The sequence below is a fragment of the Scardinius erythrophthalmus genome (genome assembly GCF_964197995.2).
Source record: "Scardinius erythrophthalmus genome assembly, chromosome: 25".
NCBI classification, from domain to species: Eukaryota; Metazoa; Chordata; class Actinopteri; order Cypriniformes; family Leuciscidae; genus Scardinius; species Scardinius erythrophthalmus.
Window position 1 is genome coordinate 17,559,714 of NC_138245.1, and position 288,358 is coordinate 17,848,071.

General features: G+C 37.3%; 6 protein-coding genes across 34 annotated transcripts in view; 3 read left to right on the forward strand and 3 right to left on the reverse strand.

Moving 5' to 3' along the window:
- Nucleotides 1–8,155: 8,155 nt before the first annotated feature.
- Nucleotides 8,156–22,060, reverse strand: pfkfb2b (6-phosphofructo-2-kinase/fructose-2,6-biphosphatase 2b). 7 transcript variants are annotated; one of them, XM_081358339.1, is made up of 16 exons: nucleotides 21,752–21,966; nucleotides 21,198–21,350; nucleotides 18,745–18,870; nucleotides 17,344–17,440; nucleotides 16,883–16,949; nucleotides 16,657–16,731; nucleotides 16,511–16,567; nucleotides 16,263–16,387; nucleotides 15,457–15,664; nucleotides 15,229–15,378; nucleotides 15,038–15,142; nucleotides 14,797–14,926; nucleotides 14,446–14,508; nucleotides 14,299–14,363; nucleotides 11,458–11,480; nucleotides 8,156–9,726 (listed from the first exon to the last, which is right to left on the reverse strand). In XM_081358339.1, the coding sequence occupies exons 2-16, from the start codon at nucleotides 21,286–21,288 to the stop codon at nucleotides 9,657–9,659; spliced, it is 1,452 nt and encodes a 483-aa protein (XP_081214465.1). In that variant the 5' UTR covers nucleotides 21,289–21,350; nucleotides 21,752–21,966; the 3' UTR covers nucleotides 8,156–9,656. The 7 variants fall into 7 exon arrangements, with proteins under 7 accessions (XP_081214465.1, XP_081214462.1, XP_081214461.1 ...); XM_081358336.1 differs by lacking the exon at nucleotides 11,458–11,480 and adding an exon at nucleotides 12,479–12,673 and having other exon boundaries at nucleotides 8,162–9,726; nucleotides 21,957–22,060; XM_081358335.1 differs by lacking the exon at nucleotides 11,458–11,480 and adding an exon at nucleotides 12,479–12,673 and having other exon boundaries at nucleotides 8,162–9,726; nucleotides 21,752–21,904.
- An 808-nt stretch (nucleotides 22,061–22,868) lies between these two features.
- On the reverse strand, nucleotides 22,869–35,966 carry phtf1 (putative homeodomain transcription factor 1). 5 transcript variants are annotated; one of them, XM_081358330.1, is made up of 18 exons: nucleotides 35,606–35,950; nucleotides 35,365–35,456; nucleotides 35,223–35,279; nucleotides 35,053–35,122; nucleotides 33,848–34,006; nucleotides 33,486–33,666; nucleotides 32,139–32,262; nucleotides 31,874–32,053; nucleotides 31,545–31,793; nucleotides 29,711–29,839; nucleotides 29,202–29,471; nucleotides 27,771–27,902; nucleotides 27,150–27,236; nucleotides 25,848–25,898; nucleotides 24,205–24,360; nucleotides 23,962–24,057; nucleotides 23,754–23,879; nucleotides 22,869–23,467 (listed from the first exon to the last, which is right to left on the reverse strand). In XM_081358330.1, exons 2-18 carry the CDS (start codon nucleotides 35,392–35,394, stop codon nucleotides 23,447–23,449), a joined length of 2,118 nt encoding a protein of 705 aa, XP_081214456.1. In that variant the 5' UTR covers nucleotides 35,395–35,456; nucleotides 35,606–35,950; the 3' UTR covers nucleotides 22,869–23,446. The 5 variants fall into 5 exon arrangements, with proteins under 5 accessions (XP_081214456.1, XP_081214460.1, XP_081214457.1 ...); XM_081358334.1 differs by having other exon boundaries at nucleotides 35,365–35,387; nucleotides 35,606–35,906; XM_081358331.1 differs by lacking the exon at nucleotides 25,848–25,898 and having other exon boundaries at nucleotides 35,606–35,966.
- Nucleotides 35,967–56,770: 20,804 nt separating this feature from the next.
- On the forward strand, nucleotides 56,771–193,809 carry magi1b (membrane associated guanylate kinase, WW and PDZ domain containing 1b). Of its 19 annotated transcripts, none has more exons than XM_081358315.1 (24): nucleotides 56,771–57,619; nucleotides 118,966–119,082; nucleotides 144,415–144,534; nucleotides 148,042–148,248; nucleotides 150,383–150,599; nucleotides 151,553–151,635; nucleotides 152,341–152,376; nucleotides 155,739–155,796; nucleotides 156,723–156,826; nucleotides 158,870–158,986; nucleotides 160,549–160,734; nucleotides 160,806–161,441; nucleotides 161,851–161,883; nucleotides 170,659–170,690; nucleotides 172,505–172,748; nucleotides 175,659–175,750; nucleotides 177,314–177,506; nucleotides 179,145–179,447; nucleotides 182,288–182,455; nucleotides 185,646–185,739; nucleotides 187,145–187,232; nucleotides 187,648–187,791; nucleotides 188,788–188,926; nucleotides 191,969–193,809. In XM_081358315.1, exons 1-24 carry the CDS (start codon nucleotides 57,322–57,324, stop codon nucleotides 193,144–193,146), a joined length of 4,887 nt encoding a protein of 1,628 aa, XP_081214441.1. In that variant the 5' UTR covers nucleotides 56,771–57,321; the 3' UTR covers nucleotides 193,147–193,809. The 19 variants fall into 19 exon arrangements, 16 of the variants coding, with proteins under 16 accessions (XP_081214441.1, XP_081214429.1, XP_081214437.1 ...); XM_081358303.1 differs by having other exon boundaries at nucleotides 182,252–182,455; nucleotides 191,969–193,781; XM_081358311.1 differs by having other exon boundaries at nucleotides 172,505–172,742; nucleotides 182,252–182,455; nucleotides 191,969–193,781.
- Nucleotides 193,810–197,196: 3,387 nt separating this feature from the next.
- Nucleotides 197,197–198,264, reverse strand: rhol (rhodopsin, like; the record flags this gene model as incomplete). Its single annotated transcript, XM_081358342.1, has 1 exon — nucleotides 197,197–198,264. The coding sequence occupies one exon, from the start codon at nucleotides 198,262–198,264 to the stop codon at nucleotides 197,197–197,199; it is 1,068 nt and encodes a 355-aa protein (XP_081214468.1).
- Nucleotides 198,265–230,183: 31,919 nt separating this feature from the next.
- adamts9 (ADAM metallopeptidase with thrombospondin type 1 motif, 9) lies at nucleotides 230,184–261,490 on the forward strand. Its single transcript, XM_081358321.1, has 28 exons — nucleotides 230,184–230,345; nucleotides 231,025–231,404; nucleotides 233,404–233,563; nucleotides 235,920–236,209; nucleotides 238,114–238,197; nucleotides 238,326–238,450; nucleotides 238,648–238,688; nucleotides 238,821–238,926; nucleotides 240,274–240,420; nucleotides 240,711–240,852; nucleotides 241,054–241,158; nucleotides 242,820–242,965; nucleotides 243,243–243,424; nucleotides 244,667–244,803; nucleotides 244,941–245,058; nucleotides 245,241–245,336; nucleotides 247,687–247,853; nucleotides 248,013–248,142; nucleotides 248,337–248,463; nucleotides 249,734–249,944; nucleotides 250,061–250,222; nucleotides 250,337–250,498; nucleotides 252,201–252,320; nucleotides 254,421–254,528; nucleotides 254,625–254,792; nucleotides 256,261–256,536; nucleotides 258,685–258,846; nucleotides 259,570–261,490. The coding sequence occupies exons 1-28, from the start codon at nucleotides 230,249–230,251 to the stop codon at nucleotides 259,756–259,758; spliced, it is 4,338 nt and encodes a 1,445-aa protein (XP_081214447.1). The 5' UTR covers nucleotides 230,184–230,248; the 3' UTR covers nucleotides 259,759–261,490.
- A 21,584-nt stretch (nucleotides 261,491–283,074) lies between these two features.
- prickle2b (prickle homolog 2b) overlaps nucleotides 283,075–288,358 on the forward strand; it is a 126,193-nt gene continuing 120,909 nt past the window's right edge. Inside the window, exons 1-2 of the mRNA XM_081358327.1 lie at nucleotides 283,075–283,270; nucleotides 285,046–285,131. Coding sequence (XP_081214453.1) covers nucleotides 283,217–283,270; nucleotides 285,046–285,131 — 140 coding nt within the window. The 5' untranslated portion in view covers nucleotides 283,075–283,216. The remainder of the gene's footprint in view (nucleotides 283,271–285,045; nucleotides 285,132–288,358) is intronic.

The following is a 288,358-nucleotide window of genomic DNA, read 5'->3' on the forward strand; positions in this document are numbered from 1 at the left end:
TACTTATTCAGTTACTCAATGTGGTGTCAGATGCAGTTGTTCATCCCAAATGTCTAGGCCTCGACAGCGTCCCATGGTGAGCCTGATTTCACCAAGCACAACATGTTCCTGAATCAACATCTTTGTTGGTCCTGAAACAACATCCCAATCAATCAATCAATCAATCAATCAATCAGATTTGAGGGACAAGTTTACAGTTTATGTCAAGTTTAGGCTTACAGCAGAATTAGGTGCTTATCAGTGTTATGCACCTATTATTTCCCTTCTGATTTTAGGGGTAAAGAACATGTCTCACTTGGGAAAATCCCAGTGACCATCCGAGACAACAGGATTCTACAGCAGTTGATAATGTGTTTCACCCGTACCCCGCTTACCACCGGCCCTGCGTTTCCTGATTTCGCAGAGTTAGACGCGTTCCTGGGTCAACATATTTTGTTGATCCTGGAACAAAATTCCTGTCCGAAAATTGAATCCTAAATATATCCAGTAGGGAAATAATAGGTGAAAGACATAAACTGCAAACATGTTCCTCAAATCTGATTGGTTGATTGGAATGTTGTTCCAGGATCAACAAAGATATTGATCCAGGAACATGTTGCACTAGGTGAAATCACCTTCTGTGACCACCCGGCACATTTCTCTAAATTGCACGAAGCCATGTTATGAAATATAGCAATTTTTAGAGGGCAGACTAATGATCACACAGACAAAGTACAATTTTACGGCCATGAAAGGACAATAAGGGGGACGACCCCTTTCCGTGGCTGAAAAACACTGATTGATCGATATTATGTATAAGGCATATATACCTTTCGGTAAGTTGTACTGTATCTTTAAATAAGAGGTAACAGATGATCGGTTTACTTGAACTGAGGCGCTACAGCGATCTGTCACGTCACATTTACAAGCGCCAAAACGGTATTTATTGTCTGAATTTCGTAATAAAATGGACAGAACCTGAGAGGAGAGCTGATAATTTTTTTTGTGAACGAACCTGCTCTGTCTAGTCTGTCCATGTGAGGATTGTTTACATTAGACTAGAGTGCACTGCGCTGCATGCACACAGTGCTAATACATGTGGGGATTGTTTACATCAGAGTGCGCACGTGTTTTGCGCAGCATATACGCAGTGTTTTTTTAAGCGGTTGATGGAAAATAAGCTAATGCGCGTTCTAAAAATCTAAATTCTGATCTATTATTTTTCACGGTATTTTGAAATGTCCGCGATAACAATATCGTGCATATCATTACCGCGATTTATCGCCTTACCGAATACCGGCACATGTCTACTTGCAATCCAAGCGGGAATCTTCCGGTCTCTCTCTTGAATCCAATACGGAATTGACTTGAACTGCAATTCATCGACTGGCCGCTAGAGGCAGGCTCCAAAAGAGAGTCAATCACATAGACCCCCCATGTAAATATGCCCAACTTTACAGCAGAAAAAAAAAAATGTTTACAGCCTGGTACAAAAAGTGGTTTTGGTCTATATAGCAATTTTTTAAACTGTGAGGGGGGTGATTTTTTATATAATTCATCCATTTAAATGATATTAAGCCTTAAAGTTCTGCACAATTACGGGCGTGGCCACTTGAGTGACAGGTGATTTGCCGCTGCTGTCACTACTAGCCGTTTCTCTGCTGTCTGTTAGCGGTCACATCACTTCAGCTAATCCCGCCTCTTTGCCCATTTTCGGTTATCCAGGAGTGACGTGCGGTGACGGGTTACCAAGATGGCGACGTCCGGCTCCGCCCACTTTGGGCTTCAAAAATGCTCTTCAGAAACTTACGGGTGACGTCACGGACACTAGTCCGTATTTTTTTACAGTCTAGGTTGCAATCACATCACTCTCAATAGGGCTCAGCTGACTAGCTTGCATGCTCAAGATAGCATTTGCCTTAGCAGTCTGCAGCGCGCTTTCAGAAACCCTCCACCTTCCCCAGCTTCACCTGTATAGATCTGCTACGGCAGCATGTCTTACAACATTGTCATACCCATTACCATGCCAAACACTCCGAGTTGTCATGACAGAACTGGATGTCCTTTAAATCTTCCCCAGTTGAATTGGACACTACACTGCATGTATGGAGTAAAAATCATAGGTCAGATGTGATGCAACACGTAAGTTATTTAATGTGATTCAACGGCTCCAACTGTACACAGTCTACCCTACTAGTGAACACCACTCACATTATTCAAAATCTAGTTCCAAATCTGTTATTGTTCAGATTTCCACAAGTCATTTAGTTTCTGTTTGAGGAAGACAGCGTGAACTTGTCAAGTTGAAAAATGACTGTCCATATATGCATGCAAATGAACACAGCAAAACTGTAACAGATACTTGAGTCTTTGCAGTACAAAACAAACGAGACACTGGCGTGTGTTCAAGCGCCTATTGCATGTTGTGCGTGTGTGTGTTTGTGCATGCTACCGCGATCTCTAGAAATGATACGCCTGTTGTTCTTTTGCAGTCATGATTGGTAGTGCTGTAACTGTGATGACATGTGCTGCTGATATTTACTGAAGACCTCAGGGGCCGCTGCGCACATCTGGAGTCTAGACTCAGCGGCTCTACAGGCCTGAGACTCCCTCACTCTCTTCCTCTCTCTCACCACTGTCCACTGTTTGCATAGCTGCTTGTGTTTAATTTAAATTAAAGTCGCCCCCCTTCAAGTGGTTAATTGATTCTAGCGATGAGGGACAAAGTAACTGGAGCCGAGTGTCCTCAAAACACACAGAGAGAAATATTATTATGAAGAACAGCCTGTAAGCATCTGTGTTTATGAGAGAGAAACAATATGATTATCGCTGGTATTGTTGGTCTGAGAGGAGCCATATATTTGACTTAATGCATCCCTGTGTTTACACAAACACTCAAAGGCTCTTGTTAGCTGCAAGTGTAATGATAAATGCCATGTCATTGTGGTATGTGCGGTTGAAGAGGTCTGTTTTACCTGTTAATCTCTTTATCCCCTCCCACCCGCTCTATAGCTCATACACAGAGAGCTCGAAAACTTGACAGTAGTTTATTTTACAGACGCTCGCCTCTCAGGCTTCTTCTGTCCTCCTTTTGAATTTGTGTTGAACAGCTGAAATCAACACGCTCATACAGCATCAGTAAGGGATATAATGGAGTGAAACATTTTATCCACCACATATTCAAACTGCAAAAATATGTTTCTTAACTATATGTTTTATCTCGTTTTCCACAAAAAATATCTCTCAACAACACAAAATTGCATATAAATTATGATTTTCTTTTAATTTTATTATTAATTAAAATTATTTGTTTATTTAAACCTCATTACTATTTATGTTGTGAAAAGGCAATATATATATATATATACAGTGCTATGCATAAGTTTAGACACCCATGCTAAAGTTGACTAAAAAGAGGAATAAAAAATCATCTTTTGGAAATTGAACTTAATGCCTTAATTAAAAAAATTAGGAAAAATCCAACCTTTAAGGACACCAATTTTCCTTGTGAATGAATAATGTAATTAAAATAGCCCCACATCATCACATAGCCTTCACCATACCTAGAGATTGGCATGGAGAACTTTCCATAAGATCATCTCTCAATGCAAATCAAACCAGCTATTAGGCTAACTGAAATAAAACCATGCCAATCTCTAGGTATGGTGAAGGCTATGTGATGATGTGCGGCTATTTTAATTCCAAAGGCCAAGGGAACTTTATCAGGATGCATAGTATCCTGGATCCATGAAGTAACTGGCCTTTAAAAATAAAAAACTGCCTGCCTCTATGGGAATTTAACATAGGGGTGTCCAAACTTATGCACCCTGTATTTTAAGGAAGAACATTTATTTATTTACGATACATTATTCATTCACAAAGAAAATTGGTGTCCTTAAAGGTTGGATATTTCCTATTTTTTTTAATTAAGGCATTAAGTTCAATTTCCAAAAGATGATTTTTTATTCCTCTTTTTAGTCAACTTTAGCATGGGTGTCTAAACTTATGCATAGCACTGTATATATATATATACACACACACACACACCCACACACATACACACTATATATATATAGGATATATATATACACGTAAAAAGCTATATATATATATTACTATGTTTGGAGTTGGAAATATTTTTTAAAAGGCGGGGTGAAATGCTGCTTCATGCATACTGAGTTTTTTACACTGTTAAAGAGTGGGATTCCCATACTAAACACTTCAAAAATTAAGTTGTACGTTTGATGGAGTATTTCTGTGCCAAAAATACCCCTTCCAGTTTGTCACAAGTTTCGGAAAGTTTTTTTCGAGTATGGGCCTGTGTGACGTCAGATGGGGCGGAATTTCCTTATACGGGTCCTAAGGGCACTTCTCCCGGAAGGACGCGGGTGCACGCGCACCCATAGACCAGAGCGAGAGAGCGAAAGCAGTACGCCCATCAAAGCGCTGTGCTCGGCTTTAGGGAAGTCATCGGCTGCGCTGCCCAGTTCGACGCCGGATTTGCAGATCGTCTAATGCTTAAGGATGGAGCAGTCCCAACGATAAAGGTTCACGGTCGTGCATTGGAACCGCAGGCGGTGAGTAAAACTGCTTCAAATGTCTGTGTGTTGTTAGCTATCGCATAAGCACAGCAAGTAAACAACAATCTAATTCTTTCGCTCCGCCCACAAGGCACGCCTCCAGCCGCTCGTTTTTTTCCGGAAAGACTCGGTACAGCCTATCTTTCTTTTATAAATATAATAAAACTAAAGACTTTTTGGAGATATGAAGGATGCAATACTACTCTATAGGTACTCAAGATTAACATGAGATTGACTGAAACTGAGTGTTTCACCCCCCCTTTAATGTTCTTGAAGGAAGTCTCTTATGCTCATTTATCTAATCAGAAATCAATAAAAGTCAAATAGATAAAGTTGTGAACTATTATTACAAATTAAAATAGCTATTTTCTATTTTGATATATTTTAAAAGATAATAATATTCCTGTGATGCAAAGCAGAATTTAAAATTTTTAGAACAATGTAAAAGTCTTTACTATGAGCTTTAGTCAATTTAATACATCCTTGCTGAAAAGTATGAATTTCTCTTAAAAAATTTTTTTTTATATATTTTAAAATTAAATTTGGCCAAATAAATAATAAAAACAATAAAACAAACAAACAAACAAATAAATTATGTATATATATATATATATATATATATATATATATAAAATTAAAATAATTTGATAAATAGCATATATAATGAAAGTGCATACCTTTGCAGAAAAACTCTCATACTAGTTTTTACTTTGGTTTATTTTTCCAAAAGTTCCTCACAGAGAGGTAGTTCTGCATTCAACCCCTCAAAGCGATGGAAAATCAGGTTGAAATGCTCTTTGTGTGTTTGTGAGCGAGAGAGTAAGAGTGAGAGAGAAGGTATAAATGAACCCCTGATTTACAGCCGTCTTTAGGTACAGCCCCTCCTTGTTCCATGTTCACCCCTTCTCTCCTTTCTCTGCCCATAATAATGGACACGGTGTTTTTACGAGAGTACCAGACCAAACACTATTCACACTGCAGCACTGAGTCGGCACTAAATGGCTCCGTTCAGCTCTCTGCTATTAAACAGCTCATAAAAACTGGCCACACAACTGCTTGAGTCACACAGATGCAACTACACGGCTCCTGATCCCAGCGTGATGCGGTTTGACACAGCTGGCTTTGCCTATTTGCCATCTAATGCATGATGGTTAGGTATCTAAAATGACCTGAATTAACTATAACCAAGTCATAATTACACTTGGGTATAAGCGTGCCGGACTTCAAAGCTTATTACATGACTAAATAACATGAACACATGAACAAATAAATAAATGCAACACTGATTTTAGTTTCAATTATTTCATTATATAAGAAGAAAGACATACAAGGTCCAGTGTGAGTCAAAGGGTCACGTAAGAAAGTATTTGACCAATCAGAATCAAGTACCCCAGAGAGCTGTGCAATAATAATAATGATTATTAGCACCTTCTCTGAGAGTTGTGGCAATTCAGGTTCTTTCCCACCCTGCTTGCTTTCTCTTTCTTTGCTTTTTCTTTCAGTCTGACACACTGTGAGTGAAGGATATCAAATTCCCCAGAAAGCTCTCGGACAGGTGAGCGCTGCTTTGGGTGACCTCCATCTCTCACATTACGGTGCTAAACTGCAACTCCCTGGTGTTCTCGATTACACGTGCGCACACACACACACACACACACACACGCACAAAGACACGCACACAGGTGTGATCCTTACACATCATTCTGTTTTTGTTGTCAGAGTATCATACATCACTAAGGTCAAGAGTATTAAATTCCAGTGCCTTATCATACAAAAATGTTTATATATATATATATATATATATATATATATATATATATATATATATATATATATATATATATATATATATATATATATATATATATATATATATATCATGCCCACCAAGTTAGCATTTATTTGATAATTAAAATACAGTAAAAACAGTAATATTGTGAAGAATTATTACAATTTAATATTGTTTTCTGTTTTACTAATACTGTTTTCTATTTGAATATATTTTAAAATGTAAAATAGTCAGTGTCACATGATCCTTGAGAAATCACTCTAATATGATGATTTGCTGCTCAAAAACCTTTCTAATTATTAATGTTGTAAACAGTTGTGCTGAATAATGTAGATTTTTTTTTGTGGAAACTTATTTTTTAGGCTTATTTGATGAATAGAAAGTTCGAAAGAACATCACCAACCCATGTAACCAGTTTAATGCATACTTGCTAAACAAAAGTAATTCATTTTAAACAAATCTGTATAATCTAAGCACTTTTGTAATACCTGTCACTTTCTGCGCATTTTATATTATTAACATAAAACTTAAAGACCTCGTGTTGCCAATATTTTGATCAATAATATTAAATATTTTCACTGCTTATGCTTTAGTAGGAATTTGATACTTCATTGTGAGCCAATGTAAAGAGGTATTGGTATAATAATATTATTTTTATATCACATTAATCTAATAGACACATTGAGCAAAACCAGTCCTGTTGGACTCTCGGTGGGTAGTTACTACACACAAAATACCAACAAAAGATTCTAATGTGCACCTCAAGGAGCCAGTATATAATTACCTGTCTGCAACAACCACACGTTTGAAAGACAACAGCAGCTTTACAAAGTGATGGAAAAACAAATCAGAAGGAAAGCAGAGAAAGAGTAAGTGGGGGAAAAGAGAGGAAAAATAAATAACAGAAAGTTGATCTATGTAATCATCCCTAGATAGGACAACCGTGCTATTGTGGTCAGACTGGAACACTAGTGCTGAAGTGAAACCTCAAACAGTTTTCATGGGCTTTTTAACATGCTCTTATGAAGCACCTGCACTTTTCAGCTCTCACTGATGCATGAAATGAAACTGACACATTCATTTTAAAGAGAGACTAAGGATTTTTTTTTGCCCCACATTCAAAAGACAATACGTTTAGCATATAAACAGACAAATAAGAGGAAGAGTGTTGCATTCAGAAATCGTAGCATTGTAATCGTAGCACTTTTAGATATCAGAAATGAGATATTTCTTCCTTTACCTGCAGTGACTCAGAAGTTAATACTTCTGTGGTTCTCCTCTATCTCCATCAGGGTTATGTAACACCAAGAGGTCAGTGTGTGTGTGTGTGTGTTCCAGGTGCAACCATTCATTTCTGTCAGTCACACTATTGTGATATAGGTGCAGTGCAATGGCCAGGCTGGATATCACTGGCAAATGTTATTTAGGACAGATAATTCACGACAAAAAAAAAAAAAAAAAAAAATGAGTATAAAGGAACAACATTGTATTATGAAAAATATTCGTCTATAATACAAAAGTTCCGGTCCTGGCTTCTGATTGGTCGTCACCTGTTTACATACTTAGCAACTTCTTGCATAGATAATTGTGTAGTAGCGCTCTGGACAGGGATTTAACTTGAAGGAGAATTAATTTTCTTCACAATATAGCACAGTTTCTAGTAGCCTAGCCTATCCCATTGCTTAAATATAAAGTAACACATCCTTATCCGTTTTTCATAAAGAGACCTCATGAGTAAAGTGTTTTGGCGCCATCTGGAGGCTATAATGCAACACGCACGCACACAAAATAAGACTAGCACAGAAGTCTGACATAACAGGAGCTGTTTAATTGTGTGTATTTGAGAAAAGCATTGTTACAGGTCTGAATATAATATATTGTTCTGTATATTGTGTGGCAATGCCATTGTAACAGCATATATAATTTATAATAGTTGAGTCACATTGTGTGCAATATGTACCATATGCCATCACAACAGTCATTACGGGTAATGCATGCTTGGATACCTTAACTGCACTTTGATTTTTGCTAGTTTTATGCAGCAGCGTTGAACAAACATAGCGGACATAAACAAGTGCTGATGGTGTAAATCTTCTGGACACTAGTCATGGGTAGTTGACATGAAATTGAAAAGATGACATGAAGTTGTAACATGCTATGCTCCATGCTAACCATTTTGAACACAATTCTGCTGCATTTTGCTAATGTATTTGTAATTATTTTGTATGGATGCAGCATTTATAACCTTATTTCAGACCACATGGGATTTCTTTTGAAAATACATTAGTCACACCTTCATTTCAAATGATGTAGTTAGGCAAAAATGTAATTAAACATGTAAAATAAAAATGGAAAGTAGTAGTGAACAGTACCATGACTTGTCTTGCCTCAACATTAAACCACCAAAAGTTTATAGGGATTTTATGCATCAATCAACTGTTTTATCCAGTGTCATTGGTTGATGACATGCTGTTGAGAATAGTGCAGCTCCTCACACGGAAATATAAAACGACTTGTCAAGCTAGTAATTCCAGTTTTAACAAACGCATAACCAGAACACATCTTAAAGAGCACATATTACATTCAAAACCTTAATAAAAACAACTATATTTGTTAGCATCATCAGCGGTGACCTTACCTATAAAATATACTAATTTTACATACAGAATCCTACAAATCCCTGTCATTTTGACAATGCGCCAAACAAATACATTTCTATAAAAATATCACACAAGTAGCTAACTTTGTACAATATCCCATAAATATCATTCTTATTAAGAAAATGTACAAGACTAAAGAATATTTCATTGTACTCTCAGTTAGTGCATTCCTTGAAGCCACAAAACAAACATTTCCTGTATCTGTCTTCCATTAATTCCCTGAATAAGGCTTGTTTTCTTTCTGATGACTTATATGGTATATATGAAGATGTTGTAATAGTTATGATTGTGAAAATGCTTTATTGCAAACAACATTGTGTTGCAACACAGACTCTGTATGGAGGTCAGCATCAGTTGCACAACCCACGTTGTGTTCAAGTTCTATCAGAGAACATTCAAGAGGATCATAGAGAGGATTCTTCTTTGTTCAATCTTCAATAAGGCATCATCACTTAAAATAAATATTCTTTGTTGGGTCATAAATATATATATATTCATATCATTCATATACATTCCATCATTCAGTGGGGATGTGTCATGCAGGGGGTTGATGGGAAATGTAGTCCTAACATTGATAAAGCAAGCAGGAGGTTGGGAATCTAAAAGCAAAGTTTCAGTGTCATGCAGGATTTTGGAAATTCTCCCGTCTCATTCAGAAGCGGAAACAGTCATTAGCTTCGTCTGGGCAGTCAAAGCTGATTCCTTCACACAAGGAGTCCTCAAAAAAAAAAAAAAAAGTGAGAGAGAGATAGAGATAAAGTTAAACTTAAATATAAGGAGTATCAGTATTGTTAAGTATCAAATTCTATAATATAAATAAAAAATACTGTCACTGTCTTGATAAAATATACAGGCCCCTTTAGATTTCAATTTAAAAGACAATTCAAACTACTTTTTGCATTAAAAAAAAGAAATATGCTTGCATTGTATTACTAGTATTTTACTTGGTGTAATAACTTATTTAAAGCTACACTGTGTAATATTTTAAGTAGATTTTTAGCAAAAAACACTTTGTTCTTTCAAAATTTTACGCTCTCATTAATGTGTAATCACTTCAACCAACTAATTACGTATTCTCGTAAGTGTATAATCAGCCATTTAGAATACATACGAGCGAGTCGCTCGAATGGCGGAAGCCATGTTGCGCATCCATCTTGAAAATACATTAGCCAAAGAGGGACATACCTGGAAATTCAAGCTTCGCCTTTCGCGTTTTTACACTCAGTGGCACCGTGACGACTGCGAGGAGGAGATTACTCGCGACTGCCGGCAGATTTGAAATAATACGGCCACCGTAGGAGTTAAAACGCGCTTGGAATGGGAGGGGCTAGAAAGTAATATCAGAGCCCGTCTACGGCGAGCCTGCTCACTCCCTATTAAGCCCTGTTGTACCGAATTTTAGTTGTAGTACCACCAGAGTTCCACTGGGGGCGATCGCCATGAGTGCAAAATGAATGGGAGTCAATGGGGCTAGACGGCTAAATTTGTCTCTTTCACCCGATTGCCGTTGAGAAATCTCAGATCTGATTGTAGATTTTGCAAGTTCAACATGGGTTATGGGTTGAAAGTTGAATGAACGAGTACTTATGTCCTTTTGAATTCTTACAGGCTGAGTTGTTGTTGTCCATAACACGCTAGCATTCTGCTAATGAACGCTGATTGGTCAGTGAAGGACTGATTACGACCAGAGATACCGCTTGATGGCATCGTGTCATCCGAAGCGGGACCAGAAACAAACCAAACGAAAACTCTTCTAGCACGTGTGTTTACCTGTGTCAGCTGTGTTGTCGATGCCTCGAGTGAAAAGAAAGTGCAGAGCGCGAAAGCACCAAAGTGACTGAAGGATTGCCGTAAAGCCGTATCTCTGGTCGTACATGTGTATGACGTCATTGACACTTTAAAAGACTTTTTAAAGCAAATAAGTGACTCTAAAAAATCTAACACCCAGCAATGTGTAATTTATTTGCATTTCCTTTCGAATACAACATTCAAATTACTAAACAAAAAATTATATCCTGAGAAAAGTGGTTTTTTATTGGTATAGCGCCATAGACCTCCATTCATTCTGCACTCGTCCTGTGAGCGCCCTCATATGGAATCAGAGAGGAACTGCAACCAGTTCAGAAGCTGGAAGTGTACTGAGAGTGAAACTTCTCGCCATATTAGACATTCTCTGGTAATATTCAGTTGGTAGTCATATACAATTTCACCACTAGATGGGAGTAAATCCTACACAGTGTAGCTTTAGGTATTTGAAAAGGTAAACAGAATTCTCTACAAAGACATGTCAATACTGGACAACCTGATATAACAAACACACATATAAAAACATGATTATGATCGAATCTTCCAACATAAATGCAGGTTATAAGAAAGCTGGCAGAAAAGACAACCAAGAATCAACATAAATGTTTGTGACATCACGCATATATTGATTAAATTTACTTACAGATGACTGCCAACCACACGAGACTGTGAGAACAGAGAGAAGGATGAAGGATGAAGGGGGAAGAGGAGAGACAAATATGGAGAAGACAACTGAAGCGCAAGGACAAATTTGCATGTTCAGAGTAAAACATGGACAAGGCATATTGATTCCTGAGGCACAACATCAGTTTGAAGAGACCGTTCACCCAAAAATGAAAATTAGGTCATCATTTACTCACCCTCATGTCATTCCAAACCCATAAGACTTTTGTTTTTTTGCAAGAAATAAAACATGTTGCTCTGCTCGCTTCCATACAATGAAAGCTAATGAGTAAGAATCCTATCTTTTTATTAAGCATGGTAATTTCACACGCAAATAGAACTCGAGAAGTTGAGAATTAAGGAAGTTTCTGTAATACAGCCTCAAATCTTTTTTGCAATTTGAATATGCAGTACTGTATGTTTTAAAAATGACTTTTTACTCAAGACATTTTTGGTCACCATTCACTTTCATTGTGTGGAAAAGAGCAGCTAAAATTCTCATTTTTTATGTTCCACAGAAAAGAAAAATCTTTGATGACAAAGGATGAGTAAATGATGACAATTTTCATTTTTGGAAAAACTATTACTGTAAGCACATTAAATATATTGGCAACAACTGACTGATTTTCTTAGGGAGAAATAATCCAAAAAAAGAAATATATATTTTGTTGTTGCTATAAAGATATGTAGGATAATGCCAATTAGAACTGTTAGCTTGTAAGTTATGGATATTGTATGGCCTGTGGCATTTACCCATACAGCAAAACAAATAAAAGAAGCTCAAGCTGAACAAGGAGTTAAGAACATGCTCTTACATAAAAAACAAGGAACAAAATAGAGGAGACTGCCAAACTGAAATTATTGCATGCATTTAGCACAAGTACTGGGTGTGACATTCACAGGTGATTCAGAACACCAGGGTGAGGGTGGGTTCATGTCAGGACATCACTGGGTCAACCGAGTCCATTTAATATCCCAGGGCTTCAGATTCTGACACTAACTTGGCTTTGCTGAAGCAGCAGCGCCCCGTCTGGTGTGTCAGGGAAGTGCAGGGCGGTGGGGGAGGGGGTGAGGGGCAGCCAGGACCGGTTGCCAGCGCTGTAGAGACGGGGCCGCTTAACCTGGTCATGACTGGAAAGTGGGGTGTAACTATTCCGCCTTAGCAGCAGAGGGGCAGAGTCTCGTCTGACTTTCCCCTGGTTTGAGATGGGAGAGACTGGCTGGGTTAAAAAGAGAGACCGCCTACACCAGGGGTGTCCAATCCTGCTCCTGGAGGGCCACTGTCCTGAAGAGCTCAGCTCCAACCCCAATTAAACACACCAGAGTCTTACTAGGCAGACTAGAAACTTCCAGGCAGGTGTGTTGAGGCAAGTTGGAGCTAAACTCTGCGGGACAGCGCCCCTTCAGGCCCGAGTGTGGACATCGCTGGCCTACACATATAGCTATCTTTAAAGACCTTTAGCACACATCTCAATAGCAAACAAGACACATCAGTCTTCAGTCTCCACAGCTCCAAGTATTCCCAAAGATAATCCACATTAATCAATATACACAGACTAAAAAGTATGATAAATTACTTCAGGTTAATATTCTAAAACATTAAACGTGTCTACAGCGATGAAGAATACACCACTAAAGCACAATGTCGTTCAATGGAGCGTTCGACACATGGATAAGCATTTAACTCACAACACAAACGCAGAGTTACATTACAACCACAGGCTGCTGAGACATCATAACTGTGATGTACACACAAAACTCTAAGCTGTATCATAACTGTACAAATATTCTTGTAAATCAACAACATATACAGGGGAAGGCTGAACCTCACTCTGATGAGGTGAATAAGCACGAGAGGAAGAAGATTTTTAATCAAACCATTTGACTGACAGTTTGATTAAACAACAGAGAACATAGTTTTAAGAGTGTTATGGGTTAACAAGTTACCATAGACAACAATTTTGACCCATCATTCCGTTAGAAATAACAAAAAATACAGTGTTTTTACAGTGACGCACTTAGAATCATTGTCCTTTAAGTATTAATATTTTGAATCAACTTTTTTAATATATATTTTCAGTTTTCAATCTGATTTTAATTTTGCCATGTGCTTTTGTCATTTTAACAGTTTATAGATAATATGTATAATTCAATAATGTTTTAGTTATTTTAGCATCTTATTCAGTTAATTGCAGAGGCAACATTTAAAAATTTCATTCATAATTTAAGTTTAAATATGATATTTAATTTTATTTCAGCTTTTTTATTTTTTTTAAATGAACGAAAACAATTTTTTTAAATTTTACACTGCTTACAGTAGAAGTCTATGAGGCAAGGCATACATGGTTTAAAAACACACGTGTTGTTAAAGAACTTGTAGCAGTTTTTCTGCAAACATATTATTTGAGCTGTAAAGTTGGAGTAGAGGTGGGACTATTGCTCCAGGAGGATGAATTAGTGTTTGAAATGAGTCAAAATTATTTCCTGTGGTAATTGACAGCACATCACAGATGCTGTAGATAGAGATTAAGTTATATTGAACCCAGAAAAATGCTTTAACCAAGGTTCTCCAAGCATCAAAGACAGCAAACATGCAGTGATGAAATTGTAATTCCCAATCAATAGAAAGCCTATAAGATATCAAAAGCTGTACCATAAGAAACATAGCATGTTTGTTTTGAAGTTTCAAAAACATTACTGAAGAAAAATTCTAATCTGAGAGATAAATGTGGCACCAATTATTTTAAAATGAATATTTAATAACCTCCATTAATATTTCATACTGAAAGAGAGAACACCACAGAGACAGATGTGGACTCACCAGTGGTCGGTCCCGGTGTGTATTCACTGCCTCCACATTCAGATAAAACATTTCCACTTTGCAACCTAAAACATCATCCAAATTCGTTTGTGAACAGAATTTCCACGTGCATGTTGGTAAAAGTGAGGAAACAACTGTCCAACCCACCATAGGCAACAGGAGTGAGCTTCATGACAGTGTGAAGGGGACATTTCAAATAGGGGAGATCATCTGAGACAAAATATAAAAATAGGTTTCAGTTGATGTACATTTCTGTTGTTGCATATTATGATATATATGGTCTTGAATAAAGATATATAATGGTCTTATTGAAATGATATGATCTTGTTGTAATTGTGGTTTAAGGTGAGATAAAAATATAACTGTGTGTATATATATCTATATCTATATCTATCTATATATATATATTTATATATATATTAAGCCAGGGACACTTGCAAAGATTAGGCAGTTTTTTGAGTGTTTTAGCATTCTTTTCAAAATGCAAATGCATCTTGCCTGCACTCTTGTCTAAGAAATAAGCTAGTAGGCAGCGCATAACCGCCTGATGGCAGACAACTAGTACATTGCCTTGTCTCTCAAGCTCCATAATCACAGGCTCCAGTCGCTGAACCAGGTCCATATATGACTACAAGAAAAGAAAGCATTTTGATACACTCTGAAATACTTTTGAAATATGTCTCAGAAAGACACACTCTGAAGAACTTTAACAAAGTAAGAAGTTCATGACATGCTGTACCTCTCCTCCTGGATATCTGTAGTGGTACTTGTCCTGATCCCTTAAAGCAAACTCTTCTGGGAATGTGTTCTGGATCATTTCATAGGTCATCTCCTCACATACACCCTGTTTCAGAGCAAAACTTGATAATGAATGAACATACAATACATCTAAACTGCATGTAATCTCCACTGAGACCTGGGCATACTAACAGCATCTATCTCATTGAGGATTTTCCACTGCTCATAGGGAACTCCCAGCTCCTCGGCTGTCTGGATGGTTCTCCTTAACTGGCTGGTCCAAACCTTCAAGTCAGAGAGCTTAATATGCTCCTTAATGAACCCACGCAGGGCACTCGCAAACTACACGCAAAGGAGAGAGAAAGTTAAGCATCTTCTGATGAATAACTACTATAAAGGCAGCAATGAATGAGTTCAGACCTGTCTGCCCCGGGAGGAGAGTTCAGCGTCTCCTCCGATGCGGCCCTGGACGTTGTGCTCGCTTTCTCCGTGCCTGCAGAGGTAGATGGAGTGCGAGTGTACGTGGATGTTCATGAGGTAGTAGACAATCTTGCTCTGGATGTAGTCCTGAACACGGTTTACCAGGAACCGGCGGCCCACGTTCATCACCTTGATGAAGGACAGGTCTCTGGAGAAAAAAAAAGGTAAATTTTAAGATCGTCTTTTCCTGATCATAACGTTCAAAGTGCCCTTGTTATGCTTTTTTGGATATTACCTTCCATTTAGTGTGTAATACAGCTGTTTGTGAATGTAAAAGGTCTGCAAAGTTTCAAAGATCAAAGTGTTATTGTTTCCCAAACGAAAGAACCGACTCTGAACTGCCTGAAATGAGTCGTCACTCGTCAGTAACTCCAGTCTTACTTCCTGCACAAACCTATGTAGGTTTATAACAAATTTGCATACTGCCAGCCTATGGTCTTCATTGGCTGCCCACAAACAACATCTACCTGACCTAGAGGAGACCTGGAAGAGTTTTGTTTGTGTTGTCGACATGTCGAGAAGACGCTGTTTTCTGCTATGCGAAAGCAAATCCACTTTGCATGCACTTCCAAAGGATGAGGACTCGTATTGATACGGTAAAGACCTCCAAAAACAAAATTAGGAACCTTTAAAATAGCGAAATTGTCGCAATTTGAAGGAAAAAATAGATAGAAGATTTATTCCAAAGAAAATGTATGTACATTCAGATATGCCAAAATAATGTTTGATTTTCGAATCATTCTTACTTTTCATATTCATCAGGATCTAGTTGTTGGTAAGTGACTTTATAACATTCGATGCGTTTCAGGAAATCATCCATGACCCTCTCTCTGTGTCTTTCTGGATAATCTGGACTTGAAACCTTGACTTCCTGAAGATACAAAAGGCACATAAGAGACAACTGTTGAGAAAATAATGAACAATAATACTGCTATGTTGCTGTACTTATTATACCATCAGTTTAATGAAATGCAAACCAAACCAAACAACATACCAGGATGTTTGCAGCAATAACCTCTGGATCATCACATACTGACTCCACAAAAAACACCTGCAAACGTAAACACACAGAAATAGGAAAATGATAATCACATATCACAAAGATAACTTATCTTATTTTTAAATTGTGCATATGGCTACCTTGAATGCATTTTCCTGTACAAAATTTAATATAAGATCCCGCCTCTCCCGGGTTGTGTTTGTGGCATCAAATACCTAAAAAAAAAGAAAAAAAGAATGATGACCATGTAACATGATTATCTATGTATATGTAACCCCTTATTAATATTCTTAAAATTAATAACACTCCACACTACATTGTAGTAAATAATTGATGTGAAGAACACAGAAAAAGGTAAAACCTTACAGCTATTTGTCCACCTTCCTCATTAAAGTAGGTCTTGACATCTTGCAGTGCCACCAAGGCACATTGTCTATTTGGGATGCAAATATAGTCATAACATTTTTTTTTTAATTCAACAGTTCTCAGGAAAAACACAAACTGTCCTGTAAATGACAGGATGTTACCTTCAGGAAATGCCTTAATCCTTCTGCCATCATATTAGTCTAACAGGCTTACTTTAGTCACATTAGTTTCTTGGTTATATATATATATTATTATTACATATACACTATTAACACTGTAAAAAATATTGTGAACTTTTCTACACAGGACATTATATGAAAGTAAACTTCTCTTTTCATGTTCCACAGAAGAAAGAAAGTCTAACAGGTTTGGAACAACATGATGGTGAGTAAACAATGACACAACTTTCATTTGTGGGGGGAACTCTTCTATTAAATCACACATAAAAGATATAATCCTACTTCCGTATCTTCATGGCTTCCTCATTGTCATGTCTGAAGAAATCATATGACTTGTATGCTTTAACTGCTTCCCTCCGGTACACACCAAGGTTAAACACTGCACAATAAACCAATAAACAAGGAATGATGGTTAATCTCCACATTGTCACATTCTTGACCAGTTTTTGCACAACTGTAATGCATCATGGTGATATCACTCTGTATGTAAAGATGTAAAGTAAGTTACAGTGACACTTTAAACACTTGTATTGTGAGTCATGATGCACTCGAGAGATTGAGTTGAAAGAAGCCATATTATGCCCTTTTTACCATGTCCTGGTTTTGTTTTTGGGGTCTACTAGAATAGGTCTTCATGACTGAATGTTCAAAAAACACATTGTTATTTATATATATTACATTGTTACAGCACCCCTCTTCCCAGTCTGTCATTAACGCTACTTATTTCCCATCTCTATGAAGCCCTCCTACCAAAAAGCACAATGTGCTCTGATTGGTCGGCTGGACCAGTTTATTGTGATTGGTCAACCGCTTCGAGTGTGTTTCGGAAATGTCACGCCCATTAACATAACCGCAAGTTTCAGCTTCTCGGGTGTAAGCACTAGCACTTGGGCTGAATCCTATATCGCATACTTCCCTACTATGTAGAAGGCGAAAAAACAGTATGTGACAAAAGTAGTATGTTCGAATTCAAAGTACTCATAAAATAGTAGGCAAAAAGTACCTGGATAACCTACTTCTTCAGTGTGCATACAATGGACCCCATGAGGCCACGGGAGAGAATTTGTGAATGGCAATGAAGCGACGTAACTGACGCTGGTAGGTCACATGATAATGACAACATGGCATATTCATATTACACCAGACATACTATATAAAACATACGTTTTAGCGGTCGTGGAGAAATTCAAAATAAGTACCTACTCAAGAGATTATGTGATTTCGGACGCAGCCCTGGACATGGCGAAAACACACTATTAAAGCAACTCAACCAGGCCTTGACCTTTTTTGCGTTTAACTATTTAAACGAGGGATAAATTGTGATGTGTACATTCCCAGAAGGAACCTCAAGACTACAATCGAGGCGTTTCAGGGAGGTCAGAATCACTGCTTACTGATCTGAGAATAACTCCCTTTTCAGTGACTTTGTAACTTTGCAGACCTTATTCATGCTCGAACAGCAACATTACACACTAAAGAAAGTTCAAAATGTAAAAAAAGCATAATAGGTCCTCTTAAAATGTGTTGGTTGCCAATGCAAGTTCAAATTTAACCTCTTAATAGACTATTGATAGAAATGATCAGCTGAGAGCTAAATGGAGCATTTAAAATAGGAGACAGGTGATATTTATAGTGAGCGTCATTTGACATGTTGCAACTGTCTAAATCTAGCTACCCACTCACCCTTTGTGGGAACTCCTATCCAGTTAAGGTAGCGTGTGAGCTTCTTCGACATGTATGTTTTGCCTCTGGCAGGGAGACCGATCATGACAATTAATGTGGGGGAGTTTGTCATGTAAGACGCCCATGCTGTGGTCAGACAAAAAACAGACAGACAGTGTCAACAGCACATCATGGACTGGAGGAAGTTAAGATCTCCAGTACTATCAATTATAATCTGCCAAATATAAAATACTAAAATTTCACATACCAACACCAACTGCATCTGCACCAAAAATTACATAAAATCAAACAACACAATTACTTTATGCCTGATGCATGTCAGAATGTATGAGTTTATGTTTGCACGTTTGTGGTTTATGGTACTTTCCACTACAATAAAAAATGGGACCTGAATCTCTGAGACTTTTGACACCTTGTAAAAAGGTCGTAATTTGTTTCTTATGATCACCAAGGCTGTTTTTTATTATTAAATATACAGTAAAAACAATAATATTGTAAAATAATTTTACAATTTGAAAAATTAATATTTTAATAAGTTATTTAAAATGTAAATTATTCCTGTAATGGCAAAGCTGAATTTTCAGCATCATTACTCCAGTCTTCAGTGTCACATGATCCTTCAGAAATAATTTTAATATGCTAATTTGCTGCTCAAGAAACATTTCTTATTGTTACAAATGTTGAAAACAGTTGTGCTGCTTAATATTTTTGTGGAAACTGTGACAGATTACATTTTTCAGAATTATTTGGTGAACAGAAAGTTCAGTAAAACAGCAATTATTGGAAATAGAAATCTTTGTCTTTACTGTCACATTTGATCAATTTCAATGTGTCATTTTTTTAAGAATATGGAGCATTAAATTTCTTTCTAGACATTTGTTAAACAAACAGACATCTGCCTGGATCTTCTGCCAAGATCTAGGTATGTTTTTTTCTTTCTCAAAGGATAAAAAAAAAATACCACATGCAAATTAAATCCCTGGATTTTTTGTTTAATAATGAACATATTAGGTATGAAGAAAACATTACCAGTGTTGGGTAAAGTTACTTTAAAAAGTATTGCTTTACAATATTGCATTACTCCCAAAATAAGTAACTAATTCCGTTACTTAGTTACTTTTTATGAAAAGTAATGCGTTACATTACTTTTGCGTTACTTTTTCTCACCTGGGCTGGGCTTGCTTGTTTGTTTTTTAATAACAACAAAATAAGTTCTATTTTTGGCAAGATGTTAAAGGTGCATTGTGTAATATTTAGGAGGATCAGTTGACAGAAATGCAATATCATATACATAACTATGTTTTCAGTGGTGTATAAAGACCTTACTTAATGAACCGTTATGTTTTTATTACCTTAGAATGAGCCATTTCTATCTACATACTTACACTGAAATGTGCCGACATGTTTCTAAAGTAACCCAAAACGGACAAACGCGTTTCGTTACTATGTTGTTCTTCATGCAAAGAAGCTTTCTAAAGTCAGCGAATAAAAACACTGACACAATGATGAACAAGTAACAATAATATTCGCAATAACATCGTTTTGCTGAATAATAAAGTAAACAAAATGTCTTAATTTATCTTTGTAGAAAAACCTCATTGCTGAACTGGCTACTCTCTGCTCTCTCAGACGACGACATCTTTTCCTGATGGCCACCGTAACTTTTGTTGGTTAATAAAGTGAGATTAAATACATAAAGAATATTTGTGTCATTTAATTTAGTTACTTGTAAAAGTTTTGCATACAATTCTAAGATTGCATTTTACTGTTTTAATTTGTTTTGAGGAATACTGAATGTTTGTGCAAGTTCTACCAGTATGCATGTTAATTTAGTCTAGAACTAAAATAACCATCATGTTTACACACCTCACTTTATTTCTCTCAACATGGGGACAGTAGAGCTGTCCGTCAATGAATGTGAAAGTAACTAGTGTTACTTATTTGAAAAAGTAACTTAGATATTTTGTTGTAAATTGAAAAAGTAATGAAGTACTTTACTAGTTACATGAAAAAGTAATCTGATTATGTAACTCAAGTTACTTGTAATGAGTTACCCCCAACAATGAGCATTACTAGGCCTACCTCATGTCAGCAATTTGATGACTGGGAAAAAAAACCTAAACAAATGTGCCTCTACCTTGATCTGCAATTTGAAACCAGCATAACAGAGAATGCATATCTAAATAAAGGAAAGCACATAAGGTATATTTCTAATCTAGACCGACAGTGAACTTCTGTTTTGCAGCCTCAATGACAGCTGCCACTATAACAAGGGCAACTGTGATATGATTCATGCTGTCGATTACATTTACTGGGCCAGGGACACAACTGTTATGGGAAACATTCTCATCAGCTGAAAAGTACCTTAAACCCAACTAACCAAACCAGCTGACCACGTTATTCAAAACAACATCTTGTGGAATGTGAAAGCATATTCATGTTGTGTAACTTACAGCATTTCTTCTCTTGGCCTCTGATGGGCTCTGATTTCTTGGCTTCAGCAGAACTGGTTGAACCAGCCTCCTGCTGCAGCCACGCAGACATACTGAATCTGACAGACTTAATCACTCGCTTGCTCTTCTTCCTGCTGTAAAAACACTGAGCACCTGCAGAGAGAAGGGGGAAAAACTGCGAAATAAAGACATTATACGCAACCTACGTTAGTGAAGACGACGTTAAGGGTTTATTAAAATGAAAACTAATGAAAATTGAAAACATTTCCCCTATACAATTATGCTCTACTCGGTGACATGCATTTTTTTACTCTCGCCTCATCGTCATTTTCTCAGTCATCCGCAGCGCAGTAACAACAAATGTCGCGCTACGTCACAACAGAGAAGAGGATGCTGAGGACACATTACGTCATAAACGTAAACAGAGGGTTTGTCAACAATCAGTCACTGATGGTCTAATCCACACGTGTATTACATCGGAGAATCAATATATTAAACAGACACATTTAAAGCACTATGACTATTAACGTGACACGTAAAACGTGTGACCTTACTGCGTCCTAATAAGTTAGTCACCCCTTCAACCTCGGGGGTCCGTATTTTATCCTGTATCCGCCGGTCCGACCGGCAGGTTCAATGTCTTTGCGCGGGCCGCAGGGTGTCTTTGCCTCCCAGCCGGTTTTGCACTTGATAACCTTCCATGGCAACCAGCGCCAAGCGCGTGAGTGAAGGAGTGTCTCTACGTCACCTTTTACTTACCGTAATACCTGCAAAAGAATGACAGCACGTCCGTCTATGTAGACTGAAGCTCAGTTGAGTTTAAAGGGAAAGTTCACCCAAAAATGAAAATTGTCATCATTTCCTCACCCTCATTTTGTTCCAAACCTGTACGAGTTTCTTTCTTCTGTTGAACACAAAAGAAGATATTTTAAAGAACGTTTGTAACCAGACAGTCGACGACACCGTAGTAGGAAAAAAAATAACTATGAATGTCGATCGGTGCCATCAACTGTTTGATTACCAACATTCTTTAAATATCTTCTTTTGTGTTCAACAGAAGAAAGAAACTCATACAGGTTTATAACAAAATGAGGGTGAGGAAATTATGACAACATTTTCATTTTAGGGTGAACTATCCCTTCAACCAAACAGTACCGCGTGCTCGATTCCTCTCAGTGACTCGACTCATTTGAATCACCCATTTGTTCATTGGTGAACTAATTTGTCCAGTCAGTGGTCCCTTTTTCGATACTTTCCTATAACGTTAAAGCCACAAGAGGTTTTTATAATAATATAGAAAAAGACAGCTAAAATAAATATAAGAATTAAAAATGTTTTAATAACGCTGATTCGTAATTTACATATTAATCATCATTAGTAATTGCTTGTATGATTGATTCATTCAAAAGATTCGTTCACAAACGAAATACAGAATATACAACGCTTGCAGTATAAAAAGTACAGCAGTAAAATCACTGAATCCACACTTTTCCATTAATGATAACTCAATGAAAACAATATAAAACATTATTTTTGGGTGGCATATTTATGGCCAGGAATCAAGATTTTCTTTGAGTCGTCAGAAACACATTAGAATTAAATGGTATTGAAGTTTTATGTGCCCCCCCAACCACAAACTCAAATATTTGGTAAAGGATTGATGATTACAGATGACTTTCAGAGAAAGGTTTGTTTATTTTAATACAATGCCAATAAAAAGTGCTTCCTCCAAGAGCTTCAGTGTGCAAGTTTTTCAGTACCCTTTTCTAAAAAGTCTTTCATTTAATTGCCCATTCACAGCAGTTGACAAATCCATGTCTCATAAATAGCTTATCTAAAAGTACTGTTATATGCAACTATCCACAAGGCACATAGTGGTTCTGATTTAAGTGGTTGCTTCCAGACCAGATAATACACTTGCAGAGGATACATTTATGAGAAACAGCGAGCACTGGTTGGAATATAACAGCAAGCTGTTAAGTAGTTACCGTAAGCAAGTGCATCAAGAAAACCCACTGTGCTTAATGATTCTACAATTCAAATGAGGAAAACTCAACAACAAGGTTGAGCTGAACACAGGTTCACTCGGTCTGGCCGAAGGCACATAGTATTGAGGAAATGCATAAGTTTGGTCAGTAGATTTGCACAGTTTTTAATAGATAACTTGGTCATTTAGTAGGTTGTGCACAAGCACACTTAAGAGTCTGTCTGGCCGCAGTGTTAAGACGCTGGCAGTGTAAGGCATCACATCAAGGTTTAATCTTCCAGAGCTGTTAAAAAAAAAAACACATGACAGACACTGTTAAACCTCTTAGTTAAAGATTGCTTGTATATTTTGTACTGCTTATGATAAAAGTCAAACACTATAAAGAGTGAGCAACTATAACTGTCCTGATAACAGGAAGAAGTACAAATGCATTTATGACTTAAGTCATAAAAAAACAGATCATCAAGTTCAATAATTACAGACATCTGCATTTCAGCGGGTCAATAAAACAGAGCCAGGAAAAAGGTGCAGATAACCACTGTACTTAAGAGCGCAAATGTTCCCCTCACCCGGATGTTGAACCCTAGTAAATCGCTGACAGCAGCTGAGATGGCTGACAGGATGACCACTCTTGTGATATTGTAGACGAGCGGATTAACCGTCAGACCCAGCAGGCGAAAAGGAGTGTCCAATTCCTGGAAAGAGCAAATGATGGTCAATGCAAAGCAAAGCATTATTGTTCTCAATGAATGATGCTTTTCTAATGGTTGGTCTCACTTTTAATAATTTCGTGGCCAGCCTCAGTACGTTGTTCACTATGTTCAGCTGGTCCTTTTTGTTTGGTTTCTTCTCCATCTTAAGATACAAGTTTATCTGAAGCAGAAACGCACAGCTCAGCCGTAAGCAGTGTTGACCGTATTTATGTGCGCCTTGTGAATGGCCTCTTGTACGTGTGAATGGTTCACTTGTTTCTGAACAATACTGCCTCTTTGTTCTGTGCAGCTTAGATTTTTATCTCACCTGTTCAGTCAGAAGCACAGAAGCGTTGCTATATTTTCGGTTGGTCTCTGCTCCGAGGGTAGCGAGGCGTAGGAGGAAGACCGTGAGAGCAGCACACCAGACCATCAACTCCCAGTTGGTCTCAGAGTCCAGAAAAGTGTGATGACTGTGCAAAAGCTGAAACACAACAAGCGTTATCTTCCCGTTTCCTTTGCTATATTAGACAGTCAAATCTTCAAACTGTGAAAAGATTTAACAAGCACAGTAATATGATACTTAACCTTTTATAAACACCTGAAATCACTTTTATGTCTATGAAGATGACTTTATGGCACACACAACTAGTATATATATTATATATATTATATATATATATATATATATATATTAAGTTCAAGAACCTGAGTGACAGTGTTATATTATTATTTATATACTATTATAGTATTTATAAATATTTTGAGTTAGCTTTTATTTATATATTTTCATTTAAATATTTTATTTTAAGTTTTAGTCATTTTGTTTTTTATTTTTATTTCAGGTTTTAGTTTTAGTCATTTTAATACTTCAGCTTAAACTTATTTTAATTTTTTTTCCCCATTTAAGTTTTTTTTCTTTACATTTTTATATTTTATTTTAGCTTTAATCCAATGAACAAAATTAAAATGATTTGTAATAGTTTTAGTTAACAGCCTGAAAACTTCTGAATAGGATGAAGATGTCCAAATTTCTTATTTTAAATTTGATTTTAAAAATGATTTTTTTCCCCTCCATTATAACTGCCCTTCAGAAGCAACAGAAGATACTTACACATTTCCCGGAAGACAAATAAAGTACAATTTTTAACCCCGTCTCTTAATTGTGTTTTCCTCTGGAGCATCAGTGGATGTTTGAACCTTTTTTAATAGTTGTGTTTGAGTCTCTCAATTGTCCTCAGTGTGAAAGATGGATCACAAAATCATACAGTCACTGCTGGAAAGGGTTCGAATATGCAAAAGATGCTGGAAAACTGAAAAATTCGCTGGACCTGAAGGATTTTTCAGAAGAACATTGGGCAGTTTAACTGCTCAGGACAAACAAGAGACTCAAGAACAACCATCACCCCCCCAACCCCCCCCCCCCCCCAGCTATATTTTTTTTTTGTCTTGTGGACTATATGTAAACATATTTTATCTAAAATATCTTATTCAGGACAGTACTAAATAAAAATATATAACATGCATTTTGTATGATCCCTTTTATTTTGTTAAAATAACATTAACTTTCTGCAGATTCTGCAAGGTGTATGTAAACTTATGAGCACGATTGTATGTATAAATTTCACATTTGATGTCAAGGAAAACTTAAGCGACATAATCTCTGGGAAAACACAAAGGGTCTGTTTACACCCGGTCACTTCATGCGTTTTCTCTGGATAGCTATCCGATCGTGAATAGACCAGGTGTAAATGCCCCTCGAAACGCTTCCAAGACGGATTTAAATCCGATCACACAAACCACTTCAGGAGGTTGTCCGAGACACATTCCAAACAAAACTTGACAAGAGTAAATCGCCACAAATGAGTAGCCGAGGCAACGGACAAACTGTCGCAAATGAAACTGAAAGCAAGTCGCAGACGGTCAACACACAATCATCTTCATTAAAGTAGTGACACTAAATTATCTTACCAGTGCTGATGGCGCTCTCTCTCCTATTGCTGTCTCTGATCTTGAAATTCGCTGATGATAAATAAAATGCAGCTCATATCTGTTACTTTAGAATTGCATAGCGAGGGAATTGAACATCGGATTTATATTCGTTTTGTGGAGATGCATTTAAATGGCCAAGTGTAAATGGCATTGTTTTAACAAATCAGATCATGCTATCCGATCAGTAAAAACACATGAAGTGACCAGGTGTAAACAGGCCCAAAGAAATGTACAATATAATAGAAGGCTCGACAACAAGGGCCCGGGACAGCTTTATCATGCATTTGCACGCTATTTTAAACTATTTAAACGTAAGACGACGCGAAAGAGAACTCAATTCGGGACGGTTTTCATGAAGCGCGCACACCGAAAGCCACCTCTCACAGCATACCAGTGCTGAATTGAGTTCTCTTTCACATGATAGGATAAATACACACAAAAAATATACCAAACTGCCCGTTTTGGTGAGTATTCATTTAAACAGTCGGTTATTTATTGTACAGTGAAAGTAACTGTAATCGCATTTCGATCCATGCATTAGTTCTTAAAGTGACAGTAGCCTAAACTTGCTGCTGTCTGAGTCCTTATGTTAATTCAAACAACAAAAGATACAGAGAAAATCACTGACTGCTCTTGACTGAGTAACTTCAATAAGGGTTTATAAAAGGAAGACGATGCACTGTTATTTTACATTTGATTACTTTATGCAATTTCTGTAGGTAGTATTTCTTACCCAAATACTACTGTTAGACCTCCCTTAACAACTTAAAGCACTTTTTATCTGTGTTCTGCAGAGCAAATACTGTGTGCAAATATTAGTGTCACTGTCTCTTGATGGTGGATCTGGTGAAGAAGCTGTCAGCGATGAAAATACTGATTTTGAAGATGTTGAAAATGATAGCTTTGAGAATATGTTTGAGAATATGAGCCAGATGCTGAATGTACTGGGAGATGAGCTCTGCTGGTGACAGTGATGGTGGTAAAAATGATCTGCTCAAACTGAACTCTTCTTAAAGCTAACGAAATGTGCTTAATTTATTATTTTTTAATTGTTATTCAAATATCAGGAGTTTTTTTATTGCAGCAGTTAGAGAGCCATCTGCAATAGATATAGATCCGGGTCGGTAAAGACCCGAATATGTAATAATGATTGGCGAAACATTCATGCATTAAGGGTTGAAGGTACAGATGGAACTGGAATAGTATTTTTTTGAAGGCAAAGCTTAAAAAATATGTCTAAAGGGTGTGTCAAAAACATTGTGGAGTAGAACAATAGCTGACCTGGGCACAGATGATAAAGGCAATAGACAAAGCCAGGAGGAAAATCGATGACACAATGACATCAACAGAGCGCTGAGGGCCTCGTCTCTGTTGAATAGAACAAAGAAAAAATTATTAAATTGGTCTTCATATAATGTGAAGTAGGTATCTGTAAACTGCACAACACAAATGTCACAGCCAGCAGAAACACGCATTCACTGTCATTTGCGCTTATATAAACAGACTGGTTAAGCAAGTTGGCTTAACATGTAAAAGCAAACAAAAAGCTTTTACCCCTATGTCTATAAAGGACTAAAATTATTTTCATGTTTTGGCTGAAATTAAAATTGTATACTATTTTGTCTAAATAAATAAAAACTTAAACCACTAAAAACTCAAATAAATCATTTTCAATGCTACAAGTGAATTTAGGCATAACAACATTATACTGTAAACATTATTATTAATATATTAACATTATGTGAGCATTAGATGACAGGAAAGGTAATGTAAATGTAAAAATGTAACCATTTCTTCTTTAATATGTTTGATAAATAAAAGAAATATTGCTAATATCAACACATGATATAGCACTGATATATTGAGCATCCCTACATGTAAACTGTAGTAGGAAGAGGATACCTTCAGGAATGATCGAAGTGAAAGCCACATCTTGATATTTTGTACTTTCTTCAGCCGAAAGTGAGGAATCTCAGATTTTTTGGCTTTGCGTGCAGATGTGAGATGGCTGAAAAGTTTCGCAAATAAAAGGCGCTGTGGATGACATCACATTTGTTGAGAACAAAAATCCTGACTGGTGTTATACAGATTTTGTGGCACTAAGGCGGTGTTTACACGACACCATTTTCAACTAAAAATGGAAAACTTTATGTGATTTGGCCACTCATTTAGGCCACAAAGGTGTTTTTGGGGCCTGAAAATGCAAACTTTGATACCGTAATCGTCTTCGTGCGAACTACAAAAACGCAAATTTGTGAAAGCTGACGCCATGCACAAGCGTGTTACATTTTCAGTCTAAAGGTATGTAGTGTTTATTTACAAAGTGACATCGCCAACTACTGGCCTGTCATGCATATTACAGAATTTTTAGTTGTTTTCACAGATCCGTTCGAAAGGGGAACGTTTTGACAACGTTGTCGCTAAAAAAAACGCAAAGAAAAACTTTTCCTTGTTTAGTACATTGCTGTTGTGTAAACATACTAGAGCTGCACAATTAATTGTTAAAAGATTGCGTTAAAAGAATCTCGATTCAAACACCCACGTGACCTTATTCCTAACTTACAACGATTCTCCAGTGTCTATTAAAGCTTTGACAAAAGCTCACCAGAACATTCAAATCTACACGTGGCGCTGCCACTAATCAGAATACTGGGATAAAAATGTATACTTCGCATATAAACACTGATGCCTACGGTTGAAAATAGAGCAAATCGACTTTTAAAAGTAACTTGTCGCTTCAAATAACGGTTCTATTGATTGCATCGTTACGTGGCGACAAATTATTGAGATTTTTGTTGTTGTCATAAAATCACTCATTCAAGAGATTCGTTCAAAAACGCTGATTCATCCAGTAATGAAACAAGTGAAGTCTTTATGAGCGAGTAATTGAATCATTCTTTCAAACTGATTTTTAAAAAATAAAAAATTATTTAAAAAATTTAAATATTCATTTTTAACATTTTGTCAGAACCTCTAGTAAATTACATGTTAGTTGTCTTTTCAGAATTGTGGGAGAATCATGATCTCTATTTGGAACAAATAAATTGTGATTCTCAATTTATGCAGAATCGTGCAGCTCTAAAACGTACCCTAAGGCTCAGCACACTTTACAATAAAGTTCAATTTGTTATCATTAGTTAATGCATGTTAGCTCAAAATGCATCAGCTAATGCCCATTTATATAACTTGAAATTTATATAACTTGAACTGAATATAATGTAACATTACAGAAATTAGCGTTTTAGTCAAATGGTGGCCTCAAACATAGCATTAATAATGCAAACACTCCAGAGTGCAACATACAAATTGAAGAGTATTCGTTTTCATCTTCACCTGTTTATATGTCCTCTCAGCCACACACATCATGAAGAAGAAAAGTCCAGAGAGGAAAACTCTTTCCATTGTGGTGATGATGAAGAACGCATAAGACAAGGCACAAGGCGGCCCGATGGCCACTGCTGGAAGTTCCTCGAGGGAAACAGAATTGAGATTGGCAACATCCAGTTTCTGTGCCAGTCTGAAGCAGTATGGCAGCAGAGCCAGTGAGGCCGTGACCAAGCTGCCGAAAATAAGATAACCCATCCCTTGCTCAACCACCTTCACCTGGAAACAGAAATCATTCAGCGTAAGTTACAGCAACACTGACCTGTTACTTCTGAAATGCAAATACCAATGCAAATCTCTAAAACAGTCAGTGTTCAAAAGCTTACAAAGAGATGTTTACACTGAATTTGAATAACACGTACTTTAAGAGAGACAGTCAACAGTTCTCTTCCCGTTCCAGGCAATTTAAACTACTTAAGAAGAAATAAACAAGGCAGAGAGTTAAAGAAGGACTTTACCCGTGTGAGAATGATACCACTGATCTCCAGGACGGACATATCAGCTTTTTTACACTCTCCTTGCTCCCAGATTATGGCACTGACGCGGTCTTTGGAGGGGTGACAAGCCTGCAGCCATGAGAACTGGTGCTAAAGGGAGATTCAATTAAGAACAAAATTAATAATGTAGTCAGAGTCCTTTCTATGCCACCTATATGCTGTTCGATGAGGTTAACCCTAGAAAATGAAAGGAATTAAGGCCAGCTATGAATTCCACACTTTAAATGTTTATTCTATGATAAGCATGGTTGTAATTTTTTTTAAATAAAATTCATTTGGACATTTTTTGGGGGACATCAAGTTAAGAATGTCAAGGTGGTGCAATTGTCGTGATATCATAATGAATAAAAAATAATTATTGAGAAACTACAGCAACATAATGTTTTTTTTTACTGTATATTATTTTTTTTTTATTGTCTGGAGAACCAGTAATGTGGCCAAATCAGCATGCAGACGCAAAAAAAAAAAAAAAAAAAAAAAAAAAAAAAGAAATAAACAAAAAGAAAAGGAAATTATATCATGACCTAATGACTGTCAAGATCAATAAATTTCTTGAAATATCAGATTATTTGACCTTTTTGTGACATGGCAAGGCCAATTCAGGTTGTATAATGTCATGTGGCGTGAAAAACCTTTTACCTTGAAAAATATTTATTTTTTGCCCTGGATTAACATTATCCTGGATTAAGCTAATGGGCAGTTAGATTTACAAATTTCACACTCCACATTAATAGTTATGTGGTTAACATTATTATTGGCATATTCATGAGGCTGTGCTCAGAATTGCTGGTCTATCTATGGAAATTAAATGCATTTGCTGTTGTGGTTCGACATTTTAATCGTTGCCTTCAGACAGACACTAAAATTAAAGATGCATGAAAGTATCTTTACAAACTGTACACAGCACATGAATAACAAATTAGTTAATTATTGTTAGTATGTGATTTGTTGCCTGTCTAAACAACTTACTTGTATATTCTAAAGGGGTGGTCACACTACACTTCTAAATCCATTGACTTCCATTCATACTCGTACGAATGCGGGAGACAGGAAACACAAGCTCACGCGAAGAAGTTTCACATTCACTATAATCCATACAACCCCAGTGGATAAATGAATGTCTTCTGAAGTGAAGTGATAGGTGTGTGTAAGAAGTTTTTTTTTAAATAATAAATCATTGTTTGCAATCTGCTGTCATACGAGTGATCACGAGAGGGACGTAACTTGTGACATAAGTGTGTTGTGTAGCTCACACAAGAAGTGGCTGTCCATAAACATCTTCGGCGTTACTTCTAGCGTGAACTTCACAATGTAAAAATGTATTACCGCTAAACAGTTCACAGCATAATCTTAATTTGCGCTGGAGGGGTTAAAAAGATGTTAAACCAGGGTTTAAGGAATAGTTCACCCAAAAATGAAAAATCTGTCATTTACTCACCCTTTTTTCCAAACCCTTAAGATTTTCGTACATCTCCAAAACACAAATTAAGATATTTTTAATAAAATCTGAGCCAATTCTGTACTCTCCATTGACAGCTACGCAACTACAAATTTTCTAAAGGGACACAGTCACTTACATGACGAACAGATTTATAGTTTTATTCACAACATTGATCAGCGAACATACCGAACCTGCTTGACGCGCGGGAACAAACCTCACTGGTTCTTGCGGAAGCTCAAACGCGCTGCGTAACACATGAGAATGAACCTCATTGGATCATTTTTGGGTGAACTGTCCCTTTAAGCAAAGTGTGAAAAGTCACATTACATTTTTTACAGTAAAACAGCAGCCCACCTGCGGTAAGGCCTCATCCTCATCACTAGTCAGAGTGATGCTGGGCAGAGGGAGGGAGTGGCTATGACTGTGATGCTCCTCCTCCCCACTGTCACTGCTTCCAGTGGAGGCGGAGTCAGGATCATGCAGAAGCTCCTCCCATAACATATCATCTGTGTCGGAGGCTGGACGCGAGCCCTGTGAAGGCCGCAGAAGCTCAACTTCAGGTGGCATAGCTGGGGTATCTTTTGGCATCCCATTACTGTCTCCCTGTATGCAATCACACAATGGTAATGAATATTCTGAACTATTTTACAGACTTTTGCTTTTGGTTTTAGTCAGATACTCACCTGAATCTGTGTTGGCGAATTGTTCTTGGGGACTTTGTGAAGTCTATTCCTGAGCGCTCTGGCATATTTTGGAGGTGCTGATGAGAAGAGTCTCTCTCTTTGCAGCTCTGCTTCATCTGCCTCCTCTTCCTCACTGGAGAGGTCTTCAGAAGCCCCATACGGAGGCCTCCTCAGGGAGTTCTGCAAAGCCCACAGGATCTCAATCAACACAAACATGAATGTTCATGACTCTTCAAAAAGTGCAGTTCAAAGGAAAGTGTTTTACCAGTCTCTTCTCTGATCTGTAGAGCTGGTTGTTGTCCTCATGTTGCTGGGGTTTGAGTTCTACTATCCCTCTCTCTCTGCTGCCCTCATCCTCAGACCTCTTTGCTTTTCTACTCTTCCTCTGTCTATGAATAAACAACAACAAAAATTAAAACACGACACAAACTGAATTAGATCAAAAGAATACAGTAATGACCAAACAGAAATCTGTTTTAAATATATAATATTAGTAGTATGATGTATCAAATTTGGTGCCTGTTTTGACACTAGGGTCAATGACATCAGAGCAATTTGTTAGACCAATTAATTCATAAAAAAAAAAAATATATATATATTTTTTAAATGAAAATAATTTTTAGATATTTTTTGTCCTGATATCATTACAAAAAACAAACAGTAGTGTAACCTAATCATTTCACCGTTTATATATAACATTTGTCTGCCAAACTAAAGTCCAACAAACATGCAGAAACAAAGAAAAAACAGGATATGATGTCATAGAGAAGAACCGAGCAGATACTCATGACTGTGTGTCAGGGTCAATGCGTGCTTCTCAATACTCAAATTGACGCTTCCTCGTTTCCTCGCTCCTCCGTCCTCCAGCCCGTGACCCGGAAACAGATCGTACCGAGCCATCTTGAAGGACATCTCAATTCTCTAATTGCATCGTGAGGAATGCGAGGAGCGAGGACGGCACAGGTGTATCCTTCCCTCGCATCATAAGGGGGTGGAGCTAAGACGCAAGGAAGGGAAACGAGGATGCAAAAATTAAAAAATGAGAAGCACCCAATAAGTCTCTTAAAATATATGATAATTTGATGACATGACAGGTTGTAAAATTTAAATTGATGCAACTCTAAAAAAACTACTCATATTTATGAATTAATAATTCTTGACACTTATAAAATAACTTTTTCAAATGTATTATATATTTTAAATAATAAAAAAATAAGATTTTAAGCTGTAAGAAAAACGTGTTGTTACTTTTTACTTGATTACGACTCCACAACATTTTTTAGAGCAGTTAAATGTAAAGTTTTCATGAAAATGGTGAAAGTTTTCCAAAACCACATGACATCAACATGAATACAACGAGTAAATTTCTAAGAACTTGGCACATGTGTTTTAAACTAGATTTTTTTTTCTTTATTGTGGACACTCTTATTTGTCATTGACCCACTACTGTCAGCTGAACACTGGCACTGCTGATTAAACTACCAGCCTTGCAGAAGATTAGATGTATTGGCCATTTGATGAGAAAAAGAAAAAAAAAGAAGAAAAAAAAAACACTTGGTCCTTTATGGCTCAGAGTCAGTCTCTCACAAATCTGACACAGCAGTAGCTTAACCTTTTCCTGCGAACAGGGCTGGCTGTCCGGCTGGGGACAGGGCTGTTGTCCGGGCTTCTGGAGGTTTCTGTGGATACTATTTGGCAGTGTACTGTACCCAACAAGAGCATGAGACACAATGGACCCACAACCTCACTGGCACAGGCGGCTGGTACCTCAAAATACAACACCGCTCCTGCGACTGAAATGCACACAAATCCATCAGATCATGACATAATATTGGGAATTTTAAGTTGAGTTCATTTCCAATTGACTTCAAATGTATAATCTCTCAATGAAATCTGAAATATCCAAAGAATGATTAAGGAAACACAGTTTATGTCCATGTGATTGTTTTGCTGAAAAGAAGAAAAACTGCATACCTTGAAGGAAATACAGAACAAAGATGAGGGTGGAGATGCATTTAGATGTGACTTGGATCCACCACTGAAAGAAGAAAGGAAAGAAGAGGACCCTGACCAAGCCTTTACGAGTCAGAGCGGTCCAAGGGCTCTCCGGTTTGGCCTTGCTAAACGTGGAACCTGCAGTTGTAAAGACGCTAGTTCAAAAACAGCATCATAACGTAAAAACTGTAGTCATTTTTAATTAGGAAAAGAATGCAACAATGTAAAAGTAAAACCCTATTAATTATTTACCCGTTAGTTGCCGTAATCTATACAGTGACATTTTTTAAACATTCAAAAGTTGGTAGGATTTTGTACGTTTTTGAAAGACATCTCTAATGCTTACAAAGACTGTGTATTTGATCAAAAATACAGAAATATTATTACAATTTAAAATAGTAATATTAATACAATTTAAAAAAAAATATTTTTGAATATATTTTTTTAAATGTAGTAATCTATTCCTGTAGTGGCAAAGCTGAATTTTCAGCATCATTACTCCAGTCTTCAGTGTCACATGATCCTTCAGAAAATTATTCTAATATTCTGCTGAAAACAGTTGTGCTGCTTAATATTTTTGTCGAAATCGTGATACTTTTTTAAGGACTGTTTGATGGATAGAATGTTCAAAGGAACAGTATTTATTTGAAAAATTATTATTATGTAACATTATAAATGTATTTTCTGATTAGTTTTAATCAATTTAATGTGTTATTGCTGAATAAAAGTATTAATTTCTTCCAAAAAATTCTTCCTGACCCCAAACTTTTAAACAGTAGTGTAATTTTACAGTAAATTAAAAAAAATATATTACTTTATAATTTATGGACAATTTATACTTGACATTAAAATACTATTAGTTAGTTAAAACTATGTATTTTCAGTGAAAATTGAAACAGGGTGTTCCCAGAAGCCCCTGTATGATACATTACACTTGATTATCTTTAGTTAACTAAGTAGTTGAAATAAGTTGATATATTAATATTGTATATTTTAATTATAATATATGGTTTTAAACTGTAAAACATAGTCATCCTGTGATTCAATGTCACTTTTACAGTGTATTTCTGGCAACCGTTGCTGCCTGTTTTACCGTACATTTTTAAAGTACAGGTATGATCTGACAGCCTACAACAATTATCGATACGTAATAGATTCAGATGCTAAACTTGATAGTAACTCACCTCTCACTAAGTCAACATCAATGAGGTCTGGCTTGATATGGCCAGTCTTCTTAGGTTTGCTTCCAAAGCCCTGCTCAAAAAAGGAACAGAGTTTCACACATCTGATTGCATACATTTTACACAATATTCAAGAACCACATTTATGCTGCAAACACAAACTGCCACATTACCTTGAGCTCATTCTGTTCCAGTGATTTCTCCCAAATCTGCTGATCATATGCTCCAATCTTTGACACAAGATCATTAGAGAACTTTTAACCACTTTCCACTCACAATCTGTATTTACTGTAAGACAGATGTAGAAAGGCTCACCTTTTTCTGATACCATGCTATTCCTGCCATGTTTGAAATACATTAGGTCAGGTCATCTCAGGCAGTAATGTCAATCACAGAATATTTCATTCCTCGAAAGAATCAGATATTCGAATTATGTCATCGCTTACAGTAAAAAAGGAACCCCCTGCTCGCAGTTGAAGGTAACGTTACAACAAACATAGGAAGCGACTCAAGTTGCTGGCTAAGTTCAAGGAAAATTATAGAATATTAAACTTACCTGGAGTCCAACATTCGGTATCTGCCTGCGATTCCTCAGCAGCGCGTGTTGAGTCTTGTCAACATTTTCAGATGTTTATGTTGTAGATGAAACAAACCTCGCCCCCCTACTACAGCAAAACTATCTGACGCTACATCATAAACATCTCATTAAAATGCAAAAACAGCAGTCTAAAGTTGTGAGATAACTTTATTTACTGTTAAACCACCCTGGCATCAATTCGGTTAAATCTGATAGACGATAAAAATATCTTCTTGTAAAAGAGAAGTGATTGTTCAAGTTCCCACTCTCTCATCAGCGCCTGAAAGTTTGTGTGAAGCAAGCGACGACAACCAGCGTCACATCAAATGTGAATGACGGAACTGTATTTTGTACAAAATAAACTTTAGTAATAAAATAAAATAAAATAAAATAAAATAAAATAAAATAAAATAAAATAAAATAAAATAAAATAAAATAAAATAAAATAAAATAAAATAAAATAAAATAAAATAAAATAAAATAAAATAAAATAAAATAATTATCAGTGAAAATGCGTCATTTCTGTTTTAAGGTCCCATGTTTATAGAACTCATACACAATGTGAACGTGTGAGTCGAATCTTTACGATGAATCAGTCTTAATCGGTCCTCGAGTCAACCAATAATAGCCTGCTCCACTTCATTTTTTTCATGTGAGCATACATAATTTTACACTTTTTTTCTTCAAAAAAGTGCTATTGAATTCTTTATGTGTAGTGGGCTACTTGAAAAAATAAAAAATAAAATACGGTTTCATCCTTACAGATTTACGTTATCAGAAAATTACAGATTGTTGGCAACGAGACTACGTGCATTTTCAACAATACAGAGTGTGTTTAACTCTTAACCCTGTGTTATTTTTGGGCCATTTTTAACAGTTTTTAACGTTCATAAAAAATTATATACAAAAATTTAACGACATATAAATGGAAGTTCTCGTTAGATGTCTGTGTAAAATAACTAAATAACATGCCTTGTCAGTAATCACAAATGGCTGTGATTGATCCATTGTGATCCGCGCTGAGAAAAGTAACAGTACCACTGCCACAATAACAAAGTCTCACGAGAATGTACTGCCAGATTTTCACCATTAGATGTCAGCATTTTAATTAAATTAGATTACATCACAACAGATTAATGAGAATATTCATTTGGCTTTGTCTATTTTCATCTGAGATCAAGAAGAGTAGATCACTTTTTAAACTTCAACCTGGCTCTTCATTCCCTTTTTATATAGGCTAATATCTGTTGTCACTTGTCACTATTCAAGCAAAAAACGAACTCCTCATTTCTATAACTGAATCCATATGCTTGCTCCTCTCTGACAAAATAAAATTATCGCAGTAATCAAATGCAATATTTTGACCCTAACTAACAGCATAAATCGTAAGAAATTTGAGTCATATGTCTGTAATCAAGACAATCAGGCTGTTCACAGGCTTTTCCACTCTGATCTTGAACTTATTGGATAAAAAATGACTGCAGCTAACAATAATTTTATGATAATATTGTTAGTTACTACTTGCAGTTCTGCGTTTCTGTGATGACTGTCTACAGAACTGTTGATATAAATATACTCCTACTCCCACACTCTTATGGATGGGTTATGTCACTTTCCTTGAACAATGCTTTGAATAGTTTCACAGCAACTTATGATGAAGGACATGCAGAATAATCACAGTAATCAGCACAATAACTAGTTTGACACCATAATGTCACATGAACAAAAAGAAATTACATGAAGCAGTTATGACAAAGACAAATGCTGACAGTGATTATTATCTGGACCATGCTACAAGTCTGCAGTGCCTAAAAGCTAATGTTTAAGGATTAACCAAACGGACGAAATACATAAACAGAAATGGCTTTCACTTACCAAATCATGGATGTGTTGTTGCATGGAGTCAATATAACAATAAGAATGGATATTAACTATCTATATGTCTATATATAATCATAGACCCATGTCTGTACATTCTTCAGAAAGTACTTTGCACATTACCAATAATGTTAATATATCAGTTTTTAATCCTTAATTGTTCAACATTTGTATGTGGCTTTGATTGATCATTTTGAGACTCTTTTAATCTTTTAAACATAATCATCACACCATCTTTTAACATAATATTATAGAGAATTTACAGTTTTATTAGCCTATATTTTATTGTTTTATTAAAAATTATTATTTATTTATTTATTTTTTGTTATTTTTATTTATTAGAATATTAAAACATGCAGTAATAGTAGTAAATGTATGCCATTTATTGGTATTATTATTATTATAAGAATTTAATTAACAGTAGTATGCCATTTATCAGCAGAACCCTCCCCAATATGAAATACTATGTAATTTGAATCGAGCAATGGAAGTTTTACCATAAAATTACAGTGAAAGTTCTTAGTAGGAAATCTCAGATTGTTTGCATGTGTTTTCTCATTTGAATGCACTAATGGTTTCTTGCCTTCAATATGGCCATAGATCACCTGCTATTTTGTCCAGGAGTAATTACCCAGTGCTCTGTGGGAGCGTACGTGAGCGCAGTGTATACTGCTTATAGATTTCATTTTGTGAGGTTTCTCTCTGATTTCCCTTGCCTCAGTAAGGTTGTTATTGACTGGTATTATATGAAATGTCTCAGTCGATGTTTCAGTCCACTAATACTGGGACCTGGGGAACTTCATATGTCCTGCGAGACCCCTCTTAATGAGACTCATATGCAAGCCAGATCTCACCTCCAGCGGTTGGAGAAGGTTTGATTTCACTGTATTTCCTAGTTGTCATGTATATCTGTCCAGTGCTTTTAGACCTCATCATCAAAAGGTTTTTTTTTATTATTCATGGCACGGTGAAGTTAGAGGTGGGAATAGCAATTTTTAAACTCTGTGTTTTTCTTACATTAATTAAACATGACTGTCAGTTGTGGGTCGACCACAGGTCTGGTCATCTCATCAGTATGTTACATACACACCTAAGCTTTCTTTCATCTCAGGCCAAGCCAAGTAACCGTGTAGCCAAAGATACTGAGGCTGGAGACTGGAGTTTTCATTGAACAGAAATAATGATATGATTTGTTTACATGCTTTTACAAATTTGACAAGCTGGCTATGAGTGTTTATTTAGTGCATTTCACCTCCCTAATCTTAGTAGTTTCTACATCTGCTTCTCAGGCACAGCTTGCCTCAAGCATACACACATACAGACACCTATTCACAGATTATACAGAGGAGATGACAGGAAAACAGAATATTCTGCCATCCTTTGCTCTCTTTCTCTCTTGATCCAACACAGAAGAAGCACAGAGTGTTTTGCCCTCTCAACACCCTGGCCCATAAAGTTATATAACTAGGAGTGTGTGCACATGTGTATTTGCACAAAATAATGAATAATAGAATATAATAAAAAAAAACACAGTTAAGATTGAGATTAAAGTCACAATGAAATCAAAATGGACGATTCTTGTAGCCTAGAAATAGACGCACCCTAGCGGCAGCAAATTTTATTTTGCAGCCAGTGTCGTCTAGCAACTCTCCGTTGACTTGCGAGCTGGAAAAACCAAACTCTAGTCAGGCCAATCACATCGTGTATAGAGTCGGTGGGCGGGCTTAACATAATGACGGCAGAGTTGTGACGGTGAATTCCCTGCTACTTGAAAACAAAGAATATGGCTGCTGCTGCTGCTTGTGAACAGCGATCTTTCGAATCGACTTTGACTGCGACTCTGGAAGACTTGGAGTTAAGCTTTTCTTTGAGAAAAGAACAAAGAACGGATATGGCAAAAGTTTAATCTATCAACAAACGCCCCTCAGATTGAGCCCCCAATGGTGGGCTACAACTCTTGTTTTTTTTAATGGAATATTGCAGTATTTATTACATATGGAAGCTTGTTTCCGCCACTGAATAAAACATTTTAAAAGATAATTGCGACTTTTTATCTCACAATTGCGAGTTTACATCTCGCAATTCTGACTTTATTTCTCAGAATTGCGAGATATAAAGTCAGAATTGCGTGAAATAAAGTCAGAATTCTGAGATATAAAGTCAGAATTGCGAGATATAAAGTCGCAATTGCGTCTTATAAAGTCAGAATTCTGACTTTTTTTCTCGCAATTGCGAATATATATCACGCAATTCTGACTTTATATCACGCAATTGCGACTTTATATCACGCAATTCTGACTTTATATCTCAGAATTCTGACTTTATATCACGCAATTCTGACTTTATAACACATAATTGCGAGTTTATATCTCGCAATTCTGACATCTTTTCTCAGAATTGTGAGATATTAAGTCCAATTCTAAGGGGAAAAAAAAGACGGACTTTTTTTTTTAACCTTAGAATAGTATATATCTCACAATTCTGACTTTATAACACACAATTGCGACTTTATATCATGCAATTCTGACTTTATATCTCCCAATTGCATGATATAAAGTCAGAATTCTGAGATAAAGTCGCAATTGCGAGAAAAAAAGTCAGAATTCTGACTTTATAACACGCAATTGTGACTTTATTTCACGCAATTCTGACTTTATATCTCGAAATTTTGAGAAATAAAGTCAGAATTGCGAGATGTAAACTCGCAATTGTGAGATTAAAAAGTCGCAATTATCTTTTTTTTATTATTATTTTGTGGCGGAAACAAGCTTCCATAATTACAAATAATTTACCCTTGCACATCATTATTTTATTTTTTTTATTCATCCACCATAGTAATCTTTAAAGGCCCAATGAAGTGCCTTGAAACCCGCAGCTTTGATGCGTTGAAGTAATGTCCACTGAAACAGGAAGCTAAGGTGGGACATATTGAATGGCTCCTCCCCCTTTTCAAATAGCCATTAGCGTTTAGTTTACCTCACAGACTGCAAGTCGTACTTGACAGCACCATGGAAGCGAATCCGAGCGCTGATGATACGTTCAATTCAATATAGAGGATTTTTCTCTGCCAGTCTCCTGCAGTAACGGACGTCTACTGATGACGAGGACGAAAATGAACCAACCGTCTTTGGAGTCAGACTGTATCAGTTTGAGCCAAGTAATTTTGTGAAAAACCTCCATTTCATGCCAACTTTAAAGGTGAAGTCTGTGTTTTATCCGCCACTAGTGGCACCAAACGGAATTGTGCTGGAGCGTTGAAATCGAGCGAATTCACAACCACAATTTAATTTCCATAATAATACAGTATTTTTTAAATCCTATTTTTGAGTGAAATAAGATAGTCCAACATAGACCCTTTTACAGTTGGTAAACACGGTGACGTATTTGTGTGGGCGGAGCTTAGCTGGAGGCAGAAAGACCCCTCTGGCCGCTTCACTAACGTTAGTTTGCAAGTTTTGTTAGCTTGTTTTTTAACAATGACTGGAGAAAATCCGATTTTGTCTTAATGTGCAAGGTCACTCACTGTCCAGGATGCCGATTGTTATTTGCAAAAGTTAATTTTAACGGACGGAACCAGATGACCGTACACGCTCAGTCAATGGACGAACTGACAGGATTAATGTTAACGCTACCTCCGGTTGAGTGGCCTGACTTCTACACCTACCCGATAGAGAAACTGAGGGTAAAGAGAAACTGAGGACATATAAATATATTTAGATGCCTATAATAATATAACTATGTGTTGAATGGTCATGTAAAGACTTGTGTGGTTCAATCCGCAGTTCTGCCTAGCCAGCGCCAAGACGACAATGTAAAGAGTGACACTACGGTGCAATTTTAATGATATGAATATTTTCTAGAAATAAAAATTCCAGATACAGCATACTCATTTTTCATTGATTCTTGCACCCAAGAACACAACAAGATGACTTTTAATAATAAAAATAATAATTTAAGCTCCTTATTATGTAGCCGAATCTGTGCTGGTTTGTATTGGCCGCCTCCAGTTTTCCGTTTGTTTTGCCTCCAGCTAGCGCCGTGACGTAGGCGCAAAAGGGGTCTATAGGGTATATGTCGAACGTCGCATGACGAAACCGGAAACCTGGTCTCATCGCATCCGCTTGTCATAGAAAGTGTTAACAGCCGTATGCATAGACATAATATACATAGACGCCCTATTGGCCGCTGGATCGTACGTCAACGGCGCCGCCATACTGCGGAGGGCAACTTTCCCATACCTCTCATAACGAGAATTGAGAAAAATGCCTATTTCTTGTGCTGCTTGGGGCTTTACAAATCGCCACACAATTGAAAACAGGTCTCAGGGAATTACCTTTCTCAAGCAAAACTGAAAATTTGTTTCTGGTTGCATTTCATTTACTATTTTTATTTTCAGAGGAGAAAGGCCACGAAATTTAAAAATACTACTGTTATTGTGTCACGAAATGTAGTTTTAAGAGTTTTTCAGTCGACAATGTAGTTGTTTAAAGCTCAAATTTGTGGTTTATTTATAAAGATAGCGCCTTTTTAAAAATGTTATCTGACGGTTTCGGAGTTGTGAGATCCAGCGATCCCCGCGGGCGCTCAGCGCTCATGTACCCCGCCGAGAACAGCCTTGCCTCGGCTATAGTGCCTGTCGTACACCGCTTCTGAGTTCTGACGTTCGTCGCTGTCAGTCTAGTGAGAATAATTCGTCTTGTGTTTATCTAACGGGCGATCTTTGGTTTCATTAATCTATAATTTGTTCCTTGGCAGATTGTTTTGGCTGAGGGCAAAGTGAAGTTTCATAACTTAATATATTTAGGCTATTATAACAGTGTAGCCTGCTGTATGTTTGACTGGATCGTTTACTTTATTTCTTGATTTGTATAGCTTCTTATACCTTTTAAAAACTGAAATTTAACAAAAAGAGACAGGGTTGCGTCATTTTATTTTATATAGCCTATGTAATAATATTTTAAAATGTATATATTTACATTATTTATTATTGTTATTATAATAATATACCACTTACAATTATCAATCTATTATAGTTATGCTGTCAAATTATTTTACTATTCATAGTAACTATTTAACCTATTATTTTTTATTGTCTATATTCTGTAATTGATATTTCATATTCTACTGCTATTATTATAGTATACATAAACTATATGCTATTATCAATATATTATTATTATTATTATATTAGTACTTATGATATTATATAATTATACTTTTCATTACTATTTTATTTACTGTATACTGTTTGTTTATTTTATTGACTAAACTATTTACTATTAGCCTACCTCTCACTTTATCTTATATTTACTATTTGCATTGCACTGTAGTTGTACCATATCATATTACCATAAATGATCCATCAGTTATCTTTGTTATTGCTAAAATCGGGTCAATGACAGAATATGCTTTTCCCACAATAAGAAACTTTATTTAATTTAATGTGAAAATTAAATTATATCTCAGTATGGGGGTGTTCACCATTCTTATCCAAGAATGAAAAGCTAAATACATGACAAGCCAGAGCTTTGGCCATTCCTTATTAAAAAAAATAAAATAAAATATAAGTCTATCTATCGAGAGTTTAACTAACTACAGATGGAACTTTTTTTGTACACCACATACAAACCACCGAAATCGGTTGATAAATGTAATTTTTTTTGGTTTTTATACAGAAAAACCGCAGCTCAGCAGTTTACTTGCATTTGATTACAGCGCAGTCTTGCCCTCCACAAAATGGCGGACGCGTTGACGTATCGCAGCAACGTTCCAAAGCGGCCAATAGGGCGTCTATGTATATTATGTCTATGGCCGTATGAACTGATGCAGATATCTATGGAATTTTAAGGTAATCAGCTAACCTACCTATCTCTCTTTGTTATTAGCTTTTTATTCTATTTAAATATCTAAACGTTAGTGTGAAGATTTTTTATTTTTTTTACTTTTAAATATCGATCTTCACATGCGAGGGACATTGGTTATGATCATCTTTGCTCGCTCCTTTTAAGTTATCTTGAGTAAAACAGTAAAAAAATGCATGAAGCGCATACAAAAGACCTGAACCGGAAGCGATGCGTTCTGTTTTCCGGTTTCGTAATGCGGCGTTCGACATATACCCTATACAAGAAACAGGATTGCACCAATTAATTGTTAACTATAAAACATCAAATAGGTTTATTTTGTTTTCATGTTGACTTTAACTGTCTTCATAAGTAAAAGAACATGTCCATATGGAAATTTTCCATAAGTAATATAAAAACGAATGGCGTCCATGTACATTTAGTCTGTGTCTATTTACAGCCTACATTTCACCCTGTACTCCTCAAATCATATCACAGTATGAACAGAAACTGACGTATTGTGGACTAAGAGATGTAATTGAATGTGCCATGTTAAGCCTGAGGTAGAGAGTAAATGTAGCAAAGCAGAGCGCGAGAGAGAGAGAGAGAGAGAGAGAGAGAGAGAGAGAGAGAGCAAGGCTCTAAAAAGACTTCAACAATATTTTCCTTGTGAGTAGGCCTATATAGCCAAATTCCAGTAACACATGCATCTTCTGAAAGTTATTTTGGAAAGATGCTGTTTTGAATTATTCTGGTCTTGCACTGACTGATACTTTATACGTTTTTAATTGACCTATATACTCGTAGGCACTGTAACAATTAGCTATATGGCCCCTTTTTCCTGGCATATATGTTTGATACATGCTTACTTTCCTTATTTTCATCTGGATTTCAGCCAGCACTGCATTAAAGCTCACACATAAAGAAACGTAAACACTTTCTGCCACACAGAGCCTCAAAGTGCACTTTAACACATGCAAGAGACATTAGCATAAATTATGTGCTAGCGTTAGCTGGCTAATCCTTTATCCGGAATTAGCGCTTATAATGGCTCTGTCTCTGTTGTAGGAAGACCTAATAAATGTGGGCCAGCAATTAGAGGTTATCTCCAAAAGTTACGTAAAAAGTTTAAAGCTTATTCTCTTGAGGCAATCTGGACCTTTAATGGTTTGTGAACAGAGCACCTAGCTCTTTTCATCTCTATTTTCATGGTATTTGGTAGGCCCTATTCTATTCTATTCTATTCTATTCAAAAGTTTGGTTATTTTTTTAATGTTTTTGACTGTCTTAGCAGTCCCCACTCCGGGGTCAGCCCTATGTTCCCACGGCCCTATGTTCCCACATTTCTAAGAATTTTTTTTTTTTTTTACGATTTGTCTAAACCCCAGTTACAGGTAGGTTTAGGGGTGGGGTCAGGGGTAGGCCATTTGTGGGAACATAGGGCTGTGGGAACATAGACACGCTCCCATTACGCCAGTCTTCTTCAGTGTCACACAATCCGGCAGAAATCATTATGCTTATTTGCTGCTAAAGAAACATTTATTATTATCATGTTGAAAACATTAATTCTGCTTAGTATTTTTGTGGAAACCGTGATGAATATTTTTCAGGATTCTTTGATAAATAGAAAAGTTAACATGAACAGAATTCACTTTTGTAACATTATAAATCTTTTTTTTAATGTCACTTTTGATCAATTTAATGTGTCCTTGCTGAATAAAAATATAAATTTCTTTAAAAAAAATGTATTGACCAAAATTGTTGAACAATATAATATAATATTATATTATATTTAGCGCTGTCAAATCAATTAATCGCGATTAATTGCATCTAACATAAAAGTTTGTATATGTGTTTATATTATACTGTATGTATATGTGTGTGTGCCTGCCAGTGTATATATGCATACATATGTGTACACACATACATAAATGATATATATATATATATATATATATATAATATAAAAACACATATATTATATAAACACAAACTTTTATGTTAGATGCAATTAATCACGATTAATCAATTTGACAGCACTAATTATATTATGTTATATAAATCACTGCTGAAAAAGTACTTTAAACAAACAAACAAATATATAACAACAACAAAAGAATCAGAATTTTGGAAAACAATGACACAGTTTGTAAGTCCGGGGGACTTTGAAAGCCTGGAATACCGCAGATATCTCAGATATTTTTCCTCTTTCCTTTGCTCCACTATTTATAAAAGCTATCAAACATACTGTCCTGTTTTTATTTCACTGAGCCTTAAAGCCTGTTCAAGCCATTTTGACCTTTAGTTGCTATATACAGTGTGTCAGGAACAATATCATAATTTCAAATGATAAAATCCAGATACAGAATCAATGAGCACGAGCGGAAACCGTTGGTGCACAGTGCAGTCTTAAAGGAGGGCTCTGACTTGACAAACTGAACACCAGGGCCACACTTAGAAGATTATTTGTCATCTAATGTTAGTCTACCCTTAACAATTACCTTTTTGTAATTCAAAAAGTGTGTGAAATGTCCCTTTTAAGGTTGCAAAATTCACTTTTAAGGGTACAAAGTCCTCATCTTGCATAATCACATTCAGCATATTATGTCTAACTCATGGGCCAGTCGAGGTTATGTGCTTGCTGTAATTCACTCAGCACTCATGCTCCAAAAAAGGAGGAAAGGATAAAAAATTTAATGTAATTTGTAGGTAACATTATTATTGAAACTGATCACACCAGAATGAATCTCATCCTTCCACATCACTTTCAAAGCATTCCTGCAGTCTCAGAGGAAGCAGAAACTGGGACCATATAAAGAGATACTGGGGCCAAGCAGCATGGTATGTTTTGGAGCTGTTCCAGGGTTCTTCCAAGACACACACAGACATACTACACACATAAGAGAGCAGGAGGTGCTCTTATAAAGCTGCGGTTCACTGAATCTGTCCAAGCCCCACAAAGTGTGTGGTGAGGAGCAAAAGCCAAAGCTGAATTGAAGCATTGATATAAGCAGATATACACTTAAAGGGACAGTTCACCCCAAAATGTAAAGTTTTTTTTGGATATTACCTTTAATGGAGTGTGTTAGAGCTGTTTGAAAATCAAGTTTCAAGTATAAAGTTTCAAAGATCATTGTGCATGATAAATGGAGTTATTGTCTCCCAAATGAAAGAACTGATATACCTGAAACGACTCGTCAGTAATTCCAGCCTTAATTCCTGCATGAACCTACGTTTGTAACAAATTTGCATAATGCCAGTCTGGTCTTCATTTGCTGCCTGCAAACAACACCTACTTTGACTCGCCCTCAAACACTAGTTGTAGCTTGGGCCTGTATGACTTTGGTTCGTGTTGCCGATATTTTTGTGTTTTTGTGCTGCGACAGCAAATCCACTTTGCGTGCACTTCCAATGGATGAGGACTCAGGCTCGAATTGGTATGGTGAAGCTTAAACCTTCGTTACTGTTTGTTTCACTGTGTATTGAGGGCTGAGGAAGCCTCCGGAGCTGAAATTCAGAAATGTTAATCGACTTTTCATTTCCGACACGCACTGTAAGCTGTAGACCAGTCAACAGATTGGACCGTCTGACCAATCAGAGCAGAGTAGTAGACTCTCGGAAAGACGGGGTTTAGAGAGACATTAACCATTATCAAATCATTTTAGACACTGAGGAAAGAAGTGATGCTGCAGTGTATATTATGAGAAAATTAAAGTGTTTTTGACCTTGGATGCATGTTAACCAAGAGACAGAAGAAACAATAGGAACCCTTAAAAAAACAAAACATAAATCCTGTCAACATTTACATGCAAATTTCACCTGTTCATTTAATTTGTCATTGATACTGATGACAAAAAGTACAAAGCATGAATAAATGAATACATGAATGACATAAAAACACCTGAGTTGATTATCAAAGAAATATTGTGAACAGAGAATGTCAAATGATTGAGTTGTACAGACCCACAAAATATTTTCTCATCTGTAGGCTACACATAAACACACTTCCAAGGTCAAAGTCTTAGCAAGGTCACAAAGTTCCCATCCAGGCATTTAACATTCCTCTTCAAACAAGATCAAACATAGACATGTTCACAAGGACAGAGGTTCAGTTAAAGCAGAACAAAAGCCTTTTATTCATCTTGTATGTAAAGCCTATCAAGGCTGATTCCAATGTCCATCCTTGCTTCGAGTGACAGTTTATTATGACCGCCGCTAGCGTAGCTAGCGAAAGCGGTCATATAGGGATTGTCAAAGTTTTTTTTTTTTTTTTTTTCCGTCACCTTACTGAATTTTTCGTCAACGATACCAGGGACACCGAAACACCGGGGAACATGAAATTTGGTGGGCATGTAGCCCCACTAGACTTCTAAGGAAAAATTTCGTTTGGTCCCCGGGGGCCACTCCCCCCCCGCGCTGGGCCCCCCCAAACCCCAAAAAATGCAGTTTTTCCTAAATAACTACCTGAACCGTGGCACCGAGGATGAAGACATTTTTATGGTATGTTGGTCTACTAGACTTTTACGGAAAAATTTCGTTTGGTCCCCGGGGGCCACTCCCCCCCACGCACTGGGGCCCCCGTAAATTTTTCGTCAACGATACCAGGGACACCGAAGCACCGGGGAACATGAAATTTGGTGGGCATGTAGCCCCACTACACTTCTACGGAAAAATTTCGTTTGGTCCCCGGGGGCCACTCCCCCCCCGCGCTGGGCCCCCCCAAACCCCAAAAAATGCAGTTTTTCCTAAATAACTACCTGAACCGTGGCACCGAGGATGAAGAAATTTTTATGGTATGTTGGTCTACTAGACTTTTACGGAAAAATTTCGTTTGGTCCCCGGGGGCCACTTCCCCCCCGCGCTGGGGCCCCCGTAAATTTTTCGTCAACGATACCAGGGACACCGAAGCACCGGGGAACATGAAATTTGGTGGGCATGTAGCCCCACTACACTTCTACGGAAAAATTTCGTTTGGTCCCCGGGGGCCACTCCCCCCCGGCGCTGGGCCCCCCCAAACCCAAAAAAATGCAGTTTTTCCTAAATAACTACCTGAACCGTGGCACCGAGGATGAAGACATTTTTATGGTATGTTGGTCTACTAGTCTTTTACGGAAAAATTTCGTTTGGTCCCCGGGGGCCCCCGTAAATTTTTCGTCAACGATACCAGGGACACCGAAGCACCGGGGAACATGAAATTTGGTGGGCATGTAGCCCCACTACACTTCTACGGAAAAATTTCGTTTGGTCCCCGGGGGCCACTCCCCCCCTGCGCTGGGGCCCCCGTAAATTTTTCGTCAACGATACCAGGGACACCGAAAAACCGGGGAACATGAAATTTGGTGGGCATGTAGCCCCACTAGACTTCTACGGAAAAATTTCGTTTGGTCCCCGGGGGCCACTCCCCCCCCCGCGCTGGGCCCCCCCAAACCCAAAAAAATGCAGTTTTTCCTAAATAACTACCTGAACCGTGGCACCGAGGATGAAGAAATTTTTATGGTATGTTGGTCTTAAGGGCCCACATCAACCTAGCCCATAATCGATTGTCAAAGTTTTTTTTTTTTTTTTTCGTCATCTACTGAATTTTTTCATCAACGATACCAGGGACACCGAAACACCGGGGAACATGAAATTTGGTGGGCATGTAGCCCCACTAGACTTTTACGGAAAAATTTCGTTTGGTCCCCGGGGGCCACTCCCCCCCCGCACTGGGCCCCCCCAAACCCAAAAAATGCAGTTTTTCCTAAATAACTACCTGAACCGTGGCACCGAGGATGAAGAAATTTTTATGGTATGTTGCTCATTTTCCTTTTCTGAAGTTGGCAACCCCAACTGTCACACACACACATGCAGGAATACAAACAAACGCAAGCATGCACACACACTGACATCCACACGCACAGACACACACACATACAAATCCACATGCACAGACACACACACACAAACACACACGCGCACACACATGTACGCACGCATACTTACACACACACACACATACACAGACAGACACACACATAAACAAACACACATACACACACACAGACAGACATGCACATACTACTACTTTTTTTAGGTATATACATAAACACGCAATACAGCCAAATTGCTCCACGTCATTTATTTTTGTGGAAAGCCAGTGCAGGCCTGAGCGGCGGTCATATTTTGTACCGCCATGCGGTACATCTAGTTTAGAATACCTTGGACTGTGAAGAGACCATTTTGGTTTAGAAGTTTTTCACGTGCCTCTTTTCATCTAGTAGCCAATGAATTCCAATAAGTTTTTAGCGCAATTTTCCAACGGACAAAATTGCGATTGTTAACTCATGATTTCTGTTCTGTCTGTGCGCACCAATCTTGCACATCTCCTCCTCAACCAGACCACCTAGAGACTTCGGGTTTTTGGCATTATGTTAAGGAAGGTCTAATCTCGGGAACGCACAAAAAAAAAAAAAAAAAAAAAACATAAAAAGATTTACTATCTCTTAGTGTTGTGATCCCATGACGTCAGAAAATTGCGCTAAAACACTCACTGAGTTTTTATTACTTGTTTTAGGTTTAACTGTGTTTTGAAAATGACTTTCAAAGAAGGATACAGTGAAACATTTCAAGCTAATCCAAAAATCAAACTGGATTTACAAATAAGATTCTTTTAATCCACCCACTGAAGAGTTTTAAGGGATCATATTCTGACCAAAGGATGTTTGAAGTGTTTTATGGTACTTTCCAGCAATTGGATAGCACTCAGAGTGCATTCATATTAAGCTAATGAACAGGATTGCAGCCACAGAGAAAGAAAGACAAAGGATAAGACAGGAGGAAGAGCAAAGAAAGAGAGATTTGAGCATTCGGTCTGCTGGTTTAGTTAATAAAGATTATGCAGCAAGAGTAATGCTGACATCACTGAATAAATGCGACACTGTAAATACATAATATCACATTAATGTTCATTTAGCTAAATTCACTGTATTATATTTCATGTAATATAAACAATTTATTGAATTTTCATAATAGTATATAGACCTTATGTAGCCCCGCCCCTTTTCAGCGCTACGCTCGTTGTCTTTTGACTTCCGGTCTGTATTTTCACAGCGATCTTGCATATTTATGAATGAACGGCTCGTTTTAAAATCTTCCCGGTCTACTGACATTTGTTAAGACATCTGCTTTAAACATTACAATCCTCATGATAACTTCGTTAACTTTACATTAAGTAAATCCACTTCAAAAGCTAATTACTCCAGGACAGCAATGCCATAGAAATATACAGAGCGACTGCAAAAACGGAAGTTCGAAGACAATATTCTAAAGATGGCGACGCCCTCGTTTCTCTGGCGCAGATATAACCACACAAAATAATAACTGACAACAATCATTGTTGCCTGTTTCCGGTAAAAAAGTGATTTTCAAAACCTTTGCATTTTTGTTAAAATATATGTTGTTAAATTATTTTATTTTATTTGTTGTAACATGGCTATGGCACCTAATGGTGTGGATTCTGCCTCATTGAACATGATATCAGTGTCATTGTGTATTAGTCAGCCATTATTAGTTTATTCAGTGGGCAAAAGATACTGAGATAAAACAACTTTTCGTAAGGTCGTGTGATCTCAACATGAGGTGATCCGCTCCATGTAAAATAAAACTTAATTTATAAAGCCAATAATATGACAAGATTTTGTCTTGTGAGTGTGTACACAATTTTATAAATATTTATAAAAAAGTGCAATTCAGCTATTTGGGTTAAAATCCTTCAGTGTGTCTTTAATAGTAGCAAACACGTGAAATCTCTCATACGTAAATTAACAGTCATGATTTCGGCTTTAGCTAAAATCTTGAAACAGGCTAGACGAAACAGCTTGTTCAGCTCTACTTTCGTCAAAAATGTGTACTTATTTATTTCCTTATTATGAGTATGAGAGATTTACTGAGTCAGGGGAAAAGGTGATTACACAGAATCTGGATGTCTTTATGTTTGTTTTCCCTTTTTATCTCTCTCTCTCTCTCTGCAAAAAGAGGTTAATAGGTCATATGGGATTATAGATCAGGACATACTGCTCGCAATGGCAAAAACCTAAGCAATGACTAAACCGTACTGAACTAGTGAACATCATGGCATGCGCTACAAAATCTGTATACGCTATATGCAAGTGTCTTGTCTTGAGATTTGTGAAAAGCTTAAATGGATAGTTCGCCCATAAATGAAAATCACTTGTGAAGCAAACACAGTTGAGCTTCTGTTTACCATATTTAATGTACTTTATGTATGCGTGTTTATATATGAATTAAAGATTGAATTAAATCTGTTCATCATATAAAGTGACTTGAGTCTTTTCAGAAGACTTGGATTAAATTGGATTTAATTATTTTTACAATGTCTTTATGAACTTATTGAAGCCTAAACATTTTGGTAGCGTGGACTTTCAATATGGACAAAAAATTATGAGAGAATATTTAAAATATCTTCATTTGTGTTCCGGAGATGAACAAAAGGATGAACTTTATTCCTTTAAAGAAGCACATGTACAACCTAAAAATAAAATAAAAACTTTACTTGAAGCATGGAGAGTTGTTTTTACACCTGCCTGATGGAGTACCCATGATAAACACCAGCGGGAACTTCATTTCCCATAACCCATTGCCTGGACTGATTACTGCCACCTGTTTTGTCATTATCTCATTTATGTTTGCCTATTTAAACCCTGTGTTTTCATTCACTCATTGCAAAGTGTTTGTGTTATTTATGTTACACTGCATTTTTGGTCTTGGTCTTGGTCTTCTTGGTCTTGGTCGTCTTGGTCTTCTTGGTCTTCTTGGTCTTGGTCTTCTTGGTCTTCTTGGTCTTGGTCTTCTTGGTCTTCTTGGTCTTGGTCTTGGTCTTCTTGGTCTTGGTCTTCTTGGTCTTGGTCTTCTTGGTCTTGGTCTTGGTCTTCTTGGTCTTGGTCTTCTTGGTCTTGGTCTTGGTCTTGGTCTTCTTGGTCTTGGTCGTCTTGGTCTTCTTGGTCTTCTTGGTCTTGGTCTTCTTGGTCTTCTTGGTCTTGGTCTTCTTGGTCTTCTTGGTCTTGGTCTTGGTCTTCTTGGTCTTGGTCTTCTTGGTCTTGGTCTTCTTGGTCTTCTTGGTCTTGGTCTTCTTGGTCTTGGTCTTCTTGGTCTTGGTCTTGGTCTTGGTCTTCTTGGTCTTCTTGGTCTTCTTGGTCGTGGTCTTCTTGGTCTTCTTGGTCTTGGTCTTCTTGGTCTTGGTCTTCTTGGTCTTCTTGGTCTTCTTGGTCTTGGTCTTGGTCTTGGTCTTCCTCCCTGGATTTCACTGCTTGCTTGTGCCTGGGACCTTTGTTATTCTGTGGATAGTTTTATCTGTGGGTTTGACCTTATGCTGTTTTATTACGATTATGGATTCCTCCTAAAGCTGCATTTAGATCTTCCACCCGTGTTTCAGCGCAGTATGTAACAGTTGTCTAATTAGGATGACAAATTCATTAACATGCAGTCTATAATGAATTGATCAGGGAAATAAAGAGAGAAATATTTGACAATGATTTCAATGAACATGAAAGATCATTCCTTGGTTTCAATGAACATGAAAGTAAAAGAGACAAGTTTATTGCAAAGCCATAAAGAGATTTATTGTGTTGCAGAATTAAAACGCTTGTCACTTTCTAAGCTGCATTACACTGAAATGAAGCTGAATAATCTTTTTTTTTCTGAGACAATGATCTTTATCAGTGTCATCTGTTCAGTCAGACAATATATCACATAATATATCCATTAAGTTCAATGTTGACAGCAATGCTTGCCACTAACCAATTGCAAGTAATTACAATTAATAGTCATGTAATGTCATATATATTTGTCAATTAGAGACTAAAAAGAATAAACCAGCAGAAACCAAATTTTAAAGTTTATCAGAGTCTATTAAAATACAATAGTATTTTGTGGAGAAGTAATGCTGCATGTAAATTGTATTGTAGGTCAGTTGATAAACGTATTTCTCATGTGTTTAGTCCAGTCATTTTAAGCCAAAATGGGGGTCAACCTTGAACAAATTGCAACAGAAGCAAACTCAACTGATTTTGTATCCTCAATATGTCCTGAGTAAGGAAAAAAAAAGCCCCGAAGAATCCCTTTAGGGGAAAGTTTCGAAAAAGACCCAAATATAGCCTATTCATTCATTCTTTTTCTCATGTGAATAGGGTAAAAATTTTAACCTTTAGATAACACCATGAAAATTACTGAGTTGATTACTTACATCAAGACAAACAAAAAATGTATTACAAGTTTTTTTTTAATTGTTTGTTAACATGGACAAAGGGTGCATAATCTAATTACATGTGTGCTAATTTGCATTAATACCACAAGAGATCTAAACATTGGGTATAGCCAGGCGAAAATGTCTTGTTGAATCTTGTTGACATATAACAGTAAAATACTTAATGTTAAGGTCTGAATGGAACCCATTTAGGCTACCCATGAGCATTAATAGAGGCAGGAAGAAGTACTTTAGAAAGTAGCCTAGCCTTTATTAATTTTTAAGAGATTGAGTTTGGGGCTGGGTCTGTGGGACTGTTTCTGGGGGACGAGTCTGAGAGAAGAACAGGAGACGTAAGGAGAATGCAGAAGACAAAAGGTAGGTAAAATAAAAAGTGAACAAGACATTTTCACCTGGCTATACCCAATGTTTAGATCTGTTGTGGTATTTATGCAAATTAGCACATATGTAATTAGATTATGCACCATTTGTCCATGTTATCAAATCATTAAAAAAAACTTGTAATACATTTTTTGTTTGTCTTGTTGTAAGTAATCAACTCAGTAATTTTCATGGTGATATCTAAAGGTTTAAATCTTTACCATATTCACATAAGAAAAATAATGAATAGGCGTATAAATAGACTATATTTGGGTCTTTTTCGAAACTTTCCCCTAATGGGATTCTTCAGGGCTTTTTTTCCTTACTCAGGACATATTGAGGATACAAAATCAGTTGAGTTTGCTTCTGTTGCAATTTGTTCAACCTTTTTTTCATAAAATGACTGGACTAGTTCATCGACTGAGAGCAAGGAGGGGGTTGGGAGAAGAAAATACAGATAGTTCACACACTGCAATAGGGGCTGCTTGCTGGAAGAAACGGAAAGACAGATGGAATCAAATGAAAAAGGAGAAACAGGGGTCACAGTCACTGTGCATCAGCCTCTGACTTAAATGACGTGTTCTGTCAGGGAGGTTTGTGGTAGAAGGCCAGCGGTGAGAAAGTCCTCTCTCAGGTCATAGAGGATTTGACTGGCAAAACAAGAGAGATGTTGCTAAGTTGCACTCTCAAATATACAAATCTACTTCCACATCAGGTGAATGCCATGTTCCTCTCTTCCTTTCGGAATCAGGAAGTCTCAATACGGCATTGAAGCGCTTTTAACATGCAAGCGAATTGAGGTTTAAGTCTCAGCTGGCGCAGGCCGGCGACTTCAATGAGAGGGACATCAGGTTTTAGCTGTGCCTTTGGAGCCAAACATCGTTTAGTTACCACTTCAAATTTGCTCATGATTATTTCAGGAGTGAAATCGGGTTAGACGAGTTACATCATCATTCAAAGATCCCAGATGCAGCAGGCATGAACGCAGCGTACGTCTGACAGCTCCGCTGATGATTGGAGGAGAAGTTACACGGTTTAAGCTTAAAAGCACTCTGTTTCCTGTCCCATCCAGGCCAATGGTTGGCGTCTCCAGGGAGAAGGAGTACTTTGAATGTTATTTTTAGGATCAGAGAGCTCATTTGCTTTTCCCAAGGTGAACAGCGAAGCCCATCTGATCCCGACGACGGCCCTTCACGTGTCTGGCTGTGACTTGGTGTCAGACAAACACATGCAGGAAAAATATACTGACTGCTGACATATATGAGAAAGGGACAGAGATGAAGAAAATACAGAGTGTGATTTAAAAGGGACTTTCAATATATGGAAACAAAGCCTACATTTACTGATAAAAAGTTATAGAATGATTCATCAAGGTAATCATTTTGGTACAGGCCAATGATTGGACGGCCACTTTTTCATATCCGATACAAATACCCATATTGCAGCCTTGCAGATAATGATGCCAATCCAATACTGGTATATTGTTTTTCTTTGATCAATTTCGAATATCTATACCTCATTAACTTGCCAGTGCCACCCACTTCTTCGTTATACATAACGAGAACATAAAAACAAAACAAAACAGAAAACACATAGAATACACATAGAATATTATAGTTTATAAAATTCATTCACTTATTATATATATATATTATAAGTGAATGAATTTTATAATCTATATATTAATATTTATCATAAATAATATTGTATTGTAATTATATATTATAAATAATATTGTTAACTACTGGATACAGCAAATTTACAGTAATTCCAGTGAAAATCTTAAATCCAATAATAATTTGGTAAAATTGACGGCTCTTACTGTTACATCTGGTAAAATCAAATTACTATTTGTGTTACAAGAGTGTCAATGTTCTTAAAATCTTATGATTAATTGTGATTGTGATTTATTAATATGTTTGTGAGTTATTATTATACATGATACTATTACGTGTTATTTTTAGTACATAGTAGCCTACAATCAACTTGGTTGTTTAAGTATTTTCAACTTATATTACATAAAACTGACTTAAAAAAATGAGTTGAATGCAAAAAAGTAGAAAACTGCTTAACTCATTTTATTGAATTAAAGAAATGTAAAAACATAGCTTATTAATCATATATATGTATATGTATGTATATATAGATAGATAGATAGATAGATAGATAGATAGATAGATAGATAGATAGATAGATAGATAGATAGATAGATAGATAGATAGATAGATAGATAGATATTACTTCAGACATTATAAACACTATTTTGGGAAATTTGCCACGATTCTTTCAGTACAACAGACATGATAGGCAGGTTGAACCTGATTAAAAGGATTCATGGGATGAACCATTCAATTTCTACACAAACCGACACTTTGGGCAAACGACAAAACTTGTTGTGCAAGAGTGTAGCAATAAGAAAACATTTCCTGTCTTTTTAAACAGCAAGTCTTAAACATAACAAAGACAAAACTACGTTTGAAAATATTTCATGATTTATGGCTAAGGCCCAGTACTTTGATTCTGGAGATGTTATCAATTCATCTCATTAACCAGTTTTATATGCTGCTGATTATAGCCTTGAATACAGTCCAGGTGCGATTATTTATAAATGTTGATGCTTGTATTTATTTATTGCCGGCACTCGTACGATTTATAATGTGAGAGACATTTAATCAAGAGTTTACAGAAATCGGCATAGGTTCGTAAATAGCCTATATATTTTTTTTTCTTAGACGGGCTTTAGGACCTGGTGACGGGCGCAGAGAGGATTCCCTTCAAGAGTACGAAGGGAAATAGTGCGCATGCGCGCACGTTACGCTCGCTCCATCCCTGGTCGCGAGCAGGCAGAACAGGACAGGAGAAATGTATGACAACAGACGTCAACGCTGTACCTGTTTAAAGGAGCCGTGAACTAGGAGGAAACGCTCACCAACACAGTCTGTGTGCCAAGGAAAGCTGCGGGAATTGTACTTACAAGTGTTTTCGAATATATTAAACTAAGCGTAAGACTTAAAGAAGTGTAGTTAAAGAGGTTTATGAAATTAAAACACAAGCAGATGAGCGCAACCAAGAGGATTAAAGGGGGAAGGATGTTAATAAGATGAGGAAAACAATACAGGCTAATTAGGGAAGCGGTCGGACCGGGAATTTCATTTAGTGAACAGCCGGACAATGGCTTGATTTTGTTTTTTCGTTCTTTTCTTTTTTTTGGGCTGCGAGGAAGCTGCATTCATGACCGAGGGGACGGAAAAGAAACTTTACCGCGCGTGCGAGGGATATTTCATTCTATGAAACTATTTCGTTTTCTCGTCTGTCAGCGGAACCACCTGTTTCTGGACGGATTTGATTGATTCATCATGTCCAAAGTGGTACAGAAAAAGAATCACTGGACCACCAAAGTTAACGAGTGCACGGTTTCTAAGGACGCCCGTGGCGAGCTGAACGTGCAGCTGCTCGGCGGTGCGGAGAATGGGGAGTTCGCCTATATCGGACACGTTAACGGGAATGCCGTACAGTACAGAAATGGGAAAGTGTCCGAGGGGGAATTAGTTCTGGAAGTGGAGACGCTCTCTGTCTCTGGATTGCCTCTATATGATGTGCTGACAGTGATCAAGAACTGCAAGGGACCTATTAGGTTGAAAACTGTGAGGCAAGGTAAGAAGAGTGATTTGATCTCACTTTTGTTTTTTCCATGTGATGCATTTCCTGTAAACAAATCATCGAGGAATCAACCAATCAACGAATTGCTTTCCAATAACCAATGGGTTTATTTCTTTTTTGAAGCTATACCAAATAACTACACAATTATAATAACTACATAATATATCTTAATTGTTGCTAAAATTCAATGGCCAAGTCCAATTTTTTACATTCCTCTCTAAGGAAAGCCCTGAGCTACAGCAGCATTAGTAGTAGAAGTGTATTTATTTATTTATTTATGCATTTTGCACATTCATTTTCATCTTTGTTTTCGACTTTATGTAGCCTAATGCATTTCTCACTTCAGAATGAACGAATCTCGATTCTTAAGCGTCGTGAAACTTTTTGCCCCAGTTTAAGTTGAAATAAGTGTAACTTGACAAAATCCATTTCACAGAAGGTCAGATAATGCTGAACACCCTTTGTAGCTTTGATAAGTTTAAAGCACGACTCATTAAATAAAATCACATGTGATGCAGTTCTTCACATTTCTAAGCCAATTCATATTTTTTTCACTTGACTCCTTTATGAGGAGTTGATGAGTGAACCGTGATTCCCAGGTAAAGGCACTACAGACTGTCTATTGTGCTGAAGCGGTGGTGACTCCCCACAGGGCTCTGCCTCATCACATGGTTTGAGTTATGCTTCTGCCTATTTCACCAAATGACTTCAGACAATATCAGGAAACCAGCCAATCAACTCGGACTGCATTCCCAGAGCACCACTGGGCCAGGCTCCAGCTCCCTCTCTCACTCTCTCTCATACACATTCTCCTCATATACATTCTGGTGTTGAGTTTCACTGTTTATAATCTATCATGCTGTCTGGGAATTCTTTGTTGTATCCAGCCTTAATTATGAAAATGTTTTTGGCAACAAATGCCATCTGTGTTTCTGTGAGTTTGTGAGCAAAAAGTCATTTTTTTTTTGTCTCAACAAGCTGATGATCTCAAACTCTCCCATTCTTCAGACTTGTAGGATGAATAATTGATATGAAATGCATTAAGCTGAGCTTGAAGTGCTTTTCTTGTGGACCAAGACTCTTGTTCATGTAAGCACCTGTGGGTCTTCACGTGGCCTTGTTCATTTGTGTGGGACATTATTATATACGGTGTCTAATCATGAGCACACAGCCCATCTATAACCTTCGGCACAGTTAATGCAGCGCTCAACAAATTCACTCATTAATCTTCATTGATTTTTACATTAAGACTCTCGGTCCTGGTGACCTCACTAACGGTCTGTGCCCCGGCAGCTCTCTCTGGAGGTAATATGTAATAGCAATACCTTTCAACGCTGTTGTATTGATTGATGGAACAAGCCTCTTCAGCTGAGAACATGTCAGCGACGAAAGTTACATGGGATGTCTTAAAGTGGGGAAAATGTAAAAAGATTCATGACATGAAATGCAATTTGTATATGCAATGACTTGAATAGATCTCTTCTATGATGGGCGTGTTTTGCTATTCTGAATTAAAATATTTGAAACGGTTTTGTCCGCCAAATTAAAGTTACAAGGCAAGGTTAGTAAAATATCATGTAGTAGTGTGACTTCCCAAATAGATAAATAATGCCATATTTTTCAAATTCTGAAATGTTTCGGAAAATATATTTAGAAAATATTAGGGATGCACCCAAATGAAAACTTTGTCCGATACCAATGACCGGTAATTCTTCATATTTGAAAGCCGATAACCGATATATTGGCAGATAAATTTAAATCCAATTTTTTAAATAACTTTTGAGAGCCTGAATACAAAAACAAAAGTCTCACCATGTCCCAAGCACACAATTATGATGTTCTCATTACAATTTTATGTAGCTTATACGACAGATTTAACGCTGCACATGTTGCGCTTAACTGTATTTTCCTTTTTTTGAAATGGCAAACAGTGCTCATCTGAAGCGTCTCAGCTGAAGGAAGTAATCCATTATTTACCAGCTTTAATATATCGGTATTATCGGCCAAATTTTCTTATCGGACCGATAACGATAACATTAAAAATGAACATATATCGGACGATACAGATATATCGTGCATCCCTAGAATATATTGATTAAGATGTGCACATGTGTTCAAGTTTCAAGGAAAATTATAACTTTTTGATGGTTATACCACATGACATTTTTAGAGTGATTTTTGAAACTGAAAATAGTATTATCATTTTTCAGGCCATATGAAACAAACATGAATACAAATAGTACATTTATAAGAATAGGCTATGTGTTTTAAATGATATTTTCAAATCAAAAGATTTTTCTCTTTCTATTTTTTTGTGAAAACTCTTTAAATGTGCTGTAATTGTGTGCATACAATGTCCGTCCAGACTCCAGATGGACCGTTGACTTGTTATCATGATGCATTTCACAGTAGGACAATTTATCCTGTATCAGATTTCTCCCATGTCTGTGCTCATTGTAAACAAATGCTGATCCTAGATCTGAGCTGCTTTCTGAAAGGAGAATGACACACTGCTCTACATCCCTCTGTCTGGGTGCTTCTGTGTGGGATTTGACATCGAGCTGGATTTAGGCAGTGCCTGGGGAGAAAACGCATGTGCGCGTGTAATGTATTTAGCATGTTCACAGCCTCAGTTTGCACATGGATCATGCTAATCTACCCTGAACCATTAGAAAGGGGACTGTGAAATGCCATTAAGCCAGTGGTCAAGGGGTTACCAGCATGAAGTTATTCAGTATCTGGATCACATCAGGCTGTCGAGGCTGTGCCCTTACGTTCCGCATCCATTTTTATTGTTTACACAGTCAAATATGAATCCTGATGCTTTTCACATATATCAAACACAGTTCCATTTCATATATACATATTGTAGGTTTTTATATGGCCGGCTGATAGATTTACGGCAGTGTAAATTAGCTGAAGGGAGGGGTGGAGGCCTCAGTGGGTAGATTTCATGTGGAAGTGTTTATTTCCTTTTCCTGAGTTCAGTTTAAACATCTGTGTTCTTCAGGAGAAAGAGAGGAACCCACTCTGCTTCCTATCGCAGTCGGTGAGCCGGAACAACTTAAAACAATAAGGAAAGCTAGCCATTCTTTCAGTGCCTCAAAAAGAGGAAGGGACAATAAAGGAGTGAATGAATAACCAAATGATCTCAACCGCATGTTTGTGCATCCACCTATGGTTATGCAACAGCAATTTGTGTACATTACGATTAAGGCAGGGTTGCCTAATCCTGTTCCTGGGGATCTACCTTCCTGGAAACCTGATCAAACACAACTGAAACGGTTCTGATATAGTTCAGATCGTGCCACTATTGAGGAACTGTGAATTTGAACTCAGGAAGGTGTTTTTGTGTTTCTTAAAGAGATACCAAGACCCTGGACAAGGAGTTGTACACCATGCGTGGATAGGAAAGGACTGCTTTTCTTGATGTTGTGGAGCACACATCTTTATGACCGAGTGTCTTTTTTTTTTTTTTTTTTTTTTTGCGATGTGGTCGGTTAAGTTCATTGACCTTGATGCTGATATCATTGATAAGCCTGTTAAAACAAGTCCTTATATAAATCAACAGGGGCTTGGCCTTCTTCCCACTGAATCATTGACATTTTTTATAATATAAGTTAAGTGGAATTGGTTACACTAGTGTTTGTGCAGGAGGACAATTCCAGGGTAAAAGTGCTTTTCCCCCCTCATATGATCCACAGGGAAAACTTCAGTCCAACTGGGCTAATGGGGTCTTGTGACTGACCTGTGGAGGATGCCATAAAGAATTTCTTATTCACAGATCAAATTGGATTTTACTGTATCAGTATCAGAGAGCTATTTTTATTTTTTTACAAGGGGATTCATACTCATGTGAGGTGAGGTGTTTATCTGAGATCTCCCCTATGCTCTCCGACTCACAAAACTGTTGCTTTCTTGCTTGCTGTTTGAAAAGACACTCGTGTGATGCATGACATGAAGCAAGTTGTGTTGTTAATTGTGACTTTCTCAGAATTGTGACTTCATTTCATGCAATTCTAACAGTTTCATTCAATTTTGACTTTATATTGCACATTTGTGACATTATATTGCACAACACCTACTTAATTTTTTTCACATTTTTCATAGTTGCAAATTTTTTTTTTTTGACATGTGACTTTACATTTTACAATATTACAATAATTGTGACTCTTTAATTCTGTAATGCAGTGTAGTTAACTTCTTTCGTAGTTAACTTTATTTCTTTATATCTTGCAACTGACTGTTATCTCACAATTACAGCTGTGTGTCTCACAATTGGGACTTTATATCTCACATTTGTGATTTTTTTTTTCTCCCACATCTGTATCTTTATATCTTTACATTTCACATGTGACAGTGTTTTTCTGTTGTACGTGTGTGTGAGTGTTGGAGGTCATAGTGATTGCTTCCATTCATCTGAAGCCCCGGTTACCAAAGAGATGAGCAAACATTCAGCAGAATGTCAGATACTTGGGGCTGGTGTGTGCTCAGTGATGTGTCAACAGCTTACCTGTCTCAATAGAGGTTTCTGGGGAAAGCTTGGGGTGGTTCTTAGATAAAACTCTTTCGTCTTTGTTTTGCCTGTCACATTTCTCAAGATATCACATTTACATATTCAAACATACTGATTCAAAACAACTTAAAACCTATGAAATCTGATATCTTTTTTCCCTCTCATTCTTATGTTATCTGGTCCCTCTCTCTATGTTAGGATGTTGTTTTTTCTTTCAGTTTAATCTGATCTTAAATAGAACTTTTGTTAACTGTTAAAGGAGAACTCTGGTCAATTTTAACATTGAGCTCATTTTTTTGTAAATTTGGAGTGCTGTCAATACAGAGAACAACGACAAAAATCGGTGTTGCCTACACCGTGTTATACTCTTTTTAAATTTTGCACCCTGTTGACTTCAATGGGGCAAGTTTTAAACCTGCTTTTAGCCTCTTAACATCCTTGATGTGTCATTACAAGTGCACAGCTAATGTGAGTGATTCCTTCAGAGTGATCACGGGTGAATCTGACTGCAGTAGATGTGAAAGATATTAATAAATATGATGTTATTTCAGCCAGCGCACATACCTGTATTTTCTTCCTGTTTTCGGTCGAAGCCCATAGTAATCGATTGTCGAGTTCACACGCATAGGTTTAGTTACCTATGATTGCGCGTGAACTCGACAATTGATTACTATTGACTTCGACCGAAAACAGGAAGAAAATACAGGTATGTGCGCTGGCTGAAATAACATCATATTTATTCATATCTTTCACATCTACTGCAGTCAGATTCACCCGTGATCACTCTGAAGGAATCACTCACATTAGCTGTGCACTTGTAATGACACATCAAGGATGTTAAGAGGCTAAAAGCAGGTTTAAAACTTGCCCCTTTGAAGTCAACAGGGTGCAAATTTTAAAAAGAGGATAACACGGTGTAGGCAACGCCGATTTTTGTTGTTGTTCTCTGTATTGACAGCACTCCAAATTTACAAAAAAATGAGCTCAATGTTAAAATTGACCGGAGTTCTCCTTTAAAGCAATCATTGCAATCCTCTTAAAGCTTTTGTCACCTTTCAGTCAGTGATGCTGCCCCGCATGTTTCACAACGTCACGGTCAAGGCATCCAGCAAGCCATGCAAGTTTGGTTAGTGCTTATGAAAGATTTTTTTTTTTTTGCTCCAATTTTCCATTAGTTAGGCACTTAATTGTCACAGTCGGTCTCTCTTCGGCCAGCGAAGATCTCCTAGTCAGACAAGAACTGAAAGAAAGTGAAAGATGTGATTTCTGAATAAGCAGATAAGCTTGTGGTGAGTGATGGCTGTTAGAACATTACTGGATTACTAACATTGCTGGATGGCTGAATAAATTCTGATCTGTCAGTTGTTAATCTGGGAATCAAAAGTTTTAAAAGTTTAGTTACTGGAGTAGGATTTTTCTCCATATCTGGTCCTGTTTGCTTTGGGCTTGAATGGACACATATACATACATACACACAAAATTAAGTCACTGCAAGTATTCTCCCGGTTATGTCATAAGTGATCAGTTGAGAAAGAAACCGGATGTGTGTCAGTATTCGGTCCGTGCATTCGGTCTTAAAGTGACAGCAGCCTAATATTCCAGCGGTTGTCGGTGTTGTTAATGTAAAAAAAAAAAAAAAATACTTCAACATCATCTACCATGTTCAAGAAAAAAAGATAGTGAGGAGAGCAGAAAGTGATGACTACAGCTTGTAGGATAAGCGTAGAGTGAGAGTAACAAGCAGAATCTCCAAGTGCTCCCTTGAGAACCAGACCAAAAAAGTTATGTGCACCCCTGTTTATAGCTGAAATCTGGCCTATCTTGCAATCATTATGACAAATTACACTCTTGTTTAAGGGTGGGAATTATAAGAAATTAATGATTCTGATTCGATGAATGTTTCTTTTTCTAATTTTGAGGAAGAAAGAATACACAATGTTTGGAAAACATTTGTTATGGCATTGATTCCTAACCCTGCTTTGAAATCACACACTACAGACTTGGACATTGTTGAAAGTTGGAAAAAACCTGGAGAATATATCCTTCAGATAATATTATTTTAAGTGACGTCTGTGAGAGACTATGGTTAGTGCAGGGAAGCACGATTTGATAGTTTCTCCTGCAGGGAGAAACGTTGCAGAAACATACTTGCGCACATCAGATGTTCTGATCAGCCATGCATAGCCACGGCTCTGCTGTCGTTGCCCTCTTTTCTTGTTGATTTTTAGAGCAGTCTCTCACACAGGCACTAAAATGAACTTAACCTCGGGATAGTCCTGACCTGGTGTGAATAGTCAATCATTCCCTATATCCCAGAAGTCACCAATTAGCATTTTGTGGTTCATGAACACTCATCCACTTCATTTTCCTTGTCCGGCTCAAATGTAAAGTTTATTATTTCGTATTAATTCTTTAGAAACTGCCATTGTTTGGAGTATTGGGAGAATGCTATTGCTTTTTACAATAAGTATTCCTGCAGTGCACATTGCTTATAGCATACAAGCCATATGGCTACTGTTAGATTTGATTGTCTGTACTATAAAGAAATGTGTACTGGAACTTTTAAACGAATACCCTGTTATATTCAGTTGGATTATGCTTCATCATCCCAGGGACTCTGGAGAGGTTGCTGTGTGTGTCCAGCACGATGTGTTTTTTCAGCACGGTTCCGTTCAGCCAAAGCCCAGGGGTCTGAATACACAGATCTCATTAAAGAAGAGGCCTTTTCTTTCTCTGCCTCTTCTCGTACGGCCTTATTACTGAAAGAGAGACGGCAAGAAAAAGAGTATGGGGTGTCTCGCAGAGAGTTCGGAGGGGGTCAGACTAGTTCAAGAGGATTTAGACAGGCTTTTGTTGTCAACAATAGCAGACAGAAAACACACTGTGCCACTCCGGTGTCCGATATGGTCGGCGGCTGCCCATGGATCCTTCTTTGGTGCGTTCTTTTATTGTGCTTTTCATGTAAGAGAGCCATGCATGAGCTAATCACTTTGCTCCTGCTCTTTTCAAGTACGTTTTCTTCCAAAATGCTTAATTCCAGAGATTTAAAATGTAAATTAATGCAACCTACATGTATGCATTAAAGGAGAACTCCGGTCAATTTTAACATTGAGCTTTTTTTTTGTAAATTTGGAGTGCTGTCAATACAGAGAACAACGACAAAAATCGGTGTTGCCTACACCGTGTTATCCTCTTTTTAAAATTTGCAGCCTGTTGACTTCAATGGGGCAAGTTTTAAACCTGCTTTTAGCCTCTTAACATCCTTGATGTGTCATTAAAAGTGCACAGCTAATGTGAGTGATTCCTTCAGAGTGAACACGGTGATTCTGACTGCAGTAGATGTGAAAGATATGAATAAAAATGTTTATTCAGCCAGCGCACATACCTGTATTTTCTTCCTGTTTTCGGTTGAAGTCCATAGTAATCGATTGTTGAGTTCACGCGCGTGTGCGTGTGAACTCGACAATCGATTACTATGGACTTCGACTGAAAACAGGATGTAAATACAGGTATGTGCGCTGGCTGAATTAACATCACTTTTATTAATATCTTTCACATCTACTGCAGTCAGATTCACTCGTGTTCACTCTGAAGGAATCACTCACATTAGCTGTGCACTTGTAATGACACATCAAGGATGTCAAGAGGCTAAAAGCAGGTTTAAAACTTGCCCCATTGAAGTCAACAGGGTGCAAATTTTAAAAAGAGCATAACATGGTGTAGGCAACACCGATTTTTGTCGTTGTTCTCTGTATTGACAGCACTCCAAATGTACAAAAAAATGAGCTCAATGTTAAAATTGAGTTTTGTTCTGATTTTCTATAGACATTCCCAAAATATATCAAAATATCTCCTCAGGGTCCATCACAATAGTGTGTCATATAGATTTCAAAAGCTCCCTTAGCTTCGTACAATACTATTCTCAAAATTAGGAACTGCTGTTTCTGGCAGTGTTATTGTTAACTAAAAAATAAATAAAAAAACTTGCTTGAAAAGGAGTTTGGTTCGGAGACAGAGACTGATGTTTCAACAGGAGGCACATAAACGCCAACCCAACCGCACACACACCCACCCGTGGAAGGATGCACCCCACTTTCGGAAGGGAAAACACATCAAGCTATTGAATATAATAACCATGTGTTAGTATTTACAGAAGGAAGTCGGAATCTCTCCCACAACAAACCCTCCCGGAACATTCCGCCTTTTCTGCACATTTCAGTTATCAAATCAAAGAAATTTAGCTGTGATCGCTTCTTGTCAGTAATGTTTTTAATTAATTTCTCACACAGTAACACGCCGTTCTTGATTTCCAAACAAATCAGATCTTCAGTTTGAATTGCGAAAGCCTGCATCTGCTACATTTCCAGCGTGATTCGAAACACTTGTGGTGCCGAATGTAATGACTGGAGCGTGTCGATTGTCTAAACCGTCCTGATGCCTTTTGTTAGCATGTTTATGGTGGGACGGAGGAGGGGTGTGTGTGTGTGTGTGTGTGTGTGTGTGTTTGACAGAACGCAGCTGTGGAGGTGAGGCTGCCATATGTTTACATTAGGATTTTTCCTGACAGCCACTGTACAGGACATCTGTCATTATCCCCATTTTTGTTTCTCAATGAAATTAGGGATGTGTGCAATCTTGTACTTAATATTGGGTTGGATTCTGTGCAGGATTTTCCTTGTTTGTGTCTTTTATTGCTGTGTAAGTGTGAGAAAGAGACATTGTACCTCTTATCAACACCCTTTTAATTGCTTTCTTTCACTGTTCATCTTCATTAATTAGACTTTACATGCTCTTCCGTTGTGTCTCTGGCTGTCTCTCTCGCCATGGTAACTGAAGTCATGGTGTTGTGATTTGAGTGGCGTTTATGTGACCGCGTGAGCACAGCGCCGTCCCAATTGACAGGGTCAGAGGCGCGCGCTCACACGCACACACACATGCACACATTGTCTGTTGAGATCCATCATATTCTGCCTGCAGTAAGTCAGCAGGGTAATTTCTCTCTCTTCTTTGTCATCTACTCATACACTCATTGGTCCGATTTGTCATATCTTATCTGTGTTCATTTAATTTTAATTTAATTTTAAGCCTTGGCGTGAGTAATTTTACACTATGTGACGGGATATATCACAATGCAGTTGTTTATAGTTTAAGTAACCATAACCATTTCGGATATTGTGGCATGTTTGGCAAGGTAACACCATTTTTTTTAAACAAAAAATTTAAATGTTAATACTAATGTAATACAATTGATAATTCTGATGCTAAATTCTGATTAGATACTTTAAAAAATATATATATATTCTTAAAATGTAGGACATAAATATAAACGATAAACAAACAAATAAATAAATATACAGCAAACTGAAACAAATATCAGCGCAAACATAATCAGGCCGACGTACAAGCCTTAATGTCGAACGAAAACTCAAAATTGCTTCAAATATTGTTGTACCACCAGTCCTTCTGCGTTCTCAATTCTACTTTATCCATCTCTCTTCCTCAAACTTCATGGCAGAAAAGCGTGAAGACGAGGGTGGTGCATTTAACGTTTGATGCTATTCTTAACCCTTTAATATAGCAGCGTCAGTTTAAATTAGGCTGTATGGCACTGATTTACTGGCATGCCCTGTAATTGCACCGACAGCTTTAAAGGAGGCCATTCCTGGAGTCTGGTAGCCATTTTTTGAATCTGCACCTCTTTTGCTCTCTGTGGATAGTTGGGCGGGAATCATTTATGCTAAGCTAAAGGGCTAAAGTTGCCTTGCGGTGCAGTTGGTGTTTTTTCTTTTTCTGTCTGTTTTTCATTTAGGAAGGTTTTTTTCCTCTTTAGCGTCATGCTTTAGACCTCTGCTCCTTCATTACAGATGGAAAGAAAACAAAGTTGTCTTCAGCACCTCTGAGAGGAAGGGAGGAAGAGGCATGACGAACCAATTCTCTCCATCTGTCGCTTTTTTGTGGTGGAAAAAATAGTTCAGACTTTGAAGTTTTTTTCTTCTTAGGTCAATTACAAAGACGGAGACAAATTCTGATTCTTAGGAGTCACTCGGATTAGGGAGGAGAATTTGAGTAGTTCTTTCTCACATTTGCACATTTCTCAGATCCTTTAGAGGTCATTCTCAAAATAGGTTTTGAGACATGACTTTCAAAATGTGTAATTTTTTTTTTTTTAACAGCTGACATTTGACCTTTTTACTAATAAACTGGGTAAGTGCTTCTTCCTATGAATTAGTTCACATATCCGATTGATTCAGCCATGCAATTGTGGTCTGTTTCTCATAAGTTATCGTATAATTTCAGAACACTTGACATTTATATTTTTTTTGTCCATTTTGGAGCTTCACAGAGGTGATCGTTATGAACTGTATTGTATGTCATTGTAAGGGAAAAGGTAACTGCATACTGTTTTGGAACGACATGAGCAAGAAATGACAGAATATTCATTTTTGAGTAAACTATATCTTTCATTTTATGAAGGCTTTCTGCTGCTTATATTTTACCCTCTCTCAGCATGTTTTGTTTGGAGAAGTTTACATTGACCTCATCTCATCGGTGGGCTCATATACACACGCAGACTCTTTCCTACATTACCTAATTGAATAAGTCCTGTTGCCAGGTATTGCAATTAGATGTCTCTGTGGAGTGCATTGTCCTCATTTGAAAAGTGCAGACTGCAGCATCCCTCCTTCACTCTTTCTTTTCAGCGCTTCATTTTCTCTGTCCCCATTGCATATCCTCCTTTTTTCCCTTTTTCATTTAACTTTATCTCTCCATCCCCCTCTTGCACACTGGGATCCTATTTTTAGTGTGTCAGTAAACATCCAGTTTCACGCATTACCTCATCTGTTCGTACATTAAGGAAGGCCACTGTTGGAGCCTAGTGGTAAGCCACATGTGCTCCAGTCACGTTAAGCCTTGGTGCGCATATGGGAAATTTAGGTTTGAGTCCTGCCGCATATGTGTAAAAATATAATTCTCTGTTGGAGCTCTGGCCTAGTTGTTTATTACTATAATTAGTATCATTGAGGAGTATCCTTAGTATCATTCTGTGGGGAGTTTGCGTTTGCTTTCCCCACACAGTCCAAAGACATGCAGGCTAGGTGGATTGGATTTAATTTAACTATAAAAATCCTGGTGACGTTGAGCTTTGGTGCTCATATGAGAAATTCTGGTTTGAGTCTGGCCTGCGTTGTGTCCAAATCCCATTCTTGGTCTCCCCTGTAATTTCCTGTCCCTTAAATAGCGCCAATAATCAATAAATGTTAGTGCTGTCAAATCAATTAATCATGAATAATCGCATCTAACATAAAAGTTTGTTCACATAATATATGTGTGTGTATATAATTAAATATATATACTGTATATATATATATATACACACACACACACACACACACACACACACACACACACACACACACACACACACACACACACACACACACACACACACACACACACACACACACACGTATATAGGCCTACTGTGTATATATAATGTGTGTATGTGTACATATACACAGACACGCACAAACACACACACAGACGCATATTTGATATAAATTTTATTCTATATATAGACACACACACACACACACACACACATATATATATATATATATATTATGTAAACACAAACTTTTTTATGATAGATTCAAATAATCACAACGATTAATCGATTTGACAGCACTAAAATAATAGCTTCATTATTGTTTTAAATGTTAGTTATTAATTTATCCACTTATGCTTTTTCAATCAGTTGATTTTTTTTTAATCTGTAATATTGTTCTGCAACTCATAAATAACTGTAGATCAATTTTTGATGTGCATAACTGTAAAAATCCATATATAGAGCATAATGAATAATGTAGAGGCTTTTAGATATTTAAAGGGCTATAACTAAGTCTCTGATGGTATTGTAAGTCAATTTGTTAGTACTTTGCTGAAATATACCCTAAGCAAAGTTCAAGAGCTGAGGTGGGGAAAATGTTTGGCATAAGCTGCGTTCAATTTAATACTGTTTGTTTGCTGACTCAGATACTGCAGTGCTTGTGAAACACAGATGCTGGGAAAGTTTTAAGTCCAGTCAAAGACAACATGATGAGCCCTTTCTGCTGTTTAGCCCTGACCAATGTCACTTCCTCAGTATCATTTCCTGATTCCATTACTTCCTACCTTTTTGTGTTTGTCATATGTTTTCCTCTTCACTTTTTGCTGTTCTTGTCCTAGACTTTGTTTCTGGAAAAATCTAAGTGTGGTTTATTTCTTTGAGTTGACACCTGATTCTGAAGTTTGGCTTTTTAAAGCAAATAAATGAGAAATGGCTGACTAAAATATCCACAGTGCCTGAAACTTCACCTGTTTGTGTAACACAGTAAAAGAGCTCTAGAATGTTCTGTTGGATGTTTATGTGTCTCCATGCCCTCTGTTTGCGCTACGCGCTCTGGAACTTCAGGAATCTCGTCTGACCAGTATCTTCTGATGTTATCTCTTGTTTTCTGTCCTAGCTTTGTCTCTTGTGCTTAATAGTTCACATATATTGTACTGGAAGCTGCACTCTACAAAATGCCTTTGAAGCAGATACACTTTGCTAAGATGTTGTACTTAAACATTTAAATATAAACCACTGAATTCCACTGGCTCATCCTTTAATCTTAAGCCTCAAATGGAGGTAATGGGGAGTAGATTATGACTTTGCACTGGCTCTGACCAGCACTACTGTACATTCAAGCTTGAATACCAGAGATTACAAAACTGCTCCACCAGCAAACTGTGGACTGACTGCGTATGTAACACACCTGCTCTCTGGGCGGGACCTGTCAGACAGGTTGGGGTGAAACCGACACATATCTTCATTCCACCTGTTAACAGGTGCAAGTAGGTTCAGGAAGCGAACCTTTTTTGTGTCATAATGACAGGTTCAATTCAACATATCCGTTGCTGCGCAATCTATTACACCATCTGTAGATCTTTGTTGGTTAGATGACCATGTCAGATTGAATGCGATACACTTTGACCTGAAATTTTATTTTATTTTAATAATTAAATTAAATCTTAATAATATAAATAGTTGATTTATAATAATTTAATCAAGTTTTAATAATTCAATTTTAATAATTTAAATGAATTAATTAATTTTAATAATTTTAATTTAATTTTAATAATTTTAATTTCATATTTAATATTAATAATTATTTAATTTCATATTAATACTTTTATTTAATTGTAATAATTACTTTTAATTTAAATTTTAAGATTAAATTCAAGTTACATTTTTAAGATCATTTGAAGATTTAAAATCAAAAGATAAAATGAAATCTAGATAACACTAAATGTGGCTGATTTTAACTCAACTGAATAAAATCATCTTGATGTTCATTAAAACTACCATCAAACACGAGCATGCGGCCGTAGAAGTAGTTTTGTAAATCTTTACACTAGATTTTTGTAAATTTTGCATTTGAAGATCTTTTTTTATCAAGAAACTTATAGTCCTGCAATTGAATAGCCTAAATGACTATTTCACCCTTTTTAAATCATTAGACTGGAGACTGACATGTACACCAGACGAATGTAGTGACTGTATCACATATGTGTATTTTATAAGTCACTCCAGTCCCCATAGGGTCAAGCGTAATTAAAGGGTTCGTTCACCCAAAAATGAAAATTCTGTCATTAATTGCTCACCCTCGTTCCAAACCCGTAAGACCTTCGTTCATCTTCGGAACACAAATTAAGATATTTTTGATGAAATCCGAGAGGTTTCTGAACTACCCATAGGCAGCAACGTCATTGCAACTTTCAAGGCCCAAAAAGGTAGTAAAGATATTGTTAAAATAGGCCATGTGACTACAGTGGTTCAGCATTTAAAGTTATGAAGCGACGAGAATACTTTTTGTGCGAAAACCCCCCTCAAAATAACGACTTTATTCAACAATCTCTTCTCTTCCACGTCCTTTTCCTACACTGTTGACGTAGTGTAAACAATACAGCACTTCCTGGTTCAATGTCAGAACGTCTGCTGCACAAAAAGGGTTCTCGTCGCTTCATAATATATACACTGTTCAAAAATATCTTAATTTGTGTTCCGAAGATGAACTAAGGTCTTACAGGTTTGGAACTACATGAGGGTAATTAATTAATTAATGACAGAATTTTAATTTTTGGGTGAACTAACCCTTTAAAATCACTGAAATATTAATGAGGGCTTTTGTTAATACTCTAGACGGGGAGAAGCAGGTTCAGGACATTAGCATATTAACACTGCATAATTTCTGATAAAGATATTTTTTGTTCTTAATAATTTCTCCTAAGTGATTATATAACAGAAGAACATCTCTGCTTCTAGAATCCAGAAGGTAAAAGACAACAGCACAACCATTACATCAGCGCACAATTTCTTTGTAAAGCCACCCGAGTGGAGGCTCATATATTGATGTGAGGAGTGGACAGTCATCGGTCACATGATTTGAGGCTTTATGGCCCACCAGAGGGTCTTAATGGACTCATACACTGATTGATGTCAAACAGCCTTTCCTTTAGTAAGCATTGGCCAGCGATTCTCAGTGTGTGATTCATGTATTAATAACACAGAATACATAGAACATTATGAAAAATTATCATTTTTATTTATAATAAAATAAAAAATATATATAAAAGTAAAACAAAATTATATATAAACTGTACACACACACACACACACACACACACACACACACACACACACACACACACACACACACACACATATATATAGATATATATAGATATATATAGATATGCATCTACATAGACTACAGCATGTATTTTAATGTGTGGATAGATCAATTTACTTGTTTTGAAACAAAAAATAATGGGCATGCAGGTTTGGAAAGGACACCGCTGGAGGCGTCCTCCATTTTGTGCAGCAACTGCTGCTGTGGATCCAGTGGTGGACTGTGTGATGTCATGCCTTTCAAACAAACACAGCCCTATTGTAAAGCAGAGCTGAGAAAATTATATTATGTTGAACTTCCTTTCTCATGTCCCAGCCATGAATTTGTGGTGGTTTTAATTGTAAGTTTTGCTTTGTAAGTTCCATGCAAGAACATTTTTAATGAGCGAGAGGGTTTTGCGGACAAGCAGGAACATCTCTGTGGAGGTTTTATTTCATTTTAAATGAAGAGCTAGCATCCAAACACACACAATGATTTTTCTACTATAAGGTATGAGGCCATTGTTTGCAAGACTGTTTTGACCTTTAGATGTTGTTGTAGTATTTACTCAATGCAGATGCCCTCGGTAGGCCAGTGTAACGCAGACAGCTGAACCGGAGGAGGTGTGTGTTTCGTCTCTCTGATACAACAGCAGGATGTGTGCTGTCTTTTCATCCCTTCACTGGACTCGTCTGTCTCCCGCCGCCTGCTCTGTCGGCTCTCTGAAGCATGAATCAAATATGTGCAGTCATCGTGTGTGTTGTGAGCCACGCTGGGCGGCTTTTCCCTGGAATACCAGAGGCAGAAACGTTTAGTTTACCTGTCCCAATGTGGTTTCTTTCCCCAAATGTCTGTGTTTATTGACCTGAGTTCATTTAGATCTGTTCTGTGCTACACTAGAGCTGTGTTTGTTTTCATATGGTGACTTTGTAACAGGAAGACAAGGCTCTTTTCCAGCCTCTGTCTGTAATGAGTCACATGCTGCTGTCTGCCTGGAGATACCCATGTGTCCATCCCCTCATTATACCAGTGTGTGTGTGTGTCTCTCTCTCTCTCTCTCTCTCTCTCTCTCTCTCTCTCTCTCTCTCTCTCTCTCTCTCTCTCTCTCTCTCTCTCTCTCTCTCTCTCTCTCTCTCTCTCGCTTTTGTTTTGCATCCCTCTTTCGCTTGTAAATTTGATATTTCTTTCTTTCTTTTTTCCTTTTCTTTCTTTCACTCTTGTTCTTTCTTTGTTTCGCTCTTTCATTCTTGCACGCCTTTTTCTTTCGCACTCAGTCTTTATTTCTTTTTCTTTCTCTTGGGCCTTCTTTCGTGCTTTCTCTTTGTTCTGTCTTTGCACTTTCTTTCCCTCTTTTTATTTTTTCCCTCTTTTTTTCTGTCACTTTTCTCTTTATTTTTATTTCTTTTGGCCTTCCTTTGCTTTTCTTTTTCCCCCTGTTCTTTAGTTTTCTCTCTTTTCCAGTTTACTTCTCTTTCACTATTTCGTTTCTTGGTTTTGTCTTGCTTATTTGCTTCGTTTTGCTTCTCTTTGTGCCTTTATTTAGGCCTTTTCACATCAAGGACGGAATATTAGCTAGAATATTATTCTAGCTAATATTCAGCTAGAATAGAATATTAATAGAAAATTAAACCGCGTGAAAGGGCTAGTATCCACACAAGCGAACGTGAAAGGCCTAGTATCCACGCAAGCGAACGATATAGTTCTTTTCATTCTTTGTGCACGCTGCCGTTTTATCGTCTTCCACTTTAAATGCTCAAGCTCTGGAAAAAAACTGGAAGTTAGAAACTGGAAAAATCACTCTGAATGTGATTCCAATGATATTGTTTCTCTGTGCTCATTATAGTTGTGGTGTGGACTCTGCTATTCTTTTATATTTAAAACGATATATTTATTGTTATCGTTATATAGTTAATATAATATCTTTATATAGTTTTAGAGTTATTATCCTTGGTGTGAACAGGCCAAGATTTGTTTTCTTGTGCTTTTTCCACTCTTTCTTTGCTCTTGTCACTCATGTATTTTTAAGTGTGTGTGCTGTGGTGTACAGTAACAGTAGAGTGACTCTTTGTTTTTACTATCGGGCATATGTCATAGAGCTTATTGGAAATGGATACTTTATGAGCGAGGAGGGGATGGCATCACGATTGCTCTTTGTGGTGTGTAGTGTAATTGACGTGTGCGCATGAAATGCAGTGTGTGTGTGTGTGTCTGTGTGTGTGTAAAACGTGAGTGGGAGAGATCATTAAGCTGTCAGGCCCTTGAGCAGAAGGCAGTAGATATTGCCGCCATAATTCACTGTGGTTGTGGATTGGTCTACTCTGTAGGTTCCCTGTGGGAATGCCCCTTAAAGCAGCATGCAGGCTCTAGTTTAAGTGTATGTATGGGTGTGTATGGTAAGAGGTTGTGTTCAACAGAAAAGTCATTCATTGCTGTGCTTTGTCTCACTGCTGACATATCAAATGCTGTCCTCTTTCTAGTGTGTTTGGGTGTTTCATCATGGTTTTTGTGTCTGTTAAGTGAGTGTATTCTCTTTCTGGTGTGTTTGGGTGTTTCGTCATGTTGTGCGTGTGTATGAGAGCGTCTGCTGTTGTCGGTGTGCGTGCTGTGTGATTGATGCGCCGCATTCTCAGTAGTGTCTTCTGAAGCTATTTGTCTGTATAATCTTTTCCTCACGCTGCCTCTCCCTCTCTCTCTCTCTGAGACCCAAATAACGCTCAACATTAGCATAAGAGTAGGCCTACATCATGCTTTAAAGACTGGCTTACCACAACAGTACAGCAGAGTTTATTGTATTCTGTATTAATATATGCACAAATGTGTGAAATCTGTGCTTGAAATCCGTTCTGCACAATCCTCTTGTTCGTTAACATTGTCAGGGTCTGAATCGGGCTCGAAGTGGTTTAAAATTGACGGCATTGTTAATATTTACATCTGAGTAGAGCTATAGCGGTTATGAAGGGCCGTGACATTCTCCGAACATGCGGTAACCGCTACCAATTTACACCGAGCCAGCTAACCAATCTCAGCACATTTAGTTTTTCGGAAGGAGGGGCTTCATCGAAAACGACACGTTCAACCAAACTGGGGAGAGAGGAGCTTTAATAATGTAAAATATGGGAAAAATAATGTTTTTATGTCTTAGTCTCTAATGTTATTTTTTTTTTATAATAATCTTATGTGTGGGAGAAAATATTTTTTCTTGTTATTCTTGTTTGTGTGGTTCTTTAACTTTATCTGTTCTTTCTTAAAGTTAAAGTTTCATATTAACTTCATCTTGCACTTTGTCTTAATTTTTTTGTATTTTTATATACTTTTGTTTTCTTGTCTTGTTCTGTTTCTGTTTTTCTGTCTTTCTCTCAACTGGCCAGTCCAAGAACACATGGGGATCTGAAAAACAGGACGAAGTAAATTTTTTTTTTTAAAGGTATAATTTTAGAATGTGGGCTGTAAACAACTAATTAGTGGCCACAAACTGGCATCAGAACCTGCCTGTGCCAGATGGGCACATACACCCCTCCAGTCGGGACGGTGTGTTTGAGACGGTCACCACCCACTGAGGGATTCTTACCCGCACACCTGTGCTTCCAACAGCAGCGTGAGCTTGATACCTGAAATCAGATCATTTCAGGTTTTTTGAACATAGTGAATTAAGCTCCACTTAGTCACAAAATGAAGCCAAATGATATAACATAGTTTCTGAATGGGTAATCTGATCTAAAAAGTATTCAGTATCAAAACATTTTTTTTATCTTTATCAGCTTCACAAACAAAAGAAGAAAAATGACCATATATTGAAAGTAAATGCTACAAAAAGTCTCCTTTTGTTTCAAGTCATACAGGTTTGGAACAACATAAGAGCGAGTAAATGAAAACACAATTTTCTTTTTTGTGTGTGTGAACTAGATGGCGACTAGATTAGACCGGCAAAATATGCATTGCATACTCTAAGTTTTTTTTTTTTAAAGTTATTTATCTTTTTTATTGGAGAAATATATAGAGTACAGATAAACTCAACAGAAATTAAATCTGAAGATCCTCCGTATTTTCATTATGCAAACAAAAAACTAACAAAAGTTATAATTCTGCAATTCTATTTACTAAATATACATATTATACATGTGCATACACAATATACAGATAACTTTACATTCCTATACATGCACATGCCCTAAGTTTGTTTTAATGGATATTTCACTCATCTAATCTGCCATCTTGGATTTTGGTTTCATTGAGCTTGTTGCAGTGCATTCTGGGATAGATGTGGCCACTGGTCATTTTACTTTCTTCTGCCTTTGAAAAAAGGGTGCCATACTACAGATGCTGTAGATCACATACAACCTCCATCATGTGCATCAGCACCTTAAATGACACAAATGTGCACGCCCTGCTTGCTACGGTTAATACCTCTAGATAGAGAAATGTAATTATTTTTCCTTTTTGATCTTCTGTGTATTATTTCTATTATCTTCCTGCCTGATTGAGAAAGAATGAGAAAGTGAACAGAAAAACTATCACTCTGAAGGAATGACAAGTTAGACTAGAGGAATGGAGGAGAGCAGAATACGTTGCTGAAGGAATGTCAGTGTGTTTTCAGAGCTAATGATCTTCTAGCTGATCTCCTATAGACTAAGCAGACATTATTGATATTCTCTTCTGTTCACAAATGTCATGAGGTGGGATTTTCTAAATCATTCCGGCTGTGAGGGAATACCAAGTTGCATGCTAGAATATTAATGGGTTATTTAAGACAAAAATGACTATTCTGTTTTTAATATTAAGTATTTATGTTAATTAACTCGATTGTCTGTAATGTTAAGAGTTTAAAAAAATACTTTCACTCTGTGTCCTAACTATATACACTACCATTTAAAAGTTTGGGGTCTGCAAGATTTTTAAAATAATTCAAGGCTGCATTTATTTGATAAAAAATACAGTAATATTTCAAAGTAATATTTTACATATAAAGTCTTAGTGATCCCAAACTTTTGAACGGTAGTGCATGATTGTTGTAGTTATAAATCATTCTTCTTTGCTCAGCTTACTGTGCTTTCTGATTGGCTGTGATTTTGTTGCTTCCCGCAGTATTTCGCTTTCAATGTGTTGCGTCATGAAAGTTAAGAAAAAGTGTTATACCTATTTAGTGTAATCTTGCTTTTCTCTCAGTCGTTTTCAGTTTTATGCAGATTCAGTCCAGAATCTCCTTCTCAAATTAATAGAAAAATGAGACTGGGAATGAATACAGCTGATAGATTACATGTGACATGCTCTCTTTCTTCACACACTGCACTTCTCTTCAATTCTGCTGACCAGGCGTGGCAGATATTTCCCTTTACGATTTGCAAGATATTTTCCTTTTTTTTGAATTAATTTTTTTTACCGCCATTCCTTGTTATTAAGAGTGTAATGTCTGGCTTTTAGTGGCCTAAAAGCTTTTCCTTTGTCAGGGATTGGGTTTAACTTCCATTTATGGGAAGTTATGGCTTTGTTGGTATTTCAGGTCAGTTGTAATGTATATCCTCCGTTTATCTGGCTTGGAAAGCTCTTAGTAAGAGTTTAGGGGGAAGCCCTTTTCAAACCGTATGCCAAATAAACTAAAAAGAGCTTGATATGAGAAACCTTTTAGTATTAGACTAGTTCAGTGTTATGAAATCCTAACAATATCCATGAGCTGAAAAGACACAAGTCAACATTAAATGGGCTGTGAATGAAATGTATTTCCGTGATCTGATGTATTTCCAATTAAAACGAGTTATTCAATGAGATAAAAGTGAAATTAAAAGGTGACGAGCTGAAAAGGAAAGTTGTTTTAGAGGTAGAGGCTGATAAATAAGGTGCCTTGAGTCATGCACAATGTTGAGTTTAAAATCATAAGCAGGAGTGAATTATGAAGGAGGTGTGATGAAGAATGAGTTGGCAAATCCGGTATGGAGAGGGACTAAACCATAAAGAGTTGTTTGCGAGCTTTGATGTGGTGCTACAGTAAGAGTACGAGAGCTGAAGTGAGTGGAGGGAAAGAGAAAAGTGAAAGAATGCCACACATGTTGATGAACCTGCTGCAGGGGAATGTGTGTGGTCTGATGTCATGATTCACAAATTCAGTCTGTCAGTTTCTGGCTGTCTGACTTCTCTACAGCCGGTTTCTGTCTGCGCTACAGTTACGATACATCAGCCTTCAATTTCATCTGACTCTTATCGTTAAATCACTGCAGTTCTCTTCTAATAATAACTCTGTTTTGCTTTATTTTCATGTTCTTTGAAATATTCCGACGTGGATCGACTTGTTCTTTTGTTCATATTTTCTTTCTGGTTCATGGTCGTGCAGAAACACGTGTTTACTAACAAACCTTATGAAATAAGTAAAACCACTCAGACCGCTGGAGTTTGTTGAACATTTATTGTATTTATATTGCTCTGACATTTTGGAGGGGTGAGGACATAACCCCGGGCTTACTTATTATCTCTGTGTGTATGTGCAGTACAGGAAATGTGAAGTGAGTCAGAGCTTGTGTTTATCACTGGTTTTGTATCTCTTTTTTATAAAAAAGACAACATAAAATAAACATTTAACTCACACAGCTCTTAAGACGCTCAAAAATGTCACCTGTCAAAGCATATGGTGAGCTTACTAGCCTATATCAGAAGAACAGTGTGTAGTGTGAACAGATGTACATAAAGCTTATGCAAAATAGGATTCATAGTTCAAAGTTAGCTTGAGGATAGTGGACGGAGCTGACAAGCTTCATTATTGTGCTTTGCTTTGGCTCTGCTTTGGATTTGAGGGTTTAAGTCAGAATTCACAATCGTGCCGTTGTCCATGTACCGTAGGTGGTGGGAAACAAAACATAGCCTATTTGTAATGGCTTTTGGAGGGTCACATAAAGGGTGTCCTGAAGGCAAGGAACATTTTCTCTCTTTAACTCTAGGGTCTTTACATGATGCATGAATCATTACTGCTGCCATGTTTTATTGTTAGGAGGGTAAACTTTTTTGCTCGTTGTAGATCTTTAGCCTTGTATATGATAAACATTACATTTACATGTGCACCAATAATGTGATTTCCTGTAAGGACTTAATAAATTATCACAGTAAGATGTCTACATTACACGAGCAAACCTCTTCACTCCCATTTACATGCATTATTCTGATTATTCACAAAGAATTAGTTATTTTTATGGATATTATTCACATACCCCAATGCACAGGAGGACAAATGATGAACTCGCTTACATTGTGTTACTGCCCACTGTTTTAATCTACTTACGTCAAATTCAAAACACATTTCTATGGACAATTAGGATTTTTTTCTGTTATGTGCCTAAAAAATTCTTCATTTCAATGTTTTCGATCATCAATGTACTGAAGTATATTCATGTCTCACAATTTTGTCAACATGAACTCAGTTTCTTCATGAACATTTACCATTTACTTCTTCTTTACCTCTATGTTTATGAATCTGTGTATAACAACGTTATCCGTGTATGTCACAAGTATGCACACTTTGGTCGAAGTGAAAGAGATGCTATTATAGATATTCTAGATATTTCAAAGACATGACATTATTGTGACAGACAAGTCAAGCATCGATTAGAAAAATACCTTTATTGTTTATGCCCATATCATTGACAATAAGCATACCACTGGCCTGCACTCCACAGTAGTTCATTTTACAATCAGTTTGTCATTGTCAGTCGTGTTGTCAAAATTTCTCATTAGTGAATTTACATACGGGTTAAGGGGCATGGTTAATTATGTAAATTTTTATTGCATATTTTTATAAAATAATTAATCGCATTAGATTAAAATGTTAAATTGGCATCCCTAATTAAAATAGGTATTAATATTAATGTTGTATTTGCATATTTCAAGGCTTTGACATTTCATGATATTTGCATCAAAATATGCTCCTAATAAAGATGAGCTTTTTATTCTCTCATTTGAGTGAAAATTCTGATGGGAAAAAGTTAGCATGGTATTAAAAGAATTTGGAGTGAGCCAAACAGTTTTTGAAAAGAAAATCATGTTTTAATGTTTTGTCTTCTAATGCTTACCAAGCCTGCTGTTTGTTAAATACAGTAAAAATAGTAATATTGTACAATTATTTTCTATTGTTTACTGTCTTCAGTGTCACATGATCCTTCAGAAATCATTCCGATATGCTGATTTGTAATATAATATAATATAATATAATATAATATAATATAATATAATATAATATAATATAATATAATATAATATAATATAATATAATATAATATAATATAATATAATACTCACATATACGATTTGGTTTGAATAGTTTAACCACAGATTTGCAATATGTATTGTACCCTCTTTTGACCTATTGTGGGATCCTTTTAAATAATTCGGTAGCAATGTAAATTTTGAATTGATGGTAAACTTTAATAGTGAGAGAGTGATTTAAACCAGCTGAATGGCTTACTTGCCCAACAGAGGTGTAGATGGGGCTAAGTGGCCTGCTCCAGATGGGCTTGTGGAGAAAGACTGATGAAGCATCTCCGATTAGTTTATTTGTGGGTTGTAAAAATGATTAACATCCACTTCCTTTAGTGATATAAATGATTGTAGGTGGGGAGGTTTAGGTTGTGCTGTTGTCTGATTGGCTGTTTGTGTGAGTTTGAGAGATGAGGGGGCGGGGCAGTTCGCTCATTTCTCCAAATTCTCCTGGGGGTCTCAGTCAGATCAGCGCCCTGTCCCGTAGCCCCGCCCCCAGAAGTCTGTTGTCGTTATGATACACTTCACTGGGACCGGAATTAATGTTAATGATCTTAAAGGTGTCAAGGCACTTAATTGATCACCATGACAACGTTTGTGTGGCTGGCAGTTCATATCAGCACATGCAAGGTACAGACAAAGGATATCTGTGAATTTTTATGTCACAGCGCATTGTGAGCACAACAAATCAATTTGCACTCAAGACCCCCTCTGTCATCTCTGAGGGACGGAGTCTTGATTTGTGGGCAAAGTTATTTGCATTTAGTAATGGCTCTGAAAACCCCAAAAAGCAATTAGTGATATATTTAGTCCGCAAATGTCAAGCCAACTAATAGTCCAACCCTGAACAAACAGCTTCAGCCATCCTGGATGTTACATTGGCAATTAATGGGACATTTTTAGCATTGGGTGCATGTCTTTAGGGTGGATTGTGGACATCTGTCCAATAGTAAGTCATTATGGTTGAAATCAGTAATGTGCTTGTTATGAGTGCTGTGCACTTAATTGCAGAAGGTTAAATATGCTCATCTATTTTTTTTCTCTGAAGTTAACGGCTTTTCACTGAATATAGTTATGTATCTCACAAAAGTGAATACACCCCTCACATTTCAGCAAATATTTTAGTATATCTTCTCAAGGGACAATACTATAGAAATGAAACTTGGATATATTTTATAGTAGTCAATATGCTGCTTGTATAGCAGTATTTACTGTCCTCTGAAAATAACTCAACATACAGTCAAAATAGCTGGCAACAAAAGTGAGTACACCCTAAGTGATAATAGCAGTATGTCGTTTCATTTGTGCTTTGAGTACAATTCTCTCATACTGACCGCTGGATGTTCAACAAGGCAAAGAACTCTCTAAGGATTTGAGAATTAGAATTGTTGCTCTACACAAAGATGGCCTAGGCTATAAGAAGATTGGTAAACACCCTGAAACTGAGTTACAGTACAGTGGGCAGGGCCATATAGAGGTTTTCCAAGACGGGTTCTACTCGTAACAGGCCTCGCAAGGGTCAATCAAAGAAGTCGAGTCCTCGTGTTGTGCGTCAGGTGCAGAAGCTGGCTTCAAAAAACAGACGCATGACAGCATTGCTTTAGAGGTTGCAGAAGCGGAAGGTCAGCTTGTTAGTGCTCAGACCATACACCGCACGCTGCAACAAGTCGGTTTGCATGGCTGTCGTCCCAGAAGGAAGCCTCTTCTGAAGCTGGCTCACAAGAAAGCCCGCAAACAGTTTGCTGAAGAAAACCTGTCCAAGAGCATGACTTACTGGAATGTCCTGTGGTCTGATGAGACTAAGGTAAACTTGTTTGGCTCAGATGGTGTCCAGAATGTGTGGCGACGCCCTGGTAAGGAGTACCAAGAAAATTGTGTCTTGCCTACAGTCAAGCATGGTGGCGGTAGCATCATGGTCTGGGGCTGCATCAGTGCTGCTGGTTCTGGGGAGTTGAGCTTCATTGAGGGAAACATGGATTCCTACATGTACCGTGACATTCTGAAGCAGAACATGATGCCCTCCCTTCAGAAACTGGGCCGAACGGCATGATAATGACCCCAAACACACCGCCAAGATGACAACTGCCTTGCAGAGGAAGCTGAAGGTAAAAGTGATGGAGTGGCCAAGTATTTCTCCAGACCTGAACCCTATTGAGCACCTGTGGGGCGTCCTCAAGCGGAAGGTGGAGAAGCACCATGTGTCTAACATCCAGCAGCTCCGTGATGTCATTATGGAGGAGTGGAAGAGGATCCCAGCAACAACCTGTGCAGCTCTGGTGAATTGCCATGCCTAGGAGGATTAAGGCAGTGCTAGATAACAATGGTGCTCACACAAAATATTGACACTTTGGACAGTTTTGACATATTCACTTAGGGTGTACTCACTTTTGTTGCCAGCTATTTTGACAATAATGGCTGTATGTTGAGTTATTTTCAGAGGACAGTAAATATATACTGCTATACAAGCAGCACAATGACTACTCTAAAATATATCCAAGTTTAATTTCTATAGTATTGTCCCTTGAGAAGACATTCTATAATGTTTGCTGAAATGTGAGGGGTGTACTCAGTTTTGTGAGATACTGTGTGTATGGGGGTTGAATGGTTGATCTTAAAGAATGCAAATAAAATGAGATAATTTACTTTCTGCCATAAAGGGGTTGAATTATTTTGTTTAAAATGTACACATGCAAAAAAAAAAAAAACAGGTGTTGGCAACTTTAACTTTACTTCAAGCCAGCTTTTTTACTTTAACTTTAAAATCAAGTGTTCAGTTTCCAAAAAAGGGTTTTAATTTTTTTCTCAAAACAGCATTCTCTCGAACTAATTTTAAGCATTTAATACCCCACTTTTTACTCTTGTCCAATGGTGCTCTTTGTTTGTGTCTTGTGGTCTTGTCTTTTTAGATCAGGTTGTTTATCCAGAAGTTTCAGACACTTCCAGGAAATGGCGCTGCAGCTCAGGACAATTTGAAGAGTTACCTTAATGATTTGTTTGCCAAGCTGTTTGAATTTTTCACTTATAGCTGAGAACTTTCCATTTTATTTAAGGCATTAGAGTTTTGTGAAGTTATGGTTAATTAATTGGCAAACATATATAATATAATGCTGTGTTCAACAGGTATTTGTTGAATCTATTTTTTTAAGAAATGGTCCATCTGTAACTGTATTTGTCTGTCGGCTGGTAAACGCATAGCAGATGATTTTGTTGGATATTTGGAATGTGTCCTGCAGCTGAAGTATTCCAAAGAATGTCCATCACGAGGTTGCACACACACAAAGACACACTATCTTTTGTGCCAGGTTTAGGCTTGTAACGGAGAACAGAGTGCTAGCAGGACTCAAATGAACTGAGAGCAGCTGAGATGGAGGAAGATTCATGCTTGACTTCTTTCTCCATTTGTTTGCCTCTTTATTTCATGTCAAGTGACACGAATCTCCACAGTCAGACATGTGATGTGTTCGCTGGAATAGATCAGAACAGAGCAGTGTGGGTTTATGCTGAAGGCAGTGACACACATTAGCACTTTATTTTGCTCATGTAAATGCTTATACAATGTATTTGCACTGAGACTAAAGCATACAATATGTTAAAGGCCCATTCACACCAAGAACGATTACTATTACCGTCCACACCAGCGGAAAATATCATTCTGTTTATTCTAAGTTTTGTTGTCTGTCGCTTTAAATGCTCGAGCTCTTTAAAGCAAGGTGGATAGTGATTAGCTGTAACTTAATTTTTTTTATTTGTATTGCCTATTAGCTGGAAAAAAAAAACAACTATGTTGTTTCTCTGTGCTATTCTTATATATTTAGAACGCTTTTTAGAACTATATCTTTATTGTTATCATTAAAGTTATCGTCCTCGGTGTGAACATGCATTTATGAATGTCTTTCATTCCTTCTATCTGTCAAGTCTTATTAGAAAATATAAAGTAGAACTTTAGATGGCTTAGAAATACTTCACTAATAATTGCATATTTTTCGTGTTTTTCCCGAAAACATTGTGTACTCACTCAGGGCAGACTATAATGTTTGCAGTTCTGTTTGTAAGCTAAAATATTGATCTTTGATTTAAAATGTCTAATTGTGGAGGGCACACAATTAGAAGTTGTCAGTTAAACTGCTTTTCTTCAAGTGGCTCAAGGTGTAGATGTCATGTTGACTTGATTACAGTATTACAGTGTATTGGATAAAAGGCTTTATTGTTTTAATCTTTAATCACAGATTGCATCAAATAGCCTGAGATTCATGTTTAGGGGGAAGATTTGCGATGAACCATCTGTGAGATTAGTTGAATGCACCAGTAATTAACTGAGATCTAATTAAAAATTAAATCCTGAACTCTAGAACTCATTTAGATTGATTTAAGAAAATAAAAGCATCTATGTCTCTGATAGTTGCATTTTGCTTTCCTCTGGATAATGATTCTGAAAGGATTTGTCCCAGTATCTGTGACAGGTGGCACAATTCTCATAGTTTTCTCATAATGAGACTCGCAGTTTAAATAGGCTATCTAAGCACGGAATAACTTTAATTAATGGTTTAATCAATGAAACATATGTCCAAATGGATACCTAAAGCTGAATGTGTAAAAAAAAAAAGTTTTTGTTAAAATACTTTCTCCTTTTCTTGGTTAATATTATATAATTACATATAATATAGAGACAATACTATAATAATAATAAAGAGGCAAGTAATAAACAAGCTATTTGTAGATTTAACCGCCTCAACCCATGGCATGAGTTTGGGGTGAGGCACACTGAGAAACATGTTTGCTAACAGTTACGATTTAACAAGCTCTCTTTAGTGATGCCAGTGGTGCAGAAACAAGATACTTCAATTTAAATCTGTAACTAAACTTAAACTGTACATTCGAACCATCCCTGTTGATTTACTGAATCCATTGCATGTTCAGGATTGCACTGTTTGGTCTTTTGTTTCCCAACACAATTAAAACTCTTTTGTCTTTGTTTAAGACTCAGTCTGTCCACTCCCTGGTTGGCGTTTCCATCCAATATTCACTGTTGAAAGAGTTTACAGCCACACAAGCTTAGTCAGCACCGCTAATGGAGAAAGTACATGGAGGACTGCCCAGCCTTATCAGCTCTTGACCAGCGTCATGGTGTTAAGCTCATGCTGCTCCAGTTGTCCGACCACTGGAACGTCTCTCCATGCATCTATCATTAATAACTCTGACTCAGGAACAAGGAAAGCTCCACATGCCTGCTGCGTGACCAGCAGTTGGCCTTCTGTATCCTGCATGAGCCACACCAGGCACTAATTGTTACTTGTGGGATGCTTTATCTCCAGCACACATGGCTAGGGGTTACTTTGACTATCACAGGTTGAAACAAGATCATTCCACATAGACGGCACAATATCTGTAGTTTTCGTAATTCATACACCCACAAAATCCCTCCTCATGAATTCCCTTGACCTCTTGACATCACAACTTTAAGCTTCACATTTCCAAAACTCAATATCCAATTGTACCACAAAAGTTAAAGCACTAATGATTCCTATACAGCCAACATGCTCTTGATGTAAGCCTCCTTCACAATGTTTGATGGCTGATAGAAAGGGCTTTCTGTTAGAAATCTCTCCAAAGTTCTGGATTATGAATTGAATTATGAGTCGAGTAGGAGGAAGCAGCATTTTTCAATCCATTAATGTTTGGTTTGGATACAGAAGAAGGTCAGACTCTGGGCACTGATGCCAAGACTGGAAATCTTCCCGTTGACTCAAGATAAACAGCTTATCTCAACTGTACTGTTTCTCATTCCACTTGTCAAGGTTAATGATTTGTAAATGTAGAATACACACCAGGGGCCTCGTGTATGAAACTTGATGTGGATTTTATCTGAAATGTTTTCAGGTTTAGAAATCTGTACACATGCCTGAAACTGTGCTGTGTTCCCCTAGATAACATTTTCTGGTAGTAACAACTAGGAAAATAGCAAATTATACCGATTTAAATTGTATTGAAATAAAGAAATATTTAAATGTCTTTGAAATTAAATAAATGTGTTCATGGGAAATTGTTAATCTGGCCCTAGATGTTGGTGGTCAATATATATATATTTTTTACAAAATGTCCAGCGCTTACTATATGGAACATAACAATACAGTATTACTATTGATAATGCAATAGAAGTATGCTGTCTATTTTGAATTTCGAATTAAATTAATCCACTTGTGGGTAGCGCATGGTTTAGTGCTAACAATCTGACACAGGAGGAGAGCTTTAAGCTCTGTTTACTCAACTGGAGCTTTGTCGCTTGCTTCCACAAAAGCTTGAGTGGAAAATTCCTGTTTGAGGATTTTTACACAAAGCTAGAGCCTCTTGGTTCTCTTAAGTCCAGTGTTTGACACTTCATCAAGGAGTTTAATTCTTCAGAATATGGATCTCAAGTGGTGCAGTCCGGAATATGCAGTTCTGGAGCAGAATGTAGATGCACACATGTTAATTCCCACTATGTGTGGTTTAAAAAAAAGTGTTAAAGAGTAGATAAAGACTTTAATATGCTCTTTAATTACATTTTACAAAATATATACACTTCTGTTCAAAAGTTTGGGATTTTTTTTATGTTTTAGAAAGAAGTCTCTTATGCTCACCAAGGTTGCATTTATTTAATGTAAATAAAATGTAATTTATTCTTGTGATCGAAGCTGAATTTACAGCATCATTACTTCAGGCTTAAGTATCACATGATCCTTCAGAAATCATTCTAATATGCTGATTTGCTGCTCAAGAAACATTTCTTATTAATGAGAAAACAGTGCTGCTTAACATTTTTGTGGAAACTTTTTCTTTTATGAATAGAACATTCAAAAGAAATGTTCTTTTGTAACATCAGAAACGTCTTTACTGTCACTTTTGATCATTTTAATGCGTCCTTGTTGAATAAAAGTATTAATTTCTTAAAATAAATCATACTGACTCCCACACCTTTTAATGGTAGGCTAGTGTAGATGTACGTTGTTCATTAAATTAATCCCACAATCTCTAAATGTAGCTTTTAGCATCTGGGCATCTTAAAGGGATTTGGCAGTGGAGCATATTTACAGTGCAGGAAGTGGATTAGTCAGTGTGTTGTAGTACTCGAGTCCATTCCTGAGACATCTGACTCGAGTCCAGCTCCCTGTGGAGTGATCAGTGTTGTTACCTACCTGCTTTAGCACTATCACTGATAATCCGCTCGGTATACAGTCACACACTGAGAAACAGGCTCAGAGCTGTTCTTTAGTATCTACTCAACCATCACGGCTAGAGCCCCGTCTGCTCTCAGTCTCTTGCTGCCTCTCACTCTTTCCTACAGTAACTGTGCCAGCAGACACACAAAGAGCGGTTATTAACGCGAGTGACAACTGCTTTCAGACCAAATCTACTCAGCGATTTCATCAGTATAGTGTACAGACCCAAAGTGAACAACTGTTAATTCAAAAACAATTGCTGTTGGCTGATTCGTTTTGGTCTCTAACCAAAAAGAGACCACCTAGAATGAACACCCATAATAACTGCAAAGCAATATTCGCTAACAACACTTTAGCAATGTTTTTTTAGGCAAACACTACTCAAATTTCTTTTCTAAAATGTAAAAATCTGGGCTTGGATTGGCAGAAGTCTTGACATTCTTAAAGGCACATAATATCCAAAAAACCACTAGAACAGTGTTAAATATGTTTTGTTGACTTTACATTATCCCAAATGTTTCCAACAATGTTTAAATCCAGAGAAAACTGCTATTTTAACCAGTGTAACGACCCGTGTCATTGCGTCGCCTGTCAGTGACGTCACATCTGTGTTACCCTCGATTTCCAGTTTTACTTCCATTGAAACCATGGAACCAAAGACGCTTGGATAAATTGTGTTTTATTAGACAGGCGAGCAACTGTTTAAATACCTTTATCGACAGAAAATTAATCATTGTTATATAGCTCAACGCGGTTAGTCTAATTGTATGAATCTCTTGTTTTCTTGATTTACTGCGAGGAAAGTGTTTGTACCATGTCCCAGAGACAATGGTGATGTCAAATGGCTAACATGGCAAAATCAGAAAGATGGAAAGAAAAGTGAATTACTACAACTACTACTACATAACTTCTTCTAAACTATATATTTTTTTACTGTTGATACATTTTTCAGGATAACATTTTTGCTCTTGTTTTGCTTACTCATATTCTGATAATTCTTGAAATCCCCACAAAATGTCTGTTATGATTTATTGAGTGCGTATGGGTTTGTTAAGGTCTTAATAAAATACACAAATACATTATAACTGTTGTTTTAGTAGGTTTTAATGACTTGATTGCAGCCAGAGAGAGAGTACAGAACACTAGTGATCATGAAATGGTGCATGGGGGACTCCGTCTGGCCCTCAGTATTGTTCATTTCATTTATCAGGATTCCTAAGGTTTGAGATGTTGGACAGAAGACTGTGAAGAGAAAATATTCTCAGGTTTTCCCCTCACGGCACCTCAAGAGACAAATGTACACAACGCTTGCCTCCGCAGTTTATTTTACTGTTCTTCTGAGAGCAGGCCAGACTGGGGCTTTTGTTTCCATTGACACCTTTGCTGTTATGAGTTCAAACAGAGCCAGAGAGACCGGCACACCCTGGCATTCCTCAAGCTGACTGTTCGCAGACATTTCAGTAAAGGACAGCTCATGGAAATATTCTTTTTTTTATGGAGGCAGTGGAACTTTTGGCTGCGTTTTATTAACCGTTTGAACCTTCTCTTGCTCTTTTTTTCTTTTCTTTCTGCTCTTTCTCTCTGGGCCAAGTATATTTAAACACTGCTATCTGTGCCTGAAAATAATTAGCTGAAACGGGTCACAGAAAATAGCCTCTACCGCTTTCAGCAGTTCTGTCACGGTCAAACAAAGGGAATGAATGAACAGATTCTGGGCTGTGCAATGGTTAAAGTGGAGGTTTTGCCTTCTGAGGGGTGTTTTCAGTGGTTTTGTGCTTGGACCACCTTCAGGGAACTAGAAGTTTGGTCTAATTTACTAATTGCTATAATGTGCTGCTTTCGGAATGTATATTCTCTCTTGCTCTCGGCAATATAAGTTCTCATTACATCTTATTAATATCAAACCAATATAATCTCTTCATGACGGTTATACATGATATCACATGTAAACAAAATACGTGCAAGCATACACAAACGTTTAGAAAATTTAGAAACTTTTAGAAATAAGAATCTTTTAATGGCAATGTCACTATGATCACATCAATCAATGTTCTGTAAATAATAATAATCTAACAGTTTACTGAACACTGACAATATTGATGTACAACCATTTGAATATATATATATATATATTTTTCCTGGTTGGAATAATTTATTATCATAATTTAACTATTTAATTATTTACTGATCATTGAAGATAATTTTGGTGTTGCAATTTACATAAAACTATTAATTGGTAGAATTTGAAATCTTTATTGTTGTTGTTATTATTTTTTATTATTATATTATTAATAATAACATTAATAAAATAATAATAATAATAATCAATTGACTATTTCATTATTTACTGATCATTAAAGATCATTTTGGTGTTGCAACCATTTGAATAAAACTAGTAATTGGTAGAATTTGAAATCTATGTTATTATTATTATTATTATTATAATATATTTTTATTATTATTATATTAATAATAATAATAATAATAATTGAACATTTTACTGAACACGGACAATATTGACGTATGACAATTTTACTAAAACCATTACTGTACATTTTTTTATTAATAATAAATATTATACAGTTTATTAGCTAGGCTATTTACGGGTACTATGTAACTTGGTGCATTAAAATAAAGTGTGTAAAGCGGCTAATTTACATTGCCTTTGAACATGGCTAATCCACTCAGAATTGAGTTGTAACCCTGTCATCTATAATGCTACAATTATAAAGTAAAGATTTAGTCTTTTGAAGGCGCTGGATGTTCTCGTGGGATGGGTTAAGGTGGGTCAAGCAGGAGACAATACTAGCACTGAAAGATGTCCCTCAGGCTGTGGCATACTGCCATGTATTGTACCGAAACATCTGCAGTCTCTCTCTCTACCGGATGAGTTGAAGAGTTTCTCAATGGTTAAAAAGAACGGCAGGCCATGCTTGCTTTTACAGAACAGTCTCTGTATTTTTGACCCTGTTCCCTAAACGCTTTTTATCCTGCTGCTCTCCGTATTTATTTGTTTTTCTGTAAGGTTTTAGCTGCAGTCTCTGAGGACGATGTTGGGCATGAACTGGCCCGTCCCTGCAGCTCTCCTCTCCAAAATCTTTTTGTCAGTCAGAGTGGATTCACATCTAATGCTGCCTCCCCTCAAAACCTCCTTTAGTTGTACTTCAAGAGAGCTGAGATTCTGCTATCACTTTTCAGTCAAGATGTTGTCGTTATCCATTTATTTTTATCTGTCAGCTCATGAAGGAAACAGATATATTTATTATATATTTATTTATATATTGATAGTGATTATTATAAAGTATGTGTGTGTATACACTCACCTAAAGGATTATTAGGAACACCATACTAATACTGTGTTTGACCCCCTTTCGCCTTCAGAACTGCCTTAATTCTACGTGGCATTGATTCAACAAGGTGCTGAAAGCATTCTTTAGAAATGTTGGCCCATATTGATAGGATAGCATCTTGCAGTTGATGGAGATTTGTGGGATGCACATCCAGGGCACGAAGCTCCCGTTCCCAAAGATGCTCTATTGGATTGAGATCTGGTGACTGTGGGGGCCATTTTAGTACAGTGAACTCATTGTCATGTTCAAGAAACCAATTTGAAATGATTCGAGCTTTGTGACATGGTGCATTATCCTGCTGGAAGTAGCCATCAGAGGATGGGTACATGGTGGTCATAAAGGGATGGACATGGTCAGAAACAATGCTCAGGTAGGCCGTGGCATTTAAACGATGCCCAATTGGCACTAAGGGGCCTAAAGTGTGCCAAGAAAACATCCCCCACACCATTACACCACCACCACCAGCCTGCACAGTGGTAACAAGGCATGATGGATCCATGTTCTCATTCTGTTTACGCCAAATTCTGACTCTACCATCTGAATGTCTCAACAGAAATCGAGACTCATCAGACCAGGCAACATTTTTCCAGTCTTCAACTGTCCAATTTGGTGAGCTTGTGCAAATTGTAGCCTCTTTTTCCTATTTGTAGTGGAGATGAGTGGTACCCGGTGGGGTCTTCTGCTGTTGTAGCCCATCCGCCTCAGGGTTGTGCGTGTTGTGGCTTCACAAATGCTTTGCTGCATACCTCGGTTGTAACGAGTGGTTATTTCAGTCAAAGTTGCTCTTCTATCAGCTTGAATCAGTCGGCCCATTCTCCTCTGACCTCTAGCATCAACAAGGCATTTTCGCCCACAGGACTGCCGCATACTGGATGTTTTTCCCTTTCCACACCATTCTTTGTAAACCCTAGAAATGGTTGTGCGTGAAAATCCCAGTAACTGAGCAGATTGTGAAATACTCAGACCGGCCCGTCTGGCACCAACAACCATGCCACGCTCAAAATTGCTTAAATCACCTTTCTTTCCCATTCTGACATTCAGTTTGGAGTTCAGGAGATTGTCTTGACCAGGACCACACCCCTAAATGCATTGAAGCAACTGCCATGTGATTGGTTGATTAGATAATTGCATTAATGAGAAATTGAACAGGTGTTCCTAATAATCCTTTAGGTGAGTGTGTGTATACATACATACATACATACATACACACACACATACACACATACATGCATACATACACATATACATACACACATACATACACATATACATACACACATACATACATACATACATGCATACATACATACATACATACATGTACACACACACACACACACACACACACACACACACACACACACACACACACACACATATAGGCCTATATATATATATATGTATATATATATATATATATATATATATATATATGTATATATATATATATATATATATATGTATATATATATATATATATATATATGTATATATATATATATATATATATATATATATATATATATATATATATATATATATATATATATATATAACATCTGCCACCTAAGATTGAAAACTTGTCTCCAGTATGTTGGCAACAATAACCCGTAAAATATAACGGTCAATTTTTCTGCTCCAGTAGCATTTCCAGTTCGAAGAACTTAGTCAGCACTGTGCTAAATTATCTGCTGCCTCTTTAAAAGCCCTCACTGCATATGGTGCTCTAACATAGTTTATGCAAGTCTGATGGGGTAATATTCCCACCCACTACTAATTCATGTGAATTTCAGATACATTGAGTAGTATGTCACTTGTAAGACCATTTTTGCATTCTCAGCACTTCTTAGCGCCTTCATCAAAAAAAAAAAAAAAAAAAAAAAAAAAAAACTCAGTGAAAATGTTGTTGGAAAAGGTCCTTTGATGAATTGCTAATGGCTTCTATTAATGGTGCTCCTGTTCCCTATGTTGATGGTAATTTTAAAGAAAAGCTTTTATATATAATTGTTTTCCTCTCAGCTGTTTAATGTTACTGAAATGAATCAAAAAGTGAAACTAAATTTGCATTTTGAGTGATGACATTTGAAAAAAAGTGAAAGAAAAGAAACAAAACTGCAGAGTCACTGCATTAACTCAAGAAAAGTCTTAATGCTCTGTCACACTATTACACTGTAAAAAAAAAGAAGATATGATCAATAAGTCATGGCAACATATTTTTTTTAACATTACTTTAACTCAACAAAATAATTTAAGCAATTTCAACTTTTTTGAAAAATAAGTTATATGGCATTGAACCTGATTTTTGAAAAGTTGAAATGACTTGGACAGTCACATTGTTCAAGGCAGAAACTGAACTTAAATTTTTAACTTTTTTTTTTTTTTACAGGGGTGTTGTATTTATTAATATTTTGAATTAGCTTTTATTTTTATACTTTAAGTCGTTAAACATAGTCATTTTTTAATGTGTTTTGTCATTTTTATTAGTTTTTGATTTTTAATATTTCTATTCAGATTAGTTTATTTTTATTTCAGTTTTAGTCATTGTATTATTTCAACGTAAACTTGTTTTATTTCAGTTAGTCACCAAGGCAACATTTCTTCAAATGTCTTAAAATGTATATTTTAACAATTTTTTTTTTTTTTTTTACAGTTTTAGTTTTACTTACCCATAGCAACACTGCATGGTCATGCAACATAACACAAACATTGTAATACATATTGAATTTTCTTTTTAACTATTGTAAACGTGCTAATGGACAAACTTATATGAAATTTGCTAGTTTTTCCTAAAGGACTCTGTTTTCCCCTGTGCACATACTCTACTCAGGAGAATTCTTTGAAACTGATAGCTCATAAGAGTAAAAAAATTTTGTAATAACTTTTTTTGACCCATTTAAAGATGTTTCATCTTTATTTTCACAGTACCTGGTTATTTTAACTCTCTGAATTTCTACCTGAGGTGGGCAGTTTCTTTTAAAGTCACCATGAAATGTGCAGAATTTATTATAAATGATTTATCCATTATACACATCATAATCTTTAATCAAAATAACTTCCCCTCCCTCTTGCAGCGACATCTCTTCTCTGAAGCCGTTTCACTCAGATATACGTCACATTAGACCTTATGTAGCCCCGCCCCTTTTCATCGCTGTGCTCTTTGTGTCCCGTCCTCTGGTTTGTATCTCCTCAGTCTTCTGACATTTGTTATGACATCCGCTTCAAACATTACAATACTCATCAATCTACTTCACCAGCTAATTACTCTTCAACAGTGATGCCATAGAAATATACAGAGCGACCGCAGAAATGGAAGTTCAGACTCAAAATTCTAAAGATGGTTATTTCTCTGGTGCATAAGCTCTATGAGACTATTAGAAAAGACTATTGCAACTTCCACTTAATACCGACTTTAAAAGTGTGGAAATTTCAGTCTTAATTTGAGTCGGTGTGTAAATGCTATAACTCTTTGTTCGCTATCTGATCTGATTGGTCCGTTCTTTGGGCTGGACGATCATCCCTGCCGGTCATTACACCCTGCTATCTTCCTAATCAGACCGAAAGGAAAAAGCTCTCATCTGATAGGGAGATAGATGGCCTTCACAATGGCCTTCCCATCAAAACTAAGGGCCATTGTTTTTGTCTCGCTCACTCTCTCTCTTTTAGTCTCTTAGTATAATTAGAAGTGAAGGTTAAGGACATAAGACAGCGCAGGAGATCGGCCCGAGAGATAACCCTCTATTTCCTCCCTCTGCACGTCCGATAGGCGGGGTCGGATCCTGGCATGTGAGGCATGTGTTGTTGGAGAGGGGAGGGCGGTTATATAAACTCAGGATCGCAGCCCTGGGTCTCAGCTGCCCTGCTTGAGCAAATGGGTATGACATTACCACAGCCCCCTTGTCTCTCTGACTTAGAAATGTTTTCATGTGTGTTTGTGTATGTACGGCCCTCCCGTGCCCTCCTAACACGCCATGCGGAACGTCACCCAGTGTAGTCAGATGGTATGCGTGACATCACAGAGCAAAAGCTTTAGCCCAGAAAATACTCCTCAGAGCATGAGACGGTGATTCTTTTTCTTCATTTGAGATTAATCTCGTTGTATTCCTCATTTGTAAGTCGTTTTGGATTGATGCATCTGCTAAATGAATAAATGTAAATGTAAATATGACCGATGTATTGAAAACATCTGTACTGTATCTTCTAGGAAAAAAATAACTTGACAAATACAGTTTTCTTTCCTGTGTTGGCATATTTCCGACGGCACATATCGAAAGATATAGACAATAGACAGTGACGCTATTTGAGTAGTACTATAATTGTGTATATATGTGTGTGTATATATATTTTATAATTATATTATGTTTACAATATTATATATAAATATATATATTTTTCTTTCTTTTTTAATTTTCTTATTGAATTCTCATTCTAAAAATGTACCCGAGATTTAGGGCTTGAGGTTTGAGTGCCAGCTTGCTATTCCTGTATTGCCTGAATTAAAAACCCCAATTAGATTATGAGATTTTCTTGAAATGATTTGGAATGTTGTGACATGTGCAGACAAGCAGTCCATCTATCAGGCCGTTGAATGTTGATTGGTGTGATCCCCCCCCCCCCCCTTCATTCTCATGTTGATGAGGAAATATTAATATTATTGTAATGTTCTGAGTCTGACACATGTCCATTCTTGAATAAAGCTAATAGGCTATCTTTCTTTAGGGTTTTTATTGCATTTTGATGGCAGTCCCCCTCCCGGGGTCCCTTCAGGGTGTTTGTTCGGATCATAGGAACGCTGTCAGGCACTGGGGCTCGTTCGCTGTTTGCATGACAGATTCATTTCCTCAGCCTCCGCTCCGCTGCGCTGTCGCCACAGTGATCTTTCCGTGCTTTTTCACATCGGTGTGATCAACCGCCATGTCCCTCACACTTAACGTATTCAGCATGCTGATTAAAAATGAAAAGAACACCTTTTAATGAAATAATAGTGTAAAAGTTCATGTTAACAGTGTGCATGAAAGCTTTTGTAAGAGAACAGATGGATGCCATTGGAGAGCCTCACACACACACACACACACACACACACACACACACACACACACACACACACACACACACACACACACACACACACACACACACACACACACACACACACACACACACACACACACACACACACACACACACACAGGGTTCACTCAGAGTTCACAGGTACTAGTGTTCAAACGTCACGTCACTTCCCAAACCTGCCAGATTTGATCTGTGAATCTCTTTCAGTGATTTTTCTCCTTATGGGATGTATTACTTTCTTCTTCTAATTTTAAAGGAGGTCATATCTTACTTTTTTCTTCACTAATAATGTTCGCCAAGTATATTTTCACCATAAACTACTTTTTTGTTTTACATGACATGACACACTCTCTCTCTCTCTCTCTCTCTCTCTCTCTCTCTCTCTCTCTCTCTCTCTCTCTCTCTCTCTCTCTCTCTCTCTCTCTGCTGCATGTCCTTTTGGACTTAAGTACAATAAATGCCCTCTTTGACTATGAGGATTCAAATTCTTCAAATTCTTAAAAGTTTTTAGAGTACAGAGAACTCTAACTCAAAAGATCAAGGAAAAGTCCAGTTATTTTGACATGCCCCTTTAAACAACAGAGCATGGGAGTGTTAGAGCACAGCCAGATGTTTCTGCGTGAGCTTGTGTGAACATACACTATTGTTCAAAAGAATTTAATGCTTTTATTCAGCAAGGATTCTGAATGATTCGAAGCGACAGTAAATAATTTGACATTGTTAGAAAAGATTTCTAGTTCAAAAAAATGCTCCTCAAACGTCCTGAAAAAAAGTAGCACAGTTTCCCCAAAAATATAGCCGTATTTCACAGTATTGCAATTTTTTACTGTATTTTTTGTCAAATAAATGCGGCCTTGGTGGGCATAAAAAGCTACTTAAAAAGAAAGAAAGAAATGGTAACACTTTACAATAAGTAAAATTTTTTTTGCATGGAATATCCCTTTTAAACAAAGGTGCAACATAATCCAAATGAAACTCTTCAAATTCAAATATATCTTGCAAATATGTCTTGAAGGGTGTTGGTGGTGAGGAGAGGTTGTGGTTCCCGGAGGCTCAAAAAAAGGTATAGAGATCTCAAGTGTGCCAAAGTGCTGACAGTGTGGAATGAGAGAGACCTGGAAAGTTTGTCTTTCCTTCCCTCAGTCCCAGCCCCATCTCCCTGTAATCTCTCTCACAGCTGTGTCAATGCTGTAAAAAAATCACATTCTTCCCAATTAGATCTTTGTCTGGTTTACCAGCCCATTTCTTCTGTGTTCACCTCAGATGGCTCTCAGTGGAATTACACTTTCTGTAAGTTTGCCACACAACTGGGGAGGTCTAACTCCATTTTTATCCACAAACACACAGAGGGCTGGGGCGCTGGATGAGATGGAGTGCTGAAAAATATATGTTCTGGCAAGAGAGATTTTATTTGAAACGATCTGGATTGAAAACAAGATTAAAGTTGCACCTGCTTGAGGCTACGGCTACATTTATCCGGATACATTTGAAAACAGCGTTTTTTGTATCAAAATGCTCTCTGTCCACATTAGCTTTCAAGTTACTCGTCCATATGGAAATGTCAGAAAACACTAAAATAATCTTACTGTGCATGCATAAAACAAAATAAAAGCTCCCTTAGATGATACAGAGAGATTAGACATAATAAAGTTCTCATGCTGTTCGTCTGGCATGATCTTTTTATTAGCAGAATATCTGTGTCCAATGTGTCCAAGTTGCACTCAATCGCCATTCCATGTCTGGTCTGAAACGCAATTGCCCATGTTTGACACAGGACAGCAAATGTGGGTAATTTTTCTGTCATCTTTGAAGGAATATAATATGAAGATACAAAGTAACAGTTATATTTAGCAACAGTGTGACAGTGAATAGCACATAACAGCCACATAACAGTTTTAACAGAGATATCTATCGGTATCGGTACATTATATTTCATATGACTGAAGCATCAGTTTTCAAATACCTCAATTTTCACAGTCCACACTACAAAAACTGCATTTTAATGTTTATCAACTTGAGAGAGCATCTTCAAAAAGCTATAAACGCCATCACAGGCTACCGCTACTCTAATCCGGATACAATTGCAAACATCTTTTTCTCTACATTGTGGCCTTCCACCCACCGAGACTGCGTTATTGTCCTGTGAAAACTGAGGATGAACTTCAAAATGGCTTTTTTCACGTTGTGGCATTGACTGTGAAAACTGAGGTATTTAACAATGATGCATGTTTAGTCGTGATGCATATTGTACCAATAGATATCTATGTTTATACAATTATGTGCCTGCTAGTGCCTGAGATAGTTAGTATCTCAATGAGCATTTATTACTCTTTTATATCTCTTCCCAAAAATCCCAAAAAAAGTCTGTTGGCGCCTCAGTAACTACTTCGCTCAGAGAAGCTGTGAATCTCAGCTATCAATCATGATGTCACACTCCCGTTTTTATAGCATCAAATAAATGTGACCTATACTGCATCCTGCCACCTTGGGGCGATCAAAACGTTTTGGCTTCACTTTTCCGGACTTGTGCGGCACTTGGTTTATACGAATGCGCAGCATCTTCTGAAGTTTCAGTGTGGATTGTGTAAGGCCCGCTATATTGGTCCAATCTCGGTTCGCCAATACACGGGGAAGGTATCACGTGTTCTGTCTTCACTCATGCAAAGTATTGGTTGGTTAAATTTGTACTACATTGATCATATGTATTTACTCGTTAATTCATTTGACTCCATAAATGAAAGGTTTTAATAACATCTGTGCCTCACTAAAAGTGAGTGAATGTTTGACTATTCCTTTTAACCATTAAATGAACAATGTCAAAATCAGTTAGAATAATCACATGTAACAATTTAATATTTCAGATATCAGAGATCAATTCCACAATCAATTCAAATGTCTAGAACATGGTTATACATTGGTTACACCAAAGAATCTTACCCAGCTTGTACCTGAGATAGAGAGAGAGAAAGGGAAAGAAAGAGAAAGAGAGAGAGAGAGAGAGCCCAGAGAGAGGGAGCACACCTTCCTTTATTCTCTCTTGACCAGGTGACATGGGGGATGGGGGAGACCACCCTCAAATGGCTTCTATTCAACGAAAAGGGGGGGTTGCCTTATCTGGCCTTATCTCTAAACCAGTTTTTTCTAAACTTCTCTAAACTTTCCTTTTATTTGATCTATCTGGATATGAGATATCTGTACCACTCACTTTGAGACATTTCAAATGACACCAAAAACATAACAGTCAATGTTAAATATTCACATTAAACCATGTTCTTGTATGAGTTCCTGGTTGTTTTCCGAGAGGAATGGGGGAGGTCCATAGATCGGGCCTCGACCAGTATTTTCAGTCTTACAATGGTAATCTTTTGGAAAATGCTTTAAATCGCTAGTGTGGATGGAGAGCATTTTAAAACAAAAACGCCGTTTTCAAATGTATGCTAATTAGTATTGACGTAGCCTCAGAGCGGACAGAAGGCGAAAACGTAGAGAGAAAAAAATGTATCTGGATTAGTGTCGATGTTGCCTAAAATGCCTTTTAATCCCAAAACAGCTCCCAAAATTGATTCCTAAGCATGTGTGTTGGAAGCCTTGTATAAAGTTCTGCTATTTGGCACTGGTTGGGCATTGTGTGGTGGTTGTAGGTGGTCCGGGGTGGGGGCGAATTGACAAAATAGTCCTTTTTATTTTACTGATTCAGCACATTGCACGCCTGTGCACATCTGGAGAAAGGGGAGGGGAGGTCTACCTTCTTGTATTCCCTTTTTGGCATCTGGGAAACGCAGTCACTTTGGAAGTACTTGGATGTGTTTAGCGTGTGAGCCTCTGAGAAATGCTGATCTGCTGTGACATGTTAACATAGCATGTGATCACACATGGCGTATGAGCGTACGTGTCAGAGAGTCTGCAGGAGGTAAAGTAGTAAGCGACGGTTTAAGATTCAACGTCTTAATGTGGCGTAAAGCACTTCTGCTAAAGAGCTTACAGCTTAGTTAGGATCTCATCTTTATCTGCAGAGAGAGAGAGAGAAAGAAGAGGCATTAAAGTGAGGGATGGTTGTAGCTCTTCTCCAGAGGAAGGGAGGGATCTGGTGTTCTTATGTTGCCATGATGTTTCCGTGGGACTACAGTCATTTACTGTTATGAAACTCTTTCTCAAGGCCTTATGCACATGTATCTACAGCAATATGTCTGATCACATTTATATAAACTGTACCGTTCAAAAGTTTTTGTTCGGTATGTTTTCTTTTACGTTTTAGTGTCACATGATCCTTCAGAAATCATTAGAAAACATTTCTTCTTATTATCAATGTTGAAAACAGTTGTGCTGCTTAATATTTGATTGGAAACCGTAATGTTCGATTGCTTTAAACATTAATAGCAGACTTTTCTCCTGAGCAAGGATGATTTGAGGCTTCATTTATGCGTATAGAACATACAGGACAATATCTCACATTTAAGGTTATGGGTTTATTCTCTGACCCTAAATAAACAGAAGAAATAGTTCTTGCAAAAATGGTTCATCAAACACATGTGTTTATTAATGTTATTCTGCTCTTTATTGTGACTATCTTTTTCCACTGTTTCCTGTAGAAAGCTGTGTTCATTTGAATGTTTAGTCTTTTTTCCATTATCTAATGTGTGGAGGCTCAGACTGTTTTGTGGCTGCAGGGCTAAAGGCATGGAGGGCAGGATGGAGGAGTAACTGAAAAGGTTTTGTTAGCATGTGGGAGGGACGGTGGAGCGTGGGGTTGAGTCTGGATGTTCTGGAGCGCTGCCAGGTGGAGTTGTTGGATAATTGCATCATTATCTCTGGTTCTCTGTGCATGAGCTCCTTCATCTCATTAGACAGCAGTAAAGTGGCTATACAATGGCCCCACCGCATGCTTCCATGACAAAGCTTGTGCTCTTTAGCACTATTAGCTGTGGTATGAAATTAATCATGGATTTATTTGTGTTCTGTACACGTGTTGCCTTTCAGCTGAAGTGTAATCTAACATCACATCAGTGTTGCAATTAGGTGGGGGAAATTATTACTGTACTGTGTCAATATAAACGGACGCTTTTTTTTTTTTTTTTAAGGTAAAGTTCAGGGTTCACTATACTTGTTAAAATAATGTTTTTGCTTTGCTTTGTTTTTTGTTTTTATTTAGTTTATGTGTTCTGTTTGTTTTATGTTTTTGTGTTTTTTGTTTTGTTTTTGCTCTGTTTTTATTTTACTTTTTGTTTAGTTGTTTTAGTAAATTTAGTTTTTCGTTTAGCTTTTTGTGTTTTTAATTTAAATTCTGTTTTGTTTTTCTTTGTTTTGTTAAATTAAGGTTTTCTGTTGTTGTGTTTTTGGTTTTCTGATTTTTTTAAATTATTTTATTATTTTGTTTTAAAATATTTAGTTTTTCTTTTGTTTTGTTCAGTTTTATTACATTCAATATAATTTAATGTAATTTAAAATTTAATTAAAGGTGCATTGCGCAAGTCTCTGAGTTTTTGCAGAACTATGCCCCCTCTGGCGACAAGCGAAACTGCAACACTGCAACTGAACACGCATGATGTCACGCCCAGTCTCAAATTCCGACCCGAATCCCTCTTATTTATTTTACTGTACAGGATTATAGAGACAATCGCAGTGATCAGAGAAGGGCTCATTCAGCCCATCAGGCAATTGTTTAAGCATGTATGGGTTAGAGAAACGGGTATTTTTAACATGAAATGTTGCGCAATGCACCTTTAAGTCTAGTCCCTAGTGATTACTTGCTACTTGCATTGTGATGTTACAAGAGCCCCTTTCACACAGAGATTCCGGAAAATACACAGATAATGTGTACCGGGATTTGTCCTGAGATCGTTTGATTTTGGTTAATTCACACTGCCAGTGATTTTCCAGAATCTGTGAGTGCGTTCACACACATCTCGTAAAGATCCCGTAAAGACACGTAACGTTGGGTATTTAGTGAGGCAAGAATAATTGCATAGGACTCTGGTGTACTCACAACTACAATACAATTTTGTCCATCATATATGGTATCATGATACAGTGCTTCTGAAATAGCCTACTCTATTCATTACCAATTTGATCTACGATATATCTTGATGTAGATCTATGTGTAACAGAAGAGGCAAAAAAGTGTTTGTTCACAGTATTCGTATTTATTCAAGACATTGTGATGCCTGCTTCAAAAACTGACCACTGAGATGAACCTGTCTTGCAAAGTGCACAGTGTCTGAAAACATAACATTACTGGACTTCTGGAAATAACAGAAATACATAAATGTACAAATAATGAATGCGAAAATTAAATAAATACACATTTCAGTTCTTAACAACGAAGTTCACCCTCTGCAGCAGCTCAGGCGACAACAGCACCTCTAGGGTCATCATGGCCAAATTCGTGCTCTTTTGTCCATTCCGGATTAAATGAGGTCTGACGTTTCGGCATGTTAACGTTATGATATGACGTAGCCATCACGTGGACTCCATGTCGTGGAGGCTTGTTTACGTTTTTAACCAATGATATATCAGATATTTATTTGACACCGCTTTCAGCCAATCATCGAAAGCGTGGCTCGTTCCCCATATGCTGTAGTATCGCTTGTAGAAAGGTCTGTGCGATGGCACATGGATCATCACTACGACACACCCCTTACGGCATTGGTCCTGGCTTTTGTTCACACAGGGCTCGTTCCGGGACTGATCCCGGCAATGTTACTAGGTCTCCATCCCGGCATCGATCCCGGCATCAATCCCGGGACGTGTTTGCGTTCACACAGAAAGCACTCTAGCAATTTTACGGCAATTTCCTGGGATGAAAATTGGGATGAAAATTCACAACGCGCTGTGTGAAAGGACCTTATAGTGTGTGTCGATATCTCATAGTGAGAAGGGCATAATAAACTGCTGAAGATTAACGGGTATCAATGAAGCCTTTAGATTTAAATTCCAATCTCTATTGGTTCATTATGTTCGGGCCCCTCTCTATGCAAACCAGTGCAGAAAGGTCACTGATTGGTTTTGCCTAGTGAAATATGGGCCGCGCTGGCTGGATCACCTCCCACTCAGTGCTTCATTTCCATAGCACTCCCTGAACATGTGCATATTGTTTAGGACAGGTGGGGAAGAGGAAGTGATATTTTCCAGAAAAGAAAAGATAAAACGACGAGGCTCTTGTAATGAGGGGAGATGGGACTGAAATGGAAATGATGTTGTGAGGAACCTATTGTTGCGGGTCCTGCTTTCATAAAGAGGTTGATGACATGTAGCATGAAAGCGTTTAGTCACAGTGCAGTGGAAGGAAGGAATGAAGGAGCCTGCACTGCAGAAAGCTGTCACTATACCAGCTTCATGATTAATTCCCTCACAGTACAAGAGAGTCTGCAGCCACTACAGCATAGATAATCCTGTAAACGTCTGCTTTTACTTGTACTGTTTTAGAGAATTCGTATAAACTTTTTAAAATTTGGCCTGATGTTGGATATGAAAAAGAACTATTAACTCCAAATGCAGTGTCTGATGTGACGCAGGTGATCAGCGCAGCCATGCATCAGGCCTTTGTTTGTATCAGTGCGGGTTGGTCGGCCTGACAGATTGCGAAGCCCCTCGGGGTGTAAATTTACAGACTCTGCACATATGGGCACTTGATATTTTAAGCATGAAAATTTAGGAACAATATAAATCTGGAAGGCTAGGCATTAAAATTGCATGTGCTTCACATTCCCTTGGCTACTCAATGAGTATGGTTTGAATGTTTTTGTATTCTAATCAAATTTTGCTGTTTTTTTTCTAGGGTAACCTTGAATCTGTTTTTATGGAACAATGATGCAATGCTATTTTTTGGTCTGATCTTTTAATTTATTCAAAAATACATTACAAATGCAATACATACTTAGATGAAAACAAATCTTTAGTGATGTGCATGTCTCTTAAAATATCAGATCATTTGACTTTTTATGACAAGGCAAGGTTAGTTCATTTATTAATAATTCATGATGTTTTTTAAAAAATACTTGAGGTCAGTAAGATTTTTATATTGTTTTTGAAAGAGCTCGCTTATGCTCAGCAAGGCTGCATGTATTTCATTAAAAATACAGTCAAATCAATAATGTTGTGAAACATTATTTTAATTTGCAGTAACTTTTTTTGTTTTAATATATTTTCAAATTTATTCGCAATGGCGAAGCTGAATTTTCAGCAGCCATTTTTGATGCATAGAAAGTTCAATAGAACAGCATTTATTTGGAATATAAATATTTTGTTACATTATAAACGTCTTTACTGTCACTTATGATACATTTAATTTATCCTTGCTGAATGAAAGTATTAATTTCTTTCAATAAAAAAAATTTCTTAAAAAAAACTTTGAACAGTAGTGTATTCAAAAATATAACTGATTAAGATGTGTACACTAACATGTATTCAAGGTATAAGGAAAACAATTTTTTTTTATTTGTTTACACACCACACAACATTATTATTATAAAATGTATTCTTTTTCATTATTAATGCAATTAGATTTGAGCTTTTCCTGAAAATAGTATGAATTTTTTTGTGGACGCTCTTGTATTTTTATAATATATTTTTAGACTGTTTACAACTTTTATTCATGTATGATATGTTACAGTATGCATGTAAAAAGCACTTTATAAGAGCTACCATATTCAAACACACATTAATGTGCCACAGTTCAAGAGAGGCTTAAGACTAGATTTTATACTGATCTAGGATTTGAAGCTCTCTTTTATAGCTCATGCGATTTGGGTTAAATTTGCTTTTGGGATAATTTTGTTTGTTTATGGAGTCATTTATTTAATTTAAAATTCATTTTGCAGAACAACAAAACATAAGTGCAGTGGAATGGTATAAAAGTTGTGTATGGTCTAGTTAGTATGCTGTGTAAATCGCCACAGTATGCACTGTTGTAGAGGGTTGGATCAAAGCTGCATTTGGGACACTGTTAGATTAGTGTGCCAAAGACTTGTTTGGGAAGGTGCCTAAGCCTGTGTTTATGATGTACATGTATGTATGCAATCAGTCTCTCTCTCTCTCTCTCTCTCTCTCTCTCTCTCTCTCTCTCTCCCTGAGTGTAGATAAATGTAGTAGACCGGGGCAGTTGAGTGAGTGCGCTTCTGCTGCTAAATATAGATGGAGTCAGTGTGGCGTGTGGAGGGAGGCCCTGATGTGGATAACTTCACCTTGCCTGCTTCTCTGACGTTTGTAACATCCTGCTGGCCTGTGACTCAGCATCACCGCTGCAGAAACTAGGCCATGGCCATCTGCTCAAGGGTCAACGCCAACCCGAGGATGAGAGAATGACAGGAAAAGAGTAGGATGGAGAGAGGAAAAGTCTGGATGTTGAATAAGAGTGATAGTAAAAGGTGGTGGGAGTGAAATCCCAGCATTAAATTGTAGCACGGTTAGGGGGAGCCGTAGGGAATGACAACAGTGAGGGTAAAATAAAGTGTTGGGATGAATTAGCTGGTGTCCAGTGTGTGTGTTTCACTCACAGGTTATGGTTTATTCTCTTTCCACAGTACAAAGCCTGTAAATGACTTTTGTGAACATGCCCATTATGCCCATATTAAAAAGCTTGGTCCCACTTTATATTAAGTAGCTTTAAGTACTATGTACTTACATTGAAATTAATAATTTGATACAATGTACTTATTGTGTAACTACATGTTTTTACATTGTACTTACATTTTAAAAATTCCTGCATGTAATTACAGCTGTAATTAAATTATGTAATTACACAGTTGACCCTTCCCTTACACCTTAACTCACCCTTAAACCTACCCAATCCACCACACCTGTCCCTAACCTTACCCGTATCACACCTCAATAGCAGCAAAAGTGTTTTACAATACAACATGAACACAATAAGTACATTGTACTTATTTTTTGATGTAAGTACATAGTACTTAACGCCACTTAATATAAAGTGGGACCAAAAGATTTGTAATTCTTTTATTTAAAAGAAATGCTAGCTTAGTATATACCTTATGTAAATGTTCAATTATGCATTTTTTTTATACTATATTTATTTTATTGTCTGGCATTTCATACAGCTCCCCCTGGGGTCCTATAGGTGGAATCAACTCGAACAGCTGGACAAAATTGTTCATTGATGATAATTCCATCTAAGTTCCATGCCATTTTAATTTATTTTTCAATTTAGTCTACATTATTCAGCGGGCAAAAGCATCCCTTTTTTATTTTATGTGTTATTTTATACATTTATTTTGATTTTTATTTGGTTTTCAATTTTACTTTATTTGTTTATTTATTTATTTATTTATTTATTCCAGGTGTTGTAGACCTCTTTGTATTGAACACAGATTATTTATATATACTATATAATTATATCAGAATGGAACAAATTTAATTTCGAATTCGGTAAATGCTTTAACCGAATTTAAATCGACCATTGTATGTATATTATTCTCACAAGAGCCCTCTTAATAAATAAATTAGCCATTTCAACTTTGGACCATATTCACACACGCCCCCTAGTGACAATCTTGGAAAGATCTAAGATGGTGTCTGTGGTCTTGGCTCAGCTGGCTGCTGTTTGCTTAGTCACAGAGCTGTTCTCCTTGAGGGCTCCAAAGGAGGACGCCACGTGCGTTTAGTTATTGTTGCATCAGCAAAATGAAAAATCATTGTGGCTGAGTGAGAGCGAGACAGGTTGGTAGTGTTCTTGTTATCATGGCTGGCGTGGTGCCTCACCCCTGAAGTCTGTGTTGGTTGCGTGGAGGGGTGCCATATTGATTTATGAGTGCGCCCTGCTGCTGTTGTCCCGGCGTGGGGTGAGAGTGAGTTATATCACAGAGGCTTTAATCAAACCCAGTCGTGCGGCGACACCCAAACTGATAGACACGGTGTGACGGAGGGTATAAGAAAGTGAGACATGCATCAATATGATTTAAAAAAGGAAGACAAGGACACAAGAATAGATTGAGGGAACAATTAAAAACAGGAGAAAGAAAGATGGCATGGGAGTTCAGAGGAAGGAAGGAGAGTGGCAGGAAGCAGGAGAGTGAGGAATAGGCCCTCAGCAGTGCAAACACAACACAATTTTATCGGAAATGGGGCCTGAAGTTTCTGTAAGCGATATGTTAAAGTCCACTAATTCTTTGTGCCATAGTTTGGTTGAAGCCTTTGGGTAAAAAGTGTAGTTTCTAGTCAGTCGCCTTTAAAATGTGTGACAGGAGCTCATTTAAATGGTAAATATCTATCCATCCATCCATCCTTGTGTTCCATCTACCTACCTGTCTGTCTGTCTGCTTTGATTTTCCTGACATTTGTATCAGAATTTACTGGAAAGAGAATTTGGGTTAAAGAAGTTCTCAGATGGGCACATTTACTGTAAAATACAACCCAGGTCAATCCATTTCCATCTACTTATCCTGCCTCTCTTATAAATCTCCTTTTGTAATGTCCTGAAAGAGCCAGACTCCTGTAGACTTAAAGCACATGTAAGGTTTGCCCTAATGAGGAAATATTTTGTCGGCAGTCAAACAATGATGCTAAGCTGCTTCAACAGCCATTCCCATCAAGCATAGAATGCAAGCTAGCAGTGTTAATAGACTGTGCTAATTAATTGTGTTACTTCGCACCGGGTGTTCAGAGTCTTAATGCTTTTCTCTTAATCCTGTCAGAAGGGTCTGATTTGTTTGGTGGCGTGAAAGTTTAATTTGGTTGTCTGATGCTTGACTGGATTGAATACGAAAAAAAAAAAAAACATATATATATATATGTATATATGTATGTATGTATGTATGTATATATGTATGTATATATGTGTGTGTGTATATACAGTGCTATGCATAAGTTTAGACACCCATGCTAAAGTTGACTAAAAAGAGGAATAAAAAATCATCTTTTGGAAATTGAACTTAATGCCTTAATTTAAAAAATGAGGAAAAATCCAACCTTTAAGGACACCAATTTTCTTTATGAATGAATAATGTATCGTAAATAAATAAATGTTCTTCCTTAAAATACAGGGTGCATAAGTTTGGACACCCCTATGTTAAATTCCCATAGAGGCAGGCAGATTTTTATTTTTAAAGGCCAGTTACTTCACGGATCCAGGATACTAGAGATTGGCATGGTTTTATTTCAGTTAGCCTAATAGCTGGTTTGATTTGCATTGAGAGATGATCTTATGGAAAGTACTCCATGCCAATCTCTAGGTATGGTGAAGGCTATGTGATGATGTGGGGCTATTTTAATTCCAGAGGCCAAGGGAACTTTATCAGGATGCATAGTATCCTGGATCCATGAAGTAACTGGCCTTTAAAAATAAAAATCTGCCTGCCTCTATGGGAATTTAACATAGGGGTGTCCAAACTTATGCACCCTGTATTTTAAGGAAGAACATTTATTTATTTACGATACATTATTCATTCATAAAGAAAATTGGTGTCCTTAAAGGTTGGATTTTTCCTCATTTTTTAAATTAAGGCATTAAGTTCAATTTCCAAAAGATGATTTTTTTATTCCTCTTTTTAGTCAACTTTAGCATGGGTGTCTAAACTTATGCATAGCACTGTATATATAAATTATTGTATAATTTATCCCATTTAAATGTAGATAACTGAGTAATAACTTGAGTTAAACTATGTTATAAAGGGCTGAGGTAATTTATTGCCAAAATACAATTCATTCAATACAAGTAATTTAATTAATATTAAAGTTTAACCAAAGAAATAAAAATCTATAACCTATTTGCCATCATTATTTTAATATTAATTTCAATTTCGGATGATGTTTTTTGCTATTACATTGCAATGTAAAGAAGAGTGACAAAATTATTGAGATTATTTGAGACTGAAAAATGTACAAAAATAGTATGCATACTTGGTATTCTTGTCATTCCATTTACTATAGCACCCTTTTTTATTGCTACTGAAGACTGACCACTTCAAGGGTAAAACATTTATATAAGTGTTATGATCTTTGACTTTCATTTTTTTGGATTTGCGCCATTCAGCACCTGCTGCAGAAACTCACTCTTAGTGCTTTCTGGACAATGAAAGACTCGCATAAAGAAGTATTATCAGCCATATCAAACTTATGTTACGTGAACATCTTGGTGTTTTTTTTCTGTCGTGCATGCTGCGGTAACACACATCGCCTTTCATAAGTTTGGGCATCTTATGCTCACCATGGCTGCATTTGTTAAATCAAAAATGCAAAGACTGTGAAATATTATTTCAATTTAAAACAACTGTTTTCTGTTTTAATATGTATATTTTTATAGGCAAAGCTGAATTTTCAGCATCATTACTCCAGTCTTCAGTGTCACATGATCCTTCAGAAATCATTTTAAAATGATGATTTGGCATAATATTTCTTATTATTATCAATGCTTGTTGTGCTGCTTGGTATTTTTATGGAAACTGTAATACATTATACATATCTTAACTGTCACTTTTGATCAATTGAATGCATCCTTGCTGAATAAAAGTATTAATTTCATTTTTTTCCCCCATCTTAATACTTAAACTTTTGAAATGTAGAGGATATAAACTTGTAATGAGCTGTTGTAATACTTCTGAGTTCAGTGCTTCTGTGTGATGTTAATGCATTTACATTCCCATTCACACTCTCACCCAAACACACTGATAACCCCAACAGTAGTCAGACACATCCATAAAGGCCAGTCAAGTTAAAAAACCTGTCTGATGCAATGCCTGCAGTCAGAGAGGTCTAATATAAATGACAGCTCTATCTGATCAACACTGCATGTCTGAGATGAATCATTGGAGGCATATTTTCTGCCCAGAGTGCTGGGAATCAATAAAAGCAATCTGGAATGTGGTAAACAATTTCACTTGCTACTTGAAAGAGATGCGGCTGTAAAGTGTCCCTGTCTTTTCTTTTCTTTTTTTTTATCTTTTTTTTTTATCTCATGACATATGGTCATTTAAAATCCTCCGGATGAATGGCGATAGGCTGTGATTGTCATAAATTACAGCGCAAAGCAGTGTGTTCCTCCTCATAAATGTGAGGTTAGTGTGACAATGTGACTGCACTTATATTAAATAGTACTGCTACATAAACACATTAAAGGATTCTTATTTAGTTTTTTCAATAATTAACGTTAAAAACAAACTGGCTATTTTCTTCTTCCAAGTTTGGTATGTCTGGACAATAAGTAATTGCAGTAATAGTGATGTTTAACCCAAAAATTCAAATTCTGTACCAAATTTGCCATGTCTTTAATATTAATTGTAATATTGTAATATATTTGTGAAGTATAATTGGGGTTATTTTGCTCTTATATCAAGGGTGTTTTCAGGGTAAAATGTCCAGGAAGAGCATCAGTAAGACCTTTTTTATTTCTTTAACTTTGGAATGAATCACAGAGCTCATAATTTGCTATGTTTATTTTTTGCCTTTTAAGCTGTAAGTGGCACCAAAAAGCTGAATGGTAAACCAAAGTTTACCTGTTATTGTGTGTGCTTGTTACCATTAACCACCAGTAGGGGGCGGCACACTTAAACATCAAGGCTGGATGAGTGCTGCTCTGACCAGGGTTGCCATGGTGACACGGCCCAGTGTGATGCAGGCCAGGCGTGATGGAGGGAAACAGAGAGGGCAGTGTAGAGCTGAGAAAGAAACGAGAGCAGAATACCAAACACACGCCTGTTTACAGACCTCATACCTGTTTTTCCACACAGAATCTTAGAGCAGCAGCACACTCTCTGGTTGTGTTTGTCCCACTGTATTCGTATGTAATCACCACTGGGTTTTTAACCTGTGAGACTGCATATTTTTCTCAATTACTCAGATTTATGCTGAATATAATGCTTATAAACATACTTTTAATAGTTTAGATAGTGTTGAGTGTGAGCGGTGGGCTGAGGGTGTCAGCAGATTGATCTTGTATAGGGGATGGATGTCTAATAAGAGTAGACTCATTAGACGACACTTTCAGGCCTATGGTGTGACCGCAGGGTGCCTTTGAGCATGTTTTTAAATGATGGTTAACTATGATGATCAAGTCTCCTCTACAGTGTGGTTTGAACATATATATGTTTGCATTTATATATATATATGTGTATATGTATGTATGTATGTATGTGTGTGTGTATATATACAGTGCTATGCATAAGTTTAGACACCCATGCTAAAGTTGATTAAAAAGAGGAATAAAAAATCATCTTTTGGAAACTGAACTTAATGCCTTAATTTAAAAAATTAGGAAAAATACAACCTTTAAGGACACCAGTTTTCTTTGTGAATGAATAATGTATCGTAAATAAATAAATGTTCTTCCTTAAAATACAGGGTGCATAAGTTTGGACACCCCTATGTTAAATTCCCATAGAGGCAGGCAGATTTTTTTTTTAAAGGCCAGTTACTTCACGGATCCAGGATACTAGAGATTGGCATGGTTTTATTTCAGTTAGCCTAATAGCTGGTTTGATTTGCATTGAGAGATGATCTTATGGAAAGTTCTCCATGCCAATTTCTAGGTATGGTGAAGGCTATGTGATGATGTGGGGCTATTTTAATTCCAAAGGCCAAGGGAACTTTATCAGGATGCATAGTATCCTAAATTTTTTTTTTTTTTAAAAATACTTAAAAATAAAAATCTGCCTGCCTCTATGGGAATTTAACATAGGGGTGTCCAAACTTATGCACCCTGTATTTTAAGGAAGAACATTTATTTATTTACGATACATTATTCATTCACAAAGAAAATTGGTGTCCTTAAAGGTTGGATTTTTCCTAATTTTTTAAATTAAGGCATTAAGTTCAATTTCCAAAAGATGATTTTTTATTCCTCTTTTTAGTCAACTTTAGCATGGGTGTCTAAACTTATGCATAGCACTGTATATATATATATATTCACACACACACACACACACACACACACACACATATGTGTGTGTGTGTGTGTGTAAATATATATATATATATATATATATATATATATATATTTACACACACACACACACACACACACACACACACACACATATATATATATATATATTTACACACACACACACACACACACACACACACACACACACACACACACACATATATATATATATATTTACACACAAACACACACACACATATATATATATATATATATATATTTACACACACACACACACACACACACACACACACACACACACACACACACACATATATATATATATATATATATTTACACACACACACACACACACACACACACACACACACACACATATATATATATATATATATATATATATATATATATATATATATATATATATATATTTATATATATATATTTTTTTTGTTTGTTGTTGTTTCTCCTGCCCCGCCTCAGACTTGACGGCGCTCACATGGGTTGCCAGTTTGAGCACACGCAACAGGACAATGAAAATTGGCAACGTGCAGTATCACAGGCCAAAACAATAACAAACATTCCAGCCTGGAAACGCACATTTCAAAGTAAAATAACTGGCTGTAGAAGTGTTTTTCAGACAAACGAGTATGTGAACTTAATATGTTTGCATATATTGAGGAAACATGCTATGGTGTTTTTTTTTGCTTTAGTAGAGTTGAAAAAGTTACTTACAGCACCTTTAAGTAATGATCCATGCTCCTTTACCCTGAAAACTGTTCAAAAGGAATTTGATATAAATTATAGATGTTTTATTGTTATTATTATGACAAATTATTAAATATTACACACTGTTATATGTTTTGTTAGTATTTTATTATAATATACATACAAAAATACAACAACACATATTACAAAATGTTAATATAAACATTAAAAAAATAGTTGAGTTCTTGTTTGATTATCTAAGTTAAACAGAACACTGTTCATGTGGAATTGGAAGTTGGAACATGAATTTACACTGGACCAAAAATACTCAAGTGCCTTTAGACTTTGCTGGTTAGTCTGAGTGTGTCAGACACTTTCTTCACTTATCTGTCAGGCAGCCGTTTTTTTTTTTCTTTCCAAGAGCCTTTCTGAACAAAGTTCTATTTCCTGCTTTCATGCACAGGCAGAGGAAAACGTTCAGAAAATAGTTTGACTCCAAAGAAATTTGCAAATCTGACAGTTCTTTCATTTTCCATCTCCACAGCCAAGTGAGTAAAACAAGACTCTGTTCAGTTACTGGATTTCGTTTTTCAGAGAACTTAGGGCTGGCGTCAGCTGGCAGTGATGTTTCTGAGTGGCACCAGGTCCTGTATTCACACGCATGCACACTCGCTCACTCTCTCTCTCTCTCTCATCTCGCCGTTTGTCTGATCCAGTAATCTCTTCTAAACACACCGTGCTTTAGTTTATTCTGATGGGCATTGAGATCCAGCAGGTAGCTGAAGATACACCCTGGCAACTGAGACAGTTGTATTACACACTTTCGTAAATGCAGATACACATAAATTCGATGGAATGAATCCAGCATGCTTTGGCTCTCTGTGTTAAGTGGGTGTTCGCATTGATATCAACACAAGCATTAATATACACAGACTTGTCTTTCCTTCTGAACTGCCTGCCTGTGTTTGGAGAGTGGTTGAGTCAAATACAAACTGTTAAAAAAATAAAAATAAAGACAGTGCTGCTACTTGGTCATCTTCACACAAGGATTATGGACACACTAAGCAAGAAGAAACCAGTCAGCCTTGTAAGATAAGATGTGCACCATTTGGCTGTTGTATTTTCTGTCTAGAGGGCCTGCATAAATCAGCAGAGAGTCAGCGAAATGAAGCAGAACCGCCGGCCGCACAACAGATATCATACAGCAGTTTGAAAGCTGCAAGATGAATTAGGTGCTCCAAAAACTGATTCGCTTAATAAACAATAAATAATCCACTTAGAAAACATCGTTCATTCCTTTATGTTTAGGAGTCATTTTGTTGGGCCTTTTTTTTTTTTTACGTTGATTTTGTGGTTCTCTCTGTGCTTTTTGTGTGTGAGTAATGTGCTTATTATTGGTTTTAAGATATGCTGCACTCCCCGTTTAAAAAATATGCTGTAATCATATTTTCTTCACAAAACACTTGTTTCCTCGAAAAGGTGCTTTTAGACCCATTCTTTGCCCTGCACTAAAGCCTTTTCCATATCACTCACAATTCACATAATAAGATTACGTCTTGTGTAATCTACTCACTGTCTGTAAAAAGTGCATGGGTCTGTGTAAAAACACACCCTAAACATTTCAGTACACTGCATTATTTTATTTTTGCAGTGAACCAGACCAAATAACGGCACAGTAATTAAAGGAGGCGATATTCCAGATATGGGGTCTTTAAAGAGAGAGAGACAGTGGGCCGCCTCCTTACATCATGTTTTTGCTCTTTGGAATAGTTAGCCGATCTCTAACATTCAGATCATACCAAATTGACTTAGTGTTCTTCGAGTAGTGGTCAAAAATAAAAATGATTTCAATGAAATGAATGCACTATGTTTTGCTAATGTTTTTTCTTCAATATTTTGTATTTTTAGCGGATTTTATGGTACTACATTCTATTTATGCAGTAGTTATAATCCGTTTATTCACTTTTTGAGCTGTCATAAATTTTAAGTGTGGTCTCCTTTGAAAGACAACACTTGGCAGATTATTGCTGAAGTGAAAAAAGTTGAAAAAAGTAAACTTAAAATTTATATATTCCAAAACATGTTTTACTCTTAAACTGCGAGAAAATCATAAAGCCATAAGGCATAAAAGTTGTGTTCCAAATTTAAGCTTAATATCTCAAAAAATGAGCTTTTAGTGAGATGCACAGTACAGAAGGTTCCACTAGATGAAATTAGTTTCCCATTAATTTCCAATGCAGTCCTTTTTGACCGTGAGGAGTTAAAGGGTGACTAATTTTTTCAGGACCATTTAAGCTTTTCGAATCATGTCTATGATTTTTTTATTTGTGTGTGTGTGTTCAGATAGCAAGTGTCAAAACCTTTACCAAGTTCCGTACCATTCCGATGAAGTAAAAAAAAAAAAAAAGGTAAAAATTTTCGGTCAAAAATAACAGAGGGTTAAAGTTAACGTTTTTTTCTTTATTTGAAGTTTTGTATATGTAAAAATATATCTTTCATAATACATATTGTCTTTATTATTTAATATATTGAAACATTTATTTTATTCCTTATTTATTTCTCTATTATTTCTCTATAGGAATAAATGCCTGTTTAGCTGAGAAATATGTGCCTATTGTAATTTTTCTGTATGCATTTGTTATTTATCTCATTTTAGTTTGACTAACATATTTATGGCAGCCCCTTTTCAATTGGAAAACCACGGCTGTAGATTATAGACATGGGGATTGCGATAAAACTTTCACATACTAGTACAATATTTTGTACTGATTAGTTGTGAATGTCCACTCAAACCAACAGATTTCACTGTCCGATTTTACAACAAAATTACTGTCTTGTTTAAAAATTCGTAAATTAAGCCAAGCCTTTGTTTTATTATCCTTCACATTTCTCTGTCTTCACATCTCAGTCCGTGTGTCCTGAAGCTCAGATCTCGTCAGGTTTAACGCTGTTTGGCCAGGAGTCCACTGTTGGCGTTGAGTCAGAGTAAGCAGCTAATTGGAATAAAGTGAGTTTGTGATGATGGATGGGGGGTGGGTGTGTAGTCTGGCTGCCGTAGGTTTGAGTAATGACTCACAACCTGTTGCAGGGATTAATTCACAGCGGTATGCCGTGGCGCTAACATCAACGCCAGACTGCACACACCAACTCAACAGGAAATTTCACACTCGCATATAATTCCCGTTTTAGTTCTGAAAAAGCAGTCTAATGGGTTTCGCATCAAAATGTATTTTTAGACTTGGATGTGGCTAGATTAAGAAACGATCCTCCAGAGGTTCAATTAGAAGAGAAGAGCTCTTTTCTGACCTTCTAGTTTGCACATTGCCTGGCAGAGCTGTTTCTACAGATAACTGTACAGCCTGCTCAACACGGCAGCAATAACACGAGCTGTGTGTGCTAAAAGTACATTTTTACCTCACTGTGCATTTCAATTGAGAAACCAGTGAGAAATGTTTGTGCATTTTACTGAACGATTTGTAGGCCACAATATTAAATACACTCACACTTAATTACTGAAAGCATTTCTGTGGCAATTAATTATTAAATATTCAATTATTGTAAAAGAAAACAATGCAGGGCAGGGATTTGGTTTTGTCTGTTGGTTGTTGATTGGATGGAGGCAGATCTAAATGCAAGCTTGCAGTCAATTGTAAGAAAGGGGCGGGGTTTAAATTGATAAAATGATTGGAGAAGTCCAGCACCAGAGAAAAAAATATATTGTTAATTGGAAGATCCAGTTATGACATTTTGAATTAAATATTAGGTCAAAGTTAAAAAACGAAACATATGCATGGTTGAATCACTCACAATAAGATCAATGACATGCATTTAGCAAATTAATAAGGTGAATTTCTAATTCATGCTGACTTTAAAGATCCATAAAGACTCTGGATTTTGTGATTTCATTTTTGCAAAAAAAAAAGTATTATTATTTGTTTGAACACACTGATGAGAGTTAAAATGAAAGAGTATTAAAAAAAAGGACAATGAGTTTCAGTAGACCTAAAACACATCCAATCATAAAATGAGAAAATGGTTTGATGTTTCTGCAAAATTATTAACTGTTTCAGGAAGGTGCCTATTTGTAACATCATGTGTATGTTGATTTAGCTTTGTCCACATCGAACAGGCTGTTTTCATCCTGTGATGTAGACTTTTGAGTTGTTAAACTGTTCTCATAAGTAGTTCATTTGGACTTTTTGTTCCATTTAGTTTTATATTTCTTAGCCAGAATTCAATGCAGAAGTGCTGATGTGGTATCAGACTCCTCCAGTCTACACTTATCTTAGTCAGTGTGTTGTACAAAGGTATTCCCGTATTCCCGAAACACCCCACAGGAAGAACCGCATTGGAAATCAAGCGGTTTAGTGACTAGGCGGTGATTCTGAACATGTGTTTATCTTCACATTTAGAAATTAGTGTGAAAAATCTCCACATCTTGATCATGGCTTGTAGGTTTAACAAAATCGTAGAGTCTCTGTTTGTTCTTTTAGGATGCAAAATGCTGTTCATGAGTATTTGCATCTTCTATGCACCCTCTATGAGCCCGGACTGGTGGAAACTTCACAGTGGATTATTACCAGACAGTTTATGCGTGTTTGTCACATAAGTTTGCATTCGAATTAAAACTACAAGGACAGAGGACGGCATTTAGGACTTGCAGCGCTTAGTATCACCATTGCAATCAATTATGTATGTTCATAAAGTTTAAAAATGCAGTTTCATTTGATCAACGACAGACTACAGAGCTGGCGAGAGAAAACTGAGAAACTGATTACATCATTAGGCTTTAATGAGACTATCCATTCAAAGAAATTCTCCAGAAATGCAATATTCCCATTAATCCGGTAAAGGGAAATCCCTGGAGTCACTTGTACATGTGAGAAATCGAGAGTTTGTCGGAAGGCAATGCCGGCGAGTGATCTGGCATTGGTGCGGGCACCCAGCGGACCCACATTAACACATAAACAGCTTTTGGCTATTGGCATCTCTTTGAAATGGTGCTGGGTAAGCGATCTGTGTCTTCTGAACAGATGGTGGAGCTGAGGGTGGGAAATGTTTCACATGGCCCACTCTATTGCTTGCACTGGGTTGAGGTGGCAGCCAGGTATCCCCATGAGTGTGAATGGAGGTGTGCTACTACGTGTTAATGTCTCACGGATTACAGATTCACACCCATGCTCTTCGATTAAAATGTTTACAAATGTTGGGTTTTTTTGTTACTAATTTATTATATTGAGAAACATAGTTACCAGGCATACTTGATGCAAACATCCAACAACAATTGTAAACCATTATGGTTTATACACTAGAAGTTTCTTATGCTCACCAGGGCAATTAATTGAGCAAAAACAGTAATATCGTGAAATATTATTATCAATTAAAATAACTTTTCAATTATAATCAAAATTTTTAATTTCTTTTTTTAATGTATTTTGTGGAATTTCCCCTAAATACAATACAATAAATACAGGATACAAACCTGTGTTCTGAGTGCTGTTAACGCAATACTATAGGAACGCTGAGGAATCCTGTTTCGACAACAGATATGTACCTGCTACGATTATATTAGACAGTTTAGACACTGTTAGCAGCATTAGCCACTAGCAGGAACTTTTATCCAGTGGTAGTGAAACAATGAGTCAGAAGCAAACTGCACTTCTAAAGTTTTCTTCTGAGTTTGCCTATGATTCAGCATCATTAACGTGTGTTTTCCCCTTTGTTTTCCAGGAAATAAACTCAATAAAGACCTGAAGCACTACCTGAGCCAGAGGTTTCCGAAATCCTCAGCCGACTACGAGCTTCAGCAAACCATACGAGACAACCTCTACCGCCATGCTGTGCCTTGTGAGTATTTTTTAAAAATGTAAAATTTTCCTATCTTTCAAAAAACTCAACTTCAGTGGACAGTCTATTCTCTGTACTGTACCCTTCTATATGTTGCTCTATTTCTCTCTATTATATTATTTTGCTAAACATATGCAGAAGCTGTGCGCACAACAAAGTGATGGCTTGGACTGTTTGTACTGAGGCGGTGGAAATGAGGACGCTATCAATATTCACAGAAATCCTCCTTTCGATCGAGTAGGTGGCAGCCATGTTCTTGGAGAAGTGTGATGAAATAGTGTGTGTTTTTGTATTTGTGTAGAGGAAGAGAGTATTGGATACGTGCAGTCAAGTGGATGTGCTTCAGTTCTATAAAACAGATGTTTCTAGAAGTCCCTTGTGCATGTCTATCTGTTTAAACTGGCAGAGATTTTAATGTATTTTAAACCAGTAAAGGCTGGTTCACACAGAATGCGTTTTGGCTTTGAAAAACCCGAGACGCGGGCAGTGAAAAAAACGCAAGGTCTCGTTAAAGTTGAACTGATTTTAACCTGAGCGCTGCGATTTTAGAATGACGTGAGATGCGCGAGACGCTGCAAAAGATGCAAGACGCGAGCACAACAGTTATACACGTCCGTCTAGCGCGTTCACAAAGAAAAACAATGGAAAAGTAGTGTAATGGAAAAACGCGTTCTATGTGAACGGCCCCTAATACTGTATCTTCGTGCAATTTACACAATGTGATGTACATGTATGTCTATATACACATTGAGTTTTTCATAAATACATGCTATGCTATGCTATCTGTTACATTTAAATGATTAGACACTAAAGCTCTGCTTAAAAACCTAGTGAGTAGCCTACCTAGACTGCATTTTAAGGAATCATAGATGACATTCTCATTAAAAAAAAAACATTAAAGCTGTTCTAAAAAGTAGGCAGCAACATTGTTCTTTTATTATTATCATATGTAAATCCCAGAATGCATTGCAAAGAAATACAATTCCAGAATGAATTGCAAGGAAAAAAATTAACATTTGATGTTACTATAGTACTTTACGTTAACATCAGTTATTGGAACAGCTAACATGAAATAACACCCTATAATAGTTTAACAGCAATTATTATTATGCTTGGTTAATGTTAATATTTGCATAAACTACAGATCTAAGTTTTGGGGTCAGTAAGATTTTTTCTTAAAAAAAGAAGTCAGTACTTTTAGGCTATTCAGCAAGGATGCATTAAACTGATCAAAAGTGAAAGTAAATAAATTTGTAATGCTTTTAACATTCTATTTCAAATAAATGGTGTTCTTTTGAACTTTATATTCATCAAAGAGTCCTGAAAAAAATGTAGGCCTATCAGTTTTCACAAAAATATTAAGCAGAACAACTGTTTTCATCATTGATAATAAGAAGAAATGTTTCAGTGAACGAAAATGTTCTGGAGAGTGATTTTGTGCCTCTCTTGTGATGGTACCATGAGCCGTCGCTCATTTACCGATCATAGGCTTCTGGTAGGGATGTAGACTCATTAGAGTGGGTGGATTTGGATGGAGCTGAGCCTGTGGTAGATCTATAAGCAAGCGTCAATGTCTTGAACTTGATGCGAGCAGCGAGAGGTAGCCAGTGCAGAGAGATGAAGAGAGGAGTGACGTGGGCCCTTTTGGGCTCATTGAAGACAAGACGTGCTGCAGCGATCTGAATCATTTGTAGAGGTTTGATTGCACAAGATAAGTCCAGCTAGAAGAGCATTGCAGTAGTCAAGCCTAGAAATGACCAGGGCTTGGACGAGAAGTTGTGTTGCATGATCAGTTAGGAAAGGCTTGATCTTCCTGATGTTGTGTAGTGCAAACCTGCATGACTGAGCTGTCTTTGCAATTTGGTCTTTGAAGGTCCTCAAAGATTACTCCAATATTTCTAGCTGACTTGATGGGGTTATAGATGATGAACCCAGCTGGATGGTGAAATCGTGCTGTAGAGACGGATTGGCGGGGAAGATGAGAACCTCAGTCTTTGCCAGGTTGAGCTGCGAATAATGTTCTTTCATCCACGCTGATATGTCCGCCAGACAGTTTGAGATTTGTACAGCTACTGTGGGATCATCTGGTTGAAATGAAAGCTGTGTGTCATCAGTAATGGTAAGATAAACCATGTGCCGGTATGATAGGTCCCAGTGATGTAGTGTAATTGGAGAAGAGCAGGAGTCCAAGAACTAAACCCTGAGGAACCCCAGTGATCAGTTTATGTGTACTTTGTGTACCAGTTTACTTGATTTGTACTTTTAATAAGTGCAAACCAAGTAAAATGACTGTTTCAGCTATTATTTGTAAATGCTGTGTATATTTTATGTACAAAGTTGTAGCCTATGAGTTTGCTTGGTTAGCTTAGCAACATGCTAATGCCAGACTCTACTGCGCAGGAGACATGATCATTTATTTCAGTGGAGTTTGATGTTAGCATGTCGCCAAGACAACAAAGCTACAAAGTTGTATGAGTATGCTTGGTTAGCTTAGCAGCAACATGCTAATGCCAAACTTACTCTACTGCGCAGGAGACATGACAATTTATTTCAATGTTTGATGTTAGCATGTCGCTAAGACAACAATGCTAATCTCTAGCATTGAGTAAGGCAAGAGACAGCAAGGCATCTCACTGGATTTTTGCTACAGCTTTGCTGACATACTTCTCTGTGCACTGTGATAAGTCGTAATATTTGTAACTGGATTTCTGCTACAGCTTTGCTGACATACTTCTCTGTGCTCTGTGATAAGTCGTAATATTTGTAGCAACACTCTCAATGTTGTCTAGTTGAAAGGAATCCACCGCTTAGCTTTAAACTGTTTGGATGGTGAATTTTGTGTCTTTCTCCATTTAACAAAGCTGTAGTAGACTGTCTCCGATTAAACACTCTGATCCATTAGCTGATGTGACAGAAATTGAGTGTGTGTTTGAGAGTGATTGATAGACATGAGACAGCTGGAGGGACAGATGGGAGGGAAGTACCGATCAAAGTAGTGGGCTCCATGTCTCTACTCAACTTCATCATTGTTTCATGGATACAAATACACAGACATAGCCTCCCAGAAATCAAAGCCACACATATGTGTGCAACTTGAAAGACAAAAATCATTGGTTTAAATGTAAAATGTGGCACCAAACAGAATTGGTTTGGTCGAACAATGGGAGATGGGGTGAGGGTTGAGTTTTGGATTGTTTTAGAAACCAATTGGTTTAGAAATTGCACGCTTCACCTTTAGGCATGCTATGTAGATGGTTTAGAAATTGCACACTTCACCTTTAGGCATGCTATGTAGATTGTGGACATTGAGAACAGATGAGATGTGCGAAAGAGGCCATCTATGTGAAACTGGAGCGGCCACCTCTGAGTGGGGGGATGTGTCCAGATGCTCCAGAATCAACTTCTAAAGTAGTTTAGCATTTGGGACTATTCATATAATGGCAGCTCATGCTAATTTTGGATCAGTATTTATCTGTCGTAAGTTGATTATAGGAGTGCCTGAAGTTAATTTTACTGTAGGTCACTATACTTTATCTAGATCATGTTTAATGTACAAAATGTGAGCAGGGCTTTTGGTCTTTTTACCTTCATATCAACTACTTCAGTGGGAAAACTCATCATAATCAGCTAGTTGCATACTGTATGATTTTACCACAAATTTTGCCTCTCAAGTACACAACTGTTGAAAAGTTTGGAGTTTGGAGAATTTATTGAAATAGAAATCTTTTGCAAACATTATAAATTTCTTTACTGTCACTTATCAATTAAATACATCCTTTCTGAATAAAATTATTTCTTAAAAAAAAAAAATCTGACGGATCCAAATCTTTTATATATTAAGATCTAAAAGTCTAAAGAGACTAAAAAGATGCAAGTCTCACATGCTTCACGAACCCCAGTTCGGAGCAGTTGGTATCTTGCTGTCAATTACCTGGTAATTTTACATGACGTGGTGCTGGTGAACATGACAGCGAAGAGTCAAGATTGATCAGAGTTTGTGAATGTGAGGGTTGGTGTGTGTGAGGGTCAGTTGGTGCTTATACATGAGGAATGTGGAGGGGTGCAGCTGTCTCTTTTGTGCACTGATGGCCTGAGCAGCGAGTTGCCTCACCAGGTGGCCAGTGACGGGGTGTGTGTATAATGATGTGTGTGTGTGTTGTGTATGTTTGTGTTGGGGGTGTAATGAACGGCTGGATAAGAGTGACAATGAAGGCAAGTGACCGTGAGATAGGACTGTGTGCCACTAATACATTTAAAGATACAGAGGCAGATTCAGCTGTCATTATTGTCACTATTACCTCACAAAGTTTGTCAGTGTTAGATGAACTGAGTTAAAGTGGTGTTACTGGAGCAGATTATTTGATTCTCGAATAATTAATTAATGAAAATATTTTGAATGAACTAATGAAAATATGAAATAATAATATTAATAAAAACAACAACAACAATAATACTAGTATTTTTAAAAAAAATGTTTTTAATGAAATTTCTGTCTAGCCAATTGATGTATACTTTTTTTTTATATGTATACAATAAAAGTTATATGCCAAATTATTTATTAACAATGATAATAATAATGAAAAATATCATAATTGTTATTATTGTTTCTTTCATTATATAGGCTATAATATAACATTTATGTCCAGCAAAATTGCTCCATTCATGTACACAAATGCAGTGTATTTACAAGCCTACAGACATGGCACCTGTGATAAAACATGAACAAATGTATCTTGTAACATTTCTTTATGAGAAAGCAGACAAATATCCATTTCGTTGAGACAGATGGAAGCAAAATGAACTGCTACTGATGTAAAATGTCATTGCACATTTCATTCTGTATCTCGGAGTGTTTGTCTGCAGAAATTGCTGTTTTTTCCCCTTTTGTTTTTCTCATATTTATTCCAAACCTTAACTATACAGCTAGAAACAGGTGCATATGAATTATTTTTTTGTGGCAAATGCGTACATTTTATTTCTCTGATTGTTGTCCTGTGATGTAATAGTGAGGAACAAAAAGCTGTGTCCTTTGTCTTTTCCTCATTTCGCGCTCCAGCTTTTCACATCACCGACACCGTCAACATAACAGATGCCGCTGGAACGGCTCTCCCTCCCTTAGCGTTTTCACATTTCCTTCTCATTCCCTCTGTTCGCGTCTTCATCTATCAGTCTATTTAAGCCTCCCTGTGGTTAGCCAGCCCCTGCTTGCCCTCTCTCGCTCCCCTCCTCTCTCCTGCATCCCCACACTCCCCCCCTCCACACCCCCTCTTTGGCTCTCTCACTCCCTCCATCCCTCCATTTGTTTTTCTGCTCGGTAGCAGACAGCAGGATTGCAGCTGAGGACAGGTTGCTGCTGCGTTTTCTCGCCAGAAAGAAAGAAAGGATTACCGTCTGGAGGCTGCACTGTGGCGAGGCAAGTCCGTCTTATTTTTCTGCATGCTTTCGGTCACGTTTCGCGATATCTCCTGAGATGCGGGCAACGGATTAGAGGGTTTGTGGGTGATGTATGGGGCTTAGTGCGTGCGGTGGATGCCTCATATATAGGCTAAAGGGTTGGATTGGGGGTGGGGTTGTTGTGGGGGTGGGGTCGGGGTTGTAGTGGGGTTGAGTCAGGGGAAAGAATACGAAAAAAGAGCGCAAGATTGAACCCTTCAGTCACATCTCATTCACAGGGACAGATGGCTCCTAGTTGAGGAACTTTCTCATCAATATGATTTATTTGCAAGCCATTGTCTCAAGTCCCTTTGGGGCAAGGAGCAAATTTTTCCTCAGTGAGCGTGTGTACGCGTGTGTACACATGTATGTGTGTGTGTGTGTGTGATGGAATGATGATGTGGCAGAGGGAGTACGGTACACTGAAGGGCCATCACCCTTGATGTAATGAGCAAAGATCAACTCACCACCTGAACAAAAGCGCCCAGTGTTGAAGCGGTGCAGCGAAATTCAATTTGTCACTGCCCTTCGCACCACAGAGCGTGCTGTGGATCCCTCAAATGCTACCTCAGACAGGTTACTGCCCAGTCATATGCTGTCTTCTTATGTTAGGCATCACAAACATTGTTGCTAGGTAGATCTCTGCATCTAAGATAATTGTATTTATTGATTCTGTGGCTTGTTGCTTTCATTATTTCAATAAAAATCTGATGTTTTTCAGCCTAATATGCAAGAAAACAAACGCAGCTCGAAAATTTGCATCATTCAATTGAGCTAATTGTGTTAACATAGCATTCACAGCCACAGATGTCTGTGGGAGCTAGCTAATTAGCATTTAGCATGTGTACCACTCTGTCTGCAGACAAGCAAAGCGCTTCAACCACAGGCTCGGATACAGGGTAGATCTGAAGAGCGCCCCGGTCGCAAGTCAGCTACGATTAGCAGACAGAAGAGAGATAATACCTGCAGGGAGCCGAGGGCTCTCAGTAGGGAGGACCAACATTCGAGTGAGTTTTAGCAGACAGTCTGTGTCTGGATGGTATGATTTTTGCATAATGTCGCTAAGTTTAACACAAAATCCTTTTTAAAATGGGTTATTTGTAGGTCTAGTCCTCTCTGTTTGGGTTCGTCTTGAGTTTCCAGGCTCCATTTTGATATGTCAGCTCAAGCTTGATATCACTGAGCAAGCATATGTGGGCGGCATACTGAGAAATTTGTCAAAATCTGGGCATGTTCAGAATCTAAATCCCGTTCCACGTTTTCTTTGGCTAACACCTTGTTGAGCGTAGACAAGTCTTGTGAATTGGCTGTTCTTGGCCTGAAATGTCCATTTGCTCACAGCACTTGACATTCTGAATTCGAAAGCATTTTGCGAATTCATTTGCAAGTCAAAAGCACCCTCAGAAAGTGTTGATCACCGTGAGAGTGGACAAACTAGAGACCAGCGCTACTTTGGATGGGCGGATTTAAAAAGAGGTTGGAGGCACAAAAGGAGAAGAATGCCTCTTAAAATACCACTCCATTCATGTGCTGCTTCTGAACAAGAAAGACCAGGACAGAGGGATCTGCAGCAAGTTTCCGAGTTTTTTAGATGTCCTTCAGAATCAAAGGTTGGAATTACTCCAGGAATACTAAAGTATCTTCAACCTAGTGCTCAGTTGACCCTCATCCACATGGACTAGCAGCGTCTACACATACTTCCTTCCTAAACACAATCATTAATAACTATTCTTTTCTAAATTAAAGGGATAGTTTATGTAAAAATGAATGTTCTGTCATCATTTACTCACCCTCATGCCATTTCAAACTCTTTTTTTATTATTCGGTGGAACACAAAAGATATTTTGAATAATGTTACTGTCCATACAATGAAAGTTAGTGATGTCCAAAACAACTCTGAATACCACCGACTTTCATTTAAAGATATTTCAAAATATCTTCTATTTTCCAAAGATAAAAAAAAGGGTTTTGAACGACACAAGGGTAAGTAAATGAGGACAGAACATTGTTTTTTAGGTAAACTATTCCTTTAATCCTGTCGTCAATACGTAAAAGCTCTAAAGATGGAAGTCTAGATGCACACTAAGGCCTTCACCTCCAATTTTTTACTCAAGGCAATTCCGCTCTTCTTCAGTGGTTGAAAATTTGATATTATGTAAAAGGTGAGCTTTAAATCCGAATCACTGCTCCACTGAGCTGAGATGATGATTCATGCTGAGCTCCACCCAGAAATAGAAGCTCCCACAGGCTACAAGATACACTATGTTTCTGTCATTACCTCTGGCCTATTTCCTCAGGGTTTTATCTGGAGATGCGTGTTTGTCATTTTGCCACTGTAATCATTCAACTTGAGGGTTAAGAAAGCAAGAGGGGGAGTTTGAGAGACTTGCTTGATTGTATGGGACTTGTTTGATGGATGAGGGAAGTAATTTCATTGAGTGGCTATTAGTGGTCAAAAGGCCATTCAAAACCAGATTCCTTTAATTTAATTGAATTTAATTTCAAATTCACACAAACATTTTCAGTTCAATTGAAAAATGGGGAACAAAATGTGGATTTTAGTCCAAGCTGATGAGATTCCACATGCCTGTAAAAGACACCAAAAATATTTAAAGGGAATATTTCACCCCAAAATGACTTTTTTTGTCATCATTTACTAACCCTCATGTAATTACAAACCTGAATGACTTTATTTCTTCTGTGGGACACAACAGTTCAAGTTTGCATGTAAATTTTAAGCTCAAATGAAAGATGGAGAAATATATGTGTGTTTTAGTCCAAGGAAAGACCGATATAATTTTTAAATTGGCAGTTCACCCAAAAATAAAAATTCTGTCATCAATTAATCAGCCTCATGTTGTTCCAAACCTTTTTGACTTTTTTTCTTCTGTGGAACATAAAGATATTTAGATAAATGTCTCAGGGTTTTTGTCCATACAATAAAAGTCAGTCAGGTTCAGTGTTAGTTTCCTCGCCCACATGGCCATGATTACATCATCAGAAAAGTTGTTTTGGCTGCAAAACATTTTACATTTTGAATGCCCTATGAAAATAGGCCTATGTTTTGTTTTTTAAATGCATCAAACTGGTAAATAGTTCACATTAACACCAGTAACACCAGTGTAAATAATATCATAGATTTAAAATCATTCAACTAGTGCTTTAAGACTAAAGAAAGTCCTCCTGTCATTGATCAATAATTTTGTCTGTTTTTTTCCCTTCCTTTTGTGGAGGCTTATTAAAAGGAGGGAATGACTTTGGCCTAAATGTGGTCACACACAAAAGCCCCTGTGGCCTGCCGGAGTTAAACAATAGTATTGTATGCATACACATGGCTGGCCTGACCAGCCTGATTTTTATCTGCTAAATCTCATTCAGCCTCTAATCCCCATCCTAGCCCACCATTTGATTGCCTTAGTCACGTTGTATTTGTGTATGTACTTGTGTGAGCTAGAGAGAGTGTGTCTTGTATGCAGCGGGTGCCATGTGTGTATCTGTCTGCAAGTGTGTGTTGGAGGAGAAGGAGGAAGAGGAGGGGGGATTTAGAGAGAGAGAGAGAGAGAGAGAGAGGTGGGCGGGCGGAGGTGGATGAGTGTGAGCCTGAAGACGTTTAGCTCAGATGGTGTTTTCTGTGCGAGCCTCTCACATTGGCTGAGCTTCAACGCTGGGCTGGACGACCGCTTTACAGAGAAAGAGATCGCGAGGAAGAGGAGGAGGAGGAGGAACGACAGACTGGGCAGCGCTAGCTGAGATACAAGTACCTGATGTTCACCGGAACAGGATTCTGGGATTTTTCTGCTCTTTTCTATTGGATTTCGTCTGGTTGTGCAAGATCTTGAGTGGATTTCATGCATTGGAAGTAGCGGCAGCAAGGTTCTCCGCTAAGGTAATTTAGCATTTTTTCCCCCCTAAATATCACCTGGACTCTTCAGCTTCCGGGGTTTGGCAATGGGGGCGGTGGGGAATGAGGGATGGGAAAAGAGTGACAGAAAGCTGGGAGCAGCAACGCAGCGAACGCAGCTGAATATGTGACCGTCTTGATGGATGTGAGAGGATGTGATTTGTTGAGGACGGTAAAATGGTGCACCAGAGATGCCGCGGTCCGTCTTAGCTGCTGGAGCGCGCGTGTACGTGCCTGTCTGCTTGAGCGAGTGGAGGTTGAATTAAGCTGTGGTCACTTGACGTGTTGGAGGCCATTATGTTTGGAGTTGAGCAGTGTGGCAGTCGTCTCTCTCCCAGCCCCCCTCCCATCCACACCAGCCCCATGTCTGTCTCTCCGCTGCAGCCGCTGTCTTCAGCCGTATTTGTGTCTGAAAGCCTTTCTCATGCTCTTTTTCTCTTGCCTTTTCATGTAAGCTCAGAAACTATGCCTATTTCGAAGGGTTCTCCGTATCTTAGTGGCGTTCATAGGTTAAATAGCTTAATTCTCTGGCTCACAAATGGCAGGCTGGTGCTTTATCGCTCTTATGTAGCTCTAGAATAGATGATTTGGGGATGAAGATTTGATGAAAACTGAAACCGGGAACAGGCCGTGTGTGGGGTTCCTCTATAAGCTCGGTTTAGTGTGTTTAGATTCCATCAAATCAAATCTGCTCAGCTCAGTAAAGCATTGATCAATATTTTCTGCAAAGCATTATTTGGCATGTCTTGATACATTGATCAGTCGTTTCGGCACTGACATCATCGGACTGAGTAGATTTGATTTGATTTGTGTTTTTGAAGTGGATCTCCAACTGGAGGTCTTTTAGAGGGGATATGCTTTCAGAAAGCAACTCCATTTTGCTAATTGGAATATGTGGGTTGGAAAATGCTAGAATTTGGGATCTGTGTTGTGGATTAACCCTTTGGTGGGACAGATGGTTCTCTCTCCCACTGAGCCGAAAGGGCTGGCTGTCAACATCAACATGGGCGCACATCCCCAAGCCTTTCCCAATCATGAGTCTTCCCTTTCCCAGTGTCTCCCTGTTCCAGATCTCCCAAACACAGGGAACATGATATGTCAAGTTTCTCCCTCTCTCACTCTCTTTCTCTCTCTTTTAAACCCTATTTTTCCTTGTAAAAATCATTCTGGCTAAAAATTGTTTACTGACATACTAACAAGATGTATTTTTCTGTGTTTGTTAAGAGGTTACATGTGTATATATGTTACATAATGCGCCTTGGTCCAAGAAAAAAAAGAAAGAAAACGGGGCAGCTTATTACAAGATGAAGAATTATTGGTTTTGTCCAGTTTTTTGAATTAGAGATGAAACTTTTTCAGTTATTCATGTATTTATTTAAAGGACAAGTTCGGTATTTTACACTTAAAGCCCTGTTTACAGATCGTTTCTGATGAAATAGATCGGTTAAGATAAAATTTTGGACAAATGCTGCTGTCCCGAGAATTTTAGGTTTCTTTCGCTTTCCCCCCCACCAGTAGACTGGGTGTATAGGTGCACTCGAACTCTCCTTCCTAAAACACATTAAACTTTCGTTTACAAAGACGTGAAACTCACCGAGTGGTCAGGGGTGTCCACTGATATGCTCACACAAAAATCGCTGCAAAATATGCTTTCCAACAGGTTTTATCTTAGTTTTTGTCTCCTCCATTGACTTGTATTGGATGTGCTGTGAGGTACGATATTACTCCGCCGCCGGAAACTGAAATGGGGTTCAGGGGTTGTTTTCTTCTTCTTCTTCGTGTTTTTTTTTTTTTTTTTCACGGTGGATCGCAAACAATGAAATGCCAGTGGTTTGCTTGCAAAGGTGCATTATCGCCACCAACTGGGCTGGAGTGTCTATTATTCAAGCTCTCAACGGAAGAATCTACGGGTGTGAGACGTTTGGAAAAATAGGTTCACAGTTTTACAACGAATGGTAAAACACCTGTTGGAAAGCATCTTTTGCAGTGATTTTTGTGTGAGCATATCAGTGGACACCCCTGACCACTCGGTGAGTTTCACGTCTTTGTAAACGAAAATTTAATGTGTTTTAGGAAGGAGTGTTCGAGTGCACCTATACACCCAGTCTACTGGTGGGGGGAAAGCGAAAGAAACCTAAAATTCTCGGGACAGCAGCATATGTCCAAAATTTTATCTTAACCGTTCTATTTCATCAGAAACGATCTGTAAACAGGGCTTTAAGTGTAAAATACCGAACTTGTCCTTTAAGCATTTTGGGTTTCTGTGTTTTATGGGGGCTTTTCATATATAGTTCATATATAGTTCATACAGTATATATATAGTATGGCATTTCATATATAGTTCATTAATATAGTTTATTAGTAGTTGCCATGCTTCTTTTTCAGAACATTTGCCTTGACAAGCTGTTTCGAACTCCCAAAACAAACTCCAAACAGACTGTGTTTTGGCCTGATTTTGTTCGAAATGACATCACAACATTTTGCTTTAAGTATACATGGTTGTTTTTTGCACTCTGGTTTGTGTTGTGTCTAAGAACATCCCTTTGCCATGCAATGTCTCTTATTGCTTTGATATTCCTGATTGCATTGATAGCTTTAATTATGTCTTGGTTGTGCACATATAATTAACCAGTAAATAGTTTGTGTATGAATAATATGAACCGTTATTAACACTATTGTGCCACTCAGTGTGTTTTGATAAATCTGTAGTGATCTGTCAACACTTTGCGGGCATCAGTCACACAGAAGAGAAGGTAGAGGCTCTCAAACGCCTCTGCTGTGACAGGACTGTCAATATCTTATATCCCTTTGAACTCTACTGAGTACTGACGTCGCCTTCGGCCTGTACATGCCATTTATTGGTGCTTTGCCTTTTGATTAATGCCTCTGACAAAGGTTTTTTTTGTTTTGTTTTTTTTGTATTTCAAAAATTCTTTCCTCTTGTCCATGTCAGTCAGGATAGGCCAATGATGGTGAAAAAAACTTTAGGGAGCTTGTCAAAGGTTAAAAATGTATTTTTGCTTGTTTAGTCTAAGAGTTGTTTGTTTTACTATTTTACAGAGAAAATACCACAAGGTATTTGGCGCCCTGCTCGTGGTTTCAGTCTTAGTGGAAACTGTGGCCTTGAAAAAATGCATCATGTAAACATGCTTTCTGCAATGTGAATCCAAAGCCACACTTCATTCTGGTGTGGGGGAAAACTGGTCTAGTCTTTCAGTTTGAACTGAAAGTTAGGTTACAGTGCTAGATGCTATTTATTTATTTTTTAAAATTGGTTACACTTTATATTACAGTTCCCAAGTTACACATATTACATGTAAATATAGTTAACTGCAATAACAATAAGGTATGTTGAATTACAAACAGTGGAACATAATAATTTACACATTAAGTACACATTATTCACAAAGTTTACTTATACTTTATTACTCAGAATTGATTGATTTCCTTTCTGAAAGTGGATACAAGTCTCTCTTTTTTCAGAAAGATAGTACCATGGCTTTTGTGTGTGTGTGTAAAGTGAGTGTACTGTGGTGCAGTGGTTTATGTTGTCCTAAAACAAGAGACCCTTCTTTAGAAAACTGTGACGAAATCACTGGAGATACACCAATGATACATGTTTTACCAGGGGTAAATGACAATTTGTCCCAGCTGACCCCAGTCAGATCAGCTGAGACAGATGTTTATACCAGGTTTGATGTTAATAACATATATTTTACAATAAATAACGTGTGAATAATTTGATATATTGTAAATGTTAATCAGAAGTAAGTGGTGAATGGGGAGGGAAATTCTCATTTTAGAGAGCATTTAATTGGACAAAAATGTTTTATACAGTTGTGAGAGTAGTAAATATTATACAAATATCTGTTTTTCTACAGGAGAAAGAATGTTTTAGATTTTATTGTAATTCTTAAATGTGTATGTCTACTTAAAGACCAACTTTTATCAGTACGCTAGTATATGGTGTACAGTGTTTGATATGGTCTCAAAGCCAACATGCACTGGCAAGTTTGAAGTTTTGCCACTTATTTGATTTGTTTAATCTTTTATTTTCATTCATGTCATTGCCTTTTTCATTCATAGATTATAGAGAGAAGCACATGCAGGAAAAAAAAGAGAGATGACAAGAGTGCAAAAAGAAGGAAGAAGGAGAAGAACGACAGAGAGAGAGAGAGAGAGAGAGCAGCCTGTATTACTCACTGGGTCAGGCTCATGAAAAATTTAATCAAGCCATGCAGATAACAGCTTCAGCTCAGAACAAATACATCCCAGTGTACAAGAGCATTTTTCAATTAGTTTTTATGTATTTAACTGGGAGGGCATCAGAAAAGGCATGAAATTGCTTCTGTGAGAAGAGCGCGAAGATTTAACATCTCTAAAACAAACCCAGTTTTTGTTGTAGAAATATTGTAATCATGCTTTTATTTCAAGCCAAAAACCACAAGGCCCTTTAATAACTTTGGAAATGCGCAAACATCCGAATGCTGGTATAGTGAGAGTCTTGACTATTATTAGAATGATGATAATGAGTCGTTTCCAAATGCTTTAACAACAGCCTACGCTACACCGCTAACTGAATCACGGCGGTGAGGCTCAGAGTCACTTAAAGTGTTGCGTCTGATTGATTGCCTCTCCAGTTACTGCAGTATTGCTCTCCAGGAATGCAATACGTCCACTCGATCCACTTTATAACTGGACTGTATGTTGCTATGTCCGATTTCACAATGCCAGGTAACATTTGTGTTGTTGTGGCTGTGAGAGGTGAAGCTGACCTAGTAAGATAACAAAGAAGCTATGAAACTTCTTTGTGTCTATAAGGGGAAGTAACTTTTGTGGGTAAATAGGGCACCTTGTTATTTAAGAAACAGCATTAACATTTAATCTTTACTGTATATGAATTATTATGTGTTTAGGTTTCTTTTTATTGGTGTGGGATTGGTTTTTGTTGGCCATTTGAACAAATGCAAGATAGTTAAGAAGTATTTAATGCACCAAGGCTTCTGATGTGGTGCTGGTTTTCAATGTGAGGCACACCTTTCCTTGACCTTTAAGGATTTGAATATGGATACATGCTAATTTTATTACTTGTTATGCACAAGAGTCATCAGACACTGCTGAATCATACAGGCTTACTATTTTTGTCCACTTTGTAACTGTGATTTTTCTTCATTGAGAGATTAGTATGCGCATACACACATGCAGAGCATTAAGTTGGCTCAGAGACCAGCATCTTGAAGTCAAAGCCTTGTTACACTTAGGTGAAACTAAAGCCGACATCCGGGTTTAAAGCTGCCTGCTTTTTTTGTGTGTGTGCATTGTGCCATTGTGTCTCTGCCAGTGCTATTTGTGAGTGTTTTACAGTGAAGCGTTACTATTTCTTTGCTCATACTCAGGTTTAGAGTTTTGAACAAACTCCTGACAGGGTTTTTGAAGTTTTAAAACCATGATTAGTGTTTTGTTCAATCTCATCAGAACTCGTTGGTAAATGGGGAGAGATATTCTCATAGTAGAGGACATTTAATTAGACCATTGTTTATACAACTGTGAGAGCAAAATATCCAATATATCCGGCAAAAATTGGATCTGTTTTTCCATGAATCTTGCAGCTTGTTGAAGAGAGCTGTGCTCTTATACTTTTCTAAGCAATTGGATCTCTGCCTGCTGGACAAAAAAACATGCAGGAATTCCATAGACCAGTGGGACAAGATTACTTAAATTAATACTTTTAAATTAATAAATTGTTAGTAATATTATAACTCAAATATAATCTAACTCAAACATAAATTAAAATGTTAAAAACACAAAAAATCAAGATGTAACTGAAATCATATTTCTTTTCCCCCCCTTAATAGTTATTGTTGTTTATATCGAACATTGTTATTGTTATATTGGACATTGTTTTGTTTTTATTGGACAACGTACAGTTCTTGACATTTCTGGAGCCAAAAAATTAATTGGGCTTAATCCAAGATTTAGCTACAAGTAACGGAAATTTCTTAGCTTATATGGAGGGCCTTCGAATATTGTGTTGGACAATTAGGGCCTTCGAGTCGAAAAGGTTGAGAAAATCTGCCATAGACTAACATTATTAAAAATTTGTGTTCTTCTTACTACAGGCCAATAAGAAACCAACTAGAAACCACCGAGAACATCTCATAACAATGTATTAAAAATATTTCAGGACACCTTAGCTATTGCTTGGCAACATTGATGTGGTGACTTTTGCATGGGCAAAAAGTGTTTCCCCCCCAAAAAAATTCTATTTTTTTTTAAAGGGCAACCTGTTTAGCTATTTTTTTTTTTGCGACAAAAAAAATCTGGGAATTTTTACTATTTGGGTCAGTGAAGCTGGATGCTTAAAAGGGTCCTATTATGCCCTTTTACAAAGTCTTGAATTTGTTTTTGGGGTGTACTGTAATATATTTTCATGCAACATGCAAAATGTTGTTCTAAAAACATTTTACATTACCTCCCCAGTCTGGTTCAAACTTGCCGATTTTGATGAAGCCCCTCCTTCCAAATACAAAATGTGCTGTGATTGGTTAGCTGGCCCAGTGTGTTGCGATCAGCAGCGATTAGCGTGCATTCGAGAAATGTCCTGCCCCTCCATAACTGCGATTTCTTCTCTAGTGTAAATATTGAGGTTGGCGTCAATTTCAAACCAATTTGAGCTAGATTCAGACCCTGACAATGTTAACGAACAAGAGGACTGTGCAGAATGAATTTCATGTTCAGACTTTGCAAGCACGGATTTCGCAGGACTGTTCAGAGTGGTATGTTTTTTTTTTTTAATTTTCTTATACATTATAGGTACGTTTTTTTTATCCACCATTTAATCATAATATTTGTCTGAAAACTAAGGTGATACAAACAGTAATCGATCACAAAACCATGGTTAATTTTCCTAAGGAGCGGTGAACCGTCTTACAAAAGCAACAGAAAACAAGCTGTTCTCCATAAACGTTGGGGTTATAATGTTCAGGAACAGTGTTTAGAATAAGTTAATCAGCCTTAGGAAGGTTAAAAAAAATTAGTTTTGGAAATGTTGTGGAAAAACTCTCTTTGACATAGCGGCAACATTCTAATTCAGCTCAACCTGGCCTCGTCCCCTTTTTTGCTATTCCGTGGGCTGGGATTATTTAAATGAGTACCTTTGTGACTTCATAAGATCTGGAAAAATCATGTTGTAGTTCAAACGAGCCATTCGTTGTAGTTCTTGGAAAGTGGATTCTGTTAAATAAAATATCTTTATTTGGACTTTATAGTGGACTTTGAGCTTTGAAACCTTGCAGATCTTTTTTATGCTCAAACAGCAACATTACACAGTAACTAAAGTTGAAAAAGTGGAAAAGCATAATAGGACACCTTTAAGGGCCGTGACACACCAAGCCAACGTTCGGCCATCATGCAACGTCGGGCTTTAGGTGAATGTCTGTTGGTATAGTTTCTGCTTTGTGTTCCCCTGTGTTCCACACCTCGGCTCTAGTCTGGCTTATGTTGGAGGCAGTTTGCCCGATTCAACATGTTGAATCTGCATCGGGGCTGTCGGTGAGACAGATCACTCTGATTGGCTGTTGAGTTTAGCAAAGAAATCAAGACGGCACAGACAGTAATTTTATGTCATTTTACCTGTGCATTCCAATATGTGAATATTTTCACAACATCATGAGCCACCTGGAATGAAGAAATTGATCAGCATGATTGATATTCCAAATGGTAAGCAAGCACTGCTTTGTTTACAGTTTGTATATCTGCAATCCTAGTTTCGGTTTCCCTTTTTGAATGATGAAAATAGACTTTTGATACCTGCTGATATAGATGGATATTTCCTTACACACTGACACAGAACGCACTTGCTAGTTGGCTGTCAGCTGTAGTCTTTGCTGTGTGTTTAAAGCACATCTTTTTGGCTGAGACGCAGCCGAAGCAAGGTGACAACACAATCAGCTTTCGTTGCCATTAGTTATTTGATGTTGACTTGGTGTGTCACGGCCTTAAGAGATGTTAAAATGAAGCTTGGGTGAGCAGAACTCTTAAGGTTCTTTTCTTGTCGCATTGTTTTTAGGTTACCCAAAAATGAAAATTTTGTCATCATTCACTCATCCTCATGTCGTTCCAAACCAGTATGATCGCCTTGCTCTCCAGGCAGTGAAGTTCGAATGTAGGTCATATCAGAAACCTGAACTTCAGGAACACCTCGCTGGGTGCTGCAGTGCTCCTGCAACCTCAGCCGCGAAAATAAACTGATTTATCAGACACAGCTATTTTTAGAGCCTGCTTGTGTGCTGGATGTGCACATGGCATTGCTGTTTTTCTGATGTATTTTAGAATGTGTGATGTTAAATATGTCTGCCTTTGGTGTTTTAAAGTTCCTTGCTGGCTTTGCACTTCACAATGCAGCTATTTTTTACCCACAGAATGTATTTATGTCATATGCAAAGATGTGTAGAGAGATCAGGCTCCATTTTGTGGAAAATAAGACACAGGGCTGGCATGGAAACAACTGAATTGTAATATTACCCTTTTCAGCAATGTAGCACACCATGGAATGAATTATATACTTTTTTTTATTTACTTTTTGGGGCATAGAAATCCTGAAACTTTGTCATTTGAGACACTTGAGGAGAAATGCCTTAAAATAGGGACCGGTCTTTCATTAAGAATGAATGCGCCTCTATTTTTGCTGCCAAATCACTGCACTCATTTCTATTCCGTTCACAGCTCTCAGAATCTGTCCTTGTCCTTAACTACATGCTCACTTAAAGGATTAAATCACCCCCAAAATTAAAATTTTGTTATGATATACTCACCCTCATGTCGTTCCAAATCCGTATGACTTTGGTTCTTCCGTGGAATACATAAGATGTAATTTTAAAGAATGTGCTTGTTCAAAAGCAAAGGCTTTGATGCAGAAGCACCATAAAAGTATTAGAAAATTAGTCTAGAATTATATTCCAAGTCTTCTTAAGTCATTTGACAGACTGAACAAGATTTTCAATTAATAATTTTGGTGCGTTCAATGAATCAAAGGAATGTTGGATCTGGTTCACAAAACTGGTCTGAGTTATTTGTTCATGAATCATATTGAACCTGTTCAACACTTCAGTTCGTCACACAAAACTATGGCTTCAGAACACTTGGAATAAAGTGCATGGGAACCACTTTTATGATACTTTAATTATACCTATGTGTCCTTTTTGAAGCTCGAATGATTCAGTCCCCGTCCATTGTAACTAGGAATGCACAAAGCATTATATTTGTACCTTATGGATTATCTGCCTATTTTAGAGATTATTTTTTTAGTTTATCACTTAATGTAGTAGGTTATATATCAGTCGGTATTGGATAGTTAATTTTCTATGCTTGTTTTCTTTATTTTTGCATTTAAATGACCTTTCTCATCATCTAATGCACTTAAAGTTTAAGACAAAAACACAAATAATTTAACTAAAATGATAAATATAATCTTTAGCAAAAGATATGTACTTTCATAATGTACTTTAGAAAGTTGTAGCATTTAAAACAATTGATTTATTTTATTTAGACAAAATAGTATAGAATTTTCGTAAAAAATATTTCGTAAAAAGTCAATTATTTAGACAAATAATTATAATTTTATCATATCACCCAGAATTTTAATATGGGTATATCCCCAATTGTAATTGCAAAGCAATATTTTTGTGTCTTCCACTAAAGGGGAAAAAAATAGTTGGGGTGAGTAAACAATGAAATTTAAATTTCTACATATTCAAACCGGAGAGAATATTTAATTTAAGATACCTACTGTTTTGAATCCCCATGCAGACAAAAAGGAAGCTGTATATTTACCCAAATGTCCTTCTGTAGAGAGGACAGACTGATGTTAGCTCAAAGTGAGGTAGAAATGCCATTGAGCATGACAGACTGATCCAGAATCAGTCATAAGCAGAGTCAACAGCCCAGCCAGGTTTAAGCTACATGGAGTCTAAAGGGGATTACTGTCTGACAGACTGATCCAAAATCAGACCACATGTCAACATCTCAGCCAGACCTGCCAGACCTTGACTACACCTAAAACAAGAATAGACTGCGTTTCTTTCTCTGAAAACCGCAGAAAAAGAGATGCAGTTCATTTCATCTTTATTGTATATTTTTTGCTCACATCCTCTTATAATGTTAGCAAAGATTTAGCACCAAAACAGTCTGAATTTTAGGTTACCTGCCCATTTTAAACACTCTCTGTGACCTTTAGAATTAAAACAGGCTGTTTTTATATAAGACATTTAAATGTAAATGACCTTTGTTATGATTGGCTAACTTCTTTGCACATGAAAACTACTGGTGTAGTTCACACTGCATTCATCAGGACAGGCCATGTTGTTGAATACTGAATAGCCGTTGATGTATAAATGTGGGCGGTAATATGTTAATGCTCTCATGGTTGTTTAATACTGTGACAGTTACAGAATGACCGGTTTTTGCAACTTAGTTTTTTGGGGTTTTGAATGTTTTAGTCTATCGCTGTCTTTTTTTAATTATTATTAAAAGTGCATGCAGGAAAAATCCTGTTTTCCATGAAATGACCCCTTTGAGGATGCTTTACCATCACCTCTATAAGACAAGAATTTGAAACATGTGAAATCTGAAGGATCGTTAAGATTTCCCTGTTGAAATGTATTCGCAATCTCAAAATGTAAAGTTTCAGTAGAGGTTAGCTTATATGCAAAGTGCAGATTTGTGTTAGGAGTTAGGTGCAGATTTGTTATTTGAGTGTGTGTCTGCATGTATTGCATGTATGCATGTGTTGCATGTTCCCAGGCTGCATTGTGGGAACTCCTGATGCTGATTCATTGTGAGGCACCACTGTTCTTTTCCGGAGAGAGAATGTGTCCAGCCGCACATACACATACACATACTGCTGGGAAATACATTGACCAGCCAATGTAGTAGCAGCTACAGCCTGTGATGCAGCTGTGTGTGTGTGTGTCATTGAGGGGGTTATCATTTAGCTGAGGGTTGTAAACCCCCATTAGGTAATTGTTTCTCTTTTGGGCCCTGGATCATGCAATTTGGCGACAGTAACCCTTTCTGTTCACAGTCACTGACCCACAACTGATGAGTGTGTGTAGGCCGGGATCGAACAGCTGCAGATTGTGATGTTTGTTGTCAGAGCTCCTCACCTTTGGTTAATTTAGCACTTGGGCACCCAGTGAGCTTTTAGTTGTCTAGCATAAGTACATTAACAGCAGCAGCAAGGTGTGCTGTCGTCTTTGTTTAAAAAAAAAAAAAAAAAAAAAAAATAGTCTGTAAAGAGAAGTGTACTGTACTGTAATTTACTCTTGCTAAACACAATGTGCTTATGTCACATGTACACCCAGGGATATTTAAGGCCACTCACAGCTGAAATCAAGGTTTCCACAGTCATGGAAAATCTGGAAAAATCAAGGAATTTACACTGTGTGCAAGTAATGTAGATAAATAAAAAAATAATAACAAGATATAAAATTGTGGAAATGTCTGTAGTAAACAATGCAGAACCATGCTCAAGTTTTGGGGTCAGTAAGATATATTAAAAGAAATGTATACCTTTATTTAGCAGCAATGCATTCAATTGATGAAAAGTGATGAAAATATTTATATTTCCTGAAAAAAATGCACCATGGTTTCCACACACACAAAAAAAGAAAAGTTGAGCAGCACAACTGTTTTAAACATTGATAAGATGTTTCTTGAGCACTAAATCAGCATTTTAGAATGATTTCTGAAGGATCATGTGACACTGAAGACTGGAGTAATGATGCTGAAAATATTTCACAATATTACTGTTTATATTGTAATATTTGATCAAAATTCAGCTTTGGTGAGCATAAGAGACTTTCAAAAACATTTAAAAAAAATCTTACCGGCCCTAAACTTTGAACATTAGTGTACAGTTTTGTTTTCGTAATAATGCATAGTATTTTTTTTTTATTATGTAAGATAGACAACATTGTTTGATTTGTAAGAAAATTGTTTTTTGAGTAGAATTTCTTTTTTTCTTTTTTTTTTTTTTTTTTTATAAATGTGTAAATTTTATTTAAATGATTGAAAAAATTTTTTACTAGAAAAGTCATGGAACTGAGGTACCAGGATGTCGAATTGATGATATTAAAATTCCACAGAAAAAGCCTCATGTGGGGAATTTTCAGTCAATATTAGTAAAGTCAGAGTTTTTATTAATTGGCTGGTGTTATAAATATGGAACTCAGATTTTGCTGAAAATTAAGTGCATGTTGTTTCAATCATTATATGGCATGCAGGAAGATGTACACATTTAAAGGGACAGTTCATCCAAAACATAAAAGATGATACATGTTGCAATGTTCCACTGAAGAGAAAGTCATACATGTTTGGTACGACTTGAGTAAATGATGACAGTTAGGGATGCACCGATCATGATTTTTCATGGCAGATTCCGATCGTAGATTCCAATAGCGGTTGCAGATTTTTGTTTCAAAATGTTTTTGTTGTTTATTTGCACTATCATTTTCAACATCTTCAAAATAAATATTTTGATCGCTGACAGCTTCTTTACCAGATCCACCATCAAGTGACAGTGACACTAATATTTGCGCACACTGAGTAAATCACTGAGGTATTACAAGTTTTGCTGATGATTCTTCCTATTCTTTTGTTTTCTGCCTATTGTAACTATCAGTGAAACATCCCTTCAGGTGAATTGCACTTATTCAGTCATCAAAGATTCAATTATTGTTGTGCAGAAAAAATATACTTCTTTTATAATATTATTAGTTTTTTCTTGTTATATTGTATAATGAATCGATTGAGGAATACTAAGATGGTTGATGTCTAACTATTAAAAAAATTAATGAGGAGGAGGGTAGTGGAAGAGGACCCGTCACTAAAGACCTGAGATATGCGTTTAAGGGTTAAAGCAAGTAGCTTTACAGTATCAAACATGAAAAGTTGTCAGTGTCGCTTTCAATTAGAAGTACAACTTCAATTTCTACAATGAATCAACTCTCCAGTGTGTTCATGTTTTTTCTCACGTCTGACCTCAACGGACTGAACACAAGAAATGAACCGAAGATGATTTCCATAGGAATAGTATGTGATATGAAATTGTTTGATCGCCTCAGAAATCAGAGATGAGGCTCTCAGGGATTGAATCATTCAAGGGTTGTCCCTAGCAACAAGAAAATATATCATCATGTGACAGCATTGCTATTTATATATTTGTGGATATATTTTTTTTCCCTACTTGCAGTGGTGACATTGGTTTATGTTTGTGCATGTTGTGTATATACAGTGCTTTGATTCCTATTTATTGTTCTGAGGAGCAGAGTGTATCATTGCATGCTTCAAATAGTGAAGTGAAGGTTAACATGAATATATATATATATATATATATATATATATCTCATCAATCATCAATACTGTGATTGAGTCATTGCATAAAGGTGATGTGTGATACTCTAAGCATTTAGCTATAAGTAATCCATTGGTTAGTGTATCTGGCTCAGCCAATAGCACGTAGGATTATCTGTTTGTCATACAAGGGACGGAAGGACTATAATGTATTGTTGGTTCCAAGACACACTGAGTCAATTGGCCCAAGATCGTTCAAAATTTTCAATGACTTTTTAGGTCAGTGTTAGCATTAATATAAATACACACTACCATTCAAAAGCTTGGGGTTGGTAAGATTTTGTAATGTTTTTTTTTTTTAAAGTCTCTTATGCTGACCAAGGCTGTATTTATATCTAAAATACAGTAAAACATTAATATTGTGAAATATTATTAAAATTATTTTAATATATTTTGAAATGTAATTTATTCCTGTCATGGCTAAGCTGAATTTTCAGCATCATTATTTCAGTCCTTAGTGTCACATGATCCTTCAGAAATCATTCTAATATTCTGATTTGCTGCACAATAAATATTGTTATCAGTGTTGAAAACAGTTCTGCTGCTTAACATTTTTATAGAAACCGTGATATATTTTTTTTCAGGACTCTTTGATGAATAGGAAGTTCAAAAGAACAGCATTTATGTGAGATGTTTGTATCATTCTAAATGTCTTTACTGTAATTTTTGATAAATTTAATGAATCCTTGCTGAATAAAAGTATTCATTTCTTTAAAAACAAGTAATAAAAACTCGGTGAGTGTTTTAGCGCAATTTTCTCACCTCATGGGATCACAACACTAAGAGATAGTAAATCTTTTCCTGGATTTTTTTTATGCGTTCCCGAGATTAGACCTTCCTTAACATAATGCCGAAAACCCGAAGTCTCTAGGTGGTCTGGTTGAGGAGTAGATAGAAGTGCAAGATTGGTGCGCACAGACGCACAGAAGACATCATGAGTTAACAAGCGCAATTTTGTCCGGTGGAAAATGGTGCTAAAAAGAACTTTTGAATGGTAGTGTATGTAAAGGACATTCTGTGACTGCTGGAGAAATGAAAACGACAAATATACTCAAACATTTATAGGCTGTTTTTGAACTAAGAATCATCTCAGAATTTTTGTGATCCTGTAAACCACAGGAACATACATTTTATTGATGTTTGCATCTAAATGAAATGGCTAAAAAGACCTGTTTCCTTTTTAAAGTGACACACAGGCTTTGAACAGCATCCATTTTCGGGCTTGTGTTTTACTCTATACTCACTGCAGACACAGCCTGGAAACCAAAGAGAATATTACATAGCAAGGTTGTTAAGAAAACTGAGTTATCATCACATCTTTGATTTATCACCAGTGTCACTAAGATGGCTGCCTAAGAACATCTCCCATCGCGGGGTGCTATTTATATCAGCTATTCATCAGCTCCATCAAGTGATGGGGAGATACAGCACACAGCAGGACGAACGTGCGAGACACGCGTTGACTGTCAGGCCACCGTCTTAACCTTCAGCATCACAAATAGCTGCAGAAGACCCCAGTGTCCAAGTGCAAACAAATACAGTTGTGTTGATAAAGAGGTGTTTTATGACAGCAGAGATATTGATTACAGGTTCAATGCAAGGGGCAAATGCACTTCACATCTGTAAAAGCGTTGTGTGTGTGTGTGTGGATGATATTATGATTGATCATGATGTCTAATAAACATGCTCTAGGGTTATCAGAGTCCGTTCAAATAGAATGTGTGGAGAAAAATGAAAAGAAGGAAATACGTCTTGCAAGGCCCCGTGTACACTTAGTATTAGGTTCAGTGGCATGATGCTCTCTTGTTTTGTACTTGAACATACCTCTACTATGATGAGCATGTTTTTAATTTCTGTATTAAAATTCATTTAGATATTTTTGGAATAAATCAGAAATGTTAGGGTGATACAAATGACCTGATATTATGGGGGAAAAAAGCCTCATTAAAAGAAAAACACGGATAAAGCAAGATTACAATTCAGAAGATCTGAATCTTGGCACATGTTTTGAAGTTGTTTTTAATTGATGTTTTTTTTTTATGAACATTTCCATTCATAATTGATCCATTAAAATCTGCCTTACTTAAAACTCTTGATTAAGTGCATGGTTGATTGATAGATCAGTAGCGGGTCGTTTACCATTCTCTGGGATGCATTTGGACCCTATTTACACCTGTATTTATTACTGACCACTTGTGATTGCATTCCCCGTGACGGATTTTAATATGGGGTCTAAGGGAATGTGGTAGAGGAGGCAGAGCAACCGTATGGAATCTTTGATCCCTAAAGCTACTTTAATCTAATATGTAGTTAGAGCAAAACAGTGGGGGTTGGGGGCACACTTTGCTCTCCTACAACCAATCATCATCAAGGTGTTACAACATCTTCACTTTTAGCTTCTCTCTCACGGTTTAATTCACACCCAGCGATTGGCTTCCAGGAGCCTGTAGACTGTAGCATGTGGTTGTTGTTGGCCCTGATGTAGGTGGTAATCATAGACATGGTGGTATATGTGGTTTTGGGCATAAATTAGCAGTTTCATGTTGTCGGTATCTTATGTGTTATCTTTCCTTTTTTGCTTGTCACAGGTACGACCCGCAGTCCTCGTGACGGAGAGGTGCCAGGAGTAGATTATAATTTTTTGTCAGTGGAGGACTTTCTAAAGCTTGAACAGAGTGGGACACTGTTGGAGATTGGATCTTATGAAGGTAAATGGTAATCTATAGAGTTTTAACACATGCTTTTCGCTTGGCCTTTATATACAATGTTCTTTTTCTTTTATTTTATACAAATATCATAATAAAAAATAATGATATAAACTCCTGTGATCATGGGAAATGTGGAATTAACATACAGTGCTATGCATAAGTTTAGACGCCCATGCTAAAGTTGACTAAAAAGAGGAATAAATTGAACTTAATGCCTTATAAAAAAAAATAGGAAAAATCCAACCTTTAAGGACACCAATTTTATTCGTGAATGAATAATGTATCGTAAATAAATAAATGTTCTTCCTTAAAATACAGGGTGCATAAGTTTGGACACCCCTATGTTAAATTCCCATAGAGGCAGGCAGATTTCTATTTTTAAAGGCCAGTTACTTCATGGATCCAGGATACTATGCATCCTGATAAAGTTCCCTTGGCCTTTGGAATTAAAATAGCCCCACATCATCACATAGCCTTCACCATACCTAGAGATTGGCATGGTTTTATTTCAGTTAGCCTAATAGCTGGTTTGATTTGCATTGAGAGATGATCTTATGGAAAGTTCTCCATGCCAATCTCTAGGTATGGTGAAGGCTATGTGATGATGTGGGGCTATTTTAATTCCAAAGGCCAAGGGAACTTTATCAGGATGCATAGTATCCTGGATCCATGAAGTAACTGGCCTTTAAAAATAAAAATCTGCCTGCCTCTATGGGAATTTAACATAGGGGTGTCCAAACTTATGCACCCTGTATTTTAAGGAAGAATATTTATTTATTTACGATACATTATTCATTCACAAAGAAAATTGGCGTCCTTAAAGGGGTCATATAATGCCATTTTTGTACAAGCTAATATGATTCTTTAGGGTCTAAATTAAAAGTTTGTAATATACTTTAATTAAAAATTCTCATTAGTATTGTAAGAAAACACTAATTTTACCTGCTCAAAAACAGCTCTGTTTTCAGCATGCCGTTTCAGTGCATACAGCTTTAAATGATAATGAGCTTTGCTCACCCCGCCCCTCTGTTCTGTGCGTACACCAATTCTAACACAATAACCACGCGTTGTTCATTATAAACGTGGGATTATAAATTATATTGAGAACGTCGTACATAGAAAACATGCCGTAATGTACCCGGAGTGTAAACCTTAGATGCATTCATCATGAAGCGTGCAGCAAGGTTTGCAAATTTGCAAAGATTAATATAAATACTAATATAAAGGTTAATAAAACATTACACTCACATCTTCTGGAGGTTCAGCAGTAACACGTTGGTACCGATCCGTTTTTTCTCGTTTGTAACGCTGTCTGATGTGAAATGATTCACGCAAACAGGAAAGCACAGACGATCGTGGGGAATCCCCGTGAGGGAATCCCCGCGTCAATCCTTTGGGCATATTGCGTCAATCCTTTGGGCATATTGCTTCAAAAAAAAAACTCAGCCACTGCATCTTCAATGGCTCAGATTTAGGAACATTCAAATGACTGCTGTGTTCCTTATTACACCGAAGAACAATCGCAGACGCCATTATGCTCATAGACAGCGCTCCAGTGAGGGTATCAACAATGACGCGCGGACTATGATTGACAGCTCGCTCATGAGCGAGGGCGGGTGTGTGTTGAAACGCTGCAGCTGTCAATCACAATCGTGGGAGGGGCGTCCGACCGTGTGACGTCACACGGTCGAACGGCTTGATTTCAGAGAGGTTCAAACATATAAGGAGATTAAAAAAAAACCACTGGATGGATTTTTATCATTTTATGATGGTTGTGTACAGGCACTTCCAACACACATTTCAGTACAATCAACTTGTAAAAGTGCATGTACCATTATATGACCCCTTTAAAGGTTGGATTTTTCCTATTTTTTTTAATTAAGGCATTAAGTTCAATTTCCAAAAGATTATTTTTTATTCCTCTTTTTAGTCAACTTTAGCATGGGTGTCCAAACTTATGTATAGCACTGTAGAATTTAAAATGTGTGATTTCTGAGCACAGGTCATGGAAATGATATTTAATCTTTTCAAGAAAAGTTTGTTTATTAGAGCACAGAAATGTCATTGACATTTATCTTTAATATCTAATCATAGAATTCATTATATCAAAGAAACATTGTCAATATGAATTGTTCTACTTTTACATTGCACTCAAAAATATAAGTTAGAAATCGCTTTTCATGAGTGGATGTTTTTTTTTTTTTTATCCTTACCCAATAAAAGCAAATTATTGGAAAGATTATGGAATGTCATTGAAGGTGTTGGAAACCTTTTATCAGCAATGCATTATGGGATGCAAATTCTCATTGAGTCCTTCCCATGAAGATAAACACCAAACTGATTTTCTCATATAAAAACAGAGTAGGAAATTGTATTTATTGCATACCTTTTTGGATTTGGTTTTGTAAGTCATACAAATGATATAAAGGTTAAGTTATGTTAAACCAAGGCAGTGCTCATAGATCAAGGTCAGCTCACAATACATGTGGATTGTGGGATGGTAAAAAACTGTCCTTTTTACACAGTCACATGATCAAATTTACTTATTTGATTAGTGACCTGTGAATAGTGCAGAATCTAAATAGTTCTTATTTATTTTACATCATAACATTTGTTTTACATTTTTTTTTATTCTCAAACATTATTTATTAACATGTTTAAGAGACATTCAATCAGAATTTTAAATCCTAGTTTTTTCAGATTAATAATGTCACAAATTTATTTATTTTATTAGTGACTTTGAAATAATTCGTATTTATTTTACACCATAAATGTATATTTTATTTTATTTATTACTAATCAATTTTATACTGTATGTATGTATGCGTGTGTGTGTGTGTGTGTGTATATATATATATATATATATATATATATATATATATATAAATATTTTAAATACATTTATATATACACACACATGCATCACTGTATATATCTTTTTTTTGTTATTAATTTTTAATCCCAGATTTTCAGATATGTAAGAACAAAATACATTCTTGTTAATAGTTAAAAACTTTAACTATTAACTATAATATTTTTAAAATTATGAAATTTTTAATCCCAGATTTTCAGATATCATATATGCTATGTTATGTATGTACGTAACAAAATACATTCTTGTTAATAGTTAACATCTTTCTTTTTTTTCATTCTACTCTTTGCAGCTGTTGTTTTTAATCAAAATTAATCTCTTAATTAATATTAAGGTTGATCACTCGTCCTGACGTGGCTGAATTCTAAATTTATCACTCTCATTTAATGATGTGGAGTGCTTTTGTTCAGACAGACAGCTCTGTCCATTGTGCACGCTCATTACCCTTAAACAATACTGCCTGATTGTCCAGACACACTGATACCATTATCTCCCATTAAAGTTGCATCAACTTCATGAAGACAAGCATTTATTTTCATAATAGAGCATTTGCAAAAAACCCACATCATCATCATGTCTTGCATTTCCTTTAACCCTCCTGTTCTGAATGCTGGTAATATCCTCTTGTTGCCTAGGTAACTATTATGGAACACCCAAGCCGCCCAGCCAGCCCCCTAGTGGGACAGTGATTACTGGCGATGCTCTGCAAGACAGCCTTCCTGGTTCCCAGCAGTCAACCCCACGACGCACCAAGTCTTACAATGAGATGCAAAATGCTGGAATAGTGCCTACAGAGACTGAGGATGATGATGAGGTTCCTGAAATGAACAGTAGCTTCACAGGTCAGCAGTGAGCCGATGTGTTTGCGTTTCCGTCTGGCACATGGGAGAAGGGAAGAGTGATGCCTCTTTGTTGCTTTCCTCTTCCTTCGCCATCACGATTCAGGGAGGAAGGGGGAAAGAGCGCCATCTGGCTGTGGCAGAGGGGTTTTGTTTGTGTTAGAAAGCACCAAGATGGACTCTCCCTGTCTTTATTTATTGATCCTACAGTTATGCGCTGCCAACTTTCACACTCTGTATCAGAGTATTGAATGGGTTGCATTTTGTGTTGTTCTTAGAAGCCATCTGTCTATGAAATGGATTGCTGCACGTGCACGCAATAGCTGCTGCTGGTCGATCAGAGGTATTGACATTATTGTGATCTGATCACAAGTGGGCAGCATTAAGTACAGGTTTCAACGCTTTTGTGTTACGATTCGATTGCTGTAAACATATTTGGTGATAGTCGAAAATGCAAATGTCCACATTGCATTGTATTATAAATGCAGATCTATCCTGTTGTGTACTGGATAACATTGAGCACCGCCTATTGATCTGTCAATCAACAGTTATGCTAAAACAAGGGTTTAAAACTACTTCAAAGACATTTTCCCACCCAAGTTGGAGGCTTACACATATAAAGTTCAGTTAATACAGCTGCACAACTACAGTTATATTGTGAATTCCTTTCTAAATGTCATGTTTGCTGTGAGATTGGGAGTATGTGGAAGCAGCGCTTTTGTGCCAACATTTCTTTTTTTGTGCTTTATTAACATGCAGGAAGATTCAGTTCAAAAGTTTGGGTTCGGTAATGTTTTTTTAAAAGAAGTCTCTCATGCTCACTGCATTTCTTTGATCAAAAATACATTAAAATCAGTAGTAGATCAGATACATTTTATTGCAATTAAATGAACTGTTTTCTATTGTAATATATTTTAAAATGTAATTTATTGCTGAATATTCAGCATGATTACTCCAGTCTTCAGTGTCACATGATCCTTCAGAAATCATTCTAATATGCTGTTAAAAAAAAAAGAAGAAAATAAAAAAAAAGTTGCTGCCTTAAATTCTTTAAGTACAATCAACTTGGACGTTTAAGTCATTTCAACTTAAATTACATTAAACTGACTTATTTTAATGAGTTAAAGCAATGTAAAAATATATGTTGTCATAACTTATTGATCATATACATTTTTACATTGTATGCTTATTTGGTGCTCATGTAACATTTCTGATAACAAATAATATTATGGTGGAATCCATAATCCATTTCTTTCAGGATTCCACAGGATTCTTTTAGGATTAAACACATTTATTTGAATTCAATAAATGTCTTTACTGCCATTAAATTATATAAATACATGTATTAATTTATTAGCAAATAATTAAAAATCTTACTGACCCCAAACTTTTTGAAAGATTGTGTAGTCGCATAATCGCAGCGCAAAGTTGCATTTGAGACGCGTTACAACCAGGTGTAAACGGCAGACGGTCTGGTCTGTGAGCGAATCACCATAGATGAATGTGAAAACCATTCAATTTCTGCTCCTGATCCCACATGCTGGTTTGTGTAAGCATTATGACATTTTTCCAATCCATACTTCAGGCTGTAATCACATATTTTACTTCAAAAGAATTATAATATTTTATATTGCATGTTTTGTTCAATATCCAAGTTAATTCTAGGGCCCTTCATTTAAAATAGGCAATAAGCTGTCCTATTCATACAGGTTCACGCCTTTAAATTTGGAAGAGTGGTTTTATTTAAAGCAGCTATTTCAGTCAGGCGGGCCATGCAATTTAGCTGAGAGTCGTTTTGTTTAGATTCCTCACCTCTCCAAGAAGGTTAAGTGTTTAAATTGTTTACACTCTTACTGATTTGAGGGGATGTTTGTGATTTTCATTTTTTGGTGTGGGTGGGAAAGTGTCAGACAACCATGTGTCGGTATGTGTATTTGTGTATAGTATAGTGTGAAAAGTGTTTGATCACTGCAGAGTTTACAGGAAGTGAGAGGGAGGGGGCCTGGTGCCACTCTCCAAAGCATTAGCATTAGCAAAAGTACATTGCCACATTTATTTGGGATGCATTTCTCATCCAGAGCCTCATGTTGAACTGAGAGGGTCTGTCTTTGTGTACTAATCTTATGTGTGCATGCAGGAGACTCGAGTGAACCGGACGACCACCCCTCCGTGCGGCCCTACGCCCGCGATCACGTTCAACCCTACGGGCTCAACAACACCTCGGCGTCAACCACGGAGAGCTCTCAGAATACACACACACACCCCGGCTATCCCACGGAAGAGGACCCTCTGGGGCCTCTGCCTGGAAACTGGGAGATGGCCTACACTGAGAACGGAGAGGTCTACTTTATAGAGTAAGAACCAACTATTGTCTTCATGACACTTTTATTTTTACATTGGCTTTGAAAAGTTTTTGGACACTGCACACATTATGTTAAATGCACGAATACTTGCTTTATATAACAAAATATCAAGTAGCAATGATATTTTATATGTCCTCCTGAAAGGCAATTATATTGGCATAATATTTATGAATAAATTATTTTTAAAAATAGTAAAATCAATTTTAAAATCAATTAAAAACATACGAATAAAAAAAAATACAAAAATAAATGAGAAAAAAAGATTCTTATCAATAATAGGGAAACCTGAAAAATCAATAGAGAATTCTCATTTCAATAGAGAAATGTATCTTAATTTTCAAAAATTAGAATAACTTTAATTTTTTATCATTATTTCTACATTAATAATTAGTGCACATATTGTTATTATTTTTTAAGCTGTGAATTCTTTCATATATTTATCAGCATTTTTATAATTGATTGCTTGATAGTTTTGTCAGTTGATTTTTTTAACATAGATTTACTGATTTATTAAATGAGTGTCTCATTTTGGCCTCCATACAAAATTGAAATTAGATCTGAGAAAAGTTTGAAGATCAGCTGTTTGCAGATGCCACTTGATTTTGAATCTAATGCAATGAAATGCATACATTTTTAAGTGTAACCCAATTGTCTTTTTTAAATACTTTTTGGTACCACTTTTAGTATATTTAGATAGGTTTATGTATAGACAAAGGTTGCACTATAAATATCGTAGGTTGCAGTGGTTTTATGTTTCTTATTTTAAGTTTAGAAATTGCTTCTGGCGGTTTTTCAGATATCAAGGCAGGAAGTATCAAACATTGTGATATCTTTAGTATATGTTTTCCTGCCTTCTGGGATGCAGAAAAGAGGCCACAGGATGTTGTTCTGAAGGCATCTCTTAGAACAATGCCTCACTGTCTGTGTTCTGCATCTATTCTTAGCCACAACACAAAGACAACATCCTGGATAGACCCCCGATGCCTGGACAAACCTCAAAAGCCCCTGGAGGAATGTGAAGATGATGGTATGGACGTGTGCCTGAGTTTTTGTCTGGTTTGCTTGTGCAAATATCAGTTTTATGGTGTGCTTTTTAGATTATGCACTCATAACGCTTGCTCCTGAGTGTTTTTCTGGTGTTGTTCATATGCTTTTAATGTAGAAAATCTAACATTTTAAATAATATCTGTCACATACAGTTTTAATAATCAGAGCTGCATATAATCAGTGCCTCACATTGTCCATTGTAATCTCGTGATGGCCTGTAGATGGCGTTCTTGAGCTGTCATATGTCTTACAGACACTCTCACCATGTGAAAGGCAGCTGATATAATGCTACAAGGAGTGTCTGGATTGTATTGAATCTCCTCACACAAACAAATAATGAACCTCTAAAGCCAATTTCCCTGTGTGGTGGAATCTGGAATGATTTCCAGAGCGGTTTTATGATTATGCCAAATATGATTTCAGATCTCACACAATAATTCACAATGATTCTCACACAATCCAGATCATTTTGCTATTAATAAATGCCACTAATGAAACATTTCCACTGCTTATGTAATATGGTGGCTTAATTGTAAGCATTTCCACTGCTTATGTTGTATGGTGGCTTTGAGCTGTAATTTTGCTTTGTATTATCAACTAACCCTCTCTGCCTCTCTGACACCCTTCCCCTCTTTCTCTCGCCCCACTTTGCACACCTGCTCCCCTTTTACTCCCTCTCGTGCAGAAGGGGTACATACAGAGGAGCTGGACAATGAGCTAGGTAGGCCACAATTCCATAGGGAAAATTTCTTTTTAAACCTGTAGACATATGCATGTTGCAAGACATATGTAAGCTGCATGTTAGTGGGGTAGATCGATCCTTCTGTGCTGCTTTGGGACGAGGTTTTTTTCCACTCAAATCCTGAAGCTGATTATGAAAACGGACCTCACAGCTGATCAGTGCAAAGGGCAACGTTTACCCACAATGCACCACCATGTTTAAGTACTGCTGTCATCTAGTTCTTCGGTATTCATTTTGGAATGACCGTAAAACGCATTTCATTACTTTTTAAACAAGGTTCATTTGTGTTGTCATTGGCACTGCATGATATGAAATATTCATTGTTACTATTTCTACCGTTGAAGCGTTTGGAGTTTAACTCAGGACTCTCGCAGCTGGGAGTGGTTCCATTTTCATTATGCATGCAAATAGCTCAAGAGATCCGAAACTATTATGTCGAGCTAACAGTGGCAGTCAAATCATTGAATAATTTGTTGCTTTAATCAGTTTTACCATCGCCAGAGCACGCAGCACGCAGAGCTCTCTCTGCTGTTCAGTGTGCCTTTGTAATTGAAGGGCTGATTCATCATTAGTAACGGATTGGGTGATGCAGGCAGTGGCCTTGAGGAGGCCTGTGTTTGTGTCCGGGCTGATTGGAAGAGCACGGTCAATAGCTATTGATTTGAGAAATCGGAGCCATTAAATTGATGCCGTGACTGCGGGATGTGGGCAGTAGGTACGAGAGTATCCAGTCACACAGTAGAGACTTGATCCTGTAGAGAGGGACGATGGGATGCAAACAGATTAATGGCCAATTTGTCAGTAGAGTCGCAGTAATGATGTGGGGGAAGGACAGGACGTACAATTGAGCAGTTGCTATTGGTAGGCGTTTAGGCTTTCTTCTTCACAAAAAATACCAAAAAAAACAAAACAAAAACATATATTATATTATATTATATTATATTATATTATATTATATTATTAATCATTTATAAATTATTGTTGGGTGAAATTAAAATTCCTCATAACAAATTATATAAAAAAGTAACACTTTACAATAAGGTTTCATTTGTTAATATTGGTTAACCACATTAGTTACTTTTTGTATCTGTTAATATTATTTAATGGACCTGAGCTAACATGAATAAACAGTGACCAGTTGTATTTTTATTACATTTAACAAACATGAATAAATACTTTAATAAATGTATTGCTCATTGTCTGTTAATTCATTAACTAACGTTAAGTAACGGGACCTTATTTTAAAGTCTAGTTGCAAAAATAATAATGGTTTCAAACAGGTTTCCTCAAACACACCCCCTTTCTGCTATTGGTCAGACAAACACATAACCACGCCCCCAAATAATGCCATTGGTTGCCTTTGTTGCTATGCTAGTCTGAGTCTGAACCTCCAAATGATCAGATCAATAGGTGTGTCCTAATTTGCATATTTACACACTATTCTATGCTGTTTTGTAGTAAAAATAGTGTGAGTAGTTAGGTAACACTGCGAATTTCGTAAAGAAAGAGTGCACTTCAGATACCCTGATGATTCCGACTCCAGTGCTGGATGACAAATATAAACTTTTAACATTTATACACTTGATAATAGAGTGCATAGTGTGTAGTATGTCATTCGGGACAAAACTAATGTTTTGAAAGCACCAGAGAATCCCAGTGCTTACACTTTTTGGGTAAATCAAGCTACAAAATAGATTAGTTATATTCATTTTCTAAGTCTTTTCACTTATTTTGACAATGGAAAAATTGCACGCTTCACCTTTATCCAGCATACTGTAGCAATGATTTTGTGACAGCTTGTCTATTACACAGCTGCACAAAATGGCGTACATTTCACCCCACACCCAAAAACACTTGTTGATTAATTATGGGAAACTCATGAAAGATCAGGAGGAATGAAGATATATGAGACAGAGGCTGCTGAGAGATCGCTCACCGTTAGATCGTTATTTGTAAGTAATTAGTGTTTGTTGACATTTATAATTTCATTAGGACAGTACAGGAGACTGTCTTATTTGCTGCTGCTGCTTGGGAAAGATAATGAGTTCTTGCTTTGTTGCGCACACACACACACACATGCATAATATAGAACTTTTCTATGGTGGGTGTGATGACGAGTTTCCTGTGTGCTGCAGGCACTATGCTAATACAGCTCTGTGTCCCTGGTACTATGACATTTCTGCCTAAATAGGGGTTGCTATGGTAAAAAAAAGCAATATTTTCAAATGCATGAAAGCACATTTCAATGTCAAATGCAGCAGAGCCTTTTTATGATTATTCCGTTATTCTAGAGAAGACATGGAGTGTGTCTTTTAACAGCGTCACGATCAAATCTCTGAATATCTTCTGTTGTTTTTGTACACTTGTCAACCTTTCCCTGAAATTTTCAGAGCTGTTCGCATTTTTGTTGTTTGCAGGGCAAGAGATTTGGAAATGATGGGGAATGCATTTGCTTTTCATGTAAATATCACAGGGAATATTTTTATCAGGGCCTGTGCCTGAAGACAAATGGCAGACCTGTATACAAACTTCATCCTGTTAACAGCGTATTCTGCGTCTTTAGTCTGATGTTTCAGTTAATACGGATCCTCGGATATGAAGCAATGTTTTTATTACATTGAGATGGGAATCATCCAGTCTGCACAAAAGAATTTATGACTTTTGAATGATTGAAAATGATGGTAGTGCTTCCGCAGCAAGCAGAATGTGCATTACTTTCAAAAAGTATGTGTTCCATTTATCAATTATTCTTCATTTTACCATGGTTTTCCTCATGGACATGTGCTTATCCTAAACATTTTTAATGTTTTAATCCTTTAATGCATTTGAGTGTAGAACACTGATTCAGCATCAAGCCGTTATTGCTAGTTTGAATGAGTCAAAGTCTCTGTTACTGATTCAGAAGCATCACTTTAACAGCGGGGGGTTGTTCTCAAGCCATTATTGGAAAGAGAGACAGAGAAATCGTTTTTTATAGTTCTTTTATATTGTTGTGGTAGACAATACAGCTCTTTGACATCACTGAAATAGTTCAGTGTATGACAGTAACCAATAACTTAGAACATCTGGCAACCAATCAGAATCATACATTTTGTAGTGCAGTTGTGTAAAAGTAAAAAAGCAACAACAGACGAATAATAAGATTCAATTTGCATGCTATAATTATATAATCTGCTCGGCATGGTCATTATAGTTTTAAAATATCCGGCTTGTTAGTTTGAAGCCTCTTGCATTTTAATTGGTTGAAAAATCAAGACATCAAATGACAAAGTATTTGATAAAAGCCTTATTAAATGAGTTATAATGAGCTGAACATTTCTTCTGTTTTGCTCATTTTCCAGAGCTGCCAACAGGCTGGGAGAAGATCGATGATCCAGTGTATGGGGTGTATTATGTTGAGTAAGTGACTCATCGATATTACCTTCAAATCATCTTTAATATATGACATCACCCTGAAGCATAAAGGAGACTGCTGCCATCCCTCCGATTGTGCCTGTTCCATTTCGGCTGTACACACCCTTTGTTACTGTTACCATTCTGAAATCTTGTTCTCTCTCTCTCTCTCTCTCTCTCTCTCTCTCTCTCTCTCTCTCTCTCTCTCTCTCTCCCTCCCCTTCAGGGGGACCCTTGGGTTTGTAGTGCATAAATATGAATGCATTCATATGTTTTGATGTTGTTTCAAAGCAATACCTCCGAGGCAGGAAACCTTTCGGTTTTTGTCTTTGGAGAGGTTTATGTATGTTTTGAGCAGTATTTGCCTAGTAAATTGCACAGGCCTTTTGGAAAGTAGCCTGGATCGCAGCTGGGTGCGATCTGTATTTTTTTGGTAAATGTGGTGATGGGGTTTTATTTTTGGCTTTTGATTCATGTTTGTTGAGCTTGCCTAGTGTAGTAGACAGATTTTGCTCTTAAGCACATAAGATGAGAGAGAATAGCATACTTTTTTGCTCAATTTTAAATGAATGCAGAGGCCTTCAGCCATAGTTTAAGCCATCTTTATTGCCTTTTCTCTGAATTAATTCACTTTATTTCTCGTCCACTTACCTGCTCTCCTTCTGCTCAACCTTTACCTGCCCTCTCATTCTAATTCCTATTTCTCCCTCTGGCTCTGTTATTGACTGTGTCCTCTGCTAACTCATCTACATCATCTCTCTCTCTCTCTCTCTCTCTCTCTCTCTCTCTCTCTCTCTCTCTCTCTCTCTCTCTCTCTCTCTCTCTCTCTCTCTCTCTCTCTCTCTCTCTCTCTCTCTCTCTCTCTCTCTACCTCTCTCTCTCTCTCTCTACCTCTCTCTCTCTCTCTCTACCTCTCTCTCTCTACCTCCCAGCCATATTAACAGGAAGACGCAGTATGAGAACCCAATTCTGGAGGCTAAAAGGAAGAAGCAACTGGAGCAGTCTCAGCCCGCTGAAGGTGAGCGGTATATCCAAGGTTCGTTTAAGGCCCAACATGCCGCCATTTCTTTCTTTTCCTATAAGTTTGTGATTGTCCATGTTTGTTGACGCTTTGGTTTTGGAACTGTTAATCATCACATGGCTTAAGTTAATAATGTATTCAATTATTCAAAAACTGCTTTAGTTTTTTTTGGAAAATGTTATATTTATTTGTAAAAAGATTTTTTTTGAAGAGAAGTCGACACATGACTTCATGCATTTTGAAAATGTATTTGTTGTGGTCCTTTTTATAATATATATATATATATATATATATATATATATATATATATATATATATATATATAGGCCTATTTTTAAATCTTGTTTTGTATTATGTATATAAATCAGGATTTTCCCAGTTAATTACCTGGAGCAAACGGTATTAAAGTCAATATGAAATGCTAATTGCAACCCATTTTACTTCCATAATATGACATTTTTCGATTGAAACTGAATTTTCGAGAAAAAAAAAAAAAGTAGCCTTTAAAGTCAACATGAACTCATAATCAACCCCACACTGTAAAAAATTATAAGATCAGTAAGTTATGACATATGTTTTTACATTGCTTTCACTCATCAAAATAAGTTGAGCAACTTTTTATATATTTTTTACATATCTTTTTACCTTATACAAGATAACGGCTCATTTGTTGTTGAAGTTGAAGTTGATTAAACTTAAAAAAAGTCTTTCTTTCTTTCTTTCTTTCTTTCTTTCTTTCTTTCTTTCTTTCTTTCTTTCTTTCTTTCTTTCTTTCTTTCTTTCTTTCTTTCTTTCTTTCTTTCTTTCTTTCTTTTCTCTTTCTATTTAAAGGGATAGTTCACCCAGATGTTTAATTCTGTGTTCATTTACTTACCCTCATGTCTTTCCAAACAAAAAGAAGATATTTTGAAGAATATTGGTAACCATACAGTTTTGGTGACCATTGAATTCCACAAAAGGAAAATAAATATAAAAAAAATCGGTTACACTTTATTTTAAGGTGTAATTGTTATAGTGTAATTATATATTTAAGTACTGAGTAATATTAAGCAACTACATGTACTTACTATAGGATTAGGGTAGGGTAAATTATGCATAATTTACTGTTATTATTATGGTAAGTACATGTAACATATGTAACAAGGACACTGTAAAATAAAGGGTCCCACTTTATATTAAGTGGCGTTAAGTACTATGTACTTACATCAAAAAATAAGTACAATGTACTTATTGTGTTCATGTTGTATTGTAAAACACTTTTGCTGCTACTGAGGTGTGATACTGGTAAGGTTAGGGAGAGGTGTGGTGGATTGGGTAGGTTTAAGGTGTAAGGGAAGGGTCAACTGTGTAATTACAAATGTAATTACATAAATTAATTACAGCTGTAATTACATGCAGGAATTTTTAATATGTAAGTACAATGTAAAAACATGTAGTTACACAATAAGTACATTGTATCAAATTATTAATTTCAATGTAAGTACATGTAAGTACATAGTACTTAAAGCCACTTAATATAAAGTGGGACCAAATAAAGTGTTACCAAAAAATCTTCTTTAATTTTCCACAGAGGAAAGAAATTTCCACTGCCCCAACAAATTCCTTGTGTGCGTGAGAACACTTGGCCAATAAACTGATTCTGATTCTGAAAATCATACAGGTTTGTTACTTTCTCTTTATGAAAGGGAATAGGGTTGATTATGAGCTCACGTTGACTTTCAAGGCTGCTTGAGTCGCACCTCATTCTATAAACGGTCTAGAAAGTTCTACTGAAATGCAGGTTGCCTTGGTCTTGTTCCCAGCCAACTCAGCTGAAAATTGCTTTCTTGATTACCTAATAACTTCTTCACCCTCAAGTTCAAGTATCTCATTCTGCCACTGATTGTGATACAGTACTGACAATATGCAAGTTTTACACTTAGGAAAGTTAGGACACCGTAGGGGGCTGTAAAGGTCTAAAGCTGGTGGTTGCACAGCCTCAGTATTAGTCTGAGTAGGCAGGAAGTGCGACTGGCTTGAGAAACACACAAAAAGGAAGTGCATCCTTCACTCTTTCAGAATGGATAGAGGAGCATTCTTCAGGACCACCGCTAGCGAGCTATGCTGCTAACCACCAAGAGACTTACAGAGACCCCGGCACCGCCCCTCCACTACCACCCCAACTGGTGGCTAAACGTATGTGTTGCCTCCTTTTTTGTTTGTAACACAAACACATACACACCCGTACGTGGCGTATTCCTCTGTGGACATTCACTATTCACTCACTTTTTCCAAATCTTCCTTCCCTCAGCTCTATGTCTTTTCCGTCCCTGTATTGTTTGAACACCCAATGATAAGCTACTTGTTTAAAGATTAGCAAACACTCTTTTTAAGTGAAGAATTTTGCGTTATCCCTCACACCATTTGCCATGTCTCTGGCGTCTTAATGTGGGCACTCATTCAATTTCTGTGGTGCTTTCTAGGGTTACATACAAAATATGCTTTATGGTCATTTAAGTCAAGGATGTGTTGAATTAACGAAGAGAAATGGTGTCGTTTCAAAATATTCTGAATGATTTGACACATTAAATTCCAACCAAGGCTTATGCACTAAAGAACAAGTATGTTGGGAAAAAACTGATCTTGGATCAAATATGTTTAGGATACATATGGATACTTTCAGGAATTATATACTGTGGGGTTATAAAAGTCCATATTGAAAGTCTGGGATTCAAAATTGAAATCTTTTGCATTATATCTGTTCTAAGACTTTCTGAAATTAGTGTTATTTGTTCTGTTCTTTTCACTCAATATTTATGTTAATATAATTTGTAATGAAAATTTTGTATTAAAACAGAAAATAGAAATATATGCATTTTCACTAGTGGTCTCAGACTTTTGGACCCCATTGCATACTGTATGCAGTTTTGTGTGCTTGTGTGCATTTAGATTTTACTGTTATGGACAGCTCTGTTGCTCTGTCTATCATTTATTATCCCTCTCTCATATATATCTTTATCATGTCCAGCCATTTGCATTCAGTGTGCAGTGTGTCTCTCCTCAGGGTATCTCTGCAGCTTTCTCTGATCCTTCTGACATGACAGACCATCATGAACAGATCACACATCATCTCTCTAGCCGATGACACCATTCTTCTCTGCTCACTCCTCGATTCTCTCTTCTCATTCTCTCTTGTATCTTGTACTAACGTCACTTTTGCTCTGATCTAGGACTGATAACCAGCTGATCCATCTACTAACATTCATTTGACCATTTACCCGAATAACCATAATAATGCACAACATGATTATTTAACAAAAATAGCCTGAGAAGTACACACTGTTAATTTCTTTTCTGACAGAGCAATGCTAAAATGTAAAACAAGGAAGGTTTGTCAACACAAACTTGTTGGCTTGACAGATTAAAATTTTAAAAGGTGGGTTAGACCCTGTGTAGTTAATAAAGCGTTAAGATGGATATACAGTTAGTAAGTTGACTGACACAGATGGATGGATGGATGGATAGATAGACGATCCGAGTTTGTACAACAACAGTATCTTGCTTTTTTTGAGCCTACTTAATTACTCTATGGTTGGTAAGTTAACTTTGTAGTGCAGTTTCTTCTTGAAACTTAAAATGTTCTTGAGATTTGCTGTTTTAATACACAGAGGTATAATCATCTCATGCCGAGGGGCCAACAGATTTACCTTCACCTTTTCCCATAGCTCACGAATTGTGCAATGCTTTTCTTATTGCAGGAGGGAAGCCATTTTTCACAAGGAACCCTGCAGAACTGAAGGGAACATTCATTAACACCAAGCTGAAGAAGAGCAGACGTGGCTTCGGCTTCACCGTAGTAGGAGGAGATGAACCGGATGAGTTTCTGCAGATTAAGAGTCTGGTGCTCGATGGACCAGCTGCCCTGGACGGAAAGATGGAAACAGGTAAATCTGAAACTGTGGTCTTTTGTGCTGTAATCTTTGTTCTTGGGCCAACACGTGTTTTGCTTTTTCAGGTGACGTTATCGTGAGTGTGAACGACACCTGCGTGTTGGGTTACACACACGCCCAGGTTGTGAAGATCTTCCAGTCCATCCCTATCGGCTCTATGGTCGACCTTGAACTCTGCCGTGGCTACCCATTACCCTTTGACCCTGATGACCCCAACACTAGCCTGGTGACTTCTGTGGCCATTCTGGACAAGGAACCCATCATCGTCAATGGAAAAGAAAGCTATGACTCGCCCTCCAGCCACGGGAGCGAAACTACAGGTGGCGGTGGTAGTTTGAATGGCTCCAGCGACCCACCTCGCCCCCACAGCCCTTCAGCGGAGGTGGCTTCCAATGGCTCTCACGGTTATTCTAGTGACGTGGTGACATTGGCGTCTTCGATTGCAACCCAGCCCGAGCTTATTACTGTCCATATGGAGAAGGGCGACAAAGGATTTGGCTTCACAATAGCGGACAGCCCTTCTGGGGGAGGCCAGCGAGTGAAGCAGATAGTGGATTACCCACGATGCAGAGGCCTGAGGGAGGGGGACATCATCATGGAGGTGAACAAGAGGAACGTGCAGAACCTGACTCACAATCAGGTGGTCGATTTGCTCAGCAAGTGCCCCAAAGGCAGTGAAGTGACCATGCTGGTGCAAAGAGGTGAGCTCACAAGAATTTTTTTATTGTTTTAATTTAATTTTAATTTAAAAACTAGCTATTTGTCGAAAAAAAAAAAACTATTTGTCGAAGTCAACAGGGTTTATGGCATCATTAAAGGGTTATCCATCCAAAAAATAATCCATATGACTCCAAGGGATAATAAAAGCCTTCTTAAGTGAAGCGATGCATTTTTGTACAAAAAATATCCATATTTATAAATTTGTACACTATAATCACTTGCTTTCGGGGATCGGCCGTATGCGAGTCAAGTTCGGACCGAAGAGTGAACTCTGACCCGAGCTGTATGGATTGTGATGGATGGATGCGCTTTTTTGGGCTTCAAAATCTCAGTTACTATTCACTCCCAGAATTTTTTTTAAATATATCTCCAATTGTGTTTGGCTGACAGAAGAAAGTCATGTACATCCAGGATGGCTTGAGGGTGAGTAAATTATGGGATAATTTTCTTTTTGGGCAAACTAACCCTTTAAGGTCGCACCGATAATACAATTCTGACCAGTACAATTAAATGATCAAAATGGCTGATAACCCACAAATAGCTGATATTAAAATGTAATGCTATTTCGTTAAATGGATTAAAAATAAAAATGAAAAAATACCCAAAATTACCAAAATCCAGTCTGGTACTGATATACTAGAGTTCAAAAGTTTGGGGTTGAAAAAGGTTTTGTAATGTTTTTGCAAGAAGTCTCTCTCTTATGCTCACCGAGGCTGCATTTATTTGATAAACTAATATTTGATCAATGTAATGTGTCCTTGCTGATTAAAACTATTAGTTTATAAAACAAAAACAAAAAAAACAATAGTACTACTGACCCCAAACCTTTGAACGGTATAGTGTATATTAAGCAGCATCCCTATGAAGCAAACTTTCTATTCCTTGAGTTGTATCCCATTTTAGATTCTCCCACTCCTAAATGTAAAATAATGAACTGTGATTGGTTGGTTTACAAGTCAGCCAGATGGTTGTATCCTGTTTAAGTGGGTGCTTTTTGGCCCTTTTTGATTACATATTTCTGCTTTTATAAATCTAGTACACTTTCTTTCTCACTTTTTCTTACTGTGGTATTGTTTTCTTTTGGTGTTCCAAGCCTGGGAATGTGAAAAGGGTCTTGCAATGTGGACATGACTTTACGGAGATTGTTAAAAATCTTACTACTTAAGTGTAAAGCAAGGGAAGAGTGAGAGAATAGGCTGTTCAGTCAGTGTTCCTGAATGAGAGCTTGTGCACTTGAGATGAAGAGAGAATGACAGGAATGTGTCCAGACAGAGACAGTCTCGGGTGAGAGGTCCGTGTCGATCATGAATATGAAGTCTGTGACATCTGCTTTTCCCTCGAGGGCTACCAAAATCAGCTGTCTGTTAACCCTCATCTGACACTTCCACTCAGCTTTTTTTCTCTATCTTGAATATTAGAAGAGGAAGTTGAGATAGAAATGTCAAGGTTACCTGCTTTTGGTGGAAAACCGCTGTCTCTACAGTCCAGAGACAGCAAAAGTGAATGAAAGAAACAAAGAGAGACAGACTAAGAGGAATAGAGAGACTCGCGTATGTGCATGTGTGAAATGAGAGAAAGCATTGAATACCAGCATCTGACTGTTAAAGAAAGAAGTTCCTCCTTATAGAAAGTTACAGTTTGAGAGAGTTTTGCACACAAATCCCTTTCAGAACCTCAGAGCTTCAAATTCCAATTTTGCCTGTTTACAGGGCATTCAGTCAGTGCCTAGCACTCGGATTATTAATTTGATGAATTGAAAGCGCTTTTATCTGTCTTGTGTAAATGCTTTTAACAGGGCCATGAAATTGCTGCATGCCAATTGCAAGGCCAGAGCCTGCTGTATTAAAAACGTCCCCATTTGTCATTTGGGACAGTTACCAGCAGGTAAACAAAAGAGTATGCACTGCTTATTTTTTTATGACTCATCAATAGAACTGCCGCCTAGCTATTTTCAATAAAGCAAAAAAAGTTGTCCGCTAGGATTTGATGGCCTACTGAACTGACGTCACATAACTTGTAGTGTAATTTATGCGCAAACTGCAGGAAGCAAAATAAGATGGCAGGACAGAAATGGCCTGTTTTATATCTGGCTTATATGTGGCTTAGGCCTACATGCTCTATTGCATGGCATTTTTAAAGCACAACCAGAGATCAGTAGTAAGTATTTTATTCTGCTATAGTTCAGATTTTTAGCCCTGCTAACATTTATATTTACAAAAAAAACTGCATGTTTAATTTTAAGGGTCAAAGAAAGGGCGGGAAATGAACATTTAATGCTAAACTTTGACGTTTTTTTGGTGCAAAATACCTTGACTAACATTGTATGGCGGTAAGGGTAAAAAGATAAAAAACATTTAAAAGCGCTTTAATTATCATTGGAGTAATCCAAGTTCAGTGGTTCATGCTGGTGCACACCAAAGACATTCTCTAATGCCTGTGAAATGTGTCTGGAATGTTTTAAGTATTCTCTGTGCTCACACCTCACCTTTAATTGCTGGCCTTGATGTCAGGCAACAAATCCCACCACACACAAATAAGCACACACACACACACACACACACACACCATTCCTTTTCATCAGCACTCACCCATCACTGGCCTACTAATTAGAGTAGAGTCCGAAGAATGATCTGATGGGTAGAAATAAACATGATGTACGTTTCTTAATTCCTTTAAAACATAGATACGCACATCTTAAAATTGCAGAATGTTTGGCCTATTAAAACATTTCTTATTGCAGGAGATGCACTGCTGGCTCTGCTGGTTTTCTGGAAAATGTATGTGTATGTGTAGATATATATGTGTATATATATCACAACTTGATTTTTTGTGGTAAATTATATTTATTTTTTAAATATATACTGTATATATAATTATATATATATATATAATATACTTTTTTATAATTTACCACAAAAAGTCAAGTTGAGACTCTTACAATGGAAGTGGACAAGGGAATGACGTTAATTTTTTATTTAAAAGGAGAAATAAAACTTGTGTATTTAAGCGGTAAAGCTTTTTAAATTTTCACTATTAATATTGAGTATTGTAACATTTATGGATTGACCCCATTCATTTCCATTGAATGTGCTTCATTGTAACCCAGATTTTTTCTTTTTTGAAGAACTAATGGAAATGTAGTTTTTCTAGTACTCAAAGTGCCATCAATTAAGCTTAACTTGTGCTGAATTCAGAAAGTATTCCTTTAAGAATCAAACGTAATGAAATTTTCTGATGCTCGAGAGAGAATAAAACCTGTGGTTGTCATCGTTGACTTTTTTTTTTTTTTTTTTTCCATGAGGCTTGAACGATATCTGTTTTTTCTTCAGATGCTTCTCAGCTGTTCAGGTCTAAATGATACGTTCGCAAACAATCAGTATAAAGGAGATTCATGCATCTGTAATGCCCGGAGTAATCAATTCAACACAATGTGCATTTGCAAGCTGAATAGATCATGGCTTTGAGTTAGTTGCCCAAAAGTCCATTCTGTCTCCCTGAAGTGTGTGTGTGTTTATGTATTTACGTCAGTGTGGAATTACTAGCGCTGTGACATATAGAAGGCCATTTCTTGCCTCATTGCAATTCTTCCTGATGGTATTTATTAGAATCTGAAGCTTTGAGAAAGAAAGTGAGGGATGCTCCAGCTATGGATTGCGTGATGAAATGAAAAGGTGCGTTCTACTATCTGATCCGCTCCCTTTATGAGACATCAATCATGACAGCACACATCTTGATTTCCCCAGCAGTAATGAAAAACCCACTTCTACACAGGCATCAACTAGTCTGGTCTCATTAGCTGCTATACTCTAAGCATCCAAAAAAGTGTGTTAAGGCTTAATTACACACTAAGATAAGAAAATACCAAAATATGTTGGGTTTTGGATGCTGATTCCCAGCTGTCATCTTAACTAGCTTAACCAGTAGGACATTATATTGGTCAGTTTCTTAAGAAAGATCATGCATGCACCCTAAGATAACTATAACGATAACTTTATTACACTGTAAAAAAAAAAAAAAAAAAAGCATAAAAACAATTTTTACTCAGAAATTGCTAGTACATTTCACAATTACAACGAAACGGCAAGCAACACATTAATTTTGAAGTATAAAGACTGAAATGGTATGTTCTTGTAAAATGTTCTCCAATAATTTTTGTTTTATTTTCAACTTCAAAAAATCATTTATTACAGTGTCCACACCACTGACGATAACGTTCTGTTTAATATATGCGCATGCTGTGTTTATGGTGCATGTCGTTTTAAATTCTTGAGCTCTTTAAAATCAGTGGCTTTCAAAGTGTTTATCGTTCATCATCTGGAAAAGATCATTCTGAAAGTGATTCCAACAATATATTTTCTCTGTCGTTATTGTTATAGTTGTGGTGTGGACTGCCCTATTCTTACAGAATTAGAACAATTATTAAATTTACAGTTATAGTTGGCGTCATATTTATCGTTCTTGATGTGAACGGCCCTTAAATCAGCAGGGAAATGAATCGAAGCTTGTCTTTTCAGCATGGAACAGCATTGCAGTCTCGTTTCTCTTTTCTGGCTGGACAGATACATAGAGAGAAAGATAAACAACTATGATTGGTGGTGTGCACCAAAGTAACTTGATTTAATGTTTTAAAAGGAAGGATTCCAGCAAAGTTTTTGCACTTTTTGCATTCTTTTTTGCTGATTTGTCCAACAGCAAAAATGAATGGTGTTGCAGACAAATACTCATGATAGCAACAGTCCAAAAGAAGTGGTTGTCTGGCTCTAAATCAAACCAAGAGATTTTTTGTGAAAAATATGTTTAGATAATGGTTGTGGGGAGCGTTTTCTCCCTGACTGCTCACCCTTTGGTTTGCTAAAAGTGGGAAGCATAGAACCCACCAATCGCATGATTTCACACCTTGTTTCCATGACGATGCTCTGCTGCACTTTACGGTGGGGTTTCCTGTTAAAATGATGAAGCGGAGGGGTCTGTCTTGCACACAACATGCAGGCGCATCACATTCTGGAACAAATGCCAGTAGGCAGTGAGGACAGACAGACAGACAGGTGTTTTCAAGTCCACTCTGCATCTTATTCTTTCATTATGTGTTACCCTTGAATGATTTTTGATTGACATGTTTGTGTGGACCTGCTGAATCCACACAAGCAATGGAGGGGAAGTTGTACAATAGCCATCAGAGCCGTGTGTGTGTGTGCATCGGTGTATGCACAGGGCTATTTTAACATCACTCCATGGCCTGTCACCTCCAATTGAAGGCCATGTCATGTTAAGACTACACACAACAACCGTACACACATAAGCTGTGTTCTCTAGTGAGCAGCCTACATAGGCAGCTGTAATAGTCCATTTTGTAACTCACAAGGAATGTCATGAGAACATTTTGAAACGCTCTATATTGGCAGCAACTACACACAAATAACGCTTCACATTGGAGGCTGAACTAACAATTGATCATAATTTATTTCTTTTCAGTAACGAGTGCGTTATTGTAAGTTAACCTAAATGTATCTTGGTCCACCATCTTACACTTAATTCATTACTGCTACTTAACAGTATTTTTTAACATCTCTCTCACTTTCTTCCATCTTGGATTTATCTCAAAGCGTGTCAAAATACAATATTGGGTAAAATAATATATTTTAATTATCCTTGAAGGTTTTTTATTGATACTTTTCAGTACTGAATTAAGTTTAAGTGTATTTATAATCAACATCTACATAAATATAAAGTTTTAATAATCACTCTATGTTAGAATAGGAAATGGCACACAAATTATAATGCGGAATGACAATGTCGCTGGAACCACTTTCAGAGTGTTTAAAGCAGAAGACAACATATCGGCGATGCGAGCTTTAAAACAGAACATTATCATCCGGACCGGTGGTGTGGACACTAATATAGTTATCGTTGTTAACTTTATAGTTAACATTCTTGGTGTGAATAGGCCTTTACACTGAACAATTTTTATTGATATTTTTCAGTATTGACGGAAGTGTGTTTATAATCTCTCACACTTTGTCCGCCATCTTGAAATGATCACAGAAATTGTTAAAGGGGTAGTTCACCCAAAAATTTAAATTCTGTCATAATTTACTCACCCTCATGTCGTTACAAACGTAAATTAATTTCTTTCCGCTGTTGACCACAAAATATATTTTGAAGAATGTTGGTAATCAAACAGTTGTGGGACACCATTGACCTCCATAGTATTTTTCTTAATATGGAAGTCAATGGGGACCAGAAACTGTTTAGTTACCCATATTTTTCAAAATATCATCTTTTGTGTTCAACATAGGGAAGAAATTCATACAGGTTTGGAACAACTCTAGGGTGATTAAATTATGACAGAATTTTCATTTCTGGGTGAACTATCCCTTCTCCATAAATGTGATGCTGCAATTTTGCAGCAGGCAGCTTAATTAAATTGCCTACCTTTTTTAACAGACTTCACTGCTTGTGATGCCCTAGAATGCTGCCAAATAGGGATTTGACAAGTTTTGGGAACTGGACAATAGTCTTGTATGAAAATGGTTTTGTGTCACACGCTCCGCACTAGACTCATGCTGCGGCCGCTCCTGGGAGACTGTCTCTCATTCCTCTGTGTGTCAGACTGCATCATTGACAGATGGTCCTGACCGTCAGAATCTGTTCCTATCATCCTGGCAGAGGAAAATGGTTCCAGTACAAACCCTTCGCTCTCTTCATGCCCTTATGCACATGCATGTGCACCATAATCTTCTCCTGCTAAACCTTCTTATTAGTCTCCTCTGTGCCTGACGTGATTCCCGATGACCTGTCACCTATAGTCCTGCTGATTAACTCCTGCATGTTCAACATACAGTAGTTATGGAGGGAGCTCACATGCCACTTGGGTTTGTCTCTCACACCAACAATATTGTTCATTTGAGTTTGATTTTGGACATGAGCTGAATTACTTAACCCAGTTTTCTTGACGACTTTGTGCAGAACTGAAATATAGCTAATCTCAGTCAGTTGTCGTTTCTTTGATGTTCTGCTCATCAAACCTCTAAATAAATGATGAATTGGTGGAGATGTTGAGCTGATATGGTATCAGTTCTGCACAAAGGAAGGAGGAGAGAAATGGCAAGGGTCTTGAAACTACCTCAAAGTGCTTGACTACAGGATTTGAAACAGGTTCAAGAGTTAAGCAGCAATCACAATAAGAGTCATCCACTTTTAATGCATTGGTCACTTTGTTTGTTTTTCATTCAGCAAGCAGCACTGGTTTATGGGATTCAGATAAAGCCATTATGTGCCCAGTAAAGCGAAATGGATTGATTGATTACAAGGTATTAGGCAGCATCTCTCCTCTATAAGAAACGACCTCCAGACACTCAACTGGGTTATAAAATAAGACCAGCACAAATCTACTCTTAATCTCATAAAATAGCATAGATTCATTCTCTGTTTTTTAAAAAAATGCATTCTTGTTGCTGTGCCACTGTGGAATAGTTTGTAGCAGGGAGAACATTATAGAAATTACAATTGAGGTCATAAGAATCATCAACGTTTAGCCAAATCAATATTACAGTTGCCATTGTCAGAAGTTTCAGAAAAATTGCTCTACCAAACAAACCATTGTGTGAGATTTAAAGTGAATACATACAGAGAAAAATGAAGAGAGTGTGTTAGCAAAGAGGGAGTGTAGCAATGCTGCAGAAACTTTTAACAATTAATGGAATGTAGTGGAGACTGGCATAGAGAAGAGAGGGAGGCGGAAGACTGCAGAGGACGTTTGTGTTTGTTTTGGGGATAATGAGTCAGGTTGGGGGCAAGGCTTTATGGGGCAGGTCAATTTGCAATGGAAAGGACGATTGAATACCTGAAGTTGTATCAGAATAAAGAGTGGAAGCGTTTTTTTGAAAGAGAGAACTATGTGTTCAGGACAGGCTGGACGCTTAAATGGCGCGAGTGTGCATGTGTGTTACCGTGGGCGCGCTCACACGCAGACGACTTGCTCTCAAGGGAACGGCTTCATAGTAAGCAGCCTTATTTCCAGGCCAGACTGGAATCAGAGGACCGATCAGGATCCCAGGTGCGAAATCACAACTTATGATCACACTAATGAATCTTACCGACATTAGTTTTTCATCTCTTTCCTGTTTTTTGTTTTTTTCTTGCAATAAATGACGTTCACATCTATTTATGTATGAATGCATAATTTATGCATGGCCTGTCATACCCAGCCTTTCTGATGGAGGCGTGGGAGGGGGCGATGGCACATCAGCGCATGTAGAAGTGGGAGGGAATCAGTGTTCGGAGGAGGGAGTACGATGGTAAAGCGAGCACGAGAACGGTCGTATCGGGGAGAGAGAAGCAGAGAGAAGCAGCAAACACATGAAGACGGAGCGAGGGTGATGCACATCGAAACAAGGAGGGGGAGGGCAAAAAAGAAGGAAGGAGAGAGAGAGGGAGAGAAAAAAAGAGAAGCTCAAAAGACAGGAGAATCAAGGACTGGCTCTAGATGCAGGATCCTTCGGCAACAACATCGCGAGGGGCAGGGACGCTGGAAGATGGTTTCAGTAAGAGGGGAACTGACCGTTGCCTATAATTTAATGTTCAGTATCTTGGACTCCTTCTCCATGGGTAATAGCTTTGCACCTGTCTGGGCATAAGCCCCTCTCTGTTTCTCTTCCTGTGTCTCATTCGTTCTCTCTATCTTTCGCTCTCCTCTTTTTCTGTCTTCATCTCTCGCGCAGTGTCTGGTAGGTTTAAAGGGATTTTTTTCTCCCTGGAATGAAATGTCTGGAATCATGTCATTCCAAATCTTCCGTAGACATAAAAGGAAATATTTTACAGAATGCCCGTACAATGGAAGTGACTTTCATGATATGGAAAATGGCAGCTGGGACATTCTGTTAGATATCTTCTTTTGTGTTTTACATAAGAAAGACCAAACTGTTCCTTTAAGTTCATGGGGTCTGCTTAGCATTTAATCAGGGTAATGGGGGTCGGTCCTCTGATGCGGATAGTCCGCGCTGCCCTCTTTATGGTTTGTGCTGTCGGAGTAAAGGAACGAGAGAAGAAACGGAAAGAGAGACGGGGCTGCCGCCGCACCAAGCGCCCTGATTGGAGTCATCCATCTGTCTTGGGATTACTTTCAGATTTGTGCCTGTGGGGAAGGTGAAATCTTTGTGTGCGTACAATTAATATTTCTGTCTCTTTCGCTTTCTGTAGGGGTGGCACCTGCGAAGAAAAGCCCCAAACTGGTGAGTACAGATGTTTCATTCTCAGTCTGTTCTTTCCTCTTCACCACCTTTTTTTATTATTAATCTTCTCCACATTGTTTCTGGTTGCTTTTGCTCATAGTCTGTGGCATTGGTCTAGTGTTCAAAAGAGGTTTTACAATGTCACTGCTCAGGCAGAGAGAATCTGATATGCACTTCAATGCAAACACTCTGTCAGTGGACGGTGAAACCATGTGGTCGGGGGTTGGGAGGATGGTGTTCACCCCTGGGAGGAGGGCTGATTTTATTGGTCACATGGGCACCCTGTAATAGCCCTCTAATGATTTACAGAAAACAGCGAAACCAGCAGGTCCATCCTTGGAGCTTCAGGGACAGAATAGCAAAAAATGTGCTTATTTTTTATATTTTGTGTTCACCAGCCTGTTGATGGTCTGAGGGTTTGAGCTCGAGTTTGTGGACAGTAAAACAATAATCAGTGTTCTTCTGTTAAAATGGCAGCCTTGTTTTTGTGTTTTTTTTTTTTTTTCAAGTCCATGCTTGTATGAGTCCTCAATGCCAGACAAGCATCTCTCAAATCTCAAATGGCCTCTGTTTTATTTGGATGGATTTATTAGCTACTTATTGAATTGTGGTTTGAATGTATGATTATTTTTTTTATTGCTGAATTTCTGGATGTCTGCTGTACAGATTCATAGGTTGTGCTGGGATCCAAAAGGATGTAGAGCTGTATGCGTGGGTTTAAAAAGAACTTCAGATGACTTAATGGAGGAGAGAACATTAAAAAACCCAACCCTTCTGGAAGCATGTCATTGTTAAATAATGATTTATTACTTAGAATAAACATTTTAAATTAAAACATGGTTTGAATATATTTTATATAATAATTAGTATATACAATGGGGTGAAAATGCTTCTATTGTGCATTTTATCATTTAATTGTTTGCTTTGCAAATTATTAAAGTGCAGATTTTACTAATTAAACTGTCAGCATGACAGTTTGGGTGACAACTATCACAGCACTCAAGCTGTAAGTTTGTGTAAAACACGATAATCATGTTATCCAGCTTAATTTGACCATGATTCAAAGAGCATCTTTGAACATCTGACCATCTGTACGAAGGAGTCACATGATCAGACACTGTCATTTGCTTATTCGATAAGTGACCTAGTAACAGTGCAGAATTATATTTCTTATTCATTTTAATGTTGTATTGTTGACAGTTTTCTAAGTTCTAAAATATGGTTGATTTGCATATTCATAGTTTTAGTGTCTGAGACTTTTAGACCCCACTTTTTAATGTGTATTATAGTCATTTCAGTGTTAATTTTCATTTTGAAGCCTATTTATTATATTAATATTATTGAAAAGAATTGTATGCGCTCAAAAAAGAAGAGCCAGTGAGTTCTCAGGTGCATAGAACAAAAGATGTTATGTCAATCAAGTAGCGGAAGTTGCCTGCACACTGAAAAAATGCAATCAGACCAAGAAAGGTGTATACAAAATGTATAAAAGTAAAAAGCTTAAAATGTGATAACTGAAGCAAAAATACTGAGTTGAGTTGCTTGGAAGGTATTTGTTGAAAGGGTGAGGTTGAATGATAGTTGAATGCGTTGATTTAATTCTTGGCTTGAATGAATCCTGACAGAATGGTTATAGAGAGTTTTGCGTCATTCTGTCCTTCAACTCATTCATTCACATTTCTTTCTTTGTTTCTTTTTTTTTTACTTGCCTTCTCCCCATTTATTCAATTCTTGCACTCCATCTTAAAGATGATGTTGTGGTGCTTTTTTTTCTTCTCTATTCATGTTTCCTCTAATTTTTACCCCCCACACAGCAACAGTTGGAGCGCAAGGACAGTCAGGGCAGCTCCCAGCACAGCGTGTCCAGTCAGCGCAGCATCCACACAGACTCTCCCCTCCACGCCTCCCAGGCCCTGCTCAACGAGTCGGCCGCCCCACCTCCACCCTCCCAGCCCCTTCCAAGCCTGCCACAGGACCCTCCAGTAGACGGAACTCTCCAGAAGAAACCAGATCCCTTTAAAATCTGGGCCCAATCCAGGAGCATGTATGAAAGTAGGCGTAAGTAATATGGGATTCTGGTGGCGGGTGCATTGGCAGCGGATCACTGGGTTTATGTTTGGTTGGTATTGGGATATCAGGTTTGGTTAGTTGGTTGGGAACAGGCTGTATTTCTTGTTTGATGGTTCTGCTTTGCCATTAAGCTAAATATTAACATCAACATTTTGGGGATTGAAAATGTTTGCTGGTGAAAAAAATGATCTAACCTTGGTGTAAACAAAAATAATGCATGGTCGGTTTGGTCTAAAATTAAAGCAGTTGTCTTTATATATCAATGTGATTTTAACAGTTGATGCTAATTTTAACAGTCAATCTATACAAAACAAAATATACATTTTCAGCCAAACATTATATTCATGGTTTCTCAATATTATGTATATTAAGTAGTGACGTTAGGTTATTTGTGCATTTCAAATGTGGCGAGAACGCTAAAAATTCCATTTACATCAAACATCCTTTTGAACACGGCTGTAGTCTTTCAGGATCCAAATAGCTGTCCAAGCCTAATGTAAACCATTAGCCGTCAGTTCGAATCGTCTGTGTTTGTTGTGATCAGAGAGCTGTGTTCGGATGAACCTGTCATCTGTATTTCCAAAGCTATTCATTAGCCTTTCCCATTCCTTCTATCCTTCACTTTGCTTTTGCCTACTCACTCACCGCCAGTGAGAAGCCAACATGAACACTGAGGCACTTCTGACCAATTACACTTCTCCCTGCCATCAGTACGTTCACACGCTCCAGCGCGCTCTAGAACACATCTTTTGACAAATGTGCATATAATTGGTAGTGGTGGAAGACAGTGAATCCAATACTACTTTCATGTGTGCCAGAGAGCAGAGGGGCTAATTAACAAGAATATCTTTCAGCGGATGTTAAGAGGCTGTGGAATGGAGCACTCCAATGTTTGGGTTGGAAAAATTGTGCTAACTTGGAGTGTCTTCATTGTCTCTGTTTTTGTTAGGGTTTCTCATTAGTAAGTCCCTTAAGGAGGAGGATGTAGGGACTATAGGGATGGGAATCATTCAGAATTGGGTTCTGACGTCTCTTAACTATTACAGTTCTTTAAAGGGGTCAGCGGATGCAAAATCCACTTTTATATGGTGTTTGCATATAAGTGTGTCTTTGCTGTGTGTGGACACAATTTTTGAGGATTTTTTTAATCCTCAAAAAGCCTAAACACACTCAATAATCAGGCCGTTTGAATTTTCTGAGCACTATGATGTCGTAATGCTCATGCTCTGCCCTCGACCACTGACGGACTGTCCCGTATTAGCCATTTTTCTGTTTCATGCCTTCAGCCATTCGACACCCCCATGGAAGAGAGGTGAGCAATTGCTCATTATCATTTAAAGAGACATGCACTGAAACAGGTCAGGTTTTGAGGAGGTAAAAGGGGTGTTGTTTTACACAACCATTGAGGAATTTTAACCAAAGTATATTACAAACTTTACATGAACACCCTAAACAATCATACCAACTTGTGGAAAATGGGCATCCGATGACCCCTTTAAGAGTTCCATTAACAATTATTTTAACTACTCTTCCTTAATGGGAAAAAAATAATTTAGTAGACAAAAGATATAATTTCAATAATAAAGTTAAAACTATATACTAAAAAGAATTGACTCTTTAGAGTCATTCTTTTGGGAATTGGTCTACACTGATTGCGCCATATGTTTTTTTGATTCTCTAAAAACTCATTGAAATAATTCATTTGGGAGTTGATTGACTAAAAAGAACCAAATCATTAGAATAATTTGTTTGAAAATCAGGCTTCACTGGTTGAAGTGTGTGTTTTTGAGTCACTCAACAAAACCGGCTAATGGGAGCCCGTTCCATAATCAGACTGTTGCGGTCCTTGAACGGATTGAGAAATAAATCATTGACTTTTGATTGGGTTTTTTGGACCAGCTTGAAATCATTCAGTTCAATAAACTCAATGAGCAGCTGCATTGAGAGGCTTTAACACAAATGAATGTAAGGTCTATGCCATAATGCACAATTTGCAGAGTCTGCCACAACCGTCCTTGCTTCTTAATGGAGATCGAACGGTGTGGGAAAATTGCCCATGCAGCAGCCATTTTGAATGGCTCTGGAGCCATTCTACTTCCTGTCTCTGTTACAGTAAATTGCTGCACATCTGGTTAGACTGGAGACGGAGGTCATTGTGTCTGGCAGCTGCTCCACACGTCCAGTTGCATTTCAATAGCTTTGCAGCAGAATCACGAATCCAGATCATTTGTTGTTAGCTTACGTTAACCGAAGCCCATTCTTAAAGGTAAGCACATTTAAAAAAAGATCTCCGGTAAAAGCTGCCTAGAGCCACGGTTTCCAGCTCTCTCTACTTAACAGGCATAAGCGTCCCCTGACAGAACATCATGTGATGCATTGGAGAGCTACAGGGTCAATAATGTAAAACCTGACAGATTGCTGATGTCTGCAGGACTTTAAGTCTAAATGAGGGGGAAGCTCTGCTGGTGCTTGTCCTGACTGATTTGACATGGAAGTGCTGTGGTGGAGCCGGCACACAGGCGTTGGTGTAAGCTCAAGGGCACATCTGCTTCAAAAGACCTCTGGATTCTCTCTTCTGCTTCACTTGATCTGTAATATAGATTTAAGCACGTGTGTCAGTGCTTATCATTTTCTCAGATGGAAATACCTGATAATCGGATTGTAATATGTGAATTAACTGGAGCAGAGTAGTCATTATATTACATCTTCATTGGTGTGAACCAATTAGAAAAAAATCCAGATGTGTGAGAACTAGATGCAATCATGAAAGTGACATTGTTCGCTTTTCCTTGAACCAGCAGCCATTCTTGAAAGAGGCAGGATCGGGATAATCAAAGCTTGTGCGTCATTCTGCAGGTGAATTGATCTCGGTCTCAAGCTATTTTTCTTCCTTTTCAGTACCTGATTACCAGGAGCAGGATATTTTCCTGTGGAGAAAAGATACCGGCTTTGGATTCAGGATCCTGGGAGGCAATGAACCTGGCGAGCCGGTAAGTTCAAAGAAATGAGTGCAGGCCTCATTTGTGCAGTTCTGCGAGTATTGTGTTCATTAGTTTGTTCATTTATTGATATTTATTATAGTTGTTTATTTGTTTAATTCGTTTAATCTGCTGTGGTTATGGGTAGATGGCATAAAGTTATTTCCTGTGGTCTGACGTTGTAGGCCATCTAAACCAATTTTAAATATAATTGAGCTAAACATACTGTCATACTGCCTACATGGATTTTTTTTTAAACACATTTGTCTTACCGCAGGGCCATTTCAAATGAAATGATGACGGCAAACAGTTTTTAAAATTGGTTAAAAAAAAACATGTACCACTTACAGGGCCTAAAATATGTAGGTTATTATATTATATTATATTATATTATATTATATTATATTATATTATATTATATTATATTATAGTATATTATATTATATTATATTATATAACTCAACACCATTATTTGTTTAAATTAAAAAACATTACTACTGCTATTTATTGTCTTGTATGGATTTGTCCATTTGTCATAAGTATAGTATAGTAATAAAATTAAACCTACAATAAATATAGTATTTATATTATTTAAAAAATTTCTTTTAGTTTTCATTTTAGTTTTCTTAATTTTGTTGTACTTTTGCCATTATTTGATTTTATTAGATTTTTGAATATTTAATTTAGCTTTATTTATTTTTATTTCAGTTTTAGTAATTTTAATACTTCAACTTATTTCAGTTAGTTGTCAAGGCTGTTGTTAGTTGTTGTTTTATTAATCAAATATTCATATTTTTAAAGTTATTTCAATTAACTAAAACAATTTTAATAGTTACTTTTCAAAAATATTTTATAAAAACGTAACAACATTAATTGGTTTATTTTAATTAGTTATAATTCCAGACAGATTATTTTTTTTTTTTAATGCTTGTGTATAAAATCACTCACACTCTTTGACTTTTCCAAAGTCACCCACCAAATATAGACCCTTTGAAGATTTTCCAAATGTAATAGTCCAAGCATAACCAAGATCTCACAATCAGTCTTCAAGTCTTCACATCTTGTGTGTGATACCCATTCCTATGTGAAATGTGCACATTACAAACACTCCGCTTTTGGCAAAACTTGTTCCCAGTGAAAGCATCTGCCCTGTGTGTGTAGGTTGACAAAGGCTTTGATGTGTGCAGCACAGCCTCGATCAGTCAGAATATATCTCTCAGACCACCAGTTCTTCCCTTTAATGAGGCCACGTTACATCTTTGAACTGATGAGCTGGTTTCTCGGACTCTAGTCCTTGAAGAATGAAAAACGAGCTGTCCACAATACTGCTTCTTTCTGCTGGTATAAGGGATGAAAAAAAAATCCATAGAGGTTTTACTATTTGGAGAACATTTCACAACCATTAGACTTAAAATAATCAGACATTTCAGTGTTTCAGTGAAGTTAAAACCCCCTTGACACGACACTGACAGAGAGCTTGAAAAGTGATGAACCTCAAGGGTTGAAGTTCAGTTTGGCCAAGGCAGATTTGTTTCAGAACTCTTGTTAACTCTCTTTTTGTGTTTGTTTGTACAGATTTACATTGGCCACATTGTGAAATATGGAGCTGCCGATGAAGATGGGCGTCTGCGATCAGGAGATGAGCTAATTTGTGTGGATGGAACGGCTGTTGTGGGAAAATCCCATCAGCTAGTCGTTCAACTCATGCAACAAGCCGCAAAACAGGGTCACGTCAACCTGACTGTGAGACGCAAGACTGGATATGGATGTAAGCAGGCTCCAAAATATTATTTTTGTTGAGACAAATTACGGGCCATAAATATTTATTACTAGTCATGAAACTGTATTTGACATTTTTATTGAAAAATATATTTTGTCCCTGTGACAACAGAATTATGTTAGCTGTTTTTCTTTATTTTATACTACTTCATTATTGTGAGAAACCGGTCAATGGGTCACCTGCAGAGATGATGATAAGCCAGTGTCAGTCACTGTCACAAAAACGTTCAACCACATTTAGTTGCTCATATTTCCGTTTCGAATGCTTAATGCAGGAAATGTACAACATGTGTTGAACGTGGAGAAAAAGAAAACTTTGGGTTGATTTGAACCGTAGATGTCACTTACATTTGGAAAGTTTAAACTATTATTCTTGCATGTAATCTAACCATACATTGCTTATAAAGTTACTGACTAACTATTTGTTCATTTGTTCATTAAGAAATTATTCTAATATGCTGATTTGGTGCTCATTTAATATTATTATTATTATTATTATTACAGCTGAAACAGAAATAACTTTCTTCGCGAAAAACAGTATTTATTTAAAAAAATAAAAAAATAAATCTTACTGACCCCGAACCTTTGGACAACATTGTACATTTTATGTATTAATAAATCAGAGTCATTGCAGTATTTCATGACCAGAAAAGATAATCTGTACCTAAAGTACAGTATCATATGTCATTCATATCAGTATGTTAATTCCAGAGGAAGTGTTAATTACAGCTTACATGTTGCACTCTACATCCCTTACGTAATGACCAGCATGACTAGTGGAATTGTGAATTATGCAGGATTTTGCGGCCTGATTATCCATTCCTATCAGACAGAGTTTATTTAAATGAGAGTTCATGGCACATGTTAATGAGAGTACGCCTGCTGACTCTGGCTAATTAATCTATGCGGGGCTCTGAGTCCCATATGTCAGGTTTCAAAGTATAAGTTAACCTTGTTCACTTATCCAGGATCACCTACCTAAATGCAAGAGCAGAGCAAAGATATTTTATACATCCAGGGAAATTTTAATTTGATCTAATTACATGTCCTAACTACTGTAGCTTGTTTCTGCCATGGAATAAAGAAGAAATAAGATAATTGCAACTTTTTAGCTCACAGGTCGAATTTTTTTTTCTGGCAACTGCGAGATTATACATCACAATTCAGACTTTGTTTCAAGTTTATATCTCGCAATCCAGACTTTAAAACTCCAATTCGGACTTTATATCTCAGAATTCGGAGAAAAAGTCACAATTGCGAGAAATAAAGTCAGAATTGCGAGATATAAACTCGGAATTGCGAGAAAAAAAGCCTGAATTGTGAGTTTATATTCAGATTTTCTCACAATTGTGAGATATAAACTCGCAATTACGATTATAGATCTCACAATTGCAAGAAAAAGTCAGAATTGCGAGATAAAAAGTCGCAATTACCTTTAATTTTGTGGCAAAAATAAGTTTACATATTTAACCAACTAATGCCGTTCAGAAGCATGTTTGGTGCATAGATTATAAACGTGATTGAGTTCCAGCCTTTGCCTGTCCTGAAGTGGTTTCTCCTTGACTTGCAGAAAATAAATCTCTCAGAGTGACCTTCCTAACCCTCCCCCAACCCTCTTCCTCCTCAGTGGCAAAGGTGGATGGTGAGATGCCTCCTTCTCCAGCCTCCTCTCACCACAGCAGCACACAAGCCCCGTCTCTAACCGAGGAGAAGCGCACGCCACAGGGCAGCCAGAACTCCCTCAACACGGTCAGCTCCGGGTCGGGCTCCACTAGCGGCATCGGCAGCGGAGGTGGAGGCGGCAGCAACAACACGGTGGTCCCCAATGCCATCCAGCCCTACGATGTGGAGATCCAACGAGGAGAGAACGAAGGATTCGGATTTGTTATTGTGTCGTCAGTGTCGAGGCCTGAAGCGGGAACCACTTTCGGTAAGTTTGTTGAATTGTTAAACTGTCATTAATGTATTTGGTTACACTTTATTTTAAGCTGTCCGTGTTACAGTGTAATTATATATTTAAGTACTGAGTAATAATAATTAACTACATGTACTTACTATAGGGTTAGGGTAGGATTAGGTTTTGGTTGAGGGTTAATTGCATGTAATTATGCATAATTTACTCTTATTGCTATGGTAAGTACATGTAGCATATGTAACAAGGGCACTGTAAAATAAAGTGTTACCATGTATTTTTTTTTTTTATTAAATATCCAGACAGAATATATTTAATCTGCCTATAATTTTAGTGTTCTAGTGTTCTAAAAACTAGTGTTCCTGTTGCTCAGCTGATGGGACCATAGTGCTAGCAATGCCGATTCCCAGAAAGCACTAAAATGACTAAATGCATAGCTTGAATGCACTGTGCATCACTTTGGATAAAATCGTCTGCCAAATGCATAAATGGGAACAAGCAATCACATATTTGCATATTCACTTCTTTTATATTTTAAAGAGAGGAAAGGAGAGAAAGAGATTCACATTCTTCTTGGAGCTTTTTGCCTCTGAATGGTGCTTTGGTTTTGGTTTTCACTTTTTTTCTCTTTTTGGTGGGTGTGGGTTCTTCGTATTTTCCTTACGCCAATCTGCATGTCCTGTGATTTTCTTATTTCGAAAGGCAGTGTGTGCGCAATGCCTGCCTGAAGTGGGGTCGATATCCACCCTCTCTTCTTGAGGCTGTATTTCCGCTCTACTTCCCAAAGCTAGACAAGTCTCCATTACACAAGATGGCTGTAGAGTTAGTGAAACGGCATTTACATTGTCCAAATCTCATTATTTAATCACAGCAGTTGCCAACAGCATTTGCCATCATTTTTTTAACAATTGTAATTGATAAAGAGATCAAGTTAGTGAAAAGGCAAATGAAGTATTGACATCCCATGTTTACATACTCAGATCCTCCTTCGTTGTGTTCAGTCTTTAAACTCACAATAGCGCCGTTGGCAGCCTTCACGTAAGTGTACACTGGATCCAGCAGGCTCGATGGTGACTCCACGTGGGAGTTTTGTTCAGAGCGTTATGATGGAAGAGAGGAATGACAGATCCATGTTTGAGAGGAATAAAAGAGAGGGAGCAGTGCTTGGCACTCGTTTACTACAGTAATGAAAAGAGTTCCTGAGCCAAAGTCACTGTGAACGAGAACCTCAGAGCAAGCAGAGTTCCAGTCATTAGTATTACAATCAAACTACAAATCATCTTCATAGCAGTGTGACAAGCGTAACAGGTTCAATTTTATAGTTGTACTAAAAATCCTGTCCAAGTGCCATCGCAGCATTTAAACGTGCATAAGACCACAATAAATGGGGATCAAACAATAGGGGCTTTCGCACCAGAGGAACCTTTTCATAGTTCCAAGAACTATTAGCGGAAGTACTCGCTTTTTGGTGTGTTCACACCGCAGGAACTGTGGATTGCTGATTTTAGCTCTAGGAACGCTTTTTGGGGGGAACCAAATTAGCTCCTTCTTCAGAGTAGGGTCTAAACCAGCACTATACAGTAGGAACTAACAGTGACGTACAGTAAATGAACACTGATTGACCGGACGCATGCGAAACCCTATTTAGAAAAACCCGCCATTTTTAAAAAAGCTGTGTAAACACACCGATTATAGGCCGTATATTTACTCCATGAACTACCTCTATGAACATGGAAAACAGTGACAGGTGGACCCCTCAACCTTTACACTAAGGAGAAAATCCAACGCAACTTTGAGGGGACCAAGCGAAACATGATTATGTATTTCTGCTCAGCTAGCGACATTGGGCATCAACTATAAAAACCCAGTGTTTTAGTAAAAAAAAATAATAATAATTGAAAACGCGTCTCAAGACTTTGCTTTTTTTTGCCCTTCCACTGGCCTGCATCTAATTTTTCCATTCACACAGAAAACGCATTCTGTGTGAATGACACCTTAAGCTATTTTTGTTGCCATTAGTATACATATAACCTAGCAGATATCACATCTGTCTCTGTGCCAGCTCTAAAAATTAAACAGGCAAAGAAACGAGTCAGGGGGGGTTACATTTTTGTCCTTTTCTTTGGCATCAGAAAACTAGCCAATCAGAAATGTGTCTACTGACTGGAAAACATTTTATGCATTTGCAAACCTTGGAAGGCGTTTTTGAATGGAGGACATGTGGTTAAATTCAGCAAAATGGCAGAAATGAGCAAAACGGCTAACGGCACCTTTAGGGGTGCACTGCAGTAAGTAAAACACAAAAGGCAAATTTGAATAATCCTAATCCAGTCATTTTTCATAATTCATCACACAGGCAGAGTTATAGTACAATGCGGTTCTCTTAGGGAATTTCAAGAGTTTACACCTTTTTTTGCATAATGAATAATTCAAAAGCGGTGGTGATTATTCAAAGGATCTGAAGAGCGCTACTGAAACGATGCTCAGGGTGATCTAGCATGCATCCGAAAGTCTTTAATATCGCCAAATTCAGCAGATTTACTATGCGCTATTGACCCTTTGCCTCCCACTCAGTAACATGCCTTTATCTGTCACAAGTTTCTTTTGAGGTGTATTTTGCTTCCAGGGCATAATCTGTGGGCATTCTATGAAAATGTTGGCACTTTAGCTTGGTGGCTTGATGTATTAACCCCTACACATTCTCTCTTTCTCTTTTCTCTTTCTGTTTCTCTTTCTCCATCCCCACCAAAAAAAATAAATAAAAAACGAACATAACCATCTTAATTCAAACTCATACATGCTCAATCACTGTTGGCCAAAAGTTGGAAACGCATGTGTGGCAATGCCTCATAAAATAGGTCGCATCATCGAGGGAAGCCCAGCCGACCGTTGCGGGAAACTAAAAGTTGGAGACCGGATCCTGGCTGTAAACGCCTGCTCCATCACCAATAAGTCCCACTCGGATATCGTCAACCTGATCAAAGAGGCTGGAAACACGGTGACGCTGCGGATCATTCCAGGAGACGGTCAGTTTCTCTCTCTCTCATTCTCTTTCCCTTCGCTCAACAGCATAGCTGTGATGAGAACATATTGGACATGTGGGTGTGCGCAATATGTGTAATAGCACGGCATCTTAGCACACTGCTCTCGTGTGTCTCACAGTAATAATGTAGACGGTACATTCAGCCTTATTAGAAGAAGAATAATGAACAGGAACCTGTGAGGGGATCAACACAATGAATATGCAACACACGCTCTTATAACCTTAGAGGCAGAACACCTTCGTATTGTGCTGTTGTAATATTGACAGATGGCACACCAAAAGGTACAAAGACACAGCCGTGCATAAGCGTCATGCACATTTCAATGTTTCCCCAGAGATTTTAGTAGTGACACCATTGCTTGCACTTGCAGCAGGATCTATGTGCTGCATACTTTATTAAATAACAAAAATCAAAATAGCCAAACATTCAGATTACTCTGAACTTCTCAAAAAACAATATATATTGACGATGACGGACGGAGAACCACTGAAAATAAGGGCTGTAAATACACAGGGAAACACTAGGGACTTAGCTAGATAATTAACAAGACACAGGTGAGACGCATGAGGGCAAATCGAAAACCATGGCAACAGAAGAGCGTAAACAAAGAAAACACAGGAAACTGAACTGAGAACTGTGCAAAACTAACTCAAAGTCCAACTGAAGCAGAACATACATCAGACGTGACAAGTAACAAGTATTTTTTTATGCAACTTTTAAGAAAAATTACATCTTTGGAAATTAAGTCAGAAGTGAAAAGTAAGGATTGTTTTAGGATCATATTTTATTTGCGAGAAAAATATGTTTGTTTATATATTTGTTTATAGAAAAATATATATTCATAGAATATAAAATGTATTTATGTATAGACTCCCCCCCGCTTTTAATGCTAAACAAAAACTCTTCCTCTGACCTATATCTAAGTACTAATTAGTTGTACTAAGTGTTTTATTTTCTTTGATTAAGTCTCATCTCACCTAGGGCACCAAGTGAGCCAGAACTGACACTGGTTCCCCCTCAAAAACGTGAGTTTTGGCCAATGGTGTAAGAGCTCATGGTATATGCGTGCATGCATGTGCCAGTGTGTTTGTTCACAATACTGAGTGTTTTCCTCAGAGGGAAGGCGGCATGCAATAATAAAAAAAGTGAAGTTTCCAGTGAAGTTTCGGCTCTGCTGTAATATGTGATGCCAAATACACTGGAGTCCGTCTGAGTTCTTCATACTCTTTAATCGGAGAGCGCTGGCATACTATGGGAATTTCCAAAATTGACAGAATGTGGATGTGTACGTCTGGTTGTGTTTACAGGAGAGCGAAGACGGTTCGTTGTGGGCAGTTTTTCTTTTTTGCTTCCCTGAATGTTACTTGACTGCAGTTACTAAACTGAAGTCTTTTGGTTTCTTACTGGTTTCTGCGCTTAATTTATGCATCATTTATAGTTTATGCATTTTTTTGTGCTTTCTGAGTGGAGAAAAGAGGAAGATAAAACCATGAGATGAGGAAAGAGAGAGAACACCAAAGTCTGTTCCCAGCAGAGTGATGGGGAAAGGCTATTTTAAGACGGTGGGATTCACGGGCTGTGCACTCATCAAAGTCCCCTCTCGCCCCCACAGTGACTGCCCAGTGGGGCGGAATTAAAGCAGCTTTGAGCGCAAGCAACAGCAGTCCGCGTTTCATTGGTGACAGCTGATTTAAGAGTTAGGCTGATGCAGTCAAAGCAAACAATCCAAGATCAATTAAACTAGTACAGTGGTTCACCCACAAACGAATAAAATGAGAAGTTTTGAAGAATGTTTAAGCTGCTTTTTTCCTTTTGACAAAAGCACACAATGACTACAGTCTGTCTAGCTCCAAAAATATCTATATATATTATGTTGTTAAACATTCAGTCTCTTATCCTCACCAAGACTGTATTTATTTGATTAAATATACAGTAAAAACAGTAAAATTGTAATTTTTTTAAAAAATATTACAATTTAAAATAACTTTTCTATTTTATTATATTTTTTAATGTAATGTATTCCTGGAATTTTCAGCAGCCATTACTTCAGTCTTCAGTCTCACATGATTCTTCAGAAATCATAATAATATGCGATATGGTGCTCAAGATATTTATTATAACCAATTTTGAAAACTTTTGTGCTGTTTAATATTTTTGTGGAAACCACTACCTTTCAAAAATGTAGGGTAAGTGTGGTTTTTATTTTAAAGGGTTAGGGTTAGGGTCGACAGTAAAGACGTTTATAATGTTACAAAAGATTTGTATTTCAAATGAATGCTGTTTTTAACTTTCAATTAATCAAAGAATCATAAGAATAAATTGTCATGCTTTCCACAAATTCAACATTGATAATAAGAACCATTATTAGCAAGTGAGCACCAACAGTAATTTATAATCAGCAAATCAGCATATTAGAATGATTTCTGAAGGATCATGTGACACTGAAGCTGAAAATTCAGCTTCGCCAGTTATTTTGAATTGTAATAATATCTTATCATATAAATGCAGCCTTGGTGAGCATAAGAGACTTCTTTCAAAAACATTAGAAAATCATTATTATTCCAAACTTTTGACTGGTAGTGTATGAGATATGACTTGTGCAATAATTTCCAAAACTGAAAATGTTGTCATTATTCACAATAAATCTGATCTTCTTTATTAGGTTTTTCAATTTTATTCAAACTTGCTCTAACTCTAACCACAGCATGAACACTATTCAGGATATCTTAATTTACTGTATGTTCCATTGAAAGAATAAAATCATACAGGTTTGGAACTGCATGAATGTAAATAAATGATACAGAATATATATTTTTGGGTGAACTATCCCTTCAGCACATGCTGTTGTAATTGTTAATGCAAGGGTAGATTGTGATATGAGATTACAGACAAAAGAGGAGAATTGGGTGTTCGGCTTTGCATGGTATTCGGTCATTAGGCTGTAATGTAATCTGTGATGAGAAAGCTACAGCCAGAATGATAAATGTGCCGGTGTTCCTGCTGCCCAGCTGGAGTGCGCTTGCACAGTGCACTAGTGCTAATGTTTTGTTGTATGGAAAATGGGCCTCTGATACTTGGTCCACAGGGTACGCTTACACACTGCACATGCATTATGGGTAATAATGTGGAGGCTTCTGTATCTTCCTTACCATTTCTGATGTTCCTCCCACAGAGTCCTCCAATGCATCACTGCTGACAAACGCTGAGAAGATTGCAACCATAACTACCACACACACCCCTCAACAGCAAACTGCACCTGAGCCAAGGTACGTGCCACATACCTCAACTTAATAATAAACAGCCATTTTGAGTTGGAAAAAAAGAGGAATTTGAAGTAATTTAAGTAAAGTATAGTATTCTTGATGGTTGCTCGTTATTTATTTATGAAAGAAAATCACATCAGGCCACTACATTAAAAATGTAATGTGGCTCCAAAATGTATTTGAACACTTAAGTCATATTTAAAAATGAATGAACTTCATTGCATTTGGTGATAATAAATTAAAAGTTGGTATCAGCGCTTTTCTGAAAGCTAACTAGTTTGGGGTCAGTATTTTTATTTTTATTTTTTAAGAAATTAATACTTTTATTCTGCAATGATGCATTGAATTAACTGTTTTCGACATTGTTAATAGTAAGAAATGTTTCTTAAGCACCAGATCAGCATATTAGAATGATTTCTGAAGGATCATTTGTCTTTTAAAGGGATACTCCACTTTTTTTGGAAATAGGCTCATTTTACAACTCCCCCAGAGTTAAACAGTTGAGTTTTACCGTTTTTGAATCCATTCAGCCGATCTCCGGTTCTGGCAGTACCACTTTTAGCATAGCTTAGCATACATCATTGAAGTGGACAAGACCATTAGCATTTTTGTCAAAAAAATGACCAAAGAGTTTCGATATTTTTCCTTTTTAAAACTTGACTCTTCTGTAGTTACATCGTGCACTAAGACCGACAGAAAATGTAAAGTTGCGATTTTCTAGGCTGATATGGCTAGGAACTATACTCTCATTCCTGCGTAATAATCAAGAAACTTTACTGCCGTATCATGAGTGCAGCAGGCGTAATGATATGACGCAGCGCCTGAAAATAGTCCCCAGCTCGTCATATGATATCATTACGCCTGCTGCACTCATGGTACGGCAGTAAAGTTTCTTGATTATTACGCAGGAATGAGAGTATAGTTCCTAGCCATATCAGCCTAGAAAATCGCAACTTTACATTTTCCGTCGGTCTTAGTGCACGATGTAACTACAGAACAGTCAAATTTTAAATAGGAAAAAATATCGAAACTCTTTGGTCATTTTTTTGAGAGAGATGCTAATGGTCTTGTCCACTTCAATGATGTATGCTAAGCTATGCTAAAAGTGGTACCGCCAGAACCGGAGATCGGCTGAATGGATTCAAAAACGGTAAAACTAAACTGTTTAACTCTGGGGGAGTTGTAAAATCAGCCTATTTCCAAAAAAAGTGGAGTATCCCTTTAAGATTGGTAAGTAATGTAAGTAATGATGCTGAAAATTTAGCTTTGCCAACACAGGAATAAATTGCATTTTAAAATGTATTAAAATAGAAAACAGCCAGCTTAAGAGTGTCCAAAGGCTTTTTGGGGGTGCAATGTATCAGTGCTCATTATTTCACAAAAGGTTTGTCTTTTTTTTTCTTCCCAGAAACAACACCAAACCAAAACAGGAGTCTTTCGAGTTCAAAGCCCCACAAGCTCCGCCCCCTCCAGCTCCGACACAACCTTCAAATCAGGTACTTCGCTCACTCCATTCCCTACACTGCCGTCTCCTTCAGATGTTCTGCCCTCTGAGAGAAGACATGCCAGTGGTTTGATGGACTGTCAAAAACAAGAGACCGTAAAATGTTTGAACCACCAAAGCGAATTTGTGACTAATTTTACTCTAGAGATTCTTTTATTCTATGTTTGTATGGTGGCATTTTGGACTTTGAATGTGTTCGTTGCTGTCTCTTGATGGACCTTTGCACTAAAACACCATCAGAGCCAGATCAATTATTTAAGATATTCTACGGATGATGTTGCTATCAAATACATTTTAGTTTCCTGCTGGTGGCTTATGTTCCCTTTGTTGAAATGGGAGCCTTGATGAAAAAAATGCACTATTACAGATTCATCACTGACCTTGGCGTGTGTGTGTTTGTGTTTTAGGATGCTGAATTCTACTCTGTTGATCTGGAGAGGGACAATAAAGGCTTTGGCTTCAGCCTTCGAGGGGGTCGAGAATACAACATGGACCTGTATGTGCTGAGACTAGCAGAGGACGGAGCAGCCGTGCGAAACGGAAAGATGAGGGTGCGTGCAGCTAACCCTGAACATGAATCAGGATACACATATTAGGATTTAATCATACTTGAATTAGAATCAGCATTTGAATATGAGTGATCTGAACTTAGATTCATTAAATCACCTAACAAGATGCCCTAGGATAAGTTATGATAGATAATTAATAAATTAATAAATATAGATGAATAAATATTCATTTGATTTAAATTATTATATTATATTATATTATTTCTGTTGAAGTTTGATTGTATACAATGCCTTTCTCACATACAAAGATGTGTATATATAAGCACTTTATTCTTCTTTTTAAAAGTTGGTAATTTAATGTTCATTATATTATATTATATGATTTTCTACAGTGATAGATACATTTCCTACTGAAGTCTGATTGCACACAATGCCTTGTCAACAACAAATAATATATCAAGCAGTGTCTTTTTATTCCTTTCTAAAACTTTTATTTAGCTCCCCTAACTATGCACGATAATACAGTTAGTTGCATTTAATTGAATTTACTATTGCTTCCACAGTTAGAACAACATCTGTTAGCATCTGTATAACACATTGTCCGACCCAGGACCCAGTCTTGCATCGGACTCGCACTTTTTATTTCTATCCCCATTGTCATCTTTGAAGTGATGTTGACATGTGGCTTTTTAAAGTAAATGAGAAATAGAGAGATTAACTGTCCATTAGCATCAATGCAAACAAATGAATTGCACAGCCGCTGTACTAAGCTCTGCAAGTTAGATGAGAGGAAAGCAACACACAGTGACTCTGTGAAGCGCAGCGAGTTGTCAGCCGAAGACCCACTTATGTGGAGACGGTATTCCCTTGATGGTAAGCGCTGACAGATAACCAGAGGCAGAGAGGAAAAATAGAACAAAGGAAATTCTACCTTCCTCTTCATCTTTAGCTTTCTATATGCATGACGATGTTTACTGGATGTCACAGCTAAATATAGGTACCATTGCCTTACTTTATCCTCTCTTCATTTCTTCATAGGTTGGAGATGAGATCCTGGAGATCAATGGGGAGACCACCAAGGGCATGAAGCACGCCCGTGCCATTGAACTGATCAAAAGCGGTGGCCGAAAAGTCCACCTGGTCCTTAGGAGGGGGGACGGCTCGGTGCCAGAATATGGTGGGTCAATCTACGAGAACATCCCCTTCTCCCCTGTCTTCACACCTTGAGGAGTTTCCCCCGCGGGGGTCGACAACACCACCACCTCTTCTTTTCTGCGCACTCTGACCTCCTGCTGGGTGATGGGCCTTCCTCTTGCTGCTGTTGCCCCCCTTGCCTCTGTGCACTGGGCTAGCCTAGGGGACTATGGGATATGTGGCTTTTGGGTGGTGGTTGTGGCACATGCTTTTCGTAATACTTCACAAGAATTAAAAACAAGCAAAGCGAGGAGGCAGAAATATTAACGTTTCTAAAACTGGATATACGTTTATTGTTTTTCAGAGAGAAAAAAAATATGATAAACTCCTTCATGCCCTCCATTGAGGTGGCATGACCATGTCAGTGAGTTGTAACATATTTATGATATTTATTGAAGGTGAATGTAAGCTACTGAGAAGGGTCTTTAAAGAGACTCCATGACTACAAACGCATTCTGGTATCATTAGCCGTTTCGGTGAAAACTCACAATACTGTATTCCACATATTCACCGATCGTTTTGCACGTTGTACATGTCAACTGCTTCTTTGCGAACATTGCAGATGGTTCTTAAACTCCACATTCCATTATCAAATTTATTTTGTGTATCTAACGGATTGTTATCGGACGTTACATCCTTTCATTTACAGACAGAAAGCAACTCACTTATTGAGCATAATGTCAGTGCCGCATGATGTCAGTGAATATCTAAATGTGTTCTTTTTTCTTGTCAATTTCCATAATATTTATGGAAAATTCATGTACTAATTTGCCACAATTATTTTTTATGGGTTTTTTTTGTTTTGTTTTCGGTCTTGACCATTTAAAGATGCTCATTCATGTATTTTGTCAAGTTCAGAATGTGATATAATGTGTCCTTTCCTGCACCAACATGATATCTCTGTGAGGTTGTATATTTTTATACCATTTTGTACTTGTTTTTCTCATTTTTCTCTTCCATGTCTCACCACTTTTGTTTTCTTTCTGTTTGCAATGTAAACTGCTTCATATGGTGTGTGTGTGTTTGTGCACATAAGCTTGTTACGGCATCCACATCTCAATGTCTTTGGGTTGATTTTGCAGCTGGGCGAGGATGCGTGTGTGTGTGTGTGTGTGTGTGTGTGTGTGTGTGTGTGTGTGTGTGTGTGTGTGTGTGTGTGTGTGTGTGTGTGTGTGTGTGTGCGTGTGTGTGCGCGTTTGGTTCCGGCTCTCTCTGTTACTGTTGATTTTTCACTCAAGGGTGGGGGCGTTTTATGGACAATCTCTATCTTTGACTAATTGATAAAATAAACACTGTTTCCATTGCAAAAGAGCATAACTCTCTCACGACTGTTGTTTCAGGGATCTAAATACTCTGCTTCTCTCTCTTTTTTTTTATCTACTCTTTTCTGTTGTTCTGGGCTCTTCCTTCCACCCATAGCGATGGTTGCTCCCCAAGCCGCTGCTTGTATGAGATCTGAAAAGACAGGAGAGCCTGCTTTCTACCAAAATCAGACCACGGTTTGTAGATCCCGTGTTCCGTCTCATCACATCTCTGGCAGTTTTCTGTGCTGTGGCTTCCACTCAACTGTACTGTCCCTTGCAAGTTCATTTACACAAGAATGCATTGCCAGTGCTCTGGCCATTCCTGACATTGTGACCTGAATGAGTGGGTTCATTCTTGCATTTAGGTTTGCCGACATCACCACAGACAAAATGAAAACCTCATCAATGAATGCATTTTTTGTTGTTATTACTGGTGTTTTTTTTTTTTTTTTTTTTTTTTTTTTTTGTCATGCGTTTCTTATTTTGTCGACGTTTGCCACCCACCAAAGCCATTACTCGGTACAGGTAAATTTTCTTTGACTCTTTGGATCCTTGTCTATCTTAGGCATGTAGAAAATATGTAGCTCGAAAGCGCTTCTACATGTAGAATCTTAGTTTTAAACTGCTTCAGAAAAGAGTTGTGGGAACAAAAATGTTTGCCTGCAAGGTTTGTTACATCCATTTTTTTCTAATCATATAGACATGTCTATCAAAAACCAGTCCGTTATGTTTGGAGTTAAATCATTCAAAATCAATTTGAACCGAAGCAGCAAATGCATGAGTTTGTGTCAGATGAGAATCATCATCTGGATCAACACTAAAACTTTTCTTAATTGTTACTTCAGAGTAGAAACAGAATCACCAAGTACGTTAACATGCGCACTCGCAGATACAACAGGCTTTTGCATAGCCGAGTTCCAGTCATCATCTGTCTGTCCAAGTATACATGGCAAAGCATAATCAAATATTTAGAAAAAAGGTCTCGCTTCACTTCTGTCTTACAATGCAGAGACCAATTGTAGTAACCGCTTGTAGATTAACATGTACACATGCTGGGCAAAGCTGAACTCTAGTCGCATATTTCGGTTTGTTAGTCCGACTTCACAAGACTAAAGGCTGGAATACACTGCGCAACTTTTTAAACTCTGAACAGATTTTATACACAAGGCATCATTCTCTAATTGCCAACTGTGAAAATGGTTACAAACAAAAAGTGGGCATCACACATTAAATGACTGAAGTTCACACTAACAGACTTTCTTGTCATTCCAAACAAAACAAATCCATGCGGAGACATGCTCCTTGTTGCTAGGAGATGCATGAGAAATGAAAACACTGTGTTCTAAAATCAGCTCCAAATATCAAATACTGTATGTTTGATTTCCTCTGACTGTAATTAATGATAGTCTGAAGCTAGCGAATCATACACTACATGAGTTTCTTTGAAGTCCAACTGACCAAAATATGCAAATCTGGGCAAAAGTCATGTAGTGGATTCCAGCCTTGATTTACTGTTTTAGTTCAACTGATATCAAACTTTTAAAGTGCATGCAAACGTACTTAATGGGGGCACTGTCGTCTAGTCATGGTAACAGCCAAACCAATATCAGCGTTTCATGGAAATAAAGTAAGGATAAAGACACATTCACAATCCATCAAATACAGTAACTTGATATTTGTTCAAATAACTGAGTTCACCCATAATTACTCATATCTTACAGACGGCATCAACGGCGGCAACGGCCTCAGCGCCGGTGCACAAACTGTTTCGGAAGTGAACGCAGCTCCTCCCGAAAGTCGGCCCCACCCACCATCGGAGTCCAGCTATCCACCAGACCTTCACAAATCATCACGTAATGACGACAGGAGAGGGCAGGAGTCTGGCCAACGGGAGCACGGCCACCGGTCAAATCACCGTCACAACAACCACAGACACCGCTCCCCCGAAAAGAAAAGCAGGAGCAAGGGTCACGGAAAGGACAGCGGAACTTCAAAGCCTCACAAGAGGAAGGGCGACAAGAAGAAGTCCAGCACGGATGACTCACAGCATCATCATCACCACCACCACCGCAGCCACAACCAGAACCACCGGAAGCACCGCTCCCCAGACAGGCGCAGAGCTCGGAGTGCCGAAAACACCTTGGACAGTCGATACAACCAGAGACAAGGCCGCTCGCCAGATAGACGGCGTCATCGCGACTCGTCCCCTCGCAGACACAGTTCCCCTCAGCGTTCACCCCACCGATCTGGTCATCGCCGCAGTTCTCCTTACCGCCGTAGATCTCCCTACCGCTCCCCTCAACGCTCCAGATACCAGTCTCCCTCAAGACACCCTACGGCTCCTTCAGATAAACCCTACAACGATGAGTTCGACGATGTGCTGGATGTGACCTTAAAGGAACCTCCTCCTCCGAAGCCTCCATCCCGCTCCGAGAGCATTCCACTTTTGGCGACATCCCTGGACCGGCTCAGTCTGGGCAACACCGTACAGAGAGAGCCACCCAGCTACCTTGAATCCTATCGCGATTCGAGCCTTCTCCGTGGGGCTTCTCGTGACGGCACCTTTCCCCACGTTCGGACGCCCAACTCGGTTTCGGCCTTCCAGAGCTACAACTCTTTATTGAGGGGCCGTTCCCCTGTGAGAAGTGGGGGCAGACAGGATGGAGACCGTAGAGTCGAGTCACCAGTTTCATACTCATACCGGACGAGGAGTCTAAGTCGAGACCTGTCTCCCATCGGAGGGTACCGCGATGAGGAGGAGGAGGAGGAGGAAGAAGACGCCTCTCAGCTGAGTGGGTATTATAGCACGCTCAGATCCAATTACAGTAGAGCTGACAACAACGTACCTGAGCCGAGGAGGAAGGCCTACAAAGAGAGCTCCAAAGACCTCAGCATCTGATGGGTCGACTAGGAAGGACACCATACCCAGAGCCCACTGTCCACACGAGCCTTCATCCAAGGACTGCGCAGACCCTGGATACTAAATTATTGATTTGAAAACTGGTGTTTTCTCATGGTTGAACATCTTTACAACTCTCAACAGCAGAAGAATGATTTCTTTTCTTTCCATCGAAGTGTCATTTTGGTTTCTTTTATGACCCTTTTTATAAATCTGCTAGCAGTTCTACAGAGTTTGACAACTATGTATAAAGAAAACGATTATGTGCCTAACAGTACCATTCTTGGTGTTTTCTTTTTGTTTTTCTTTTCTTTTGTTTTATAAAGGACAGCCTTTTGGACTACTGTCCGATTCTGAAACCTTCTGTTACAGAGAGCCCTCTCATGCACCGAGCAGCTCAGTCAATGTGGTGCTCAGACATATACTGTGCATGTCTTTACACTTTCAATGTCTTTTCTCTCTTTTATTTTCTTTCTCTTCCCCAGTGCCACTGTTTTTTAGACATTTGACCAGAGTATAGCACAAGCCTGCATTCGTTTGTATATTTTTGACAGTTTGCAGTATGTGTACATTCAGAGGTGATCATTTTAAAAGAATGAAGGGATAATGAAATAAAAACTATGATGATAATGTTCAAAAAATAAAAACAGTATATATACACATCTTGATGGTCTTTCTTATAATCCTCATGCTCACAAAGAGGAAATGGGCTAGTTAGCTGATCGAGCGGAGGATAACTTGGACAGTGAAATGTATTCAAGATGGATGCGTGTGGGAGGTATCGAGATGGTGTTTAACTGCACTGGGTTCTTCAACACTTTGCCAACATGTCTGGAAAATAAAGAGGAGGAGAGAACAAAGACTTCTTTATCTTCTTGGCAGTTCAAAAGGTGAAGGAAAAGAGATTCAATACACTACCCACGGAGTCTACAGCTTTTTAAAAATCCAGTGAGAATGATTCCTCTCGGGTTATCAGATGAATAAGAGACTGAGTGTTTCTCGGCTTAAAGAGAATGATGTGAATGCATAAAAAGAGAAGCCCTTCAGGTGTACTTTGTTCTCTACTACAGCCCTGGTAGGGATAGGCTGGTTAGGCATAAGAGTGAATTAGTATGTCCTAACTTGAACAACACAACTTTACAGAATGATCATAAAAATTACAGATCCAGAACTAAAATTTCAGTTCATTTAAGTTTGCCCAACAAAATCTAGGCCTTAAAACTATTGAGTTAATGCTGGCACAGTTTGGTCTATAGCTAAATATTTCAAAAGGTAGAAATTATTTTTTTTAACAGATGAAAAGATGACTGTGCAGAAGAACTATGTGTGATTGAGAGTTCTCTAATATCTGGCACAAGACAAAAGTGTTTGATTCATTCCTGGAATGACATAGTGTTAGTTGAGCTACCTGGTGTTATTTTGACCTCATTTTAGTCCCAGTGCTGCATCCAAGAATAGAAGGCCTACATTTTGGAGAATGAAAAAAAGAATTGGAGTGACGTAAGCTACAGACACTGTTGCTTTCCAGCCGTGCAAAGTATGCTGACTTCCCAACATCTCGATCCAAGCAAAGAAATATCAACTAAGAAATAAGACTAATATTAGTCTTAACTATTGTTCTTGATCTATCTATCTATCTTATCTATCTATCTATCTATCTATCTGTCTGTCTGTCTGTCTGTCTGTCTGTCTGTCTGTCTGTCTATGTCTGTCTATCTATCTCTGTCTGTCTGTCTGTCTGCACTGTAAATTATTTTTTTAAGTATTTTAGTAAATTAATACAATCAACTTTGCTATTTAAGTCATTTCAACTTAAATTGCATTAAGCTGATTTTAAAAAATGAAAAAAAAGTTCATTGCCAGACATTTTTTCTATGTCTATCTATCCATCCATCTAGATATGCTAGCATTTGTGCCCTTCTCTTCTTTTTATGCTGGTTTGAATTTGTATTCTGTTGTTCATCAGGGGGAGGGTAGGAGGTTTCTGGGTTGCTATAGTTACCTCAAGGTCATTTTTACAGAGTTTCATAGACATTTGTTTGCAGAGAGCATGGCTCAAAAACCATATAACGGTGATATAAAAAATGATCATGGAAACATTGATTGGACTTTAAATGTTTAATTTTCCATGCTCACATACATGACAGAAAATGCATGCCTCAATGTCATTGTGTCAATGGTGCCTTGATCATTGTTTGGTCAAGTTTTGCCACAAAATGTTCTCAATTGTAGTTAAGTTTAACATTAAGTATAAAACCAACATTGCCAGTTACATTTAATAAGAAAGGGATTCTTTAATTCATTCTCTGAAAACCTTTGTATTAATCTTGATCCTGTTTAGCACACATTGTTTTGCAGCTGGTAAAAGATAACATTGAGACTGAATTTTTGCAGTGATCAGTACAGCTCAGATGATGTTTGCATTTACTTGATTGATATTCTGGTGCTGCGCAGCCGGTTTATTCTGCTCAAATTAATTAAAACGAACTGATTTTGATTGATTCGTTCATGTTGATACATAACATTGATTAAATATGTGGGTTATATAATTTTTAAAAAATAATATGTATAATCTTATGCCTACCAAGCCTGCATTTGTTGGATCAAAATTTTTTATGATATTAGTATATTTTTATTACATATTATTACATGTATGTATTATGAAATATTATTAAAATATTAATGCAATTTAAATTTGTTTTCTATTTTAATATATTTTAAAATGTAATTTATTCCCATTATGGATAAACTGTATTTTTAGCATCATTACTCCAGTCTTCCGTGTCACATGATCCTTCAGAAATCATTCTAATATGCTGATTTGCTGCTCAAGAAACATTTCTGATTATTATCAATGTTGAAAACAGTTGTTCTGCTTATATTTTTGTAGAAACTATGATGCATTATTTTTAAAGATATCTTGTAACAATGTAGAAGTCTTTAATGTCACGTTTGATCAAATTGATGCATCCTTGCTAAATTCCCATATATAAAATCCCAATTATGAATATAATGTATAAAATCAGGATTTAAACCCAGGTCCTCTTGCACACTAAGGGCCCTAGTTTAACGATCTAAGCGCATGGTCTAAAGCGCAGGGCGCAAATGCACTTAGGGCGTGTCCGAATCCACTTTTGCCAGTCTAACGACGGGAAAAATGGTCGGCGCACCCGGTGCATGATCTTAAAGGGTTGTCCCTCTTCTCTTAATGAGTAATGGGTGTGTTTTTGCTGGAACGTACAGTAAACCAATCAGAGTCTCATCTCCCATTCGCTTTAAAAGCCAGTTGTGCTCGCGCCATGGCGGATTCGCCTTTTAACGCTTCTCTAGCGAGGAAACGGATTTGCTTGTGCACAAGGTTAAAGCTTCTACTGGACAAGCCGGATTCCACCATATCTTTATGTACACAATAATAATCTTTTACATAGAAATCCTTTTAGTTTTAATATTTGGCATGTTTGTGTGCTGCTGCACGTCCCTGTGTGTGCAATAAACAGAATGCGCGCGATGTGCACTTGCCTATTGGCGCATATTATTAATGTGCCCTTTAAATAACAAAAAAATAAATACTGCGCCATTGACTTTAAACCAGGTTTTTGTTGGGCAATGGCGCAATCTATTACAGTTGCCTCAAAATAGTAACGTTTTGCAACCTCGTTTTCAGACCAGTGCGCCCATGGGCGCACAAATAGGCGTAAGTGCATTTGCTATTGAAACAATGTGGCGCAGGACATGAAAATGATAACTGTGTCGGGCTGAAACTAGTTAATAACACTTGTGTTGCGCCTGGCGCTGCATTGCGCCGGATGTATGATTGGACCCTAAGAGTTTGAGGCAAAAATACTAGGTGTGTGATGCGTCTGAATTTTATATAAAATCGCTTTATCCCATTCACAGTCTGAGCTTTATTGAAACGCCTGTGTACCGATATATTAGTATACAACTCCATCTGCCGTTTCAGAATTTTCCATATGTCCTTACAGGGAAGTTGCTGCCATAGGTAGCAGGCAGTTGAATTGTGTATTCCACAAATAACCTTGAGCGTGACCCTCAGGCAGAAGATGCAGAGCTGGAGGAGACAGATGAGGTCGCTGTCTTGGACTTTGAGGTGGAACTTGCTTCCTCCTCGTCGTGGAATGGATCGTTTCCACAGAACAATATTAACATCACGGAGTGACGGAACTGCTTATTCATCATGACATAAATGAGCGGGTTGTAGAGCGCTGAGCTCTTGGCGAAGAATGCCGGGATGGTCATGAAAATGGGGCTGAACTGACTCCCCTGGTGGGTGAAGATATACCAGGCGACGCTGGCGTAGGGGACCCAACATATTAGGAAAGCGATGACCATGAGGATTACCATTCGGTTAACTTCTCTCTCGGCCCTCTGGGTAGTCTCGGATTCCTGCTGCTGGGCGGCTGCTACCTTGACAACGCAGAGCAGACGGCCGTAGCAGAAAGAAATGACGATTAGAGGGATCGTGAAGTGCACGACGAACATGTAGATAACAAAAGACTCGTTTTCAGTCTCAGGATTCAACGTGTAATAATCCACTCCGCACGAACACTGCAAGCCCTCAGGAATGTAGCGGGACCATCCAATTAGAGGCGGTATGGCACACGTACAGGCCATCGTCCAAGAGAAGGCAACACCGAAGGTGGCGTGGAGTTGCGTGAAGCGAAATTTGGCGAAGGGTTTGCAAACGACCACCCATCTCTCAACAGCCAAGACAACCAGAGACCAGAGCGCGATCTCACCGCCAAGCGTAGCGAACAGGCCCTCTATGTTGCAGCCGGCACGTCCCAGGACGAAATATCCATGTAAGGAGGTGTAGAAGGTGGTCGTGAATCCCCCAAACACCATAAAGAGGTCAGCCACGGCTAAGTTCAGAAGGATGTAGTTCAGGGGGGTTCGAAGTTTCGTGTTTTCAACGGTCACATACAGTGTGAGGCCGTTGATGATGGTGCAGGTAATGATGAGGAAGAGCATGTACGCGGCGACACAGTAAAACGCCCCTTCCGATGCCAGGTAGTATTGTGGGTACTCGTATGGGCTGCGCACCACGCCAGTCTCATTAGACATGGGGATGTAAAAGTCCGGTCCCTCCGTGCCATTCATGATCGCTGGTTTGTTTCTCCACCCCTCGCTGAAGGTTTGTTTGGTCTGGGAAAGTGAGCACACTCCGTTTAGGTGCCTTTATAGGACAGATTATAGATTAGCATATTTGACTGCTCAGCAGAATATGGTTTAGACAATGCTTATGCTAATCTCTGCCTGCACTGACACTCATCGTGTGATCAGGTTTTGTGGGTTTAAGCTGTCTACATCAATTGGGGTAAACGGATCAGTTGTTGTGTAGAGCAATTTAAGACAACACACCTCATGTTGTCTTCTTATTCAATGTATATATATCTTTAACATATTCATTCATTAATAATTTTACTCCATAACTAAAGTCTAAGAGTAGACAAATGGAAATATACATGAACTTTTTTCATGCATAAAGATTTTAGGTTAGAAATAAAAGTGAAAGTTTTATTATATAGATTTTTTTAAGATCTAGGATTTTTTTATATATATATTTGATGTTGCTTTTTTTTGTAAGTTATTCACTAGTGTTAATACGCTTTTTGTTTTGATTTCTATTTTGTAGATTTAATGCTAACAATTAATATTTGACCCTAAAGTGCCTTGATGTAGCCTATTATAGTTAAATTCAAAACAAAATCTGTCATAAAAGTTTTTGAAGATTTGTATAGTATGAGATGAATTCATTTATTCAATCATTCATTCTCTAATTTTCAGGATTGTCAATTGGTCAAAAATAGTCTAGAAATTAGACTTTGTAGACGTTATTTAAGGAAACTGTGGGGAATTTTTTTAATTATATTATTAGAATGTATACCTTATATTCTTATAGCATATTTTAGAGCCTATTTTATGCATATTTAAATCAAGTTATATTTTATTGCATATTTCTTTTTTGAGATACATCCATTTTTAAGACAGAAGACCACTATGATATGTCTGATGTTTTATTTATTTTATTATTTGACTTTAACAGTTAATTTAGTCAGGTTCTACTTGATATTCAGCCCTGGGGACACATGAAGGCTATAATTCCTTTCAAAAGGAAATTCTAAATATACTTATTTCATATGGTTTAATATATTTTCCATGAAGGGACAATGTCACGTCAATAGAAATAAAGAGATGAGTTGGAAAAAAGGTTTAACGTCGTCAGGAGACAGCATGAACCCTCTGTGCATTTCTTGAGCAACTACTTCCCATGCGCCATCTTGTGGTGAATATTTGAAATGGCAGTCTTTTTTATTGGCAGAAAAAAAGAAATATAAGAAATGGCAATTCTTTATTATTATTATGTAATGAGCATATCTAAAATCCAGAAACTGTTGAAGTCCTCATGTAAAACATTGATTATATTGACAGGTTATAATTGTCTGTGGATATCTGTCTTGACAATTTATTTTATTGATAGCTACTGTACAGCACATAAATTTGAAGTATGATCAAAACAGAATTTTACAGATTACAGCAGTGTTATATTTAGTTTAATGGGCTTTTTGAATGGACAGCAATGGGGCCCATATAGGGGTCCTTCACTGGCACATTGTAGTCACGCCCTCTACTGCTGACACACAACCCTGCAGAAAAAAGTGTGCAGAAAGCTTCCATCCCTTTCCACCAGACATGAACTCATCATTATGTAATTTCTGTAATATTGTCACAATTCTGAACTGGTATGCTTCAGTACTTGGATTTATTGCTTTCAAAGAAGGATGCACCAAGTCCACTTCTCAATGATGTCTTATTGTAAAATGACATATTTGTTTAGTTTGCTAAAACAAAGTCATTATAATTTCACATGCTTCACTTTCTACTTTTCTATTCAATTCTTTTCTAAATTCACCTTTTTCTAATTAGTTAAATTTAGGCCTACAGTTTTATATAATTGTTGATGAGCATTGGTACATTTAGTTTTTTTCCAAATGCAGAGACACTAAAACTGTGAGCCAGTGTGAGCCATTGCACTCACAAGTTTCTTTGAAATGAATGCTGTATTTTCTCAAACATCAATCTTTTACTCTCCTGGAGCTTTTGGAGTACTGGCTGTTTATTAGCATCGGTTCTTGACTTTGACGAGAGATCTGGCCTGGGGAGTTGAATTATTTCATTCCAGTAGTGTATTAAATTATCTGTGCCTGTGACACAGAAAGACCAAACAAAGCTCTTCTCACATCAGCAGAACTTCCTGTGTCTTAAACCACTCTTATCTCTCTCTCTCTGGTCCTTTAGTGCTGGTTCTCTGGATAAAACTTACAGCTGTATATTATTCTGTTATTAATAACTCGGGATCAAAAGCTTTTTGTGCTAACTGATGGTAACAGTCTGTTTCTTTGACACGTTCATACCTTCTCCAAAGAAGGGAGAAGCCTCTGGAAGAAGTTATTTCTCATGGGTTCCAATTCAATTCAATATTTTAAGAAATATTTGCTTGTATATGACACCATTCATGTCCCTTTTGATGGCAGTAAGCTTTCCACTTCCTCCCGCTGAAAGCCCAGAACATGTTCCTGCCACACTTGATAGCAATTGTGGTACTTCGGTGTCAGCCTATGTTTGGTTTGTGCCAGACATAACATTTGGCTTTCAGGTCAGCTTTAGTGTTGTCAGACTACAATATTTTCTTCTGAAAGGTTTTAGTCTAGTCACCCTCCCAAAGAGCAGTGTTAAAGAGACTACTGATGTCTGGATAGTGTCTCCAGTTTTAGCCAGAGCGTTGAAACTCTGTTAGTGTTGCAACTGACCTCTTGGTCTGACAATTGGTCTTCTTGTCCAGTTGCTCAATTTGTCTGATTTTTTTTTGCCACAGTGGACTTCAAAAACACTCCTTTCAAGGTTGTCCAGGATTTTGCCTATAATAACATCTTTACATTAATTTCTGCTTTGGGTCACGGGTTGGTTGTATAAACCGCACAAAGATGAAGAAGAATCAGTATAATAGTATTTATTATCAAAAGCTCAACCTAACACAACGTAACACTGATGAGAACGGACAGAGAATGGAGGAGAACACAGCGTGTAAAATCATGGACCAAACAAAGGGAACTAATGAAATCATTTATGAGACGACAGATGAGCATAATGACTAATCAAACACAGAACCAAAACACAATAAAACATAGTCAAAACAGAACATAACAGACTAGAACTGTAACAGCAGCTCCCCTCCCGGAAGGTGCGTCCTCACACCATAAAGAGTTAATTTGAGGAGGGAGGGAGAGGGCTCTGGATGAGGGTGAGGAACAAAACAAAAACAGTCCAGGTCAATCACTACTGTCCATGGGGAAGTGGAGGGTGGGAGGAGCAAGGGGGAAGCCAGGAGCAGGAGGAGTCCGGTAGAAGTCCAGAGTTCAGCCAGGATGATGTCCTACGGCAGAGTCGAGGGAGGAGCCATGGTGTAAATCTCCTCAAAGGCGAGGCGATGTCCGACCGAGGTGGAGCCGTAAGGCCGATATTCTCAGGTGGAGCCGAGGGAGGAAGAAGGTATCTGGATGATAGGCCGAGGTGGAGTGATGGGGTCAGTGGCTGGAGGCTGAGCCAGGGGATCCATACATCCAGATGGCGTTGTTAAACAGCTAGCTCGAGGTGGATCCACACAACAGAGGGATGGTAGAGGAGGAACCGAGGGGCTGAAGGGAGACAGTGGCACCTGGACAGAGGAACTGGTAGAGGTCTGAAGAGGAGGAAGGCTGGGAGGGCATGCTGGAAGCACAGGAGAAGTTTTGCTGGGGGGAACCAGCGGAGACACAGGGAAACTAATGCTGGGTGGAATAAGAGGTGGCAGGGGATCATACTCTTCAAAGCAATCATCAAAATAACAAAAAACAAAGTCCGGGAGTGTGGGCGGGGGTCCAAGGGCTGAATACCTCCATCTGCGGTGGGCTCTGGCTCATTGTCCGTGCAGCTGGGGTTGGTGAATTCCGTGTATGCTGATGGTCTGTAGTGAATCAATTCATCAGGATCCACTCCACGTAATCTGTGAAATTCCCCCAAGGACCCACACCAGGCATTTCTACACTGAGGTTTTATGGTAAAAGGCACTCAGCACTTCACCCAGGAAGTTGCACGCTTGCACGCTTTTAGAGGGTCCGTTCTTCTGTCATGGGTTGGTTGTATAATCAGGACGAAGACGAAGGAGAATCAATAACAAAAGCACAGTATTATTTATTAAAAGTTTAGTATTATTTATATATTATAGTATTTATATTTTTGAGTTAGTTTTTATTTTATATTTTTTTGTTCTAATTTAATTTTTTGATTAAGTTTAATTTGATGGGCTTTTGTCATTTTTGTTAGCTTTAAAAATATATATATTTCTATTTAGCATTCATTTATTTGTATTTCAGTTGACTGCCAAACTGCCAATCTTTAATAATGCCAATCTTTAATAGTTTTTAGTTTGAGTTTTTTTAAATAATAACAGCACGGATTGTATGATAATAATAAGGGGTAAATACACTCTAAAGTCAGAGAGATTATTTATCATCACCAAATCACATTTGTGCATCGAAGGTTGAAAACTGTAGACTATAACTGGAATCAATACTAGTTTATCTTTTCTATGTCTGTATCCACACTTACTGTAAGACATATTGAAATAAGTGGAATGCTGAAATAAAATGCTGTGCATGTTGTGATTGCAACAGGGCTCTAGTACAGATTGTGAGCCTGAGTATGGGTTCAAAAAGCTCAAAAAGCACCATGGGGCAATGCACATGAGAAACACAATCACGAATCAAGCTGGCCTCTGCCAAGGAAAATACACAAATGAGACAGACACCTACTGCTAGAAGTCCCTATGTTGTGTACAGTTGAGAAATACTAACATAAGAAACAGATTTGCCCATTTTGAAATAGCATATTCCGTCAACATTAGTTTATGTGATAAGTACGTTGATTTAATTTCCAAACTGGTGAAGAATATCTGCATAATTTATGCAAACATGGTGAAATCTGTTAATTCAGATTTTTGGGCTGCATTTATTAAAAACAGTAATATTGTGACATATTATCAAAATAACTGTTTTCTATTTTAATACATTGTAAAATGTCATTTATTCCTGTGATGGTAAAGCTGAATTTTCAGCATCATTACTCCAGTCGTCAGTGTCACATGATCCTTCAGAAATCATTCTAATATGCTTTTTTAACGTCATAAATGTCTTCAAGGTCACTGAATAAAGTATTTACTTATTTTGGTGAGTTAATGTAAAAACATATGTTGTCATACCTTATTGATCATATAAGAGTTTTTTAGAGTGTATTACATAAAAAAAACATTAGTGTATATTAGTTGCTGAAATCGAAATCAAATTAGCCAAGAATAAACTGCACATGAGAAGGGCATGATGGGTAGAACTTTAAAGTCCGCGTGAACCGGAAGTTGCAAACGACTTTTCTCCAGTGTTGTGACGCATTTCCCAGTGAAACGGAATATTGAACAGAGGGCAGGGTTTTACTCTAGCGCTCCTCCTCTCCATCTCTGCTCATAACAGACTAACGGTTTGAGGGGAGTGGTTAAGCGTTTCCCAAACCAATTCCTCAAACCTACGTCATCTGAGAAAGTCCTCCAATGCAGAGGGGAGGGGCATTTTCAGATTTTGATTAAAGATTATGATCGTTTATATAAGATATGAAGCCAAAAAAATTTTTTGTGTGGATTGACTTGCATGGATGAATTGTTCACCACAAAACGATCAATTTAGGCAAACAAAGTAAATATGGTCAATTTTGATTTCATGAGGACTTTAATATCAGGTGTTTCAGCAGAGCTTTCTCCGGTGTTCCTTTAATTAGGTCAGAACATTGTCACCATGCAAAACAACAACAACAACAACACCATCTACTTACAATTGCTTTCTTAGCTTGGGGGATTCTGGGAATGATTTTTAATTTTTGGGGTGAGATCACTTTCATAGTCATTCTTACCCAAGATGTGGTTAGAAGTTGGCACTGAACATCCAAAAACTAAATAAATTAGACTGAAATGGTATTTTTTTTTTAATAATCTAGAGTATTTTTTAGTCAGTAACATTTAAATTGATTGACTAAACGTAACCAAGCTAACATTGCCTTAGCTGGAATCTGTTGACTAGAAGTGTTTGTTTACAACCTTTGACATACAACAGACTACGGGGTTGATAAAAGAGGTGTAAGCCTGGAGTCTGCAGTCAATCCTCAGGATGCTGGCATTTGAACAGACTCACTTCTCTATCAGGCAGACTGCTTTCACTGTACAGATCATATAACACTGGCCTGACTGTAGGGGTCATTTGAACTGGTCTCTCTAATGCTTATTAATCAGTCACAGTGAAACGGTTACGGTCTGTATGGACTCTGAAAAAGTGATAAGCAAGCAAAATATGAGCAGAACAGACCAAAATGTCTTGGCAGTGAAGAACAAAAATGATATCTGGAGACTGTCATTAGATAAGTTAGATAAGATGACTACATAAGATATTTGTCTCAGCTGTCAACTGAATTCTCACTTCCAGGGACATTATCCTTGTCATTTGCTAATAATAAATTCAATGTGCAGTGAGGCAATGTTTGAGAGATATGCTATCATTCAGATTCAGCTAATGAACTTGAAATAGTGCAGGATTTATTTATTACTCAGCACACTGGAATACTTGATTCTGATTGGTCAAAGTCTGGAAATCCATCATGTATGTAGACAAGTGCATAGACAGCAAGTCTGGGTATTGGGACAAGCCCTGTAAGTGAATCCCTCTTTTGGAACCCACAGTAAATGTTCTTTAACACACTTCCTTTTTGGTAGATCTGTGACTGCACACATTTGAAAGTCAGGTATCAAAGTGATGTTATCAACCAGGGCTGCGTTTCTCAAAACCACTGTGAGCTAAGTTGATCGTAGAGACCATAGGTAGGCCTCGATACTTTTAAGAAACACAGCCCAGCTTGTTAAGTTTTTCAGTAAGGTATACGTCTTCACACAAGATTGAGAGGTGAAGATAACATTTTTGGAAATGTAATATCCTCAAGACGCACCATTTACGTGCTTCATCCCTTGATCTAATCATCCACTTTCTTCTTCAACACTATCAAACATGGTCAGCTCCTCTTCTTTCCTGCTTCAAGACATTTGGCAAGGCAGCTTGTCTCTCCCTTTCGGATCTTTCTTTTCTCAACGTCTGCCCGGACTTCCTTCCACAAATTCATCTCAAAACCCTGCCTACATGTTTCAGCTAATAGATCTGGTTTATGTTTCAGCTATTACAGTAAGGAGAACTAGTAGGGAGGAGGTTGCATCCTCCCAGGATGATTACGTCTCTGATATGACAATGCTGGACTGCCGGGAGAGGCGTGTGGAATAAGGTCTGCACAATGAAAGTAAGGTGGGTCACTTGTGCTAGGATGGCACTGTCATATCCCATTCGTGACCCGTAGACACATTGTTAAACCTAAGAGGTAGGAAGGGATGCTGGATATGAAGGTGTTCACAGGATGTCCTGAACAATAATAGGTTAGGTTGACAGAAGGAAGTGACAGGGCTAAATGTCCACGTGAGGGGAGGGGAGCCGGTGTGAATGTAATGAGGGCCGAATCGGCCCATGTTCTGTGGGAAAAACCAAGAGAGCGTGCTCAGCTTCCTTGTAGAACAAAGGGCATTGGTTGCGCCTCTCGGGACAAGCAGCAGATCTCATTCAGCATGCCTGCTGTGAGAGCAAAAAATAGAACGATTACACACTTGTTAATACACACAAACCGTGGCTAAAATACACTGAGCATTTCTGTGTAGACCATGATTTCAGGAGTAAAGCCAAAAATTGTGAACTAAAAAGGGGAGGCCAGGGATGACTGTGACGTCTTGTTTCAATGTCTGTTTTAAATATGTGTTAAACATTTATTTCAAACTTTGATATAATGTTTCCATATTTGATTGCTACAAATTAAAGCTGTTTTTGAAATCTACAAACTGGGTAAATTCTTTTACACTTGTATGTCAACCCCTTCCCCCATCCCATTTAAGAAAAAAAGAAAAAGAAAAAATAGGTTTTTATCAAACAAGTGTGAAAAAATATTGCAAAATTCATAAAACAACTCTCTCGTCTGCTCACATATGATATATAAACCTTATATGAACCTTATTTAAACCTTATTTGAACATACACCACCGTCTTACGCTCACCAAGGCTGCATTTATTTGATAAAGAAAAACAGTAAAGAACAATTTACAATTTAAAATACACTGTAAAACTTTGTAATAACATTTAAATGTATATAATATTGTAATATTTAAATTTATATAATTACATTTATATAATTTAATAAGATTATATTTAAATTAGTGCTGTCAAATCGATTAATCGCGATGAATCTAATCTAACATACGTTTTTTTACACAATAGCTGTATACACTGTAAAAACTAAAGGAGCCTCAAGTATCCTGTTGGATACTCAAGGAACTTCAAAATGTAATTTTGGTGCCTCAGAGCTCTTTCTCCTATAGTAGGGTTACTGGAGGAGCATTGACAATCTTTGAGGTTCTTGCTGGAACTTATGGGATCCTTTAAGCACTTTGTATTTACTTCAGAGGTTCTGGAGTCACCTTTTCATTACCATGAGACCTCGAAGTGCTTTGGGGGAAAATAGAGGAACTTAAATGTGATAAAAGGGTTATTGGAAGATCTTTTAACATTTAAGTGGTTCCTGGAAGATCTCTTATATTAAAGCCAGCATCTGGAGGACCCCAATGGTTCAATGAGGCCCGAATTAGATTATTATTCTATTATTATTATTATTATCCTATTATTATTATTATTATTATTATAGGCTACTTAAGTTTGATTCAGTATACATACCCAGGTGAAAAAGACGTACTATTAAATGTATTAAAAATGTACTTGAGTGTGTTTTTAGTAGACCTACAATACAAATATAGCCTACTTTAATGCATTTTTATTATTATTATTATTATTATTATAGGCAAGTTTGATTCAGTATACATACCCAGGTGAAAAAGATGTACTATTAAATGTATTAAAAATGTACTTGAGTGTGTTTTTAGTAGACCTACAATACAAATATACTTTAATGCATTTTTAATACATTTAACAGTAACTATAGTCTTTTTCACTTGGGTAGATTACATATATTTAGTATAGGCCTATTTTATAAAGTCATTTAAACCTTAAACAACAACACTAAATAATAATAATATTATGAAGAAGAAGAAGCAGGAGGAGAAAAGTATTATTCTGTCACGAAACTGCTGCTATTCCCAGTCTGCTGTCGTCGCTTCAGTGATGCTCGCGCTGCTCGCGCGCAACAAAGCTCAGCTGATCGTCATCAGGAAACTAAGTAACGGCTCCTCTCATCAAAGCTTCCGCCGTTTATTCGGCTCTCCATTACAAGGTTTGTAAACTCGCCAAATAAATATAAATACAGAGTCTACTCACTATATATTTAAACACACACATATATAAACTAAATTTATTATACATTACTACGTTTTTACAGTGTTTACCACTCGTTTATTGCACAGTATATCTGGTATGAAGGTTTTAGCCGCGATGCTAACTACGTTGATCTAATGAACAAATGGAAATGATTGACTTATTGTCTTAGATTGATTTAGTTATTCAATTCAACATATTTTGTACAACTGTGTCTTCAAATTGCTGATATAGCCTAACTAATTTAGAAAATTCTCTGATTCTTGGCGTTTGTTATGAATAACAAAAACAGGTTATAGTTTGCTCTGTTTTTGTTTAGCCTAACGTTAACTTTACTTACTACAGGTGCCCTCATTCTCTCAAATACCATTTTAAAGCCATTTACTGGTCAATAAATATTATGTTGTGAATAATCATCTTTGTTCTTTTGTTTCCCCAGAACAACCATTACATTTCTAAAATAATCTGAACATTTCAGTGGCAACATTGAATTACAGTAAGTACCTGCACCACATGCAAGTACTTTATTACTATGAACTTTAGCTGTGTGAAGTTGTATTGTTTGACTGTGTACTTGTGTTTTTTAATCAGTTACTCTCTGAAAATCTTTTCTCATGATCTCAAATCTCATTCATGTTACTCAGAAAAATAATATCACAGGTTTGATTCACAAAAAATGCTATAGACATTTTAACTCTGAATTATAACTTCAAGTTTAGTCTTTTTCGACAAAAAAATAAATAAATAGGAAAAAGCAATTAGGCTTCAGAAGACTTGCAACACAACCCATAACACATGAGTTGTGAACTCATTGATTATTTTTAGAATCTTTTCTGGGACATTTTTGGAGCTTAACCATTTTTACATAAATTGTTGCATTGAATTGAACTAGACAAGTGTGCATAAGAATGGTTTCATGAATGATTTACACAATTGTTTTCTGCTTGTGTTTCATGCAGTGTCAGCGATCGGTGACTGGGGTTGCATTATGCCTGAGATCTGCTTTTGGCTTCCACAGACAGAAAGTCAAACAGGTTTGGAACGTCACAAGGCTGAGGAAATTATTTAAATTTCACAACTATCACTTTAATAACATTACTAACAGTAAATTTTGTACTTTGCAGGGATCTCGGTAAGCTGAAATACAAGTTTGATCAAGAATAAAAATCCTCCTGTAGACCTGAAAATCATTGAAGTGCCTGGACCATCCACCAGAAAAGAGGAAAAACAAACGGAAAACGATGCTGTACCTTTTCACTTTTCTAACTCATTAAGTACCTCACACCAACTTGGTCCCATAGTGACATTTCTGACCACAAACGAAATTGCTGATCGTGTGAATTCATATTGAAATGACTGAATTCACCAGTGAACATTCACAGAACAACAGATCATTTTACTGTACCTTAACTCTGTTTCGGGTCGAAGCCTCTACTTCTACTTCCTCTATCTTGTTTCATGAGAATACTCAACAACCATTTATGAACACTGGTGATTCAAGTCTCACATTTAAGCTTTTCAAAAGCCATAGTGTACATTACAGTCTCCAGTCTAACGGCATCCCAGACTTAAACATTTTATGATTCAAAATAGTTGAATAACTAACCATCAGAGATTTCGGTATATAATAGAGATAAAGGTTACAGCACAATGAGTGTATATTAGCACTGTTGTTTGTTTTTGGCATCTGATCAGCTTTTGGACTTGGAAACAGTGATGTCAGACTAACCATCGGACTGAAACACAAATGTTTTAAAGTTAAGTATGATGGACATTTTTAATTAGTTCAAATGTAATTTTTTTTACATTGATTTATTTAGTGGAACATATGTGTTTCCATGCATTTTGTTGAGATGTCTTTTCTTGTTTATCTATTGTATATACATGGTTGATTATTCATGTTGCTTATGTATTATACTATTTTTTTGTGTAGTCATTGATATTAATTTGTAGTTAGCTTTTTTCCCCATGTGCATGGAAGTGTATGTATAAAAATGAATATCAAATATGTAATAAACAATTCTTATTTTGTATTTGGTTCAATTTGTTTATTATAATAGAAGTCAAAGGTAACCATAGTAACAACATGAAATTAAATATTTAAAAAAAAATGAAATTTGGTTCCTGGAGGCACCCAAAGTGGTTCCACAAAGTGCCTAATATTAGAGTTCCTCAGGAAACCTGTGTGGTTCCTCAGAGAACCGGACCTTTTTAAAGGGTGCCTAGAGGATCTACAGACGGTTCCGCCGGTGTGGCAAAGTGAAGAACCCCAAAAGGTTCCTCCAGGCACCTTTTATTTTTACAGTGTACAGTATATATGTATATATATATATATATATATATACACAAGCATATATAGACGTGTATACAAACACATGCACGCACGTACACACAGACATGTATATAATATAGCCTATATAAATATAATAATAATATAAACACACAAATATTATGTAAACAAAACCTTTTATGTTAGATGCGATTAATCGATTTGACAGCACTAATTTAAATATTTAAATTTGAAGTTAAGTAAAAGTCTTTTTACTATCACTTTCTCATCTTATTCATCTTTGCTACATAGAATTATTAATCTTGTTCAAAACTAAATAAAAATCTTACTGAGCCCATATCTTTTGAACATTGGTGTAATTCCTAAGAGGTGGCAGTGTTACAACACACCCAATATTACAACCAGCCCAGTCTCCTATTTTAGTTGACACACTCAATTTAAATGGAACATTTTTATTAACATTTATATTATAATTATTACTTTTGCTTTTATTTTGCAACTTTGTTCTATTTTGCTATTCATTTGTGCAGTGATTTCAGTGGTATTGTTTCCTCACCAATGCACAGAAGTACATAGCTACTATAAAACACATCTCTACTGAACAAATATTGTTTTAGACTGATGCTAGTACACAGATTATTGTAAAATCCACATTGTTCGTAGAGTTATAGCCAATGCCTTGAAAGAACACTCAAGCGGCGTCGTTTCCCAGATGCAGAGGAGCCCAATGACGTAGTCCTCTCATATCTCTGTGCATGTGTGTGAGCACAGTGACGTCTGTAGCTACTGAGTGTTTTTTGGAACTGACCAGCGAGTAGAGAAGGGGAAGATGGCAAAGGAAAGGGATGTGAAGGGAACGGTTCTGGGAAGACAACGTAGAGGGGCTTGAGAAAGGGTTGCATAAATCCCTACTCACTTTTCTGAATCTTGCACATAAAAATCACGACCAGCCCGACAACAGCAACACTGGCTTAACCAATGGCACGAGTTTCGGGCGGTGCTGTCTGTTTGTTTGACCAATGACAGACAGGGGAGTGTTTAGGGAAAACTTTTTGATAACAATCATTGTTTTTGCAATTCTGTTTGGTGTTTCAGTTGTTCTGATACACTCCAAAAGACTTTTAAAAGTTCTCTAGCATTAGCATTCTAGAACAGGATAAACTCAATACAATATTTCTCAACAGATTGCATTGTTTCAGAATATTTTTCTTTCCCAAAACAAGTCCGACATGTGTAATTTTTCTCTCCCAAAGGACGAATTATGTGTTCATAGAGAGATTCCTTTTGAATGATAATGGCGACAATGCACCAAAACATATGGTGTTTAAAAACTACGACAGAGAGGATCATATCAATGTGTCTGAGAAAAATGAATAAATGAATAAACTAACACATTAACGTCGCGTGGGAGGTCTGTGCTGTTTATATGCACAAGTGGTTAATCTCTTCAACACACTTGGCCTCTTTATAAAGCCTATTCAACTACAGCCAGGAGTGCTTCTACTTTTGTCTCCTTTAAGCGCACTGGCCTAACAATTTCTTACAGCTCACAATAAGGACTAGTTTAATCATAGTTTTGCTGTTGCATTTGAGCAGATGTGAGACAGAGGCTTTTTGCAGATAATCAGCTGGAATGTCTGTTTTGAGTTGTGGTCTGTGTGTGAGCTTGTGTTTGAGGTTTTGTAAGAGGGTAGGTGTCATGATGAGTGTCTCAAAGTGATCTATAACTGTGTGCATAGCCTGGAGGATTGTCTTCCAGACTGTTGTAGTACACCACAAACCACTTTAAACATTACCAAAGAACAAATTATAAAAATAAATGGCCATAAAGCTTTGAATTGGCTCGTTTCTCTTCATGTTTTCTTCAAGACATTGGTGTGTAACATGAGACTTTTTACAACCTGACGTAGATACCTGAAATAGAAGAACGGTTGATGAACCGATTATACGTAGACTTTTTTTCATTATTTTCAATGATACTCTTTCTGTTAATTCCTCCAAACACCTGCATCTTCTACAAAGGGGGAGAGACTGAGAAGAAAGGGATGAGTAAAACGAGAGGACGTGAAGGAAGAGAAACAGATATGTTCTACAACCCCATGTTCTTGCTTTTGCCATTAGGTAAGTGCAAGGGAGACTGTTGTTGTAAAAACACATTCCCTGGATGTTAGTGCTATCAGCCTGTACGATGGAGTGAATAGCACAGACGTACTATATCTGTTTGTGTGTATAAGCATAGAGCTGAGTGGAGACAGATATGCCAGCCCAGCTGGAAAGAGCCGTTTCAAAGAAGCAGAAGACAGTTTATGTTACAGAGAATACTCTGACATTACAGGTGCACAGTAAAAAATATGGTACTGCTATTCTTTATACACAGTACTCTATATACAATGCTCAAGTGGAAACTATCACTCTGTTCCAAAACATAGCAAAATATCTTCTCTAGTAGCCAACCCTGCAGTATCAAGTGGTAGATCACTGTCGACACATGTGACAGCTTTGTTCAACTTTGTTTGTCACTTGTGTATTCGTAAAGTTCTTCAAAATACTGCACATGTGCAATATGGCGGAATAAGTCCTGCCATATTACAACCAGTTGTGGGGAAAGTTACTTTTGAAAATAGTAATGCATTACAATATTGAGTTACTCTCTAAAAAGTAACTAATTGTATTAGTTACTTTTTATGGAAAGTAATGCACTACATTACTTTTGTGTTAGTTTTTCTCATCTGGGCCTGCTTGTTTGTTTGTTTTTAATAACAAAAAACAACTGAAAGTTTCATTTTTGCAAGCTGAAAAGGCCCTTTCACATCAAAAGTGAAATGAATAAGCCTCAGGCTGAAGGAAATGCATAGAGGGTGTAGCTCAAACAAACACAACGCCTCTGCACCTCACTCCCGATTTCTCTCAACATGGGGACAGGTGAGGTCAATCAATAAATGGGAAAACAAAGTAACTTGTGTTACTTATTTGAAAAAGTATTTTCTTGTAAATTTAAAAGTAGTGTGTTACTTTACTAGTTACTTGAAAAGGTAATCTGATTACATAACTCACGTTACTTGTAATGCGTTACCCCCAACACTGATTACAACCCATTGGAAACACATGTGTTTATCAAAATTGTACCCATTCAATTCACTGTAGTTTCCAGCTTAAATGGCGGTATAATACCAACAACGTTTATTTCTGTTCACACAAATTATGATTAGCTACTGGGTCAAATGATCAATTAAACGTATCTTTGTGCGATTCATTACACAATAGGCCTATTATGACTTCAAAATACTTTTACCATACTGCATGATTTGTAAACTAGTACATTTTTACAGTTGCATTACGTAAGCAGCTCCATATGGCTTTTCTAACGTACTAAGCTTGCTCTATTTGTACAGCATTGCACTTGTTATAACAGAGCAGTTGTAAAAGTCACAATAAAACAGATCAAAGACTTGTAGAAGTAAGCTTAAATGGCATGGCAGCTTCAGCAAATGCATTTTATCTTTCGTTTGCTTTTGTTAAAACCTTTGTTCGTTAGGTTTAGGGTATGGTTTAGTAGGTTTAGTACGTTATTTTCACACGTGACAGAGCACACTCAGAGGACATCTCCTTTCCAAACTGTCGTGATACGTACAACAACCAGCATAATAAAACGTTGCCAGATTGACATTCATCTGTTTTGGATAAAACTAAACTCGATTTTAGCTTCACTCACTGGATATTTCACTTTGAAAGAGCAATGTAATATCATTTCAGAGAGATTTCACCCCAGCCACATTTTTCCAGTGGTCCTTCATTCATTTAAAACTGAAAAAAAGTATCATAGTTCACTGTAGTTTTACGCAGAATTTTCTGTTTGCTGTGCATTTGCTTATTCGACCATCATTAGCTTAGCTATCATTAGCTTAGCAAAATGTCATTAGCTTAAAATTCGAATGTCAAATTTTGCTGGAAACAACTGTCAGCCAAATCTCCTGTGTGAAGCGCTATTTGCGTGAAATGCAATGTTATTGCTATGTAGAGCACGTCAAACCACTTGAGTGATGATTTATGAGCTTCTGTTTTAGTTAGAATGCTACCTCGAAAGCAGCTGCCTATTTAGCTAGTAGATAGCGGTGCAGCTCACTAGGTTTTGGAACAGAGCGACTGTGTTGAAATTCCCTGTGAGGCATCTGGCTGCTCTTATCAGTTTCTTTTGCTTCTTTTCATCCCCTCTTATTCTGTTTATTTCTCTCTCCATCTGTCTCTTTTTTACCTTCAAAGATTTTTGTAAATAATCATCTTCATACCACGCAGAGAAGCATTAACACACTGCCATCGAGGTCTGAGAGACAAACACGCTCAGCTCTTACACTGATATTACCATTGCACTGGTGTAGTTTCATTTCTTATTATTTATGCTAAATTATTATGGAATTAACCATCTTTACAGACACGAACCAATAAATAAGTGTGGAATTTTCGACGATAAGCCTCTATGAAGCATTTGCGACTTTGCATGTCAAGACGTCAAGAAATAATGAGATGTGGTTAATTTTTCAGTGTGTGTCTAAAAGTTGAAGTTAACTGTTTGTAGGCTTTACCAGAGACGCTGTCACGTACTTACAGATGCCAGTGAGATATTCCAAGAGTTTGCCACCTCAACAATGCCAGCTGTTGGAGGCCCACTCGGCATATCACACACACACATACTGTGCACACTCTTCTTTCAGCTCTCTAGACACCTCATTCTCATCATTCTTAACAAAGAACATAATTCAGTGGTGTTGAACGACATATAGCAGCCCCAAAAAGATGCTTTGAGAAGAGTGGGCTTCTCCACATGCCTTTTTCTCCAAAAGTGTACTTGTCTATCTGGGCTCCTGCTTCCTGTTGGTTTGTGTCTGTGTGATCCCTGCTAAACTTGTTATTTATATTTTCTCAATCAGTTGAGCGCAAACCCTGTCCCACAGTCGATTTTGTTGGTCAACTCAGTCACAAAACCACCTGTCAAGAAAAGGTCAGGCTTCAGAAAATTTGTGGATGGATCCAATCGTGACAAATTTGTTTCAGTGCTGCGTAGGCAGTAAGCACTGTGATTGACATGACCAATGAAATCTTTGGAATTGTCTGTGGGGTAGGGATGTCAACGGTGAGAAAATACATTTTTATACATTACCTAACATTTTACTAAATATATGATAATGATGCTCAGGATCTGTTACACACCAAATCCTCCGCCATAGTCAGTCATCTTTTCAGTCATAAAAATGCACAATGTTTAAAAATGTTTTCAAACTTACTGGTTTGATTATATGACGTAGCCTATGCTGGCGTTTTCTTTGCACATGAGAGTTCTTTAACATACTGTGACAATGGTGGATGCACAAAGTTCAATATTACGTTTTTTCAAGAAATCATGGAAAAAACTTCCATTCTTCCATTCTGTCCTCTCTTCATCCATAAATCTGAATCATTTTCTCTAACATTTGCTACAGGGAATTGTAATCTGGCCACAAACTGGATATGTAATCTTTAGTTTGTGGTTTGTCTCCTTCCCTGATGAGTGAAGTACACTTGTGTATGTGTGTCACTTCTTTTGACTGCCCACTTCTTGACATGAAAAGTGGCTGCGTTCTGACATCACCCTTCTGCAAAATAACGCGTGTGCTCATGTTTTACCAACCGCACCAGCAGTTCTGAATCGCACTAACCTCAAACTTGCTTTTATTGCTCATCTCTTCTCCCACAATAAATTCCGCAGTTCACACTATAAACTCACACAAGGTATTATTGTCTCCAAAATGCAGTTTTAATACAATGGACCAAAAACTACCACCTTTAAACCATCTTACTGTGCCAGAAAATAATTTATCATAACCTATAGCTAAGGGTAAAAGCATGTGAATCAAGTGTGATTTCCTTGATTTTGAAAGTGCATTCAGAGTGGATCGATATTTTAGCCAGAAATCTCTTGAGACAGCTCTGGTATTCCTGTGGCCTTCCCAAATTAACCCAAAATATTCAGTGAATTCTTGAGAAAACCGGTATGTGGCTCCTTATCACTTAGAAACTAATGCAAGCTTTTATGATGCCATGGGAACTCAACATGCCCCTTACAGTGTTTTGTAAGGAAAAGTAATGTCTTACATTTCAGAAAGTCAGCAAGTACAACAGCCCACAGCAAAGGCTTTTTGAACCTTCTGCATGTCAGATGATTTAAAGTTGTTAACCAGCACATCGAATGACCCAGGGAACCCGCCTTGAACCTGAGCCAGTGCTGATGAACACTCACTGAATCACCACCTTCATGCACCCCATGGGTCGAGTCCTGTTGATCAGGAGAACTTTCACACAATGCAAGCAGAGAACGGGAAACGGCAGGAAGGAAGAATTAATATTCAAGAACACATAGCTGGGAGCCAATCAGTATGCAAACACATCCGTTTATTCAAATCCCCTTACTTTATTCATCAGGCCGTGTCAGTTCACGCTGCTTTCTCGTTCTCAAAAGTGGTTCCTGAATGTTTATTCATCACAGCCCTGTAAAATAGACTGTAATGGTTTTAACTCTAGACTTGTAATCTGATATTTCCCAAAAGTTCTGGACTAAGAATGCTTGGATGTTGCAGACAGATTATCTGTTGTAGTGAGTGAGGAGCTGATGATTCCTTCACATTCTGGAGAATTCAAGGCCTGTTTGGCTGTCTGGGTGTTTGAGGGTTGCGGTCACACACTGTGAGATTAAGGGTGGCTTATAATTAAAACTCTTAATTACAAAACAAGATGAAGAAGAATATGTGAAATGGCTCTGAAGCAATTTTCAAGCCATGAAATGTACTCCTCAACAACACACATCATGGAACATTTTGTTCATCTAAGATGATTGGATCTTTGTTTGTGTGTTTTCTTCAATAAAACGATCTCTCCTCGTCCCTGCAACCCCGTGACAGATTCAGAATGATGACAGAACATTACTGTCATACAAATATATACTTTTGAATTACAAAATATAACAGCTTTAGAGCAGATGTTTTCAAACTTTTTAATTTCCTAAAATATAAATTGTAATATATACTGTGAGAAACAAGTTTGTATTTTATCCGAAATAATAATGTAATCAAATTCTGTATAATATAACTAATATAATTTTTTTTTTTTATAACTGATCACTGGTGATATATATATTATGCACTTTTTTTTTTTTTTTTTTTTTTTAAATAGCACTGCAGGAGGGATGCATTAGGGAGACAAACTATCTGTGCTTCATGGATTATTTTTTTTGAAGTGTCTCTATCTGAAGTTCAAAATGAGGTGCTGCTGCACTGAGCTTTGTGTGTGGTACGCTGGGAATCTGGTCAGGGCTATCAAGGTGAAGATAGCATCTGAAAATGTTTTGGTTTTGATTTTCTTTGTTCCTCTTCATCCCCTCTCTCTGATATTGAGAATGAAATACAGAACATCTGTATTTCATTAATGCTAAAAAAGCAAAAATCGTTCAAAAAGACAGTATTGAGTAAAGTGAGAAACTTTGATTTTTGTTGACTCACATCCATCATAGACTGTGTTGCGTAAATGACCTTTCAAAATTGCTTTTGATCACTCACTTAAATAATGATCCTACTAGAGTTAGCATAAATGATAACGGATTGGTATTTAAAAGCGTTTTTCTGATTTTTGGGCAGAAGTTTGGAAGCTATACTTAGCAAGCAAGGAAACCGAAGCGATGCACCCAAATGTTAACATAACTCCATCCTAAGAGGCCTCTGCAAATCTTTTAGCGTGAGAGAGTAGATGAGCAGCATGGGTGTACTGTATATAATATTCACTAACACTAATTGCTTCTTGGCATTGAAATAATAGATAATGCGGGGAAATGAATAAAGCAGGCCACTGTGACTGAATTTCACATAGTAGCAGAAACTACGCAGAATGATTTGGCTTCATGTTTGCTAGCATGAATGCATACTTTTTTTTTTGCATTTGCATTTTCATTTACGGATGATTGATGCCTCGCAGTGACAGTGTTGCAATTAGCAGAAGTGTTAAAACTAATAATTTTTTTGAGCTTATGCACCAAAGTTTTTTTCCATTTACAAACTTCTTCAGTATTTGGCGGGGACGTTTCATGTTTTCTTTTGCTAGTCTTTTATTCTGGATCTGAATTAATCAGCAACTGGAATATTACTAATAAAAAGTTCTTTATGATTCATATAGTGAATAAATAAAATAGCTTTAACACCTCTGCTAATTGCAACACTGTCGCTATGAGGCATCAATCATCATCAAACATCCCACATCATGCAAATGTCTGGACAACTTTCTTCTTTGTAAAACCTTAGGAAATTTATTTTCATTTTGTACACGGTAATCAACTGTGGTTGAATCCATAATTACCACATATGGTTTTAGACACTGATTAAACATTTCCCAATGTCACAAAACATTCAGCAGACTTTTTAAATGCACAGCATTTCCCTGATGAGCTTGTTGTGCCAGTACCATCTCTAGACTGAATGTTGACACAGTATATCAGCTTTCTTTATATTTCATAAGCTTGTAGGACTCATTCAAAGAGTGTGGCATCATTCAAAGGACTGTATGTTTTGAAAATAGCTCTCAAAGAAATCCATATGGTGTCATCAACAATTTTGTTGATTCCCTTAAACATCCAAGGCCAATATTACGAACTGTTTTGGGAGATTGTGAACTAAGCACTTATCTTTTCCATTCTCTTCTGTAAAGGTTACAGTCAGGTTGGCTTTCTGTGGGGTTTCAGAAATATGCTCAGCCAGATGCTTTTGATTGTTCTGTTTGAAAAACAAGAATCAGTGTGTTAAAAGAGGTTAAATAGGTCAAATTCCACTAAATGCAGTAATTCCTTTATATTTATGATGCACTTTGCTTTTCTCTATATGTCCTGTCAGCTCGCATTTTATGAGGCACAAAGCCACGCTTTGTGGCTAAAAATCTTCTAGCACAATTATTTCCCTGGAAATTACACAAATGGTTGTGATCACAGTACATTATATTTAAAAACTCAACTCTCATAAAAACTGTATTGCTGTCTTGGCATTTAAATGTTGCCTGTGGCTTCTCTTGAGTATTCAGACAGCAAGAGACTTTAGGTATGTCTCAAAGACTGGATGCTTTAATTTAGTATTTATCTAAACAAACTACAAAGATTGACTTTTCAAACCACTGGGATGATATTTATGTATCCTTAAAAAAGGGTTGGGGGATGAGATGAGAAGGAAAATAATCATAAACAACTAAAGCTGCTTCCTCAAGAGCTTGCACATCTGGAAATCCCTCAAAATTGAACACGCACTGTATGACCTACTGAGAATCACTCGCTACAGTATAAGCAGCTTTGCCAAAAAGAAACTAAAGATATTAGTTCCATAGGTAAATTTTCGATCTTGGCCTTGGTTGAAAATTTGAGTTTAAAAGTTTACAGTGTTAGATGTAATCTCCCATTAGACTCCCATTAGATTCATTCGGCAGGATGGGAGGGTGATAGTCACAATCCCAATAGGGATTCACATCCCTCCCATTTCTAAGCTACACCAGTCTGTTCTATAAACATGAATGATAATGATGATTCTGATTCTGAATGATAAATTTTGAGCAGGTTTTCCTGCATGAGCAAAAAGGAAACTGCATTGTAAATACATGTCTCTTCCATTCATAAGTTTGGGATTTTTTTAAGGATTACTAAAATCGTGTTTTTGAAAGAAGTCTTTTATGCTAACCAGGACTGCATTTATCTGATCAAAAATACAGTAAAAAAAAAGAAATATTGTGAGATATTATTACAATGTTAAATATGTATATATATATTTTTTTTTTTTCTTCACATGATCCAGAAATAATTTTAATTTGCTGCTGTATCTGATTTTAATATGCTGATGTAATTTTTTTTACTATTATTAATGTTGAAAACAATTGTGCTGCTTAATATTTTTGTGGAAACCGTGTGAAATCTAGGATTCTTTGGTGAAAAGAAAGTTAAAAATAACAGCATTTATTTGACATTTACTGTCAGTTTTGATCAATTGGGTGCATCCTTGCTGGATAAAAGTATTAATTTATGACAGTTCTTGTTGGTTTCTTAACCAGGTGTATTTTAGTTTCTAGTTACATTTAGAGAAAAAAAAATAAAAAATTTAATCATACACTTCGTTGAATTTCCCTGTCTAATTATTTCCACAATGAGGCAGGAATATGTGGGAAGGAAAGTTAAAACATTTCAGGCTATCTTCTTTCCAGATTGTTTTGCTGTGGCTTTCAAATAAATTCTCAATTTAGAACAAGAATAACAAAATGATGGGGTGTGTAATTTAGGAAACCAAACATTATATGTGCAGTGTTCTTTATGCGGAAATGGCGATTCATAGTTCAAAGGCTGACATTTACACTTATTATTGTCTCTTTCACAGCATGCATAAACAGCAAGGCCCGTAACATCCATTAAATGCTCTGACCATGTGCAGCTAGTTAATACACTCACTTTACAACAAAATGACCACAATTATCTAGGATAAGTGCTTTGACATAACTAAAGACTCTACATTGCTCTGATCTTCCATCACATGCAATTCATTTGTAAAGATGCCCGCTGTGTGCTTCAAAAAAGGACAAAAGCATGTAAACACTCCATTCTAATTAACAGGTTTTGGCTATTCAGCTACACTCATTACTAACAGGTGTATAAAATCAAGCATACAACCAAACAATTTAAACATTTTTAGTTGAGCATGGGACCCTTTTGTGGGTCTGGTGTGGAAGACTTTGACTTCACCCAGATCACCCAACACCAGCAAATTCCCTGCATCCATGGTCCAACAGAAAGAGTTATTGAAACAAAGGGGTTCCGATTCCGAATATGCTTTGGTTTCCATTTTATTTTATATGTGGCATGTTTCACAATATGGCACCTTTCCACCTATCACTCTTTTCCAGGTCATGTCACTAGAACTGAAGTGAGAGGCAGCAAGCAAGACTACTCCTACAGTAGATACCATGATATCCTACAACTTCCTTTGTGCAGCTTTGATAGCAACAAGTAATAAAACAGAATTTCCTTTTTCATGTTTTTATCAGTTAGCTTCCGTTGAGCTCACCGCTCCTCTCATTTTCGGTCCCCTCCTTCTAACAGAGATAAGTAGGTCATTAGGGTAGTTGAGGTTTTCTTATGCAACATTTTATCTCTCTAAAGACACAAAATGACAGTTTTCTATGACTTCAGAAAGAGTAAAACATGGTTGCATTGGATGTGATAAGATACTATGCACAAAGGCTGATGTGCAGCCCAATCAAATATAACGTCCCTGGGAGATGAAACATATCTTTGCAGCTCAAATTTACATCATTCATCTGTGTTTTCCTTTGGAGTCCATTGCAGAGCATGTACAGATGGATAGTCGCAGGAAACCGCAAGCCCAGAAGGGATTTGGCATAGCATTTGGTGTGCAAACTACAAAGGGGAAACACCATACCCTTGTAAAAGAGTTAAAATAAAGCTGAAATAAAATTGAAGGCTTATAGGATGTCTCATAGACTGACTATATGTGGTGTGCTGCCTTTAGAGAGAATCTGCCTTTAATTTAAGATTTTTAATTTTTTCCCCTAGGATTTGCAGCATATAGTATGAGCAGCAAACCTTTAGGACTGCATTTATTAAGGAACTATTTTTGAACTAGGTGGGTCATCTGAATTATAGGGTAAGCAACTATTTGCTCTTTGATTTCCTGCCAAGTTTCAAAGCCTCATTAGAACGGCATTATTTGTGGAATTTCTCCTTCGCCTGATCGTTGATAATTACCTGTCCTAAACAATTTCTTCAGGCCAGATGCAGTCTAATAATGAATAGGTGCATAGTCACGTGAATGCAACATGCCTAAACTGTGCTCTTTGTTGGGCAATGACTATACCAACAAATTAGGAGGGAAAAATCCCTTTGTATTGAAAGCATTCTTGCTATATTGGGTTATAGTCTTAATGGACACATTACCTCTGTTGCTCCATTAAGAGTGTGATGTTGCTTTTAACAGTTCACTGAACAAGAAGTTAATAATAAGTAAACTTACATTTTAGACACAGTATTTCCTTTGTCTATTTTTGCTCCGCCAACAAAAATAGTTGCTTTTGCACGTATCCAAGAAAGGCAGTGTTTCATTTCTGAATGTATCAATGCTGTTGAACGAGTCTTTGAAATGAATGATTCAATGACTTATAAAAAGTCTCTCTTTTCATTCCTGAATGAATCAGTGTGTTTGAATGAATTTGCTGAATGAATGATTCAATGACTCACTCATAGAAACAGCCACTTGTTGCCACCTACTGGCGTAACGATGTAACGTGAAGTCACTGAAATTCTTTACACTATTTCACATACTGGCCTGTCTGGAATGTGCAAACACAGACAAGTGAAGTGATACAAAGATACCAGTTCTGGTGGACTGTTATATGTGGTTTATTTTTCCACGGTTTTGCTGCGATCACGATGAGCAACCTCACATAAGCTTGAGTATAGGCGACGGCGTGACACTGTAAACATAAAGTGCAACAGTCAGATTCCGGAAGTAAAAATCCATTCATTGTCTCTAAAAAGAAGTTTAACTTAACTCTTCCTAGTAAAACTCACTTAGGTCTGAGGTTGTTAATCGATGGCATATTGGCTTGATAAAGCCATTAGCCCACATTATTTTAAAAAAGAAAATCTTTTTTTTTTTTTTTCAAAATAATCATGTTTAACAGCTGAATTTGCAAAAACTTCATTACCCATGATTCTGTACAGAAAATTCCACCAATCAGGTAGTTGTAGCAAGCAAATCATGCCTGAAGTGCTTGCAGGGAAAGCCCACTCCAATTAAGAATGAATGAAGTAATTGAGTTGGTCTGCTATGCTGTCAAAATACTTTTTTATTATATACTTAAAATGTATTGTTTGATATAATCAGTAACTTTAAATTAGTAGTTTTATATTTTTCTATCGTAGCACAATGCTTAATGGGATCACTAAAGCCACTAAAAACACAGTCTTTTTTTCTTTTTGTCCAATTTTCAAATACTTTTTTGCTTCAAATAAAAGTTTTTAATGTTGTGATTCACCTTGTAGCTGGTTGGCTAAGTTTATGGTAAGAAAGTTTATGGCTAAGAAATTAGAGCTGGGAATGTTTTATAATCGTACCTGAACAGTGCTCATAACCATTCCTTCTGATGATGGTTCCTTATAATAGTGATCCTTTCAGTATGAACAAGACAACAAAACAACAGTGCTAGTAACTTGCCTCTTAACCTCTGGCTAATGCTCACTCTCACAGCATGTTGACCTTTGACATGTGAACTTCATGGATCACTCTTTCTGAAATTCAGCACTCTTTCGGAAGACTTTGTTAGTATGATATTCTGAAAAGCATGTTTCAATCTAGTCTCTCATTGTTTCCCAGTGAGACTCTGAAAGGGTATATGATTGATTGTAGTTTATAATACTAATATTAATGGGGAACAACATCCTCCCACTTTTGCTTCTTTTAATCAGAACAGCATTCCTTTTATATCTGACAAAGCTTACACTATAAAAACTGATTATTTTGAGTTTCATATAATGTTTTTGGCCTCAAAGAAGGATTTGCTGTTTAATAAAGTACTGTGCTTTACTTGCCTTTTCCTGAGGAATGAGTGTTTCAGGGTATACAAGTATAGGAATTTGAGCCTGTTGTCATATGATATTTCCTGTACTTCTCCAGTCATCCAGTTCACAACTGAAACATACGCAAAAAACAATCTCTGGCCAGAATATCATTACTGTTGAGAGAGAGAGGATCCATTGTGATTTGGAACTTCTTGGTGATTCTTTTCCCCCAAAATAGCGGAATATAAACTGTTTAGTGTGAAATAATTTTGATCACCTGAACAGCTTTTTGATTTGGCTGAAAATGATTAAAGCAATCTTCTTGAAATGTCCTAAGATGTCTTGTCTTAAATATTTGGGTGAGGTTAGTTTTACAAGGAGCTACTGATGTGGATAGCGCTAATGTCAGAAAGATCTGACATTTCCGAGTTTTGGACATTTTTGGTTTATTTATTGTTCTTGAATTATAAAATCTATTTTGGTTCTGAAAAATAGGAGCTTAAAGGAGCTGTATGTAAGATTGTGGCCAAAACTGGTACTGCAATCACTTTCAAATTACTGTAGAGCGGTGTATCCCCTCCCCCTCCCCCTGACTCGAGGTTGCCAGATATGCTGCAGGATCCAGCAGGAACGTAGGCTGCTACAAGGAGCTGCAGCTGTGGTAACTAGAGCAGAGCTGGCAACCCGGATGCCGAAACACTACTGACTTCGTGATTGGTAGATAGGTGGAGGGTGGCACTTCAGGCCAAAACACAAGATGACAACATCAACATCAGTTGAGGGCTGCAACTTCACTTTTTAAATGACAATATCCTGGCCGTACTACTGTTGTCAGTTATATAAGTATTTGAAATGAACATGATTTCTTAATGTCTAGTAAAATATCAGGGCCATTTTATGATTATTTGAAATACATTTCTTACATACAGCTCCTTTAAAGTTAAAAGCAATCATTTCAAATAAATTTGCATTGAGATCTTGACTAATGAGGCAAGTTTTTTTCAGATAATGCCAGGAGGAGCTCTAGCAGATTGCAATTATGAATCACGTTTCCCTCAAGTTTGTGGAACTTTACGTCCAGCCAGGGTGTCCATCTGACTGTATCCTGAAATTTGCAGTTTTTGTAATAAATATTGAGGATTTCTCTCAGCATGTCTCTCTCACTCTTTCAGAATCTCGAGCTCCCCCCTCCCTTTGGTCTCTTTTCAGTGAATGCCCACAGTCACACAGGAGCGTAGAGGTAATTTGGGCTGCCGTTTTTCTCCAGCGGGGGCCCCAGCGCGCACCGCTGCGATCCTGTCAGACGCTGAGGGGCTGAAGTCACAGTCAGTCCCGGGTCTCCAAGCTCCTGCCAGCGGGACTCTGGCCTGGCCATTCTCATCTCAGTGACAACCAGAGAATGGAGTTTGTGACCCAGAATTTTAAGCTATATATGATATGACAAAAGGCCAGGCCAATGCATCTGGAGAGGGCAGGCATATTGCCCCATGGTTCCTCCTCCTATACAGGCACATGTCTTTGATGTAAAGATGTACAGTTTGGAGAAAGAGTTTTCCTGTTTGTAAGAAATGGGGAGACATAATCTGATTGGCTACTCGTTAACTATGATTAAAGAAGTATTCTATTCAAGATAAGATTTACTGACAGCACTTAATGCTGGCATAATGCTGATTACCTTCCTTGTTCCTTATTTTCTTTTTACATTGAGGCATTTACATTGGAAATAAATGGGACCAATATGTTAAAATACTGTTTTAAATGTTCAACCATAATATGTAAACTATATGCATGTTAACATGATTTGAGAAATGTTTTTTTTTTTGCATTGCTATGACAATGTACTACCTAAAACCCTAAACAAACCATAAAATGACATGAACAATTTTCTTCTGTGAAAAAGTTTGTATTATTTGTGCTAAAGGAGGGAGAGCGTTTTCACATTTGGCTCCTAAACTCTGGAATAGCCTAGCATTCATATAATGCATCTCCTAACCTTATACAGTTATATCAGATCAAATGCACATGATTATCCTTGATTAATGCTATGAACAGCAGCTACGCTAATTATTTTCTATTTGCTTCTCTGTTTTATCTTGGGATGCCCATCCTGAGGTAACTAGTCTGGATCCAGCCTATTATGAAGACTTCAGATGCCAACACTTGCGAAGAGACGGCGCCAACTCCTGTGAAGACTTCAGATGACGCAAACTCTGAATCAACATGCACCAATGCTATATTTTCTAAATGTCATTACTTCAATGAGCTCATTGAATATGCATTAAATTACCACATTGTTTAAATTAATAAATTTTTAGACTGTTACCTGATAACAGAACACTCTAAACTACACCGCGTCGCTTGACTTCAAAGTCACCATCACTAAGTTTCCGACAACACTTTAACTCTTTAACTCTTAAACATTTTCCCAGAACGTTTGAGTTAGAATAGTTTATAAAAGCACAATTATAAGCATAATGAGGCTGTAAAAGTGGACTGAGCTTACGCGTTAATTGTGATGGCGTTTAATCTCGACTGTCTCTGTCGTCCCATTTAGCCACTTGTTAGCAACCGCCTTTTTCAAGACACATAGCAGCTTAAAAAATCACAAGTGGGCTAATACTGATGAATTTAAGGCTGTAGAATAAAACGTGAAAGTGTCTTGAGCTTGTGTTCACGGACCTTATTTCAGTCATTTAACCAAAATCCCATTAAAAAACCCCATTGACTTCAGGACGATGAAACCGGAAGTGCTAAGATGCTAACTCGCTTCCGCGTTTTGGCCTACAAAGTGATGTCAAACCTGCACCACTCTATTAAACCCGGAATATTATTTTAAGATCTGGTTTCAGTTTATTTGCATTAATGCCAATAAAATGAACTCACCAGAAGGAAATTAAAAGCTGCACTGTAATGAGGAACATTGCATTCAGTATGTTATAATAACCCACAAAGCAGACTAGTCATGTGTAATCATAAGCATTGTGTCATTAAATATACCCTTATCAATGACTCTCTGCATTTGTCATCCTTGATAATGATACTAAATGTTTGGTGCAAGGTACATAAAGCACAGCTAAAGAAAATAGTTTGTGATTATGCTGTGGGTTCTTATTCATTTTCTCCCCTCCCTTCTTCGTCTTTCTGTCCAGCTGCTTTGTATCAGCGTGGAGGCTAAAGCAGTTTGGGCATTGAGTTATCTTTTTCAATTTCTATCACAGCTGAGAGTGATTAGGTCACCATGTTGTCCTTATGTTTGACACGAGAAGATATGTGAGTAGATGGGTCAGGCAGCCGTAATGCAAAGCCATGAAGGCTCAGATCAACAATACAACCACTTTTCTTAAACTAGCTGTCAAAATTCATATTGATCAAAGTTTGTCTGACTCCATCTGGATGCCCAATCCCACACGTTTTTCCAAGTACTCGCCATGGTCAGTGTCACAGCAGCGATACCATATGTAAAAAGCTCTCTCATAAGTTACAAGATGATGATGATTTAGTGTGGCCATTCTTGGTCAAAAGAAAATGTCTAAAAAGTCTAAACAAATTACTTTTCGGAAGAGCAGAGGAGTTTTAGGACCACAGATGTGCTTTGTTGTGAAGTGGCATAGAAAAGGTCTTTCCAACCTTAGCAAGTTTAATCAGACTATCTCTGTTTGCACATCTTGATGGATCCCTGCTTTGCTTAATCTGTAGTTTTCCCATTCCATGGAGCAGTATAAAATTGGGGAAGTGCCTGAATTTGGAAAAGACCCCAAGCAGCTGCTCTAGATCTTGGAAAGTGTCCATGTTCAGTTTAGCTTCGTCAGCACTCTGACCTGGCTATGCATTTGATATTTAAAAGCTTATTAAGACAAAACACACACATTTCCCCCTACGGTAATAGAAGATTCAGCAATTCTAAGCACTAAATGAAAATCATCTAGCTAAAATAGACGCCTTAAAATCAGCCCCTATTTTCTATTTTGAGATAGTTCCCAAGAAAGCTTTTTTAATGCAATATTCTGGGAATTTATTCTGAGGGCACAATCCAGAGACAACTGTGGTAGGAGGTTATGGCCTAAAAATATATTTTTTTGTTTGAGATCAACATAAAAGACATGATATTGAGTGTGAAACACATTACATGGCTACGGAAGCCTGTTTCTGCCACGAGTTAAAAGTAATTGCGATAAAGCATCTGCTAAATGCATATGTTAATGCATATCTCAGAATTTTCTAAATTTCCTATAATTGTATTGTATTTATATCTTATAAGCTCACTATATCTTATATCTCAAAATTGAATTTGTTTCACTCAATTATGACTATTATATTATATAATATATATGTATATGTATATATATGTATATGTAAAATGTATATTATATTATATGTGACTGTTTCTCGTAATTGCCACTTTGTTTAACGTAAGTTTGACTATGTCTCGCAATTGTGAACTTGTTTCTTGAAATTTTGACTTTAAAGACCAGATTAACTAACAGCTTGCACCAGGGCAAACTCTCTTTTGGCGTTAAAAAACTACTGTCAGGATTTAAGACACGCAGTGAAAAATGAGCACTGAAAAGGCATGGACATAGTTATTTTTTGCAGATGACCTTATTGCATATGTATTTGTAGGAGTTTCTCTTTCAGACGCAAAATGTATGGGGAGGAGAGTATTTAAATGAATCATGCCAGGTGATTTACTAAGGTTTGCATTAGTCAATTTACTCACATCAGCGCTTTTTTGGAATTGCACTCTCACACTAATTTTCCGTTTAGAAAATCTGGCCCTAAATCTCACAAGCTGCCACTTTGTTTCTCATAAGTGTGACTTTATATCTCTTAATTTTGAATTTGTTTCTCATAATTGGGACTTTATATCCCACAAATGGGACTTTTTATCTAACAATGTTACTTTGTTTCTCAGGACTACCAATTTGTTTAATTGTCACTTTATATCACACACAAAAGTGATTATTTTAAACTTCACAAGTCACAAGTACCTTTATCATTCTTTACTCTGAGGGGGTAACAGGCTTTCATACATTTCTGAATGACTGCTAAGTATTTTTGTTGACTTGCAAATGTATGCAGCATTCTAGAAATCAAAATGTGAACTTGTGTGTGCAATCTATTAGCAACCTGATGTGTTCAATTGGGTCATAACTTGAAAAATTTCTCTCCACCCTATTTTTCTCACGAGAATGCACAAGACTCTGCCTGAACTAGGATGAAGAAAAGAGCAATCCAGAACTGGGGAATCTAGACATTATATCTGATTGCCAGTTGATGGTGAGGTAAAGTTCAGCATGGTTGTTCAGGGACATTCAGTGTCCCATCTTGACCCTTCTTTGAACACTCAAGCCAACTTTCAGCATCCATTCAAGCTTTCTAGTTCTTATCATCTCATCAAAGGAAGTGAAGTTTACACTGACTTGAGGTCACCCTTGATACACTATTACAAGTCCAACACGCTACAATCAGCCTCTCTCTCCCTCATTCATACTTTCCATTGAGGAGCCTACAGCTGGTGCACAGTAAAATCCACATTCACTCCAGGAAATCCTACAGTGTAGATAGGATCTCCAACTCCTTTCATCTAAACCTAAAACATAGCTGTAATGGAAAACCGTGTACTCTGCTTTGTCCAAATCTATAAGCCAATGAATCCCATGAAGCGGCAGATTTATAGTCACTTCAGAGAAGATAGTGTAACTGTAAATAGAGAATACCTAAAGTATAAGAGTCTGTGGCTTTAAGGAACAATGTGTATCGACCCAAGATGTTTATGCAGTGATTTAAAAATCAGCTCATCAAAGTCTTCTTAAGATCAATTAGAGTCCAAAGTAACCTTTGTTATTGATATATATTTAAGTGAATATTAGGCAAAATGCATAGGGATGCATCTCAATTGCTTTAAGTTATAATATCACATATATCAGAATTATTAGTCTTCGGCCAACCTGCTTTCTAATCACTGATATCAGCATCGGCCGCTGAAAAACACTTGTCAGTAATATAAATGCCAGTAAATCCATATAAATGCACATGTATGGGATAAATGTCTTGGGACAGACACAAATGCTTAAAAAGAGGGAAATTACCATGTATAAGGGGTTGTCCTATAGGGAAACCTCAGTGGACTTCACCAGTAATGTCATATTCTATTCTACTCTACACTTAATGACTCTTTACTTATTTTAATGCTGCTTGTATTAACGTGAACATTACTAAGAACTAACTTAAGTGAGAAGCAGCGGTGTGCTTATCTAACTGACTGTATAGTTTAACAGCACAATCTGAAGCTGGAACAAGAACATAACGCACGTATGGACGATCATTATGAGTAATATGTTTAGTGATTTTGAAAAGAAGTTTAGTCTGCACGCTACATTAGCGACACATATGGCAGGAGTGGCTTTCTAAGAGAGGGGTGTCTCTTAGAGTACGCCCAAGTCTCGGCTAAAGTAATCAGCAAACTGGAGACCACCACAGTTGCATCGACCCCCTTTCTGCTATTATGCATGCAAACCAAGAGCTCCGACCGAGCGCTTGTTAGCGACATGGAAGTCACTTCTGTAAAGTAGAGGAGAAACGCTTTGAATGTGCCAACCGTACGGCAGAAAGCCCGGCTGAGCGCGGCTTCAAGGGACAGCGGAATACTGTATTCGGGCTTGCTTGCATTCATTTCTCTTAACGTGGACAATCATGTTTTTGTTCTTCTGGGGACTAAGCTTTTTTCTATTTTTCTCTGATTTCATGAATGCACTTACTTCAACAGGGAGTCCGCGAGATTCAGAGAAAGGTAAGGGCTCTTTTCGTGCTCTTTTCTCTCTCATTCAACTCAGTACCTTGAGTAGCAGAGAATGAATGACTTTCGTCGCTTGCTTCAGAGCTCATAGCGAGCAGTCTAAAGAGTCCTCGAGTAATAGTTTGAAACGTCAACTGACTGACACCTGATTAATCTGGTTGAGTCTGTTAGAATGGCAACTGTTTTGATTGCGATTTGTGGCATGGATAGGCTATGGATGGATTATTAAAGAAGACGTGAAGTTTTGATAGGGTGTGCATCAACACTGTTACCTTCATGTTGCCCTAATTTAAGTAACAAAAACTTATTTCTTATAATTGTTTTTCAAGAAGTGAACAAAAGTATGAAAAGGTATCCTTTTTCGTCACTTTTGTATGTTTATCAGTACAATGTCAACCCTGTTACCATGATTATCGATAACTAAAAAGGAGATTTCTATAGAAATATCGATTGAATTGTCTTTCAATTAATTGTAGTTTATCTTGTAGCCTACTGTAGCCTAGGCTACGTTAACTTAAATTGTAAAACTGTCAACCCTGTTACATTTCAGTTTACCTGTTAGCCTATGGTGCCGTGCAATTTACGCTCATTATAAGCCTACACAGCAAACGGCATTCATAAAATGATCCATTGTTTCTGAATTTGACTATTAAATCTCTGTTCTCGTCCACAGCGATATTACCGCAGTTTGGCGCGTATGAGATTGTAACTCCGGCAAGAGTGAATGAAGCCGGTGACAAACTGCCAACGGGCGTGCACTTCAAGAGGAGAAAGCGGAGTACCGACCCAATAACCGGCAACATCTCCCATCATTGGACCTCCCCACACGTCTATTATCAAATATCTGCCTTTGGGCAGGACTATTACCTTAACCTTACGCTCGAGTCGGGATTTATTGCCCCAGTTTACACTGTCACGATACTCGGAGCATCCAGTGAAGGTCAGAATTCAGAAGAGGGGGAGGAGGACACGGAGTATCAGCACTGCTTTTATAAAGGACATGTGAACGCTGGGCAGGACCATACTGCAGTAATCAGCCTCTGCTCCGGTTTGGTGAGTTTAAAAGACGTACTATTATTATCTCTATATTAATAATAACGATTATCATTATCACAGGCTAATTTGTGCAATTCAGGTAGCCTAGCAGTAAGCATTCGGAAACTTTGCAAATGTTCATATGTAGGCTACTTAATCTTTTGTATGTGATTAGGCTGCAGTTTTAGTAGCCTACTTGAACAGAAATGTGGTGCAAGTTAGTTGTAGCCTATACATGAGGCAGGTCAGTTAGAAAGTATTTTCTCAAACTTGTTGGTAGGCTACATCATCGATCGTACTACAAAATTGCGCTACTTGAGCTGGTGACGCACACTCACTCATCAGTGGCATATAGTAGCAGTAGAGTGCTGACGTCAACGGCAGTCCATATATGGGACTCAGATGTCATTTGCTGATGTGAACGTAATTTCGCGCCATGTAACAGCGTTTCTCACAGATCAAGAGCAGTCGTGGGAACTAGCAGTGATTCGAATTGGTTCTTTCAAAGAACCTGTTCAAAAACGTATTCAGCGGTTCTTTCGTCGTCACGTGGTCCCTGACATCCCAGCAATGCATGCTCAAAGTCTAACCATTCCAATAAAAACACTTCAATAGAAAAAAAAAAAAAGAAAAGAAAAGTGAAGAATGTCATGTGTCATAATACAGTCTGTTGCATAAAGCCATGATTTAGTTAATTAAGAACCTATCATTTAGGCAACACGAAACAACACTGTGAATTTACATCTCCCTGCTGAAAATGTCTTAGAAAGTAGACTGAAAGTAGGCTAGTAGACTATTGGCTGTCTCAGTTCCAGGAACATTTGTGATTTCACTGATCACTTGTTTCTGCAAACAGAGAGATAAATAATAATAATAATTGAACACTATTAGGAACCCTCCAAAACAATCTGTTACTGGTAAGACATCTGCTATAACATAATGAAGTAACATAAATACAATTTATGTGTTAAAAAAAAATAAAAAAAAAATTAGTAAGAATATATGGTTACTCTTCTTTTGATGTTTTTGAATAGCCGTCAATGGAGAAACACCGTCATAATGGTGGCATTTACCTGCAAATATTCATTGAAAAGATAAAACATTTAAACATGACTCAAAAGAATGACTGTTGACAAATCTCTTTAACAAGTATCGATGGAGGACACAAACTCATAAACTTATTAGTTAGGTCTATATGTTCCCTTAACAAACACCCAATCCTGGCTAGATTTCAGAAAACATTGTCAGAAAACAATGATCAATACAAGTCTATTGTTTTGAAATGTGCTATCATGGGAGCTGTAGATTTTCATTGAAAACCATGAAATATAGAAAGAACTGATTTAACTTACATTTTGGGGAAATTGTCACGAATCTGATACAAAATATCATTCTTTCAGGGTTTTAACCTATGACGTTTGGGTTACCTGTCTAGAAAACAACTACACAACCACCCCCATTAGCTTACAGTGCCTGTAGCAAAGATTATATGGCATTTTAATGTCATAAACATTTATTGCACAGGTGTTTATATGCACACAATATTTTATAAGTAAATTAAGTCAAGCTTGTTCGTGATGGCCAGTTTGTATCCCTTCATACAATACAGGTTTATACAAACAATTTGTCTAGAATCCTTTTTTTTTTCTTTGTAATATAATAACCGGCCTCAAAACTGTTTAGTATGTTTCTTCTTGAAAATAAGGGGGGAATAATTGCAATGTGCTGCTTGCTGGCTTTATCTATTAGAGAAGTCACATTTCAAAACATTATACTTTGTAAATGTAGCAGAATTTTCAGAGTTATCAACCACATTCTGCATTCATTACCCCCCAGAGGCCAGTATACTGATATGCATGCAATGTATGTTTTCTTTATCACTCCATCAGCCACTTAGGGTTTGTACGTAAATAAAATCTTAGGGGGAAGTTGTAAGGGCAATTTACAGTCACACACTATGTGTGCATAGATTTTACTGGCCATGGACCAATTTAAACATTGTTGTTGTTTGTTTTAGCTTGGCACTTTCAGGTCACCAGAAGGGGAGTTTTTTGTGGAGCCCCTTCACAGCTACAATGGTGAACATTTTGAAGAAGAACACATCAAACCTCATGTCGTGTACAGAAAAGATGCCTCAAAAAAGAGTGTGGATGATCTGACTGCATGTGAAACTTCAGGTAAGCAGGAATACACCTAAGTCCTACATTTTGAGTGGGAAAGTTTTAAGATGACAAACATTAGATATATTTTAAACATTAAAGCAAACCAATGATGTAGTAGTCACATTAACAAAAATTCAACATTAGGTACTGTACTGGATCTTGACATTTCCGAAACATGCTTGAAGTAGTTGACCAATCACAACACACTGGTCCAGCCGACCAGTCAGAGCACACTGTGCTTATCGGAAGGAGGGGCTTCATAGAAACAGGAACTACTGTAAACTAACTTCTGTTATGACAGAAGAGAGGGAAGAGAGGAACATTTTAGTAGACCCAAAAAACTAAATTAAAACTTTGAAAAAGTGCATTATGTCCTCTTTTTCAAAATAAGAATCATTAAATTATTACCATATTGTTTTTGTGTAGCTATGAAAATGGTATGTTAACTCATAACTAACTTACCCAGTTACAATTCTGTAAATCTAAATATGACCATGGTTATATGAGTGTGTCACAACCACACTAGACATGGAAACAGATATGCTATAAGTATATGAGCTATGTTTCCATCCACCTACAGTATTTGTATGCACATTTTCGGATATATTGCATTAAAAAACGCTGGATGGAAACACCAAGATACACATAAACTCTAAAAATGAGCACAAAAACCGTATGCGCTCAGTTGAGGCGGATCATTTTTTTTATCCGATAAGAAGGCATGCACATAAACTATGATGGAAACACATTTACTGAAAAAATCCCTCAATGCGCAACAAAAAACTCAAGTGACTTGTGACAGTGGATGTGATTGGATAACTGCAGTAAATAGTAGACAAATTTCATTGCACAGCATCTCAAATGTTGATTTCATCATTCTAAAATGTCTGAGGCAAAGTCTGTCATCAGAATTATTTGGTATAATGACCTCCCAGAAGTGTCTTAATTAATTGCATTCACAAACAGCAGGCATTTCTTCTGTGCGCTCTGAGACGCAAGTCATTCATAATTTAGGAAAAAATAGCCACAGTGGCTTCCCCGATTGCAGCAGCTTCCATTTTTGTTATATATATTTTGTACCAATTTTACCATGAAGTGAGGATTTTGTTCTCTTGAACATGAAATGGAAACATTGCTTAATTTGCAAATGTTTTATGCAATATTCCAATTTTGCATATAAGTTAAATTCGCAACCTTGACTGGAAACATAGCTATTGGCATTAAAATACTATAACATTCATGGTATCTTTTACATCCTTTGCTTTTCTGTTTTCAAATGTCATTGAGTAGAAGTCAGTGGAACATGAAAAATCATTGGAAGTTCTTGGTATCAGTCCAATCTTAGTTTACTGCCTCAAAATCCTGTTGACTCTTGCACTTCCTGTAGCTTGAAGATAAGGAAACTCAAGAGGCACAATACCATGAAAGCCACGTGGTGAGCTGCATTGTAGTAAAGCAATGGCAGTTTTAAGTGTTTGGAAATTCAATATTACAAAAATAAATTTAGATAGGGCTAATGCACAGTGCTATGTATCAAGAACACTCAATGGCAGCATTGTTTTTTGAGTTTGGTATTGTGTTATGTAATGGAAAATTTGGCCCCCAAAAGTGCTGGGGGGAGAACTTTTTTTTTTTTTTTTGATCGCATGATTTTTATTGAAAACTCCATTGTGGCATTCTTTTTTTCTAGTGGAAGAAATATGATTCATTTTGATTCCCAGCTATTTTTGTGCAAAAACCATAGTAGAATGTAAGGGTTGTGTTGAATTTTTGTCCTATTTTAAGCTCATGGAAATTAAGACTGTTCTTTTATTGCTTTTAAGTTGTCATTAAAATGAAGCTCTATAACAGTCTAATGTAGTAACAGTCAAGGCTGCAGTACTTTGAAGAAAAAAATCAATAATATTGTGAATTATTATTGCAAATTAAAATTGTTTTCTATTTTAATTTATTTTCAAATGTAATTTATTCCTGTGATGGCAAAGCTGAATATTAAGCATCATTACTTGATTATTATCACTGTTGAAAACAGTTGTGTTGCTTAATATTTTTGTGGCGCATTTCTTTTTAATAGAATAGAAAGTTCAAAAGAGCTTTGTATGTTCAATTGATGGAGGTTTGCCACTTTCTACAGTCCATCTGATCATCTAATATACAGTAGATCATGGTAAATCCTCCTTAGATTCATAATTACTTGCTGGTTATCACTGGACATCACCCTGTGATATAGTGATAGTATGGTAGCCCAAATGGCTGCTTTCATTCATTATTTCCTATATATAGAACAGTTTATAAAATACAATTATTTTAACTCGCTATATTTTAGTAGTATTTAACATATTATTTGTATTGTTCTCCTCCTTCATTCCAGGACACATAGAGCCACATCACAGACACAGGAACAGACTGAAGAGAAAGTTGCCCTCAAGCATGCTGTCCGACCTGGAGACTCTTAATTCCAGGCTCTTCTCTGCCCCCTTCCCCTCCTCAGAAAACAAGCACAACTCCGCTAATGAAAGCAGTGACTCCAAGCCACACCGGAGATCAAAGCGTTTCCTCTCCTACCCCCGTTTTGTTGAAGTCATGGTTGTGGCAGACAGCAAGATGGTGGAACATCATGGAAGCAACCTTCAGCACTACATTCTTACACTGATGTCCATAGTAAGTTCCCCCTTGTTATCAATAGTCTTCTGCTTTGATGGGTCTGTGTCTGATGCTTTAGGTCTATGTGACAGATCATTAGCATGGGCTGAATGTGTCTGACAGACTTGATGAATGTGAATATAAAACAAATAAAATCAGGTATGTTGCATTCACAGCATGCTTTAGATGTTTTTTCATTGGAACTCACAGGGAGGTTAGATGACCTATATTTTGATCTTGGCAAAGGCTGCATTCTCAGCAGGACCTGGCAGCACAAGCTAGTTCTCAATGGCCAAGAAACATTTTTCCCATTCTCCCATTAAGAACGCTCCACTCCTGCCTGGCCCTCTTTGATGAGAATGGCCAGGTTCATGCCCCCCATGGTTCGGGTCCCGCGTCTGCCGCGATGCGGCGGCTTAGATCATGGGGGTCGCACATGGAGCATACGGAGGAGTTTGAGACAGGCCCAGCCCTTTTCATCATCTCTGGTGGGCAAGGCTTACATGATAGCAGGTCAGGCTGGTGCATACCTTCACAAATATGGCAGGGAGCAGCCCTAGCCACAAGCCTACAGCTCCTCACATGGAAAGCAACAGAAGGAAAGTGTTGCTTCTCGAGCCCCCCCTCAACAAGCTTGGGGGTTGAGACAGCATTCTCGCCCTAAGCTTCCTCATTCTCTTCAGGAATGCTTCAGGGAAGAGGTCCTGACTCAAGTCTCAGGCCTCTGAGGGCGAGCTCTCTCAAGCTCGGGTGTACCCGCTCCTTCATGGAGCCCTCAGGAAATCGATCTGCCAATTGATCAGCAGTGTGAAAACTTCTACCAAATGTGTCTCAATAGGTCCTGTGTACAATAGAAAAGGGGTACAGAATCCAGTTCGGTTCTCGACCACCAAGGTTCAACGGGGTGTTATCTACGGTAGTGGACCCTGAGCAGACTCAGGTGCTGGAACAGGAAGTTCAGCCTCTCTTGGCGAATGAGGCCATAGAGCGTATTCCTCCTTCTGAGAGAGAGTCTCGGTTCTGCAGCCGGTACTTCATAGTTACAAAGAAGGATGGGGGGTTGCGTCCCATCATAGATCTAAGTCAGTTAAACCTTACTCTGAGGAGATACAGGTTGAAAATGTTGATGATTCCTCTTATTGTGACTCAAATCAGATCCGAGGACTGGTTTAACATGATAGATCTAAAGGACACATACTTCCATATTTCTATCCTTTCTCAACGAAGTAAGTTCCTGAGGTTCCCTTTCGGGGTCGAAGCTTACCAGTATCGGGTTCTTCCGTTAGGCCTAGCATTGTCTCCCTGCACCTGCATAAAGTGCATGGATGTAGCTCTGGCTCCTTTGAAATTCCAGGGCATCCGTGTACTCAATTGCATCGATGACTGGTTATTAATAGTTCAGTCACAGGAGATGTTGTCCTCGCCCACATAAGGCGCTTGAGGCTAAGACTGAACTCCAAGAAGAGTATGCTTTCTCCAGTTCAGAGGACAACTTTTCTAGAAGTAGTTTGGGACTCGGTTACCATGCAGGCACGACTGATTTCTGCTCGTATCGAGTCTCAGTGGTGAGCAGAATCAGACTAGGCCAAGCTATCAGTGTGAAACAGTTTCAAAAGCTGTTGGAACTCTTGGCAGCCGTGTTTAATGTTATACTCCTGTACATGAGATCCTTGCAGTGGTGGCTCAAGACCAAGGGGTTTTTTTCAATTTGGAGGCTTAGGGCAAGAGTGTGTATTATAATGTAATATATACCATATATGGCATTACAGTATACCGTAAAACTGTATTATAAGAACTATGGGATAAAGGCCAAAACCGGACAGATATAAGTTTAAACTGTTGAAACTCTCTCGGGCCAGTAATTTGAGAAGAAATTAGAAGCTTTGACAATGAATTTCAATTGTCTGTATTCTCTCACTCAGGTTTCCTCCATCTATAAGGATCCCAGCATTGGAAACCTGATTAACATTGTTATTGTGAAATTGGTCATTATAAAGAATGAGCCGGTAAGAGTTCAGCATTAAGACCTCTTTTAAATGTGCTTAAGTAGTTCTTTACAGTTAAGCCCTAATTATTTCTGCAAGGGTAAATGTATTCAAATGTTTCAGCATCACCTGTCTCTATTCTTCTGCAGGATGGTCCCACTATCTCTTTCAATGCACAAGCCACTTTGAAAAACTTCTGCATATGGCAGCAGAGTCAGAACCACCTGGATGACAACCATCACTCACATCACGACACTGCCATCCTAATCACAAGGTGAAAGAGATTTTATGGGAGGGTTTAGATCTTGTGTTTTTTTAATTATTCATGGTGCAACAACTTTTCAAATTGGGTTACACTTTTCAAGGCTACAAAGGCAGAAAGTAGAATGCAATTAACAGCATGGACACATGTGATATAAAATGGTATCCAAGTACTTCTTAAATTTGTAAAGTTTTGTTCTATTTTTTTAGGCAGGACATCTGTCGAGCACGGGACAAGTGTGACACTTTAGGTAAATCTTTGTGTGAAAAGAGTGATTATAATCCTACTGAAGCTGACAATGAGGATGATGTTGACGATGGCAATTACAACAACAGCTATGATTGATATTCCTTTAGTTTTGTGTTCTCTCATGCATTTTTAGGTCTTGCTGAGCTGGGTACAGTTTGTGATCCTTATAGAAGTTGCAGTATTAATGAGGATAATGGACTCAGTACTGCTTTCACCATCGCTCATGAGCTTGGCCATGTGTGAGTACTGTTTTTGTGAAATGTTTTGCTTCATAATTGTGCTTTTGTTTGTTGTTTTGCTATGTAGCACAATGATAGTTATGAATTTTTAAGTTTTAAGTGTGTCCAAAGACTTTTTGCGGCTGTAATATCACCTGCATTATAAATGCTATTTGTCATATGGACTTTGCTTGAGAGGAGCTTTTATTATACCCAGAACTACATTATCTTTAAAACATTAGTAGTGTTTCTTTCATTTTTGGATGTTTGGGGGAGATGTCATTGCCTTTTGTACAGTTCGATAACAGTGTGTCTGTGTCTGATATGCAACTTCTCAAGGTCTTTTGCAGAAATGACTAAACTACTCAGTTATACTCTGTTTTTTAGTTTAATAGAGTCTTAAAGGTAAATATTAAATAATCTAAATAAATTATACCATGGCAAATACAACGGTCTCATGATGGTACCTATTTCAGCCATAGCTTGGCTAACATCCTCATTTAAAGGCTATCGTTTATCCCACAATATTGGCAAATGCATCTACACCAAATTCGCATGTACAGTCATATGAAAAATTACCTCTAAAAGAACTCCCTTTTTGAATTCCATTCTTATCCGGTGGCAGGTGGTGACATCAGTGCCGTGCGCTTGAGTACGGATTTAGTCTTGGTGCTGTACAGTGTAATGCCGTGTACACCACCTTCTCCAATATAATTTGACACTATATTTACTAAAGATTTGGAACAAATATTTACAATACATATTTTTTTTTATCCTTTATGGTATTGGATATTTAATTGTTCATGCAAATTTTTACATTTAGATTACCTTCGATGTCATCTAACACTTTTTATAACTAAAGTTAATCTTTAAAGACGCTTAAAATCTCTAAAAACTATTTAATAACACTGATAAGTGTAATCGTTAGCAAATCTCAAAATGAATATCCATACTACATACTGTACATCATAATGTTGTGATGCTTAAATTCACTTGTAGTATTTAAAATGATTGATTTTATTTTTGAATTTTTTATTTTAAAATGTATCTAGAACAAGTGTTGTTTTATCAAATATATTAATCAGCCATTAATCAGTTATCCTGCATAATATGATTTTTTTTTTTTTTAAATGATGGGTTTATTATTATTATTTTCTAAATTGACTGCCAATTAATCAGCTTGCCGAATATATCAGCCTGTCACTACTTCTCTCTACTGACTTTTTCATAGGGTCATAGTACAAATGTGAAAATACCTGATATTGGTCAGTCTTACAGATACTGTGTGGATCACATGTGTCCTGAACCTACTCATCGTCTTGTCCTGTTTGTGTGTGCGCATGTGTGTGTTTTCAATCATGCCCTCAGGTTCAACATGCCTCACGATGACAGTAACAAATGCAAAGAGGATGGAGTCAAGAACCAGCAACATGTGATGGCCCCTACGCTCAACTATTACACCAATCCTTGGATGTGGTCCAAATGTAGTCGGAAATACATCACAGAGTTCCTCGAGTATGTAAACCCCTTTTACACTGCGTACAGTGACAGGTTGTTATTTAGCCTGTGATGTTGGCTTGGACTCTTGAAGATGAGCACCACCGAATGTTTAATGTCCAGCTTTGGCATGCATTTGTTTTCTTCTAAACATTCTCAATTGAGATGGAAACAGCGTCATCTGTAGCAAACGGAACAGATTCTCTTTTTTTGTGTGTGTGTTCGATCACCTACTGAGAACATTTCTGTTGTTTGTCTCTTGTTTGTTTTGTTTTCTTTCAGCTCATTCGTTTATCATTTCTCATTAGCACAGGGTATGGTGAGTGTTTGCTCGATGAGCCGGTTTCTAGGCCATACAGTTTGTCCCAGCAGCTGCCTGGACAGATATATAGCGTCAATAAACAATGTGAGCTGATATTTGGGCCTGGAACACAGGTGTGCCCATATATGGTGAGAAGATCCCTCAAGGAATTGCATAACATACTGACATCTTCTAGTGTGTATTATCTATTCTGAAATAATTCATGGACCTGGTTTTAAATAAGTGACTTTCAAAGCATGTTACATGTGCAGAAAACAGGCATCATTACAAATTTTGTGTGTAAGAGTTAGATGTTAAAGCTAACATTTAAGTGTTTGGATGTTGTGCAGACACAGTGCCGGAGATTGTGGTGCACCAGTCCAGAAGGAGTCCAGCGTGGCTGCCGGACCCAACACATGCCATGGGCTGACGGGACAGAGTGCTCTCCAGGAAAGGCAAGCACTTCAGAAAACTACATTTACAGCAACATGTACAGTGTTTGGAATTGTGTTAGAGCTATTCCCCCCTTTTTTGGGATGTGGCAAGGGTTCTGATTCAGTGAAACAGAATGGGACCCCAGCGATCAGCCCTTGTCAACGAGTGTAAAAAAAATAAATAAAACTGAATAACAAATATAAAGATCTGAAATCCCCTCATTTCTTGGGACACATTTGGTATTATTTAAAGGAATAGTTTCCAAAAATGAAAACTGTCATCATTTACTGACCATCATGTCGTTCCAAATCTGTTTGACCTGTATTTCTTCTGTGGGGCATACAAGAAAATATTTAGAAAAATGTCTCAGCGTTGTTTTTGTTTTTTTGTCTGTACAATGTACGTCAACAGGCTCCAGTGTTGTTTGGACCCCAACATTCCCCAAAAAATCTTTGAATACCTTCCAAAAATATGTTGCGAAGTAGAAAGAAAGTTATACAGTTTTGGAACAACATGAAGAAATCATTTTAGTTTCTGAAGTTATATTTTTCATCTTTGGGTGGATTATCCCTCTAGCTTTTCCTATTATGAAACAAGGCTGGTTGCTTGTGGACAGTTTGCTGTATGTTAATAGTTTTGTTTAATTTCAATACCATGACATATACTCATTATGTCTCTTGAAAGAACTTCATGCAATAAACACATTATATTTCTGCCCATGTTGGAGTTGCAAAGCAGATGAAAAGCAGATTCTTCTATGTAACTTCAAGCACATATTTCCTCCAAATAGCGACCAAATCACTTCCACAGTGACACTCGTCCACACTGATATATTGCTTTGTTTTTGCCCTTGTTTTACAATGTTTCCCAGATTGTGAACTCTAGTCAGAATTATGCAGTGGTAATGATTGTAAACAGCATTGCATCTCTCGTGACCTCCATATGAAAAGCACTGCAGATAGCATCACAAAAGGGCAGTTTTACAAGGTTGCTAGGTATCTCAACACTAACTTGCTGCAAATGCTTAGTTTTTTCTCTGAATGTCATATGGCTGAATTCATATGGAATGCCTTTGCTGTGGTATCATGCAACTCAATTTATCTAGATATAGGATCAGTATCTTGCATCTTGTTTTGATTTTTAACAATGAGACCACCCAATATATGTGGATTGTCTGGTAATCATTGGATGAAACTGTTTTAAATCAAAGCTTGACCCATGTGCAATGAAAAGGCAGCGTAGTGCTTTAGCTTGATGCTTCGCTCCGTGAAGTTTGTTGCACCTGAAAATGTTGATATGAATCATATGAAAGAGATTTGTATGATTAAGAAAACAAACTAAATGACTTAACAGTGCTATCAACGCCGATATCATGGGGTCCACTTTATAGGAAAGCGAGAACTGATAAAAAATGTAAATGTGCACCTTGAATGCAATGCTCTTTGGATAAAAGCATGTGCCAAATGCATAAGTGTAATAAGTGTCATTTTGTTCCAATTGACTAAACAGTTTGTTGAAATTAAACAACTCAGCCAACCAGATGCTGGACAAGGAGTGCTTTTGAGTGAAACAAAAGAGACTTTGAATTGAATCATGTTGTCTGTGTATCAATAGCATTCTTCGTCATTCTTAGTGGCAGTCATGACTGATTCTGCAATTTCTCTGTTTTCTCCTCTTGCAGCATTGTAAACATGGCCTGTGCATCCCTAAAGAGCACGATTCCGTTCCAATAGAGGGGGCCTGGGGCGTGTGGAGTCCCTTTGGCACATGCTCAAGGACCTGCGGAGGGGGAATCAAGATCGCTGTGCGCGAGTGCAACCGACCCGTGTAAGCTGCCGCTCTTTGTAGTCTAGCATCCTCAATGGACTGTGAATTGGCACCAGGTTTCTCAATGTTCCCTGACAAATGGCAGCAGCAAATGCTTTTTAAAAAAGAATATTCTTCAAAAGTGCACTTGAGTTGACAGCAGGCTTTGCTCTGTTTAAATTGCAGTCGGACAGAAACATAATCAAGAAAACAGAAAGGACTTTCTAAGAAAGGATTTTGTAATAAAGTTTTCCCAATGTGACCATGTGCTCTGACTGTGTGTTTTTATGATATTTAGGCCCAGAAATGGGGGAAAGTATTGTGTTGGACGAAGGATGAAATTCCGTTCCTGTAACTCTGAGCCATGCTCCAAGCAAAAGAAAGACTTCAGGGAGGAACAGTGTGCCAACTTTGATGGGTTACACTTCAACATCAATGGTCTACCTCCAAATGTCCGCTGGGTGCCAAAGTATAGCGGAAGTAAGGCATTCATTCCAATGATTGCAACTGGCACATCGTGGGGGATGTTTTCATAAAAAACACAAAAATTAATTTCTTACTGTCATGTCATTACAAACCTGTAAAACGTTCTTCTGTGGAACACAAAATTATGTCTTGAAGAATATACATGCAGGTCTTTTTCAAACAATGACAGATTATAGGGACCATGTCTGTTAAGCTTCCAGAAAAGACAAAAACAAAACACCAAACGCAGACCACAAAATAATTTTTATCACCAGTAAACTTATGCAAAATCTGATCTGAATCTGGGTTTAGAAACGAACCAATTGAAAGAAACCTCTCAAAAGAATGATTTGTTCAATGATCCGGTTTAAAAGTTCAACACACTGATTCAATAATCCGATAACAGCAGTTAACAGAGTTAACCGTTCAATGGAGAAGAAGACTTTCAGTGAATAATACTTTTGAAATATCGGTCTGTTCACAAGTAGTTTTGAGCTACATTTATGGCACTTTTTGTAATTTGGGAGCTTAACAGACATGTTGTAAGAGCCGTTAAGATTATTCAAAAAATTTTCCTTTTGTGTTCTTCTGTAACAATAACCATAAACAAAGGGTGAGCAAATAATGTCAGACTTTTAATTTTTGGGTGAACTCACTTGGGAGAATATTAATATTTTAACAGTTTTATTGTTAATTAAAAACAAAAACTCTTAAACAATTGTTTTTGTTTATTAAAATAAATGAAATCATAAAACTAAAAAAAAAATCAATTTAAAATAATAATAATAATAAAAATGACAAACTGACAAAATTGCAAAAACTAACATAAAAATACAAAAAGTGAATTAAAAACATGTATAAATACTATAATAGTATATAAAAAATATTACGTTTTCCAGTAGTCTCTGCTCATTTGGCCTCAGGGTTTGTTGAGGGTGTCCCTATAGAATACGTTTCTTAATTTTATTTTAGATTAAACATAGTGTTAAACCAGTACATAATTGCCTTCGGTATGTATAACCCATATTAAACAAGTCCCTAGAATTCCCTCATGATTTGAGACACGATGATGATTTGAAAGGTTCCATATATACTTTCAAAATCAAATTACCAAACACAATTAAATTTCAATTAACTTGATAATTGCGTTGTACAAAGCTGTGATGAGAAACATATTATCAATGTCCTAAATACAGTAGGGTTGAGGTCAGACTGTATTAACTATCTCTGTCTCTCTGATGTCTCTGTGTGCTGTAGTTCTGATGAAGGATCGCTGTAAGCTATTCTGTCGTGTGGCGGGCAGCACAGCTTACTACCAACTCAGGGACAGAGTTATTGATGGCACACAGTGTGGGCCTGACACCAACGACATCTGTGTTCAGGGTCTGTGCAGGGTGGGTGCATTTGTGTGTGTGTATGTGGAGTGAAAATGCAACTTAAATCAATAAATATCCTGCATGATCTGAAGGAATATTCCTGTATAATCATGTTCAAGTGTCCTCTGAACTAATTCCACATCCTGTTTCTACAGCAAGCAGGATGTGACCATGTGTTGAATTCCAAGGCCAGGAGAGATAAGTGCGGGGTGTGTGGTGGGGACAACTCATCTTGCAAGACTGTTGCAGGAACATTCAACATAGTGCATTATGGTAGGTGACACAGGCTGTCAGTTTAGTACAGTTCTGTTTATGTCAGTCAAAGTAACCCAGAGTAGCTAAGTTCAAAATCTGTTTGATTCACTTCAGTTCCATAGAGTTCAGCACAATTTCAGAATAAAAGAACAATAATATTTTAGGAAGAATATTTTATTGATTTATGCTTTTTTTTACAGGTTACAATGTTGTGGTGCGAATTCCCAGTGGTGCTACAAACATAGATGTGAGACAACACAGCTACTCAGGGAAACCAGAGGACGATAACTACCTCGGTGAGACATTAAATAGAATAGCATATAACTTTTTTTTTTCATTTCTGCTATGTTGTTGCCCTGCACATGACATACAGAAAATATATATAAGCCTATATCGTGGCCACAAATTAAGAATTCATTCTCTCATTTTAGTAAATCGTGGCCATGATTTACTAATTCATTCCCTCTTTTTAATTAAATCGGACGTTCCATATAATCATTCATATTGTGCACATGATTTAGTAAAACGAGGGAACGACTTATATCATGCACACAATTTACTTAATAGTGCAGAAAGTGATTTCTAAGAATCGCTGTTGAACACTGTTGATATTTGAAATCAACCCAAACATGCCCCTTCTTGTATTGCTCCGCCCCCAAAATGCGCGAACACGCAATGAAAGAGTGGATGTATCTTTTTCATAGCAGAAGCGAAGCAAGATAAAGCTCTGCGAAAAATAAAGTGAAAATGATGAACAAATGACAAGGAAGAGTATATACAAGCAAGTGTTTTTTGTTAGTCGCCAGCAGTACACACTCAAAACCAATGTTACTCATGTATGGAACAGAAACAACGCAACATCCGTGTCTGTTTTCAGGCCTGGCTGCTTAGGTCTCTCCAGCGCTGGAAAGCATTTCTAATATTAACGCAGATCCTAAAACACTTGCCTGATCTCTGACTTTTTCTATTTTGTAACACTATCAGCCATCTCTTTTTCTACAGTCTTTCTTCAAATCTCCCTCTCACTCTCGCTCTCTCCTCCCCCATCATTAGTGGACACGCCCCCTTCTGCTGATTGGCTACAAGTGTGTTGTGGTGTGTTCGGTCTGATCCACTTTCAACAGCGTTTTTCAGAAATCGCTTACTGCACTTTCAAAACACATTTCCCCTGGATGTCATTTGTGGGCCTCCGTATTTCAGAGGATTTAAATAAAACTTGAATATGTTATAGTAAAAATTGGAGAAGCACTGACCAGCAAAATTCTGGTCAATACAGATGCTGAAAATGATTTTCATATTATCTACGAAATTAAAACTAGATTTTTTTTCACAACATTATAATGTACCGCATGAAAAATGGATATTCATTATGAGATTTGCTAAAGATTCCATTTTAAAGTGTTTCTAAATGATTAGTTTAATTAGTTAAAGATTAAATGATCGTTAGATGACAGCAAAGGTAATCTAAATGGAAAAATAACAAAAATGGGCATACAATTAAATATCCAACATTACAGTAAAATATATCTAAAATCACACACAACCCCCCCCCCCCACACACACACACACACACACCACCACCAATGAATTCAGGACATTGCATAATATTATACTATATTATATAACATTGTATTCATATTTAAGCCTGGTAAGTCAGGTTCATTCGAAAGTGTTTGTGCAGCAAAAATGAAATGAATGTAGAGTGTGGCGAAAAAAATCCAAATGCAAGTGGTCACAGGGAGATGCATTTGAAACGCATTTTAATACCAGATGGATACCGTTTTGTTTTTTTTGGCTTGCTCAATATCCGGGATATTGTATCTAATTTGCAGGCATCAGGGAGTCGCTATCAATATGTGGGAGACTCCCGGATCTACCGGGAGAAGTGGGATGTCTGTGACATTGTCAAATTGATTTGCATATTCTTAAACAATCCTAATTTAAAATGTATCTAGTGTCATTGCTAAAGTAGGCTAATGTGCTATACTGTAGGTGAATTGATGTAAACATTTATTGCAAGCTTTACAAAGGGCTTTTGCAAGAGCTCCTGAACTTTACAAACCTATGGAAATATGCGCTGTTTTTAAAAGATTAGTGCATGTGTGTGTGCGTGTTTATTGATATCTTTGCATGTTTCTGTTTATTTGGCGTATTTGTGTGTGTTTATGTATGTTTATCTACAGTGTATGTGTGGTTTAGGCCAAGACAGGAATGTAGATGTTTTGGAAAGGGTTTGTTTGAATGTGTGTAGGTGGTGGGGAGAGGGAACAGGGGTTGGACGCTGTAATGTGTGAAGTAGTGAGGAAAGTAACTCAGGAAATTAGCTACATAATCACATTAGTGTGCATTTTTGAAGCATACTGACTTCAGTAGAGCAAGACGTGGCCTCTTCACGGAATACTGAATTTCTTTACCCCGATTAGCCTAATCTGCCCTGACTGTTGCTAAATCTGACTGTAAATGAAAACGTTTTATTTCTTAGGTCATGCAGGTCTTGTAGTGAGACAAATTTGTGATTAAAAAAATGGACACTACTTTAGTTGTTTATCCTGTGGCATGCCTGAATATTTGCTTTGACAATGTGAGCTTTAACATAAAGAAAATAAAGCATGCATGCATGCATGTTGTTTCATTTTTGTTTTGCAGCCTTGTCCAACAGCCGTGGAGAATATTTACTCAATGGAGATTTTGTGGTCAGTATGTTTAAAAGGGAAGTCAAAGTAGGGAATGCTGTTATTGAATACAGTGGCTCTGACCATGTCGTTGAGAGAATCAACTGCACTGACCGCATAGAAGAGGAGATTATTATCCAGGTAATATGGCTTTACTGAATTTAATTCGAACTTATATGTTGTTTAACATTGTGAAATCTCACAACTTCACATTTGAACAGTTCAGAAGCATGTCAGTAAGTTTTAAACTCGTTTGAAACATGATATTTTTGGTCTAATTGTGATCTTTTTACCAACTAGGTGCTATCCGTAGGAAACCTCTACAACCCTGATGTCAGGTATTCCTACAACGTTCCCATAGAGGACAAACCTCAGCATTTTTTCTGGGATGCATACGGCCCGTGGCAGGATTGCAGTCTTTTGTGCCAAGGTGGGTGTGAGAGAAGCAACAATTTTTTGCCAGAAATGTCAGTTTAGAATTTGGCATATGATGCTGTCAGGTCATCCAGTTCAGTATTTCTTGGAAATTTGGAAAATGGAATGGGGAACTTTCTTTCTTCTTTCTAGATCACAAACATATGTTAGAACTTGTGTATGTCTTGTGCTGTATGTTATGTGCATTAGGAGAGCGCAAGAGGAAGATCTTGTGCAATCGTGAGTCGGATCGAGTGGTGGTGTCTGATCAGCGGTGCCATGGCTCTCCTAAACCAGCTGTGATCACTGAGCCATGCAACACAGACTGTGAACTCAGGTACATGTCCAATTCACTAGTTCCAAAAACATTGAGTGTTTTATTTAACAAAAACAAATACTACCGTTCAAAAGTTTGGGGTCAGTAAGGTTTTTTTTATTCAGCAAGGATGCATTAAATTGATCAAAATAGACAGAAAAGACACTTATATATTGCAAAAGAGTTTTATTTTAAATAAAAGCTGTTCTTTTGAACTTAATATTCATCAAAGAATCCTGAAAGCACAGCTTTTTCAACATTAATAATAAGAAGAAATGTTTCTTAAAGTTTTTTGGCTTTTAGTACAAATATGTTAGCCTTACTGTTGTCTATAAGCTAGTGTGCTCCAAAACAATTACAAAATTCGCATTTAGAAGATATAAGCATTCAAAACTTACAATTAACAGTCTCTCACTTGCGCCAAAATGGATCAACAATTTTGATGACCTCACTCTGCACCTTTTCTGTCCAATCAAATGCTCTCTAGCATCCCGCATCCCTAGATTATAAATAGATGCTGAAGCTGCGGCTGGAATCGGTCACTTGTTCTCACATTTACTATTTTCTACATGGTGAATGGCACATAGTGCACTATATAGGGGATAGGGAATGATTCAGACAGTTCAAAATGCTTTCCATTGGGGCAAATTAAGTCTGGTTTCACGATAGTGTCACACAAACCGCTGCCGCAGTCTGCTCCGGTCCAAAGACATGATAGCACAGAGAGGATCATTGGCACGAGTCAGCTCAGACCACAAAACATATCGGACCCATTTGAATTCTTCACAGAATGCTGTATTTTAAAGCGATATGGAGAAGATTAGGAGGAGAAACGGTTAAAGATTAGGAGGAAACTGCGGCTTTACCGAGCTGTACAGCTCTGGTCAAGCTGTGATATAAACTAAACGTTATTGGCTTTTTAAAAAAAGGGTAAGTGCTATTCGACATGTCCCACGCTGTCTTCCTGTTTCAGTGGAAATTACTTCAATATATTGAATAATGCTTGCCATTTAAAGGCACTTCAGTGGGCATATCAGGGATTTCTGAAGGACCATGTGACTCTGAAGACTGGAGTAATGGCTGCTGTAAATTAAAAATATACTAAAAAACAAAACATTTATTTCACAATATTATTGTTCTTACTGTATTTTTGTTCAAATAAATAACTGACAAATAAATAACTTCTTTCAAAAACCCACTCCAAACTTCTGAACAGTAGAGTATTTTTTGTAATGAAACCAGAAATTGAACTAAATTAGGTTTATCCTGGTGGCATTTTGTTAATTTACAGGTGGCACGTTGCTCGGAAAAGTGAGTGCACAGCCACATGCGGTCTGGGCTTCCGAACTGTGGAGATTTACTGCACCAAACAGAGCAGGTTGGATGGAAAGACCCAGAAGGTCGACGATCGGTATTGCAGCAGTCAGCGCAAGCCTGATGACAAGGAAGTGTGCCATGGAGACTGCAACCCTGGTGGATGGGAGTACTCCTCCTGGTCTGAGGTGTGAGAAATGCCTCTGGTCTCAAATCAGCCTTTGCTAAATTGTATTGATGTACAATATGGACTATATTTATGTGATGTATAACTTACTATGAGGATATTTTCTTGGTTATTTAGTGCTCCAGGAGTTGTGGAGGAGGAACACGTCGTAGGCGTGCAATGTGTGGAAAGTCAGCAGAGGCTGATGACGAAAGCAAGTGCAACCCACAAGAAAAGCTCACTGTCCAACCCTGTAATGAGTTCCAGTGTCCTCAATGGAAAACTGGAGACTGGTCAGAGGTAAACACCTACATAGGTAGCATCAAATGTAATCTGGATTTATGCAGACTATGTATAATTATGACTTATGACTTATACCACTGCTAATATGCTCCTTCTGGATTCATTTGGTAGTGTCTGGTGACATGTGGCAAGGGCTATAAACACCGCCAGACCTGGTGTCAGTTTGGAGAGGAGCGTTTGGATGACCGTTTCTGTGACTCATCCAAACCAGAGTCGGTACAGGCCTGCCAACAGCAAGAATGTGCCTCCTGGCAGGTTGGACCATGGGGACAGGTGAGAACAACCATTTATTTTATTGCTGCGAATAAAACATTGTTTTGGTGCATGTCATGTTTAGGTATGACAGGTATTACAATGAGTATATTTGATGCTTATGCCAGTGGAATGGAAATTCAAGCACATTGTGATGAGTGCAATGTAATTTCCAGGAGTGCAGTCATTGCTGCTGGATATTGAAAAAAGATTATCACAGCTGCGGTGTGGGCGGAAATCGACCACAAAAATGGGATGAGGTTAGGGACTAGACAAAGAACAATATTTGGTATTTTTGCACTGATGGTGAGCACATCCAAAACAAAGATAACTATGCTATTATAAGGTGTCCTTGGAGCCTTGAAAAGAATTCAAATATCTGTAATTTACTTTTCAAAATGTAAGACCCTAACAAGTCTTAAATGTTGTCCGCAGAGATCTTACGTTTTTTGATTGAAAGATAGGATGTAGCCTACTTCTATTTAAGCAGTAATAGACCAAAAATGTTGTTATTATAATATATATACAGTAGGTTAGGTTTTTAAAGTAGGTTTTGCTGTGGTGTGTCAGTAGGATATATCAGTTTACATTTCCAAACATTCCTTTTTCTATTAATTATAATAATCCAGTGAGATTTGTGCATGCACAAGGAGTCTGACAACAGCCAGCATGCTCCACATGGAGATCTGGCAACATCTCCAAGAAGCTTGAAGAAACCGACCTGCAAAGCTACCAGAAAAACTATGTGCAAGTGTACCTGGACAAAAGCTGGTTTAAACGCAAAGGGTGGTCGCACCAAATATTGATTTGATTTAGTTAATAGAAGTTAATTGATTAAAACAAAACAAAATTTATGACATTATTTTGAAAAGCATCCTCACTTTACAGACAGTGCCTAAAACTTTTCAGAGTACTGTAGCTTTGCAGGTAGGTTTCTTCAAGCGTCTTGAAGACATTGCCACCGTTTTTCTGGATTAAGTCTGTCTCCGTTTCTTCATATAATCCCAGACAGACTCGATGATGATGAGATTCGATCATACCGGCTCTTGTCCCTTGTGCATGCAAAAATCTCACTGGATTATTACAATTAATAGCAAAAGAAATGTTTGGAAATGTAAACTGATATTTCCTCCTGACATAGAGATATAAATAACTGGCTTAAAACAATTTTTCCAGTGAAAATAATAATGTGCCTAAAACTTTTCGTTCTCCTAAACATGCAGCCTTTTGAATATCATCCAGTCATGGATAGTGTGTTTTCTACCCAATTGAGCAGTTTATGCTTATCTTTAGAAAAGCACATAGTTTCTTCAGGGGAATCACAGAATCTGCAGTGTTTCTGTGGGCAAACTATCTTTAAGTCCTAAAGTATGATAGAGATTAGACATCACTCTTGCATAGATTAAGCAACCATGATAAATGCATGTTTGAGGTGCTTTACTGAAGCATATGCATTCTAGCTGCAAATTCTGCCACACAAGCTTGACCTTGTTGCACTCAAGTCAGCGATGAGGAAAAGAGATAAAGAAAAGGAGAAAGGTGGACAAATTACTGGCCCGCGTCCCAGGTTGCCCATGCGGGTGCTTATCACATCAGTGCTGGACTGATGCCAGCGAGCCATAGTGGACAGTCTTAAATCTGAACTTATTCAACAGAATAAAGCATAGGCATTATTGTGTAACATTAAATTAGATACTGTCACTAACTGACTTTTTGCATGTAGTGTACTACCACATGCGGCCCGGGTTATCAGATGAGAGCTGTAAAGTGTGTGGTTGGCTCATACGGCTCTGTCATGGATGACACAGAATGTAATGCAGCAACACGTCCAACAGACACTCAGGTATGAGTATTGATCTCTAACATTCACTTTGACTCTCATTCATTTCTCTCTATCTCACTGCTGACTGCAAAATAAGAACTGTGTTAGATTTTTAAATGACTTTTGGAAACCATAAAGGGGTCAGTCAGTCTATTATAACAACTCTTCCTGTTTCAACTTGCGGTATTCTTGGTGAAATAAAAGAACAAGAAGCCAGGGTGCAGGTTAAACGCTGCTTTTATGAACTGAAGCCATACCACAGTTAAGACTCCATTGCAAACACTGTTTTGCCTTGAAATGGATATGATTTGTTACACTGATATATTAAATGATTCATTTGCATTGTTATACACAAATATTTTTCAGGTATTGTATGAAATAATACACAGTATTTTAAAAAGAGGTGTTGCTTGGGTATACAAGTATTATGATATATAGGAAGGAAGTTTCCCACCCAGCATATTTATCACCTGCTCAATAAGGCCTTGTCTGAAGGAAGAGCATAGGTTCACACACACACACACACACACACACACACACACACACACACACACACACACACACACACACACACACACACACACACACACACACACACACACACACACACACACACACACACACACACACACACACACACACACACACACACATTGCATCAGGTCAGTGATAGGAAATCAGACTTAGCTGGGTTCCCATGGTCTTGGAATATTCAAAAATATCAGGGAATTTTAAATTTGCTTGTTAGTCTTGGTAATTAATACAGCCTTAAAAGTCATATTTTAAGAGCTTAATTATTTTATTTTCAAAAGAATAATTTTAGTGATGTCCTTTTTGAGTGCTTTGAATCAGTTCATTTTGAGGAATAGGTTCCCAAATCTATCTGAATGATTCATTAATGAATCTGAATTAGATTTTATTTTATCTTTGATCAGTAATCATAAATGATTGGAAATATGGAAAAGTAATTTAAAAAGAGATGTATGTGTGTGTGAGCCTTTAATTTTTGCATTTGCATGCGTAGTTTTTTCATAATAAGCTGCCGTGGTTATAACGTCCATGTCTATATAGTTCCAGTGCAGATTTGTATTTAATGCTCATTTAAGTTAAACTGCAGTCATCTGGATCTCAATTTTATCAACCTTCACAATCTGCAAATACCTGAAAAATTACATTTACCCCTCCCCCTCTTCCAGTGTAATTGTGCTCGAGAGCCGGAGTGGCTGAACGCTGTTTCACAGACTATTTTATTAACTTTCCTGAGGCATTGGTTTTATAGAGCTTCATTTTCACAAGGCTTTTAGGAGATGAAAGAAAGAACCATTTTTTCCCACCATCAAGCCATCCAGGTTGATAAAAATCTAGGAACATATATATATATATATATATATATATATATACAGTATATATATATATATATATATATATATATATACTATAAGAGACAGACAGAGTAAAGAATTTAATAAATAAGGGATATTGTACCGTCAGACGGATTATCGCAAAATAAGCCCAGACAGGATGATCAGGACCCGGACGCAAAGCGGAAGGATCTTGTATCACCCTGAAGGAGTTTATTTTGCTGTAATACCAGGATGACTGTACTATCCCACATATTACACAGATACTTACCAAAGAAGTAAATAAATGCACATGAAATTTCGATTTGAGCTCAAATTCAGTTATATAAAACATAAGCAGAAAGAACAAGCATAGCTATGCAATAAATTGTTTGCTATGTAGGAAAATTGTCAGCTATACTATATAGTCTTTATACAAAACTATTTGATCACAGAATGACATGATTGACCAATCAGAATCAAGTATTCCAGAAAGACACGTAAAATGATTGGCGAAGGCAGAATCAGAGGGGCAATAAGTGTAGGTAGGTGGGAGTGTGAGAGAGTCAGGAACCGAAAGGAGGGATCCGACAGACAGAATGAGAAAGCGGGAGGCCCCCTGGTTTAAAATCCTCTACTTATTGTAAGGCGCAGTGACCCAGGCCAGAACAAGTGATTCCAGCCAGTCAAGCATAAATCAAGCACATTGGCCTCACCCCTAGAGTCACGGATCTTCATTACTGATAATTGGTTGTCCTTCTCCACTTCCTCCCTTCCATAGGACTGTGAACTCTCGCAGTGCCCTGTGACTCATCCCGTCGGTCCAGAGACTAAAGTGATGTCACATCCTGGTCATAAAACACAGTGGCGCTTTGGATCATGGACACAGGTACATCCCTGAAAATGTGATGTATCTGAATTACTAAATAGTTTTTACGCTAGTCTCTGTAGTATGTTATTGTAAAATGGTTGTTCTTTATAATAGTGCAGCGCCACCTGTGGAAAGGGCACCCGGATGCGTTACGTAAGTTGCCGTGACCAGCAGGGTGGAGTAGCAGAGGACTCAGCCTGCGCTCATCTTACAAAACCTCCTGCAAGTGAGGTGTGCTCCATAGTGGCGTGTGGGCAGTGGAAGGTTCTGGAATGGACTGCGGTAAATAAATATACCTGTTTTTTTAACCGTTGTAATCTATTAAAGCTTAAAGGAATAGTTCACCCAAAAATGAAAATTATCCTATAATTTACTCACCCTCAAGCCATCCTAGGTGTATATGACTTTCTTCTTTCAGCCAAACACAGTCGGAGTTTTATATAAAAAAAAAATAATCCTGGCCCTTCTAAGCTTTATAATGGGAGTGAATTGTAACTTAGATTTTTAAGCCCAAAAAAGCGGATCCATTCATCACAAAAGTAATCTATACGACTCCAGGGGATAATAAAGACCTTCTGAAGCAAAGAAAAATATCCAAAATATCCATTTAAAACTTTATAAACTATTATCACTGGCTTCCGGCAATGGCCGTACTTACGTTTACAAGAGAGTCAAGTTCCGGCGGAAGGGTGACCTCTGACCCGATGTATGACGTAGTTTTCATTTTTGGATGAACTATTCCTTTAAGTTTGTCAATTCTGCACCACTAGCATCACCAAAACAGAATTTCAAAAATAATGGTTGTTTTCAAATATTTTATTACTTTTTATTTAATCACTTTTATTACTCAAATATTTTATTTTATTTTAACCAAACTATTTTAACTTATTTATTTTATTTTTAGCCTAACATTTAATTTAGTTTAATTTATTTATCATAACTATTTGAGTTGAAAAATTATCAGGTTATCCAGCATAATTTAAGAATGTTCTTGTGTTTCAGTAGAAGCAGGAAAACATATTTTACAAAGAGTTCACAAATTTGCTTATTTGAATTGTGACCTAAAATGGTGCAGAATCTTAAATATACTTAAAAATTACATTCTGTTTTCTCAGACATTTGGACCCGACTGTATTTATTTAACATATATATGTACAATATTAACATGCCACTGAGTTAGCCAGCATTCTTTCAACACTGCAAGTATTTGTATTTTCATTCACAGCTGTTCTGTAGCCTAACATTATAGAAAAATGACCTCGATCATTCTGCTCTCAATCTGGTGTTTAGAGCTCAGTTGTAATTGGAAACTGATGAGAGTTCATTTTGTGTGGATCTTGTGTGCAGATGGGGTTCGGTGTGCATAATGTTCACATTTATACAGGAAGACAAGAATTACTATGGAGTAGCTGGATTGCTTTAGTCAATGGTCTCCTGCTTTCCATTGGTTTAAAATTGAGACAAACCAGTAAATCAGCATTACATAATCCATGTTGCAGTATCTGAAAAAGTACAACAAACTAAACTAAAGGGACTATTATTCTGGTTGCACTTTATTTTACAATATGTGCACTTTCAAAGGATTTACAGTGTACTTACTCATAAAGTCGATCTCATGTGAGTGACAGGTTGTTAGTTATTTTGATTTAAAGATTACGAGAGCACATGTTTATAAAAAAATAATGACAGTGCACAGATTTAAAATAAACTGCAATATTCCATTAAAAAATGTATCTGTCTGTATTTACAGTGCTCCGTATCCTGTGGTCAGGGTAAAACTACACGCCAAGTAGTGTGTATGAACATCAGCGATCAAGTTGTGGAATTGAGTGAGTGTGACCCAGATGATCAACCAGCAACAGAGCAGGAGTGTGCCATGCCCCAGTGTCCGTCTCGCTCCAGTGACCACGGGGGCTTTTCACCTAACCCCGATTCTCGGAAAAAGAATGTTCCGACCGGACGAACTGACCGTAACAGAGCTGGCAGACCCCAGTCGCATCAATGGAGGACTGGACCATGGGGGGCGGTAAGTACCTCCAAACATCTTAAAATGATTACATCTCTGCATTCCCTGCTCTGTATGTCTCTGATATTTGATATAATCTGGAGACTATTCCTGTTAGAGACCTTTTGCCAACCCAGGAACTGAATGACATCTAAGGTGTTGTACATGAACCCTCCAAGTCAACCCGACAGCAGAATTTCCTCTGTCTGATAAATGATGCTGTTTCCTTCATGATATCAGTGCTTTAAATAGTCTGTAGAATTCTAAGAAAAGCTAAATATTGTGCATTATTTTGGAAGCTCTTCCTCTGTGTCTTAAAGTAGGTATTTGTAGATCTTTTGAACAGGGTTTCCTTTATAGCTATATATAATTTATATCCTTCCGAGTGATAGTAAACTTGAGGAATTTAATGATTTTTGTTCTGACTAGTTTTTTAAGGATTTCATTCATGATTTATGATACCTTAAATCTTGCAATCCATTACCAAATATCACAGTAACAGTAAGTTGTTAGACATTTAAACTGATTACTCAAGATGTGACACAGATTCTTGAGTCTTTATGACAGATTCATAAAAAAAAAAAAAAAAAAAAAATTTCTCAGTCTATGCTACATGTACACTATGGGCCCTATTTTAACGATCTGAAACGCAAGTATCAAATGCGAAACGCAAGTAACTTTGTGGGCAGATCTTGGGTGCTATTGCTATTATAGCGGCGGGATAAATGACTCTTGCGCCCGACGCAAATCTAAAATGGGTTGGTCTGAAGTAGCTTCATTATTCATAGGTGTGGTTTGGGCGTAACGTGAAATAAACCAATCAGAGCGACATCTCGCATTCCCTTTAAGAGCAGGCGCGCTTGTTCCATGGCGCATTGCTATTATAACAGCGGATTTGCCAGGCGCACACCAGGAGCGGTTCACAGCCGAGGAGACCGACGTTCTCGTCAGGGCCGTAAAAGACTGAGAAGTTACATTGGGGTTGGGAGAAACCCACCCAAATTACAGTAGCTTCGGTTAAACAGGCGTATAATAATTTGGGTAAATGTGTAAGCTAGATTTATGCCTATTTTTTCACAAATTCATGGACACAACGATTTCCCTCGTGTGTTAATATTTTTCCTTGTAATAATGTATGATTTGAATATATGATTTGCAAAAAAACTGCTGCTTCTGTGTAGATGAGAGAAGCAAAGTGTATGCGCGTTGTGCACACGCTACATTGATTATGGCCAAGCATGTGCCCTTAAAATAGCATATGAATAACATGCGCAACGCACCACTGACTTTAGACTAGGTTTTTCCTGGTCAGTGGCGGAATTGTTTTCTAAACCTGCAAAATAGCACCAGGGAACGTTTGCGCCGGAACACGCCGCCTCTTTGCGCTGAACCGCCCCCGGGAGCGCAAGTTCATTCCCTAATTTACCAACGTGCGTCTGTGGAGGGAAAAGTCCGCTGTGCGTCGGGTGCAAAATAGGAATGATACATGCGTCAGTGTACAAAGTCAATTGTTCTGGGTGCAAGATAGGGCCCTATATATACTGTTCAAAAGTTTGGGGTCAGTACGTTTTTTTGTTGTTCGAAAGAAATTACAACTTTTATTCAGCAAGGACGCATTCATTTGATCAAAAGTGACAGTAAAGAATGTATAATGTTACAAAGGATTTCAAATAAATGTTCTTGTTATTCATCAAAGAATCAAAAATGCATCACAGTTTCACAACTTCTTTCAACATTGATAATAAGAAGAATCAATCTTTAAAATGAAGATGCATTTATTTATTGTTTATTGCCGTTCAGTCTTTCTCTCTTATTACATTTAATTCAGACTGCAAGTTCAGAACTTAGCTACTTCATTTATTTTGCAGACCATCAAGTGTATTTTATATGCTGAACCATTTCTAATACAAAATGTCATATGGGTCCAGCCTTTTCTAAAAAAAATAAATAAATAAAATCAAATCCCCTTGATTCCCAATTGTAATCTTTCTCATCAAAGAAATCTGTGCTGGTCAGTGTTTGTACATTGACGTAGATTTTCCGTCAAAGCTAATGGGATGTGAAATTAGGCCAGTGAGAATGTGCTTGCTAGTGTGTTTGGATTGTTTGGAAGGCGTGTGTGGCTTTTCTCTCATTATGTAGCTTCTGTTTCTCTTTCACACCTTTCAGTGTTCAAGTACCTGTGCCGGAGGATTCCAGAGGCGTGTGGTGGTTTGTCAGGATGAGAACGGCTACCCTGCCAACAGCTGTGATGAAAGCACACAACCCATAGAGCAACGCTCCTGTGAGTCCGGCCCCTGCCCTCAGTGGTTCTATGGCAGCTGGGGTGAGGTGAGAATTGAACTTAATTAAATATATTCACTATTGTTTAAACGTTTGGGCTCTTTTTTGTTTTAGAAAGAAAAGAATACTTTTATTTAGAAAGGACACATTAAAAGTGACAGTAAAGACCATTAGTTACTGAAGAACTGTTCTTAATGTTCTATTCATCAAAGAATTGTGAAGAAAAATGTATCATGGTTTCCACAAGAATATTAAGTTGCACAGTTATTTTCACATTTATAATTTTGAGGAATGTATCTTAAGCACCAAATCAGCATATTAGAATGATTTCTGAATGATCATGTGACATTGAAGACATAAGTAATGGTGCTGCCATTATTGTGCATTATATATATATATATATATATTTTTTTTATTTTATTTTTTTTTATCATGCATTTACATTTTTAATCACATTTACAAGTTCATACAAATGGGTTTTGAATCTGATTTGTAAAATCTATTTCTTGCAGAAGGGTTAATTGGATTTATTTGCTATTCAGACTGCTAAAAACAATAGGCCAAAATCTCAAAGATTTTTGTCTATCTGAACAAAGTCATAAACATAACCATCCCTACTCAGCAGAACAATGTGACAATCTGACATTATGGACAAGTGGTCCAAAGACATCTTTTGAAAATGCTGTCTTAACAAAGATGGTATATGTTAATGAAACGAGACTTTCACTCTTTTTTTTTACTCTCACCCATACTCTGTTTCTACCTCCCTAGTGTTCAAAATCCTGCGGAGGAGGGATAAAGACCCGGTTGGTCGCTTGTCAGCGGCCCAACGGGGAGCGCTTTAACGATCTGAGCTGTGAAATTCTTGACAAACCACCCGACCGAGAACAGTGCAATACTCAATCCTGCTCTGTTAACCCTCACTGGAGCACAGACCAATGGAGCTCGGTACGCTCATAACTATTTTAACTTTTTCCCTTCATAAGTTATCATTCTCGCAACATGCCGAAGTTTCCTTACACTCAAGACTTGAAGAAAACAAACTGAAACTCAATTGGTTTGATCTTTGAATAAGCAAATATTTGGTTTTAACATTTGCTGCTTATAGCGAGTCTTGGTTGCACTTATAGACCTACCAAACATGCAGTTAAAATTTGGTTTTGAGTTTTCTTTCTTGACTGAAAAAGTGAGCATCTCTTTGGTCGATGTGTTTATGTTTGAATGCTGTTTCTTTCCCCCCCCCCCCCATTTAATTTTATTTTTCCAATGCAGCTGTACTTTTGATAAATACAAATCATTTCGAGGCCTTTTTGTGGCTTGTGTTCAAAACACTATACAGTTGTATATATACTGAAGTATTTAGAAAACATGGGAAGTAACACTTGTATTGCTACACTGCAGATCTGAAACATCTGGCCATAGGCAGTTTACTTTATTACATTGAAACCTTTGAAATCACTTTTTGTTGCTCTTCATAATTAATTTCTCATGAAAACTGACTTATTCCAACCATACCTCACATGAATTCAGCTAGCCATTGACCTTTTTTAAATTTATGATGGTGCTTTTTCAGTATAAGGGAGACTTTATGTGAAAATATGTCTATAGTTGCTATATTTTTGTATATTTAAGATAATTTACAGAAGTACAAGTAAATACAAACAAATTGTGACGTAATCTGAAATCAAATGTAGCTTTGTTCATTTTATGTATGTTGATTTGTTCTGATATTGTCATATTTTTCTGGGTTATTTACAAAATCAGTATTATTTCAATTTTGTGTATAAAGCAACAAAAAACATGTTCTAGTCTAGTGTGTAAAATTCCTCATTGTATTTCCCTCAGACCCAGGGAAGGCCAGTTTTTTTTTTATTCTGGTTGTTGGCCAGTTACTTGTGTCTACCTCATTCTCAATGAAGTGCCCCATATCCATCTTCCGTCCACTTTATATTTGTGGATATGAATAACAAATGCTATAACATCCATAATTGCGCATGGATATAGTATATATTTGAAGAAACATACAGTGTTGTGAAAAAGTTTTTCCCCTCACAAGAAATTATACAAATCATTATAAAATGTGCATTCCAAGTGTGCTTTATTATCATGCCTTTTATCTATTAATATTGATGAAATGCTAGTCCAATACCTGTATGTCCTAAAAACAAACATTTTCATGGGGTGTACTTACTTTTTCACAGCACCGTATCAATACAAATTTGTATTTTTCCCAAATACGCCATGGTGCTATAGTGTCTGTGGTGCAATTCCCTTTCATGACATGGTCTGTTAATGTCAGCAGACTGAAATTAAGTGGTTTCAATCAAATGGCAGTATTGAGGTGTGCATGAACATTTCTGTATATTATTGTATGTATTCGTATTTATTTTTGCTGCCATATGTTTGTCCTTATTTGTTTGAACCTGTTATTGATGATGGTCAAATTAAACAATTGCAAGGTTTTATTTTACAAATGTAATTTTTTATTATTGGTGATGTTTTGAAAAGTAGGCAAAATATTGTAATTGATGAATATTACTAGCTGATTTATGAATTAGTTGACTAGAAAAGAGAAATAATTTGAATGTTGAATGTCTTGTATTATTCTGAAAATGTTTGACATTTTAACTGCCAATTGAGCATATATTGTCAATATTTAATGAATGAAATAAGGTACAAAATCACTGAGCTTAATATCTGTTGTTTCGTGGTGTCAGACCTTTATTCTGTATGACTTTTTTTTGTTTTGTTATCCTGCTGCTTTTATTTCATTTCTTATCTGAACGTCTGTATTACCTGTTTTAATGATCATTGGATGGGGGTCTTTTTTGGTGCTGACTCACCTCAGTACCTGTAGAGGAAGTTTCCTACCGCTGGCTATTTCCTTTTGGACACCACAGGATATTAGCCAGTCCTGATGGTGGTGATATGGTCACAGTCAGTCAAGTGAGCATACATCAAAATAACAATGGCCAAGGGGGGGTGTGTGTGCATGGGGGGGAGGGTTTTCAAGGACGGCCTTTGATCTGTGGGAGGGTCTTTACCGGCCTTTCCAGCTCATCTAATCAGAATGGACACACTTCTCAGAAAGAGTTTTATTCTTATGGGAAAAATGAGTGGCAAGAGCGAAGGCCCTTACGGAGCACGGGGGCCTCTGAGGCCTGGATATCTCTGTGCAGTTTGAAACCTGGAAGTTCTCACGTTGGAATGTAGTGAGGCACATAGCCAAGTATTTTGCAAGGGCTGGACTGATCATTTTTGGCAATAATTTAAAAGAAAAACAAGGCAATTTTGCATGGTCCAAAAAGCAAAAAAAAAGTTTGATCAATGAACAAGAGTCGCACTTATCTGTTTTGATTGCATTCAAATTGGAATTGGGAAATTTCTCTTGAGTATGTTTTGTTGTTTATTTTTGACAAAAATACACGTTAATAATTTGTATTTTATTTTTCTATTGTCAATTTTATGAAATTTGGTTAAACAATCCACTCTGGGAAGTGAGTTCAAGCTTGAGCATTTTAAGATCATGGCTGGTTTTTGGATGAAGGGAATTTTTAAGTAAATGACACTTATTTTGTATCATTCTGAGTGTAAAAGTTGGTAATTTGCACTCATTAAATCAGTGGTGCATTCATTTTACAAAGTACATAAACTCTGAACTACAGTATGGCAGCTTAACCATGACTGAAATAAATGCATTGCCATATAAAAACAAATTAAATGATTGATATGTCCCCTAAATATTTACACATATTATTACTGTATGTAAAAGTGTGCCAAATATTTAAAAAGTAAATATAAAATACTTAAAATAACAGATAACTGATGAGAAATTAGCACCAAGATTGTGATACAGTTGATTTCAAGTAAGTTTATTGAGGTTTAACATCATATGCAGCCTGACCAGTTTTTCATGTACCTACACAAAACTAAGTATTCATCTTTGATCACACTTGTAACTTGCGTAGACAGTAGTATATAGAATTTCTAAAAGAAAATGAAACCCTTTCCATGGTTACATATTCTCACATGTAAACACACACACAGACACTGTAAAATTCTGAGCAAGTGTATGATTTATTATGAATCAATATCTAAGGCTTTGGATGAATTATTAAAGTGGTACATGGTGTTCTTGCTTTAAAGATAAATGTGCATTTTTATATTATTTTATGTGAAGTTTCTTTGATTTCATTATTTTGCTTCAGCTGTCCATGTTATTGGTATTGAATTTTGTATAATATGTATTCAGTTGAACCAATTGTATATATTTTGGTACTGTAAATATTTATGAAAGCAAATATATATTTGAATGTTAAACTGATTGCTCAAGACTGTTTTTGCTCTGGTTTCTAAATAAATTCCATCAACTTAAAATGCAACTGTGACACATTGACTTGCTAGACTCTTATGAAAAAGTATCCCCAGGAACACATTATCCAATTGGGGAGTTTCTATTCTCTTAGTTCCTGTATTTCATGCATGCATGCTGGGAATGGACTCGTTCAACTTCAGACTTGTCGCATCATATCCATCCTCTCTCTACGAGGCCCTTTGATTATCCGTTCCTCTCCCATCCTGGATCCAGGGAAGCCTCTCTCACCTTTCCCTTCAGCTCCCCTCGTGCTTCATTCGCTCAGTGAAGCTGGTGCCAGAAAAGATGACACTGTTTCTTTGGCTCAACAAGCAGATGTAGCAACTGCCATTCATTATGATTCAGAGACACTTACCTTCCTCCTTTTATTCTGTAAATAATATTTGAGTACAAATGAGTACCTGTTTATGCTCCTCCCGTTGTCTATCATGTATTATGTTGTTGGCATTTTATACTGTACATGTCCATATACTAATTCTTCACATGAATATGATATGCTGTCAAAATGGTAATAAATTTAAGTCATTACAGTAATTAACACAAGATTGGTCTATTCTTTTGTTTACTTTGACATACCCCTCAATTTGCATGTTTAGACATAATCAGCTTCATAATCACACATAATCACCTCAAATGACACACTAATTAAGCTTGTGTTTATCAAGCAGTTGGACTTCACTGCAATTTTTTCCCCTTTTTGCAGTGCTCTGCATCCTGTGGGAGAGGATACAAGTACAATAATGTGACTTGTGTCAGTCATTCGTACCAGCCAATCGCAGAAGAGAAATGCTGGCACCAGCCCCTCCCACAAAAGCAGAGGTGGGAGGTGCCCCAATGGAAGAGCTGGGAAGAGGTAAAATTGATCCTTCAATATATATATTAGTGTGTGAGGAAAACAGCTTATGTTTTTTGAAGATCTAAAAATGCAGAACGTTTTCTGTCATGGGTAGGTTTAGGGTTAGGGGACATAATATATAGTTTTTTATAGTATAAAAATAATCATGTCTATGGAATGTCCCCATAAAACATGAAAACCCAACGTGTGCGTGTGTGTGTGTGTGTACACACACTACCATTTAAAAGTTTGGGGTTAGTAAGATTTACGTTTTTGATCCAAAAACATACAGTAAAAAGAGTAATCTTGTGAAATATTATTATAATTTAAAAGAACTGTTTTCTATTTGATATCATTTAATTTATTCCTGTGATGGCAAAGCTGAATTTTCAGCATCATTACTTCAGTCTTCAGAGTCACATGATCCTTCAGAATACATTCTAATATGCTGATTTGGTGCTGAGGAAACATTTATTATTATTATGAATGTTAAAAACAGTTGTGTTGCTTACTATTTTTTCTCAAACCATAATACATTTTACTTCTTTGATGAATAGAAAGTTCTAAAAAACAGCATCTATTTGAAATAGAAATAACAATATAAAAGTATTTACTGTCACTTCTGATCAATTTAATGCATCCTTCCTTCCTTTACCAAAATAAATCTTACAGACACCATATTCTAGGTGCATCAAGATTCCACCAGGGCTTTACAGGAGCAGAGAATGTAGTAGGTTTATGACTTTCACTGGAAGTAACGAGTATTTGAACAAACTAGACGACAGCTACAATACAGAATACAGAATTGATGGACAGAGTTCCATTAACCTACCAGTGTCGCTCTCTGTAGTGTTCATCACCGTGCGGAAATGGACTGAAGCATCGAGAGGTTTCTTGTGTCAGTGACGAGCGCAGGAAGCAGGAGAATAAATGTTCTCATCTCTTCCGCCGTCCTCTACCCAGCCTTGTCGAGTCACTGATTGTGTCTTCCACTACAGGTGGGGTACAGGAGATTGGCAAGAAGTGAAAGTGAGAACTAAATTAGTGTGCACAAAAATGCATCTCAAACCGTTCTTCCTGAGATGACATGGGGAAATAGCAATACAGTACAACAGTGACTGCCCACTTTTTAATATCCACGGTTCCGGAAGTATTATTATTTTTTTTCCTTTAAAGGGATAGTTCACTCAAAAATGAATATTCTGTCATAATTGAATCACTCATGTCATTCCAAAACTGTATGACTTTCTTCTTCTGTGAAACATGAAAGAAGATATTTCAACATTCTTCAAAATATCAGAAGAAAGTAAGTCATACAGGTTTAGAAAAACATGAGGGTGAGTAAATGATGACTAAATTTTTATTTTTGGCTGAACTATCCCTAGTGAAAAAACCCCACACCAAAATGTATTTAAAATACCTTTATTTCATACTAAGTATACTACAAATCCATTAACGTATTTACTGACATATCACTTGAGATTTACTGATATAAAAAAACTTTTGCACAATGTTCATTTCTTAATATTAAGCATAAAACCGTCAAGATTTAACATCACTATTAGTAAGGATAGTATCGTCTCTGTATAATATTAGTCTTTAAATGCAAGATATTTAAAGTGTACCCAAAATATACTTGCAATAATTGCATTTTAGCACAATCATATATACTTAAGCAAATCTTTAGATGGACCTCAGTACTATTTCTGTATAACTAAAGTGCATTAAGTACAAAATAAGTTGTTCCAATTTAGCAGACTTGTATATAAATTTAGTATACCAAAAGTACAATTGCAGGGTATTTATATTAAGTACATAATATGTAAATGTATTTGTAGTGTACTTAACATAAAATAAATGTATTTCAAATATATTGTAGTATATTTATTTTTCACTAGGCATCCCTTTAAATTCTCCCCACAAGGATTTCAGAAAAAGAATCATGATAAAATGAAAAACAGCTGTCTGATCTAGAACTCTTAAAGGTGCAGTAAGCAATTTCTGAGAAACTCTGTTGATATTTGAACACCCAAACAAACACGCTCCTACGCAAAAGAAACAAACCCTTCCGCCCTTTTTAAATTCCTGGAACTAACAGCAGTGGTTCTAGACAGAAGGACTTCAACAAACTACGCTACACTGATGCTTTACCAAGACTGGCTACTGCCAATACATTCACAGACATTGCTGTTAGCATATAAGATGTGCTGCTGCTCCTGCACATGTAACACATGAAATAGCCCTGTTGCAGATCTATGCAGGTGGAGCTGGGGAAGGTGGAGGGTTTCTGAAAGCACGCTGTAGACTGCTAACAGCAACACTACTGGTATTGAATGTTGAGCCACTGCTGATTGACCACTGATGCAACAGCAACCAATCAGCTGCTATCCTATGTTAACGATGTGATCGCTCACAAATGAGTTAAGGACATTTCAGCCTGTGCCATATAGAGATTCATGCCAGAACTTGGTATTTATGTTTATATTATTTTGTAAAGGGGGCCTTTGAATATTGTGTTGGACAGTGGGGGGTCTTCGAGTCAAAAAGACTGAGAACCACAGGTCTACAGGAAAAACAGTTTCAGAAAACAAAAACTGTTCCATAAAACTCAAATCTGGGTCATCTAGCAGCATGAAATCACAGCACTTAAAAGAAGTGTAATTAGTTGAGTGCACTGCTCTAGAGAACACCTCCACTACTCCCCCCACCACAGCAGACACAGGCAGCTGGAGCCTATTAGAGTAGTTCACTTTGCCTGTCGGATGCTTGAGGGGCCACGCACAAAGCTTGGTGCTGCTCACTGTCAAAAATTTACAGCATATGACAAGATTCCCAGACACAGGTACCACTCTTCCCACTTCCTTTACTTTCTCTGCATTTAAGTTAACCCTATAGTAGGGTTCCAGACCAGGTTATAATTCATCATTCCTTATAATACAGTTTTTCTTGATTGCTTAGACACTATAACCAGGCTTTTGAACTAAAATTTCAAAACCATAATGCCATTTATTAAAAAGCACACCCATTTCCCTAAACTATAAACACTATTCCCTGTTTTGACACGAGTCAAATTTGTTGAACTGTCACTGCAAAGCTCTACACGCAAATCCCTTCATTTCTCATTGCCTAGACCATGTTGTCATGTATAAAGCACTAGCATTCAATATTGTTCACTCAAGTCAGCACAGCTTCAGCTCAGTTAGCACACAATTACCCAGGTGGAAACACTAAGAGTCAAAATTGAACACACATCAATCAGATCCTTCAATATATAGATAAAAGGGCCCGAATCAGTTTATTGAGTTTTGGAACAATGGATCCAGAAAGACATTAAGGAAGAGACCGAGGAGGGATAAGGAGGAGGAGGAGGAGGAGGAGGAGGAGGAGGAGGAGGAGGAGGAGGAGGACGAAGGGCAAGAAGACAAGCAGTCTCAGATGAAATTCAAGCCACTCTAGTTGCCCATGTCTTTGTCAATGGTATGACTATGAGGGAGGCTGGGCTACGTAGTAAGGCACAAGCAACATAACTTACCAGTTTTGGAAATGTTGTTTTAAATATATTGCACCAGTGTGTTAGACTATGTTGTAGTGTGTGTGATTTTGAGGGCTTGTGTGTCCTGTTCTGAGGGTAAAGTCTGGTTTTTCAGCAAGAGTGAATGGTTTTGAGTGTAGAGCTTCATTTTGACCTGAAAATAGTATGTTTGGGGAATTGGGTGAGACGTTATGGATTTGTGTTAACAATTTTGAGAATATGAGGCATAGTTTCAAGAAATGTGTTTAAGCAATCGAGAAAAACTGTAATAGCTAAAGCTGAACTTCACTTATAAGACCACCAAAATGCAGTGTCTCTCAAATGATTACAGTTTTTAAAAGACAGGTGCACACAAACAAGACCCTAAAGTTGTAATCTAAATTTCTGCTTGTTCCTTAGCTTGGCTGGTCAAAGAATTATCGTGCTTCCTAGAGTTTGGTGATCACTTTTCTGTATATCCTTTATTTCAGTGAAGCAAAACATGCGGTTTTGGGCACAAGGCTTGAGCAGTGGTGTATTTGGATAAGGATGAAGATGAAGTGCATGACACATACTGCATGAACCAAAGAAAACCTGCTGATGAGGAACCTTGTAACTGAGGTAACTTTTTAATGAAAAGTATATTATAAAATAATTTGCCAATTTAAAAGTTCCAATAGATGTTTTAAATGAACAAAAATGTATTCAAAGTTATTCTGAATAACAATTTATATTGAATAAATGAATAGATTATGTGATTTGTAAAGTGTGCTTTTTTTTTATTTAATAAAATTGTTAATATGTAGTTCTGCTAAATTTAAGACAATTTAAACAATATTTTTTAGATTATAATAAATGACCAAAAATGTTCTTATACCAAACCCATAATGTCATATCAGCAGAGGGTGAAGTTTCTGAAAAATCTCCCTCCTCTAAACCTGAGGAATGGAAACCCTGCATCAGTCCTTCTTGTGAGTAGTTGCAACAGCACAGTTATTACAATGAATGTCCTTGTAGTTTTATTTTCTACCCATATTGGGATTTGTTTTTCAAACTAATGATCTTGATCAGTGGTTCTCAATCTTTTTTCCCCCAGGAAACCCCTATTTCAGATTTCAGCCTTTAAAACATTATGGGTGTTTCTCAAAACCAAGAATGCAAAGCTTGACTTGTGTCAATGGACTTGTGTTCTTGGGGAGAACGCTCTTGCTAGTTGTTCTTAGAAGAATGAACTCAAAAGGTGACGAGCACACAGAACGCTGCTGACAGTTTGAGACGATGTGTTCTTTCTGGTATTGCGCAATAATACCCCCGCACAGTACCCACAGTACGCCGTCTGCAGTACCCATACGCTGCTGACAGTTTGAGACGATGTGTTCTTTCTGGTATTGCGCAATAATACCCCCGCACAGTACCCACAGTACGCCGTCTGCAGTACCCAAACATAACGAGAATTATTGACGATAACAGCCAGGCTTTATCGCTCAAGCCTACACTCAGCTCAAGGGATTACTCTACAACTGTACACTACAATGTAATGTATATTCATAACAATAAAGCAACGCTTATGGAGATTCTCACTTCCGAAAACTTTTGAGCACATTTTCGATTCGCCATACATTTTCGTAAAAATGCCAATATTTGAAATCTACACAGTTGATTCCTCGCATAAAATGTTCTCAGAAGTGAATTTAGTGATGAAATAGCGTACGAAATTGTAGAAAAACAACTTACTATATTGACCTGCCTCTCCTTCCTCGAATGCCGAAATGAATGCTGGGATATTTCTGCCGTCAAGTTCACACAAGTTACCAACCGATGCATCCTCGGTAAAATGGGCGTGTCAAGAACACTTCCGGGATTTTTAACCGTTCTTGCCAAAATGCAAACTTGTGTATTGGGACAGTACTTGGGCAGCGACTGATGACGTTTCACAAATCCACAAGTACAGACAAGAACGCATATTGAGAAACGTTCTATATATTAGAATGCACATTAGTTTATTTTCCATCATCTGGTTAAAATTTACAACAGTGCATACAAATTTGGTCTGATTTTCACAAACAAAAACTAGACTGGCTGAATAAAAATCTAAATCGACTCTGACAGTAGATGGCGCTTATGGAACAGCAGAAATGGAGTGTTTTCCCCAGTAACCGATGTACACAAAGCTTATAAACACTACTTTATTAGGCATTATGCCAAAATGCCATTGAAACTTTTCTCAAGGCAGTCAGTTCCCACAGAGACACATTTATATGATTAATTCATACTTTAATTAATATAATTTCCCTAGACTTCAGTTGTAAAACCTCTTCTTTCCCTATGCCAAAAACAACCTATGCTGCAGAGTTTGGAAGGAGGATTTTGGTATGATTTGCTTACCATGTATGTTTCCGTAGTGTAGTGGTTATCACGTTCGCCTCACACGCGAAAGGTCCCCGGTTCGAAACCGGGCGGAAACAATGTGTGGCTTTTTGAAACTAGTGGCTCACTGAAAATAGTTTTTCAAACAAAGTTTGGCTTTTTAAAGTGTATAATTGGTGAGAAGTGCCCGTCTACCACAACAAGAAAGATTTAGCATCAAGGTTTCCGTAGGGAGGAAACAATGTGTGTCAAATGAGCAACTGACTGTTCTTCAAACAGAGACAGTTTCAGGGCCCAATAACTCAATTCTCCATATCGGCAGGAAAATGTAGGTGGGGGGAGTGAATTTTCACAACTCACTGCTCCTAATGTGGGTTACACGCAGAGGAAAAAAATCTGAGTACTGGCTACCCAATTTGGCTTACACATCAGTTTTTTTTATCAACTGGAGATTGGAACTTTAAAATCCTTGTTTCCGCCCGGTCTCGAACCGGGGACCTTTCGCGTGTTAGGCGAACGTGATAACCACTACACTACGGAAACACCCATTTTATCCCTACTTCTAACACTCAAACTAGATTGTGCTTGGCAATCCCTTGTTACCCTTTAGTGACCCCGAGTTAGGAAACACTGGTCTAGATGTTAAGAAGTTCTTCAAAAGTGTATTAGATTTGTCAGATTATCCACTTCTGCTGTAAATGTCTATTAGAGTATACTGAATGCACCAGAGTTTGAAATCATATCACTGCATGTGTTTCCGTAGTGTAGTGGTTATCACGTTCGCCTCACACGCGAAAGGTCCCCGGTTCGAAACCGGGCGGAAACAATATGTAGTTTTTTTAAATGAGTGCCTCACTGAAAATACTAAAAATAGCTCTAAACAGGGAGTCGATTTGACACAGTTTCAGAGTCCAAAACGACGACCAGCACAGTCAACTACAACAACTAATTTGGCCTGGTAGAGGACACACCATCTATCCAGTTGTGGCCTAACGGTTAGAGAGTCAGACTTGTAACCCAAAGACTCAGTATAACTTGATTCTCAATGTAACTTGATTCCCCATACTGGCAGGAAAATGTAGGTGGGGGGAGGGAATGAATAGCGCTCTCTTCCACCCCTAACACCTAATAGCTCCCTGGGCTGTCCACAGTTTTCAGTGTGTGTGTGTTTACTACTCACTGCTCCTAATGTGTGTGTGCACTAACTTGGATGGGTTAAATGCAGAGGACAAATTCTGAGCATGGGTTACCTTATTTGGCTTTCATGTCACAGTCTTTTTCGTCATAAGGAGACTTTTAAAAGCTAACTTTAAAATATTTGTATCCGCTAGTGCTGGGCGGTTTACCGGTTCATACCGAATACCGGTGTTTATTTTTGTTACGATATGAATTTTTAATATACCGCAATACCGGTGTATGTCGCTTTAATCGGAACGCGGCGCTGCGCGACAGTCTCACCCCTCATTTACAACACACGTCTGCGGCACATTACAGCTGCGACAAGGTTTTATTCCGTCCTCCACACGCGTGCGTCAAAATAGACTAGGCGCCTATATTTAGCGAAGCGGCGCGGAGAGCCGCTTCTGGGAAGCTTCGATCTGAAACACAAGCATTGACTAGAATGGGCACGAGACGTGTGGGGGTGAGAGTGTCTTTTTTTCTCGCGGCGCGCGTGTTTTTATACTGTATTAACGTATCTGAAGTGAACTGACGGTCTTTAGAAAAGTTTCTTTGTTATTACGATTGAATCTTTCTTTATCTTTCCTGATAAAGCAGTGTTTATGAGCGTTGCTGCTTTGTGTACAGCCGTTACCGGGGAAACCACTGTTTCTGCCGCTCCTAAAGCGCGTCCTGCTGACACCTCTTTGTAAACAGCCTTGCAAACCTGCTGTATTATTAATATTAGTGTGGATTGTTTCTATAATATTCACTCATGACAATAAAATAGGGCATTATAAGTAAATCTACTGCAGTATTTCCTCTCTCACTCAGTAGAAAATGTGGTTAACACCCATCATGCTTAAAAAAAATAAAATAACCGGTAAAAACCGTGAAACCGGTATAATTTAGAAAAAAACCGTGATGTTGATTTTTGGTCAAACCGCCCAGCACTAGTATCCGCACAGTCTCACACCTTTTGTGTGTTAGGGGGACATGATAACCAGTACACTACGGACACACATGCCGCTACTACCACCACTACCACTACCACTGTCATGGGGATTTATGGGGCAACTGAAGGGGCTTTGTGAGTTTAAATTAATGATGATTAAAATATTAAACTGTAATACTAACCATCGGGAATTGTATTTGTTGCTCGTCAAACCAGTAACCCTTTCATACCTACTTCTAACACTCAAACTAGAATGTGCTTGGCAACCCCTTTAGCGACTCACTTGTTGGGAAACACTGGTCTAGATAAACTTTTGCCACCTTGAGAAGTGGCAAAAAAGCATGTATTTGATTTTTCAGATTATCCTCCACACAAATAAGTATAAGCACTAAGTACCAGTAATATTTCAATAATTACAAATGTAAATTTTCTCTGGTTACAGACAGGTCACATTATGTGTTTCCGTAGTGTAGTGGTTATCACGTTCGCCTCACACGCGAAAGGTCCCCGGTTCGAAACCGGGCGGAAACAATTTGTGACTTTTTGAACAGAGTGCCTCACTGAAAATAGTTTGTAAAACAAAGTACAGCTTTTTGAAAGTGTAAAATTGGTGAGGAGTGCCGGCCTATCACGTCGAAATACTTTTTTGAAAGGGACAAGAAAAATGTAGCATCCAGGTTTCCAAAGGCGGAAACAATGTGTTGCTTTTTCAAATGAGCACCTGACTGAAAATAGTTCTTCAGAGAGTCGATTTTACACAGTTTCAGGGTCCAACACGGTGACCTGTGGTCTGGATAAGAACTTGGCATATATCCAAATGTATTCAACAACAGGAGCAAAGCAACTTCAAACAAAACTTGTTTCCGCCCGGTCTCGAACCGGGGACCTTTCGCGTGTTAGGCGAACGTGATAACCACTACACTACGGAAACACATGCTACTACCACAGGGATTTGTCAAACAACTAAAGGGGCTTTACACTTCATGAACTACATTATGACACCTGTAACCATAGAAAATTGAACGTGTGAAATCCAAATGTTTTTAATTATTGAAAAATAACTGGTACTTAATACTTGTACTAATTTGTGTGCAAATGTACTAAGTAAAATGAGGTCAAATGAGATTAAGATAAAAACTTCTCACGATTAGGCCTACATCTTTCTTGAAACGTCTTGTAGAAAGTTATTGTAGGTATCTGCCAAGTGTCAAATTGGTGAGTGCTTGCCTGCCATGTTGTACAATTTTCTGAAAAGGACGGAGTCAAGATTTCTGTAGTGTACTGGTTATCACGTTGCTTAACTTTATTTATATAATAAATATTAAAAACATTAAAATGTTTTACAAATCTTAACAAGATAAAATACAAGTACTGACTGTGAATGATTGACAGATACTTGAATACCCAGCTACGGAAATGATAAAACAGCGCCATGAAACCTACTTGTGGGCCAAAGTATATTGCATCTGTAACGTTAAGCACTACCATAGAGAATAAAGGAGAAAAGTTAAGAGAATTTAAGCTTAACTACTTACCCTGTTTCTAAATGGAAAGAGTAACATTTTCTCCACAGATTGGAGAATTATTCTTTTGTCCAAAGGTTATAAAAAAAAAAACTTGTTTCCGCCCGGTCTCGAACCGGGGACCTTTCGCGTGTTAGGCGAACGTGATAACCACTACACTACGGAAACACATGCTAAGACATTTGGAGCACCGTCCAGGGGTTCTTAGGGGATATCTAAAAATTAATATGTAACATTCAAAAATGTTAAATGTTTTTGAAATTATACATTTTTGAATTATAAATTCCAATGATTTTGAAATTACCATGCTTGTAAAAAAAAAATAGCCAAGGAACTCTTTCTAATTGAAAATCAGTCTACAAGGCACTCTGCTGTTGTTAAATCGACAAATCATGTTGTAATAATAACCGTCTCTAACTTGGCTTTGATCTGAACTGTTTTTGCTGAAATATCATCTTCTTCTAACAAATAAATTGGACAAATTAAATGTAAAGCTCATCCGAAAAAAAAGATCAGGAGCATCGCACAAGCATAAACTACCATAAATGACTAGGAAACGATTTGTGCAATAACTTTAAGTAACTTAGGAATTCGTGCTTATAGAGGGTATGCACATGATGTCACAGTAGGCGGGAGTCACTGCGGTTACACCCACTGAGTGGCAAAATGTTAGGCTACATTCACACTGTCAGTCCAAATCCGATTATTTGTGTATACGATTTATAATCTGATCTATATATCATATTTACAACATGGAAATGGGTAGCCGCCGCTCTGGGCTACTCTTCTAAGCAGCCGCAGAAAAGTCTCTGTTATATTGTCATTTTATGCTCGTCCGGCACTTTGCAGCAACACAACATTGTTTCTTTCTGTAGCGACTTTCAGGACCTTCCCGATTACAACTGACATTTATGTTTTACGTGGCGTGAGAAAGTCACATAAAAACCACACAAAATCTGATCAGAGCGGTCAGACTGAAACATATTTCCAGAAATTCAACTTGAATACAGTTTCAAACCACACTGAATTAAGCTCAAAACAGATTTTTAAAAATGCATTTCATGGGATTTTTTTTGGTCGTCCACACTTGATCAAAATCTGATCGGATGACAGTTTGAACGTATTGACAAAAAATTTTTTCCTTACGAAGCAAGTTTAGATAGTTATTCACAATACATAGCGTTTCCAAGCAGCTTTACAGAAATTATGTCTATAATGAAAGAAAAAAAATATTGTGTGTGTGTGTACACTGTAGAGTTGCAGCCACTGGGCTATAGACTAATATTTATAGATCTAGCCTACGTGACATGACTCGTATGGTTTGGCAATAGGGACAGCCTATACACTTGTCAAAATCAGGACGACTCCCCACAATTTTTAAACATTATCGGGAGTTCGGAAGGTGCTCGTAATGTACCTGGCTCGGCATTCCTCTCACACAATACGAGCCGTGATTTATCCAGAGATAAATCGCCTATGAGCTCATACGACAGCAAAAATTTTACTGTCACGTGTACGCCTGGCTTTAGTGCTTTAACAAGTTTTAGGAATTGGCGGTATGGCGATCAATATTATTGTATTTATGGTGTTGTCTAGCAGATATAGCGTACACAGTTTTTTTAAATGTATTTTACCGGTGTTGAAATCAAGTACATATAAATGACAGAAAACCTAGCCACGTGTAATGTCCATGGACCACTGGTTCTTTGGTGAGTTTACCAAAACTACCTTTAGTTTAAGAAGATAATCGTTTGATTTACTCCTGTTTTTGGAGTTTCCCCTAGTAGTAAATCCAGTCACGTTGCAGGATGTTTTGCCACTCAGTCCAGCTGAGGGAAAGTGACATCAATGCATACCATCTATTGGTTGCTTCTAGGCTGTTGACGTGAACCCTAGAAAAACACCTGTTTACACATGAAAGTGTAGGAAGATGTGTTTGCTGAGGAAAAGTTTGGATCAAACTTGATCAGTAACTGTTTCTCTGTCATTCTCAGGCAAATTCCCCACTAACTGCAGAGATGTACAGCTCTAAAAAGGTGTCGTCTTTGATAATGAACTTTAAACAGACAGGAAAATGTTCCAAGTAAGATTACTTTTTAGGTCTCATTTGCATTCCTATTGACATGACATGCAGCTCTGCTATGACACATTTTCCGAGTTAGATTAACTTTGTTATATGGCACAATAGAAAGGAAGAATTCCTGATTTAAGAGAACTTATAACTTTAAAAAATATAAAAATTCTGCTTACCTCTTCTATTTCTCAGATCTACTGTTCAGAGATGAACTCTGACAGTCCTAAGGAGTAGGACTATATCACATTGATCATCGGAGAAGAAGAGAACTTCTCTGAGGTCTTCGGATACAGGTGCCTCTGCATTTGAAATATTAAATATTGACGAGTGCATGTCACAAATAAACATGATTTAAAACATAAGATGTGTAACAAAGGTTAAATGAATAGTTTAGGTTAAAAAGGCTTTCCTGCACACACAGGCTTTGACTTTCATTGCAAGACTATAAATATCAATGCACAAATGATCTATTTAACAACATTCCCTTGTTTGTGTTGTTGTCCAGGCTGATGGACCACACAGTGCCCATCCAACCTAAGCAGGAGAGAAGATTGCCTGTCGAAGAATCTACACAGCACAGCCTCTCAACCTTCACAAGAGTGACTTAAAATGATCATTATAAGCCCAACTAACACAAATTTAGTTAGGCCTAGATATTATTTTAGATAAGTCAGGGCCCTTCTTCATTCATTTATTGCTCTTTAATCTTTAATATTGCTACATTAAATGTATAATTGTATAATTTTGTATTTGCATGGCCACAGACGGGAAATTTGCCTTCATCCATGAAGGCCATTGAGGTACTTTTGCCATGGCAGGAGATTTGTTACAGTGCTGCCCGGTGCCACAGGTAGATAGCACAAGAATACTGAATTTCCAACTTTAACTTTCGCACAATCTGGAAATAAAGTGACAATCTAGCAACCCGTAAATTCTGGAAAGCAACATTATGTATAAAGACAACATGATGTGGCGAGCGGTGACTTTTTTAACCGAGTGGTGCGTCGTGTCAAAAATAAAAATCGCCCGATACGAAACGTTCGATTTTACTCTAACGTTAGAGTTAGCAGCTCAATTGCTTACTCTCATCATTACACATAGTAACACAGCTAAAGGTATTCTTAATATGTTGTAACTTTTATTGAAAGTAGCCTACATTTACCTGTTGAGACGTTGAGTCATGCCGCCACAAGCACCCGTGAGTGAATGATGTTTGAGATGAGGGAGGAACGACGGGCGAAAGAGGCATTTGCACAATATTCTGTATTTTCTGTAATTCCTCTAGGTGTCACTATAGTGTCGCAGAAACTACATAGGCTACTTATTTTAAAATATAACTCTAATAAATATAAGTAGGCTATAATAAATAAAAATGCAAGTATTCTTTAAAAAAAAAAAAGTTGAAAGAATGCAATGACCTTAACAAACGCATATCGATTAACAACCTCGGGAAAGTTGTAAGTCTATGAAAGTAGTTTCAGTTATGACTTTTTTCCTTTGATTTAGTCTATTTAGTTTTGTATCAAATATAATCTGTCAAACTGTCAATCTTCCGCGTTCGTCACTCTTCCACTGTAAATCGATGCGTAACGGCCATCTGCCGGAAGCTATTATTTAAGTCGATATTTAATCGTTTTAAATATGGATATTTTTCTTACACGAACGCATAGCTTCGCTTCAAAAAGCCTTTATTAACCCCCATAGTCGTGTGGAACACTTTTATAGATGGATACACTATGGACTTCAAAACATAAACGGTCATTCACTGCCATTATAATGCTTGGAAGAACCAGGACATTTTTTTAATATAACTACGATTGTATTCGTCTGAAAGAAGAATGTCATATGCACCTAGGATGGCTTGAGGGCGAGTAAATCATGGGATATTTTTTGGGTGAACTATCCCTTTAAATGGACCACATGCCCCAAGCACTGCCCACTGCAGAGTCATATGACGTCCAGCTCCACCTCTCTAGACGTCTAATGGATGTGGTTGGATATTCTAGCTCCACATTAGGCCCAAATTACATTCAGAGAGGGTTAGGTTAGGTCAACTTTATTATCCCAAGGGGCAATTTGTTTCACATCCAGCAGTAAACCATACAATCAGCAAGAACAAACACAGAACACCACAACACACACACACACACACACACACACACACACACACACACACACACACACACACACACACACACACACACACACACACACACACACACACACACACACACACACACACACACACACACAAAAAATATATACTATAGCTCGGGAACCTATTGCTCGTGAGCCAAACCTGGCTCTTAGACAAAAATCAAGAGATTTTTTTTTGCCAGGTCGCCAGGTCTCTTACCCTTTTTACCAACAAATGATCGATGAAAAAAATTAGACAACAAATTTTTTTCACAGAAATTGTAAAAGCGTATAAAAAATGAATGCAGGTTGAAACATATCCTTTTATTGAAACTGGTGCTTTGCTTTGACAAGAGAACTCTTTGGTCAAAAAATGTTCCCGACCCCTGCATTAGGATATTGCAATTTTCCCCTTTTAAGATAAAATAGTTTCTTGTAGTTTGACAACAATGTATCTTGGGGAGATACTTATAATGCACACCAGATGAACTAATGATAAGAGTAAAATGTGTGAAAGTTCACCAGACCATGTGCTGTTTCTGGCTGTGTGGCACCTGCGACTGAATGAATAGTGTGTGTTGTCCCTTTTTGGCTTACAATTTGTTTTCAAGCAAGTACAGAACTTCATCCACCTCATCCATCCATCCATCCATTGGTACAAATGTCCTGTTAAACAATTGAGCAAGCTGCTGTCCTTCTTGAAGTCAATCCTTCTTGAAATCAGCAGAGAATCCTATTCAAAATGATCCAATGTTATAAATAAAGAGCTCTGGTTTGGAGGTCATGCAAAACATTTTTTAAGCTTTTTTATATTTAGTTTGAGTGTGTTTTCATGCACATAGGGTTACAAACATCTCTAAATTATTCTTTCAACATTGTTAGCCGAATTAGCATGAGTATAAATTACAAAACATTAGAAAACTTGACATGCAGTTTTTCTTGTATCCATAGGATGGCAGTAGAGTTTTTGAGATAGCCTATGTGTCGGTTATTGTGGAAAATGCACTCCCTCTTCCAGCTAAGGTTTTCTTGTTGGAGTTTCAAGATGTAAGTGTACTGGTTAGGTCTGCTGACAAACAGCAGGAAAGTGTGTGATCTATTTCTAAATATTACTGTGAATTTTAATTTCTTTGAATGGAAGTTTTAGTGGATCTCTCATGTAGACTCATGTCTATCATTGATGCTAAAGAAAGAACATCTTTTTTATTTATTTAAAGTTTTATAAGACTGATGTAGTTTCTGTAAGATTATGACCTACAGTACACTTGTTTTGAAAATGTTATGTGTATTATTTCTTAGGTGCCTTACAGTTTGTTTGTGAACCAAGGAGTTTTGACATACCAGTATAACTTCTTTGGCATTACTGGATGTGTTTATGCACTACTGTTCAAAGTTTGGGGTCAGTAAGATTTTTCTTACTGAACTCTCGTATGCTCACCAAAGATGCATTTATGTGATCAAAAATACAGTAAAACAGTAAAATTCAGAAATATTATTACAATTTAAAATAAATTTATTGTAATTTATGTAAAGATATTACATTTTTTAAAATTTATTCCTGTGATGGCAAGCTGAATTTTCAGCATTGTTACTCCAGTCTTCAGTGTCACATGATCCTTCAGAAAACATTCTGATATGCTGCCATGTCTTCTTATTATCCATGCTGTAAACAGTTGTGCTGCTTAATCTTTTTTTCGCCTCAGGATTCTTTGATGAATAGAAAGTTCCAAAGAACAACATTTATTTGAAATAGAAATCTTTTGCAACATTATAAATGTTTTACTGTCACTTTTGAACAATATAATACATCCTTGCTGAATAGAAGTATTAATTTCTTTAAAATATAACTTACCGCAAACTTTTGAATGGTTGGGAAATATTAATGCTAAAAGAATTTTAGTCATCTGAAAAGTCAAAGTTGAGTTTTTAAACACATCATATTAGTAGATATGTTCATTGCAGATAGTGCCTTTTATTTATGAATTTTTATCTGTTTTATACTAAAACTCCAAAGAAAGCAATTATAAGCAGAGTGAGCCTAAATGAAAGAAACATCCCAGTCCAGAACACACAGTCTCTGTGTTTTGGAATGGAACGTGTTGTGTCCAAGGAAGTGGAATTCTGACTATTCGGTGGTGCTAATATTACTGGTGCTAGTAAGACACATCATTATAGTTTTCAAAAGGGTGTTTGGTCTCAGACTAATCCATTTAACTGAATATGAAAAGAATATTTACACGTTCAAGATTGAGATGTTTCTTTAAAACAAGTCTAATTACCAAGGCTGTGTTTATTTGATCAAAAACATAGTAAAAACACAGTGTGAACTAATATATCATTGCAATTTTAAATAACTTTTTTTCTATTTTAATATATTTTAAAATGTAATTTATTCCTGTTGTCAAAGCTGAATTTCAGCATCATTACTTCAGCCTTTAGATCATTACTCCTTTCACATGATCCTTCAGAAATCGTTCTAATATGCTGATTTGATGCTCAAGGAACATTTATTACTACTACTATATATATATATGTGTGTGTGTGCGTGTGTGTGTGTGTGTGTGTGTGTGTGTGTGTGTGTGTGTGTGTGTGTATACACATACACTCCTGGGCAAAAAAAAAGAAAGAAAAAGGGCAAGCACCAAATTGCTAAACACTAAGCTTTTAATTGTCTTAACCACAAATTATTGGTCAGGAAATTAGTAAAATTGGTAACACTGTTTTAATGTGACATAGTTACACACTACTACATGTAGTTACTAATAACAGTAAATTATGCATAATTACAATTAGCTAACCTTAAACAAAGCTTAACTCGTAAGTACATAGTTATTTAATATTACTATGTAACTATGTCACCTTAAAATAAAGTGTAACTGGAAAAAAAAAGAAGCAAATGCACTATACTCTCAGAAAAAAAGTCAAAGACAGAATAAAGTTTTTGGCAGAATATGAGAAGTTTGGTTCAGCAGAGTTGTGTGGTGATGAATCACAATGAGACATGAGTTGCATGGTGATGATCCAGAGTGCTGTCTTCGAAAATGTGAGAAATATAATAATAAATGCATCTGAAGCATGGAGGAAGAGCTATCATTGTGTGGGGAGTTTTTTTAGCTGGTGAGCTACTTCACTGTGAAGAGTCATTTAATGCTGAATGCAATACGCTTCCGTACAGAATGACTTGCTTCCCACAATTGAAAAGTTGTTATTTAAAGAGGAATGCAGATGTTATTTTTCAACAAGACAATGCTCCTGCCCACATTGCAGACAACCAAGAAGTGGCTTGAGATCCAGACCATCAGGCTCATGTTTTGGCCTTGGTCACCCAGTGAATATTTGGTCTCACATTCAACTCAAACGACCTGGGAGACATTTGAGGAAGACTCATGAACTGTTTGAAGCCGTTAACATTTGTTAACATTGCGTGGAACTGGAACAACACTGACTCTTCCTTCCTGCTATTCCATGCTAAGTTACTTAAAGGAGAACTCCGGTCAATTTTAACATTGAGCTCATTTTTTGTACATTTGGAGTGCTGTCAATACAGAGAACAACGACAAAAATCGGTGTTGCCTACACCGAGTTATTCTATTTTTAAAATTTGCACCCTATTGACTTCAATGGGGCAAGTAGTAAGCCTGCTTTTTAGCCTCTTAACATCCTTTAAGTGTCATTACAAGTGCACAGAAAATGTGAGTGATTCCTTCCGAGTGAACACGGGTGAATCTGACTGCAGTAGATGTTAGAGATATTAATAAAAATGAAGTTAATTCAGCCAGCGCTCATACCTCTGTTTACATCCTGTTTTCGGTGGAAGGCCATAGTAATCGATTGTCGAGTTCACGCGCGTGATCATAGGCACTAAACCTATGCGCGTGAACTCGACAATCGATTACTATGGCCTTCCACCGAAAACAGGATGTAAACAGAGGTATGAGCGCTGGCTGAATTAACTTCATTTTTATTAATATCTCTAACATCTACTGCAGTCAGATTCACCCGTGTTCACTCGGAAGGAATCACTCACATTTTCTGTGCACTTGTAATGACACTTAAAGGATGTTAAGAGGCTAAAAAGCAGGCTTACTACTTGCCCCATTGAAGTCAATAGGGTGCAAATTTTAAAAATAGAATAACTCGGTGTAGGCAACACCGATTTTTGTCGTTGTTCTCTGTATTGACAGCACTCCAAATGTACAAAAAAATGAGCTCAATGTTAAAATTGACCGGAGTTCTCCTTTAATAGATAAAAGAGCAGTTTTCTGTAATGCTGTATTTATACTCTAAATGGCTGAAGCATTATTGTAAATTAATTTGTATCAGTTCATCTCTCAAGTTTTTTTATAAGGTGTGCACCTTTGAAGAAATTTAGACATTTTTAGTAGGAAAAAAAAAATACCATGGAAGTCAATAGCTACCGTCAACTGTCTGGTTACCAACATTCTTCAAAATATCTTTTTTTGTGTTCAACAGAAGAAAGAAACTCATACAGGTTTAGAACAACATGAGGGTGAGTAAATGATGACAAAATTTTCATTTTAGGGCGAACTATCCCTTTAAGGGATTTATCTTTAAGGGATTTATCGCTCTTTTATGTGGCCTCTTATGTATATTTGAGGCCTTGGAAGACTAAGTTTTACAGGTGAAGCACAAGTAATGTTTACTGTCACCATGACAACTCACAGTCTTCTTACACAATTACACTTAACACCTGCAGGAGTCATAGTGAAACTCTGCTGGATTCAAAGTGTGCTATATAGGCTACATAATAAGGGTAAGTAAATGATGACAAATGTTTTATTTTTGGGTGAACTGTCCCTTTAAAGTTCTAGCATATATATAACATTTTCTTCTAGTGTAGTAGGGTGTCCATATTAGGCTACTTTGCTCTTCAATTTCAGAAAACTTGTTTACCACAATAAATGCTTAGACTTGCATATGTATTATGGTAATCGAACATATTCAAAATAGTTATATCATCTCCCATTGCTACCCCAATTTCATTTGAATCTTTTTTTTTCTCAAAATGATAAACAAATGGTAATTTAAATCATCAATAAATTTGAAAACAAACTTTCACAATGTACTGAAAAACTTGTGTGTGTAACCTATAACAAACTAAATAATTCACATTCAATACAGTAACATGATCACAAATCAATAGCCTAATCAAGACGTGGTATGCTAGGCTATACATAAGGCCTGATTTTTACTCTGAGACTGAAAACTTGAAAGAATTACACCGTCGAAATATGTGGTTTATGTAAGTGCAATTTGAGAAAAGGTCTCAAAAAAAAAAGCGCTGGCGTGTCCGGAAATGCAGTAATTTCATTCACAAGCTCGCGCAAAAACTGATGGGACGGGCAGGAGAGAGAGAGAGAGAGAGAGAGAGAGAGAGAGAGAGAGAGAGAGAGAGAGAGAGCGCGCGGTGATGAGCATTTCAACCGTTGCAATACGCTTTGAGATTCATTTCCTCACACTGTCATGTTTGGTCGAAGCATTAAGAAGAGAAACTCTAGCCGGTTGGTGAGTAAAGCGGTAAGGGGTGCTTACATTTTAAAGACTTGCATTTTTACGCAGTTACTCCACGTGCAGCAGTAAGACATTAAAGAATTGGGCTCATTAGGACGGAAACGAAAAGGCTAGATGTAATAAAAGGTTGGAGATGCTCCGTGGTGTGTAAAGTTTACACTCTACATCAGACGGGTTTGATACTCCAGTCCGAAGACATAACAGGCGTTTGCTGTTTCAGAACAATTAGTAAAACATTGCATTTTATTGTCAGATTCGCAAATTAATTACTCACCACAAATATGACATGCTGTAATATTATTTGAGCAGACGTGTTTCTGTATGAATTGTATTGAATGAGCAGATGTATTTTACTTCATTTTACAACTCAATAAGACAAGCTTCTTGCATTTTCTGAAGAATAGGTTTAAAAAGTTAGTGAAAATGTTTTTTCCTGGTCAAAGACGTCCTGTTAAATGTATTAAAAATGTACTTAAGTATGTTTTTAGTACAATACAAATATTCTATAATGCATTTTTAATACATTTAACACTACGTCTTTTTCACCTGGGAACTGACTCACAACTGTAACCTGTACTCAATAAGACCCAATAGAAAGTTGTAAACAATAAGTAATTTAATAGGCTATGTTATGAAGCAAAATGGGTATTTGTTTTAATCTAATTATATAGCCTACTTTAAAATGTACAAATTTGAATCAATCAGTCAAAATGGAATGTGACCACTGACATGTATTGTGATCATGATTTACTGTATATGAGTGTAATGTTAGTATTAGGCCTAGGCTACATCAATAACAGACCCTTTAAAAATAACGTTTCAAATAAGGTAGCTTTAGGTCTATATGGAGCACTTTACAGACGGGTGTTGGATCAGGGTTAGATCTGAACTCTGCAGGTAGGTAGATCTCTAGGAACTGGCTTAGTTTTCAAACGTTTTCAGGCCCTCAAAACGCCGTTGTCGTTTAAATGAACAGCCAAAAATGCATAAAAAGTTTCCCGTTTTTAGTTGAAAACTGTGTTGTGTAAACAGCCCCTTAGTATGCATCCTGTGAAAACAATGCCTTACCATGCAAACGATACTTAAAGGTATAGCGGAGGATTTTTTACTTCCGGGTGGATCACCTATACTATTGGTCCTCCTAATTGTCAATCATTCTGGTGAATCAATCAAACTTTTCAAAAAGTGGAGAGGGCGGGTCTTATCTAAAATTCAGAAAGATCCTCCGCTATACCTTTAAAGTGTCAGTGATGTGCAGCCTGTACATATGTTCACATCTCAAAAAAATATGTTTTGGGGTTTCATGACCCTTTAAATTCCTTTTAGCGAGCTCCTCCACCATAGTGGTCGGTGTCATGTTTATATTACTATATTAAAAAATTTACTGCACTATTTTATAATTAAAACTTGTTCTAATCTTGACAAAACACATTGAAAATGTCTTTGACTCAAAGCTCCATGTTTGTTGATTATTTTGTGATAGAAGTGATAATGTGACAAAATTCAGTGCAATGTACAGTAGGTGACACCCGGTGGCTAATTTGTGTACTAAACAAGCCTAAACAAAATCTCATGGGAACTTTAATTTTTGTGATATCAACTTCAAATTTGGAACACAACTTGGTTAGAGATATGGCTTATGTATTCTTTTACATTTTGATGTTCTGTATGCCATATATGTGCATTTATGCTTTTATATAACAATGTATTGTCCACAGATATACAAAATAATTTGCGTTTATATAAAAAATAACTCTTGTATCTCTTTTTAACCTCTGCAGCCCACAGTGCTTGATGGCCTAGAAAGTGGACAACCTTGTACCGTATGTGGAGAGCAGTGTCCTGGCTTCGTTCTGCATAAATGGAGGTGAAACCCCATCTTGCTCGTCCTAAACATACTTTTTCTTATTTTACTTCAGGCATTATGTAGAGAATGAGATGTTATGTTATCTTGACTTTTGGTGCAGGTGAGCCCAAACCACAGATTTTGGTGAACAGTGAGTAGTTTTTAAAGTTTTTTTGTTGCTGTTTTGGTCTGTATTGGATGGCATCAGCATTTCTAAGCTTTTGAAATGTTCAGTGGAAATTTTGAGGTTCTTTGCCTTTAGATAGAGTCACCACAGGAGGATTCAGTAGAATTTGAATGGAGCTGACAGTGCGTGTCTGAGCCAGCAGTCACTTTGCAGGACCTGTATGCACAAAGATAACAGTGTACACTAAACTAGCTATTCATGCTTTCCAGGGCATTCAGGGCAGGCTTCATTTTTGTTTGGGCGTGTTGAACTGTTCTGCTGGATCACACTGAACCAGAGGATGTGACTGGTTAGAATTTGGTGGGAAAAAAATTATAGTAAGAATCAAACCACACGGGTGATGTTTTAAAAAGAGGTGGAAAGTCCTCACATTTGATATATATATATATATATATATATATATATATATATATATATATATATATATATATATCAAATGTAAATTTATTTCCCTGTTACACATCATTTTCCTGGTTAATTAAACATTACATATAAAGAGAGACCAAATAGCTACAATTCTATTTTGTACTTTTACACTATGTAATTAATGTTATATTCATTAAAACCAAGCATAAATGTAATCAAGTTATTGTTTTTATGCAATTTTACATATATTCCAAAATATTAACTAAAGGCAGTAACAATTTAAAGGTGCAGCGTGTGATTTATTTTTTTAGCGGCGAGGTTGTGAATTGCAACCAACATAAGTTACAGTGGCCGACAAGAAAATATGTAGCCTAGTCGTCTGAGACAGCAGAAAGTAGCCAGTTAAGCAATGATGTTTCTTTACAAAGATAAATTAAGATATTAGGTTTACTTTTATTGTTAAGTAAAACGATATGAAGAGTTCAGATGCAAAAGCCTCTAAGTGCCATCTGAAATTTTCTTCTAGAATGATCATTTTTATCAAGCTCGTATATTTAAATTCAGTAATTTCACTTAAATGGCAATGAAAATGACCTACTAATTGTCATTTAAGTGAAATTACTGAACTTAAATATATACGAGCTTGATAAAAATTATCATTCTATAAAAATATTCCAGATGGCACTTAGAGGCTTTTGCATCTGAACTCTTCATATGTTATTGCGAATATTATTGTTACTTGTTCATCATTGTGTCAGTGTTTTATTAGCTGAATTTAGCTAGCTTCCTTGCACGAAGAACAAAATAGTAACGAAACGTGTTTGTCCGTTCAGGGCTACTGTAGAAACATGTCGGTGCATTTCAATGTAAGGGGACCCGCGGTGTATGTAGATAGAAATGGCTCATTCTAAGGTAATAAAAACATAATGGTTCATTAAGTAAGGTCTTTATACACCACTGAAAACATAGTTATGTATATGATATTGCATTTCTGTCAACAGATCCTCCTAGGGGTGTCACGATTCTCCAAATCCTCGATTCGATTACATTTTCGATTCTAAGGTCACGATTCGATTCGATTCTCGATTTTTACATTTATTTATTTATTTATTTTATTTTTTTTAAGCACAGGTTGCTTAGGCTAGACTAGGTCTGGGCGGTATGACCAAAATAATTTTTTCACGATATGACTCATTTTATTTCACAGTAACAATATATTTCACAATATAGTTATGCTATTCTGGAGAAATTGACAGAAAGGGCTTTATGTATAATAAATAAACCCAAATAGCCTACTTTAGAAATGAAAAGTACTTCACATTGTTTGATTTTCTTTTTCTTTTATTTGGTAAATGATTTATTTGGTAAACTATTTTGATAGCTAAATATATTAAACAGAACACAACCATCAACTTTTAGATGAACTGCCCCCAACTGATTGATATTAAATACAACTCGTATGTGCGATTAAACTTTAAAGAAAGTATTGCTGAATAACTTTTCAATCTCATGTTATTGTTTCACTTAATCATTCAGTTTATAATATCTGATATTTTATATTGAACTATTCTATTCATAATAAATTAGTTACTTCCTTTTAATTGTATAGGATATTAGTAATACTAGTGGTTTAGATGTGTTCCTTCCCCGGTAAAGTTTTGCCATGCTTATACTGCGTTTTTAAGGGGCTTGTTTTGCTCTTTTTGTGATATCTGGCAACCCGTCACCTGGAGCTTAATCAATAAAAGTTCAGAAGTGACTAGAAGGAGAGCAGCAGTAATAAAAACCTTACAGCAGCTACTGTTAGCATTGACTAAGTAGTTTAAATTATGCACACCTTGAAACTGTGTCATTATTTTACCATAGCCCGGTGAACCGCGCTCCCTCTCAGTGCGTGTGCACGCGCGCGTCTTTTGTATCAGTAAAATACGATCGAGTTTGAGCGTCCTCAAGTTGTAATCACGTTTTGAATCAAATGAAGATTTTATCAGCTGGTTCAGTGGCCAATTGTTTGGATTTAGAAAATATAACGCGCGCTGTACATTTTGGCTCAGATACAGGATAATATTATACATTCGCTTTAACTAGCAGGCTGTTCATTACCATGGCAACCGCTTGCGCGTCCTTTCTGAACGTAACTGTACACATAGACAGATAGATACATTATATAAGGTTATTTCTATTCGTTAGAAGAATATTGATATATGAACTTCTTGTAAAGTAGCCTAAGCCCCGTTGCGAGCATGTACGTCCCTCTAAACTTTCTGGGTGCTGCACTGCGCTCTAGTTGACTTCTGTTCTGCAAGCCGACCGCACCGGACGTGACATGGGGGCGTGGCAGTATCGACGATTACATTTTTTAATTCGATGATCGAGGTTGTGGTTTAATTTCGATCGATTTCGATACAAAATCGAAATCGTGACACCCATCCTCCTAAATATTACACAATGCACCTTTAAACAATATATATTATTTGTGAACTAATGTTCAGCTTTTCTTTTTAATAGTCAACTTATTTTCAGCAGTCATAAAGTTTGTACAGTACACACTGATCACAGACATGAAGATGTACCTTTAATTTCCCCAAGCTGATTGCTCACTAAAAAAAACCACAGTCATCATGTTTTCAGGCCATTTCAAGTTTGATTTTGACGTGACATAAAGCGGTGATATCTAAGTGGCTGAGTTGTTTAC

Excerpts from the sequence above, each read along its gene's own strand:
- adamts9 (XM_081358321.1), top strand. The coding sequence starts at position 230,249 with ATGTTTTTGTTCTTCTGGGGACTAAGCTTTTTTCTATTTTTCTCTGAT. Across the intron at positions 236,210-238,113 it reads TTCTTACACTGATGTCCATA|GTTTCCTCCATCTATAAGGA; the intron begins GTAAGTTCCCCC and ends TCTCTCACTCAG. Across the intron at positions 242,966-243,242 it reads CGCGAGTGCAACCGACCCGT|GCCCAGAAATGGGGGAAAGT; the intron begins GTAAGCTGCCGC and ends TATGATATTTAG.
- phtf1 (XM_081358330.1), bottom strand. The coding sequence starts at position 35,394 with ATGGCAGGAATAGCATGGTATCAGAAAAAG. Across the intron at positions 31,794-31,873 it reads ATTCGCCAACACAGATTCAG|GGAGACAGTAATGGGATGCC; the intron begins GTGAGTATCTGA and ends GATTGCATACAG. Across the intron at positions 25,899-27,149 it reads CCTTTATCATCTGTGCCCAG|CGAATTTCAAGATCAGAGAC; the intron begins GTCAGCTATTGT and ends ATTTATCATCAG.
- magi1b (XM_081358303.1), top strand. The coding sequence starts at position 57,322 with ATGTCCAAAGTGGTACAGAAAAAGAATCACTGGACCACCAAAGTTAAC. Across the intron at positions 119,083-144,414 it reads CTACCGCCATGCTGTGCCTT|GTACGACCCGCAGTCCTCGT; the intron begins GTGAGTATTTTT and ends TGCTTGTCACAG. Across the intron at positions 161,884-170,658 it reads ACATCCAGGATGGCTTGAGG|GGGTGGCACCTGCGAAGAAA; the intron begins GTGAGTAAATTA and ends CGCTTTCTGTAG.
- pfkfb2b (XM_081358341.1), bottom strand. The coding sequence starts at position 21,288 with ATGTCTGCGTGGCTGCAGCAGGAGGCTGGTTCAACCAGTTCTGCTGAA. Across the intron at positions 18,871-21,197 it reads AGGCCAAGAGAAGAAATGCT|CATGGGCGTCTTACATGACA; the intron begins GTAAGTTACACA and ends GTCTGACCACAG. Across the intron at positions 14,927-15,037 it reads ACAGATATCCAGGAGGAGAG|TCATATATGGACCTGGTTCA; the intron begins GTACAGCATGTC and ends CTTTTCTTGTAG.